Below are 288,358 nucleotides of genomic sequence, written 5' to 3' on the forward strand. Positions count from 1 at the left end.
CTTACTGATCATAAATACACCCCATCGGCGATTTATAATCCACTTAAAAACCAAAAAGTAATTTATTCCTTGGAAAACAAAATTAGAATTTGAATATTCAAAGCCCAACAAATAACGGCTCCTTACGTATTAGTATTTAGGCATGTGACACTAATTCTGGGATACATTGATCCTTAATCCCACAATGGATATTTAGGCAGAGAGAATTTATTAAATCATAAAAGATAACAATGCAACAATCATTTAATTCCTTTGTTTACAGAGCCTGTGAACCCTTCAACAGTGTTTCTTCAATTAAAGAGGTCATCTTTACACCAGATTCGATCTCCTCGGACCTCATACACCCTCTGGAAGTTTATTCCAGCTTTATTTTCAACTACTAACTTTTGACGTAGGGCACACAAAGTATTACTTTATGTTTAGGAAAAATATCACCATGTAATCATTGCCTATAGCTAGCTGTGTACAACAATAATAATAATAAACAATATACTAAAACGGAAAGAATAAGAAGATTCCTATATTTTTAATCATGTATGAGAACGGAAGATTCCTATATTTTTAATCATATATGAGAACGGAAGATTCCTTCAGCAAAGTTCAACCCTGCAAATGAAAACCTAAAGTTGAGAGTGGGTTGTAAAATTTGAAAGTCCAACCCCACACGTAAATTAAAGAAGAATTCATTTAGCTATAGCAAAAAAAGGGCAATAACGTGTATAAAAAAAACTGTACGAGTTTAGGTCAAGTTCAGTTTCAATATTGAATGGAAAGACTGTGTACAACAATAATAATAAAAAACAATATACTAAAACGGAAAGAATAAGAAGATTCCTATATTTCTAATCATGTATGAGAACGGAAGATTCCTATATTTTTAATCATATATGAGAACGGAAGATTCTTTCATCAAAGTTCAACCCTGCAAATGAAAACATAAAGTTGAGAGTGGGTTGTAAAATTTAAAAGTCCAACCCCACACGTAAATTAAAGAAGAATTCATTTAGCTATAGAAAAAAAGGGCAATAATGTGTATAAAAAAAATGTGCGAGTTTAGGTCAAGTTCAGTTTCAATATTGGATGGAAAGATGATCTGTCTAATATTGTGAAATGCTGTTGTGCAAGATTCGGTTGAGCTTGAAACAGTTTTTATTTCAATGTTTTTTGAAACAATTTTTATTTTTCACAATTTGCTCTCAGCCTCCCTGACCCTCCCTATGAGATTTGAACCTAATCTAAAACTTAATCGGGACTAATCCCCACAGAAAGGCAGCTGATCTACACCTCATAGATTATTAAAAAAATTATACACAACTCGTTAGATTCTTTCTGATTAACACTTACAAAGACAATGAAATAGATTTTCGATAATCATCCACATAGAACTCTGGCATAGAGCACATAGAACTCTGGCATAGCGTACAAGTCCTTTTCTGCTACATTCGATTAGAGCCTCCAATGGGTAATAATAAAGAACAAGAAACAATCAAGAGAACAGCAATATTTCTTACTACTATGACTTGCATGGTTTAGAAACCAAGTCGTTTTCGTCAGACCTTAGCTCTCAAGGTGCCCATTTTGTAATTCCTGTAGATACATATTAAAAACTATATTTTCCAACTTTAAGACACTGTATTTTCTGCAAGTTACATGATTATAACTGTTAGAACAATAATCTCCATGAGAGGCTGCCAGAATTATCTGCATAATATCCAGAATTCTATTTACAAAACTTAATTTTTCCTTACTTTAATCAAAAGTACCATGATAATCCCTAGATTATGATAATAAATGCCATCGTTACCTGAAGATTTTTTGCAACCCTCTTAGCTGTCCCAGCCCAAAATCACATTTTCAGGTTATCTTTAAATAGCTCTATCTATTAACTCCATTAGGGAGTAACAAAAATGCCCAATGAACTAAAGCTGGAATTTATTAAACAAACTAGAGTCTAGAAAGTCATTTATTTAAGATATAAGCACTCTATGACCAACAAAAGTAGGAAGTTTTGAGTGAAAGAAATGTTTATTCAGAACACAAAGAAAATGTGACACTCTGGGGTTTGGGAATCGTAAACTAAAATAGTGAGTCACTTCTATTGATACTGTCAACAAATGAAAAACAGTTTATAGATAAGCATAAACTTGTCTTTTACATGAAAACAGATGAAGTTCAGTCGAACCATTACTGACCCATCCAAGCTACTCTAGGGCAGTGAATCTGCTTATTGTGCAATCGAATCCTCTGCAATTGTAACCCATTGCATCCAAAATGAATTCAAGAAAACTTCAGCGTGGCCTTCTCACTCTTACCTCTACTTTGGTGGAAAAAGAATGACATTAGTCTCCAATTCTGCTTTCAAAGCACTGCAAGAAAGCTGTACAAGAGATTGGAAATACAATCAAGTATAGCTAAATCTGTCACTGTTACCTCCAAGCATACTGTTCTATTTCCAAAATAACAAAGTATGATTTCCAATAACAACATCTGTGCAAGAAATTTTCGTAGCCAATCATTTGAGACTTCTTTGCCTACTCAATGATGGAATGAATAACGCCAGCACCAACTGTCCTGCCCCCCTCCCTAATGGCAAATCTCATACCCTGCTCACATGCCACCGGTGCAATCAATTCAACAACCATCTTCACACGATCCCCAGGCATCACCATCTTCGACTCCTCATCCCTGTCATTCATTATAGCACTTACCTTGCCAGTGACATCCGTAGTCCTCATGTAAAACTGGGGACTATACCCTGTAAAAAACGGAGAATGCCTCCCCCCTTCTTCTTTCTTGAGCACATAAACAATTGCTGCAAACTTCGAATGAGGAGTTATAGACCCAGGCTTTGCCAAAACCATTCCCCTCTCTATATCGATCTTCTGAATACCCCTCAGAAGCATACCTACATTGTCCCCTGCAAGTGCCTCATCCAGCACCTTCTGGAACATCTCAAGCCCAGTCACTGTAGTCACCCTCGTTTCCCTCAACCCAACAATCTCTACAGTCTCTCCAACCCTAACAGACCCTCTCTCAATGCGCCCTGTTGCGACAGTCCCCCGACCGGTGATCGAAAAAACATCCTCCACTGCCATCAAGAAGGGGAGATCAGTCTGCCTCTGTGGAATTGGAATGTACTCATCCACTGCATCCATGAGCTCATAAATTTTATCCACCCATTTATCCTCACCCTGCTTGATGTTTGGATTCGCCATCAAGGCCTCCAGAGCCAGGAGCGCCGATCCTGAAACAATCGGCACATCATCCCCTGGAAACTCAAAAGAACTCAACAGCTCCCGGACCTCAAGCTCAACCAACTGAAGCAACTCCTCATCATCAACCTGATCCTCTTTGTTCAAGAACACCACCACGTTGGGCACACCCACCTGCTTGGCCAGCAGGATGTGCTCCTTGGTCTGTGGCATGGGACCATCCGCTCCCGACACAACCAGGATTGCGCCATCCATTTGGGCAGCCCCAGTAATCATATTCTTCACATAATCAGCATGACCAGGGCAATCTACATGAGCATAATGTCTGTTCTTAGTTTCATATTCAACAGTGGCAGTATTGATCGTTATCCCTCTGGCCCTCTCTTCGGGTGCCGCATCAATTTCATCATATTTCTTGGGGGAGCTGTTGCCCAGGTAGGCCAAGGCCATGGTCAGGGCAGCGGTCAGGGTGGTTTTCCCGTGATCAACATGGCCAATGGTACCAATGTTCACATGGGGTTTTTTTCTCTCAAATTTTTTCCGGGCCGCCCGGACTGTGAGCCGAAAAGGTTTGATAGTATTCACAAAGTAAGACGAAGAGAAGGAAGGGAAATGGTCTCTAAAAGCATTTGTGTATACAATTTTATGTGAAAATACACGAGACGGAGAATTCGAGGTTTTGGATTTTGGACAGAATGAGAATGAGAGTGTACCTTGTGGAAGCTCCCCCCTGCTTTTCGCCATTGATGACGAAGATGAAGGAAGTCTTGTTGCTGCCATTGAGAACCCCATCTCAATTGCGATTATCTTGATTGTTCCAGGGCTCTCTCTCTCTTCGACCTTCTGTCCCTGAACTGTGCTGTGACAAAAGTCCTTAACCTGCCATGTAGGTTGGTGCACCAATATACTGGCGTACGTTTGCAATATTGAAAGATCAAATTCCAATCTTGCACATTCTGTCTAACTCTACTGAACCGGTATTTTCGTTAAACGATCAAATACTTATAATTTCAATTAATACTTGGAATTTCAAATTTTGCATGTCATCCTGAAGTTATATTTCAAAAGAAAATTAATTTTCTCCTAAATTTTAGGTTAATCAAGAGTTAATTTTAAATCTTTAATTAAAATTGATTTATTTTATTTATATTACAATTTAATATTTTTTTAAGAATAATAATATTTATATTGAGTTATATTCGTTTGACTTTGATAAACGGATGGAAATTAACTCTTTTTTGACTCAGTATATAGTTGTTTTCTAATAGCAGTGTATTTTGTTTATCTATTTAACGCGCTGTCATGATCTGATTCTTCATATCTGATTCTTCATAGTTGGTTCGAAACTGATGTGATTAATATCGAAAAAATTCTTTTTATAGTCTAAATTTTTTTAGTTATTATTATTATTTTTCTCTTTTTTAAATGATTTTTAAAAATTTATTGCATTGCATTTCATTTTATTTTATTTTTTCTTAATTTTGTTTTGAGAATGATAACGTTTTGTTTTAATTGATATTTTTTAAATTGTTTTTTTCATTAATTTATTTTTTTACCCCTTTCATTTTTTTAAGGATGTTTTTCATGATTTTGTGTACACTAATGATGATTTTATGGGCGATTAGCCTTCTGTGATTCATGATTTATACAAATATTTTCTAGAGAAATCACATATCAAATTTAATGTCAATGAGTTACCGTGGTTATCATCAGAATTTTATATGCTATTGTTAAAAAATATTGTAATTTTAGTGCTCCATTGAAAATGGGTCAAATTGATTCATCATCATAATTTTATAGGCTATTGTTAAAAAATATTGTAATTTTAGTGCTCTACTGAAAATGGGTCAAATTGTCTTTCGCTAAGATCTCAAATTTTAGCCTTTAAAAAAATTGTTCTTGGTAGAATTACTCTTTGATTAGGTGTTGACTTTTAAAGCTTTTTTAGTCATAATGTTATTGTTAAAAAATATCAGAATTTTAAGTTTTCTAGATTCATGATATTTGATCTTTAATGCCATGGTTGAAAATTGTTGAAATTTTAAGGTTTTCCATTATCATGGTTTTGGTTTTTAACACTATAGTTGAAAGCCACTAAAATTTTAACTCTTGCAAAAAATGTGATGCATTATCACCACTTTTTGATTTCGAGGTGTTTTTTCATGTTTTTTGCACAACAAATAAGAGTTTCTGGAAGAGTTCTTGTTTTGAGGTTATAGTTCTTGTTACATTGATAACAATGATATATAGGTCCACAGTAAGGTTGGAACCACAAAATGTTGTCATTTAAGGCGTCAAAATGACTCCTTCAAAATTTCACCCGAAATTTTCCAAATGACGATGTAGATAAAAATGACCCTGCAAGTTGATTCTCCAAAATTTCCTTTCTAAAATCATCTGGATAGATGAAAAATAATATATTGATCCAATGTGGATCACCTATCCTAGATGAGGCTCCATCAAAATGCATCCTCTATACAATCTCACTTGCTTAGATGAATTTTCCAATAATGGAACTATTGATTACACCATGATAGCATAGTTTCCAAAATCATCCTCAACACACACGAGCTCATTCATTGGAACTTTTGAGATTTCAACATGGTATTTCATCATTGATTGTATACAATGTCGTGTTTTCACATGTCAATATGGTAACATAAGGTAAATCCATTTGAATGCTTCAACCCAAGATATTAACCCATTTTCTAGACAAAAATATACCTCAACATTTGAGACATCAATGAACATAATGTCCATCAAAAGAGCGATATTTGCTTATACAACAAATTTAACCTGAAGCTTTTTACTCAACCCACACACTATAATCTCTTTCAAATATATGTAACATACATTTATGTAAAGGTCATGTGGTTTTGAGACAATTGAATTATGACTTTCAAAGACAACATTGGTGAAAGCCCGCAACTCTATCATACAATTATGAAGCAATGTATCATTCATCAACAATATGATATAAAAGAGAGATTAACTACCATATTTTCTTCCTTGATTCATGCTTTGAGATACCACAAGGCAATGTTCATTAGGCTCTTTGAAATCAAATAAATTCAATTTCTCCTTGTTAAATTCTTTGCTATTTCAATTAAGGGAACATCTATTTTGATGGATAATTCATTAGGTAAATCAACATTCAATGAATTTGTGATTTACCTTCACATGGATTTTCCAATGAGGATCTTTTGACAACTCCATGAGTTGTGTAATGGTTTTCATTGATACAACTTCTTTGAACCACTTGTCTTCTTCCTTTGGGCTTCTAAAGATTCCCTTGTGTTTTCAATTATAAAGGTTCTACACCTTATCTCTAAGGTTCTTTGTAGCAGGGTTACCTTATAAGCACTTATGTTTTTCTCTTATATTTCACCCATATCTTCTTTACAAAGGTCATAAGACTTCCCAAAGTGCAAATCAAACCATCTTCATTGACAAAATTCAAATCATTTAGTTCATTAATATCCTCAAACATAGATTCTTTCATCCATTTTCTAAACTTGGGGCAAGTATCCTCAACATGGAAAACTTGGTACTGTCTACGTAAATCTTCCTCTTCATCCGCCATGTTAGTGGGAATCATAGGAATAGGTAGTCTTCGCTTGTCTACACCCCTATTTATATCAAAACCAAAATTTGTTCTAACTCATGTTGGTTTTGTTTCTTTTTCCATTAAGACCATCTAGTTCTGCTCTATTTTAAGTCGATGCTCATTCCTCTAGCATAGGTATAGAAACCTTGAGAAAGATCATGAAAGAATTTGATATAAGTGGGCAAAAGCACAAACCAATGTTAATCTAGTTGAATAATGAATTCAATAGGGTTTGATTTAAGTGAATGGATGCACAACTAAATTATTAAAAACTTGTGCTAAATTACGGGAATTTTGAGTTAGTCATTTTGTGAAAAAGATGTATTTACAATGCACACTTTCTACTATAATCTATGTAACTATTCTTGTGTTAAATCGACAAAATGTTTAGGCATAAAATTAACAATAAAAATAAGTACATAAAACAAAAATCAAAATAAGTACATAAATATCTTTGAGTGTATTAATTATTTTTAATAAAAAATATAATTCTCATTAAAAAAATATTCATATAATAAATATTAATATAGTATTTTTTGAATATATAATGAAATTCATTTTTTAAATTAGAAATATAAAATATTAATTTAAAAAAAATGTTACATAATTCATAACATGGCTTATATTTACAAATTCAAACTAATATAAAAATAAATATTGATGTTATGAATGTGTTGATATATTAGTTAAATTAAAATATGAATATGGGATTCACATATAATGTAAGAACCATATATTCCATATATTAATTTGACTTTTAAACCGCATTTATGTTAATTCATATTATGCTATATTAGTTTATATACTTATTTATTAGTTAATTTAACTAATATGTAATCATATACTTTCAATATTCTCATATTATACTTACAAATATTAATTTATATCATGATATTAATTTGAATGAGTGCCTATGTAATGAATTATGAATTCATTTATTTATTTGAAATATAAAGTGATGAGAATATATGGGAAACCATGTATTCATTTCCATATGTAAAACTAATGAAAGGGTCATTCCAAAGATTCATCAAATCATCGCAAATAAATAATAAAAATGTGTGATCATAAACACATAATAATAGCAACAACTTCTCATAGAATAGAAATGAGAGAACAAAATAATATATTAATCAATAACGAACAATAAGAGTGGAGATTTAACCTCAACTTTAACCCTTCTTTAAAAAGCAAAATAAACTCAACTCTAACCCTTCTTTAGGAAGAAAAACAACAATTCTCTAAAATATTTTTACAATTTATTATAACTTAAGCAACATAATTCAACCATTAAAAAATAAAAAACTAATTAACCTCACATAAAAGAAACCCTTAACTTACACTGCTCCACCTAAATATTTAGCTAATCCAATTACTTCACACTTCTCACAAACCCTCTTATACTTCATCTAATATTTATAGCCTTTAACCCTCCAATAAGGTGCCTTTTTTATTGGCCCCTTCTCTTGATCCATCTTTAGATGATTTTTGAAAATGCTCTACGCTAAGACACCTTCCAAGAAAAACATTTCAGCCCTAACACATCGTTTCTTCATCATGAATGTTTCATAAAAGACCTTTCTCCTTTTTTATTTGACTTGTGTTCTTTTTTGTTCATTAGATTACAGTCAATTTAACTTAAAATTAATGTTTTGAAAAAGTTTTTCCTTTGAGCCAATTTACCTCGTCCATATCGACATAATGCTTTAACTGTGATATTTTACTTCTTAAAGCTATTCTTCTTAAAATCCTTTGGCCAATGAAATGGTAATTGACTATGTCATGGGTCATTGAAGTTCATCCATTCTAGGTCGTTCTCTTATATCAGCAACTCCTCGTAACAAGCCAAACTATTCTTTAAGAATCTTACTTGTATTTAATAATTTTTAATATTATCTATTTGTCTTTGTCACTAAACAATAATGCACCTCAACCAGAGGGCAAAGCGCTGACAGACATACAAATACAATAAAAGTTACGAATGGGATTATTCTATCTGCGTAAATAAATCTACAAACTGAATTGTTATTGTTATGTAGTCAATCTGAGGCCCATCGCAGGAATACAATTGAATGACAGTCGAAAAAACACAGAGCACATGCTTATTACAACACTTGCATGATTAGGCAAGTTTGTTACATAAAATCAGTTTATTTAGAGAACATGTAAAGTAACTGTCAACACTTAAGTTTATACATCCGTAATTCACTATAAATGCTTAGAAGTTAAAACTTTGTACATGTGAACAATGACAATAAAAAGACTTTACTGCATCTACTTCATTGGATCTTTTAAACTCATTTCACCACAGCATAATTATCAGTCACGGAAAGACCATTCATTCTTGAATTTAGAAATACAAACTATAGTTCCTCTTCTGGCAAACAACCCACATGAAATGCCATCACTGAATCTGTACTCTGAACGTTTGTAGTTGTCAACTGGCTTGAAGGATTTTTATTTACAAGTAGCTGTTGATATTGACGAATCACAGGAGGCAAAAATACAGCGGAAACCCGATCCATTGCCATAACTCGTTCACATTTACTGTAGTCGGAGAATATTGGAAAAATATAATTAAAAATTTTGTTTTCAAATGTAGGCTAGTCATCAGTAAAACATCGAACTATTAAATTCAAAATGACCAATTTTCACTCTTACAGATACAAAAGGAACAGATGCATAAACTTACCTGCAAGTTTTTGTGAACAGTGATTCGTATGTCTGTAACCAATGCTGCAAAAACAAATTATAGTTTATTTCGACACAGAACTAAAAATTAGTAAAACCTTGAAACAGCTAAGTCCCTCGACCATTTTTAAGTTTCAAATAATTCTTGCAGACATCAAAAAGTAAGAAACAGAAAATATGAGGGAAAGCTAATTATAAAGGAACATATGAGATAAATTTCTGAAGCATGATCCTTCCCTTATAATTATTACACCATCTTAAAACGAATGCCTGACCTTCTCCCTAAGAGAGGTTAAATAAAGGGAAAATATCACCCACCATTTTCTTCAAAAAAAAGGAAATTTCAAGGATAAAAGATCATATATGATCTTTTAACTTGAAGCAGTTGCTGTGAGGAAGACCCAGGTTCAAATCCCTGTAGACTTGCTCCTGCCTTTCCTGGTGTATTGCCAAGTGTGGCTTCTTAGTGGTTGTACTACTTACTCCCTACCAAAAGGGTTAATCATGTTGATTAGTGTGCTCGTACGTATTCCTTGCAAGCAATGTTGAATGCCATTAATGTAATTTGAGTTGGCTTAGTACCAGCATCCTCCTCACTAGTAAAATGTTTGAGAAAGAGATGGAGTTTCACTTTGGTTTTTTGGTCCATTGCATTGTTTCTCTTTGTGTGTGTATATAAAAGACACAGTCCAATGGACATGCATCCATATATAGTGGCCACTTGAAGAGGTTGTTGTGATGATGACTCATTCAAACCATAGTGATCATGCTCCTTCCCTACGTGGTGTTTGCAGGATGTGGCTATTGATCTTGGGTCTTGTGCCAATTATTGATTGTAGCCTTTGGACAGAATATTGTTGATGTAGCATCTGGGCAGATCATTGTATTGGTGTCGGTGAGGTACCGATAACCCCATTCTTCACTCTTCAGTGTACAGGTTGACAGTCAGAGAACGTGCTTCTTTCTGGGTTTACCATCAACTAAAAAACGGTTTCCCATTTCAAATATATATATGTATATATATTCTGCATACCATAGCAACTCAATATGATGCAAGTCAAAATAATAAAGCTCACAATTGGAATAACTTGATACATAAGATAGTAAAAGCATTTGCCACCAACTGTTTTGGCAATGTTGTTGTGTAAATGACAGGTTATTCAACATAAGCATTTAATAGTAGTGACCATACAATACATAGATTAGATAACAAGGTGAGAGATGAAGAAAGGAAAAGAGATTGTATTTGTAAAGTTGCCAATAGGGACTTTGGTTCGCTAGTGAGGTTGATGGATGTTGAATTTGTAACTAGGTTCAGTCTTCATAATGTATATTATCATTATATTTTTGTAAAGAATTCAAAAGAATTTATTCAAGACAAAGAAAATGATTTTATCATGTCCCATTTGGACATCTTTAAAAGAAAGAAAGTTATTTTTTTTTCTCTTTAAGTCAAACCCCATCTGCCAAGTCGGCCCTCCAGTTGTCAAGTCAGCCTGCTCAAAAGAGGGACCCTTTCACATGGACAAGAAGACTATATATACACTTACTCAACCTCCTCCATAGTTCGCAATTCAGAGGCAGTGGATGTACTATCTGAGGTACTTCGCATAACACATTCTGAGGCATATCTAAGGCAACTCGCATGACACATTCTGAAGCATATTTGAGGCACTTTGCATGGCACATCTGAGGCGGAAAAGAACACTTCTGATGCAGCTCGTAGAACATTCCTGAGGCAGATGAAAGGTTATTTCTGAGGAGGTTCATATACTACCAATTCTGAAGCAAGTTTGAATGCTGAGCAGTATTAAAAGAAAAGAGAAATTTCTGAAGCAGTTTGAAGAACAGACAAGTGGTATTTTATGGGCACTATTGTGGACAGAAACCTGGGTAGACATGTGACAAATTATGGACAGAATTCATGAAGGTTGAAGTTGAAGGTTACTGTTTGGTAAAGGGCTGACTTCGCACTTGGGTAATTGGTCTACTAGTCAGTTTGTCTATGACTTGGATTTCTCTCTTGTTGACTAAGATTCTATAAGGAAAGGATTGCTCGGTTTTTCCCTTGTGGGTTTTGCCCTGGCCTCTGGCCTAATTTCTGGTGTCACGTATTTGATATATAAATAATTGATAGAATGAATGATGATTTCTTTTTTACAATGAATACCCTAGCTTAAATATAGCATTGGGTGCCTTTTCATGAGGGATAATGATCTTTGATCTGTTGATATTTCTATGTAGTATCGAGAGGTATTAAATAAAAAATATTTTTATTTTTATTTTGGAGCATCATGTAGGCTCAAAAGGACAAGTTGGCCCCACCATGAAAGGGTGTGTCCCTCGAGCAAATTCACACCCATTCGATCAGTGTATATACATGATGTGACACTTCATTTTGTTGAATTCATTCGTCACATCTTCACTCTCTTAGAGCAACCGCACGTGTGATAGAAAGAGGCCGAGTTGACTGGTGTTTGACTGAGTTGTAGGAGGGAAGTTTGACCATGTTTGACTGAGCTGCAGGAAGTCTATTTTTGGCCAAGTTTGACCACAGTTGATCGAGCTGCAAGAGGTCAAGTTTGAACACAGTTGACCAGGCTGCAGGAGGCCGAATTTGACTGAAGTCAACCACAATTGACCAAAGGAGTCTCAGGGCCAAATTTGACCACAAATCTAATTGTAGGTCCAAATTTCACCAGGTGGTTTGACCAGATATTTAGGGAAGTTCAACTAGCATTGACCTCTTACTATTTTGGATAGTTTGAACATCCTTGACATGCTTGGAGTTTGACCAGATTTGTCTGGTATTTTGACTTGGGTATTGAAACAAACTTCTAGACAAATTATTGATTTGTAAACCTTGCTAAAGAATAATTTCTCTTAAGAAAAGTTGTTGGGTTTTCTCCCAAGTTTGGGTTTCCCTGGGTAAAAATACTGTCTCTATTGTGTATGGTTGTCTCTTTATGATCTTTACTATTTTCGCGGCATTTATTGTTGATATTTTCTGTGCATAATTGCTCAATGATATCAGTGGCATGAGATAAATTGTTTGATGATCATTAGGCAGTAATTATCGGAGCAGAAGATTGCTTTCTATTGTGCATCTTGAGGAAAACTCAACATGATCGTGCCCCTCTACATAATTAAAATTTAATATATAATTATAGTTTTTTTTATTTTTTTATTCATAACATTGCCTTCCCCTCAAATGAAATTCTTTGTCCTCAAAGCATCTGTAACGAGGGGATGTTGACAAAAATATTTTGTCTCCCAAGAAGTATCTTCTTTTGGTAGACTCTTCCACTTGATGAGGTATTCTTTAATTACTCAAGAACCATAATCGCTTTTCTTTGGTAGCAATGATATCTTTCGGTTCTCATACAACTTCTCCCTCGTCATTCAATGTAGGAAGTGTTGTTTATGTTGTTTGATGTTTCCCCAACACCCTTTTCAGACAGAAAACATAGAAAACGTTATGGATGCGACTTTTTTTAGGTAATTTTAAAACGTAAGCTACTTGACTGATTTTATTGACAATTTGATATGGCCCATAGAACTTAGGGGCTAGCTTGTTTTTGTTAGTTTTTGTAGCATCGGATGGTGTTCTAGTCTCAACAGTTGTTAGAGACGCTAAGAAACACTAGGACTCAAAAACCCGTAAAAGGTTTCAGGAAAATCCTCCTAGAAATGTCTCAATTAAGTTAATTAATCAGTAATTAAATTTTTCCTATCTAACTTAAGAAAAATGATTAATTAATATGAATTAATTGAGGAAGGAGAGATTTCTCTAGAAACTCACATGGATCAACTAGGAAATAATCTCAGCCATTGATTAAGATTTAATCTTGGTCAATGGAGTCCCACAGTGAGATTATTGTTAGGATATTCCGACACATAGGATATAGTTAAGTTCAACTTGGTCTAGTATAGAGTTAGGTTAGAGTTAGGTAAAGTGTGTTTCTTTACCGTTGTACATTTTGTAACTTACAATCCGACGGTCACGATATGTAGTGATCCGACGGTTCACTCTCACCTCGGTATTACCGACACTTGATCCGTGGCTTGACACCCGATTGGTCCATGAGTTCTATTTAAAGCGCATGGAGGGTCATTGTTCGGGTAATCCGTGCATGAGAGAAGCTTATGTAAATTTTCATTCTTTGATTAATAAATTGTCTGTACCCACGTTGGGACAGGCCGTGGACTGTTTCCCTCCTTGCACTCTGAGGGTTTTAACCACGTCAAAAATACTGGTGTATTGATTTGAGATCTGGTTGTGAGCGGTGTCCTTTTGGTATTCTTCTGTGGAACTTACCCTGTAAATTCCTACATGGTATCAGAGCTATTTGAGGGCCGCGTCCGTTGGTGATCCAAATCTGAAGCCGGTAGAACTGCATGCGGCTGTCGTTTCCTAGATCTGCTGTTTCTGACTGCTTTCGGGCCGAGAGGACTGCTCTGTTGCATTCGGAGCATCTGTTTCAGTGAGGAACCCCTTTCGTTTCACGCGAAAAGGTTTCCGGTAGCCCTAGCTGCGTCATTTTTCAGATCGGGAGGTATACAGTGTTTTTTTTTGCAGTTTACTGTCATTTTCTCTCTGCTTATTTCGGTTTCGGTTTATTTAGCCTTTTTTTTTTCCCGGATCTATACCTTTCATTTCTGCGTATGCTCTTTGCCCTGCGACTCTGTGCGATCTGGGCAAATCAGAAACAGAAAGAAAGGATTTTTCTCATGCGTATGCTCTTTTCCCTGCACCTTAGTGTGATCTCGGAAAATCAGAAACATTGAGGAAAATATTTAGTTTTTCGGCTAAAAGCTAACTTTGAGATTTTTTTTAAATTTCTAGTTTTTTGGCTAAAGCTAACTTCGAGCCGTAAGGTTCGTTTTTCTTTGGATATTCGTGTTGGGTTTTGTGTTTTGTGTTTTGTAGGGGAAAAGAGTCTTCCCAAGGCAAGCACGCAAATCGAGGCCCCCCCCCCCCCCCCCCCCCCCTCTCTCTCTCTCTCTCTCTCTCTCTCTCTCTCTCTCTCTCTCTCAAATCTTTTGTATAGATCAATTGGTTCAAAGACCTTTTAAGAGAGTAGAGGTCTTGGGTTCAAGTCTCCATTTTGTGGGGGCGGATTTTTTCATTCCCGCACATTCGCGCACTTTGCCGGCAACGTCAACAATTTTTTTTCAAAAAGCCATAACTTCTTCATCCGGAAGCCTTTTTCAGAGCCGTTTTTTTTAAAACCGCCTATTTTTTCGAGATCTATCCATTGGACCACTCACTTTCAGCATCTTCAGCTTCAGTTGTTTTTCAAAAATGGAAAGTCCATGCCAAGTCATTCTTGACAGCACTAACTACTTCCAATGGGTCGCCTACATGGGAGATTTACTTAGAAGTAAAGGTCTCTTCAGAATAGCCACAGACCAAGAGAAGAAACCCAAAGATGAAGACAAGGCCGAAAAATGGGAAAATCGACAAGATCAAGCACGTGGTTTGATAGGAATGTCTGTTTCTCCTGATCTTAGATTCCACATTGCAGAAATTGAAACTCCTCATGAAGCATTAGAAAAACTTGCTAAAGTTTTTGGGATTAAAAATGAAATTAGAGCCCATCAACTTGAAAATGAGCTGCTTACTTTGGATCCTAATAATTTTTCTTGCATTGAAGATTTCTTGTCAAAATTCAAGAACCTTAGATATCTCTTGGAAGGTGTTAAAGTTAAGAAAGATGATGGTAACCTTATTTATTCCATCCTTACTAAGTTAGGGCCAGCCTACTCTGTATTTGTTTCCACTTTCCATTCTACCAGGGAAGCTTTCATTTGTCAAGGCAAAGACTACAAGCCCCCTTCCTTTGACTCCTTTTGTGATTCCTTAATAAGAGAACAAGAAAAACTCTTACACCTTGGTCTTCTTAATCTTGGAAACTCTTCCACAAAAGCGTTAGCCGCCCAGCAGTATCCAAATTCAAAGAATCCTAAGAAGTCTTATCCTCAAAGGAATGGTCCTAAACCAACTCAGCCTCAAGATGAAAGATCATTTCAGCAATATGATAAGACCAATAAAAACAAATGGAAGAAGACTGAAAGACATTGTAACTTTTGTAATCGAGATGGCCACTTAGAATCTAAATGCTTTAAGAAGATGGAAGCCTTGGAAGCCGCAATGAAGAAACATAACATCCATCTGGAGCCTACTTCAACTTCAACTTCCGGAACGGCATTTTCTGCATGTCATCGTCAATCATCTCAGTCTGGTTATGCATTAAATGTATCTTCTTCTTCTTCTCATTCTCATGAGTGGCTCATTGATTCTGGAGCCTCTTGTCACATGGCCAAAAACCAAGCCATGTTTTCTTCTTTAAATGATTGTAACACCAAAAATATATATGTTGGTGATGATAGATCTCTTAATGTTGTAGGGACTGGAACTGTTCATCTAGACAATGGTCAGTTCAATGATGTATTATGTGTTCCAAACTTATCCTGCAACCTTCTATCTGTCTATCAGATAACTCATTCAGGTGAAGGTAAAATCGTTGAATTTTCACCTCATGATGTTGTAATCAAGGATCTAAAAGATCCTAAACAGATTCTAGCTACTGGTCTTGCTGATGATTCCAAAAGGTTGTATAAGTTTCACAACTTTGGGTCATCCCATCTTCCCTCAGTATTTGTTGCTCATAATGATGAAGTGAGCAAACTTTGGCATGAGCGGTATGGTCACTTAAACTATCGCTCCCTTCAGCATCTATGTAAAGAAAACATGGTGACAGGTCTTCCTATGGTATCTTGCAAAGATGGTGTTTGTTCCGGATGTGTACTCGGAAAACATCATCGGGACAGTTTTGACAAACGTGCCTCTTGGCACGCCTCAGCCCCTTTACAGCTTGTGCACAGTGATTTATGTGGTCCTCTTCCTGTTGCTTCATTCTCTGGCTGCAAGTACTTCTTAACTTTCATTGATGATTTCTCTAGACGCACTTGGGTATACTTCTTAAAACTCAAGAGCGAAGTATTTACCACCTTTTTGGCCTTCAAAGCATTCGTTGAAAAACAATCTGGACATCAAATTCTTAAGCTAAGAACTGATAATGGTGGAGAATATGTTAAAAATGCATTCATCACCTTTTGCACCGAAAATGGAATTCAAATGCAACATACTGTTCCATACACTCCACAACAAAATGGTGTAGCTGAAAGGAAAAATCGCACTTTAAAGGAAATGGCTAATTGTATGCTGCAATCTAAAGGACTCAGTCTTAGTTTTTGGGCCGAAGCAATTAATTGTGCAAATTATATAATCAATCGCACTCCTACTAAGGTTCTAGAGAATATCACTCCAGAAGAAGCTTGGAGTTCCATTAAACCAGATGTAAGTCACTTTCGTGTGTTTGGAAGTGAAGCATGGGCCCATATTCCAGATGAAAAGCATAAAGCCTTAGAACCTAAGAGTGAGAAATGTACTTTTGTTGGATATTCTGAAGATGTAAAAGGCTATAGACTTATTCCATTTAAGTCCAAAAATGTTATCATTAGAAGAGATGTAAAATTTGATGAAAATAAATCGGCCTGCGAGCCTAGTCCGGCGGATGTGCCACCTCTTCCTATCTCTTCTATCTTTGAAAACATTTCTTCTTCTGATGATGAAAGCGAGGATGATAATCCTTCCCCACCTTCTCAGGATCCTCAACTTCCAAGATGGGTCCGTGCTACTCGGGATGCAGCAGGTGATCTTGCCGGTGATCCTACAGATCAGCGACGTACACGTTCTCAGTTTGAAAGAGCCTCTTCTTTACTGGCTCAAGCTCCAGTAAATCATGATCCTGACACTTTTGCAGAAGCTTCAGGCCATCCACATTGGGAAACAGCTATGAATGAAGAATATCATTCATTGATGACAAATGATACATGGGATCTTGTTCCTCTACCAAAGGGACGCAAACTTGTTAGATGCAAATGGGTTTACAGAACCAAGTATGGACCAGATGGGAAAGTTGATAAACATAAAGCTCGTCTAGTTGCTAAGGGCTTTTCACAGGTTGAAGGCATTGACTACACTGAAACCTTCTCTCCAGTTGCCAAAATGAACTCTATCCGCCTTGTTCTTTCCCTTGCTGCCTCTTTAAAATGGGAAGTACATCAAATGGATGTTAAATCTGCCTTCTTGCATGGGGACTTGCAGGAAGAAATCTATATGGAACAACCCATTGGCTTCATACAAACAGACTCCAGCCTCGTTTGTCGCTTAAGAAATCCCTTTATGGCCTCAAGCAAGCTCCTCGAGCTTGGTATGCCAAAATGGATAGCTTTCTTTTAGAATCTGGCTTTTCTAGGTGTCATTCTGACAATACTGTCTACACCAAGAAAGTGGGCAACTCTCTCATCATCCTTGTTCTTTATGTTGATGATCTTATTCTTACTGGTAGTGATCCCAACCTTATAAACCATGTGAAGTCCAGCCTTAAAAAGAAATTTGAAATGACAGACTTAGGACACTTACACTATTTTCTCGGTCTTCAAGTCTTGCAATCCCAAGAGGGTATTTTCCTTTCCCAGTCCAAGTATGCTTGTGATATTCTTCGTCATTTTCACATGGAAGACTGTAAGCCAGCCCCTTCTCCCTTTCAGTCTGGAGTCAAACTTTCAGTCTCTTGTACTTCTCCTGAAGTTGATGCTACCTTATACCGTCAACTTGTCGGAAAACTCTTGTATTTAACCCATACTCGTCCTGATCTTTCCTTTGTTGTTGGCCTTGTTGCTCGTTTTATGCAAAACCCCCGTGAAAGTCATTGGAAAGCAGCTAAAAGAATACTTCGTTATGTTCGAGGTACAATACAGTTTGGGATTCATTACAGTGCCAAAGCAGCTCCTCTGTTAGTTGGTTTCACTGATTCTGATTGGGCTGGTGACCTTGATGATCGGAAGTCTACTGCCGGTTATGTCTTCACTCTTGGTTCAGGACCTATTACATGGGCTTGTAAGAAACAGGCTGCCATTTCTCTTTCGTCAGCAGAAGCAGAGTATCGTGGTGCCGTGGAAGCTAGTAAGGAAGCCTTGTGGCTTCGTCAGATCCTATCAGAGTTTGGCTTTGAGCAGCAGCATCCAACCACACTTTGGTGTGATAATCAAAGTGCCATTCAGCTATGCAAAGATCCAGTCCAGCATCAGCGCAGCAAACACATTGAACTACACATGCACTTCATCAGAAAGCTCATTCTTGACCATGTTCTTGAAGTGCAATATTGTCCAACGGATGATCAGGTTGCAGACATCTTCACAAAGGCTCTCACAGAGGCGAAGTTCACTAAACTTCGATATATGCTTGGAGTTCAGGAAGTTGTCACTAAGGGGGGATAGGCTCTAGTGCCTCCTTCCTTCTCCTATTGTGTCATATTTGTAAATCCTTCAATCCTATCCCAAGTTGTTCTTAAGGGGGGATGTTAGGATATTCCGACACATAGGATATAGTTAAGTTCAACTTGGTCTAGTATAGAGTTAGGTTAGAGTTAGGTAAAGTGTGTTTCTTTACCGTTGTACATTTTGTAACTTACAATCCGACGGTCACGATATGTAGTGATCCGACGGTTCACTCTCACCTCGGTATTACCGACACTTGATCCGTGGCTTGACACCCGATTGGTCCATGAGTTCTATTTAAAGCGCATGGAGGGTCATTGTTCGGGTAATCCGTGCATGAGAGAAGCTTATGTAAATTTTCATTCTTTGATTAATAAATTGTCTGTACCCACGTTGGGACAGGCCGTGGACTGTTTCCCTCCTTGCACTCTGAGGGTTTTAACCACGTCAAAAATACTGGTGTATTGATTTGAGATCTGGTTGTGAGCGGTGTCCTTTTGGTATTCTTCTGTGGAACTTACCCTGTAAATTCCTACAATTATAAGAAGTCGATGGGTAGATGGAGGATCACACTCAGTTTGCGAGTTCCTTGCCAAATCGAGCTACCCAGTTGCAGAGATCTAGTAAGGGAGAAGTTCGAGCCAGAAGGATGCACAAATGAGATTGAGGGCACACCAATTGCAGATACTCAATGATCAACGTAGATCAATTTTCCAGTAGCAAGTGTTTCAACAATGAAATTGAGCCAATGATCGAGTAGCAGGGAGCAGATTTCCGGAGGAGTTTCCAGTTCGGAAGAGTCAAAAAAGAGGAGGCTAAATATTTCTGCAGAAAAGGGCCACGGTGCAGGAATTTGCGCGCAATCGCAGGAATTCGCAATTACAGGAATTTGCGAGTAATTGCAGGAATTCATGATTACAGGATTTCACGTGTAATTGTAGGAATTCATAATTACAAGAATTCGTAGTTACAAGAATTCCCAATGGTTTTGCAGAAGGGAGAAAGTTTCTCTAGAATATTTTTACCAGTATTTCTTTCAAATTAGATTGCCAGTTGGGCATCCATAGATTGTACTCAAAATTTCTGTTGTTGCATAATAATATAAAACTCTTAGCTACTGGACTAGTTTTCCCAAGTTGGGTTTTTCGGGGACATTTGTCCAAAATTAATTGTGTCAATTTTTGTGTGTGTGCTAGCATTTCTTAGTTCCTATTTTTTCTTCCGCATAATTTAATTTGGTGAAGATTATAGTGTGATTATTTTGTTGTTGTCATAGCAATAAGCTGATAAATTAATTTACAGTTAGAAGAAATAATCCCAGTTGTTGCAACAAGATTTCGATAGTTGAAATTTTCATATGGTATGAGAGCGAGGTTGATCAGATCAGAGGCTCAAAGATGAAATGGGAGAAAATTTCACAGTTCAGAGGGAGATCTAAGCGATTTTTTCCTAGATCTGCGTAGAGTGCAAATTACAGAGGCAGGGGTTCAATTTTCAGTTTTCAGCCAGTAGAAAAATCAACCAGCCTCAGTAGCGAGAGGGCTGCACTGCAAGAATTCATGCATCATTGCAGGAATTTGTGATTATAGGAATTCGAGCGTAATTGCAAGAATTCGCAATTACAGGAATTCGCAGTGTGATTGCAGGAACTCGTAGGAATTTTTAGTAGATTTGTTGGATAGAGGGTTTTAGTGAGAAAATTAGAAATTTCATTGAGAAAATCTAGGCGTAGTTGGTTTGTAGCTAGACCAGCAATAGCAGATCAACGTTGAGGAAGAGAAATGCACACACAAAGGGAGTTTCTCTCGGAGGGTTTCTAGTTCAGAAATTCAAAAATTTCAGTTGTAGATCGCAGTAGCAGCAGGCAGATTTTCACACTCAAAAAGGGAGTGCGAATAAAAGTGCTAGTAGCCAAGCAAGGAAGAGAGGGCGCTTCCAGGTTTATTTTCTCCAGTTTTAAGTTTCCATATTTTGCAACCCTGCAGGGATGGTTGTACGAGATTGCCAGAAGAGGTCGTACGAGTTAGCCAGAATGCAAATCTGGGTAGCATTTCGACTTCTAGTTGTCGGAAACAAGTGTCGGAGGAAGTGCGAGTTGCAAAGAAACGTAGGGTCCCAGCTAGGGACTAGACTCAAAAGGAGATAGTGGGGCACCAAATCCAAAAGGAGTATAAGACTCCAGTGTGCCATATTGGGCAGGGTCCAATGCAATTGCAACAAGGAGATCAGTCAGAAAAATTCTGAATTGTTGCAGCAGGACCATCACCTTTGCTACAAGAGCCAACATTATCATAGTAGCAAGTTCAGTGTCAGCAAATGCAATCTGTCATTAGACAGTTGCAAATCTAGTTGCAGTCAATACTCGGGAGACAGTTGTAGAACTAGATGCAGAGACACAACCAATCTGAATTTCCTAGTTGCAGCATGTAGGTGTGGTTCCAGTTAGGAGATTCCCAGCGTAGAACTACGCAGTCCAGTTTCCAATGTAGGAGGACAGTGCGAGTTTCCAGGAGGAAGCAAAGAGATATCCCATTGGGAGATCGAGACTCAGAGGGAGTCTAACTTCAGAGAGAGCAACGCTATGTAAGCTAGTGCTTCAGGATTTCGGGAGATCATACTCATTATTGCAGTAGTTGTAGCAGTAGTGCGGAAATAGCAGCAGAGCGGTAGCAACAGTGTTATGAGTAGATCAGAGTTCAGAGTCTCAAAGATTGGGCAGGATCCATTGAGGTGTCCTATTGAATCGTTACCTTGCTACAAGGGCCCACAATATTCAGTAGGAAGATGGATTAGTGTCAATGATGCAGTCTGATTCCTGAGTGACAATTACAGTCAAGTGTTGAGGAGCGCAGATGCAGTGTTGACAGCATAGCAAGTGGCTCAGTGCAGAGTTAGCAGCAACGCAAATTCTTCAGTGGACAGTGCAGAGGCTAGTAGCAATCAAATACTTAGGAGATAGATACAACACAGACACAGTTGATTCAACATTTTGGATGCTTTTCAGTTGCAGCAGTTGTATTAGCAACAACAACAGATGAGATGGAGTTGCAATGCAGATACAAAGTTGGCAGTGTCAACGGAAACACAGATGCAACATCAGAGTGTGAAAATTCATAATCCTCAAGGAACCCCTACTGCAGCAAATCTAAATCTACTTCACCTACTTGATTTTAATATACATTATCAAGTTATTCTCTGAATACTGAAGAAAATTACTTCTGCAGCCTACACTACTTTAATATTTGATTACATGAAACAGAAAACTGAGCAAAGAACAAGATACATAGGACACAGTGATTTTTGGACAAAATAATCCCCAAAAAAACCCAATACAAGAAAACCGATGCAGCAGCTCTGAGGGTGTTCTATTATTAAGCAATAATTCTGAATACAAATGTTGCATGCCCTCCTCGCAATCCAGTGACAGAGAAAATACAATGGCGGAAAATCTGAGTGAGTTTTACCTCACTTCACCCGGCAAATTCTCGTTGATCCGGCAACAAGATTGGCTAACCCCAGCTACTTCTACGTTAGCCCTGCATAGGCCCTGCATCAGCATTTCAGGCTCTACGTCAGCACTGCGCTACCTCTTCTGCCCACTACGTCAACTTTCCCAGTTGTTCCGACAGTTCCGGCTTTCTGCATGGAGGATAGCTTTCTGCTTCTGCGCTAGCCCTTCTGGCTCTGCGTCAAGCCTGCATGGGCCTAGATTGGCCCAATGTCGGTCTTCCTAACTGCTGCGTTGCCTTCAATAGCTTCTCTCCATCTCTCTATCAATACTCCCGAGCTATCTCTGCCCCTCTGCTGCAACTGATCACCTAGTTCGAATTTCTCAACTTCCTAGCCCCAAAAATCGAACTCCAAATCAATTTGTTCTCTCCGTGTGTGTTTCTAAATGAACCCCAAGCCTCCTCCTTATAATTTTCTCGTTGAGACTTCAATGGCTGAGATTAAGTCTCTAATCAACGACTAAGATTAAAAGATGACTTGATCCGCCTTCTAGATCATTCTCACCCATATTTTGATTAATTCCCATTAATATTTTAATTTTCCTAAGTTTAGACTTAGGAACCCCATTAAAAATATTAATTATTTTAATAAAATACAATTCGGGTGGTTTTTGGTTTCTTTAGAACTCATGTGCCTTAGCCTCTCCACCAATTTTCATGGCTAGAGCACCATCCGATGCTACCAAAAACTAACACTCCCTCTTAGTGAGGAAAGTGCTCTAGCAACAATGTCCAACTGCATGCTGCTCTGCTTCTGAAGCATCCCCTTTTTGCATTGTTGCTGCCACCAACACTGTGCTACTGCTGCTATTGTACTGCTACCCATGACACTGCCACTACGGATCTATACAACTCCCTCTGCATCTTCTGCTAACACTGCCACTACTAGCTTTGCACTACGTCATTTCCCAATTGTTGTTGCTTAGCAACGAAAAAGCATCCAAAATTAACTGAACTTAATTGTGTTCAGCATAATACCATAACTGTTGGAATCTCACTGCTCTAGTCTCTGACAGTGTTTTACAACTCGGACTCGGATTCGGACTCGGCCGAGGATCGACTCGGACTCGGACTCGGACTCGGCAATGACTCGGCCGGCTCGATTTCAATGACTCGGTCGTTGTAAAAAATACATTAAATATTTATTGGGGCAAATAAAAGATTGTTGTTTTAGATTGGTTTTATGAGTGCCAACCTCAAAGTTATATAAGCTCCATGCACTTTTCTTTCTAAATTGCAAATACATTCTATGCTAACATTGAGTATCTACAAGAGAAAAACAAAACTGGAATTGTATATAATATATCATGTGATAAGTGTATACTCTTGAGTCTTAATCAGTGCTGGAGCAGAAATACAATCAGAATATGCTGGAGTGTCCATATTTTTAGCATCTTTCATAACAAGAAAACCTTTAGCCGACGATTGCATACATATCTCTTCCCTCTTGTTAGAAGACAACGACTGAATTGAAGTGACAACATCAACAAAAACAAATTTCCACCTTAACCTACAGATAGTGAAGAATGTAGTAATTTTGAGGTAGTTCCAAATGCTCGCAAAGGCAGAGAGCACTAGATAGCTGCAGTCGCCAAAGAGGGCTGCTCTACAATGCACCTGCCCTTCGAATAAAGCTCAGTGCTGATACTGTATATGGCACTGCCAATAGTGTCTAGCAAAGTGACAGTCCCAAACCATGTGTTTCACTGTCTTTGGTTCACCAGACACTAGAGAAAGTCCTTTTTTAAGCCCACTATTCGTCAAATGGGCCTTGGATGGCAGCCCCTGATAAATGACTAGCCAGATAAAGACCTGCAACTGATAAGACAAACGGTATGCAATCTGTGAATCCACCTGTCCTCGGGATCTGAAGAATTCAAACAAGCATTAAGCATAGAAGAAAAGACATGTTTTTTATGTAACAGGAAGTAGAGTTTCTTGGAGTCACACTGCTGAATTTTCCTACCAAACAACCATCCCCAGTCTCTCCACAATGGGCCCTGTGTAACAATGTTCAGTTTAAACAAGTCCTCAGGAGGATTCAACTCAACAATATCCTATGTAACTAGCTTGTCTGAAGAAAGGAGGGCCTTCTGTCGTGCTAAAAGGTCTGGAATTATTCCATGATCTAGCCTCAAAGTCCCAAAGATCCCTCTAGAGTCTAGGCAAAAATATATTTTCTGAACTTGAACGAAACGGCCGTTTTTTGACGTGACCCGGCCGGGTTGACCGGGTCAGCTATGACCCGGCCGAGTCATTGGCTGACTCGGCCGAGTCAGCTAGGCCGAGTCATTGGCTGACTCGGCCGAGTCATAGCTGACTCGGCCAGCCGAGCCGGGTCAAAGGCCGGGTCAGCAAATTTTTTTATGAAACGGAACGAAACGGCCGTTTCCGTTTCGGTACGGCCGTTTCGTAAAACACTGGTCTCTGACCCTCTGAATCTTTTGTGTTGTTGTTGACTTCTGCACTGCACTGCTCCCAACCTTGCTCTGCGCTGATCAACTCTTGGTCTCGGGCTACTGCATCTATCTCACCAAACAATCCATTGCATCATCTGACACTTAGTATATCTCGCTACTGCTGAATCTTGGGCTGTCGTAGCAAGGAATTGATCCAAGAGGTGGACTCCTCAAGGATCCTGCCTGCATGTAGTCCTCCCGACTACAGCTCAATATCGCCCCATTTCCCTCCTGGAGATGCATGGGCACTCATGGCAAACTCATCTTCGTCAATTTTTGTTGGAGCAGCCTTAGGATCATGTTTCTCATCCTTATCCTTTTGCTTCAAAGGACATTGGGATGCAAAGTGGCCCAACTCGCCACATCTAAAACATTTCACCTTCGAAATGTCCTTTCGCTTCTGCTTTTGCTGTCCCTTTGATGTTAGAGTTGTGTTCTCCTCCTCCTCCTTGGTCTTCGTGCCACTCCCATTGCTGCCATTGAGGTTGACCTTAACCAGGTCCCTCCTTAATTCTTCCTGTTGAAGAGTTGCCCACATCTCCTCCCATGAAGGTAGTCTTTCCCTGCCCAATATACTTTGGACGAAGACTTGCCATTCATCCAAGACTCCATTCAGGGTCGTCCTTACCATCGCAGTAGACTGAGGAGTAGACCCCACTACAGCAAGCCAGTCTCTGGTGTCTTGAAGACGATGAAGATAGGAGTTAACCCCTTCTCCCTTCTACATCAATGTCTGTTGCAACTTTTGTTCTAACTACATCTTCCATTGTTCGGAAGAACCTTCATACAGTGAAGACAAAGCTTCCCACATCTCTCAGGTTGTATCTTTTCCCTGCAAGTGTGAGACCACATGATCTCGAACTCCATCGAGAATGAACCTCTTCGCCTTCCCCTGCTCGGCCTTGTACTTCTTTCTTTGATCATTGTCAGCGAGAACAGCCACCACACTCTTGACGTAGGTTTTGAGATCGTACTCCTCCAGAACAACTAAGATTCTGGTCTTCCATATGACATAGTTGGAAGCTCTTTCCAACCTGTCTCGATCTATGAGCCCATGCGATGCCATCTCACCCAATTGTCGAACTGAATCCTCTAGTCCCTGCTTAACACTACCACCCGACAAGTGAGAAATTTGAACTTTTGACGAGAAAAGTCCTCTCAGGAGAAAACTCCCCTTCTATGTGTCTTCGCACTTTTCCAACGAATTTTTGCCCTGGCAGAAACTGCGCCCTTCAAGCACTGTGCTGAAGCTCTACGTCACTCCCTCTACCTTTGCAAGCTCACGATTTTGAAATCGTATCTCTGTCGACTCTCTTAGAGAGAGATTTCCTCGAAATCTTTGCTTTCTCGGGAGGGATTGTGCAATCCCTTCAAGGGGATTCGAATTGTTGCCAAATGCAACTTTTGGCCTCTTTGCTCAGTGTTGATTGCTCTTCCTGTTTCAAAATCAATCCTTTGAAACCATGTGAAAATTCCTAATCCTCAAGGAACCCCTACTGCAGCAAATCTGAATCTACTTCACCTACTTGATTTTTATATACATTATCAGGTTATTCTCTAAATATTGAAGCAAATTACTTCTGCAGCCTACACTACTTTAATATTTGATTACATGAAACAGAAAACTGAGCAAAAAACAAGATACATAGGACACAACAATTATTTTTGGACAAAAAAGTCCCTGGAAAAACCCAATATGAGAAAACTGGTGCAGCAGCTCTAAGGGTATCAACAGTTGTCAGAGAGGCTAAGAAACACTAGGACTCCAAAACCAATAAAAGGTTTCAGGAAAATCCACCTAGAAATGCCTTAAATAAGTTAATTAATTAGTAATTAAATTTTCTTAAGTCTAACTTACGAAAAATGATTAATTAAAGAGAATTAATTGATGAAGGTGAGATTTCTCTAGAAACTCACACGAACCAATTAGGAAATAATCTCATCCATTGCTTAAGATATAATCTTGTACAATGGAATCCCACAGTGAGATTATAAGAAGTCGATGGGTAGATGGAGGAACACACTCAGTGTGCGAGTTCCTGGCAGAACGAGCTACCCAGTTGAAGAGATCTAGCAAGGGAGAAGTTCGAGCTATAAGGACGCATGAGTGAGATTGAGGGTACACCAGTTGCAGATACTCAATGATTAAGGCAGATCGATTTTCTAGTAGCAGGTAATTCAATGGTGAAATTGAGGGAGTGATCAAGTAGCAGGTGTCAGAGGGGCAAAGTAGCAGATTTCTGGAGGAATTACGAGTTCCGAAAGAGTCAAGTGAGAGGCGGGAATTCACGGTTACAGGAATTCACAGTGGATTTGCAGAAGGGAGAAAATTTCTCTAGAATATTTTTGCCAGTGTTTCTCTCAGATTGGATTGCCAGTTGGGCATCCATAGATTGTACCCTTTATGTTGTTGCATAATAATATAAAACCCTTAGTTGCTTCATCGGTTTTCCCAAGTTGGGTTTTTTCTGGGGACATTTGTCCAAAAATAATTATGTCAATTTTTATGTGCGCTAGCATTTCTTAGTTCCAATTTTTATCTTTCATAGATTTTAATTTGGTGAAGATTGCAAGGTGATTATTTCTTTTTTGTCATAGCAATAAAATGATAAATTAATTTACAGTTAAAAGAAATAATTCCAGTTGCTGCAATAGGATTTCAGTAGTTGAAATTTTCATAGTTTTTTCCTTCATTTTAATGATAACTGTTACCCACCACTTCGTGGGTGATATCCCTAGGAGAAATTTTTCTCAATGATGAACCTCAACTGGCAGCCAGCGGCCCCTTGCAACCTCCTACTAGCTCGTTGTGCCATTTCTCTACCACCTGAGCTAGCCACATAGTCCCTCACCCACCTATATTGATCGTATGTTTGAAGGTGGGCCTCTCGAATCTAAAGGTATGTCTTGTCATTTGGTAATTGAGTATTGGGTTTACTTATCATGGATACTTTTGGGTATGGATTGATGGGGGGATTTGGCGGAAATGGTGGCCTTAGTTTGTGCTCTTGTTCCCTTGATCTCTTTTGGATGTTACCCTTGGATCTTAGTCCCGTGGGATCTCCTTTATTGACCATTTGGTTCTAGCGTGGCACTACTTGGGAAACCACGACTTTGGGTGTGTGGTCCCTCCTTTATCCGCATATATTACTCCTTTTCCTCCCACCTAGGTCCACATTTCCATTCTGGGTCCACATAGGGCTAGCATCCCTATCCCCTTACCCCCAACACCTTGGGTTAGGCCTAGAATGATACCCCGGAGGTTGAAGCAGCTAAAGAAGAAAAGAAAAAATCATACTTGGCCACATTTAACAGGAAATTGTACCACAAAATGCAAAAAGATGTCTGGGACAAAATAATTAGCACGTGGGCAAAAGCCAATACATGAGCTCTACCCTAATCCATGGTCATCACCCTGGTTCCATAGGCCCTAGATAAGCCTCCTTTATCATTCAGGAACCCATGATTTTCCCAACCCCTGGAGGGCAATGAACTGCCCTAACTAAAAGTGATAATCACTAGTATATCTTACACATCATGCTCTTGTTCTTTGCGCTGCAAGCAGTTAATTAAAGAAAATTCATAAAAGGCAAAAGACATATAGAGAAGGGTGGAAAAATCAAGGTCGGGGCACCTCATGTACCACGATTGCTCCCTCTTAAACATTACATAGGGTGGGCTTCCCCTTATCTAGCTACCCCTATGCCCCAATATGTGGCCCAGGGTGGCCCCCCTCATTCCTATTCCATCCCACTTATTTATCACTTGCCACCCCCATTAGAGGGATGTACCTTGGACATACTATCCCCTTTAAGGGTTGGAACCACCTGATAAGGTACTTGGTTAACCCCTTTTGGAGCATGGAGACACTACGGAAGGGCATGCCATTATGAAGTGCGCACTTTGTTATCCATGATTTGTAAACTCTTTTACTCGATTATTTTAATGATTGGTTTAGGCATTTGAGGTATTTTCTTCATCTTCTTGCTTAACTCCTATCAAGGAAAGACGAGCTTCTTTTTGAGTACAAGCAGACCACATTCCTTCAAAGGAGGGAGAATTTTTCCAGCTACTAATTCCAGCTGCAAAGGCATTCCAAGATTTTGGTAGTCCTAGAAGGGCAGCAATCACAAGTTCCTTATCAAGGATTATTTCATCAACTGCTTGTAATTCATCTCTTATACGGGCAATCCTTACAAAGTAGTAAAACATAATATCATCTTTGGTCATTTTGACAGTTCGAAGATCATTCTTTAGACTTGCCACTTGTCTAATATTCTCGATTGTAAATAACTTGGAGAGATCATCATACATTTTCTTTGAAGTATCTAGTGTGGACTCAAGTTGTCTTTAACTCCATCCACAATTAGGCTCATGGCTATAATATCATTTTCCTTGTACTTCTCCTTTCCAACATCATCAGTTGGTTTTTTTACTTTTCCTTCTACTAAGTCCAAAACCTTATTTCTTGCAAGGATGAGGTCCATCCTTGTCTTCCATACTCTAAAGTTAGTTTGTTTTGAGATTTCATTGATGAGGGCCATAGATAAACTTGTCAAGATTACTTTTATGAAGGAGTCTAGATATCCTTGTTGCTTTTTTCTTCAAGTTAGCTTATTCCCTTTCAAGACTTCTATAAGATTTCTCAATACTTCCTTACTCCTACCAAATGGAGTCCTCCAATGGATCTACAAAAGGTTCAATAGATAAGACTTCACTTCTCCTTATGACCTACCTTGAAAAATTCTCTTGAATCCTTCCTTAAAATGATGAGAACTATTGATCTTCAAATTGCCTTTTCCCTTCTTCTTTACCTTAGCTCCAACAACATGTTAGAAAATCGGAAAGGTAGAAAGATTTTCTTATCTTGATAATTACTTGAGATTTCTTAGCATTTTTAGTATCTTCTTTTATCTTCTTATCATCAAGCAACTGCCAAGACATAAATGCATGAAGATCAAAACAACAAGGAGATAAGATGCAGGCTCTCAACTAGGGCAAAGCCCCTCTTCAAGGGGACAACCCAAAATTATTTTCTCTTCTTCAAGAACCAAAGCAAATGAGACAACCAAGACCCTTTGACCAAGACAAAGACCTCCAATCCACCAAGTCAACCTTCCAACAAAGTCCTTCCAAGATGACAAAAGTCTGCTTCTAGTCAACAAAAGTTAACCCTCTTCAATCCTGCTTCAATCACAGATTTCAGCCCTACTGCATCAGAATTTCAGACTATACTGCAGACCTGCAATTTTCAGCCCTTCCTGCAACTCAGAATCTTTGAATGTGTGATCTAGAAACAAGAGAAAATTTCGTTCTTTCCTTTGCTAGGGTTCCTCCTTCCTTCTCGAGGGTTTATCTTCCTTTTCCAAGCCTTATTCACTCCTTCGCACCTTTTTCGATTGCAGATCGAACTTCCTTACTTGGATGCCACAATAGGTCAAAGTCGTAGGTTATATAAAGTGGTTCTGTGAGGTCAAGTTCCCTTCATGAGGCAGACTTGGTAGAGGAGGCACAAATTACATTTTTGACACAAAAATAAATTTCTTCTTTGATACAATAAGCCCAAGAAGGGTCTAATACAAGATGACAAGGACAATGACTCATGACACAAACCCTAGAAGCACACAATGGGTGCTTTGACCTAGAAATATAATAAATTGAGCATGAAACCCATGCTTATAAAATAATAATTTTCTTTTCTTTTACAATAATTTTTCTTTTTCTTTCTTTTTACAAATACATAATAATTACATCATGTCATGAGCTAGACAACAATTATGAAGACCGATACTAGTTACATTTTCAACATGTGGCATGCAATTGTAACTATGGCTTGATGATTCTCTATGGCACACAATCTCACAGTGGCTTGATAACCTTGTGGCTCGCAATATCATTACAGTGTTTCAATGGCTCCTCATGGTGACTCATATACCTTTATGATGGCTCATATATCTCCATAGAGACATATCTCTATGGCTGACACTCTATAAGGTTCGCAAAAGTTCAATATGACTTACATTATCTTATCTATATGACTTGTTTTCCTATGGCTCGTTAATCCAGTCCTATGGCACTCATATATGTGACTTTGTGGACAATTATGTATAAGGCAGGCAAGATATGATATAGTGATGTAATTGCTTGTGATAATAAAGTAACCTTTGATATGGCAAGAATAACCTTGTGCAACAGTAATCTCGGTATGATAATGACCTAGATGGAGAAGACAGTGATCTTCATTATATATGACAACGATGTAGATATATGCAGAGACCTTGTTATCGGTGACCCTCATCACAGTGCTTACAGTATAATGATTTATCAGTGGGACAATGATCTATGTCACTGTCATGATTTACATGACAGTCACATGATTGTAAAAATAATAAATAGTAGCAGTGATCGTATTAAGATAGTGACAGTGAGACAATGACCTTGTTGATAGTTATGATCAATATGATTGTGACCAGAATCTTAATACTTAATATAATTGTAACATTGCATTACAGAGAACCTTGATATGACAGTTATGATGGTTCCTCTATGACAGTGCTATGTGGCAGTAGCTTTATGATATGACAGTTCATGTAGGGCAGTGACCTCTGACATGGCAGTGATCTTTGGTATATGGTAGTGACACTTTGTTCTATGGTTTGATGATATAATAGGGATTGTGTTATTTTAGGTTAACATGTTCTTTGCTTAGGACAGTTACTTCAGAGATCCTTATTAGCTCAATTATTTATCAATTTCATTTCCATTAGTAACTGAAGAAAGAACATACATGAAAAGTGTTGAAGACAAGCCAAGAGAAGAGAACACAAGAATATGGCACAAGCCAGGGAAAAACCCCAAGATGGGGAAAACCCTTGATCAATTCTTCTTATTATAATCAAATGTTCAACAGAGAGAGAGAGGAAGAGAGTACAATAATTCAAAATTGACTTGCCAATTGTAGATGCAAAATCACGACCCTTAGATAAGTATATGTTCCAGTCACAAGTGTAATTTTGAAGCAGACAAGATGTTCCTGATGACATACAACTGAGGAGACTCTGACTGGTTAAGCTATTGTTCAATCTATCCAACAAGCATCCAGAATTGTCTAATCACATCCTTTCTGCACAAGCAACTGTTAGGGATTATTGTTGATGATGGCAGCTCCTGGTTAGGGTATGTAACATACTGCAATAGCTCTTGTAAACATATCAAAACACCCTTATACTGCTGCGGCCACTCTTCATGATAATCTGACCTCCCTCTGGAACAATACTGCTCTTAATTCAGCCCTTAAATAGGCCTCCACGTCTGCTAGTCTTCACAGAATTAGGGCTGCAACACACCTGGGTAGATGCATACCCTCTCGGCCTATTAATCAGTATGGTAAGGCCTGCGGCCAGCTTGAGAAATGCTCTAGTAATTGTGGTCCACTTAAAAGAGGCATGACTCATTAGAAAATGATACCAACACACTTCAGTTGTTCCTTATGCCTACGGTCAACCTTAGATACAACTCGGACCTGCAATAAAAGATATATAAGCCCAGAACAGTCCATAAATGTGCCCAGACTTGACCCTGAGAAGCTTGGCCTTCTTCCTAAGGGACTCGGCCCATCAAACAACCCTCACATGACACCAAACAAGCCCTTCATCCTTCGCTGGAGATACCTTCCTTCTGCGGCCATTTTAGAGAGAAGAATGAGGTGCTAAATGAGGTAGGAGGCACCCCTAGTTATACAATTCGGTAGAGGGTCAAGGGACGTGTCTATTGGACCTATGGAGCCGACATAGAGGTAAGGTCGACCTTGATAATTTTCGTGTGAGAGAATAAATTCAAAAACCCACTTTTACTTATCCAAATTTGACGATCTTTAGATCGATTTTGGTCCTCTCGAAAAGAGGAATTTAATGCTACAATTATCTTCTCCAAAGGATATGTCCAAAGTGGAATTTGGCCCTAGTTTCCAATTTTAACAGATGGCAGAACAACTATGACAGTGCAGTGATGTCTATATGAGGATCATGCACGAACCCTAGTTGGCCCTAGGTGGCCTGATATGATTGATGTGTCTCATTGTACTTTGTATCTCAATTGAACATTTGATGAATATCTAATAAAAGAAAAATATGGTTGTGTTATACCCTTGTGGTGTTTTCCCCTAGTCTCTAACCTAAATCATGGTGCCTCTATTGTGTATGCTTTTCTTCAAGCCCTAAAAATTAACATCATCAAGGTGGAACACTTCCAATTATGAAGACTCTTACTTATGGAAAAGAGATTTTTGCAAAAGTCTTGTGAAAATATGGTTTGTAAACCCTAAACTAGTTTTTGAAGGGTAATGAAGACCTAGGGCTTGAGATAAAACCATAGCTAAATGTTTTCGCTAAAAGTAGAAACCCTAAGCATTTGCAAGGAGATATAAAGTGAAAATATAGGATTTGGAAGACCAAAGATTTTGGATATCTAGGGTTAGTAAGCCCTGGCAAGCAACAAGGCTTGGAAAAGAAAGCCCCAATGGTTTATGGACAAAACCCTTAGATTGGACGTTTTTGTTGAAGAAACCCTAGTTCTTGTAATGACATCATGATGATAATGTGGTTAGAGTTAATAAAGTTGTAGATGAATGCATAAGGGCTAAAAATCAAGAGGAAGACGATATTCTTCTCAAGAGATAAGTATTTTATATCTCTCTTAATTGATTATTACCATTGTTGTTGATTTTACTAGTAGTTATTCTCTTGTCTTTGAATTCTTTGCTTGGTTGTAATTGTTCTTCCATGACCTCCTAGTGAGGAATGCAGGTATATATTAAAGGTTGCCTAGACTTTGGTAGCAAGTGGAAGAACAAAGCAAGGTGTATGACAAGAGGACTTGTGTTGAGGGATATTGATGAGATCTCGACTCGGAAGGAGTGATTATATCAACAAGCCTGAAGTATGCTTTGATAATCGCGTCTTCAAGATCTAACAATAGAAGGTTCTCCCAAAAAGAGGGAGAGGACCATGACAAGGCATTTGTCCCAGATGAGAGGTACATTTCTATTATCATTATTTTAAAAGATTGCACTAGGTTAATGTTGAAGCCGCTTTCCTCAATAACTAAGGAGGAAGAGGTGTACATAAGAGCTACCTCAAGCTTGTGAGTAGAAGAGCTCATTGAAGGAGAAGTCAAGACATCCTCAAGAACCCTGTTTTTTAACTTCAGAGGGAATTGACCTCTGAGTTCGATGAATTGTCATTGATAGTTGATATATAAGATCATGCATCCATCAGATACATGGCAAGATTCGTGGCTAGAAGATTCTCCCAGAAAGAGGGAGAAGATTATGATAAAACCTTTGCACTGGTTGTCAGGTACACCACAATTAGATCTCTTGTTTTTCTCTTACTTCATTTATGGGATGGAAGTTACATCAGATGGATGTGAAAATCGCCTTCCTCAATGACATGATTGAAGAAGAGCTATACATAAAGCAACCTCAAGGTTTGAGGCTCATGGGATAGAAACTCATGCTTGCAGATTAAAGAAGCCCTTGCATGAATTTAAGCAAGCACGAGAGCTTGGTATTCCAGAACTGATGGATATCTAACGAGACTTGGTTTCTCTAAACCTTTATGTCAAGGTTGTGAAGGGTGAGCTTATGATGTTGCTACTATATGTTGATGATTTGTTTTTGACAGGTGTAGAGCATCTTATTGTTCAATATAAGAGGGAGTTGGCCTTTGAATTTGACATGAAGGATCTTGGCTTGATGCATTACTATTTGGGACTGGAAGTCTGGCAGAAACTTGGTGAAATCCTTCTTGGGCAAGGAAAATATGTCATCAAGATCCTTCAGAAATTTGGCATGATGGAATGCAAGTCTATGGCAACTCCTATGGTGACGAATCTAGGAAAGTTGAGAGATTCTGCGTCTGCTCTAGTAAATCCATCCAAGTACCAAAAATTTATTGGAACATTGATGTATTTGGTGAATACCAGGCCATACATTTGCTTTGCAATGAACACCTTGAGTCAATTCCATATGGAACCGAGACATGAGCATTGGATTGCAACAAAGCATATATTGAGGTATTTGTATGGTATTGTTGACTATTGTTTGAGATATGCTTAGAGTGGTGAGATATAGCTACAGGGATATACGAGTTATCATGGGGAAGGGAGCGCAGATGACAAGAAGAGTACATCCGATATATCTTTTAGTTTTGGTTCTGCTATGATATCCTAGATAAGAAGGAAATAGACCTCTATCACACTTAGTGTTGCAAAAACAAAGTATATTGTAGCATGTTTGGCATGTTGTGAGGGAGTATGGCTTTGTAAGCTACTCTTTGGATTGTTCGACCAAATGTTGGAATCGACTGTGTTGTTTTGTGCTAATCATTACAAGACGAAGCATATTGAGATCAAGTCCCACTAAATTCGTGGTATGGTACAAAAGGGAGCAGCAAGGCTCCTGTATATCTCCACCAATGATCAGACAACTGACATTCTCACAAAGCCTTTGTCTTGAGCGAAGTTTGTATACTTTAGAGACAAGCTTGGACTTGTGGAGAACCCCTCTATTAGTGAGAGGGAGCATTGATGTGACATCAACAGGGGCATGGCTTGGACTATTGGTGACAACAGGAGCATTGCTTGAATTGTGGATGGGTGGACAATAGGGTCGTGGCTCGGACTATTAGTGACAACAGGAGCATGGACCAGACTATTGGTGAGATAGCATAAGGGACCGACATTCTAAAGAGAATGGTTCCTATGGCCTGGACACTCAATGGAGTGGAGGCCTCTTTAGCATCATGGCCTAGAGCAAGGCCTTTGGACTTGGGGCACGGGTTTCCCTAGGGTTTGACCATGGGTGGGGGCAACCCTAAACTAGTCAGAGTACAATGAGGTGAGGCGCCCACCAAATCATGGTGACTAACTGAGTGAATACCATTGGTTAGGAAAGCTAACCTAGGTTGTGGTACCTATTGATGATGATGCTAATGTAGGTCAAGAGTGTTGACCTAGATGATGATGTTATCGATGAGTTTTACCTTTCCTTAAAGAGATCATGTATACAGAGAACATCTAGATAGTCATTATGAATACCTCCCTAGCTAAGAGGGAGTGTTGAATTTTGTAGCAATGGTCGGTCTTCATAATATTCATTTGTACTTGTAATTATGAAATATAAATTATATTCATAAAATTTATATTAAGCATGTTCTCCATGCTTGCAAGAAAATAAAATTATTTGTTTTATATTCAAAAGAAATATTATAAGGCATGTTCTTCATTGCCTTATCAAAGCGGGAAAAATTGAATTTTTGAATTAGTAATTTTTCCTCCACAAGAGTCCAAGTCGGCGCTCCAAGAGTCATGTTGGCTTGCCCATGAGAGACCCATTCACATGAGTGGAAGGCTATAAAAAGCCTATTCACTCTCCTCCAAGGACACCTTGGATCACACATCTATCTTTGTTCAAGCGAAGAAGAAAAGGAGATTTGGATTGCAAAAACCAGAAGGAGAAAAATCATCTTATAACCCTCGCATCAAGTCGGCTCTCCAAGAGTCATGTCAGCTTGCCCATGAGAGACCCATTCACATGAGTGGAAGGCTATAAAAATCCTATTCGCTCTCCTCCAAGGACACTTTGGATCACACATCTATCTTTGTTCAAGCGAAGAAGAAAAGGAGATTTGGAGAGCAAAAATCAGAAGGAGAAAAATCATCTTATAACCCTCGCATAGTGATCAAAGGAGGCCAAGTTCTAAACATTTCTTTGTGGCATATGCTTTTGTAATATAGTGGGAAGGTTTAATGGCATAGTGCGAAAAGATCTAAAGCACAAAAATTTGTGGCATTATCCTGTTTTCTAAGGCTAAGTCAAGGACAAATTTCAACCCTCTTGAGACCTTGTTTATGTGGTATATCTGTTAAAATTTGCAATTAGGGCCAAATTCCATGTGGGTCAGCTTATTTATGGCAGCTGATATTTTTCTTGGACTCCTCTCATCGAAAGGAGTAGGATTGATCTAAAGATCATCCGATTCGGATAAGTATCCATGGAGTTATGAATTTATTTGTGTTATAAGACAATTCGTCAAGGTCGGCCGACAACCAAATAACCCCCATGTGTGCTCAACGTTTTAGTACAAAAGGAGGTGACTTGGCAGTCATTTCTACACACACTTCACTCTTGATTTCTCTCCACTTGTTTTGGGTTTTAATGGAAGAGAAATCTAGGAGAGGAAGCCATAAACGCAAAAGGTAAGGAGCCCTAGGATGAGACCTCAACGCAGTCAAGTAGGAGACCTACACGCTGCCCTATACGCTGATCTTTACAAGCCCTAGACGCATTCAAGAGGGAGGCCTATCACTGCTTCTATACATTGCCTAAAGGAGCCTAGCCGCAGTCCAAGGATGGAGATATAACACAGTGGAGGAGGCCCTACTCACTGCCCTTATACGCAGGTTTAATCTGCCCTAGCCACAAGTCTGTCCAGCCCTAGCTGCAGGTCTATTCAGGTGACCAGATTGTTGGAAGGAGGTCCGAGAGGGCAGGCTGCTAGGCCGAGTAATTTGAGTGATTGTTTGGGCATGTTGAGGAGGCCGAAAGCTACAACAAGCTAGGTCGCAGGCCATAGCAAGTTGTTGGAAGTATTGTAGGGTTGCGTTGAAGTGGACAGACCCTCAAGAGGACAACGTGACTCAGAGGAGCCTTTCCTAGGTTGGCCGCAGCACTAGAGGGCTAGTATTGCTAACTAACAAAGGGACAGTAGTGCTAGTAATGTGCAGCATGATGTTGCAATGTCACAAGGCACTTCAATGCCACTTAGGATAGCAAAGTGGAAAACATAGTGCAGCAATGCCATATAGGAGCAGCAAAAGCACATTGGGACAACAGTGGCAAGCATGGTGTTGCAAGGGACGGCAACATGGTAAATAGGACAACAAGGACATGGTGCTTGTTGGAGCATGGTGTTGGAAGGGACAGCAGCATGGTAAATAGGACAGCAAGGACATGGTGCTTGTTGGAGCATGGTACTTGGGACAGCAACTATGACATGGTACAGCAATGTTACAATGGGACAGCAGCAACAGCAAGGTGCAGAAAATGCAATCATGGTGAAGCATGGTAGATGGGATAGCAAGGGCATGGTGCTTGCATGGGACAGCAAGCAATCATGGTGCAGCGGTATGAGCAGTGACAACATTGTGATAAGGGGCAGCATGATGCTACAGCACAATGATGGGTATCATGACAAAGTGAAGTGTAGCATGTTGTGTGCAGCACTTGCTAGTATAGTACAGTGATATTAAATGCTACAATGAGATGCAGCATGATGAGCACAGTAAGGTATAGAATGAGGCAACACTGGTAAGTGCAGCAAGATGTTGCAGTACCGAAAGGTGCAACAATATGATGTGTGCAGCATGGTAGTGAGGTCCAACATAGTGATGATGGGTGCAACATGATGCAACACAGTGAGGTGCAGCATGATGACGAGGTGCAGCACAATGATAGGTGATGGAGTCACCTTGGAGAATTAGTTGAAGCAACATGTCTTCAACTGAGTTCAGCTATCTCATGTATCATCTTCTTAGAGATGATCTATGCTATTATAAGTCAAAGTGTTGACTTCTGTTGTAAATGTATTATCTCTCTCTCTCTCTCTCTCTCTGTTGAACTACTGAAGAATATATAAGAAGAATTGATCAAGGGTTTCCCTACATTGGGGTTTGTCCCTGGCTAGCACCACATCTTGTGTCCTCTTGTCTTGGCTTGTCTTCTGCGATTTATGTTTATGTTCTATCTGCAATTTACTATTATGTTGATGTGATTGCTAATCTGGAAAAGATATTGAGCTAACTGTGAAAATTGAAATAAATTGCTCTAAGCATAGAACATACCTAAAATTAACATGGTATCAGAACTAAGGTGAAGACAAAGCCCAAGCAAGAGTGAAAGAGCAATCACCGAAGACAGTTGGGAAAGGACAAAAGGATCAATGGATTCCTCATCCCTCTTCAAATCCACCAAGGGTGAAGTTGAAGCAGAGAACATAATTAGAATGGCGCAGCGAAAGCTTTTGATGGCCTACCTAAAGCACTTCAATGGGAAGTATAGATCTAAGGTTGGAAGGAAAGGAAGATGCCTTGTTTGTAATAAGTTTGGCCATTATGTGAAGGAGTGTCTAAATGGCAGGAACACATCACTTGATGAAGATAACAATCATTCCAGGGACATCTTCAATGATCGAAGGAATGACAGGTAATGCAGGTCATCAAGGAAATAGTCGACTCTTCGAAGAAAGCAAGGAACCCCAGGTATGAAGAATCAAATATTGTTTCTGATAAGATAAAGAAGCATTATCTTATATTGGCCCTCTCCTCTAGACTCTTTGGGAATCTGGCTTATTGATTGTAGTGCTTCAAGGCACTTCATCAAATAGGAGGGTGCTCTCTCTAATTTGGTAGAGATGGAAACACTCGTGGGATTATACTTGGAGTCAATGCCACCTATCCCAGAAAGGGTGTAGGGAATGTTACCTCTCAATTCAATGAGGGTAACTCAATTCATTTAAAAGAAGCTCTTTATGTACCTGATCGCAAGAAGAACCTGGTGTCCATTTTGGCAATGGAAGTCAAAGGTTTCAGGGTCGAATTCATCGATGGAAAGGTACATGTTTATAGAATTTTCAAAGATGCTTTTACTCATGGGTTCAGGGTTGGCAATTTGTATCGAGTTGCAGGATGGTCCATTGGGGACCATGTCAGTTATCACATCTCATCTATAGCACCAGAGGTCTACATATTATGGGGCCCTACTCGATGTGAGTCAGATGGTGCCAAGGATGCCTGAATTCAAAAGGAGCATGAAGGTACATGTCTGAGATGTATCGAAGGAAAATCTTACAAGGGGACCATTCCCCTCATTTAGCAAATCCACAGGTTTGGAACAACCCGAGGGGTTTGAGATTCATGATCAGGAATCTCATGTATGCAGGTGGAAGAAAGTCCTCTATGGCTTAACACCCCAGGCGTAGTATGAGAGGATTGATAGCTATCTAATGACGTTGAGATTCACTAGAAGTGAAGCCGATCCAAACCATTGCTTGAAGGTTGTGGATGATAGAGATTCACTAGGAGTGAAGCCGATCCAAACCATTGCTTGAAGGTTGTGGATGATAGAGCTCTCATACCGGCACCTTCAAAGGACAACCTCTTTCTGATAGGTGCAGACCCTCTCATTTGCAAAAGTAAGAGGGTGTTGCATTCCGGATTTGTAATGGTAAACTGCAAGCTCGTGACTACCTTGAGGATCTTAACTTTCTGAAGTTATGTGGTAGTAATGTCGAACCTGATTTGGGAAATGCCTCTGAGTTTCATAAACTCATTCGCATTGATGTTCTTGGTGAACTTCCGTCCTGACATATGTTTTGCAATTCGCATGATGAGCTCGTATATGGTTGAGCCTTACTGGATTGGTGCCAAGAATCTTTTGAGATATCTTTGGGGCACAATCTCTCATGGATTGAGATACACTGTCGGAAATGTGAAGCTGCATGATTATTCAAATGCTGACTAGGCAGACAATGTGGAGGATCGCAAGAGCACTTATGAGTGTTGGTTCTCTTTGGGTTCTGCTTCGATATCTTGGATGAGCAAGAAGCAGAAGTCGGTTGCTATAAGCACAACTGAGACCGTATACATAGCTACAAGTATAACCTCGTGTGAAGCTGCGTGGTTGCGGAAGCTCTTCAGTGAGTTGTTTGACACATGATGGATACCACCGTGATCTTCTGTGTCAACCAAAAGGGGATTCGATTATTGAGGAATCTCGTATTCTATGATTGCTCCAGCATATAGACATCAGATACTACCTTATCTGGGATATGGTACATCGATGAGCAAGAAGGCTCCATCGCATTGCAATTGATGTGCAAGTCGCAAACATTCTGTCAAATCCCCAAGGAAAGGTCAAATTTGTGACTTTCCGAGAACAACTTGGAGTCATTGAGAGACCCTCTTGTGAGGGTCTTGCATGATGCATGCATTAAGCTCTAGGAGCTCCGGGGGCTTGGGGTACTTCTTGGAGCAACAAGCGACCATAGTGCGACTCACCCTCCCCTAATGGTGCGTTGTGTACAGGGTGAATGGTTCAACCTTCCCCTGTGATACCCCGTGGCAACTTATGGACATGATGAGTGATTCTCCTGTCGAGGCATCCTACCCATGCAGTCTAGGACTCATGGAAAGTACCTCTCATCTGGCCAATGAGTAGGGAAATGGTAGTAGTACTATCGATGAACGCATCGTTGTATCTACCGTACTCCCTATGTTAAGATGACCTCCGTTGATCTGGGATCAATGAAACTGATTTGGGAAATGAAACTGATCTGGGATCAGTATGAGTAGTTTGAGACACTCTCTTGTGATATTGATCTGGGATCAATGAAACTGATCTGGGATCAGTATGAGAGGTTTGAGACACTCTCTTGTGATATTGATCTGGGATCAATGAAACTGACTTCAGGTCAGTAAGAGTGATATAGCTCACTCTCTTTTGGTACTGATGATCAGTAAGACTGGTATGACACTCTCTTCATATGGGACTAACTTCGGGTCAATAAAGAATGGTATGAGACATTCTCGATCAATTCTTCTTCTTCATGGTTCTGCAGAGCAGAGCAATGTAGGGCACTGATGGAAGAGATAGTACAGTCTGGCAGATGGATCAGCAGATGGAGTTCTCCCTAGTTGAGAGGGAGTGTTAAAATTCGCAACCAGGGCCAAACTCCATGTGGTTCATCTTATTTATGGCAGCTGATATTTTTCTTGGAATCCTCTCATCGAGAGGTGTAGGATTGATCTAAAGATCATCCGATTCTGATAAGTATTCATGGAGTTATGAATTTATTTGTGTTATAAGACAATTCGTCAAGGTCGGCCAGCAACCAAATAACCCCCATGTGTGCTCAACGTTTTAGTATAAAAGGAGGTGACTTGATAGTCATTTCTACACACACTTTCACTATTGATTTCTCTCCACTTGTTCTGGGTTTTAGTGGAAGAGAAATCTAGGAGAGGAAGCTCTAAATGCAGAAGATAACAAGCCCTAGCATGAGACCTAGACGTAGTCAAGAAGGAGCACTACACGCTGCCCTATACGCTGGTCTCTACAAGCCCTAGACACAGTCAAGAGGGAGGCCTATCACTTCTTCTATACACTGCCTAAAGGAGCCTAGTTTCAGTCCAAGAATGGAGATATAACACGGTGGAGGAGGCCCTACTCACTGCCCTTATACGTAGGTCTAATCTGCCCTAGCTGCAGGTTTGTCCAGCCCTAGCCTTAGGTCTGTCCAAGCCCTAGCCGCAGGTCTGTCCAAGCCCTAGCCACAGGTCTATTCAGGTGACCAGATTGTTGGAAGGATGGCCGAGAGGGCAGGCTACTAGGCCAAGTAAAGGAGGAGCATAACGCTGGAATTTGAGTGACTGTGGGCATGTTGAGGAGGCCGAAAGCTACAGCAAGCTAGGCCGCAGGCCATAGCAAGTTGTTGGAAGTATTGTAGGGCAGCGTTGAGGTGGACAGACCCTCAAGAGAACAACGTGACATGGAGGAGCCTCTCCTCGGTTGGTCGCAGCACTAGCGGGCTAGTATTGCTTACTAACAGTGGGACAGCAGTGGCAAACATGGTGCTGCAAGGGACAACAGCATGGTAAAGAGGACAGCAAGGACATGATGCTTGTTGGAGCATGGTGCTGGAAGGGACAGCAGCATGGTAAATAGGACAGCAAGGACATGGTGCTTGTTGGAGCATGGTACTTGGGACAGCAAGCTATGACATGGTACAGCAATGTTACAATGGGACAGCAGCAACAGCAAGGTGCAGATAATGCAATCATGGTGGAGCATGGTAGATGGGACAGCAAGGACATGGTGCTTGCATGGGACAGCAAGCAATCATGTTGCAGCAGTATGAACAGCATTGTGATAAGGGGCAGCATGATGCTACAGCACAATGATGGGCATCATGACAAAGTGAAGTGTAGCATGTTGTGTGCATCACTTGCTAGTATAGTACAGTGATATTAAATGCTACAATGAGATGCATCATGATGGGCACAGTAAGGTACAGGGTGAGGCAGCACTGGTAAGTGCAACAAGATGTTGCAATACCAGAAGGTGCAGCAGTATGATGTGTGTAGCATGGTAATGAGGTCCAACATAGTGATGTTGGGTGCAGCACGATGCAGCACAGTGAGGTGCAGCATGATGATGAGGTGCAGCACAATGATAAGTGATGGAGTCACCTTGGAGAATCAGTTGAAGCAGCATGTCTTCAACTGAGTTCAGCTACCTCATGTATCATCTTCTTAGAGATGATATATGCTATTATAAGTCAAAGTGTTGACTTTTGTTGTAAATGTACTATCTCTCTCTCTCTCTCTCTCTACTGAACTATTGAAGAAATATAAGAAGAATTGATCCAGGGTTTCCCCACATTGGGGTTTGTCCCTGGCTAGCGCCACATATTGTGTCCTCTTGTCTTGGCTTGTCTTTTGTGATTTATGTTTATGTTCTATCTACAATTTACTATTATGTTGATGTGATTGCTAATTTGGAAAAGATATTGAGCTAACTGTGAAAATTGAAAGAAATTGCTCTAAGCATAGAACATACCTAAAATTAACAATATCTTTGTGGCACAGTGCGAATTGGAGACCTTGTTGTAGAGCTTCTATGGACAAAATCGCTGACATTTGTCTTGGATCTTGTGGAAGTTTGACTTGGCTCTTGGTGGAGGTCATCTTGCTAGTTAGTTGACTTTGATGTATCTCTTGTTGCATTGATTCTCTAACGAAAAGGTTGGTTGGGTTTTTCCCCCATGGTGGGTTTTCCTAGGGTAAAATCTTTTTGTCTTTTTTTGCATTGCGATTTCTATTGTTCTAGTGTTTCTAAGGTTGAATTTCTATATGTGTAATTATGATATATTGAAAGGGTTAAATAATCATCTATATCATTGGAAGTAATTATCACGTTTTAAAAATACGTACTTGTATCTATTGTACTGGAAAATTCAACATTCCGAAAGTGCATTTGGCAATATTTACATAAAAATGATTTTTGTTTTAGTACAATTAGAACTTGTTCCATGTGTTATAGATGTTTGCTCCTTTCATAGTAGCCTGGAAAGTTGTTGGAGCATTAGTTAAACCAAAAGGCATTATTTTAAACTTGTAGTGACCTTCATGAGTTTGGACGACGATTTTCGCAGTGTCCTCTAATCTTACTCTAATTTGGTAACATCCCGATCTCAAGTCTAATTTTGAAAAATATCTGGCTCCATGAAGTTCATTCAACATTTTGTCTATGAAGGGAATAGGGAACTTGTTCTTAATTGTTATCATGTTCAGTCTTCTGTAATCTATGCATAATCTCAATGATCCGCCTTTCTTCAAAACTAGAATCACAAATTCATAGGAGCAGTGTAAGGGCTTCTACTTTTTGTAATGATACCACATTTTAAGAGGTCTTGGAATATTCTTTCAATTTCAGTTTTTTGATGATGTGGATATCTATATGGGTTAATGCTGATAGGGTTTGACCTGGCCTTGACTTTGATTATGAGCTCAATTTCCCTTTCAAGAGGCATCTGTAGAGGAAGATCTTGGAACACCTTCTTGCATTTTTTAATTCATTCTTGAATCTTGGTTTGTTCATCACTGACTACTTCTGAGGACAATAATTCCATCTGATGACATTGGATCATATAGGCAGGTGCTCCTTTCCAAATTAAGTTTACCATCTGCTGAGAAGTTACAATTTGATTATGGGTGTTGTAAAATGTAACTAGGTTCAGTCTTCATAATGACATGTAATTGTGACTTTTGTAAATGATGTAATGAAGAAAATAAAATTATTATTGTAAGCCTTGCTTCATGGGTTTCATGAGCAAGTGATTTTATTTTAGATGGCTCCCATTGAGAGCCTTAGGATTTGTCAAAGAGTCAATGTCATGTCAAATGTAATCTAGTAAAATAGCCCTCCAACGACTAGCACACAGTCCTCTTCCTATGTCGGCCTCAAGATGAATAAAGGAACTCATGTCGGCTCACTCAAGAAGACACACCTATTCGAAGTATCATGTCGGCTTATTAATATGCACCAACAACTATAAATAGAAACCTTGGCCCAGTCCACAGAGACAAAATTTCGGTCATATCTCTCTGAAGTTTTCAGTGGCAACAGAAGTTCAGACTTCGCATATCTCTGAGAATTCACAAGAACAGAAGTTCGGATTATCCTCTGCATTCGGATGGGCAGTCACAGTATATAGTTCGGATGATAGTGCAGAAGAAAGTTCGAGGAAGGTACAACAACGAAGAAGTGAGGAGTTGATCTCAGTCAACAGAATTTAGATCTCTCTCTCTGTATTTCGGATGGGCAGTGACACATGAGATAACAGTTTGGAATAACAAAGTGTTGAAGGGAAATCAGATCCCTCTAAAGAGGCAACAAAGCTCGGATCACAGTGACAGTAATCTATGAAGTGGATATAATCACAGTATAGATGTTACCTTACAGTACCTCTGTCTCGGTGTTATATCAAGTGTAGTAAGGTATTTTTGATGACATGACAGTTCGTTGTCATGAGAAGAGATGATCTCAGTTTATGCTATGAAGAAGGTCGAAGTGGAAGAGAAGACGAGAAGATGGAAAAAGGACGTGTGTCTTGGTCTTGGAGAGGCTACTAGGTCAAGGGTCTTGGTCTTGGTATTCGTCAATTGGAATCTCTATAAAAAGAATTTGTGCAGGTTTTCCTCTCAAAGAGAGAGGTTTTGGCCCTAGCTCATAGCCTACATGCTGTGTCTCTTATGTTTATGCATTGGTTATTGTTTGATGAAGAAGAACACTAATAATCTAACATGAAGAAGATCCTAATCTAAACAAGTAAAATGCATACACAAACAGTCACCAATGGAAGTAAAATCGCCTAATGCTAATGCCCTAGATTTCCCAACATGATATCAGATCTAAGGTGCTGAAGTCAAAGGAAGGGCATCTAATCAAAGAGACATTCAAGGATCGAGTTTCAAGAAAGGCATCAAAGCAAGTCGAAGGTTATCAAAGCAAAAGATCAAGACCTACATCAAAGAATCAAACCCTTGATCGAAGAAGCAGTCTACAACAACAAAAGTTTTGGATCCTATTGTCATCATCAAAAGACCACATATCAAGACAGTCAAGAAATTATTTTATGGACTTTAAGATGAAGATGTTTCAACAAGGCCACAAATTTGATTCTTCATCCAAGAGTGGTGTCTTGCTACCTTATTATTGACAGAAACTACCACCAAATCTGATACTACATTTTCTTCTTTTCTGGAGTCATGTCAGTATAGGTTGAATATGTTCTTAAATCTAAAAAATGAAATAAGTTTCTAATCCTATAAAGTTTGGAATATGCTGACAATACTGCTCTTAATTTATTTAAAACCTTTCTACATGTTCAATTATCATGGTTGCATAACTCTTTTCATTCAACACTTAATTCTTTATTCCAGTTTGCCAAATCATTACTCTGCCTCTAGATAAGCTAGAACTATGCTACCTAAAAATTGCCTCGAGATGTCAGGCCCAATCCTACAAGTAAATATTGACTAGCTTTAATCTTCAATGATGATCAACTTTGAACTCTGGGGTTCATGATCAATGATGATCATGTTTATCTCAGAACTCTTGTGACAAGGTTCGTGGCCTCACTCTAAGGGAAAGATGTTACAAAACAGAAATGAAAAAATAGGCCAATGGGGGCAGGATAGTAATAAGAGAAAATATTTATACTACATATGCTTTCCATTAATATACACAGTAAAATTTATGGAGTGCCTCATCTCAAAATTCAAATGATTTATTCTGCTTGGAGGTGGAAATATTGATCAAACTATAAAAGTTTGTCCCTTATGAACCATTGCTGTTAATAACCACTATGACAAGGTAGAATTTAGATTAAATTTCAATGAACTGAGTTGACTGACAACCGAAAATGTGTTGCATGGGGCAAAGCATAGCCTTGACACAATTCATATCCTTCCCATTGAAATGGATGAAATTCAAAAACAAATAGTTTAAATCACTCCAGAAGAAAATTCTCAAATTAGGTTTTATCTGCACTAATTTCTTTCAGTCTCGCAAAATTTCCTCCTACATGATCCAATAAAATGCATAAACGAATTACCAGTAAGAGATCCAATGATGAGTTTGGGCGAACACGAAGAAAATGTTGCAATGCCTTCTCTGCATATTTCTGTATCGATACAAGTAGACAAGATATATCCATTTAATCAAATTTTCATGGATATCAGTAATTGTGAATGCTTGATGTTAAAGTAGTATGTGGTGACTCCTCATAAATAAGTTTCAAAACTCAGAAAACTAATGTCATTCCATACCGAAACCTGTAGGAATACATGATAAACTGAGAAGCCCCTTGCATGAATATAGTTTCCCACCTAAACAAAAAACATTAAGAAAGATTACAACCTCTCCAAGAATAGACTAACTGGACATTTGATCAGAAACAACTTTCAAAACCTAATGAATAAATTACTGAACCACAGGTATATGAAATCCATCTTTACGGCTCAAGACAATTTCAAAATGCAGTCAAGATATAATGCAAATTAACTTAGTTGACTAACTGCTGAGAGCCAGCCCAGTTTGAGAATAATTAACTAAATCATGAAGTCCAGGTCAAATCATTCTTTCACATACAGATTGATGTAGGAGTTATAGCAGTCTTTTATTCAAGCCAACAGATGTTGCAAAGACACTGATACAAAACTAGCACCTAAGGTGGAAAGTTCCTGTTATCACACAAACCCTCACTTCTTGAGATATAGTCCTAACGCTCAAACAAGGCTTTAGTGTAACTATAAAAGGAGGCCACTATCAGCTCACCAAACCTCCTATGCACTTTCGGCTGGCTCTTCTTTGGCTTAGAGGGGGTTTCCCTATAATAAGATTGCTGAAATTTTAGGCCATGGGTTCTAAGGTGATATGAAGAATAAACTCCAAAAAAGCATACTTTTATGAATTGAGTAAAATAAAGTGGATGGAAGGATCAGAGACTGGTGTCTTTCCATCGGGAAAATGGAGTCAAGTCAAGGTTCAATGGAAGATTTGTCATATTAAAGAAAAGAAGAATAATATGGCTGCAAATAGAAAACCTTTTGTTGCTGTCCCAAAATTCAGAAATTTATCAAGAGAGACCACTAGTGAAGATAGACTCCCATGGTTAAGAAAATTGTATCTATCAAGAATTAATTCCAAGTGTGCACACCCAATACAGATAGACATGCATCAATATAGAACATCTCAAAGCTAAACACAATAGAAGAAGAATGATCTTACCCCATTCACAACCATGACACAAGAAGATTTCATCCACATGAGATAGCAGCATAGCATAAAGATTTAGAAGACTTCCATATCCATTAAGCAACTTGCTTATCCTCCAAATACATCCAAAAGATATTCAATTAAGCTCCAAGGGATCTTTTCCCCAATCCAACCATAACAAATAATGAAGATAGCAAACCTTTACATAGATTTGAGCTCCATCTTCATCTACAATAAAATATAAATTGTTTTTCTATATCCACTAATCTCTCCAAGGAATAACAATAAAAATCCCTTTCAACACCCTCTTTACTAACAGTAGCAATGAGTTTTTGAGATCCATATTTTCCTCCAAGATACAATAAAATATCCAAAAAAAGCAACACTAATGCTCTCAAGTAATGAACTCCATGACACAAGTCAACAATAATAGAATAAGGGAGCTGGTTGTGCAACAACCTCCAAAATTAGCGTGTGAGGTCTCCAAGTAAAACGTCCCATCAATGGACCAAGAAAGAATGTACAAAAACTAGTCCAAATGGAAAACATGGCTCCTTAACTCCTCCATATGTATGGACAACTGTGATGAATCCTAACAATGGGATGTCCTCAAAGTAAGTAGAAGGCCAAGTAGACAAGTGGACACCCTCATCTCAACAATAATGCTTGATAAGGCTTGCAAGGAGCCCTCGAGACTGAGATGACCTCCCCATATAATAATAAATTCAAACTCGAAAGTAGCGTGTAAGAGAAGCAATAAAATATGATAGTCAACTTCTTGATTACCTCCAATACAAGTCACTCCAACACATATGTGCAACATCCATAGCACGTGTGGACCAAGTAGGTGGCTTGTCCCTCCTAGAATAGAATGCAAAGGAGGTCTCCAAGGTGTAACACCATCTAATCATGTGCCAATACTTGGATCTCCAAATGTGAGGGGTCAAACCACCAAGTAAACTCATCAATCCAAATGCAAGATGCCAACAAACCTAGAAAATTTGACAACTCTGTTCTAGCAATAAACAATTATATAAGCGATGAAACAACATACATGCATGCTAAAGTAAATGAATGCTTTATCCTAAAAGGTTGACATCCACAAGCTAGCTCCAACTCTCAAAGCAATGACACAACTCTCAACACAATGTCACGACCCTTGAGGTATGCTACAATGCCCAATGCAAGGCTACAATAGCCAAGGCAATGCCACAACTCGCATGTAATGTGCCTACACCCAAGTCAAAAGATTGCTCCAAAATTGTAATGCGTATCAGTCGACCTCCAAATTTTTAGATAGTGTAACTCGAACAGGTGTTCTAGTCTTAAGAGGTGTCAATGTGGCCAAAAGAATTAGTTATCACCAAGCCCAGTTTAATTTTTCTAAGTGAAAATGTCTTAATTGGATTATTAACCAGTTTTTAATTATTTTCCTAAGTCTAACTTAGGGAAAATGGTTAATTAATTAGTATTAATTGAGAAAAGTCGATTTCTCTCTAGTGACTTTTAGAAAAGTCACTTGATGGAGTCAAGATGATCTTAACCATCAATCAAGATTAGATCTTAGTCGTTGATTGCTCAACAAGAGATTACAAGAGGAAGTTGATGAGCATCTTGGAGATCATTCAATTGAGCAAGGGCGCAATGATAGCGCGAGACACTAGCAAAGGGTTTCAACAATGACTGAGCGAGAAGCATTTCCGGAAAATTTCTTCATCAATTCTCTTCCACTTTCTGAGATCCAAAGGAGGAGAGATTGCCAGTGCGATTTGATTGCAGGAGATCGAGTTATTCATCTGGTGCATAGGGGTTGCATGGAGGGTCGAGTATCCATAGTTCGCACGTGTGGGAGAGAGACCATTCTTGGGGTCGAATTCTTCCAAAGAAGGTCGAGAGGTCAGGCCAATTTGTTTGTCGAAGGAGGTCGTATCTCCTTCAATAGACGTCGCACATGTGAGGTTGTACACTTTCCCAGGAGGCAAATAATTTCTCAAAGGGAGGCTGAATTATCTTGCAGAGGGAGGTCGAGATCCTTCCAACGTTTTTCATGTGCTGGTAGTCAAAGAAAATTATTTGTCAAAGCTATGTCAATTAACAACAAGTAGTTGTAGTAATTTTCAATTAAAGATTTGTTGAAGAATAATAAAACCCTCATCTGGAGAACTAGTTTTCCCCACATTGGGGTTTTTCCAAGGACAATTTGTCCAAAAATCTCAGTGTTTATTTTTATGTGTGTGCTTTCTCAGTTTTCGTGGTTTATTAATTGGTGAATTTTGCATGTGTTTTTATTCAGTATTTGCAGTAAATAAATTTATTGGGACAAATAATCTGTAAAAGATGGGGGAATAATTACCAAATTAATTGCAATTGAAATTTCACACAAATATAACCCATGAAGTCAACAATGGGAGAATGCTCAAGTCTATCCATGCATCAAAATCACTTAACAAGCAAAGAAACTCAAGTAGAAGACCTCCATCAAGATGAATCATGTCAAGCCATCCTCAAAGCATTAGGATGCTCCATCACAAGCTCAAAAGGTCTAAATGAGTCAACTAGCCATTGTGAGGGGCTAGGATTACATCGAAAATAGATGTAAACAAAATATCGCAACATGATTCCTTTAACAACACTGCATATGCCCTAATTATAAGCATATAACCATCAAAGCATGTCTATAAATAAATACCACATTAACTATTATTCCCCTCGCACAAGCACACATTCTTGCAAGACAAATCACTACAACTGTCCAGAGATTCCTTTAAAGGAAACTAACACATCAATTATGATCTTTGTGCATGCAAATTACATAAACTTTATCGAAAGAACTAGCCCTTCAACTATTACTTTTGGTGCATGCAAATATGTAAAGAAATATAACACCACAGATGTTGTTCATATGCATATACTTTCCAAAAGAATATTCCCAAAAGAAAGCTTAACACAATAGAGCATGCAAATACATGTTTCCTTTTCGAGGAAATCTAGCACAATAGGGCATGCAAAAACATGTTTTCTTTTCTAGAAAACTAATGCAATAAAGCATACAGATACATGTATTCTTTTCAAAAAGATTAAACCACCACTAATATATATATTCTAAAGAAACCAACACATTACTATGATTTTTGTACATGTAAATTCATCTTCCTTCTCAAAAGAATCTTTTCCAATGTAGGCTAACATAACATGCTATCATTTCCCGCATGCAAATGTATATTCTTTCCAAAAGAAAGCTAACACAAATCTTGCATGCATATACATGATCTTATTCCAAAAGAAACTAACATAATAGTTATGATAGCATAAAAAATAATCACATATAATTTTTCTAAAGAAATATAGCTCAATAGTTCTTCTATCCATGCAAAGGACATATCTTTATAACACAATGACTATTCTTTGTGCATGTAAGAGCTTATCATAATAGCCTTTCTTTAATGTATGCAACACATATTTTTTCTCTAGAATTCTACCATCATTAGCTATTCTTTTCATGTAAACAAATACATAATTTTTTTCAAAAGGAAGTTAATATAATAGTTAATGTCTCTATGCATAAAGATTCTTATTCTTTTTCACAATAGTTATAGTCTTCTATGCATAAAGAGATTTACCACAATCAACTAATCTTTGAGTATGTAAATACACGTTTCTTTTTCCAGAGATCTAGGAAAATAGTTATTCTTTGGTTGTGCAAGGTTCACATGTAACCCTTTTCAAGGAAAATGACTTAGATAATTTAATTCTCTTCCACACAAAAGCCATGAAAACTTTTCAAGAAAATAAATATATTTAACCTAGGCTCATGCACACAAGAACCGTGGAAGCTTTCCAATAATTTTAACACAATTTAAAACATGCAAACACATGTTTTCTTTTCCAAGGGAAGCTAACTAAATATTGCATGCAAAAACATATTTATTTCTCAAGAAATACAACAACCATACTTTTGTGCAAATATATACACATATTCTTTCCAAGAACACTAACCCATTAGCTATCATTTTCATGCATGCAAGAACACATATTTCCTTTTCAATAACTAATTTATTTCTTCATGTGCATGCAAAATCAAATATAATAGAGATATTATTCTTATGCACATAAGCACATATTCTCTTTAAGAGTCTAATGTTTCTCTTTAGGAATCTAATGCATAGGCATCATGTGAATACCTCCAATAATCTTTTAAATGAAACAACTTAGTTTCTTTGTCTTTTCATAAACAAAGTTTACATGCATTTCTTTTCATGGATCCTTAATATTCTTGTAAGCACAGTTCATGTAATCTTTTCAAGAACTCAATGTAATCTTTTCAAGAACTCAAATACATAGTAGTTATTTTTCTTGCATGTAAACTTATATTTTTCTTTTTTTTCAAGAAATTGACACAATACTATTATTTTTGCATGCAAATTTAGCATAATAGATATAAATCTAATGCATGTGCAAATTATTTTCTAAAAGAACTCTAATATAATAGATATTAGCCCACGGGGCCTTGGATTGACGGTGAATGGGTGCGTTGTTAACGCACTCCTTGCAATAGGTCACCGGTTCAAATCCCCCGTGGGTACTTAGGTTAGTCTTAACTAGAAAAAAAATATAATAGATATTAAATCTATTAATCTCATGCATATGCAAATTCTTTTCTAAGAGAAATCTAATATAATAGATATTAAATCTATTAATCTCATGCATATGCAAATTCTTTTCTAACAGACTAACATAGTACCTATTATTTTGTGCATACACATTCTTTCCAGACAAACTAAACACACTTTCTTTTTCTTCTAGGAATTAACAAAATAAATACTTATTCTTTTCAATAAATGATCTTGGTTACTTATCTTTTCAACGTGTCTTCTTCTCTTAACACAGACTTCAGCACAATGACTCATTGCCACCGCCACCAGTTACATATATCACAAAGCCATCATTAACGTCTCCACTGCCAAATCTTCACTCCATAGAGATACAGTTCCTTGCTTTCAAAGAGATACAGCTCGTTTATTAGCATACCTTCCTCAAAATTTCCTTGCTTTTAAAGAAATGAAAATCGAACCTCCAAGAGGACATAACTGTGAGCAAGCAAACATAAGTGAAAGTGAATTTAGTTTTGAAACAAATTCTTGAATGGTTAATTATATAATATACAAGTAATATTTTTATTAATTCCACATGTAATTTCGTGGTTTTCGGGGTATTACATTCTCCCCCCCTTAAAGAGAACACCATCCTCAATGTTCATCTCTCGCTGGAACTTTAACTTTTACACATAATATAACAATCTAACAACCAAAAGGGGATCCTTCCCCTTCAAAATGAATGACTTTCATTTCCAAGAAATACCATTAAATAAAACAATAATGTTTTATCAATATGCATAATCATTTACAACTGCAAAAATATGCAAGTTCTACTTTCCATCACTTAACCATTATTCAAATTCATAGAAACAAAACAAAATCTCTATACCAACTTACCATTACTTACCAATTACTCTGAGAAGTCATGGTCACTTTTACGCAAGCACTTTAAGAATGGTTTGATAGCCCATCAACACTCCATGGAAAGCACCCTAAAATGTATGACTAACAAATCCAACATAATCACTTTAGTCACAACATTTTCAATCAAATGAAATACATTTAACTACCAATCAACTATGCAATGTCAAGTGATATTTTTACCACAGTACTTCCACAAGTACTCAGAGAGCACCAACCCTCTAATCATCAAAATGATAAATCACTGCACCACGTGCACATTGTCTTAGCTCCCACTAAAGACATCCACACAATACTTCTAAAAGTACTCAAAGAGCACCTAGCTCTTTAATCATTGAAATGATCATTAATTGTATCAAGTGCAAATTGTCTTAGCCCCTGCTAAAGACATTCACACAATTGGTAATACAATAAAGGGTTGGTGTTGAGTACTTGTGGAATTATTGTGGTTATAATATCATTTGACATTGCATAAAAAGTTAATGATTGAAAATGTTGTGACTAATGTAACTATGTTGAATTTGTTGATCATATATTATAGGGAGCTTGCCACAGAGACTGTGAAACCACCTGCAATTGGAATTATTGCGTAAGGTATTCACCAGTTAATTAGTAAGTTGGTATAGAGATTTTGTTTTTATCCCTAAAACAATTGAATAATGGCTAAGTGATGGAAAGTAGAAATTGTTTATTTTTGCAGTTGTAAATGCTTATGACTATTGATAAAAACATTATTGTTTCATTTAATGGTATTTCTTGGAAATGAAAGTCGTTCATTTTGAAGGGGAAGGATTCCCTTTTGGTTGTTAGATTGTTATATTATGTGTAAAAGTTAAAGTTCCAACAAGAGATGAACACCAAGGACGATGTTCTCTTTGAGGGGGGATTATGTAATACCCTGAGAACCACATAATTACACGTGGAATTAATAAAAATATTATTAATATATTATATAATTAACCATTCAAGAATTCATTCCAAAACTAAATTCACTTTCAGTTATGTTTCCTTGCTCACAATTGCGTCCTCTTAGAGGCTCGATTTTCATTTCTTGAAAGCAGGGAAATTTGGAGGAAGGTATGCTAATAAACAAAGCTCTCTCTCTCACCGTATTCGTTGAACTATACCTCTACGAAGTGAAGATTCGGCAATGGAGACGTTAATGATGGATTTGTGATATATGTAACTGGCAGTGGTGGCAATGAGTCAATGTGTTAGCTTCCCTTGGAAAAGAAAACGTGTTTGCATGTTTTAAATTGTGTTAAAATCCTTGGAAAGTGTCCATGGTTCTTGTGTGCATGAGCCTAGGTTAAATATATTTATTTTCTTGAAAAGGTCTGTTGTGCATTTCTTTGAAAGCTTTCATGGCTTCTATGTGGAAAATAAATAAATAATCTATGTCATTTTCTTGAGAAAAATTACACATGAACCTTGCACATAAAAAGATAAAGAATCCATGATAGCTTATTTAAGTAGAATCCTTATGAACCCTGCACATACAAGAAAAGAAGTCATGATATTTCTTGAAAGGAATGTGTGTGAATTTACACATAAAAAGATAACAAAACTATGTTATTTTAATTGGAAAAGATTGCATGGAATTAATGTGTAGAAAGCTAGAAGAAAATATGCGCATGAAGGAATGACTATTGTCTTAGACATCTTGAAAAGAAATAGTGTCTTTATGCACAGGAAAACTATAGCTATTGTGAAAAAAAATAAGAATCTTTATGCATAGAGAAATTAACTGTTATATTAACTTCTTTTGAAAAAGAAGTATGTATTTGTTTTATTGAAAAGAATAGCTAATTCTAGAGAAAGAAATATGTGTTGCATATATTAAAGAAGGGCTATTATGATAAGCTCTCGCACGCACAAAGAACAGTGATTATGTTATAGAGATATGTTCTTTGCATGGATAGAAGAACTATTGAGTTGTATTTCTTTAGAAAAATTATATGTGATTTATTTTTTAGTTTATTTTGGAATAAGATCATGTATATGCATGCACGATTTGTATTAGCTTTCATTTGTAAGGAATATACATTTGCATGCGGGAAATGATAGCATGTTGTGTTAGCTTACATTGGAAAAGATTCTTTGGGAAAGAAGATGAATTTAGATGCACAAAAATCATAGTAATGTGTGTTGAAGAAAGTGTAATTAGGTTCGATCTTCATGACATTGTAATTATGATTTTTGTAAAGTGAAATTATTATTCATTGTTGCATGGGTTTCATGAGCAAAAGGTATATTTATTTAGTGGCTCCCATTGAGAGCCTTAGGATGTCAAAGAGTCAATGTCATGTGTAATGAAAAGTCTAAACAACCCTCCAAGACAAGCACAATCCTCCAAGGCAAGCACAAGAAGAATTATGCAAGCTAAACGATGAAGAAGATAGTCATGTCGGCCTCAAAGCATATATAAATGACAAGTCGACCCAAAAATAAAGTCACAACGGTTCACTGTGACATGTCGGCTTACTTTTGGAGACTAACCACTTTATATACCCCGTCAAGGTCTGCACAGAACAAAGACATAGAACTCGAACTTGTCTGAGGTTTTCGGAGGTCTGTTACAGGACCTTGGATGACACAGTGAGTACAGGATCTCGGACAAGAAGGGTTGTCATTTCGGATGGGTACAGGACTGTCATTTCGGATGGGTACAGACTAGCATCTTTGTATTTCAGATAGGTATAGACCAACATCTTTGTATATTTCAGAAGGGTACTTCAGAAGGAGAAAACACAGTCATGGTCTCAGTATATTTGAAGATCTCTCAATAACATACTCTCAGCATATCTCTATCTCTGTGTTCATGTCTTGGATCACTGTCTCGGCTTAATTATGATCCAACATTGATATACTCTTGACATAACTAGACACAATGGCAACCATGTAATTAAGGTCATGGTCATGATGAAGATCCAGATGAAGACAAGATGATGATCTCAGTGAGAGTGCAGGCTATGATATCGGTGAAGATATATCTATGGATGTAGCAGTAATAAACTAAGTATAGAAGGAGATATGGTGCAACAGTCATGCTCTAATGAATATCTTAGTGAAGGAAGCATGAATGATGATCTCGGTGAAGCAGTAATGACGATGATGATCTCAACAACAAGAAGAGGATCGGTGTCTTGGTCTTCGTCAAGGTCATGATGAAGATCTAGATGAAGACAAGTTGATGATCTCAGTGAGAATGCAGGCTATGATCTCAATGAAGGTATATCTATGGATGTAGCAGTAATAAACTAAGTACAGATGCAGATATGGTGCAACAATCGTGCTCTAATGAATATCTCAGTGAAGGAAGCATGAATGATGATCTCTGTGAAGCAGTAATGACGATGATGATCTCAACAGCAAGAAGAGGATTAGTGTCTAGGTCTTGGAGTGGCCTAGTAGGTCAAGGGTCATGGTCATGGTATTCGTCAATTGGAATCTCTATAAGAAGAATTTTGTGTGGGTTTTCCTCTCCAAGAGGGAGAGGTTTTGGCCTTGGTAGAATGCCAACATCTTGTGTTCTTGTCTCTTTGTTTTGGTGGCTATTTGATGAACTAAAGAAGACACACTCTAATAATAATAAGTGAAGATTGGTATAAGAAGAAAATTTGAAAACACCTCACAAATAGTTATCGTGCTAAGAAGAATCTCATTAACTACATTAGCCCTAGATTCTTCAACACGGAATCAGAGCTATGGTGTTGAAGTCAAAGGAAGGACAACAAAAAGAGACCTTCAAGGATCAACTTCAAGAAGGGCATCAAAGCAAGTTGAAAGGCTTTGACAAAATTGAAGGATCATTCCACAACCACAGTCTACCTCAATAAGGGGTTTTGTCTATGCAATCAAGGAGAATCTGCAACAGCAAGATCTTTTGTCTCCACGGCCATCATCAAAAGACCACCAAGACTCTCATCAAGATATCTACAAAGCAATGAAGCTCAAAGGACCTCAAAATCGAAGACTACATATTTCGAAGAAGGTCGAAGTCCAAGAAGCAGTCTTGATCTAAACTACTAAAGAAGGCAAATTGAAGGCAATAAGGTAGGAACATCTTCAAAGGATCGTCTCCTTGCCCTAGAGGAAGATCATCCGAGGAAGCAACAAATCATCCTCATCAAAAGGAGCAACATTTTCTATTGAGGAAAGGCTCTCTCATTTGTAAGAAGGTCATCCAAGAAGAAGCTCTAATATATCTTCTTCAACCATCATCAAAGCAATCAAGGTGAAGATTTCATCTTCACATGACAAGTAAGTATCTTTTCATTCTATAATCAACTTTCGTTAAATGACTTCATGATTGCAAGAAGATCTATACGTTGGATGGGTCATCAGGATTCCTTGCATGAAGGAGGATGGACATAATCCTCTAAGTAGTTGAAGTCATTGAACATATCAAAAGGGCTCCTCTGAATTCATGGAAAGGGATACTTATGAAAGATCCCCTCATATAGCAACATTGGAGACATCAAAGAAATGTACATGATAAACTCGTTCTCTAAAGGTGCAATGAAGAAGGTCACATAAAATCTGATCTACATGAAAGTAAAGGTATCAAAGGATGTAGGATATCTCCAAAAGGTCTCACCTACAAAATCTAGGAAAGAAATCATCATTGTTCTAACTGATAGACAAGGTAACAAATGTCCATGAACAAGTTACCTCATTCAACAATTTGTGGTCTCTATGCTAGATAGAGAAAGACAAGTTTATGGCAAAAGTGTTGAAGGTTAAGGGTTCTCAAACAAGACAGAACAATGTTATGGAAAGATTATAAAAAGAAGGCTCATATCACCGGAAAGATGGAGGAAGCTGAAGAAAGGGACAAACGAAAGAGGCACTAACATATCTCTACTATGATTGAGATGGTATCCCTCACAAAAAGGTCCTATCATAAACTCCTATATATTTAGTTACAGATATGACCATGATAATAAGATGCATCATGGCATCATGGAAGCATTAGAAACAAGAGCTCGGGACATCACCATGCGAATCATGAGGGACAAAATCCATGGCAGACAAACATGAAGGATATAGCTCTTGGGAACCTCATTGGACATTGAAAAAAGGATGGACTCATCTAGGACAAGGATCATCATACAAAAAGGAAACATATGCCAAATGGGGATATATAAGATCCTCAAGATTCTCTAAAGGAATCCTCTCAGAGGGTTCACTCATCTAGAAAGGAAGCAAGTGTTTCGCCAGGAAATCCAACTTATGGAATTCATGAGATGATTGTGTGATGACATGAGAAATGAAGCAGATCAAGGGATTGAAGATCTTTTCAATCAAGGAAGTTGTTGGAAGAAGCCTAGATGTCCTAAAGGTAAAGAGGTATGTATGCGTGTGTTTAATATTATAATGCCATGTCGTATGGTTGCAGGTAACATGGATCATTACTTCTATCTTGAGAAGCATGATCAAGAGAAAAAGGATCTCCTCTAAAAATCAAATAATCTTTCGTGGCACAACCATTTCATCAGTGTTATCATCAACCTCATCATGCTTATTACATCAGCGAGCATCTTCACCAAGTTGAAGATTGTGTACCTGCACAACTTAAATAGCAAGTACAACCAAATCTATAGAAGCATGATGTTAGCCATATCATAATCACAGAAGCATTTCATATTTATGCATATCAGATACCCAAACTCAATTACAAACAAGAGACATATACTCTTCAACATCTTGCTAGGGACTTTGTTATACACCCTAGACTACTTCATAACAACATTCATTCCATCTAAGGTTTCAATGTGTCTTCCAAAGGTATGACATACCTTACTACAACATATAGAAAACCCTAGAAACACTTCAAACAATTATAGATCTACAAAGCATCTAACAACCTTTCAAAATACATATGTTAGACTTCTCACTAGGGATTTATACAAATCCTAGACTTCATACAAAAGAATTAATCAAAGTCAATCACGGCTTAGTCATTAACCTGACCAATTACCACTAGATTTTCAATCAACCATCAATCATTCATTAACATGACCAACTACCACTAGGGTTAGTTGCAAACCCTAGATTTCAGAGCAATCATCAACCTCAACCAAAAATTCAAATTTCAACAATCTTTCACAAATCTCAAATTATCATATAGTCATCATATATCAGAGATTTCTATTTCGACTAAGGTTTAACTCCAAAACCCTAGAATTCCAATTTCACAATCTCGGCAATCTTACATAGAGCTCAAAATCATCATATTTCAGAGATTTTACTTTCACTAAGGTTCGACTCCAAAACCCCAGAACTCTATTTCAACAATCATTAAATACATAGATCTCAGATTGTTACAGGCTTTAGACAATCTCACTACTAGGATTTAACTGCAAAAACCTAGATTTTCATTTTCCAACAATCATTTAAATCAGTGTTGATAATATCGGCGATATTTGAAAATATCGCAATATCGTCGAGTAAATAGTTTACATTATGAAAATATCACGATATTTTCAAAATATCGTGATATTTTGAGAATATCGGATAATATCACCATATTTTGAAAATATCAGCTAAATATCACCATATTGTGAAAATATCGGCTATTTTTAAAAATCTGAGGAAAAAAATTGATTTTTTATGTTTGCCGATATTTTCCGATAAGATGTTTTCAGGACCTGTTGGACACCTAATCCTAAAGGGTTAGTGTGGAAGCCGAAAAGACTAAGCAGTCCAAGAGACCTTGGGATCTGAAACCCAAGAGTCAGATATTGTACTATAAATGTAAATCAATTGTTAATAAAAATTGCATTGCATGATTTATCCTTCATATCTTTTGTGCTGTCCATGTGTGTTTAACATGGTATCGGAGCCGCTTGTTTTTCTGTGGCCTGTTATGTGCATGTCAGTCCTGCACCTCTGCCCATAATTCTGTGTCTGAGCTGCTCATACCTGAGCGCTGCCTCTGTCATGCGTTTTTTACCTGAGCGTTGATGAATGCATAGAGGCGTTGTTACTGGTGCCTGACATGGTGACAGTGAATGGTATTAAACGCTGCCCTCTCTCACGCTGCTGACCTGATTCGAAACGCTCCATTTAAAAGCGCTGCTCCACCTGCATTTAATACGCTGCCTCTGGCCTGAATACGCTGCCTGACACACCTCTGCTCCTCTGCTCCCTGGCGCACCAGCGCTGCATACGCTCTCTGCTCTCTGTCCTGACATAAAATCCATATAATGTAGAAACGGTTGAGGACGGGCACCACTGTTGACAGAATGGCACTCGTAGCTGTTGCCATGCTCTGTGCGCGATGCCTCCATTCTACTGTTCCGCCCGTCTGTATGTTACAGCAAAAGCCGGGAAGGCTTTTTGGCTTTTTGTAGGTAGCCGTTGATGATGCCTGTGCCTCCACGCTCTAGCCCCTCCATCTATTTAAATACTTTCATTCCCAATTCCGATTATCCATGGAGGTATATTATCTTACATAGTGGTGCATTTTAAACTGATACATGTGTTTAAACTGTTTGTGACTTCAAAGACTATGTATGGTGCGTTTGAGATCATGCTGTCCGTGGCCTGAGATTTTGCTGTGGCGTGGCGTTTGAGATTTTGTTGTCCGTGGCCTGTATGGAGAATTCGCTGCCCTGGTGCGCTGTCGGTTATAGTGTGAAGTCGAAGAGCCTCCGTAAAGAGTGAAGGAAAGCCTGTGCATTAATCCTGGGACGTCAGTGCAGCGTGGAACATCGTGGAATTGGTGTGAGGTTTGCAAAAGAGTCTTTGCTGTGTGAGGAGCCGAATCCAAGGATAAACTGCCAATTTTCGTCGTTGTTACCTTTAACCTTTTGTCCGCTGCGTTATAGAAATATATATCTGTAGACCGATGCCGAGGTTTTGTATTATTGTATTAAAACCAATGCCATAGAATTATGTATTGAAGACCGATGCCGAGTCATAGAGTTATATGCCGAGGTTTATATAAATTGTATTGATAAACTGTAATGAAGTATTGCTTCTTCCAAGATTCAAAATGTGGCCCTGTTTTACCAATATCCGACTTACCACTTCATCGTTTGAAACAAATCCTCATAAACATACTCATTTTGACTTTATTTTTGGACGAGGTTTGATTATGGCTTCAGAGATTTATTAACCGCATAGTTGAAGAGTTTTAAAGTTGCGTGTTCGTGCTGGTTGCTGCATTGCTCAAATACTGGTGATATATGTGAGTTGGAGCGTTGGTATATGTTGGGTTATATGACCATGGTATGTGCTGGTGTATGATTTAATGTGCATCCGTTGGAATGAAGTCTCCTGTACTGTGCATAACTATTTGGATTGAGATTGGCTTCGTTTTGATGCACTGAGTACATTCGACTATACCCAAGATTGTGTGTTGAAGTTGGAAAGTGCGATGGAATGTTGAGCCATCCTAGCCTCTCTTGAAACTTGTGCATTGGTGTGTTGTTCAAAATCTGTGCGCTGGTCCTTTTATTAAGTGCTGGTTTCTCTTCTTAGAACCAATCCCCTATGCATTTTGTTGAACGATGATATTTTCTCTATGGTTAATTTCTGTTACGATGTATTGTTAAACGTCGTGTGGTATATGTGGTATGAATGCTGGTCATTTCTGTTGGGATCCGAGAGTGAAGTACTGACTGTGTATACTTTCCAGAGCTGCGTTGAAGACCAATGCCTGAAGTTTATATAAACTGTAATAAAGACTGCGTTTTATTGTAAAATGCGACTGCGTTTTTATTGTAATGAAGACTGCGTTTTTATGACTGCGCTCTATTAATGAAGACTGCACTCATTGATTCCTCTGAAGCCTGAAGCGTTGATACGTTTCTGGTGACTGTGCTTTTGGTATTGAAGACTGAAGATTGCTTTTGGTTCTGTCAAATTTACAATCTTACCAGCTACCAAACGAGTCTAGAAAGGTGTGGAGACAGGAAATGCTCAGCGGGATTCCAGGTCAATGCTCGGACCTGCAAATGCCAACGGCCTTATCAGGGAAGACTAATGTTCAGAGCTCCCACATTTTCAGATTTAAACAATAAAACGACATTCGACGGGCTGGTGGAAACTCTTGGGTTCAATCTGTCTGTGGACGTGTATCTGTTCTCCCTCCATTGTGCGAGCTTTTTGAAAATCTTCAGCCACGTCTTCTTCGAGGGACTTTTTGTACCGAATATGATATGCTTGCCTCACCATCAATAGTTCAGCCGAAGATCGAGCACTGGAAATTTCTAAAAGCAATATATTCTTTCCATTCCACTTCTTTATTGCATCATGAGATATGACCGCATCACGTTCAGCTGGATCTTGTACCCAAAGGAATACAGCTTTCTCAAAGTCACTTGAAAACTCAGATTCCAATCGCTTCAAGAGATCCTCTTCATACAGTTGAAAATAACGTTGACGGATTACTTTGCGCTGCAGTTCTGTGTCCTAATATTTGTATGATTGACTTCTCATTTGTGCCCCACTCTTCAAAAGCCTTCCTTAGGCGTTCAGAGTCTTCAGATGGGGTCGGTATTGGAACTGGCACTGTAATTGTTGACATCTTATCGACAAATCAGATACCTCGCACAATATCTTCAGCAATGCAGGTCGACCAACTTTACCAAAATGTAATTTAAACTGAAATCAAACTTCCTCGTCTCATTGGATGTGTGGCTGTATATATATTGAAGACACTCCATATTTATTTCTTTGTCTTGGAGCTGAATACGTTGCATATATTATCACTGTGGTGTTTTCTCTGTAATGATGGAGCTTCTTTGATGTTATAACACTTATCTACAGCCACTGTTCTTCCTAACATTTGCTGGTATTTGCGGATTTTTTATTATTTAGCAGCTTACATTTTTCTGTGGGATTTGGAGATTTTTAAGGTGTAGAAAAATGGCTAAGCTTGAAAGAATATTAGAATTATTGAGAACTCTAATCATGTCCACTGCTAACAGCACAGTCAAAATTAACAAAGCCTCTCTTTCAGACATTCAAACATGTCTGCAATATGCACAAGAAAAGATAGAGTTTTTGCAGCTTGAATCACAGCTACAGCAGGAAGAATTACAGCAGTGGAGTCATCATTCTGAACCTGTTTCTGTTCAGAACAATGAAGCAGACTCCCATAAACAGCAAGTCAATATTGTTCAAGTTCATTCAGATTCAGTACCCAATAAAGCAGCAAGTGTACATGCAGATGCAGAAACTCAATCTGCACTTCCCAAGCCCATCATCAGACCTTGGGAACAGCTTGTCCACAACAAGCACAGAACTGGTCTTGGATATGACAAGGACTTGTCCTTTCATATTCCAGACTATGCCAAGCCCATTCAGTTTCAGAGTGCTGGATTCATTTATGACAGTTCACCTGCTCCTCATGACAGTTCAGCTTCAGCTGTTCCAGACTCTGCCCCTCTTCCACAGCAACACCAACAACAACAACAACAACAACAGATCGTGAAATGCCAACACTGTGACCGAGTTGGCCATCTGAAAGATCACTGTTTTGATCTTCATCCATGTAAGCACTGTCATAAAACCAGCCATTCTTCACACAGATGCTTCAGAAACAAACGTCCTGCAAGAACAAAGATTCATCTTGGATGGATCGCTTCTTGGCAATGGGCATCAACAGCCAAGAAGATATTTCAAACACATGTCAGAACTTGTTCTAGAGTATTGAACAGTCTTGCAGTTGAGTTTTCTCCATCTTCTCACCTTGTACCTGATAGGGAGGAAAATGATGGTCATCTACAAGCTTCAAAGTCACATCAAGCGAGCCTGAGCCACAACCTGCCACACCAGTTTCAGAGTTGCAGCTAGAGACAAAGATGCCCGTGATCACAGATTAAGAACACTTCCTCTAGCAGAAGACACCAGCTTCTTGCCAGTTTTGGAAGAGTTCAGGAATTGCATTAAGCATTCCAGAGTTGTTGGTCATCCTTAAACCATCACAGGTTGAGACTTCCCTTTTCAGGTTGAAGTTTTACCTTTTATGCGGGGTGAGACCTCCCTTTCATGGTTGAAGGTTTCCCTCTTTAAAACAATAGGATCACTTCCTCTAGCAGAAAACTTCAATTTCTTGCCAGTATTGGAAGAGTTCCGGGAACTGCACTAAGCGTTCCAGTGTTGGTGGTCATCCTTAAACCACCGCCCTTTTTACCAACATTTCATAGAACACATTCAGCCTAGTGCTGCCATGTATTTTTTGCACATTTTGTATTACAGCTCTCTTCTTGGACTCATACATAACCCTTCGGATTAAGGAGGGGAATGTTGGACACCTAATCCTAAAGGGTTAGTGTGGAAGCCGAAAAGACTAAGCAGTCCAAGAGACCTTGGGATCTGAAACCCAAGAGTCAGATATTGTACTATAAATGTAAATCAATTGTTAATAAAAATTGCATTGCATGATTTATCCTTCATATCTTTTGTGCTGTCCATGTGTGTTTAACAGGACCCTTGCCAATATTTTGTCGATACCGATATTTTCAACACTGATTTAAATAGATTTCAGATTGTTATATCACACATACTAGACAATTTAACTTCACTGGGGTCTAGCTATAAAACCTTAGAGACTCATGACCATCAATGACTAGGTCAACACACATCTAGGAATTCATAATCATTCATAAGCATAACATATGTCCAACAATATTAATACATCTGACCTAGACCAACCTAGGATTTCAACCAAAAGGACATATCTATATATGCCTAGATTTCGTCATCATGAAAATACATTTCATATCATGTGTTAGTCAAACCCAACTTCACAAATATCAATAAGAGTTAGACACACAATCATCTTAATTACACTAGGGTTTGATCAGACAAACACACACATACCAAGTAAACCATTTCTAAGACACTGAAAGGGCCTTACTCACACATTCCACCAAACCCCAATGACCTAAGGTTCCAATGTAGAAACATAGCAAATCTTATATTACCAAAACTTCAAAGGTACTGGGATTTTAGACCTTATCACTCAATCCTAACAATTTAGGATTTCTTGATCATACCAAAATCCCAAACATGACATCATCAATAAAACTTCAACTAGCAACGCTAACAATTTAGGATTTCTCGATCATACCAAAATCCCAAACATGACATCAGGGTTTTCTAGAACTTGTCTAGGGTTCTACAAATCAGTTAAGAGCGGGGTGGGTAGATTTATCAAGAGATGAATCACCCAAACAAGAATCACTAAGATTCAATTCAGCTAGTCACAACAAAGTTAGTGATATATCACCAAATGAATAATCCTTTCAATCTTCGTATTTAAAGCATACCTTTGTTTCTTGACTAACCTTGTCTTGAGAGATCCTCCTTGCAGATGTTTTTCCTAATCAAGACAATAGAGGGACAAAGGTGATTAGTATTTAATATAATCAAAACTAAATGTGTACATGAACCCAAAACTGAAAAAAATGAAATACTTATCTTTGGCAGTTGTTGGGGGCTCTCTCCAAAGCTTGAGGGAAACCTACAAACTTAAAACAATACAAAAATGTATTTTCCAAAATATGTTAAAAACCTATAAATTCTAAAACATATAAACAAGATATCTAAAGCTACAAGCAAAGGACTTAGTAGTGTAAGTCCCTAATGTCGAGTTCTTCGGGCTTGACTTTCTTTGAGTCTCCTTCTTCAGCAAAGTTGGCTTGATCTCTTCCTCTTTTCTTATTCTTTGGATTCTCGGGACAGTCACTTTTGTAGTGACCCTTCTTATGACATTGATAGAATTCTATCTTGGACATGTCAACTTTCTTCCTCAGTCCCTTCAATCTCTTTCCTTTATGATGAGCAACATAAGCATTTGATACTCCTTCAGGATTGACAACCATTGTGATCCTTAATTCTTCTTGACTACAGGCGGTCCATAATTCTTTAAAGGTGGGAGCTTCGTTCCAACTGTTAAGACCTGCAGCATGCCAGCAAATGCACCCCAAGAGGGTGGCAATCCTAATAGAGCAGTGACCACTAGTTCTTTGTCCAAAACAATATCGTCGATGGCCAAGAGATCATCCCTAAGTCTAGCTATCTTTACAAAGAAGGTTGCCACAGTATCTTCTTTAGTCATCTTTGTAGTCCTCGACACATTCTTCAAACTTGCTACTTGACCAATGTTCTTAATAGTGAACAACTTCGACAAGGCTTCATACATCTCTTAAGCATGATCGATGTTAGTTATGAATGAGACAAGATTGTATTTTATCTCTTCAACCATCAGAGTCATAGCCACCAATTCTAAATCCCTGAATTTCGCTTTGTCAGCATCATTGGCTTCTTATGTAGGCTTATTTACATTTCCTTTTACAAAATCCAGCACCTTGTTCTTCTCGAGGATTAGGTCAATCCTCTTCTTCCAAGATTTGAAGTTAGATGCTCCTTCAAGTTTGTTCTCACCTTTGATTGAATTAGACATCTTCCTCGAATATAATAGATGCCTTCCCTGAGATAGTACTTATGAATGGATCAAGTGCTTGAGACTTTGTTTTTCTTCCTTCTTCACCAAAGCTCTGATACCATGTTAGAAAATCAGAAAGGCAATACAGATTTTCCTTTTCTTGATAATTACTTGTGATGTTTCTTATTATTACAATTCTTTATATCTTCTTTCTTTAGTTCATCAAGCAATTACCAAAAGCAGTAACACATAAAACAATAGACACTAGATGTAGGCACATGCCAGGGCAAAACCCCCCTCGAGGGGAAAACCCAGTCAAGATAATTCTTCCTTTCAATAGTATTCTTTGAGACTCTTCACCCTAGACCAAGACTAGACCTTCCCTCCACACCAAGTCAGCCTCCCAGAATTTCAACCTCTTCCTAGCAACTTCGACTATGCAGCAACTTACGGCAACTGGTAGCTTCCGGCAACAGTGAAACTTGGAAGACTTCAATCTCCCAATCTAGGGCATGAAACAAAGAGAGAGAGACACCAAAATTTCGATTTTCCTTGTCTCCTTAGACTTCCCCAAACTCGCATTCACTTTAGCTTCCCGACAACAGACTTCACACATTTTCCCAACTACAAGAGCAACAAGAGATTTTCACACTTTCTCCAACTATAAGAGAATTCGAACTTGATGAGAGAATGATGTTCCAAATGAATTCGATGAGCTTCTTTTTATAGGCTTCTTGTGGGGTTGAATAGGGTCCTTAGGCCGACTTGATCTTCTCACATGGTGTGCAAGTTACATATTTCATATTTGACTCAATACTTAACCTTTTTACATTATTCAAAAGCCCAAGAAAGGTCTCTTTAAATGTACAATTCCTCTATAAACTTAGAATAAATCCTAGAAGTCCTCAATGGGGGCTTTGACCTAAAACATGGTGACCCAAGCATGAAACCCATGCTTTAATAAGTCACAATAATAATAATGATAATAATTATTTTCTTTATTCCTTTGACAAGTACATTACATAATGACTCAAGTACATTATTGAACACTGAACATAGTTACATTTTCTAACAAGCATATTGCGATATTTTGTTTGCATTTCATGAATGTACATGAATAGATGGTGAAGCATCACTGGTATAGATTTATGAATTGGTCGATTGATATTTGAATTAATCATGATATCAAAGGTTGTTGACGATAGCAGTTGCAGGAAAGGGCTACAACGTATGCGAAGACGGATTGTTTACCATTATGGTAGGCAATAAGTCAGCGGTCTACACAGATTGTTATATAAAAATTAATTAATTAGTAGTTATTAGGCAAAGGGCATGATCTTTGATCATGCCCATGCACCAAGAGGCACCCAAGGCAGTATAAAGCCAGGGGTCTCCCACAAATTGTAATCATCTTCTATCTATTTAATTTTAATAAAATATGAATTTGCTTAATAGCCGAGTTAATTGTGCCATTTGGTATCAGAGTCGGTTTCAATCCTCGGCCCAAATTGTGCAGTCTGCTACAACTCCCTAGCCACCGACTTCCATGTTTCTTCCACTCCGCCCTCCCCAACCACCGACTTCCCTGTTTCTTCCACCCGTCTCACTGTTCTCACCATCGCGTCATTTCCCCGTGCTCCCCACCGACATCTTCATTGTCGTGTTTCACAGCCCTCACATTCGCTGCGTATTCCATTCTGATACGTCTTTCCGTTGTCCATATACCGTCGCGCTATCTCACTGCCTATCATGTCCACCCCACTGACATCCTCACTGTCGTGTTTCACAGCCCTCGCGTTCACTGCTTATTCCATTCCGATACGTCTTTCCGTTGTCCATACACTGCGGCGCTATCTCATTGTCTGTCGCGTCCCGTTCAGTAGTTGTGACCCACCCTCGTACACGTCAACTACCCCTCGTGGCTCAACCGCTTGCCCGATTATTCAGCCAATTCAATAAATAAATAAAAATTATATTAACGTAGTTGTAATATTAATTATATTATTTATAACTATATAATTTAAAATATATATATATATTAGGCTCAAATTAAGGAAGAAAATTTAAGTTGTTGGACAAATATACACCCCCACATACTTGTTCAATGTCGTCGATGACAACGACTGTTTTCAGCAAAAAAATGATTGATCTGGAGAATATGATTATTAACCATTCCGATGATTTTAACCAAAAATTAGTCGATCTCGAGAGTAAGGTTACCGGACATTCCGACGACATCAAGAAGCTTCAGGATACGACAAATCGGATAAAACAACAGCTCGGGTAGAACCATATTGAATCCAAAATTAATCATAATCAGATAATGACAATGTTGACCGTTATTTCTGACAGGATAAAGATTACACCCGAACAACTATTCCAGGATGATGGAGGTAATCAACAACACAATTCATTAGATTCAACAAATTCAGCAGATTCTCATGAAAAAACTAAGTCTCAAAAAAAATCATCCACACACCATCAAGAAAATAGTAATGTGAATTTTCAAAATAAGCAACTCTGGAATTCATTCACCAATCAATATTCTCTTTTCACTCCACTGTTAGCGACGTATCAATGAAAAGCAAAAATCGAGCTACCCAAGTTTGACAGTAACGAAAGATGCAGCGTTGCGTGGTTGAATAAAGCAGAAGAATATTTCGAGATTTACGATATTGACAATGATGTCAAAAAGATTAGGCACGCTTCCATGAAAATGGAAAGCGAAGCATATAATTGGTATATGTAGTGGAAAAAGACGACACTCGCTATCAGTTGTAGAAAATTTAAGGATGTGTTCTTTAAAGATTCTAAGGTGTCAAAGAAGAAGAGTTCTTTTCAACACTCATCAGATTGCTACAAAAAAGAGATGTGGATGAATACACTCAAAAATGGGAGTCCTTAGCAAAACGAGTACCTAGGTTATCAGAATCTCATCTAATTCAATCATACATTTCTAGACTTAGAACTCATCTACGAGTAGAACTTGAGCTTCATGACATTATATCGACAGAAGTAGCAAGACAAAAGCAAAAGCTGCTGAAAAGAAATTTGAAAAGATACTATGGTCAAAACCGGAAAAGGTATATTCGAGACAAAGAATTCCCCAGTCTGTGAATAGGAATAATACAAAAGATGTTCCACAACATCTTCGTGAAGGCAAAAAGTCTAACGTGGAAATGCAAAGGATGAAAGAAGGCAAGTGCAAATGTTGTGGCAAAAAGTGGGACCCTAAACATAGGTGTGCTAAAGGAAAAGAGACAAAGAACCTATATAACTGTGAAGCAACTAATGATTCAAACAGTGATGAATTAGACATAGAAGAAATAAAATATGCCCCAGAATTAGATGACGGAAGCATTCTACAAGTGTCATTATCGACTATGACCGGTATTCACAACCCCAGACTTCAAAATTAAAAGGACATATCAAGAAGAACAACGCAATGGTTCTCATCGACACCGGTAGAACCCACAAGTTTTTGGACTCAACCATGGCAAAGGGACTCAACATTTTCACATTTCCCATGCCCAACATGAAAGTGATGGTAGCCGACAGTAAGAAGATTGAAAAGGTAAGGAAATGCCATAAGGTCAAATTACAAATTCAAGACTTTAATTTAGAATCTTCGTTCTACACTGTACCATTAGGAGTAGATGTGGTCTCAGGTATCCAATGGCTACAAACTCTAGGCACTTACTCTGGCAACCATCAAAAGCAGTTTATAAGCTTTAAATGGGAAGGGCAGAGGTACAAGTTATACGGATTCCAAGCACCAGAAAATCAAATTATGTCGTCATCCCAAATGATGAAAATGATTCGAAAAGGAGCACCAGCCTATGTAGTACAATGTCACCAATTAGAAATGTTATCTGCAAAAGTGATCACGGAGGAGTCACCGAAAGTACAAGAGATAATTCAAAAGCACGAAAAAGTATTCCAAGACCTACCCATGAAAATGCCGCCTAACAGGGAAATCGAGCATACAATAGAAGTCAAAGCAGGATCAAACCTTGTCAACATCAAACTATATCGATATCGCATCACCAAAACACTGAAATTGAGAGATTAATCCAAGACCTTTTAAAATGTAGGATCATCTCGAAAAGTAAGAGTCTGTATGCTGCTCCAGTGGCATTGGTAAGGAAGAAGGATGGATCATTCAGGCTATGCGTTGATTATAGGGGATTAAACAAAATAACAATTAAAAACAAATTCCCAATTCCCTTTATCGACGAAATGTTGGATGAACTACATGGCGCAAAATACTTCTCAAAATTGGACTTAAGGTCAGGGTATTACCAAATCAGAATCAGGTTGGAAGACAAACCAAAAACTGCATTTCGAACACACGAAGGTCACTACGAATTTAAAGTAATGCCCTTTGGGTTAACCAATGCACCAGCAACATTCCAGGCCACTATGAACGAGTTATTTCGTCCATATCTTAGGAAGATTGTATTAGAATTCTTTGATGATATTTTAATTTACAGTAAAACTTGGAAGGAGCACCTACAACATCTGGATAAAGTTTTTACACTACTGAAGGAGCATCAATTCTATGCCAAGAAATCCAAATGTACCTTTGGGAAGGAAGAAGTAGAATTATCTTGGACACATAATATCCCATGAAAGAGTAAAAGTGGACCCTAATAAAATCAAGGCTATAAAGGAATGGACCAAACCAGTTAATATACCCAAGCTAAGAGGGTTCTTAGGATTGACTGGATATTACCGAAGATTTATTAAAAACTATGCACATATAACTGCACCTCTAACAAACCTTTTAAAAAAGAATTAATTTCAATGGAATGAGGAAGCAAGAAGGTGTTTTGAAGAAATGAAGGAATTTTTGTCTAATGCCCCGGTATTGGCAACTCCAAAGTTCTCTAAACCATTTATCATTGAGTGTGATGCTTCCGGGTTCGGTATAGGTGCAATGTCAATGCAAGAGGGGCATCCAATAGCTTTTGAAAGCAAGAAGCGCAATAAACGAGAACGTATTAAATCCACATACAACAAGGAAATGCTCGCTATTAAGCACGTTGTTGGGCCTTGAAATTGTCATTCACTTCCATTACATTTTCACTTATATTTACATATTGTCACCTTCACTCCACCTCTATTTCATTACACTTACATCCATTTCATTACATTTACCTTACCATTATCATTATTGGGTCACATTTATGTATTTCCAAACTTTATTAATTATTAGCATTTTTAAATGAATTTATGGTTAAAAATTAGAAAATAATGTGCATATGCTTATACCTAAGTTGTAGGAGACGTGGGTCACGTTTCGCACCCGTGCCCGTTTCAGAAACTCATACCCGTTTCCCCGTTTCGTGCAACTTAGGCTTATACCTAACAAGTGGGATGAGATTTTTGACATGTGTAGGTCAAAAGGAAGCTTCTAAAAGACCTTTATGTGACTTCCCAAAACCAAATTCGAATTTGAGTGTAGAAAATCATGGGATCATAAAAATATGTGTCTCATTTCATATTTGTATTGAAACTTTAAGAAGACGTGTCTTATCATTTCTTATTTTGATTGTAGCTCTAGAGATATAGGGAGAGATTCATGGACTCTCATTAATGAAATAGCTTCTCATTTTTTTGTATAAATAGGGGAAGTTTTCTCCTATCATAGGGGGTGAAAAGGGGGGTGTAAAAGGAGGAGAAGAAGAGAAAGAATTATAGAATGTTTTGTAACAAGATTTGAGATGAAATGGGATGTAAAGTGAAGAGCTATTGATGTAATGAGATTAGGAGTGTAGATCTCCATTATGTAAAGTTGTGATTTTATCAATAAAGAATGTTCTTTTCTATTATTGAATTTTAGAATGTGAGTTTTGCGAGTTGGAATGCTACTGTACAATGGAAGGGCCCCCATCAACCATTTGCATCCCTTTGTAAATTTGTAAGATTAATTAGTTTGATTTTTTTTTATTCATGCAAATAGTTTAGCTTTCCATTGCAAATGTTATTTTATTTTTCAAATGTAGATTTACTTCACTCTGTAATTTTATGTTTCCTAAGAGCATCTCAAAAAAGTAGCTTTTTATCTATTTTCTAAAATTGGATTGCTTAAAGCATTAGAGCATACAGTGACTTAATTTTCTTTCACATGTCTTTACAATTCTTTCTTAGATTCAGTTTTACATTCACTATTTAAGCCTATGTTTTCCAAAGAGCTTCTCAAGAAGGTAGCATTCAGCTATTTTCCAATATTGGTTGTTTGAGGCATTAAGAATAAATAGTGATTTAGTTTCTTTCCTTATGCTTTTGTCATGCTTTTTAGAATAAGCTTTCATCTATTGTGTAATCTCATAATCAGCAAGTCCAAGAAGGTAGTTCTTCCAATTTGGGTTTTGCTTGAGAGGCATTAGATCACATAGTAGCTGCAAGTTTTCCTTTCCATGCTTTTATTATGCTTTTTTATATCACATCTAATGTATACTCAATTGCTTAAGTCATTTCAAGAAGATGATTTCGACATCTTCCTATATTGCATGTTCACAATAGTATTTGAGCATGCAGTAGATCATAGTTGTTTTCATATTGCTTGCTTTCATTTCATAGAATTGGATTAGTTTTATTTTTGGTCGGGCGTTTTCAAGGATAGGATTAGAAGTGATTTCATTTTCATCTTATCAATGAATACAATTGTATCTAGAACAATGTTCTGCTTTTCATAGACACAATGTCGGCCTAGATTAGACTAACTATTCAAGTTTTTTATTTGATTTTATGCAAATTAAATTAGTTGAAGTACATTTCCTTTTCTTTCTTCTTAGAAATTAGTTTTTATATTAAACATCCATTAGACTTAGTTGACCATTGACACTTAACATCAATTAAAATCATTAGGCATAAAAGACAAAACACTTGAAACAATACAAAAACATACTCAACGAAGGAAGAAACAAAGTTAACTAAGCACATATTGTGCACCACACTTCATCAATTTACTAACCTTGGTCGATAATTTATGTTAGCAATTTAAGACATTAAATTCACTGATGACATCATCATGAAAATAGATACAATAAAAAGAGCACTCTATAAAATCCCATCTCCATTGTGTCAAGAGTCACACTAGAATCATCATAGACATCTCTAGCACTAGAGCACTCTTAACATTAAGTATAGCATCATTATCCATGTGCATAAACAATCTGAGGCATATCCATTTTGTGAAGGGAGATCATCATGCAGCAAAACTATAGTATCTAAAAGCATCTCATAGTCGTCAACCAAAATTGTGCACATTAAAAGGAGAACCAAGCCATGACAATCACAAAAGGAGAAACGAATCTTCTCCCCCAAGAAGCATCCTGTCAATGGAAAGCAAAGTCTCGAGAATCAATCCCAATAGTGCATTATGCAAAGATGAAGCAGCTTCTACCCTGATTCCAACCTTTTGAAGACTAGAAACATCATTCCTCCCTACAAATCTTTGATCCATGTGAGGAAAATCACATTTGCAATCCTTGTACAAAATGGGAGGATAACAATCTCAACCACCAAGGTGCAAGCTCAAGTTGAACTTAGGAAGGCCACGCACTATCACCATAATAGCTCTTCCTCTCACTTTAGACTAGTTCTTATCTAGCACATGGGGGCTTCCCTCAAGTAAATATAAGTCCAAGGGTGAAAAAATGAATGAAGTGTTCCAGGACTCAAGTTTGATTTGTAATATGGTTTATGTGTCCAATAAAGTAAGTTTCAAATGACGAATATGTTACAACTCTAATGTAGGATAGGTTTGAGTGATGTGTTTGTGTCAAAATTGAATTTATGTGATGTGTGACAGTGTTGAAAAAATCAGCAAGGGTCCAAAAAACATCTTCTCGACGACATTGTTGTTACACAAGAAGCAGAGGTAGAGGCAGAAGTTGATCAAGGACAAAAAGAAGAGACTACTACACAAGAACTCGTTGATGACGCTATTGTTACACAAGAACCAACAACCAAGACGGAGCAGCTCAATCCTCGGGATGTTGTTACACCCCCAAGTGATAGTGCATGTAGAGGAACACAGGGTCCTGAATTAGGATGGTGTTCTGAGAAAATTCTATTGATATCTGAATTGTAGAAGTGGAAATCGCAGGCACTCTTGTTGCAGGAAGGAGTGATCTCGCTGGCAGCACACCAGAAAGTAGTAAACTCGCTCAAGGAGAAATGGGTTGAGAAGGATTTGGCAGAAAAATGGGAAAGACAAGGGAAAGAGGCAGCTATGAAGAAGAAAGAAGAGCAGTTGCAGCTGTTACAAGATCAGGTTCGGGATTTAACAAATGACAAACACAAGCTGCATGAACTCGCCCTAAATCTGTTAGGATGTAGAAGACCCTCTCTGACCTACCCAATTTTTCTGTGGGAACGATTTTTCTTGTTTCAGTTGAATGCAGTCTATGAAAATAGGCCTTATTTGGGTAGTTCCACCCGAACTTGTTAGGATGTTTTTCGTACTAGTACTTTCCAGGATCAAAGCTTGCTTTGTGAGCTTTTTCTTCATAATATGATTTGTGAACATGTCAGTACGCACATGGTTGCGAACATTCTTTCTTACATTGGCAATTTGCAGTTGCGCGCCATAGTTTCCTTTATGAAAAATTAGATAGATTGGCATATGGCTATGAAGTCGTTGGACGCGAATGAAGAAAAGGCAGCACTGATGGTCCAGGCAGAACCAGGTATGGTTGCAGAATTAAGACAGATTTTTAGGAAAATTTTTAGTGTTCTGAATGTCAAGGAGCAGGCAGCCATCTACAAGAGGAGGATTGTGAAGATCTGCCTCAACCTTTTTGTGCAGATGAAGAATCATGCACTAACAGGATGCTACAAACGCACAGAGGTTAGTAGTGTAGGACTACAGGAGAGCGACCCGTTTGGTTTTCAAAATTTTGTGGTTGTTGTTTCACGGGTCCCAGAGTATGCCCAGATTGTGGATTTATTGGGCGCCTTTTGGATAGGACTCAGGTTCAAATATCCTCTAATTTGGTTACCAATGGAGTACCAACCTCAGCATCAACTGTGTGATTACAAGGAGGAATCTTGGCCACATCAGATAACAATCAGTCAAGGTTATAGGGCTGCTGAGAAGGACACCACTAATTCATATCATCTGACAGAGTTGCATATGAAGTATAACAGCAAGCTTTGAAGTATTTTTCATGAGGACATGCAATTGCTTCAACTTGAGGGAGATGTTGGGTGCAGGATTTGTGCATATTTTGGATACCTTTCCCCCCCTAACCTAAACCATTTCACCTTTGAACCTGTGGACTTTACATCACAATTACCATTTTCTCGGTTATAAGTATTCATTTTTGTTATGACATTATTTTGCCATTTTTGTTAAATATGAATGAGGTGTTATCCTTTTTTATGGCTAACCAAGGCAATTGGGGACAAAAGGCTCTATGTCTCTGTTTCTTTCAGGTGATGCTTCCAAGACCACGACCAAAGGATGAACAACGAATTCTAAGTACTTGTTGTTACACCTCAGGTGTTGTTGTTACACCTCAAGCGTTGTTGTTACACTACGAATTGTTGTTACACCGCAGGACATTGACTACCCCACAATCGTCTAAAACTGTGGGTACTATTCCACAGGATAGTTGTCGCGAAGATTGTATTATTTATGGACGGCTACAGAATCAAGATAGTTGTGATTTTGAGAAATGATGTAACAGCAATAAGCCTTGTATTTAGAACTACTTGTAACGATTTATATTTTTCTCTCGATATTGATCAGCATGAGAATCGTGAGATTCTCATGACTGATCTGTTTCTTATTTTGGACATGTCAATCTTATAAAGGGAACTCGGTTCCATGTAAACAAGGACAAGTATCATTATTTTGCTCCTGTAATTCACGATCATTTCTTAATACAAAGAGTAGTATTGTTGATGCTTTTGCAATTGTGGTGTTGATGTTTTATTAATTTGTATTTCATCCCTGCGCCCTACTAGGGAGGAAGGTCCCTCCTCTTTAGCAGGGATTGCAGTACAATAGTGGTAAATCAATTATTTTTCCTTTCAGTAAGTGTGAAACTATTTTTGTTGCTGTGTAATTTGCAGAATGGGTTTATTTTTGTTTCCAGATTTATGATATGTTGTCACACAAGATTGATTTGAACATAATATTCAATCAGCTGGCTTAGTTAGTGGTGTGGTGTGTGGCGCGCCTTTCCTTTGGTAACATGAAGTGTGGTTTCATCTCTGTAGAATGTTTTTTTGATTTTCTGCATGAGTGTTACTTTCTGCAATTAAATTCAGCAACATTTGTTTTGCCTTTTAATTTTACTCTTGGTTGAAGTGTATCGGCACAGATAATGCATACTCCTTTGAAATAAACAGACCTACCCTGGGTTGACAATTAATGGTTGTGATTCAGTCATATTCACAGTGATTAAATCGGCTCAACATCGAGCAGCGGGCCTGAGCAACATATAAAGGGTGGCAAGTTAGTTGTCTGTCAGTTTGACAGAGATGGCTACTGGCCTACGTTACGAGGACAGGTTGGACGAGGTAGGAAATTTCAACCCATGGAAGGAGCAGATTGTTCTATTATTTGAGGAGTAGGAGTTGTGGGACATCGTGGAGAAGCTTGTCCAAATTCCCACATATCCTACTCAATTGGCTGAGTTTAGTAAGATGAATGTGAAGGCTAAGAGAATAATCTTGGACTCCATTAGAGACCATGTTATACCTCATGTGATAGAGAAGAAGTATCCCTATGAGATGTGTGCATCCTTAACCAAATTGTATCAGACTTCAAATCAAAACAGGAAGATGGAGTTGAAGGAGAAATTTAGAAATGCCAAGATGTCTGAAACTAACACAGTTGCATCATACCTAACCAAGATCACTCAGATTAGAGATGACTTGGCAGCAATGGGGGAAATTATTGCTAGTGAAGAGTTGGTCAGATTAACCTTGAGTGGCTTTCCTCCGAAATGGGATGCCTTTGTTGATGGGATCTGTTGACATTGCCTATGAGTTGAGGAGGAAAGAGCCTATGAATTTAAGTGTAGCTCAATCTGAAGCCTTGAAGATAGAAAGGGCTAGAAAGCAATTAGGGAAAACTGAAATTCCTTATTTCAATAGAGGGCCATCAAAATCTAATGATTCCAAAGGCAAGGCCAAGGAAGAGACTACACATGATCCTATCAAAGAATTAACTCAACTAATCAAGAGCATGGAAGCAAATCACATTAATGAAATGCAAGCCATGCAAAATAGGTTGGTGGCCAAGGAAATATCACAAGTGCAAAGATTCCAACCTAGGCCAAATGATAGATGGAAAAAGAATAAAGGCCCTCCACAAGATTATAGGCCTCCTAATCCATTGGAATCCACCAACATGGTAGATCAAATTCCCCCTTTTTGTAGGCAATGTAATGAGTTCCATGAGGAGGCCACATAACTATATGTGAAGAGAATCATGGAAAGTGGCATTTTAGGAGATGAACATGTAGGGACAAGTGGTCAAATCAATATGTTCTCCATGGAAGATCAAATATACACCATTGAGAGAAATCAAGAGATTGACCATAGGCCTAATAATCTTGGGGTTGACAATATGATTGCAAATTTTGACAAAGTCACTGAGATTTTTGGGGAAAAGCCTACATCTGGACAGATTTTTGCTATGGCAAAACACAAAGGGATGAATTATCAAAGAAAGGATATCCAAGGCCAGAATAATCACATAAATATTTCTCGTCCTACTTCAGAATTAAATTTTGACTAATGAAAATGGGTGAATAATGCAAAGCTTTCTATTCCAGTGACAGAAATTTTAAAGATACCATCTCAAAAGGCCAAGTTACTAAGTGCCATTGAAGTTACTCAAAGGGAAGAAAGGCCTAATGATGAATCAGAAGATGAGGAAATTGTATTGAGAAGTATGAACTGTTATGTGGAGAACGAATATCATCTACCATTTTATGTTTCTTTCATAGTGAATGATCGTCTTTTACACAACCACATGCTTGATTCAGGGCCTTCATCAAATGTCATGACCAATAAAGTCATGGAGCAATTGAATTTAAGGGTATCTAGGCCCTATCACAACATATGTACCCAGATAGAATAATGACTATGGATATTGTTGTGATAGATGTTCCTGATTCACGAGGAATGCTCCTATCAAGAAAATGGGCATCAAATTTAGTTGGTAGCCTTCGAATGGACTTATCATATGCCACCATCCCCATGCCTGATAATACCTTTATCAGACTTGATCGGGAATTATATCATGTTGAGGATCCAAGGAAACCCAGCAATTAGATTATCTATAGATCATGCCAAACAGGAAGTGATGCAGTGTTGACAAATTTTCTTCCCCCTCATAACAAAACAAATTCAAAACGAAGAAATTAGGCATAGCTCAAAAATCTTGGGTACTTCAAATCTTCCATCAAAGAATTTTCAAGAAAAAGCAGTAGGATTGACAATAATTGCATCATCATCACCATCACAACTAACCAAGAAGAAAAGAAAAAAGCGAAAAAAAAAAAAAAAAAAGGAAGTTTTGAGCAGGATCAAGCCTCAACGCATCAATAGTCAGAAAAGGAAAAGGAAGAGGTTTGGTATGTCTGATGGCCACAAACTGGTTAACATTGGGGTAAGTCATAGTCCCAAGATAGTCAGAATTAGACAAGGCACATCAAAGAAAGAACCTATGGACTTGCCTATGAGTAGGCAGGTTCTCAAGATTGATTTCACCGAAAACATCTAATGGCATGGAGCATCTTTTTGTATCATATTTCTAACCTTATCCCTCGCCATTTTGTCGCAGATATGTTTTTTACTAATTCATTGAATCTCTTGTTAAACTCTTCCATGGTTTCATTCTCATTTTTCTTCATGTTGCTAATGGGTTGTCACGCTAAATCCCCTCTCTTCATTTAAGCTATCTCCTAAGTTAGTTATGGGGGGTAATCCCTAATATGGAAAATTAAGATAAAAGATATGTGAGGTTCGAGGAGAAATGTTAAAGTGAAAGTGAATTACTTTTAAGAATTATGAGCAAACTATGATATGAGCAATAAAAGTCGTTAACATAATAAAACCATAAAACCAGTGCCTTAAGATAAATTGCTCAACAGGAATGAAAGACACGTTTGCTCAAAACAAAAGTAGAATGCTTCCAACAATGAAAACAAAGCAATCCTAAAATGGAGACAAAGATGTTAACATGATAATTAATACAAGATATAAAATGCTTTTAAAATATAATCAATGCCTAAATCAAAGCATATAGAGATATCTTGCAAAAGGAAAAGCAATTAGTGTTCTACTTGCAAAAGGAAAATGAAACAATGCTTGCCAACATACAATATTCAATAATGACAAGTAAAATGGACAATTGCAAGTGAAATAATAAGATGTATTAACATGAGATGCGCCTATACTAGATTTGAATGCAATTAGTCTTGGTTATTTTTAATCTAAAATGCATAATCCAGATGATAAGTATTCCTCTTGAGCTCTTACCAAAGGGTGAAAATTGGAGTGACTGTAAGAAAGAGGGGGCAAGGGCACGGAGGTGTCATTAACAATACCCATCCCGAGTCTTACGAGCTAGTGTGTGCCTTCGTTCCTACAAGGGGACAAGCCACCTTCATAACTGCAAATTCGCAACGCTTTTAACTTACTTCGTACCAAATAGAAAAACTTTCCAAGAAAGTCTTTTTCCCTATACTTTCTATCAACCAAGCTTATGCTTGGAAGTTAATTGAGTTAAAATGCAAACTATGCTAGAATTTGTAAATGATATGCAAGTAAGTTTTCCCAAGGAGATTTGCAATGCTTCAAAATAATGGAAATGAGATAATGCTCAAAGTAAATTGCAAATGTAACTTCAATTGGAAAAAGGAAATTAGCTTGTAAGTGAATTAAAGTGATGCAAGTAAGTTTGCTTTGCAAAAAAAAAATTGCCTCAAGTAGATGGAAATGCTCACAATGATGTAACTTGAAAAATTTCTCTCAAAGTTGTACAAGACATGTAAACATAAGCTTCATAAATAAATGGAATTGTAAATTGCTCCAAGTAAATGTCACAAACCATAAACTTATAGCAATTGAAAATGAGATGAAGCTAAAAAGTGAATGTTTGCTTGTAAAGTATGCTTTGAAAGTAAATGAGCAAAACCACAAATGAGCCTATAGTGAGGCAAATTGTAAAGAGAGCAAATGTTAGACAACTAAATTAAACTTGCTACACAAATTGAGATACTTGCATGTAAGAAATGAGTTGCTCTAAAGCAAAATATCAACTTATACTTCAAAGCAAAAGGAATGAAAGGCAAAGCATCAAATGAAACTTGTAGCAAAATTTAACTTAGAAATTGAAATGTGATGGTGAGGTTGTGTTAATTTTAGAGCATGCAAAATGAGATTAAAAAGAAAATTAGAAAAGATGAGATGCCAAAAAATTATCCACACACACAAAATCCTCCTTCTAGATAAGGAGAAAGGATGCCTTGGGTAAACACAAGTACGGTATTTTATTAAGATATTACAATGGTGTAAAAGCCTCTTAAAGGGCTGCCCAAAAGATGAAGGATATTTGTACAAAATGAAAGCTAAAAATAGCTAGAATATCCCTCCAAACTATAGCAACCTCAAAGGGCAATGAAGTTTCTCTAAACTCAGAAAATTGCAAGCTCCTAAAGGCCCACAGTCTAGCCTTTTTTGCAGCTCCATCTAGTGTCCACAATCTCTTTAGAATAGATCTTGGGTTCTTGAGAGGTCTTACAAGAAAGATAGAGTTTAAAATGGTTTTTCCTCAAGGCACTTGTTGTCAAAACTCCAACTATGGGCTGCAAAACCAAAACAAAAATAATGTAGAACACATAAAATAAACAAATATGATACAAAATAATGTACAAAACCAAATCAAGTGATGGGAGTGAAATTTGAACCCCATCACTTGTCTAGCTTGGAAAATTCTCTTAAATAGCTAAATAAATCAATGAAAGCACAATTTTTTAAAAGAGATTTAAATTTAGAAGTATTTGTTTGTACACAAGCTATGTCCAAGAAAATCTCTGCAAGAAACCACTTTATAAGATAAAACTATGGAAATTCAAAGAACCAATGAGAGTTCTTTGGAGAATGTGTCAAGAGTGGGTTGGTCTCTCCAAAGACTTCCCCTCATGCTTGATATTTGAATCCCAACAAGATTTTCCTCTACAAAACTTCAATCAAACATTAGTCCCATATAGATTTAGCAAATAAGCAATGATAAGAAAACTCTAGAAATTTATTGGAAAATAACTAGAGATTTCCACACCTAGAGCATACTCCTAAATCAATTGTCAATGCAAGATAGTTTTACATTAACAAATCTACAAGAGCATATGGAAATAAAATAAATCAAAGCATGAGCAAAGAAAATTATACCAATAGTGAGTCAATCATCATACTCCAAAAGAAGAACAACTCATGAATGAACCCCAAAGTCTTTTATTGCAATTGAGAACAAGTGTACATAAGAGCAGAGCTTTCCCAAGCACAATAGCTCATAACATCATACAATATGAGAGCCCATGGCTCTATTATATAGAGAGTTGAGAGCAAATCCTAATGAAGAATGACAATGACAAATGGCATTGGAGCCAATCCCAAGGTAGAGAGATTAAACAAGTGGCTTGAGGTGACAATCCTAAAGAGAAATTCGAATTTGTTGAATGGAGCTCTAATGCCAAGTGTAAAAATCGAATTCTGGCAAGTGGACATCATTTTCTTCCTCCCTTATGTGCCAAATTCGAATTTTATGATGAAATGACAAGTGTAAATGGGTGGTAACCCATGTGGGGACAATTTCCCACAAAATATCCACCAAATGTGCATTAACTTCACAAATTCGAATTTCCAAGTAAGCAGTTTTCTCATTTAATGCCAGAAATTCGATTTTCTTTGAACACATGTCCTTTCCTTAATTTTAGGAGTCCACATCACCTTGGGACTTCACTTTAACTCTTCCATAATTTTCCACTTCATTTCCACAACATTTAGCACGTGTGGATATTTATTTTTCTCCATTTATTTGATTTTTAGCTTAATTAATTGTCAAATTTCCCACTAAACTTAGGAAAAGTGACATTTTAGGGTTCAAAACATATTTTTTACCCCTCAAAGTGTGTCATAGTAGAAAATTGAGGGTGAAATGTGCAAATTTTATTACTCATACTCCATACAACTTCTCTAGACATCACTTATTACATTACAAATACAATTTTATTAGCAATTTCCGCAGTAGTGCAAAAAATCTAAAACATTAAAAAATGACTACCTAGACCTAACCAATTCCACGAAACTTTTTATATGATCTAGTATGGTAATATACATCGGCTCTAGACACTAATATGTGTTAGGGGCTCAACCTTCAAACCGTCACCTCGGCGTTGGGGTAAAAAGTGAGTGAAAAAACCTAGAAAATTATTTGCCTCTAAAAAAAAGGATAATTAACCAAATAAAAAAAAACACTCCAAGGTGTGCTCGTTTGCTGATAGAGTCCCAACATCCTAGGCCTGTTACTGACACAAAACTCATCATTACTAGCATCACTTCCCCGCAGGGTGTGGAATCTGGGTACAAAAAAGATGATGAGAAATAGAAGTAGAGTTTAAAATTTTTGTTGACTGATGATATCTGATGGTACAAGTGTCCTTTGAATCATCCTCGGGCATGGAATCTTCATATAATCATCAAGTGTCACTCTTGTGGTCAACAAAATCGTTGCACGAGAAAATTTGCCTAGTTGGGATAGATTGTGGGATGACTTCGCACAGGAAGAGACAAGGAGACGTTCCAAAACTAAAGGCCAACATGACAGAAAGGATGATGAGGAGAATTTTGCTCTTACTGTAAAGGGCAAAGGTAAAGTAAAGGGAGATGTGGGATCTACTTCTGTGAAGGACATGAGCAAAGTGAAGTGCTTTGCGTGTCACAAGACTGATCATTATGCAAGCCAATGCCTATACAGGAAGGAGGAGGAGAAGGGTCAGGTGGCTACATCAACATCATCTAAGATTGATGACTTTAAGGAGAAACTTGAAAAAAGACTTTTCTCTAGCTGCTTGTGTTTCTGACAGTAGTGTCATTGTGTATGAGGAAAGTGGGTTATGGCTAGTTGACAATAGAGCGTCCAATCACATGACGGAGATGAGGTCAGTGTTCCGCAGTATTTTAGAGACACACTCAAACTACCATGTGAGTTGTGGAGCTAGCACCACGCATGCAATGAAGGTAGTTGAATGTGTCAAATTCTAGCTAGAGTCGGGAGGATTTCAGGAGGTGACAAGGACGTTGTTTGTTCCAGGGTTGATGGTATTGGTGCTCTTAGTATCATGCTTGGAGGATGTTGGATATAGAATTTTGTTCCGAGATGGACAGATGCTTTTATATTCGGAGGGAGCGACCTTAGATGCAGTTGTAGTGCTTGGCATCAAACAAGGGCAGTCATATAGGTTATTGGGACAACCTGTGGGTATATCTGATGGGATCTTGGCTACAAGATCAGTGTTAGTTGCTGAGAGGGAGCAGGTGCCAAAGAAGAGTGATTCTTTAGGTACTGTCAGGAGCCTCATCTAGTATGATATGACATTGTTAGATGCTCAAGGTCAGGGTCCTAGGAGCATGGTTAAAAGGAACAGACCTTCAAATCAGATTTTGAAGCAGGTAGTAGGGAAGTCTTCTAGTTCAGAGGGAGTAGCTACAGATATTGAGATAGGATTGTAGAGAGATCCAGGTGGAAGAGGTTCTTCCAGAAGTACCTCCCTCGGTAAGAGGGAGTGTTGAGTTTTGTAGCTCCAGCAGGTACTTTTGCCCAAGGCTTGTGTCTAAGCATGTAGAACGCACCCACATATTGCCTTAGATTATTTGTTGATGTAACTTAGCCTAATTTAAAACTTCGGAAAAAACACATAACTATATGTTGGCTTATTGAGCTAAAATAAATATTTAGATAAAGTAAATTATTTATTTTAGTGATTAAGTTTTAATCTTAGTCGTTGATGTCAAGTGAGGTGAGATCTAATCTCGGTTGTCCATCACTATGAGATTAGGGTTAGGGTTAGGATTAGGGTTTTGGCTCAATGTAAAGTTATAAAGCAAGGCTAAGGTGAGGAGATGAAACACAACAGGGGCACAAGATTGAGAGAGGATTCTCAGTGAGCGTGTGTTGGGTTCGAATGAGTGCAGTGAGGCAAGTGATCGTAGTTTTGTATTTTCTCAGTTGGGCCATTATCCCTGGTACAAGAACCCAAGTAAGTTCCATGGATAATTTATTAATGAAGAACTGTTGATTGGGCAGAAATTTGTTTATGTGTGTGTCGTTCAAATCAGGTAATTTTGTTTCTCGTATGCTATATTTTTTGTGTTAGGAATCTAGCCCTGTATTTGTTCCGCTTATAATTGCTGGGAACCGAATACCGGGTGCTGGGTTCAGAAAGTCTAACAAGGGGGCCAGATACTCAAGGCTAAATAAGGATAGTCGGCTGGATCAACCTGAAGCACTACCTGTTGTGCATGTGTGATGGAGCTGGTCTCAAAACCTTCTTATATCACGTTTATCTCTTATGTACTGAGGCATCTATGTAATTTTAGAAGTTTTACCATTGTCCCAGACCAGGACATATTCACTTCTATAAGTCCTCAAGACCAAGATACAAATCAAGGCAAAATTCAGCCACTTTGTGGATTCGCAGGCCTTTCAAATTCTGCCAAGGCTATTGTATGTTGGTTGTAAATATTGATTAAATTTTTCAGTTTTTGTTTAAAACTAAAGGATAGTATTTATTGAAATATCATATTATATACATATATATCTTATGAGTTGAATATGTTGCATCATATTTATATAACAAAGCTCACATTATATTAAATAAAATGCAAGGCTGTAACAACTAAAAGTCGAAAAATCAATGACTCAATGATGGCTTGCCTGGTCAGTCAAAGCAGGTAACTAATATAGCCGCCAAGAAGGTTCAAGTCCTACCAAGTGACATGCTAGTGCTTGTGCTCATGCTTCTGGATGTGCACCAGCTGTTGAGGCTAGGTGCAAGTCCTGGGCAACTTTGACATAACAGATACCCTCTCTTGTGGCTGGTTAGATGAAGGCTAATGTTGCTAATTTGTGTGCATGCATGTGTCTGATGCTGAATGAGTATTGAACAGCATTCAGCATATGTAATACTTAAGAGTGAAAATACTTATTTGGCGTATATATATTTGGTTGACAATCACTAACACCTGATAGTCTCAAAAGATTAAAAATATGCTTTATTTCTTCATGTAATTATACCACATGTTTGACTAGGTTTCCCAGTATCATTTAAATCATTTATGCTGATATAAAGCTCATTTGGTAATCAGAATCCAGCTCAAGACACATAGAATAGGGTTCAATTAATTACCTCATTAGGAGAGAAGAATGCTATAGCATCAGGAATAGTAGAACCTGCTGGTGTCAATGACACAACAGCTCTATAAATACCAGGAACCAACACATCCAAAACTCCCACCTGCTCTAATGGCACAGAACCTGAGGTCAATTGCCCTCCTTGTGCAGGTGATTTACCCAACAAATGACTTTGTTCTTGCTTCGTCAACTCTGAAGAACTATTACTGCCAAATGGAATTAGTGAAGAAGCTTTTTTGAACCATTCTAGCCGTTGATATGTAGATATTTTCATGCTAGGTGCTTCTGTCTCCAGACATTTAAGCACGTCAGATAAAATAGTTTGCTCATCTGATTTATCAAGCATATCTTGTCTTAGATGACCTGGACTCGGAAAAGAATGGCAAGATTTCTTTGCAGAACCCAATTCACCATTTGAAGCATTCCCAAATGTACGCTCTTCAAGATGAGGAAAGAAACGTCTCTTTTGATCTGTAAAAGCTTTCAGGGCTAGTCTGTAAAAGAAGAACAAATAATCAGCACAGCTTTCAGCACTGTAAATGATAAATTCAATTGTGTCGTAGCACACCATGTCAGTAAAATGCTCCTATAAAGTTAATGATTTTCATGGGATAAAATTCATGTTTTGTGCTAATTTAACATCCAACACACCTCTAACATGTTACACACAGTAGCTACCAACAGTTAATTCTGCTTTGAATAACAAACAAAAGTAGTTCTAATAAAAGGTGCAGGAAAACATTACCATGAATCTAGGTAGTTCTAGGTTGGATTTACCTTGTTCTGTCAACAGCTGATGCAGCAGCTTGACCTGCAAGCTGGCGCTTCCAGGCATATGCAACAATAGCACCATCAGGGCAAACAAGAGGCATATGCAAACCCCATGGACTTTCTTGCAGTCGCTGTTGAGATCCAATCAACACTCCTGATGCCTCTAACATCCTTCCTACCCACAAAACCGAAAAATAAGGTAGGATATAAATGGATTTATGAACAAGATTTTTGATATAGTTTACAATGCCTCTACAAATTGAATGGTTTGCAAACTGAACAATAAATCTAGACCACTGTAACATAACACACACTGAACAAATGATCGCAATCATAACATTTAACAGTGTTACTTTCATATAGTTTTATGTACTAAATTTTGAGTGGTTTTCAGTACTATAATGTCTCTTCTTTTTTCCTTGTATTTTGGGGGAAAATATTTAAAATCAAATGTTACCTATTCAATGTCTAATGATCATTGAACTGACTTGTTTTAATGAGTTGTAATTTTTCTGAGATAAATATTGAGCAAATTATAAGATTTTAAAAATTGGCTCATAGTCAGGGGTTGCAAAATGCATGAAATATTGTAAAGCAACCTGGCATGAAGATGGCATACATATACATGCCATCTGATTCCCAAGAGCAATCAGGAGATGGACTGTCAAAGATGCAAGAACAATAACATACTAAAAGGCAATTGACAGAATAGGTCGAATAGTTGCACACTGATGAGATGCTGTTCTTCTGCTTTCCATTGTCGACAATAACATTCATTGGCTGTCCTCTCACTCAGAACTTGGTATGGAACAGTTTCGCTTGTTGTTCTTCCCCCTATGGTGCTCTGACAAGTAATTGTTGGACTTGCTTTGTCTGAAGTGAGGGTTGTGCACAAAGATACAGCATTGAAGACTCGCTGCATTGGGGTGTCGATCAGCACACCAGAGTTAAATGCAAGACACATGGGAGGTTCAGAATTAGAATCACTATTCTCACTTATCTCCATGACCATGATTTGCTTCTGCACTATGCTACCCTTCAGGAAACCCCCTCAGAGACACACACAGAGGGGTGAGTTGTTGTTGACTAGACCTGTTTTTCCTTCCCACCAAGTGCATTCCTATGCTCACAAATCTTCATGAATTCAATGGTATATCATTCCTGATGCCCAATTTTCTGAAGATCAGTTGTGCTAGATGATGGTGCATGATATTTTAGACTACAATTGGTATGTGATTTCACTGTGTGGTTTCCTACTTAGAACTGATGCATAAGTTGTGAAGTGCACTTAGCATTAGATGGATACTTTACCACTTATAACTAGGTAAAGATATTACCTCATTAGTATATCAAACCATGCCGGGACATAATTGCCTCTAAATAAGTATGTCTTAACCTAAGCCACTAGGTACTACTCGGAATTCAAGGTGGATAGCATTGTCACATCACCTCCATACTTAGCACATTCCATCAATTTCCCTTTTATCTTGAGCATGAGACCCATGCATCAAGAATAACAATAATAAATTTCTTATCTCTTTAATATCAAATATATAAAATCATGATTACAATAGACATTATGAAGACCGAACCTAGTTACACATTTCAACACTTCAGACCCGACACACTGGAATATCACACTCCTCACATGAGAAAATCCCTCTCTCAAAGGCTAGTGTTGTTTTATTGTGTGTCTTCTCCTCTCCTTATCCTTGCTTTTATAACTTTACATTGAGCTAAATCCCTCACCCTAATCTCCAAGTGATTGGCAGAAAATTAGATCTCGCCTCACTAGAGATCAATCGTTGAAATTAAAACATAATCACTAAAGTAAATACTTTACTTTTCCTTGAGCTTTTTTAGATCAATAACCAACTTAATTAATTATGTGTTTTTACTAAGTTAGACATGTTCACACTTGAGCAAGTGTCCTAAAGAGACTTTCGGCAACTACTACATGCCTAGACACTTAGGTCTGTGCAGAAGTACCCAACCAAGCTATAAACATCAATAATTTATAAGTTCAAAGAAAAGATATTAGTTGAATATTAGTCTCAGGCTACTACTGCTTTTACTCAACTTTTTACGACTTACTACAGCATAAGGAGAAAAGTCATTTGGAAGGGTCTTAAAAAGATTTGAAGGATTTTGTTTCAAACTGTGAGGCTTACCAACAAAATAAAACTGAGACTGTTAGAAGTCCAGATTTGCTTCAGCCACTGCCTTTTCCCAATCAGAAGTCAGAATGAGTTAGCAAGGATTTCATTACTTCTCTTTATTTCGTTTCATTATTACTGTTGTTTGTGCTCGGAGTCATGGGTTTTTCAAGCCTTAGCATAGATTTCATGATTCTTGTATCTTGCTTTTTATAGGAGCCGTTTTCAGGCTTCTACTTTGTAATGACATTATTGTACTCAGCAGTCTCATTGACCTGCTTTTGTGGTCACCTATTGAAATTAATAAAATTATCTTATCTTCTTTGCCTCGGTTGGAAGGGAAAAGTTGTATCTATGTGGTGGATGATAGGTTAACTAAGCAAGCTCACTTTATTGCCATAAATTTCACTGATAAGGTTTCACAACTTGCCAAGTTGTCCATTAGTACATGTGCAAGTTACATGGACTTCAATGGAGCATTGTTAGTGACCAAGATCCACAGTTTATCAGCAATTTCTGGAAGAACATTTTAAACTTGTTGATACAACCTTGACCCTAGGTACAAGTTATAAGCCTCAACAAAGGGACAAACAGAAACAATAAACAAATGCCTAGAGCGGAATTTAAGAAGTTGCAGATCAACAAGCTTCATGGCCCAAATGGCTACAGTTGGCAGAGCATCCGCTATTGAGATGTCATCATTTTTGGCCCTTTATGGTTAAGACCCTCCTTCACTAATTGGCGTTGGGACAGAAGGCTATGCAAGTTCATCACACCTCTACATCTTCTAGAGACGTCAGTCAGCGAACAATTGTTCACTGAGTTGTTGGCCAACGGACGCACTGGATGGTCTACCAAGCATTTGACTGGTTAGGTAATTAAAATAAATCACTCCATTGGTGCACAGAACAAGGCAAAATTTGCGGAGTTTGTCATGTGCATGTCTAGAGTGGTGTTCAAGAAGTCGCAGATCAGCAAGCTTCATGGCCCAAATGGCTACAATTTGCAGAGCATCAGCTATTGAGATGTCACCATTTTTGGCCCTTTATGGTTAAGACCCTCCTTCACTAATTGCTGTTGGGACAGAAAGCTATGCAAGTTCATCAACCTCTAGTTGACTAAGGGACCCACTGGATGGTCAACCAAGCATTTGACTGGTTAGGTAATTAGAACAAAGCACTCCATTGGTGCACAGAACAAGGCAAAATTTGAGGAGTTTGTCATGTGCCCTCACTAATCCATGTAAACCTTGTTTTCCTCACTTCAACGGAGTTGGTTATATTATGGTGCTATATAAGATGGCCTTGTGGGATAATCTATAACTGTGTATGTATGTGAGACGTGTTACATATAAGCAAATCTTTTCATTTCATACACCTCTATGCATGTTGAGCTATGCTTGGTTGTGTTTACGTGTTTTAACAATGTCTTTAGACACCATCTCTCTCTTAGAATACTAAATCTTTGATCTACCTAATCCTCTAATTCTCCAACATGGTGTCAAAGCTAGTGGTTTGAGATCTAGCTTGTCGTTTTCAAGTCTTATGAAAGATGTCAGTTGTATGTGCTCCTAACAAGTTGACTCTATCTAGTAGATAGATCTAGGGTTTCTACTTACAAACTAAATTTGGGATTAGATTTCTAGATCGATATTTTAAATTCCAAACAAGAGCCTATGGTTCTTAATGTCAGTTATTATGGAATCCAGGCACGAGATATATAAACATTGTTAAAGAGTGAAGTGTTGTGTGTTAAGTTTCCAATAGCAGATCTGATTTCAATTCCTAGCAATTTATTGTATACCCATAAAATTTATTCACCCTAGCAAATTATTTTTTTGAAAAAACTGTTGAATAAAAATATATTGGTGTTTAACTAATTTGATTTGTAGCAAAAGCACAAGTGGAAAATAAATCACATGCACAAAAAAATTTACCCTTCAAATATTTCCTTCATTAATTTGCGCAAGAAAATTAAGCACTCCCTTAATGGGGAAAATGACCCTCGGAGAAATACAGAAAATACAACAATTGGAATCTGATGAATTGCCCCCCAAAAATTCACCCAACACTTTTACTGCCTGCCTCTCACATGCATAGCCCTCCTATAGCTTCTCAGCCTTCACACATGCATCCTTGACCCTCTCAACCTCCCACATGTGTGGCCCTAAGCTGGTACACTCACATGTGCCGCCTCCTTTGTGCTCTACTCAACTCGAGTAGCCTCTAGCAAGCTCTCTGCCCTCACAGATGCACTCAACCTACAAAACCTATGCTTCCTATGAAATTTCCTACTGCACACATTTCCTTCTCTTCATCCTCTAAGTCTCTCAGTCCTTGTGAAAAATATCCCTTCTCAAATTTGTTGATCTATTGAAATTGTATTTTGTGTCTTTCTCCTCCCTTAAGATCTCTTTTATAATTATCATTGAGCCAAAACCCTAACCCTCAATCTCCAAAGTAATGGATGGTTATGATTAAATCCTAATGCACTTAGATCAATGGCAGATATTATATCTAATTCACTATAGTGATTAAATCACTTTTCCTTGGGAAACTTTAGCCCAATAGCCAACATTAATTAATTAATCAATCAATGTGCTTTTTCCTAAGTTAGACTTAAGAAAGAAATTATTGAAGTCACTTACTCCACAAGAGCAAGTACCTAAAGAGTCTTGGACCACTCCTGCATGCTTGACACCTAGCCTATGCAAAAGTACTTGTCCTCTATTATATCATCAACATTGTCGCAATTTACAAAACTATACTATGGTTTCAGATCTAAAGGAGAACCAATAGAAGGTTATCATCAATGGAAAGAAGGATAATGTCATAGTAGTCATAAGGACCCACATCTTGAGAGAGATTCACTTCCATACAAGCAAGATCAATTGCCCATAGGTTATCTAAAAAAAGTTGAAGACTCTATTTAATAAAACCAACGAAAGTCAACTTATGCAGATTGAGAAAGAGTTTCTCTCTAGATCCTCTCTCCTTCGAAATAATTGAAGACTATTTGGCTCATGTGAAGGGACTTCAGTTAAAATTGGGTGAAAGCAAAAAGAATTTCTCCAAGAAAGATGGTCAACTCATAAAATTGATCCTGATGAATCTAAAGACAACCTATGATGTGTTATGCTCAAAAACCTTAGACCTACAAAAAGGATCATGGCAAGGGTTATTCATTTGACTCTTTTTATGGTTGACTAGGTACGGCACAAGAAAAATTTACTTAATGAAGGGAAACTTGAGGTCAAGCAATAGGCCTATTTGTTAGAGGGAAAATATTGATGGAATTATAGAGAAAGAGGTTGAAAATGCAGCCAAGAGAAAATGCAATTGTATCAACTAGACTATTAAGAAGAAGCATGGTGATGAGATTTTGACCAATAAAGGTACGAAGAAGATGACCTACCATAATTGGAATAAATTAGGACATATGGAGAAGGCTTATTGGGAAAAAACAGACATCTTAAAGAAGAAAGTGAAGAAGCTTGAAAGAGACATGTCAACAAGAAGATCAACTAATCTGCAAAGCCAACCTTCAAAAGGTAAGCTAGATAACTATACTTTATTATAGAATAGTTGACTATGGTTGAACCCTTCATATGGCTAAAGATGCCTCTCTTTTTCTTCATGAAAATAAGCTACAAAAAAAAGATCAAAAAAATTCACAGGTGATTATGCACTTACTATTACTAGTCATGGAAAGACTGAATGTCAAAATAGTGTGATCACTAAGGTGTATCATGTACCTAGCTTGAGTGCCAACTTTTTATATGTACCTCAACTAATTCAAACTAGCAAGAAGGTAAAGTTCCAGTTTATTATGAAGGATAAGCAGCGACTTGGTTGTTGTCAATGAAGGTTTCCTTGAACCAAAGGTGATCCAAAATGAATCCGCAACAAAGACAAATAGATGAAGACTTAGTCCTTCTCAAGCCTTGCATATTTACACTTCTCAAAATGATAGATAGTTGACAATGATTGCACCTGTTAACCACTCTGTGTCAACTACCCTATAGCAGTACAATTTTTCACAAAGGATTTCCATCATGTTCGAGCATTCAGATTATCATGGATTCATCATCATCAATGATCAGTTTATCAAAGTGACAAACCCATTCTGCAAAATTGTAATGTAAATGATCCTAGTAAGACCATATATGTATGTAACAACCTAGGTAAGTCTATCATTTGGGCGATGATTTTCATCTTAAAAGGCTTTTCGTCTCACTAATTTATTTGTGTTTCTAAACACAGATGATTGGCAAAGTTTTTCCGTCCAGCCTCACCCCAAAGCTAGGGTGGAATTTATCGTCAAAATCTTAGGTGAGTCCTAGTGTTTTAGTCAAGTATTATGTAAAAGTGATTTGGGAATAATTTAAGTTATTGGCTAAATTATTTTATTATAAATCATAGGGCATATTGAGTCGCAAAAATTGGTAATAAATTGAGAGTCTATAAATTGTTATATCTTGATGTAAAAAATATTTTGGTGCATGGTCTTTCATACTTAGACATCATGGCTAAAATATTAGAGGGTGCAAAAAATTATTAATCCCCTCAAGTGTCAATTAATTCAATTTTCTAGCAAAAATAAAATTAAAATCCTAAGCCAGAAATTTAATTAATTAGAGTCATAATTAAAAGCGCTAGATAAATCAAATTCTCCAAGTGGAAAAATTTGTGGGTCTTAAAGAAATTAATTTTTGGAAGTCCCCCACCAAAGGAATATTGGAAATTTCAAGAATAATTGGACCCTTGGGCCTTGGTGGTTAAGTCAAAGTCAATTTTTTGGGGAAATTAGCTCAGAAATTTTATTTTTGAGTTAATAAAAACGGTCTTCACGAAAAATTCGAAAATTCTTCAAAAATAAAAAATTTCGACGGTGGAGAATAAAAGATGGTCAAATATTTATCAATGGTCGAGATTACTTTGACGGGGATGAATCCAACTAGCCGTTATTTTCTACTTAGAGGATTATCTATAAATTAGAAGTCATTTGCTTCTCAGGTAACAAGAAACTTTTGTAAAGAAGCTCTGAGTCAGGCTCTGTTGTTGTAATTTTTTCTGGAATAATAAACAGACTTTCGGTTTATTCATGGTGGTGTTCCTCCTCTGCTTCTTGTGGTAAATTTTGGATCATGTTCTTAATGCTCTATTGAATAATATTTTATAAGTTATTTTTTATTTAGCCATTGAGTGGATTAACATTTGCACAAATATCTTGCATTAGTCACTGGGTTGAGAGAGGCATTATAACTTGATTAATCTAACAGGTATCTCTCGATCTTGAGGGTTATGGTGTTTATCTAGCCCCTATTGATCTAATAACTTGATCCCAAGTGTGTAGAGATCTCAAGGATTTAGATCTTGGGCGTGAGGGGAAGTCTACGGTTGGACCAGCCAACTCCCAAGACAAGAGAGCTTAAGGGCCCACTTTGTTAAATTTCAGCCCTTATCTAACGATTGGTTTTGCAAAGATCTTGGCCATTGTTCACCCATTTAAATTATTTCATTCATCTATTTTTATCTATTGTGCAGTTAACGAATAGATCTGCTTATAAGAGTGTTAAATTGGCAACTAGGGCCAAACTCCATGTGGGTCGGCTTATTTATGGCAGCTGATATTTTTATTGGATCCCTCTCGTCGAGAGGTGTAGCATTGATCCAAAGATCATCCGATTCCGATAAGTATTTATGGAGATATGAATTTATTTTGTTTATGTAATTATAGTCAAGCCGACCAGTTCTTATGTAGGCTCTAGAAGCCCAGCCGACGTGTCTATTCAACCTCCTCGTTTTTAGTATAAATAGAGGAGGATTTGAAGTCATTTGATAACACTCTTCATATGATCTCTCTTCTCCACTTGTTTGGGTTGTCCTCTCTCAAGGAGGACGTAGTGGAAAGGGTTTTCTATGAGAGCCCTAGACGCAGTCAACTAAGGTCACTTAGCCGCAGTTGAAAGGAGAGACACCTGTACGCAGTTGAAGAAGATCTGGCCGCAGTAAAGGAGGCCTCATACGCAGCTAAAGGGAAGGCCCTATCCGCAACAAAGGAAGGCTTGGGTAAGGCTAGATCCACAGCCATTGAGGAGACCCTAATACGCAGCAAAAGATGATGCCCTAACCGCAGTGATGCCCTAACCACAGTAAGCCGCAGGCTTATAAGGATGATCCACACAGCAAACAGAGACCTTATACGTTGTTCATGGTTAGACCTTATACGTTGATCATGGAGACCTTATACGCAGTTCTTGAAGGCTCTTATACGCAGGTCATATCATTGTTAAGAAGAGGCCTAATCCGCAGAAAAGGAACTCGAACTTCTTACCTTAGATTGGGCTGCAGGCAGAGGACACTTCAGCGTGGGAAAGAGGCAGCGTAGGAGCCTTTTGGAGCTGTATTGAAGTCTGTTCACACTTGCTGGGAGGCCGAGTTAGGTAAGGAGTAGGGCAGGTCTGTTGTGGCACGTTGAAAGGGTAAGAGAACTCTGTTTGGGCAGAACGTAAGTTACAGGTAGGCTGTGTGGTAGGCCGCAGGCCATACCACCACAGCTAAACACTTGCGTGGGTCTGTTTTGGGGCTGTATTGTGCCCTAATCTCCAGCGTAGAAGTAGAGGGATCACACTAAGGTGGGCCGCAGGTATTGAAGGCTGTTTGAGGACTGTTCATGGACTGTTTGAGGGCTGTTGCCGTGTGCTAAAGTGCCCTAACCAGGAACAGTCAAGGGCAGTGTGGGACATCAGATTTGGAGGCAAGGTTGTTGTGTATTGGGTCAATGTGTAGACCTTACTTGCTGCTGGGCTAAGCCACAGGCCATAGCCAGTAGCATAGATTGTGTTAAGGGTTGCGCAAATCAGTCTTGCAAGTATGGCAGTACTGAAACCTCAACTTGGATCATGACTGAATAAAGGAAGAGAACTGAAGTTTGATGCACCAGCTCATATAGCAGCGACAGCTAGTACTGCCGGAGAAGGACAGCATTCTGGAAGATGTAGCATGATTGGATGCAGCATGGTTGGATGTTGTGATCTGCAGTCCTTGTCATCAGATCTGCTTCCTCATTATATCATCTTCATGATGAAGATCTCTTCTCTTATCTTGTCAAGTCAAAGTTTTGACTTCTGATGTATATGTACTCTCTCTCTCTCTCTCTCTCTCTGCTGAACTTTGAAGATAAAAGAAGATTTGATCAAAGGGTTTCCCCACACATTGTGGGGTTTGTCCCTGGCTCGCGCCATATCTTGTGTCCTCTTGCCTTGGCTTGTCTTCTGCGTTTTATATTTATGTTCTATCTGCAGTTTATCATAATGCTGATGTGATTGCTAACTGTGAAAATTTAAATAAATTGCTCTAGCATAGAACATACCTAAACTTAACATGGTATCAGAGCTGAGGTGAAGACAATGCCCAAGCAAGAGTGAAATAGCAATCACCAAAGACAGTTGGGACAAGACAGAAGGATCAATGGGTTCCTCATAATTCACCGAGGGTGAATTCAAAGCAAAGAATGTTATCAGAATGGCGCAGCGGAAGATTTTGATGGTCCATCTTAAGATCACTTCATTAGGAAGTTCGGATCTAAGGGTGGAAGGAAAGGCGGATGCCTTGTTGAAATAAGTTCGGCCGTTATGCGAAGGAGTGTCCGAATGGCAGAGACACATCTCTTGATGAAGATAACAATCATTCCTGGGACATCTTCCATGATCAAAAGAATGACTGGTAATGCAGGTCATCAAGGAAATGGTCGACTCTTCCACGAAAGCAAGGAACCCCTGAATCTCTTTTATGTACCTGATCGAACCTGATGTCCATCTCGGAAATGGAAGTCAAAGGTTGCAGGGTGGCACTTATCGATGGAAAGGTACGTGTTTGAAAATAGATCTTTTAAAGATGTTTTTGAGTTCAGGGTTGTATCAAGTTGCAGGAAGTCCACTGGGGACCATGTCCATTGACTCAGCACCGGAGGTCTATGAGTCAGATGGTGACTAGGATGCCTGAATTCAAAAAGAAGCATGAAGGTACATATCTGAAAAGTACCGAAGGAAAATATTATAAGGGGACCATTCCCCTCATGCAGTAGGTTCACAGGTTTGGAACAACCCGAGGAGTTTGAGAATCATGATCAAGGAATCTCATGTATACAGATGGAAGAAAGCCCTCTGTGGCTTGAAGAAAAACACCTCTGGCATAATATGAGAGGATTGATAGCTGTCTAATGCAGCTGAGATTCACTAGGAGTGAAACCGATCCAAACCATTACTCGAAGGTTGTGGATGATAAACCTCTCGTACCGGCACCTATGTCTGACAGGTGCAGACCCTCTCATTTATAGGAGACAGAGGGAGTTGGATTCTGAATGTGGGAAGATAAGATGCAAGCTTGTGACTGCCTCGAGGATCTTAACTTTCAAAAGTTATATGGTAATAATGTCGGACCAGATTTTGGAAATGCCTCTGAGTTTCATAAACTCATTCGCGTTGATGTTCTTGGAGAACCTCCGTCCGGACATCTGTGTTGCAATTAGCATGGTGAGCTCACATTTGGTTGAGCCTCACTAGATTGGTGCCAAGAATCTTCTAAGATATCTTTAGGGCACAATCTCTCATGAATTGAGATACACTGCCGGAAATATGAAACCACATGATTATGAGTGGGCAGGAAGTATGGAGGTTCACTAGAGCACTTCTCAGTGCTGTTTGGAATCTGCCTTGATATCCTGGATGAGCAGGAAGCAGAAGTCGGTGACTCTGAGCACCACCAAGGCAGAATACATTGCTGATAGTATGGCCTTCTGTGAGGTAGTCTGGTTGTTGAAGCTCTTCAGCGAGCTGTTTGTACACATGATGAATATCACTGTGAATCTCTGTGACAACCAGAGATGGGATTCGATTATTAAGGAATCCCATATTTGACAATTGCTCTAGCAGATAGACATCAATTACTGCCTTATCTGGGATATGGTAAGTCGATGATCAAGGAGGCTCCATCACACTGAGATGATGTACAGGACAGAGCCCTGAGGAAAAATCAAATTTGTGATTTTCCCGAACGACTTGGAGTCGTCGAGAGACCTTTGTAAAAGGGTCCTGCATGCTGCATACATTGAGCTCTAGGAGCTTTGGGGGGCTTGCAGTTCTATTGGAGCAACATACGACCACAGGGTGACTCACCCTCCCCTGGTGGTGCGCACTGAAACAAGATGATTCGCTCTCTTGTGGAACAAGATGATTCGCTCTCTTGTGGGACAAGATGATTCGCTCTCTTGTGTAGCAGGATGATTAGTTCTCCTGTGAGGCCTGGATTGATGTGTTCTCCATGGCGATTGTAGCAGGATTGATGTGTTCTCCTGTGAGGCCTGGATTGATGTGTTCTCCATGGCGATTGTAGCAGGATTGATGTGTTCTCCTGTGAGGCCTGGATTGATGTGTTCTCCATGGCAGCCTGGATTGATGTGTTCTCCATGGCGATTGTAGCAGGATTGATGTGTTCTCCTGTGAGGACAGGATTGATTAAGTTCTCCTTTCGAGGCTTCCTACCCATGCAGTCTAGGACTCATGGGAAGTACCTCTCATCTGATCAATGAGCAGGGAAATGAAGTTAGGGACCATAGTAATACCGATGGACGCATCGTTGTATCTACCGTACTCCCTACGCTAGGATGTCCTCCATTGATCTGGGATCAATGATACTGGTCTGGGACCAGTGGTAGGAGTTGTACATGCTATGACGCTGACTTCGGGTCGGTTGAGACTGGTCTGGGACCAGTGGTACATACTCCGAGACTGACTTCGTGTCAGTGCAGTACTAGTCTGGGACCAGTGAGAGTGGTACATACTATGACGCTGACTTCGGGTCGGTTGAGACTGGTCTGGGACCAGTGGTACACTCTCTGAGACTGCGATACTGGTCTGGGACCAGTGGTAGGAGTGGTACTTACTATGAAGCTGACTTCGGGTCAGTTGAGACTGGTCTGGGACTAGTGGTATGCACTCTGAGACTGACTTCAGGTCAGTGGAGAATGATATGACTCATTCTCGATCAATTCTTCTTCTTCATAGTTCAGCGGAGCTGAGCAGAGCAAAGCTAGCAGAGTAGAGCAGAGCCAGCAGGGCTGAGCAGAGTTGGGCAGAACAGTGCAGGGCACTGATGGCAGAGATAGTACAGTCGTACACATGGATCAGCGGATGGAGTTCTCCCTAGTTGAGAGGGAGTGTTAAATTGGCAACTAGGGCCAAACTCCATGTGGGTCGGCTTATTTATGGCAGCTGATATTTTTATTGGATCCCTCTCGTCGAGAGGTGTAGGATTGATCCAAAGATCATCCGATTCCGATAAGTATTTATGGAGATATGAATTTATTTTGTTTATGTAATTATAGTCAAGCCGACCAGCTCTTATGTAGGCTCTAGAAGCCCAGCCGACGTGTCTATTCAACCTCCTCGTTTTTAGTATAAATAGAGGAGGATTTGAAGTCATTTGGTAACACTCTTCATATGATCTCTCTTCTCCACTTGTTTGGGTTGTCCTCTCTCAAGGAGGACGTAGTGGAAAGGGTCTTCTATGAGAGCCCTAGACGCAGTCAACTAAGGTCACTTAGCCGCAGTTGAAAGGAGAGACACCTGTACGCAGTTGAAGAAGATCTGGCCGCAGTAAAGGAGGCCTCATACGCAGCTAAAGGGAAGGCCCTATCCGCAACAAAGGAAGGCTTGGGTAAGGCTAGATCCACAGCCATTGAGGAGACCCTAATACGCAGCAAAAGATGATGCCCTAACCGCAGTGATGCCCTAACCACAGTAAGCCGCAGGCTTATAAGGATGATCCACACAGCAAACAGAGACCTTATACGCTGTTCATGGTTAGACCTTATACGTTGATCATGGAGACCTTATACGCAGTTCTTGAAGGCTCTTATACGCAGGTCATATCATTGTTAAGAAGAGGCCTAATCTGCAGAAAAGGAACTCGAACTTCTTACCTTAGATTGGGCTGCAGGCAGAGGACACTTCAGCGTGGGAAAGAGGCAGCGTAGGAGCCTTTTGGAGCTGTATTGAAGTCTGTTCACACTTGCTGGGAGGCCGAGTTAGGTAAGGAGTAGGGCAGGTCTGTTGTGGCACGTTGAAAGGGTAAGAGAACTCTGTTTGGGCAGAACGTAAGTTACAGGTAGGCTGTGTGGTAGGCCGCAGGCCATACCACCACAGCTAAACACTTGCGTGGGTCTGTTTTGGGGCTGTATTGTGCCCTAATCTCCAGCGTAGAAGTAGAGGGATCACACTAAGGTGGGCCGCAGGTATTGAACACTGTTTGAGGACTGTTCATGGACTGTTTCAGGGCTGTTGCCGTGTGCTAAAGTGCCCTAACCAGGAACAGTCAAGGGCAGTGTGGGACATCAGATTTGGAGGCAAGGTTGTTGTGTATTGGGTCAATGTGTAGACCTTACTTGCTGCTGGGCTAAGCCACAGGCCATAGCCAGTAGCATAGATTGTGTTAAGGGTTGCGCAAATCAGTCTTGCAAGTATGGCAGTACTGAAACCTCAACTTGGATCATGACTGAATAAAGGAAGAGAACTGAAGTTTGATGCACCAGCTCATATAGCAGCGACAGCTAGTACTGCCGGAGAAGGACAGCATTCTGGAAGATGTAGCATGATTGGATGCAGCATGGTTGGATGCTGTGATCTGCAGTCCTTGTCATCAGATCTGCTTCCTCATTATATCATCTTCATGATGAAGATCTCTTCTCTTATCTTGTCAAGTCAAAGTTTTGACTTCTGATGTATATGTACTCTCTCTCTCTCTCTCTCTCTGCTGAACTTTGAAGATAAAAGAAGATTTGATCAAAGGGTTTCCCCACACATTGTGGGGTTTGTCCCTGGCTCGCGCCATATCTTGTGTCCTCTTGCCTTGGCTTGTCTTCTGCGTTTTATATTTATGTTCTATCTGCAGTTTATCATAATGCTGATGTGATTGCTAACTGTGAAAATTTAAATAAATTGCTCTAGCATAGAACATACCTAAACTTAACAAAGAGCCATAAATCATTGTGTATATTGTATAATAGAAATTTTGTAAATAATTTAAATTTCTAACCCTTATATAGATCTGATTTCTTCTGTGCATATCTTGTATAAATCTAATGTCGGTTGTCTAGATATAGGATTTAGTCGCTAGGAACTTGTACATAAAGTTCCTTTGCGGGTGAAAACCCACAGATCTGAAGAAAGGACGAGCTATTCTGAAAATCTAAAGTTCCTCACTCATTCAACTAGGGTTTTGAGGGCTTTTTACAATATTTTGGCCAGTATTTTACCAAGGAAAGGGCCACAAGGGGTTTTGGCATGTCTGTGCCTTCCTTGAGCCCAGATCTACCATACCCATATGCCAGAATCTGAACGCTCAGCTGAAGAGGGAAGACGAAGCCCCTAGTAAGAGATATCAGGGTTATTTTCATGTTCACAGGTGGTCTAAGCTATTGAAGAATTTCTGGGAATCCTCATTAGGCATATACAAGCCCAAGGGGCTCACTGGTTTGCCTCCTAACTCACTGTTTCCTTACCACAGTCAACCAGTAAAAAAATCTGAGTATCGTAGGTGACAAAACCTTAATGAACTTGGCGTGCATTACAGGCTTGTTTCATCACTGTCATGTCCTTTTTAGGACTGTGTTTTAAGGTCTGATCTAAAACGCAGCAGTGGTAAAAAATCTCATGATAGTGACCTAGAATAATTCACAAGCCACCTAAGATTTTCAACCATTCATTGCATTAATAAGGCATTCAGTATTTATGGAAGTTTGATGACTGCCATGCCTTTTTCTGAGGGCTGATCTTATACAACAGTGATATAAAAGTAATTGGTGGTCACCTTATCTATTTGGGCTTTCATTCCCTTACATGCATTGATGGTTGTTTCTCTAGCTGTTGTTAGCATTGGTATCTTTGCTGCCTCATAATCTCTATTGCATCCATACCTTGCATACAAAAGTTGATTCACTGCTATCATACATTTGCTGATTGCTCATTTGAAAGTAATTGGAAGTTGGAACACAAATCGCATAAGACTTCTATTTTGGGGAAGATCTGCTTCATTGTTTGATGTGCTATTTGGTTAAGTTGGATAAGAGAACTAACGCTTGTGGCCTTATAAGTTCCTTAACATACAAATCAATCACTTGCATGCCTGGTTAATCATTTGTTTAGCTGTTCACTGAAGCATCTAAAGTCTCATTTGCTTGCTGCTTTGAATAACCTCATCTTATGCGAAAGAAACAGGAAAGTTCTGGGCTTGTTTTACCTTACTGTGGTCATAATTTGCTCACTGCAGTTGTAAAATTTTTACTTCATTCATGGTAATTGGAATACAAGTCATATAAGGATTCTTGGCATGTGAATAATCTTCTTTTAGCTTACTGCTGCCATAAGTTCATTTGCTGCTCACTGAAACATAAGCAACTTACAGCTATCATAAAGTTTATTTGTTGCTTTATGCTCCATAACAATTACTCATAGTTGAAAGCATTGTTTGCATAAGTTTTCTGAGTGACTTGACAAGTGGGTGAAATATCTTATCGCTAATACACTAACACATCATTGTCTTGTATAGTCCCAAAAAGCTCCAATCTTGCACTTAAATAAGCTCATTCTCCAAAAGAACTTTAATCTCAAGTTGCATTGTGTTGAATGATCTTTTGGGCATTAAAGTAATTTGTTCTCTTAGGCATTTGAAATCATTGGCATTGAGGAAATCCAATTGGCATTATTGTCTAAAGAACATTGCTAATCTTATAAAAGGAATCATTGGATAAGTGATCTTGTCTCTTTTGCCATCATTGGTTTATGGTTATTGTGAATCTTTTGTATATTGTCAATCTTTCTTTAAGAGCATACATCTAGTATCTTGTTGGCACTTGTATCATCAAGCATTTTCTCCTTATGGTTAAGATTGTCTTGTGAATATCATTGTCAAAGTACTTGTTTCCTTAACTCAAGATTTAATTATAACTGGAGTACTAAAACATTAAGCAAATCTTAGCCTACGACTTAGTCCCCATCCTTGCATCGCATCCTAAGCTAATTTGCACTAATAGCTTACCTCCAAGCATAAGCTTGGTTGATAGACCTCTAAGGCCACCCTTCTCATCTAGCTTGAGGGGCTCAGCAACCCTTTAGTGGTTAACACAATGACCTTGCAATTGTCAGAGCCACAGTCTCTGCAGTGCCAAAGGCATCGAGTGATAGGAGCCTAACAGAAAGTATCGTTAATCAAGCCCTTGCTTGCTTCCTGTTGGCCTCCTTCCCACAACCTACCTTGGAGCCTGGCTTCAAAACAGTTAAGGGAAGGTCATACTCAAATTAGGCATTTAATTAAAACTAACCAAGGTCTTTGCATCACACCTAGGATTTAGGATTTGCATTTCATTTAAGTTAGTGAAGCATCAAAGTAGCAGTTGTCCATCCAGTACTCGGTCTTAATTTTATAAAGAAAGAGTGTTGACTCCATAAGGCACTGGTCTCAAATATAATTTCAATCTAATCCTTAAATCTTGCTAATCTTAACCAAGCGATAGGTTACTCGACTCTCACCCATGTTTTGAATTTTATCATTCTTTTTCTTTCATTGTGGCCATTTTAAGCTTTCAGCATTATTTTAGTTGCATGAACCTCAAGGGAAACGTTTCTGGCTGAAACTCAAGGATGAGGATAAGAGAGTGCCAAACCCAATGGACCAATGACCACAAGCCCGGAAAATGGAGATGAAATCTAGGGAATGATGGAAAGTGTTAAGTAATAAGTATGGAATATCATGGACACACTACTTCAATCCAAGTCTCCCAATTAGTGCCCCTCCTATAACCCTAAGGCCTCAAAGGAGGTCCCACCAGACTAGGTCAAAATTTAAAAACTAACAACCCTGGTGAAGTGGGAGAATAGGTTTATAGTCAAAATCGGTCAACCATCCAAAACACCCCTTAATCCATGTTAGAATGCCCAAAACATTAAGTAAAAGCACACGATTGCAAGATCATTAAAGTACCTATTGAAGGATGATCCACCTTCAAGAGGAATGTCAGATAGTGAGAGGTGTTTGACCAATGCAAATGTTGGAGGATCCCAGCATAATGTCATGTACTGAGCAATGTAGGGTTATTGGTTGTCTTCTTGGTTAGCTATCCAAAGAAAGAGAAAAGTTTTCTCCTATGGGATTACCAACATTTTGGTGGGTTACAGGCCCAACTGAGAAATTTACAGTTACAGCATATCCTGGATCTCATCCAGTTGATCAAGCCCTAGATCTATCCATCTCCTTAGTTGATTTGGATTTCCAATGTTACACCCTATACCTTCCATAGACCTAGGACACTAGAATGAAGTCCAGCTCCACTCACCACTAAGATGTCTCTCTTAATGTCTTGTACTAATGTATGGTGTGCCTTTCTCCTCTCTTTAGCCCTGCTCTCAAAACTTTAAAATGAGTTAAATCCCTAACCCTAATCTCCAAAGTGATTGATAGTCGAGATTAAATCTTGTCTCACTTGAGATAACGGTTGAGATTAAAACATAATCACTAAAGTAACTACTTTACTTTTCCTAAGTTTATTTAGCTCAATAGCCAACATAATTAATTTTGTGCTTTTCCTAAGTTAAAGTTTTAAACTTAGGCTAAGTTACAATAGTAACTTATTCACACATGAGCAAGTGTCCTAAGAAGATTTTGGGTGACTTATACACGCCTAATCACTTAAGTATGTGCAAAAGGACCTACCTAAACTACAAACATCAACACTCCCTCTTGGCAATGGAGGTACATTTGCCACCTAGAACTGGCTCCAATCCTGGAACTACATCCGCTACCATGGTTGCTCCCTTTGAATTAGAAGCTTTTCCTGCCATCTGGTTTGGGATCATCCTTGAAGACCTGCTCCCTTTGGACTTGTTCCTAGAAGCCTCTTGCCCCTGAACATCCTGTAAACTCATCTCATACTAAGAGACCTTCTTTTAAAACTTGAAAGGATTTGTTGACCGCTCCTCCCCACCTGAACCTAAAGCCTTACTACCTTTGAACTGCTCAACCTTCAGAGGTTACTACTCCTTGTTCTATGTCACTACTCTATTTCTTGCCATTGCTTGAACAGGTTGGCCCTTTAGCCTATACAAGTTGCTCTCTCTAACTCTAATGATGTGGCCCTCGTCAAAACTAGATCCCATCAGTCTGATCAATGCTTGTCCATCCTAGAATGCTACATAAAATCCCTTCTTCCCTATCATAGAGACTGAGAGAAAACTCCACCGGAGTTTTGGCACCAATAGCACATCCTTCATTTCCAACCTGCCTCTTAACTGAAGTTGGAATACCATTCTTCCAACCCCTTTCAAAGAAAACTCCACCGAAGTTTTGGCACCCATAGCACGTCCTTCACTTCCAACCTGCCTCTTAACTCAAGTTGGAATACCACTCTTCCAACCCCCTTCACTACATGTTTGGAATCCACACCAAACTCCACATGCAATTCAAAGTCCCACTTGATCAATCTATCAAACATGTTGGCCTCCCAATAGAGATTCCTCCTGAATCTACTCTTGGGTGAAATCATTCCATCGTATATCCCAAGCAAAAAGTTTCTCTCATGCCATGATGCCATTGATGAAAAGAGTCCATGGCTTGGTGAAGGACATTCAGGGTCATCCTTAACATCTCTCCATCTATCATGGCTTCCCCAACTACAGCCAACTCATCAAAAACTTGTGTGATCTTGGTGAGATAAGTAGTCATTGTATCTAATTTGGTCATCTTGGTGTTCCTGAGCTTTTCTCTCAACACCATCTTCTTATCAGTGTTATTGCTCTAGTATAACTTCATCAAAGCCTCCCACATCTCCCTTGTATTCTTCTCGAATAGGTGAGGAATCACATGATCCTTCACCACATCCAAGATAATTCTTCTGGATTTCACATTCTTTTGATTATGGATGGCCAAATCTGCAACATCTGTAGGCAGGGTGAGTTTGGTGTTAGCAAACTCCCATATGCCATTCTCCATGAGAATCAGTGAAACCCTCACTTTCCAGGGAATGAAGTTACAAGTGTCCTCCAACCTATCCTCAAACCATAAATCGGTTGTGACCATCTCCAAATCAAAAACTCACCTAAAAAATTTTGCTTGGTCCTTTAGGCGCCCAAATATTTTGTCACACCCCTAATTGGTATGGTCTCCATCTCTCCCTCGAGTTGACCTTTGCAATTCACGCTTGTTGCAATCTACTCACATCTTATGTGACCTGTCACTACTGCTACCCCCTATGTCCCAGCTAAATTGCGGTCCGCAGATCGGTTTTCCTTGCCCGATAGTTGTTTGACATTGTTGTGGCCCCATCACCTGTGTCTGTCTGCAGAACCACCTATAGTCATGTCTCCTAGTGTGGACTTCCTGCTACTTGCAACCATAGGCTAGCCAACCCTCTTCGACAATCGGTTGACTACTAGTTGACTCCAGCACTCTCGATCTCCCTATGACCTTGTCCTCAACCCCGCATATCCTAATGTGATTTTCCCACACAGTTGCGCAACTCGACGTCCCTGCACCTGTAACCCCGTTCCCTAACATCCACCCCCCGAGCTTTGACCCCATGCAGACCTGCAACCAGCCCTCTATCACACTTGCAGTAACTAGTTGACCCAAGCTACAACCTTCCCCTCTATGATCAACCCACAAGAATCTTTGTCTCGCAACCACTCCTGTGACGACTACATACAAAAACTCCACAACACTTTTCTTTATCGGCTCATCCCTAGTGTGCTATAGTTGGCATCTCTCTTCCTTAGATGGCAGATGCACCCACGAAAATCTACAAGTTGCTTGACCCACAGCATGGTCTCCCACAACCTATTACAGCTAGTCACATCCCTATAGCCCTGCATTGGCCCCAACTACTGACTCTTCTACCACTGTTACTTCTCTGTGTGCCCTTTATGCGACCTAGCCAGTAGCCTTTGTAGCGGTTGGTGGCTAATCCCTTTTTTACTATTTTAAACTTTAACTTTGCCTAGCCGTCGTATGATGTACGGAGGAAGGAAAATTTTGATTTTTTTCAGCCTTGAGCCACCCTGTGCATCGTACAAACTCGATTTGTACGACCTCACGCTCACAAAAAAAAGCCTGCTTGCTTGTACAGTTGCAGCCAAACCTGGCCCCGGCAATACCTATACGAACCTAGCACCTTCAAATCAGTTCTCAAAGTTTTCACTCTAATACCATGTTAAATTTTCCATGAACCTAGCACCCAACACTTTATTAACCTAGTAAACTAAAATTCTACTGAACAAATGCACAACTAGATTCTTAACAACATAATGTGATGGTAGAAAAATATTAACAACCAATCTCAATCACATGTGACACACAGATTTTTCCCAATCAGATCAATTATTAATTAAATCTTAATCAGAACCTACTTGGGCTCCTGTCCTAGGATAATGGCCTAACTAAGAAATTTACAATTACAATATACCCTACAACTCATCCAATTGATCAAGCCCTAGATTTGTCCTTGATCTCTTTGGTTGATCAAGATCTCCAATGCTAAACCCCTATACCTTCCTCGGACCCAACACACTAGAATGGAAGTCCTTCTCCACTCACCACTAAGATGCCTCTCTCAATGTCTTGTGTTGTTGTATGGTATGTCTTTCTCCTCTCCTTAGCCTTTTTTTATAACTTTACATTGAGCTAAATCCCTAACCCTAATCTCCAAAGTGATTAACAATCGTGATTGGATCTCGCCTCACTCGGGATCAACGATTGAGATTAAAACATAATCACTAAAGTAAATACTTTACTTTTCCCAATTTTATTTAGCTCATTAGCCAACATAATTAATTATGTGTTTTCCCTAAGTTAGACTTGGGCTAAGTTACAATAGCAACTTACTCACACTTGACCAAATGTCCTAAGGAGAATTAGGCAATTTATGCAAGTATGGACACTTTGACTTGTGTAGAAATGTTGATGCTTTTGCAGCACCAGGTAGACATTCTCCCATGGGGTCATGCTGATTTGACTAGGGGATAATGATACATTCACCCATAGGGCCATGCTAATTTGGCTAGGAGTGAATGGCCTAGGGGCAGACCTTCTCCCATGGGGCCATGTTGATTTGGCTAGGGGAGATTGGCCCACGATGCTCACATTGTGCTTCGGGATGGAGTGATCTATTTTTATAGAGCAGGTTTGAATTGTTTATTGATTGGGGTTTTTCACCCAATAGTGGGGTAAACAATTCTAGTCTAATGTTGAGTTGTGATGTAGGCTCCATTAGTGAAGGGGTTTCTTATGATGAGAAGCCACCTTGATGGGTCTCCACTCAACATTAGAGCTCTATATAAATAGACAAGCATGTGAGAGGCAAATTATCAACATAGCAAGCTCATTGAATCTTTTCTAGTGGAGGAGAAATTCGGCCAAGGAGAAATTTGTTGCTGGAAGATCATCTTTATCTTTTCTTCATCATCATTACTATCTCTCTTCTTGAGGTTGCACGTGTGAATCTATTTGACCGAGTTTGACTAGTTTCTTGGAGGTCACACATGTGAGACGTCGACAAGGTTCTACCACAGCAAGTTGACCAAGTTTGACTACTGTTTGACCGAGAGTTTATCGTAGGAAGGTCGCATGTGCAAGGGTTTGACCAGTGGCAGTTTAACCACAGGGTTTGACAGCAAGGTTGCATGTGTCGGTTGACCACAGGCTGAAATTTGACCAAGCTGAATTTGACCAGCATTGACCACAGTTGGTATTTTCACTGTTTTGACCAACGTTGACCAACAATTGTTTGACTAGGTTTGACTAGTATTTTGACTTGTATATTGCACAAATTTCTAGACAAATTGTTGATTTGTAAACCTTGATGAAAAGTCAATTTCTCCTCAAGAAAAGATTGTTGGATTTTCTCCCAAGGTTAGGATTCCCACGTAAAAAATTTTGTGTCTATTGTGCATGGTTGTCTTTCTATGATTTTTATTGTTTCCGCTATTGAAAAAGGTACCAAGAACGTGTTTCCTAGTGTTTTTTGCCTTTGGCCTAGGAAAACATGTGAACCCACATTTTAGTGTGACTTTATGAGTTATTAAAGTCACGTGACCTTTTAGTCACTTTATGAGGTTCTAAAAGTACATTGTACTTTATGATATTAAAGTGAATCTATGTTTTTAAAGTGACTTTATGAGAAAAAGTACATGGTACAAAAACAAGTTCTTAAAGTGACTAGGGAGGCTCATTAATGAAGGGGGAGACATAGGAGGGGGTCAGTGGGAGATTAGATCTCCACCCTTGATCAAGGAGAATTGAGATCTAATGTCAACCCTTGATGCTAGGGATAGGGCTTCTCATCATTATGAGGCTAAAAAGGCAAAAAAAGGCAAAGGAGGCATTAATTCTTCATGTGCATGTGTTGGAGAAGAGAGGAGGAAAGGAGGGAACAAGTTGCAGCAAGGAGAAGGAAAACAGGGACATATTTCCTAGCTGAGACAATAGCACACAATCTGAGGCAAGTATAACAATATTTCCAGCATGATTTTCAAGGGGGGTCGGAGCATTAAAGGCATTTCTGACAAGCTCAAAAACCAAGGAAAAAGGCAGAGCTTTCCTGCATAAAAATTGAGGCAACAACAATAGTCTTCAGCATGGAAAACGAGGAGAGATCCCTCATCTATATGCACAGATTTCGAGGGAAGAAATTGTTTCTTAAGGCACGAATTTCCAAGAGGGGTTTTATGGACTAACTGTTAAATTTTCTTGAAACTCTGTAACTACTTAGATGAATTTACTGAAATATCAAGGCAACTGGAAACTGAAACAAAGTTTAACTTTCACCAAGAAACAGAGTTTCTTAACATTCAACATGCAGCAGAAAATAGTCAAGATAAAAACACATGCACACACAAATTTGACACCAGTGTTTTACCTAGGAAACCCAAATGGGAAAACCTGCATTCATTGTTGTGGGCTTTTATTGATTGTTCTTTGAGCAAATAGATCTTTTACAAATTTAGTATGCTGCTACTGCAGCCAGCAAATAGCCTCTGAGGAGGCTCTCACTAATCTCAGCTCCACAATTGCTCTCGGCCTGCTCCTTGATCACTACTCTCGACCTTGAGAAGATGCTCTCGGCCCTGCCTCTTGATCTCGACCTGCACACAAATGTTTCCTACTACAAGCTAGTCTTGGCTTGCTCTTCGAACTCCAATATTTGCTCCTCAATCAATGTGCTCTGCCAACAACAACAAATTATCCAACACTGTGCCTTCATCCTTCTCTGCCTTAGTAGATCTTTGATGCATGCAAGGAGGCCAAGTTTGAATGGTTGTTCACACAAGTGCAACGAGTTCCTTTTGCCAGTTAACTGGAGCAAGTCTCAGTTACACTTGGACTAGCTCTCAGTTAATTGGCTCGAGTTGCTCCTTGATTTCCTCTAGTTGTGAATTGAGTTAACTGACAGCTTAACTCATCCTCCCTTCACTTGTCTTTGAAACTTAACTCATCCTAACTAAACTTGTCTCTGCAGTCTTAACTCATCCTAATTAACTTGTCTCTACCATCTCATCCTGTAGTCTAACTAAAGAAGACTCCAGTGAACTGAAGCTCTAACACTGCGCATGCAATCTACTGATGACCATTCCAATGAATTGAACATCAACCTATCACAACTTATGTCTAACTTATGAATTCGCATTCATTCTAGAGAAACACAATTCGAAGTCTTTACTAGCTAAGGCACAAGCCAAAAGACCTTCCTTCGCTACATTTTCAACAGTAACATGCCCGAAAAAACAAGGAGAGATTTCTAGTCAGAGGGCATGATTTTCAAGGCATAAAATTAATCTGACAGAGGCACAAATTTCAAGATCCTTGTGCTGAACAATGGCACATTTTCCAAAGAATTTGGCACGAAATTCAAGGGAGAGATAAGTACTCTTGATGTGTATTTAATGCTATAATAATTCTCTGAGATTAAAAGCAAATAAAATCCCTCTTCCACCTAGTTTTCCCTTCGTGGTTTTTCCAGGGTCGTGTTGGCCAAAAACAAGTGTCTTAAATTATGTGCATGCTTGTGAAATTTTTTATTAGCTAAAAGAGAAAGTGAAAAGTAGACGTAACTCTATAGTGTTTTAATTGAATTTAACATTGAAGTTTAAACTCAGCAATTAACCATGGGATGCAGACATTAAACTTCATGTGTAAAACAACTTGAGATTGGGTTGGGGCTACAGGACACAATTTTCTACATGGTATCAGAGCACTTGTGAACCTGCAGCTGATAAACAGTGACCAGCAAGCATAAACCAGCCTATATACTAGAGATTTGTGGTTGAGAGGAAGGTTGGTTACACATTCTCAGTGTTCAGAAGTTGTGTTGGTTGAGAGGGTCAGATGGCTACTGGTTTGAATGTGAAGTATAGGTTGAGTGTGGCTAAAAATTGGTGCCCGGAAGGAGAGGATAGTTTTGTTGCTTGAGGAGTTTGAGTTGTGGGATATTGTAGAGAGTGCGGTAGTTCCACTTGGTTCCGTTGTCATAATTCAACAAGTGTAATGTGAAGGCTGAGAGGGTCCTTCTAGATGCAGTGAAATACTACCTTATACCACATGTATCAGGGAAGAAGTTTGCCTATGAGATGTGGGAGTCACTGATAACACCTTACCATAACACCAATGAGAATAGGAAGATGGTGTCGCGTGAGAAACTAAGAAACACCAAGATGACCAAGATCGACACAATGACCTCATATGTTACCAAGATCACACAGGTGAGAAATGAGTTGGGTGCAGTGGAAAAGGTTATCCCTGATGACCAGTTGGTCAAGACGACACTGAGTGATTTTTCAAAGAAATGGGATGTATTCAAGGATGGCATTGTTGATACAGAGCATCTTCCAGATTGGAGGAGGATGTGGGATGATTTCATCTAGGAGTGCCAAGAGTGGCAGCCAACATGGTGGCCTTGATGAGGAGGAGAATGACTCCCATGCAACTAAGGGAAAGAAGAAGGACAAGAAGGGATCTTGTTGTGGGGCCAAGCAGAAGGGTAACAGAAGGAGAAGGAGAAGGACATGAACAAAGTGAGATGCTTTGCTTGTCAAAAGGAGGGTCACTATGCCTTTCAGTGTCCCAATAAGAAGGGGAAGAAGAAGGGCATTGCAGCATCAGCCAAGGTGGATGAGTTTTCCACCAAGTTTGACACAGAGTTTGTTGTAGTGGTGAGTCTTGCCACTAGCGTTACATCCTCAAGTGTCTGGTTTGTAGATAGTGGAGCTTCCTGCGATATGACCGGATCCAGAGAGCACTTTACGAGTCCTAATGAGACTGATATATACTTGAAGGTGGTGCTTGGAGATAACTCTAGATGTGGGGAGTATATCCTTTCAGAGAGAGTCATTGCCTCCTTTGAAAGTGACAGAGGTCTTATATGTTCTGGGCTAAAGAAGAACCTTAATTCAGTGTCTAGTATTGAGGATAGGGGATATGTTGTGGTGTTCCGAGATGGACAAGTGCTTATGTATCCCAAGGGATCCAATATCACTTCTGCTAGAGTGATTGGAGTCTGTCATGGGAGACTCTACAGGTTTATGTTTCAGCGTACCAAAGCCTTAGTGTCTACGACTACCAACAGTGATTTGTGCAAGTTATGGCACACGAGGATGGCCCACTTGCACCATGGAGCATTCAGGATGTTGAGGGAGATGGTTATAGGTTTACCACATTTTAGCATAGTTATCAGTACTGGACCAGTCATTGAACTGGTAGACCCCTCAAACCAGGAACCGGTCATAACCGAATGGACACCGGTAAAAAAAACTAGTCAACCAAAAACACATAAAATATCCAAATTTCAAAGAAAAACATATATACTTATGTGCATCCATATGAATCCAAACCATTTATACACATAAGCAAAAGTTCTCATTTATATAGCATGTAAGGGTGCACATAACCAAAATAGCACCTAGTGCAATCCATCTCTAAACCAAAAATACATCAGCAAACAAGCCACACATGGCCTCCAGCATCCAAAAAAAATATGCTACAACAAATACCTACATATCATCAAATCATTGCCTATAGTGGGATATTCATCATCAATACCACCCTCTAAGCATTAAAATAAGATAGAAAAGGCATAGCATGTCAAGTCAATATTTTGTTTGAGTGATGCGTACTTTTTTTAGCAGGCTCATGATAGCAGGGTTTGACAACCAATGCCACTAACATCAAGGTACATAGAGGGCTTGGTGCTCTTGATTAAAAACTAGTTCCATGCCCTTGTACATGACAAAATCCAATGTAGCATTGCAATCCACCAAATCTTGAAATCCTTGAAAACTGTTTAATCTGCTGGATTTTGAGTGAGATCTAAAATTCTAATTTCTCCATATGAAATCCAATGAGATCAGAACCACTCTCAAACATCCTAAGTCATTTCATGGTAATGTTAAAAATTTAAGTAAAAGAATGAAAATGAAAGATTAAGGAGAATGTCACTTTTACTTTAAGAATTGACATTACCATGAATTACATAGCATTAGTAGCGAAATACGGTCAAATACTAGGCTTCCCCTTGTTAGAAAATCAAAAAGGCAAAAATATTTTCTTATATTTGATAATTACTTGTGGTGTATTTGTATTCTTATTATTTTCTTTGCGTCCTTTAATTTCTTTTCATCAAGCAACTATCGAAACATAAATGTGTTAGTTTATGTAGCATCAGAGGTGTTCTAGTCTTGAAACTTTGTGGAGAGGCTAAAACACAGGAGTTTTCCATAACCCATAAATCGTTTATGGAAATCCCACCTAGAAGTGTCTTAATTAGATTATTAGCCTATTTTTAATTATTTCCTAGGTCTAAACATAGGAAAATGGGCTAATTAATCAGAATTAATTAAGATAAGGTGTGAATTGTCACACGGATCGACTCTGATATGATTATAAGAAGATTATAAGAGAACGCATTGGTGAGACATAGAGATTGATTTCCTTGGTGAGTTTGATTTTCCAAAGGTTGTAGCCAGAAGAGTTCGAGCTTCAGAAGAGAAGCAAAGACAAAGAGGGGCAGGGGCAGTGAAGCCGAAGGAAGATTTCCAGATTCGTCGAGTGCATTGCAGAGAGAGGTCAAAATTTCTCAAGGAAGTTGCATAGAGGCAGCATAGAAGCTTAAGTGAGCAGTTCGATTTTGTTGGGATGAAACTAGTTTTCAGTTCCAAAGGCTGGAAAGTACTTCGAGAGTGTCAGAGGGTCCGTTTCCCAGTCAACAGCAAGCAAGAAGGCTTGATCTATAGTTGTTTCGCGCTGATCATGTAGCAGGTTGCGCTAGGCTGATGCAAAAGCTGCACAGGGCTAAGTGGACAGCTTGTTTTTCAGAGGCAGTCAAGTGTCAGGATTGCTCAGAGAGAGCATTATTTCCCTCACATAATTTTTGCCAGTATTTTCTCTGTAGGATTGTCAGTTTTCGGCATCCAGATTGTACTTAGATTATTTCAAAACTGCATAATAATTAAAACCCTTAGCTGCTATACCAATTTTCCCAAATAAGGTTTTTCCAGGGACATTTGTCCAAAAATAACTGTCATATTTGTGTATGTGTGTGCGAGTATTTTCTCAGTTTCTAGTTTATCTTCCGCAAAATTTAATTTGGTGAAAATTGCAATAGAGAATTATTCGTTGTTTGTATGGGCATATAGATTGTTAATTAATTTACAATTAGAAGAATAATTTCCAATTGTTGTAATAGTTGAAAATTTCACATGGTATCAGAGCGTGATTGATTAGGTGGGGAAGCTCAGAAGCGGAGACAAAAAGGGAGCAGCAGGAGGAATTTCTAGAGGTTGCGTAGAGCCTAAGCCCGGCAGTGCGAGTTGCTCAAGGAAGCTCGATTTTTCTGTGCAGGCTGGCAAAAAAATTTGACTTGCCAGTTGAGTGATTCTAGCAGGCAGAGGGAGCAACAGCAGCTCAAATTTTCACTGAGCAGATTCCTTGTTTGAGCGCAGAGGGTATTGCAGCAAAAGAAAAATCAACGTCAGGAGGAAGAGAAATAACACACACAGAGGGGAATATTTCTCTTGGGGGATCTTGAGTTTTAGAGATCTCATTTTTCAATTGCAGATTAGTAGTAGCTATAAACAGAATTTCTCACTCCAGAAGGGAGTGCGTGTAGCAAATCCAACAGCCGAGCAAAGGGCAAGAAGGAGATTTTCGACCATATTCAATGATGGCCACAGTAGGGCTTAGAGATCAAGATAGGTTGGAGGGAGCCTCCAACTATGTCATTTGGAAGGCCAATGTCCTTCCTTCTAGATGAATATGGTTTGAAAGCCTATGTGGAGAATGTGGTAACAGTACCCCAGGATGTCGGTCAACTCAAGGAGTACAAGAAGGAAATGGCAAAGGCAAAGCAGATGATTTTGGATGGAGTCTAAAACCATCTAGTCTCACATGTGGTAGACAAAGGTACGGCCAAGGAGATGTGGGACTCTCTCTCCGAGCTATTTCAGAGTTCTTCTGAGCAGCGAAATATGTTTGTTCAAGAGAAGTTGAGAAGCATAAGGATACAGATGGGCGAAAGCATAGATGGCTTCCACACCAAGATTCAAGAAGTCCAAGATCAACTATCAGTCGTTGGGGAGGCACCGCAACCCACAAACCTTGTACAGTTGGCACTGAATCGTGTCTCAGATGACCAACAGGTGTTTGTCCAAAGTATCTTGGGCAGAGACATATTGCCTAAATGGGATAGGATGTGGTCCGACCTATCATAGGAAGAGTTGAGGCGAACTCTAGTAAGAGTACCATCAGCGGTAGTAGCAACAAGGGCATGAAGAGTGAGAAGGAAGAAGAAAATGGGGCAGGGGGGAAAGAAGAAAAAGGCCTTGTAAAATGTCAAGTGCTTCAAATGTGGTGAATTCGGCCACTACAGTGTGCAGTGTCCTCTCAAGAAAAAGGACAAGCAGGACCAGGAAGCAGCGTCCGTTGAGATTGATAAGTTGTCCTCCAGACTGGAGGAATATTTCGCGATGTTGCAGCTATACCTCCAGGAGAGAGGTGGGGCGATCTAAAGCTATAGTCCTAGAGCAGCGCAGACATGGGCAGAGTCCATTGTGGTGTCCTCCTCATGGATCATTACCTTGCTACGGGGGAAATAGTATTCAGTAGCAGGATGGATCAATGTTAGTGATGCAATCAAGTTCCAAAGTGACAGTAGCAGACTAGTAGCAGTCAGGTGCTGAGTAGTGCAGTGGAGTGCAGAGTGGCACAATGCAGAATCAGCAACAGCACAGATTCTTCAATGAACATTGCAATAGCTAGTAACAGTCAGGACTCGGGAGACAAATGCATCATACTGAACACGGTTGATTCAGTGTTCAGGATGCTTCTCAGTTGCAATAGTTGTAGTTGCAGCAACAACAGTGGAGGAGTTGCAGTGCAGATGCAAAGTTGGTAGCAATATAATTGTGTTAGCAACAGCACAAATGCAGCATCAGAGTTGCGCAGTGGTTGGTGGGCAGTGGCAGACAGTCACAGTAGCCAAACATCAACAATGTGACAGAGGGTGGTACAGAGACAGAGTGTTCTGGCAAAGTGTGCAGCACTGGAGAGAACACCTTCCTCGCTAAGAGGGAGTGTTAGTTTTTGTAGCATCGGAGGTGTGCTAATCTCGAAAGTTTGTGGAGAGGCTAAAACACAGGAGTTCTCCATAATCCAGAAATTGTTTCTAGAAATTCCACCTAGAAGTGTCTTAATTAAATTATTAACCTATTTTTAATTATTTCCTAAGTCTAACTTAGGAGAAGGGATTAATTAATCAGAATTAATTAAGATAAGGTGTGAATCGTCTAGAAACTCACACAGATCGAATCCAATATGATCTTGGCTCTTGATTAAATTTTAATCTCGACTGTTGGAGCCCCAACAGAAGATTATAAGAAGTCGATGGGCAGATGGAGAACACACTAGTGAGACACAAAGATCGATTTCTTTGGTGAGTTTGATTTTCCAGAGGCTGTAGCCTGAAGAGTTCGAGCTTTAGAAGGGAAGCAAAGACAGAGAGGTGCAGGGACAGTGAAGCCAAAGGAAGATTTCCAGATCCGACGAGTGCATTGCAGAGAGAGGCTGAAAGTTCTCCAAGAAGCTACGCAGATGCAGCGTAGAAGCTTCAATGAGCAATTTGATTTTGCTGGGGTGAAGTTGGTTTTTAGTTCCAAAGGTCGGAAAGTATTTCCAGAGCGTCAAAGGGTCAGCTTCCCAGTCAGCAGCGGGTAGGACAGCTTGATCTGTAGTTGTTCTGGGCTGATCATGTAGCAGACTGCACTACGGTGACGCAGAAGTTGCGCATGGCTAGGTGGACGACTTGTTTTTCAGAGGAAGTCAAGTGTCATTGCTCGGAGAGAAGGCAATTTCCCTCAGATAATTTTTGCCAGTATTTTCTATACAAGATTGCCATTTTTCAGCATCAAGATTGTACTCAAATTATTTCACTACTGCATAATAATTAAAACCCTCAACTGCTGCACCGATTTTTCCAAGTTGGGTTTTTCTGAGCACATTTGCCAAAAAATAATTGTCATATTTTTGTATGTGTGCCAATATTTTCTCAGTTTCCAATTTATCTTTCGCAGAATTTAATTTGGTGGAAATTGTGGTAGAGAATTATTCGTTGCTTGTACGGCAAAATAAACTATTAATTAATTTATATTTAGAAGAATAATAACTTCCAATTGTAGTAATAGTTGGAAATTTCACAAAATGCATGAAGATCAAAAACAACAAAGGACACAATGTGTAGGGGCTCTCAGCCAAGGAAAAACCCTTCTCCTAGTGGAAAACCCAACCAAAATTCTCTTCTTCTTCTTGAAGAACCAATTCAAAGTGAGGAAACCAGGACCTCTCTTCCTCCATCCACCAAGTCTACCTTTCAAGAAAGATTAGTCAAAGTATAGTCAAGACCTTCAAAGTCAATACAAGTCAAATACTTCAAAACCAAGTCAAACAGGATCTCGACCCTCTTCCTTTCTCTGAAATTCTCGGCATGCAGTAGCTCGGTCCTATGGTAACCCTAATTGTTAGCACGTGTGACAGAAACAGAGATATTTTTAGTGTTTCTTACTTGACAATTGTTCCTTCCTTCCTCGTTAGGGTTTTTCTTCTCCTGCAATGGGATAGACCTTCCTTTTATGCCTTTGGCACTTTTTTTTCAATCGAATTGCAAATCAAATGTTCCTTGGATGGATGTCGAATGTCTTTTCTATAAATATTCTCCTTGTGAGGTCAAACAACCTTCATGAGGCAAACTTGATAAGAGGATAAGGCTGACTTGATATAGGAGGCGTAATTTACATTTTTGACATAAAAACAAATTTCATTCTTCACACAAAAAAACCCAAGAAGGGTCTATTACATGATGAAAAGGACTATGACTCGTGACACAACCCAGAAGCACTCAATGGGTGGTTTGACCTATAAGCATAATAATTTGAGCATGAAACCCATGCTTATAAAAATGTGTTTTCTTTGATCTTTACAATGATTTTATTTTATTCTCTTTATAAATACATAACAATTACATCATGTCAAGAGCCAAATAATAATTATGAAGACTACTACTAGTTACATTTTCCAACACTCCCTCTTAACTAGGGAGGAATTCATAGTTTAAAATAGTACAAGCATGACCTCAAGTTGAAATGTTCTTAGAAGAGTATCACAATAAGCATATACAATGCTTAGATATGAAGATACCATCTAGGCCAACTACCAAGGTATCTAAGTACCATCTAAGCTACCTGCCAAGGTACGATCCCACCAAGGATCCAGGTGTCATATAAGCTAGCTATCAAGACACCAGGTGTCATCTAGGCTACTTGCCAAGACACCAACCCTAACAGTGTTCTCAGTATCATCTAGGCTTCCTGCCAAGATACCATCTCAACAAGGATCTAGATGTCATCTAAGCTACCTACCAAGACAGCATCTTACCACGGATCCAGGTGTCATCTAGGCTACCTACCAAGTCACCAACAGGGATCTAGGTACCATCTAGGCTACCTGCTAAGGTACCAACCCTCACAGGGATCTAGGTATCATCTAGGCTATTTACCAAGATACCAACCCTGAGTACCATCATACAGGTTGACCAGCCTAAGGTACAACTTATCATCTCTCCATCTGAGATTATCAATTGTTTGTACATTCTCTCAAGTAGCAACAAGGTTGGCTTCATCTTCAAACATTAGTATGAAATTTTTAATATTATTAGGTTTTGTGTAGCTCCCGCTTTCCTTCGCATCTCATTATATCATGCTTGTATCATGGAGCCATCTTCTTACTTCAATCTTGCGACAAGATTCAGGGCATCACTATTACACATCACTTTCAACTTTGTCATCATTAACAAAGGCACTAAACCTTTCCAAACTTCAAGTTGATCGTAGCTTCCTTTTGACCTTCAGGTTATCTTTCCAAACTTCAAGCTGATCATAGCTTCATTTTGACCTTCAGGTTATCTTCCAAGTTCCCACTTTTATATTCTAATCATGGAAACATCTTGGCTTTATAATTGCCAAAATCATATGTTGAGCTTGCCCCAACATTCATCATGTATTCCTGCAATCTTCCAGGTAGCAAAACAATATATTAACCAAATAACTAATATCATAAATATTGGAACTTACCTCATCATTATGACCTTCTTATCAAAGCATCAACATCCTCATGGTTCATCTCCATACGAGTCTTCCTTCATGTATCAGAATGCCCAAGGATCGAACTTGATTACCAAGTTATAATTTTCTTTTGGAGACTTTAACCATCCCTTTTGAATGAGTTTGCTTCTTGTATTTGGAACTTTGATCATCAGCGTTATGTATCTGCAATATTCACCGACAAGTAGAACCAAGCAAAATTATACAAAAACAAGAGCATGATGTCAATTTTACTAGTCTAGGGTTTTCAAAGGATACTACTAGGGTTTTAGTTACAAACCCTAGATATTTCATGACCTAACCCTAAATAGGAATTTTAATTTTTAGCGGAAGCATCTACTTCTAGGATTTTTCAAGACCTCAACGTTATTTTCATCCCAATCCTAATTAGGGTTTTACTATAAAACCCAGATTCTAACTACAAACCCTAGAAATCAAAAATTAGGATTTTATATAAGAGGGAACAAATAATAAAGATTATATCTACTAGGGTTGATTCCATCTAAGGGTTATAAACCCTAAAATATCAAAAAAAATTGCAAATTCAACAAAACTTAGGTACTTAGAACATGAAAATTTATTAACATATTTACAATAAATAAATAAATAAAATCCATACCTTACATATAAAGACAATGACTGTACCTTCCTTGATTCATACCTATCTTCCAAAAAAGGAGGAGGATTGCTTCAAATTTCAACTTTAATGAAAGACATACCTTGAATGGCTTCCTCTACAAACCTTGAAGGGCTCCTTCTACAACAAAGCTTCTTACAAGATTCAAGTCTTCCTTTGAAGGCTCCCTCAGAATTTAGCCATAATCCTTTCTTTTACAAACACTTCTTTAGAATATACTTGCAAACCTCTTTCCAAGAAAACACAACGAAAAGGATTATAATCAAGTAGCAAAAGTAAAGCTAGATACCAAGAGGAAATTAACAACAATGAAATGAAAGAGATAAAGAACAAAATACTTATCTTTTGTGAAAAGGTGGAGGCCCCTTCTTGATCTTGCATTGATCTTTTAGGGTCCTTTCAGTTTCCTCCTATCATTACGCTCTTCAAAACACAAGGGACGCTTTGCTTCTCATTCCTTAGTCCTTCATGATTACTAGAAGTTTGCTACAAATCCTTCTCCTTGATTTCATTGTCCAAGGTATTTTTACCTTCCACTGTTAATATGAACTTCTAACTGGTCCCAAAAGAAACTCTATCCCTACTTCCAATCTTCTTTCTGTTGAGAAATATAGGGCACCAAGATTAGGTGATTTCTCTATTAATGATCATTACTTGTGAATGATTTTTATTTCAATAGATTAGGATGTTCTCTTTAGTTAGATTATTATGTTCTTATTCATCAAATAACTATCAATTCATAAACAACAAAGAGACAAGAGACACGAAATATAGGCTATCATCCAGGGCCACAACCTCTCCCACTTGAGAGGAAAACCTAAACGAATTCTTCTTCTTATAGAGACTTCAATTGACGAATACCAAGACCAAGACCCTTGACATATTTGACCTCTCCAGGGCCAAGTCACAAAGCTTCCTCTTCTTCAATAGTCAAACTCCTTGTTTCTTCCTCCTTCTCAGCTATCTTGCAGTGTTTCGCTTCCTAGGGCAGATCTACAACTTTCGGCCTTAATTCAGAAACCCTCAGCACATGTTAATGACCAACTTTGACCCTTGATTATCTTCGCTCTAGAAGGAGATTTCTTCTTGACAATTCAGCTGGAGATCTTCCTTGTTCATCAAACAAAAATACTCTTACTATGACTGTAATATTTCGTCCTTTTGCCTGCAATAGATAGCTCTGCAATCTCGCACCTGTGGAGTGTTCATGGCCCAAAAACAATGCCAAAGACTTTGCTCTGCCTTCACTTCTCTTCGCTGGTTATAAGGCTCCTTCTTGATGAACTTCGCACTTCTTTCTAGCTTCAGATCTTGACCAAAAATTTGTCTCTGAAATGAGGCCGAGTTGCCCTATTTATAGTGGTTTTCCCATCAAAAAAGTTGACTTGAGTTGAAGGTGAGCTGACATGTCCTTTGGTGTAGATCATTTACTCCATCTTGAAGCCGACTTGTTGGAGGTGCTTTTGCTTGGTCTTGGAGGGCCTTTTTACTCTTTTAATAATTCATATAAATGTGTAACATGCCCAAGAAGGGTCCTTCATACATGACATTGACTCTATAGACTTTTTATGACTTGATGACAAAACCTAAAGGCTCACAATGGGAACCTTAACTAAAATCAAATTCCTTGATCATGAAACCCATGATTCAAGTATTACATAAATAATTTTATTTTCTTCTTTACATCAATTACATAAAATCATATTTACACACGTCATTATGAAGACCAAACCTAGTTACACTTTTCAACGTTGTCCACACTTGAGGGTGATTATAGTCCACACACAAAACTAGAGCATATAAGCCCTTAATCACAGAGATATCTCAGTTATTGTCTCTTCAACTAAGGGTCTCGGTCCTATCCAATGTGCACAAAAATTTTATCAAACTTCAGGAGAACAATTCTTCTGTTACTTCGATGCCTTGGATCTGGAATCAAACTTATATTGCTTCCTCAAGGAAGGGCCTCTAGTGCATTCAAAAACAACTTCTTAAAAAATCATGAATCTTCTTCAAAATGTTGGACGATGAGGCTTAGCTTTGGTAAGATCTAAAGAAGACTTTGGTCTTTCCAAAAGAGATCTATCACCAAGTTGGGGCTTCTTATTTTCAATGTATAGATGGCCTAAACAAAAAATCTTCTAAATAGGTCAGCCTAGTCATTCCCCTTGCAAGTCACAACGATTAAATCTAGACAGAGTTATCACAGAACTAGACCACTATGGATCTTTGAAACTTTCGACCCCACAAGATCACAGTGCTTGCAAAGGAGATCACAAGCTTTCAACACCATTATTAGGTCTCGGTCCTCCTTATACACAAAATTTATTAGAACTCTTTTCAGTGATTCTCAAGCTCAGCCTTTTAGCACAAGACTTCGACCTATATTCTTCATTCAAGCCTTTGCTCTATCACATGCTCTACCACAGGGATATATATATCCCTCTCATTCACACTTTAAGAAGCCTTTTTAAGCCTTGAGATAGAGATTTGGATCTGAGGCTCTGCCTTACAGATTTACAAAATCTTTGACCTCCTAAAGATGTGTGCAGGGCTACAGTCTCAAATTTGATGATGCTTATGTCACCTTTGATGAGGTCTAGATCTCTATGTATCCTTTAATAGGTCCTTCCTAAACCAAGACTTCTACATGATCCTTCAATACTTCCAAGACCTCCTTCTTCCTCCCAAACAAAAGTTCAAAACTTTTCTTCTTTCTCCTTGAATCCTTTAGAGAGCAGAAGATCTTCAAGCTGCGTTTTTTGCTTCTTCACCTTATCTTTGATACCATGTTAGAAGATTGGAAAGGCAAAAAGATTTTTTATCTTTGATAATTACTTGTGATGTATTTGTATTCTTATTATCTTCTTTACATCTTTTTTAACTTCTTTTCATCAAGCCACAATCAAAAATAAATGCAAGAAGATCAAAAACAACAAAGGACACAGTGTGTAGGCTCTCAGCCAAGGAAAAACCCCTTTCCTAGGGGAGAACTCAACCAAATGTATCTTCTTCTTCAAGAACTAATTCAAAGTGAGACAACCAAGACCTCTCTTCCTCCATCCACCAAGTCAGCGTTCCAAGAAAGTTTAGTCAAAGTCTAGTCAAGATCTTCAAAGTCAATACAAGTCAAATACTTCAAAACCAAGTCAGACAGGATCTCGGCCCTCTTCCTTGCTCTGAAATTCTCGGCCTACAGTAGCTCGGTCCTGCAGTAACCCTAACTGCCCACACGTGTGATAGAAAAAAACATAGTTTCAGTCTTTCTTTCTTGACAATTGTTCCTTCCTTCCTCGCTAGGGTTTTTCTTCTCTTGTAATGGGATAGACCTTCCTTTTATGCCTTTCATACTTCTTTTCTTCACTAGAATTGCAGATCAAATGTTTCTTGGATGGATGTTGAATGTCTTCTCTATATATAGTCTCCTTGTGAGGTCGAACAGCCTTTATGAGGCCGACTTGATAAGAGGAGAAGGTCGACTTTATGGAGGAGTCATAATTTACATTTTTGTCATAAAAACAAATTTCTTTCTTGATACAAAAAGCCCAAGAAGGGTCTATTACATGATGACAAGGACTATGACTCATGACACAACCCTAGAAGCACTCAATGGGTGCTTTGACCTATAAACATAATAATTTGAGCATGAAACCATGCTTATAAAAATATTTTTTCTTTGATCTTTACAATGATTTTCTTTTCTTCTCTTTACAAATACATAAGAATTACATCATGTCATGAGCCAAACAACAATTATGAAGACCAATACTAGATACATTTCCCAACACCCCTATGACAAATCATTGCTTTTCTGCACAAAAAAAAAATTGCATTCAAACAGTCCTTGGCAGCAATACGCAAAATCGGTCACTTCAATGAAAAAATGTTGGTTCGGTACAATGGATTTAGGTCGTTGGTCCGAACTGGTTTTGGCCTCAAACTGATTGGACCAGCCAGTTCAAAACAGTTTGTTCAAGCCCTGATAACAGTGCATTTAAGTACTAAGCATCATGATGTGTACAGGGGTGTGCTTTGGGAAAGTACACCAAGACTCCTTTCCCGAACAGTGATAGCAGGGTAGCAGGCATCCTTGAGTTGATGGACCCTGGCATGTGGTCCTATGTCTTCTGTATCACTGAGTGGATTTTCATATTATGTGACTTTCATTGATGACTACCCTAGGAAGACCTAGATTTTCTTTATGAAGACCAAGGATCAGGTCTTCAAGAGGTTCCAAAAGTTTAGGGCTCTTGTGGAGAACCAAGCAAGGAAGAAGATCAAGGTCTTGAGGATGGGCAATAAGGGTGAGTATACCTCCAATGAGATGAAGGAGTTTTGTAGGAGAGCGAGCATTAGGAGAAAGCACACAATTCCATATAACCCCCAGCGTGATGAGGTGGCAGAGAGGAAGAACAGGGCCATATTGGGGGCAGCAAGAGCCATGTTGCATGATCAGAGGCTACCTTTCTTTTTATGGATTGAGGCTTGTAACATTACAGTATATCTGCAGAATAGGAGTCCACATAGAGTGTTGGGGAGTAAAACTCCTGAGGAGGATTTTTCTGGGAAGAAGCCTGAGGAGAAGAGGACCAAGTCAGAACCCAAAACAGATCAAGGTATTCTTGTGGGTTACGGCGAGACCTGCAAGGCCTACTGAATATATATTCCTTCCAAGAGGAAATTTATCCTGAGGCTGGATGTGATGTTTGAGGAGGAGAGGGTCTTGAGTAAGTCTCGGGAGGATGATCATGTAGTGTAGCAGCCTCCTCAACAGGGAAGCATACCATAGGTTTCAAGATCTACAAGTTCACCAGGGTCAGGAGGCTCACCGACTTCAGGGGTGACGGGATCATAGAGTTCAAGATCACAAGGAACAGATTCCCAGAGTATAGGTTCACTGCAGGCCACAAAAGCATCATCATTTAAGATTATAGGCTCCAAGAGAGGATCCCACACCAGTTCAACAGGTAACTTCAGGTAAGAGGAAGCCAAGATGGCTTTATGATACCTTGAAGAAAGCACAGGAGTCAGTGGGAAGACCCAATGGTCAGTTAGGGAGAGCAGACCACCATAGAGGTTGGGTGGCTATGTGGTGAGTGTTGTGGAGACTGAGCCAGCTAGCTACGAGCAGGCTACAAGTCAACAAATTTGTACGGAAAGAGTTGCAGCAAGGAGAAGGAGAACAAGTGCGTATTTCCTCACTGAGCCAGTAACATGCAGTTCAAGGCAAGTACAGCAATACTTCCAGCACAGTTTTCAGGGGAAAGAACATTAAAGGCAATTCTAAGAAGCCCGAAAATCGAAGAAAATGGTAGAGGTTTCATGTGCAAGCACGCAAAACAAGGAGATCATCTGTTTGCTTAGATTTCGAGATCAAAAATTGAATGTCGAGGCACGAATTTCCAGGAGGGATTTTCTGGACTAATAGGCCAGAAAAACGAGAAAATTATGGTTAAAGGGTGTGATTTTCAAGGCAGAAAATCAGTCTGACAAAGGCACAAATTTCGATATGTGTGTTGAACAGTGGCACGTTTTCTAAGGAATCTGGCACAAAAATCAAGTGAGAGATAATTACCCTTGATGTGTATTTAATGTGTAATAATTCTCTGAGATTAAAAGCAAATAAAATCCCTCTTCCAACTGGTTTTCCCTTTGGGGTTTTTCCAAGGTCATGTTGACCAAAAACAAGTTTCTTAAATTCTGTGCATGCTTGTGAATTTTTTTATCAACTGAAAGTGAAAGTGAAAAGTAAACATAGCTCTGTAGTGTTTTAATTGAATTTAATATTGAAGTTTAAACTCAGAAATTAACCATGGGATATGGGAATTAAACTTCATGTGTAAAAGAAATTGAAACTAGGTTGGGGCTATGCGACACAATTTTCTACATCCGCTACATTTACTATTGAGATTTTCTGATTATAATTATTCAGTGATAGCAGTGGCATAAAAGATATTAATTGAAAATCATTAGAAAGTAATTATCAGGAAAAAATTTGTATTCTAGTACGCTTGTCGTAGAATTTCAACATGGTATCAGAGTTGTGTTGAAGATCAGCCATTGAACAAGCCTTATATTTCAATATTCAATAGCTTGTACAGACCAAATCTCTTGTCAGGATGGTGCCCAATCTCAGAGTAGAAGACATGTTAGATGGTGCTACAAATTTCAGATCTTGGAAGACCAAGATACTCCTTGTCTTGGATGAAAATGATATTCAGAATTATGTAAAGGAGATTGTTTCAGAACCAGCAAATGTTGAGGAGAAAGCCAAGCATAAGAAGAATGAAGTAAAGGCTAAGAGGATCTTGATAGATTCCATAAAGGACCATTTGATTCTACATGTTGATGAGTTAAAGAATGCCAAAGAGATGTATGTTGCTTGGTGGGAATGTTCGAGTAAGAACACTAACTGGAAGTTAGCCTTGAGGCATCAGCTTTGTCGTATCATGACGTCCAGATTAAATTCAATTGCCACTTATCTCATGAGAGTCTCCCAGTTGAAAGATCAACTTAGAACCATTGGAGATACCATTGATGATGCAAAGCATGTTATAGTGACTCTTAATGGATTTCTTTTTTCATGGGATCCATTTGTACAAGGTATTTGTGCATGGGATGAGCTGCCCAGGGTTGATCAGCTTTGGACCAATTATGTTCGAGAGGAGGCCAGATTGTTGTCCAAGAACAGCTTGCAGAGACCTCAAGATGAAGAAACCCAAGCCTTTGCAGCTCATGCAAGGAAAGGAAAAGGAAGAAGAAACTTTGATCAGAAGAATGCAAGTGGAATATCAGCTCCAATTCCAAATCAGGTGCTTCAAATGTCATACATTTGATCACTATGCCTCCTAATGTCCTCAAAAAAAAAGGAAGGGAAAGCAGCATGCATCAACAATTGATGTTGATGATGATGACGATGAACATCTACCACAAAAGAAGTCAAAGAAATCTAAACTTGATGAGATTGCATATGAACTTTGAAAAGAATATTCCTTTACATCCACTCTTACAAGCACTATTACAAATAGTAGTGCCATTTTTGGTTGGTGAACAGCGGTGCTTCTAGGCACAAGACAGGTTCACGACATTCTCTCACAAATTTGGCAAAGAAGAATTCAAAATTGCAGGGGGAACTTGGAGATAATGCCCAAGTATGCAATGAAAGGAATTGGGACAGCATTATTTTAGCTGGAGCCCAGAGATACCCTACACATGAGAGATGTATTATTTGTACCAGTACTGAAGAAGAACCTGCTTTGTATTCCAGCGTTGGAGGATAGAGGTTACAAAGTTGCTTTTGTGGATGGATAGGTTCTTGTATGGCCTAAGGGCTTTAGCATAGACTAAGCACGAGTGATTGGTGTTGAGAGGGAGGTTTGTGCATATTGTTAGGACATCCAACCCAGGCATTGGTACATGACAATATCAGTTTATGTGAGCTATGGCATCGGAGATTTGCTCACCTACATTTCAGGGATTTGCTAGTATTGAGGAGGATGGTTATAGGTCTTCCAGAGCTCCACGCAAAGCATGAGGGTGTTGGCAGAGGTTGTGCACTTGGCAAGAATGCCAAGGGATCTTTTCTGAGCAGTGATAATAGGTCCAAGGGGATCTTTGATGTAGTACATTCAGATGTACTCAGACCAATGACAATACCATCTTTGGCAGTTTCCTGTACTATGTGACATTCATTGGTGATTCCTCCCAGAAGACATGAATCTACATCATGAAGACCAAGGATGAGGCCTTCAATAGGTTCTATGAGTTCAAAGCTCGAGTAGAGAATTTGACAAAGAAGAAGATCAAGGTTTTCAGGTCAAATGAGGAGAATATACTTCCAGGGACTTCAGTGATTTCTGCAAGGAGGCAAGGATCAAGAGGGAGTGGATAATTCCTTATAACCCTCAGCAAAACGTGGTTGCAAAAAGGAAGAACGGGTCCATTATGGAGGTTGTCAAGGCGATGTTTCATGATCAGGATTTACCCATGTTCTTAAAGGCAGAGGCATCCAGCACAGCAGTTTATGTTTAGAACAGGATTCCACACCGGATATTGGAGGACAAGAATCCTAAGGAGGCATTCAAAGGAGTGAAGCCAGAGGTCGGTCATTTGAGCATCTCTGGTTGTCTAATATACATCCACGTGCCCAAAAAGAAGAGGAAGAAGGTAGAACCTTCAAAGAATAATGGTACTTTTGTGGGATACAACGAAACTTCGAAGGCCTACAAGGATCAACATTCTAGGACAGCATCAGATTGTGGTTAGTTGGGATGTTACTTTTGACGAGGACGTAGCCTTCAGGAGGTCTAGAAATTCTCATATGGATCTTGATAATGAGGAAGAGGAGGCTCTGAAGGATGTGGATCCCTCTAATCCAGTGGTTCATCCTTCAAACTATCAAGGAGAGTCAGTAGAGCCACCTAGAGATGTTGCAGGGTCCAGGAAGAGACCAACATGGCTACATGATACTTTGCAGAATGCAGACAAGCATGCATCTCACTGTGGTACTCTCAGGGAGAGAAGACGACCACAGAGGTTCTCGAGCTATAAGGCATTTGTTACCCACCATTTTGTGGGTGATATCCTTAGGAGAAATTTTTTTTCCAAGATAGTCCTCAGTCGGCAGCCAACAACCACCAATTAGCTCGTTGTGCCATTTCTCCACCACCTAAGCTAGCCATGTGGGCCCTCACCCATCTGCCATGATCGTATGTTTGAAGGTGGGCTTCCCAAACCTAAAGGTATGCCTTGTCATTTGGTAATTCAGTATTGTAGTTTGCTTATCATGGACAGTTCTGGGCATGGATAATTGGAGGACTCAGAGGAAAGAATGGGCTAGGTCAGTGCTCTTGTCCCTTAGACCCCTTTTGGATATTAACCTTGGATTCTAGTCCCGTGGGATCTCTTTTGCTGACCATTTGGCTTTAGGGATGGTATTTCATGGGAAACCCTAATTTTGATTGCGTGGTCCCACTCCCTCATCCACATATATTGCCTCCTTTCCACTCATTATAGCCCCATTCATCATTTCTCCCACTTGGGTCCACATAGGGCTACCTCTCCCTTTCCCCTTGCCCACACCTTGGGTCAAACCTGGAATGATGCCCCGATGATTGATGCCGCTAAAAAAGAAAAGTAAAAGCATAATGGGCCACATTCAATAGGAAATGTAGCACAAAATGCAAAATATGGCCAGGACAAACACATTTAGCACGTGGGCAAAAGCCAATACATAAGCTCTACCCCATCATCATGGCCATCACCCTGGTTCCTACAGGCTCTATGAGCCTCCTTCATCATATAGGAACCATGATTGTCCCAAACCCCTGGTGGGCAATGAACCGCCCTACCTCAAAAGGGGGTATCCATCTCACACATTGTGCTCTTACCCCTTGAGCCCAGAGCAGTTAATTAAAGAAAAATCATAAAACGGCAAAAAGCATATAAATAAGGGTGGAAAAATCAAGGTTGGGGCACCTCATGTCCCATGATTTCTCCATCCTATACATTGTATACCCAAGTATGGGCTTACCTTTTACTAGTTACACTTGTACCCCAGCATGTGGCCCAGGGTTGCCCCTTTTCATTCCCTACTCCATCCATATTTTTATCACATGCCACCACCTTTTAAAGGATGCACCTTGCACATATTATCCCCTTTAGAAGTAGAAACCACCTAATGGGATACTTGGTTAACCCCATTTGGAACTTTGAGACATTAGCACCTGCCAAAGCCTCATTATGAAAGGGTGAGCCATTATGAAGTCCCCACTTGTGGTCCATGGTTTGTAAGTTGTTTTACTCAATTTCCTCGATGACTTGTTGTACTAGAAGGCTAGGGGACGCATTGGACCTTATGCAGGATTGCAGGTGGTCTCCATCTTGGGTTTGATCTCCCTATACGTGGTCCTAACCCTCCAGAGGGCTACATTGGCACATGTAGGGTGTGTGTTGAGAGCCATGGGCCTTAGTAGTGGTAGACAACACTCCATGGATCCCCAGAGATGTTCAGAGATTGATCAAGAATCACCTATTGGATAAGGAAGATGCACATGGTTCACCTTTGCCCAATGTGCCCCACAATTGTACCATGCACTTGACAAATGACCTTGGACTTGTATGTTGATGTGGCATCACTTACACCATCATTTGAGCCATTATAGATGGTCTACAAGCATCTTCGACTTACTTGGAGACCCATGAGGTCACTTCTATGCCCTCACAGCCATTGGGAGCACCATAGCTTTATTATGTGGAGAACAAGGGCCAGCCCCTTGTCCATTACTTTTGGAAGTCCAATTCATCATTTTGGAACTTATGGACTTCATCAGGCCTCTTAGAGAGCCCAACGACATGCATTATTGATCATTCGACCTCTTGGGAGGCTTATTATTTTATTTGTGAGCTAGAATGGTGGGCTTGTCACCATAGATAGTTAGTTGCACATTATTTTAGTTGATGGGCTAATGTAGGCTCAAATTAGGTAATTCGAACTCCTAATGAGTGTATAAATAGGAGAGACATGAATTCATTTGTATCATCACTTGGATTTAGAAATAATATCTCTTTAGATATTTTTGCTATCCTTCTTGGAGGAAGAATTTTTGGAGCATGGAATGAATTTTGATGTTTGGATAATTTTCATATGTCTTGGAGATTCTTGATGGCAAGTTTTTTGGATGGTTGGATATATTCTTATACATGTAAGTACATTTTAATGTTATTCTTTCTTTCTAATTTTGCCACATACATTGTTGTTGTGATTTCGCTATACTAGGGCTTATTTGTTGTATCTCTTATGCAAAGTTGTGGAAATTTTGTTTCTAGATAGTGAATGCTTCATGTATGGGCCATGTATAATGAATAAATGTTCCTAGGGATGTTTCATTACTGAAATTCAACTTGACAAGCCATTTATCTTGCAAAACGAACTTCGAAGTATAAAGTCTTTGAAGCTGCTTTTGTTGCTGCCCTAGTGCCAAGCAAAGTTGTCTTTGAGGCCTCTCTGACCTAGAAAATTCAAAGGTCCATAATCATAATTCTACCCGACTCCAATATCCCCAAAGGATTAGGCACTGGTCCCCTTTCCTCTTCTCTAGGGCTAGTCCTCTAGTTCACCTAAGGCGTCAATTATCTCACAATCTAGCCATCCAAATACGTCAATTTTTGTTCCACAACTGCGCTGGTGTGTCCTCAAGAAGCCCTCCAAATTTCATGAGATTCTGACGATGGGATCTTGGGATATCACAAGCCCTAGATCGAAGACCAATTCTTGCCCTTGGTTTCCTTTAGGCTTAAAAACCTCACCGGGATCCTTGCATTGCCTTTCATTGAAAATTCATCCCTTGATCCCTTTCCCCTCCCTAATTAGGTCAAGCACATCATTGGTTGCTAGATTCTCTCTCCTTAACCTAGGTTGGGTCCGCTTGGTCCCATATGGTCCCATACCTTTGAAAGCCAATTCTCCAAAAACCATTCAGGAAGCCAAGTTCAATAAGGATTTTAGGATTGGAAAATCCCTTTACAAGGCATATTCCTCTAACCTAACCCTCAAATCCTCACTTCCTTATCCTAGAAATCTGTGTACCTTGCTTGAAGAGCAAGTAAGCTCCATCCTTTACCCCCTTGTAGGAAAAGGATAATTAAGGTCACTTCACATCCATTTTTTGATTCATCCTTCACAAGTGACTTCCATATACCAAGTCTCCTCCCATCGGTGAAAGTCTGTAAAGAGTAGGGAGTCTTAGGTGAGGTGACAATGGGTTAAGTCTCCATTGTTGCCCTTGGCCTAACAGTTGTCCCCTTTAGGAATCTCCTTTAGGCCCCCTGCTAGTTTGAGTGGTATCATTTTGGCATCGTTGTCAGGGACACGAAATGTGTTTTTGGTTCCCCATAAGACATATTGAATAACATTATTGGCGACTCCATTGGAAGAACGAAGCCCTAGTCCTTCATTGAACTTCAAATTCAATACTTGTAGGGTGAAGCAAGCATTTGTTAAGGCAATTTCATTCACGCTAGTGATTCCCATGTTTGTAAGGACCTAGCAACATGTTAACCACATATATTCCCGCCATAGATATGAAAGGGACCCCAAGATATCCTTCATCGAAATCCTTTATAATATCCCAAATACAATTTTAGCAAGAAATTGCTCAAAAATTTAAGTCGTCAATTCGATAAACAATTCACATAAATTAAACCACAAAAATTAATGGAAGAACTAGAAATAGAATCTACAATTGAAGAATAGACTAGATAAATATGCAAAAGAATTCAACGTTATTTTATTAATATGCAACATATATCACATGCTAGTTAACTAATATGGAAATGGTTGAAGCGATGGCCTCTCAAGAAATTTGTAACAATACTACATCAGCTTCCAAAATAAAGCAAAACTGATAATTGCTTATGTGAATTCTAGATGAATCCACCAAGGGGAGAAATGGGTTCTCGCCCATCCTCACTAAATCAGCTGAGGATTCCCACCTTGGGGCTACTGGAGTAGAGAACTAGGTTCTCAAACCTCTCACACAAAGACAATGCACAAATCCAAGATATCCCCAAATAATCTCCTCATCTTACTTTTAAAGACTCCATAGATAGATCTCTAAGCCTCTAGAAGAATCTTATTTTATCATTTTATTATTACTCTAGAAGCTCCTCCCTTGACTTTATCTTAAGTGACTTTTTAATTTTATTTTATTTCACTTAAGTCACTTTTGGCCTTTTTCATCTAATTAATTATTTTTTCCCTTTTCAATTAAATGGCCAATTAAAGTCATTTTTAACTTGGGAAAATGGTAAATTGTCCACCATACTCTAGCCACCGAAAGTCACTTCTCAACATCCCATCCTGTAGATCTTCCCGTTATGGTTCCAACGAGTTATTACGTTGAGGCATTCCATCAAATGATCCTCCCAAAATGCCACCTCAGGCGTATTTAATTGAGTCAAGCCCAATAATAACCCTGTTTTACGAAAGTTGTCAGAATGCAATGGAAAAAAAGCAAGTTGCGTGGATGATGGAAAATGCCAAGCGAATACCATTGAATCCCATAAAAACTCCTCAAAACCCCTCTGGAACCCCTGATGATATAATCCTACTCCTGAGGCCTAACCATCACATACCCTAGAAATTCACCCTGGTTGTACTATAGAGGAAAATAAAAATGGCGTCATGACAAATCCTCCCACCCCAAGATTGCTTTCCCTCAAGCAATCCATATATGTCCAATGCAGAGACATTTGCAAACTAATACCAAGATCCCATATGAACCATTGTGCTACGCCATGCCTCCATGCTAACCAAACATGAATGGATCCCTCAATACCTGGATCCCAAACCCATCTCTGACTCAACCTGCCATCAATGGATCCACCTAGATCCCAAAGCCACCATGGCCAATCATCATCGCCCATACCCCATGGCTCTGGTTGTGCTCTGTCTCTGGTTGTAGACGGTGCTCCACCAATAGAATACCAACTCATCACCTCTCTCCAATCCAACCCCTGGCATAAACCAAGGTCAATCCCACTATGCTAATGTTGTGTTGAAATGATGATGAGTGGTCGAACTACATCCTGCGGCCAATAGGAGCATGTAGTATCCCTTATCTCTAAGGGCCCCTGTTGTACTACGCTCCTGACTAAGAATGACACTCCGTCAATAGGATACCAACTCATGATCTCCCGCCAATCCAATGCATGGATATCTGTGTATGGAACAAGTCTACTGTGTTGCTTTTGGTCCATGCTGAACTCATGTTGTTATGCCTGGTCAATCAACAAGATTTGTCTAAGAAATCTTGCCCCTTTCTCTATAATGGGCACATGTGGACAAGTGGTGTTGCAAGCCCTGTTTATGTACTCCTGGAGAGAGTTGTTTCCTGGAAATACTGCAGCTCTACTGGTTGCCATTGCACCTATCTGCATCTCATCAATGGGTAGGCTCAAAGATGGACGCACCACCATCCCCAAAAGATCCTCCCTCATCTGACTAGAAACTCCACACTCCTCTAGTCTACTAATCTCCTACAAAACTATCCTGTCAGGCTCTAGCACCTCCTCATAACAAGTGTCTACAAGTACTATAACACTATTGGTTGCCTGTACATCTGTCTACAAATACTATAACCCTATTGGTTGCCTGTACATCTGTCTACTCCTCGTCAATGGTTGGCCCAAAGGACGGTTGTTCATCCTCCTCCAATAGGGAATCAACATGAGCCACTAGCTGACCCTCCAAAAATGGCCCATCCCGCACATTGTGCATACCATCCTCCACATTTGACTCATGCCCCACCATATTTTTCTCATGTTGAATTGTCACTAATGACTCACCTCCCTGAATGTCTCCCACAGGGCCTACTGACTGCTCATCATGCACACAAGAATATATATTCGGCCTGCTATCAACAACCCCATATGACTGCTCATGCTCCTTAGAGGCATCCTTGTAAGAACCCATGGACTCAACCATAAAAGAAGAATCCTCATCCGGAAAGTCAAAAGGATCCTCCTACTGATCTACCTCTGCCATTTCCTCTATGTCACTCATGCGTGAATGGTCAGGTCCCCAAGGTTCCTTGTAGATGAAGCAAAGACCCTTCCTCCTTGACGCATTTTTACTACATGGTTCACCAATCCTGAGCAAGTCCCCCCTGGTCAACTACCTCCTAAACAGATTTATGTTCTACTCAACCAACCTTTCAGCTAGTCTGTAAGCAACAGGTGAAACCAACTGCTCCTTTCTCCATATGGCCATCAACATAGTCTACAACTTCTTGCAAATGGCTTCACAGCCTCCCATACATGAAAACAAAATGGATTTCATATGTGTTATGACCATGTCAGGATGATGTTTCCTATTGTTGAAAAATAGTGGAACATTTGGAGAATCAGGTCATCACACTCTAGATCAAACATGATATTATATGTTCTAACCATGGCCATGATTTTTAGAATTTCCAGCGTCTTCCCATTGGTGGGGCCCTCATTGTTATCCAAGTCCTAGAAGGTCTCTATTATCAATTTGAAGACTCTCCTCATAATGCCATCATTATAAATGAATAAAGGGGCGGTTAACACCATGATATCATTGAGACATGATGCAACCGGAAGTTTGACCCCTTCACAAGGGTGTTTCAAATACTTGTGTTTTACTAAGGCAAGTATGGTTGGTTTTAGAGCCCAAATCAAGCTCTTGCCATCTGATTGATCCACCTTGGAAAGGAATGTAGCAAGTTCTTCCAGCTTGCGAAGGGCTTTTACTGAAAACCCCATGAATCTCAAATTTGTCCAGAGTGCAAAAGTTTGTATCCCATCTCATGCTCTTCTTGTGGCTGCTCTCGCTGAAGAATAGTATGCATCCCCTTTGAAAAGGGTTTGTTGTTTGTTTCTGCTAAATTATTACGGGAATTTATGAAGGTCTTATCCATGTTTTAGCTCGATAGTGGAAAATACATCAAGCTAGCTTATACATTACTCTGACTGTTTGCAACTGTGCATACAACAACTCATATGTTCCACCATCATTCCAAGATCTGACATAGACCTCACATTCAGCTGTACAATTATATCAGCAACCGATTTCTAGTTTAATGATAGAAAGTCAACAGATTCTATGACCAATGACAATATGCACATGTACATACCCTTCAACAGTAGCTTGACTAGCAATATGTGAACATCATCTCACTAACACTCCCAACACAAGATACAGGGCATGCTCATCAATAAAATTAAACCCTAGAAGTATGTCCTAAATATATATATATTTCACAGTTTGCTCAGTCCATAGACAACATGAGCACCCTCAATCATGATGTTATAACAGCAAATATAGCAATATAGCCCCAGACTAATACAACTCTGTCTCTGAAAAATTCAGACCCCAATGATTCTGATCAGCAACACTCTCAGAATTAACTATGGCAGCGTTCTACCATGCACTGGACATATGACAATATATCTCTGATGACTCCCACTATGACTGTAGCTTGCAACATACATATTTTGATTCTCAAGACAAACATATTAATCTCAGCCATTACATCTGACAATATAAGATGTCCAAAAAAACATTTCCTGCAACAAACAATGTTAGCACATAATTACACAGTACTCTGTCTTCAACAATAGACAACACAATTCTTGGTTTGTCCTCTTTACAGTTCACCCCTCTAAATACTCCAACAATAGACTCCCTGAATAACAATCTTGGTTAATATAAAGCTTTGCCTCAGCAAAACAGCATCCTCTGCTACAGGTATCCTATCATGCACACAGTATTAGACGACTAGGGCATCCACGTACTGTTTGCAACCAGCTTCCTGTTGACCTCTATTTGCAGTCAACGTAGAGAATATGAATGGCAATTTTACTCCCTGCAAATATGTATGTACTACCTCTAGCCACCAAACGAGTCACTCGCACTCCTGCTCTACAACACATATATTATTACCTTGCCATCGAACTCCAAAATGTATTGTTCCATACATGCAGACAACAAATCATTAACTCAGCGATTGTTACAACCATTGTTGTAGTTTCATCCCAATGCTTAGAATGACGTGAGGTTCGGCTGATTTTCATTGAATTCGTCCATTTGAAAGCCACAACGACCAATTCAACAATCCATTGTGCAAGTAGACGAATTGTCAACGATTTGGGGACGACTTTGACTTCCAATCTACATGGAATGATAATTTGGCCTTTGCATACTGTTGTGATGGTCCCTGGTCCCCCTCTGTCATGGAATTTTTATATTTAATTACTCGTTTAACTGTGGCTAGCTGAATGATTCAGGTGGTTCTCCCATAGCAGCTCGATTTAATCATGCAAGCGATGCTACGTTCTGGCAGTCCACACATTGTCCTCTGATCGCTCAGCAAAATAGTTGCATTGTGCCCAGTCTATAATTAATTTATGCCTTTGTAAAGAAATAGCAGGTCAGGTCGGCAAATACGCTCAAATATCAGCCTCACATACCCTTGTTTTCTCAGCCATGGGAAATGATTTCATCTACCAATGCAATTATCACGACCAACAAATGATGCTCAAGATTCTAATCTGAAAAATTCATCCTTTATGACAAATTTGGATCCTCAATGGGTGATTCGATCCAGACTGAAGGTCAAGCAAATCTCTTCCAATAGCTCGATCTTTCGAACTCGTTGATTTCAATTTGACAATAATACAGTCCCACAAATATGGGCTCAACCCTAAGAACGCTCTTGGTTCTCTTAACAATGATCTCAACTTTAATGAAATTAATACCCGTTGATTTCAATTTGACAATAATACAGTCCCACAAATATGGGCTCAACCCTAAGAATGCTTTTGGTTCTCTTAACAATGATCTCAACTTTAATGAAATTAATACCCAAAATTTGCACTTTTGTTGAGCTAACAATATATGCTTCGGATCTTAACTCTTGCCTCAAGGTGGATAGCTTGAATGGCTGGGAATTTCTGAAACTAGGACCACAGGTTTTGATCCTTATATAAACCCAAATTCAAGAAGACAGTGAGTGTGGCTGAGCAAAAAATCCTACACAATTCATTCTTAACACTTGAACAATACGGCCTCCGTAATGGTAATTAACTTCAGAACTCGACCCTTCAATTATAATGCGGAGAGAAAAATATCCAAATCCAATAATGCCAACAAAGATGGAAAACATCGATTAGGGTAAAAGTAATCCCACCGAAGTTATGACAAGAATTTTTAATCCTGCAAATAGAAATTCGGTCTGTTGATAAAAACCCTCGAGCTAGCAGGATGCACAACTCTGATACCACTGTAATATCCCAAAAGCAATTTTAGCAAGAAATTGCTCAGAAATTTAAGTCGTCAATTTGATAAACATTTGCATAAATTAAACCACAAAAATTAATGGCAAAATTGGAAATAGAATTTGCAACTGAAGAATAGACCAGATAAATATGCAGAAGAATTCAACCTTATTTTATTAATATGCAACAAATATCACATGCTAGTACAATAATATGGAAATGGTTGAAGCAATGGCCTTTCAAGAAATTTGTAACAATACTACATCAGCCTCCAAAATAAAGCTAAACTGATAATTGCTCCTATGAATTCGAGATGAATCCACATGGGGAGAAATGGATTCTCGCCCACTCTCACTGAATCGGCTAAAGGTTCTCGTCCTGGAGCTACTAGAGTAGAGAACTAGGTTCTCAAACCTCTCACACAAAGACAATGCACAAATCCAAGATTTCCCCAAATGATCTCCTCCTTTTCTAAGGCTCCATAGATAGATCTCTAAGCCTCTAGAAGCATCTTATTTTATTACTTTATTATTATTCTAGAAGCTTCTTCCTTGACGCTATCTTAAGTGACATTTTAATTTTATTTTATTTCATTTAGGTCACTTTTGGCCTCTAAATAATTATTTTCTCCCTTTTTAATTAAATGACTAATTAAAGTCATATTTAACCTAGGAAAATGGCAAATCGCCCACCATACTCTCTCCAACCACTGGAAATCACTTCTCAGCATCCCATCCTGTAGATCTTCTTGTTCTGGTTCCAACAAAATATTACACTAAGGCATTCTATCAAATGATCCTCTCGTGATACCACCTCAAGCGTAATTAATTGAATCAAACCTAATAATAACCATGTTTTACGAAAGTTGTCAGAATGCAATGGAACAAAAGGCAAGTTGTCCAGATGATGGAAAACGCTAAGCAAATGCCATCGGATCACATAAAAACTCCTCAAAACCCCTATGGAACCCTTAATGATGTAATCTTGCTCCTGTGGCCTAGCCATCACATACCTTGGAAATCCACCCTGGTTGTACTATAGAGAAAAATAAAAATGGGGACATTACATCCTTTGATCTTGGTTCTATATGTTGATAATTTGTTCCTTACTGAGGCAAAGAGGCTCATTGTCAGGTGCAAGAGGGAGTTGGCTTCAGAGTTTGAGATGAAGGATCTTCGCTTGATGCAATATTTCTTATGGATGGTGTTACGCCCCTATACTACTAGTGTAACCCCTTATTGTTATTAGTACAACCCCCTTATTACCCATGTAGTCCCCATATCGTTACTATTGTGCCCCATAGAAGCCCACTATTGTTATTTTGTGCCCTTACATTATTATTGTTATGTCGGCTCTGATTATATTATGACCCCTTAGACTCTTATATATAGAAAAGAGGTATTTTCATTTGTATCAACGAAGAATTGTTCATATGTATAATGTAAAGGAGGTTGTCCCCTCGAAGAGGCTTATTTCTAAGGCGTTTATCTATCTTTTCTATCTTTTTGTGAACTGGTTTCATAACATTTGGTATCAAAGCTTTGGATTCTAGGGTTTCGCTGCTCTAAACAGGTCATCGTGACATTTGCGCTATAACTTTTTCTCTGAGACATTTCAGACACTAAAAACAAAACCCATTTGGGTTGAAATCGTTCTGAACCTCGGGTCCGAATTTCAGAGCTTTTCGCACTATATTTGCAGAGATATGATCTGAGGAAGTTGGCCTTTTTGCAGACTCCCGAATTACATTCTAAACAGGTAACCTGGGGAAAATTGTCATAACTTTCACTCTGAGCATAAGATTAAAATTTCGTAAGAAGTTACAGAAAGAGGACAGACAGTAGTTTTTTGTGTATATTTTTCAAATCCAAAGGAAAAAACTGTGACATGTGGCAAGTCATAAAAGTTTGCTATTTGGAAAAGGTGTATAATCAGGTCATCTTGGGAGTTTGTGCATAACTCTTTCTTGGAGATTCTAATTTCGATCAAACTAGTGGCATTAGAAAGAGGACGCAGAGGGCTACTGCAGATCGCAATTTCAGAACTTAAAGATCCAAAAGTACAAAGTTACAATGGTTTCAAGATCGAGCTCCTAAAATCAGGAAAAAGCGAGATGAGGAAGTTTGATGGCAAGGATCTAATAAATTGGATACTACAGATGGAGAAATATTTTGATCTACATGGTGTACCACTATTACAAAAGGTATGTATTGCATCTTCATATTTAGAACAAGATCAATTTTTATGGTATAAAGGGCTCGTAAACAACTTGTTGCGTGGTCAATTTTCACGGAGGAAATTATAGCGCATTATGAGAATACAAAGAGCAACACCTTCTTTAGAGCAACACCACAACAATTGGAAGAAAAGAGAGAAAAAGGGCTTTGTTACAAAGTGGAAAGCAAAATTATGGCAACAAAGAATTCTACCCCTCACAACTATAAAGATAGAAGTGTTGTTTCTCCTAGCCTCCCACAACCTACAAGGGGTACACCACAACAATTGGAAGAAAAAAAGAGAAAAAGGGCTTTGTTACAATTGTGATAGCAAATGCACTAAAGGTCATAAGTGTGTTGAAAAGAAATTATTTTACATAGAGTATGAAAAGGAGAAAGAAAAGGATCAAGAAACATCCCCCAAAGCAAGAAGAAATGAATCCGACCATGTCTTGTAAAGCATTGGCAAGAATTACCACTCCTCAAACTCTCGAGATAGAAGGACATATCAAGAAGAAAAAGGTTCAAGAAGTGAAAGATCACATCAATAAAGAAGAAATGAATCCAACCATATCTTGTAATGCATTGGTCAGAATTACCACTCCTCAAACTATCCAAATAGAAGGACATATCAAGAAAAAAAATGTTCAAGAAGTGAAAGATCACATTGAGCATCAAGAAATGAATCCGACCATATCTTGTAAAGCATTGGAAGAAATTACCACTCATCAAACTCTCAAGATAGAAGGACATATCAAGAAGAAAAAGGTTCAAGCAGTGAAAGATCACATCAAGCATCAACAACAAGTTCTCCAACTTTTAAAGGATAACGCCACTTTGGTGCAAAATCGAATGAAACAACAGGTAGATCAACATTGTAGTGAAAAATTTTGATGTAGGTGATTGGGTATTTTTACTGCTACATCTCAAGCAGGCTATTTATGAGAAGGAAATGTTGGCAATACTACATGCACTTAAGAAATGGCAACCTTACCAAATGGGAAGACACTTCAAGGCAAAAAGGGATCATGATAGTCTTAAATACTTTTTAGAACAACTATTATCTTTAAAAGAACAGAAAAAATGGGTCACAAATATGTTGGGTTATGACTTTGACATCATCTATAGAAAAGGGAAGCAAAATTTTGTTGCAGATGCACTCTCAAGAAAGGATGAGGATGTGAAAGCATTGTTTTGTGCTATTTCTATTATCCAACCAGATTGGATAAACGAAGCAAGGGATGAATGGAAGAAGGACAAAGAAGTATGGCCACTCATTCAAAAGTTGTAGAAGATCCCAATTCAAACAATATTGCCAGAACTTGAAGAGGAAGGAAAAATCATATTGGAACCTGGAGAAGTCACAGAAACAAGAACTCGGCAGCTACGAAATCGATCCATTTCAGAGTATCTCATCAAGTGGAAGAACTTACCCACTGAAGATTCCACATGGGAGGACAAGAATTTTATACAGAAGCATCAAGAACTACTCAAGCGTTGAGGACAAAACTTTTTGAAGGAGAGGGGCATGTTACGCCCCTATACTACTAGTATAACCCCTTATTGTTATTAGTACAACCCCCTTATTATATTGTTGTACCATGTAGTCCCCATATTGTTACTATTGTGCCCCATAGAAGCCCACTATTGTTATTATTGTGCCCTTACATTATTATTGTTATGCCAGCTCTGATTATATTATGACCCCTTAGACTCCTATATATAGAAAGGTCTTTTCATTTGTATCATCAAAGAATTGTTCATATGTATAATGTAAAGGAGGTTTCCCCCTCTAAGAGGCTTATTTCTAAGGCGTTTATCTATCTTTTCTATCTTTTTGTGAGCTAGTTTCATAACAGATGGAGGTGTGGCAAAGACCTAGTGAGATCTTCCTTAGATGGGGGAAGTACACAGTTCAGATCTTGAGGAGATTCGGTATAATGGATTGCAAATCCATGGCTACACCTATGGTAACAAATCTGAAGAAGTTGAGTGATTCCGCTTCAAATTTAGATTTGGTGGAGCCCACATTGTACAAGCAAGATTGGATCCTTGATGTACCTCGTTAACACCAGTCTAGATATTTGCTTGTCAGTGAACACTCTGAGCTAGTATAATGGTTAACCTAAGGCATGTACATTAGGTTGTAGCGAAGCATGTGTTGAGGTAGTTGCTTGGTACAATTGGATATGGTCTTGAGATGTGTCTCAAGTGGTGAAGTGAGGCTATAGGGATATGTTGATTTTGATTGGGTTAGGAGTGCAGTAGACAAAAAAAGCACCTCGAGGTGCTGCTTCAGCTTGGGATCAGCTATGATATCCTGGTTTAACATTTGTCACACTCAATATAGCAAAAGCAGAGTATATCGCAGCGAGTGTCGCAAGTCAAGAAGCATTGTGACTTCAGAAGTTACTTGCAGGACTATTTGATCAGGTGATAGAGACAACATTGATATATTGTGATAATCAAATCTGTGTCAAGCTTTTGAAAAATCCAGCATTTCATGACAGGTTGAAGCACGTTGAGATCAAATATCACTTCATCCGAGACATGGTGCAAAAGGGGGCGGTGAAGCTCCAGTGCATATCCACGGACGAGCAGATTGCAGACATTCTCACTAAGCCTTTGTCTAAGGGGAAGTTTGTTTACTTTTGAGACAAGCTTGGCGTGATGCAAAATGTCTCCCTCGCTAAGAAAGAGTGTTGATGTTTTGCAACATCGGACAGATATTCTCCCATGGGGTCATGTTGATATGGCTAGGGGTGAAAGGCCCAAAGGCAGTCCTCCCATGGGACCATGTTGATTTGGCTCAGAAGGTACTTCTATTAATTTTTCTTAGGGCTATATTGTTCCTTGTTGTAGATAATTGCATTTTTCACATTTGTTCAACATTTACAAATCACATACACCCCATAACATATTAACATCGTTAGCAATTATGTAGAAAGAACCACTGTTGAAAATATCAGTATCAACAAAATACCAGCGAGGGTCCAGAAAACATCTTATCGGCGAAAATATCGGCAAATATCGGCAAACATAAAAAATGCATAATATATTCATTTTTTTCAAATTTGTAAACATATATAGAAATAACAACATGAAATAAACACATTGGCACATAAATATGAAGAAAGCACTAATATATATGATGTCAAATAGAAATGATACATCAAACTTCAAAGGCAATGCCAAATCCTGCTGATCCCTGATAATTGTCCAATCAAGGACTCAAACAAAATAACATCACATATCCTGCTGATCCTTGATAATTGTCCAATCAAGGACTCAAACAAAATAACATCAAATACATAAAACTTTAAAATTATTTCATCATCATGAGTTATAAACTTATATGTAGCAAAACAAATAAAACTAGCAGCTATCTATCTGAGACCAGTGGCCTCTCCCTAGCAGCTTTCTTTCTGTCTTCTTCAGCAATTGCTTCAAGAGCTTTTTGTATAATCTCCGCACTAGAAACCATACAAGGCATTATATGTGCATCATGTGTAGGGAGTCTAGCCAGATGGTATTTCAATCGCGTAACCCCTCCTAACATCTTGGTCCCACGCAATTTGCATGATATATATGCCCGATTTGCCCCACCAACAACCTCCCCATACTCCCAAAATGGGTCCAAGGCTTTTGGCAAATTTGACATTTGTAGTGAACTAATTCAAACCTAGGCACAAAAAAAAAACAAAAAATTGGCATTAAACCCCCCGACACAAAAAAAACAATATGTAGTAACCACCTCATTTAAAAAAATTACTACATTATTTGCATTTTGCAATGTGAATGAAAAATGGCAGTAAGAAGGTGCATAAGTTGAAAAAAAAAAAAATGAAGCATGCTCTCCAAATATGGAGAAAACCCTTGCATTGGCTCATGGGCATGAAAATCATAGCAAATGAAAAAAACAAAGAAATTGTAAAAATTTCTCATTTCCCACCCTAGTTTTCAGTTTCACCTTATTTCTCCAAAATAGTTAAATGCCCTTTCCCATATCCATACATTCAACAATTGGAAAATAAATTTTGTTGAAAACACAAATTCTGAAAAAAATTACAGTAAGAAATATTCAACAAAAATCAACAAGCAAACTTTTACAACTTATCTCGTTTTCCATGCCTCACAGCCCACTAGGAAAACTTGCAAACAACAAAACAGAACAGCAATAAATGTTGTACGACCTCCTTGAAAAAATAGCAGTACAGTTGTACGGATTGCTGCCCTCGACTTGCTGAAACTCAGTTGTACGGACTTGCTGAAACTCCGTTGTACGGACTTGCTGAAACTCCGTTGTACGGACTCGCTGAAACTCCGACTTGCTGAAACTCCGCCTTGCTGAAACTCCGACCTGCTGAAACTCCGCTTTGTTGAAACTCCGTTGTACGGACTTGCTGGAATGCTGCCTTGGAATGTGTGCCAAGTTGCTACCTCCTTCTCCTCCCTGTCCAGAAATCTCCCTTGCTCTCTTGCTCTCCTTCTCCCAATCTGCTCATGAAATAATGAATTATCTTTTCCTCCTTTTCCTCCTTTAATCTAACCCTAAATGACTTTTGGGTAATCCCTAAATCCAATGGCTGAAATAGATTGAGATCTAGGGCTGAGATTAAATGCTCATTTAAATCTCACTTTTTATTTTTTAATTCACCCCACTTTAATAAAGACCCACTTAGTCATTTATTTCCAAAGTCACTTTTCCTTTCTAATTTTACATTGACTTTATTAAAGTCACTTTAAAATTAGACTTTAGTAACTTTATCACTTAAAGTCACTTTTAAATTAGATTTGACTTTATAAAAATTATAAAGTCACTTTAGGAGAAAAATTAAATTCTTTTGGACACTTTCCCTAGGCCAAAGATCAAAGCTTTAGGGAACCACCTGTCCTCCGGTACCAAATTTTAACACTCTCTCTTACCGAGGAAGGTGTTCCTCACCACACCCATCTTGTCTCTGAAGTAGTCATGCTTGCCCCGTTGTAAGGCTTTGGTAAGAATATCTGCAACCTGCTCATCAGTGGGAATATACTCAAACTTCACAGCGCCTTTCTGAACACAATCTCTGATGAAATGATATTTGATCCCGATATGCTTTGACCTGTCATGAAATACTAGATTCTCCGTGAGTTTAATGCAACTCTGATTATCACAATAAATCACTGAAGGTCTCAACCGCTAACCAAATAAGCCAAACAACATCTTGCGAAGCCAGATGGCCTCACAACTAGCTAGACTGGCTGCCACATACTCTGCTTCCGCTGAACTCAATGCTACTGACTGCTGCTTCTGGCTTAACCATGACACTACTGCTGAACCCAACCCAAAACAGCACCCTGAAGTGCTCTTCTTATCAGAAGCACAACCTGCCCAATCAGAATCAGTATAATCTGCCAATCTCACTCCATCCCCCTACCTGTAGTCCAGACCATAATCCACAGTCCCCTGCAAGTACCGCAAAATGTGTTTTGCAGCCACCCAGTGAACCTTCCTAGGCTCACACATAAACTGACTCATCGTGTTGACTGCAAAACAAATATTTGGTCTAGTGTTGACCAAATACATCAAGGAACCAATCAGCTGCCTGTACAATATGGGATCCACCAACTCGGAATCCGAAGCATGAAGTTTCTTCCAGTTGGTAATCATTAGTGTCGACATGGGTTTACAATCCTCCATGTGGAATCTGCCAAGGATGTCCACAATATACTTCCCTTGCCCGAGGAAGAAATGCCCCTCCTCCTGCCACACCTCCAAACCCAAAAATAATGCATCAAGCCGATGTCCTTCATCTCAAACTCCGCCGCAAGATCTCTCTTGCAGTGCTCTATGAGTCTCTCTGCACCTGTAATGACCAAGTCATCCACATACAACACCAGAATGAGAGGCTCCTCACCTATCACAATAAAGTAAAGGTTTGGATCTGCCTCACTCTTTGTGAACCCATCCCCTGCAAGTATGTATCTATCCTGGAGTACCAAGCTCTGGGAGCTTGCTTCAGGCCATAAAGGGCCTTCTTCAGTCTGCACACATGGGACTCCTTCCCATGCACCTCAAAGACCTGTGGCTACTCAATGTACACCTCCTCCTGTATGAAGCCATTGAGAAATGTAGTCTTCACATCCATCTGGTGGATCTTCCAACCCATCTCTGCTGCTATATAATGGAGCGGATCGAAGTATATCGAGCCACGGGAGCGAAGGTCTCTTCATAATCAACTCCCTCTACCTGGGAGAACCCTCTAGCCACAAACCTCGCTTTGAATTTCTCAATGATGCCATCTGCAAAATGCTTTACCTTGTAAAGCCATCTGGAAGTAACCACGGATTTGCCCTCAGGCCTCGGCACCACCTCCCAAACATCATTCTTCATGATAGAAGAATACTCCTCCTGCATGGCCTCTCTCCAGACCTGCTGGCTAGCTGCCTCCTCATAGCTAGAAGACTCAGAGTCAAGGATGCTGGTAACCATTGCCATATAGCTACAAAACCTCTCAGGTGGTCTACTCTCTCTGACTGGCCTCTTAGGCTCAGCAACAAATGTGGCATCTCTCAAGGTGTCCTGAAGCCACTTGGGCTTCCTCTTCCCTGAGCGCACTTCTCCCATAGGAGAATGAAACTCCTCCTCCTCATCATCATCAGGAGCCTGAACTCCTGACTGTCTGTCTGTTGTCCTCCTGCCTGCACCTGAACCTGTAGAAGCTGAGGTACCGTGTGAACTGTCCATCATTGGACTCCCTAGTGAACTGCTCTGCATGCTGCCCGGAGCACCACCCCTCTGGCTCAGCGAGCCACTGCTCACTGACAGACCTGACATCCTCATAGATATACCTCCAGATTCTCCTGATCCCTGCCCATTGGATCCCTGCGACTGACTCAACTGCTGTTGAGGGTCTGGCTGATCAAGATACTCTAACTCCTATGACCTCCTAAAGGCCCTGTCCTCCTCGAACTTCACATCCCTCCTGACAACAACTTTCCTCTGTGCAAGAATGTAAATCCGAAAGGCCTTTGAGGTCTCACTATAGCCCACAAAGATACCCTTCTCTATGGTGGGCTCTAGTTTGGTCCTCTTCTCCTTGGGTATGTAGGAGTATGTAATGCACCCAAAGATACGAAGATGACCAATATCAGGCTTCTTCCCAGAAAAAGCCTCCTCCGGAGTCATGTGCCCCAAGACACGATGCGGACTCCTGTTCTGCAAATAAACAGTTGCGTTGCAGGCCTCTACCCACAAGAACAATGGCAACCCCTGATCATGTAACATGGCTTTGGCAGCCCCTACGATGGATCTGTTCTTCCTCTCCGCAACCCCGTTCTGCTAGGGGTTGTAAGGAACAGTGAACTCCCTCCTAATGCCTACCTCTGCACAATAGTCGACAAACTCTCCAAAGGTGTACTCTCCCCCATTGTCCGACCTCAGGGACTTGATCTTCTGACCTGTCTGTGTCTCCACAAGAGCTCTAAACTCCTGAAACCGCATGAAGACCCACTCTTGGTCTTCAAGAAATAAATCCAGGTCCTCCTGGAGTGATCATCAATGAATAAAACATAGTACTCATATCCACTCACGGAAACATGAGACATCCGACCGCTCACATCAGAATGAATCAAATCAAGTATCCCAGTCACTCTGTTGTCACTGCTGGAAAAAGGGGATTTGGCAAACTTGCCCATCGCACATCCTCTGCAAGTATCAAAGTGATCAGCACTGAAATCTGGCACACCTGTAGTGATCTCCCGTAAGGTCCTCAAGGCTCCATGATACATATGCCCCATCCTGCGGTGCCAAATCTCACACAGCTCAGAACTGCTAGCTCTGCTGTCGGTACTACTGCTCAATGCCAAAAGGCACTGGAATGCAAACTTGTACACCTTTGCATGGCGTACACCTATCACTCTAGCTGAATCAGCTGGAGTGCCCCTGGGATACATCAACACCTGTCCTCCCCTAAACAGTACCTCATATCCTCTGTCCTCCAAAGCTGAGACAGATATGAGGTTCTTCCTCATCCCTGGCAGATAAAGAACATCTGACACCTTCAAGGGAGGTTTGGACTCCCTCTGAAATGTCAATGTCCCCACACCGACTACTCTAACAACTCTGTCATCACCGAGTACTACCTCTATATCAGTGCCACTCTCTGAAAGCTCTAAGAAGTACTCACGGACTCCTGTCATGTGACGTGAAGCCCCACTGTCCACATACCAGATACCCAAAGATGCTCCACTAATCAAGGGAAAAGCATGCTCCCTCTGAACCTGTGTGGCAAGTGATCCTGCACTAGAGGACTCATACGCAGTGAACCCAAACTCCTGGTCAAAACGAACTGCAAAGTCCTCAACCTCTGTTGAAGCTGCCACGCTCTGGTTCTTCCCCTTCTTCTTCTTCTTCTTCGGACACACAACTGCATAGTGTCCCATCTTTTGACAATTCCAACATTTCACCTTCGAATAGTCCTTCTGTGTGTTACCCTGTTTACCTTTACCTTTGCCTTTGCCCCCACCATTGCTTGTGGAACCCTGCTTCTTCCCTTTGCCTTTCTTGCCTCCTGCCAACAGTGCTACATCCTCATCTTGCTCAACTGGCTTGGCTGCCCCAAGCTAACCTTTCATGATCTCTGTCTAAATGCAATCATCCCAAAACCTCTCCCATGTGGGAAGGGTCTCACGTGCACAGACCCCATCAGCAAAGTTCATCCATGAACGGGGGAGGCCATTCACTGCAATCCGCACCAACTCAGTGGGTGGAATGACCTCTCCAACTGCTGCCAACTCATCTCTCACATAAGTAATCTTGGTGAGATATCCAGTTGCACTATCATTACCCATCTTAATAGTCTTCAACTTCTCCTTCAAGACCATTTTCCGGTTCTTATTGGTACTCTGGTAGAGATTGGACAATGTTGTCCACATCTCATGGGCATTTCTCTTTCATCTAACATGAGGAATCTTTGACTCTATCTAGAATCAGTCTCTTACCCTTGTTGTTCTTTTTATTATACTCAGCCAACTGAGTAGCATCAGTAGGCACAACAACAGGGTTCTGTGTGGTATGCACCATGATGTCCCAGACTTTTGCCTCCTCAAAGATACTCTGCATTCTCTCCTTCCAAACGTTGTAATTGCTATGCCCATCCAACCTATCCTCCACCCTCAATCCCAATGACATCCTGCTGTCCTAAAACTGAAAAATAGCACTGCTGTAGTAAAAATAAAACTGTTGTTTGTGAAAAATCAGCTTGCTGGAATTTTCTGAGTGAAAAATCAGCAGGCTGTAATTTTCCTCCTTGCTGTCCCAAACTGCACTTCAACACTCAAGCTCTGATACCATGTAAAAATTTCTCATTTCCCACCCCGGTTTTCAGTTTCACCTTATTTCTCCAAAATAGTTAAATGCCCTTTCCCATATCCATACATTCAACAACTGAAAATAAATTTTGTTGAAAACACAAATTTTGGAAAAATTACCGAACGCTGGAAAATGCAGAAATATAAAAATCAGCACATACAAACAACCATTTAACACATTTAAACACAGTGATTTTTGGTCAAGGTGACCCTGGAAAAACCCCCTACAACTCTTGGGGAAAACCAGTTCGAGAGCTCTTTCTTATTTCTGGAAAATGCTTTTTACAGTGAGAAATATTCAGCAAAAATCAGCAAGCAAACTTTTACAACTTATCTCGTTTTCCGTGCCTCACAGCCAACTGGGAAAACTTGCAAACAGCAAAACAGAACAACAATAAATGTTGTACGGCCTCCTCGAAAAAATAGCAGTACAGCTGTACGGATTTCTGCCCTCGACTTGCTGAAACTCAGCTGTACGGACTTGCTGAAACTCCGTTGTACGGACTTGCTGAAACTCTGACTTGCTGAAACTCCAACTTGCTGAAACTCCGACTTGCTGAAACTCCGCCTTGCTGAAACTCCGTTGTACAGACTTGCTGGAATGCTGCCTTGTAATGTGTGCCAAGTTGTTGCCTCCTCCTCCTCCCTGTCCAGAAATCTCCCTTGCTCTCTTGCTCTCCTTCTCCCAATCTGCTTGTTGACACCTAATCCGAAACGGATGAGGTGAAGCTGGACAGTCATCTAGAAGATGAACTGATCCGTTGTGTATATGTATAAATAAATAATTGTCTAATGAATAAATCATCCAGTTGTTTCTTGCGCTCATTAATTTCTGAGCTAACCTGGCCTGACATGGTATCAGAGCACAGGTCCCAGAAATAGCTCCTGCCTCTGCCAGGTTTCTACTGCCTCATGAAACCTACCTCTGTCCTCAGACTGCGTGCTTCTGGCGGTGATCTGAGCGCCTCTGGCCTCTGGCCTGACATGACTGTCCAGCTCTATGCGTTGATGCGTGGAATGCGCTGTTGAATACTGCGTTGAATAGTGAGGTATCGTTTTGAAAACTGAGGTATCATTTTTTTTGTGGCATAGACTGCGTTTTTTTGAACTGTGAAGTCTGCGTTATATTGAAGAAACGCTGCGTATAGAAGTAAGCCTGCGCTGTGGACTGCGTTTTTTATTAGTAGCTATGTTTCTATTTGGCTTCTTGATTTCCCTGGGGATTTTGTACTATTTCTCTTCATTTGGATTCATTGAAAACTGAGATTGGGAGACTACAGCTCGAAATGTTGCAATAATATCAATGGCTACAACTGTTGTCGAATCTCTTCCGGTAACAGTAACAAGGTTCTTGGATGTCAACATTTCGGTTCCTTCAATATGCATACTGGTTGGGCTCTGCCTTTTTCATTGATTTGATTGTGATAAGAAGCGTTCATTTATTTTATTCATACTTTACGGATGGACGTTTATAACCGTTCAAATCAAACTTCATGCGGAACCTGTTTGAAGACTGAAATGGTGACTGCGTTTTCTATTGACTGCATTTCTTATTGAAGACTCTCGGCATGGGTGGGATTTGATCCCCTGGCCTAGTGCTTTTTCCCATATAATGTAATCATTTTCGAGTGATGAATTCAAGTCTGTATGAGAGCAATGGGCTCCCGATACATGTTCTCTGTTATGGTATCATAGATTTGGTGAAAGAAGTGATGGTGTGTGGGACTTGATGTCGTGCGTGTGAGCTGCATGAGTGTGTGCGAGCTGCTGTGCATGTGAGGTGATTTATTTTTGAGTTTTGTGGATGAAACATTGTCCATTGATAAAGCTGTGTGAGTTGATCTATGTGAAGGAGAAACACTGTGAAGTCTAGTGCCGAGCTAGTGGAATGGTGACAGCGTTTTCATGGTTCCGTTGAATGTTTTTTTTTAACGCATATGTAACATCATGTTAGTTATTGTCAATGCTGGTATGCATTGGTTTCTGCGCTGGCCTGCTACATTATTTTTTTGCAGAGCGAACGGATGTGGATCATATTTCATAGTGACATAGGTACAAGAGAGATTATTTTAATGGCAGTATAATGTGTGCCGTTGCTATGTATTTATGATAGCATTTTTTAGTATTGTAAGCAGTTTTCAAAGGGGTCATATAAGCAGTTTCAAAAGCATTCAAGGTCATATCAATTGCACAGTTTGTTTTTTATGCTGTATTGAAGCACAAAGTAAATGAAATTCTGATGCCTTCTGCCACATATTAGAGGGATTTAAAGCCTGTAAGTGAGGATTTTTAACAGAAGTCTTTTGTCAACAGAAGTTCTTTTTTGGCAGAGATATTTTTTTTACAGAATGCATTCAATCATTTCTATGGTCGGAATAGTTCTCACTGGCAAGGAGAACTATTCTGAATGGTCTCGGATGGTAAAACACACCCTTATCTACAATGAGCTGTGGAAAGGAGTGTGTGTCGGAGAAGAAGACAAAGACCCTGTGCAGCCCACATCAGACAAAGAACTCACCATTTGGGAAAACAAGAACAGCAAAGCCTTTGCATTGATCGCAGCATCTGTAAATGAGGAAGTAAGTCGTCATATTTCATGCTATTCCACTGCCTTTGAAGCTTTACAAAAGCTGAAAGAACTCTATGATACACATTCTGCACTTGAAGTTGTTCAGCTCATGATTAAACTCTTCACTCTTGAACTGAAAAATAATGATCCTCTTACTCTTGCATCTGAAATAAAGTCTATAGTGCATGATATTAAATCCACTAAAGTTGAGCTGGATATCTCTCTTATTGCCTTTCTCAAAGCACTCTATCATACCTACTCTAACTATCTTGAGTCTTTACAAGCAAATGGAAATCTTAAAGATATAACCTTTGACACTCTTGTGAAAAAGTTTGTTGAAAGAGAGAAAGCCTTTGGAAAGAAAACAGTCCCTGAATCTTCTGAAGAGACTGTTTGCCTTGCTCATAAAGAAAAGCATCCTGCTCAAGATTCTACAAGAGGAAGAGGTGGACGAAGAGGAAGAGGAAGATACTTCAGAGGCAGGGGGGCAGACATCCTCAAGCAGAAAAGGCAGATCTGCATTGCATTCGCTGCAAACGAAATGGATCACATGATGCTTCTACATGCAAGCTACCATGGGACAAGGTTGAGCAGAGAAGAAATCAGCAGAAAGGTAAAACTGATGACACAGACAAAGGTAAAGCACCTGAATCCGCTCACTATATTGAGGCACAATGTAACATTGGAGTAAATGAAGATTTGTTTAATGCTTCACTTGCTTCTTCGAAAAATGACTGGTTGCTTGATTCAGGAGCAACCTGTCATATGACTCATAGGAGAGATTTCTTTGAAGATTTCACTGACAATGTTGATGGAGCAGTATACTTTGCAGATCAGTCAAAAATCAAGCCATCAGGGCTTGGCACAATCAGGCTTAAACTGCCTGGTCTTCCAGACTTTCTTCTGGATCATGTTCTATATCTCCCACAGCTGAAGAGAAACTTGTTGTCCCTGGTCCACATCCGCCAGCAAGGTCACTCCATTCACATGTTTGATGGCAAGCTTGAGGTAAGAAAGGCATCTGACCACTCACTTGTCATGAGGGGTATAGAAGAAGAAAGACTCCTTAAACTGCAAGGAACCTCTGCTCATGCACAACATTTCTCATATATTTCTCATCATGAAGAAGGTGCACTTTCATCAAGTTTATTATGGCATGCTAGATTTGGACATTTAAACTATGATAGTCTCCGCTTGTTGAAGAAAAATGGTGTTGCTGGTTTGCCTACAATTCCTAGAAAACATAAACAATGTGATGCTTGCATTCTAGGAAAGCACAGCAAACAGTCCTTTCATGATTCACATTCAAGAGCACATAGGAAGCTTGAACTTATTCATTCAGATTTGTGTGGTCCAATGCCTGTTTCTTCTGCAAATGGAAATAAATATATCATGACATTTATTGATGATTACACCAGAATGTGTTGGGTTTATTTTTTGAAGAACAAATCTGATGCTTTTCAAACATTCAAGAATTTTCATAAATGGATTGAAAACGATGCACAATCTCATATTGAGTCTATTCGCACTGATAATGGAAAAGAATATACATCAAATGAATTTGAACACTATCTTCGCCAACATGGGATTAAACATCAAACAACTGTGCCTTATAATCCTCAACAGAATGGTGTAGCTGAAAGAATGAACAGAACAATTTTGAATATGGTACGATCCATGCTTTTCTTCAAAAATGTAAAGACAATGTTTTGGGCTGATGCTGTTCTATGTGCTGCATATATAAAGAATAGATGTCCATCTAGTGCTATAAGAAACAAGACTCCTTATGAATTATGGTATGGACATGTTCCTTCGGTAAAACATCTCAGGATATTTGGTTCCACCTGTTATGCTTTAACACCAAAGGTACATAGAAACAAACTTGGTGCTAGAAGTCGTAAGTGTATCTTCCTGGGGTATTCAAACACATCTAAAGCATACCGCCTTTATGATGAAGTAAATAAAAAGTTTGTTTTATCTAGAGATGTCATCTTTCTTGAATCATCCAAATCTGACAGTGTTGTTGAGCGGCAACTTGATCGCTTGGATAGATTCACAAAACCGAAATCATTTCAAGAGTTTGATAATCAGATTCCACATCTTGAAGGGGGGATTCCTATACTAGATCAACATGTGGAATCTTCTTCTGAAGAACAATCTCCCCTGCATAACACTCCAACAACGGATGATGCTTTAAGTGATGTAATTGATAGAATTGGGAGACTCAATCTTGATTCAGACCCAACTCAATCAACAGAACAGCCTGGACCATCTCAGAAAGGTCCCCCAAAGTGGCTGACAAAGACACTTGAAAGTGTTCATCCTGATGAAATTGGAAAAACAGGAACCAGAAATTCAAATCGACAAGATGGAGGTGATGTAGATAACTCTAATTCACCTGTTGATATGGATGTTACTTATGATTGTGAATTGAACTTGTCTACAGATTTTGAACCAACTTCCTTCAAAGAAGCTGCTTCTCATGATGAATGGAAAGAAGCGATGCAGAAGGAGTATGATGCCCTCATAAAGAATGGCACTTGGAAGCTGGTTGATCCTCCATTTGGAACCAAACCAATTGGCTGCAAGTGGGTCTACAAGAACAAGTACAAAGCTGATGGCTCACTTGACAAGCACAAAGCTAGGCTTGTGGCAAAAGGTTTTGCACAGAAGGAAGGGGTCGATTATGAGGAAACTTTTGCTCCCACAGCAAAATGGGCCACCATCCGGACACTCTTTGCACTAGCTGCTCAGAACGGTTGGAAAGTCCATCAAATGGATGTAAAAACTGCATTCTTGAATGGAGATCTAAAAGAGAATGTTTTTATGTCCCAGCCTGAAGGATTTGCTGTGAAAGGACATGAACACAAAGTATGCAAACTTGTGAAGTCCTTATATGGCCTCAAACAAGCACCACGAGCCTGGTATGAAAAACTAACTGAGCATCTTCTGAAACTCAACTTCAATCATTTTGATCTTGATGATGCAACTTTATTTGTCAAGAAAGTTGGCAAAACAGTTGTATATCTTGTGGTATATGTAGATGATCTTTTAATGACAGGGAACAATGAAAGCTATATTGCATCCATAAAGAAAGAATTAGGAAAAATTTTTGAAATGACTGATTTGGGCTATGTTCATTACTATCTTGGCATTGAAGTAACCCAACATCCAAAGTCCATATTTCTTTCTCAAAAGAAATACATTGGAGATTTGTTATACAGATTTGGCATGACAGAGTGCAATCCCCTTTCTACTCCAATGGAACAAAACTTGAAGCTCACATCTACTGAAGGAAAGGAATTTGAGGATGCAACAAAGTATAGACAGCTTGTAGGAAGTCTCATCTACCTCACTACTACCAGACCAGACATTTCATTTGCTGTTGGAATCCTCTCCAGGTTTATGCAAAGGCCTTGTGAGGGACATTGGTCTGCTGCAAAAAGAGTTCTTAAGGTACTTGAAGGGAACTCAAGACCTTGGAATCAAGTATGCACAGGTGGACGACTTCAACTTGATTGGATACTCTGATTCAGACTTCGATGGAGACAAAGAAACTGGGGTATCTACTTCAGGATATGCTATGAGTCTTGGATCGGGAGCTGTCTCCTGGAGATCACGCAAACAATCAGTACCAGCAGATTCCACAACAGAAGCAGAATATGTGGCAGCAGCTGAAGCAACGAAAGAAATTGTGTGGCTCAGGAAAATTCTTGAAGATTTGCAGGTAAAACAAATATAATCAACTCCACTCATGATTGATAACACCTCTGCAATAAAATTGGCCAAGAACCCAAAGTTCCATGATCGTACTAAGCACATCAATACTAAATATCATTTGATCCGACATCATGTTGAGGCCAAAACAATCCATCTCCGTCATTGTTCCACAAACGAGCAAATTGCAGACATCTTCACCAAAGCGCTTGGAAGAGAAAAGCTTGAAAGATTCAGAACGATGCTTGGACTCACCAACATCCCTTCAGATTAAGGGGGGAATGTTGACACCTAATCCGAAACGGATGAGGTGAAGCTGGACAGTCATCTAGAAGATGAACTGATCCGTTGTGTATATGTATAAATAAATAATTGTCTAATGAATAAATCATCCAGTTGTTTCTTGCGCTCATTAATTTCTGAGCTAACCTGGCCTGACACTGCTCATGAAAGAATGAATGACCTTTTCCTCATTTTCCTCATTTAATCTAACCCTAAGTGACTTTTGGGTAATCCCTAAATCCAATGGCTGAAATAGATTGAGATCCAGGGCTGAGATTAAATGTTCATTTAAATCTCACTTTTTATTTTTTAATTCACCCCACTTTAATAAAGACCCACTTAGTCATTTATTTCCAAAGTCACTTTTCCTTTCTAATTTTACATTGACTTTATTAAACTCACTTTAAAATTAGACTTTAGTAACGTTATCACTTAAAGTCACTTTTAAATTAGATTTGACTTTATAGAAATTATAAAGTCACTTTAGGAGAAAAATTAAATTCTTTTGGACACTTTTCCCTAAGCCAAAGATCAAAGCCTTAGGGAACCACTTGTCCTCCAGTACCAAATTTCAACAGAAATAAAATGTTGGTAGGCAAAGAGGCAAGCAAGCATAACCCTAAATCTATGAAAAAATCATTAACATAAGGGTTTTTAAGAACATACCTGTTAATGGAAGAAATGAAGTTTGTCTCACTGTTCTTCAATCTTTGATCCACAAAAAAATCTTAGTTGGTGGTGATAATCGTCGTTTGATCCTCAAACCCTCCTTGACAACCACCACAAAACCCTTCCCCTTCTCCAACACTCAGAAACAGAAATGAAGAAAAAAAAAGACAAATTTTCCTTTTTCTAACCGCGGCCTAGCCTGCCCGACGATATTTTCTATCGTCACGCGATATTTTGCCGAGATATCGGCAACATCTCGGAAATATCGCGATATTTTCGGGAGCCAAAATATCGCGATATTTTTTTGGCGATATTTCGGCTCGCCGAAAATATCGCGAATTTTTTATTATCTCGCTGATATTATCATCACTAGAAAGAACAATAATGCAGTGAAACAATAAACAACAACAGAAGAAAAGCATGCACAAATAACGACACCATGATTTAGGTCAGAGACTGGGGGAAAACCCCACAAGGGGGAAAAACCATCAAAATTCTTCTTTTTCTATTAGATGTCCATCAATTGTTCTGCCGAGATACAAAGTACATCAATAGGGAGATACATCATTACATCAGGCCTCCTAGGGCCAATCCAAGTCAGTTCACAACTTCATTGGTGAACTGACTTCCGATAACCAAATGAGTCCATGTAGCCTTCTGCCATATCACTATACAAGAAGCAATAACATCATCATGTATTGTTTACTGTCAATGTTTGTCATAAAAGAAAGGTCATACCCAAAGTCACTGCATCATAGGAGAGCAAGGTCATTGCCACATGAATCATTGTCACATACTAGGAAGATTCTTGCCATGCCTTTTTATCAAGATTAGATCCCAATCATTGTCATGCCTGCTCATTGTAAATAGATCAAGATTACTATCATAGTCCAAGTCAATGTCATCCAAGTTGTTGTCATATATAAATGTAAGTCGATGTATATAAAATCAGTGGTTGTCATACGAGACATTGTATATATATAAACCAGTCACAGTTATTCAAATCAATATATATAAATCATGTCGGTGTCATATTCATGTATACCCAAATCAATGACATATATATCAAGGTTATAAAACAAAAGATGAAGCCATAGGGATACCATCTATACTGACCACCAAAGCAATGTCACTACAATATACAACCAGCGCTTCATAGAGATAACAAAATGAGTTGTAGAACTCTGTTATGTGAGCCATCAAATAAGCAATACATTACCGTAATGATTCGATCCATCGATCCATAATCTGACTCATATGAGAAGAGATGAAGATGATATAGCATGTGAGTCATAGCGTTAATAATGCAAGCTATGGAACATTGTGACGTGAGCCATAGAACAATTTGTATGTCATCATAATGTATGCCACTGCCGATCCATTCATTCCACCGCGAGAGATATCTGATCCAATGCAAAGAATATATGAGCCACCGTGTGAGCGATACTACAATGAATACAAGAACCACAGATGATATGCGAGAGCTATAGAGAATATGCAAGAGAATAGTCCTAAACATGAGTGAGAGCCACAGTCCTGTAACACATGCGAGAAAGAGAGTATGGTTCGGTAGCGAGAGAATAGTCCTATAGCCAGATGTGAGTCTCGTACATAGACCTGTAACCATATGCGAGTCCTATAATATGTGAGCGAGAACATAGACCTGTATCCAGATGCGAGTCCTGTAATATATGAGCGAGAACGTAGACCTGTAGCCAAATGTGAGTCCTATAACATATCAGTGAAAGAATAGATATATGTCCATGCGAAACCCTTGTGTAGAGATGGTGCGAGTTGTGACTTAGAGCGAGAATCCAAACCACAGATATTGACCTCGGAGAGATCTTCGAATCGATGCCAAATGGAGGAGTCTTGACATATATTTATAGTTGAATCCGTAAGTGAATGGCTACAATCTTTAGGGGCTGGCTGACCTAAGATCAAGGAGCTAACTTGTGCCTTAGGAGGGAAAATTCAAATTCAAATTTGCCCAATAATATTCAAATATATTTCTCTTTAGTTAATAATTATTTGTCAAATTGAATAACAATATTTCATTTTTGGACCAATTGAATTCTCCTTATGACCAACATAAACCCTTTTTAGGGTTTCTCATTGGAATTTCTCCCTGTCTGCCAATTTCAACAACTTCTAGTCTTGTGTCTTAACTAGGACCTTGATTTGCCTCTTTAGGAGCTTCCATGATACATGTAGAGTGTGTAAGTGAGTTGCACGCATTAAAATGAGTTGCATGTGACATACATGACATGTGCATGTAAAGCAGAGTATACTTATGACATGTACTCGAGTTAAAGTAGAGAAAGCTAAAGATAAGATAGTTAACTAAAATAAAGTCACTTATATTTAGTTAACATGACTAACTAATTTTGGCCATCAATCTTAGCTTAGGAAAGTTATAAATTGAACTTTAAGTGTTGAGGCTAAGACACAACAACAACACAAGATTAAGAGAGGCTTATCAATAAGCATGTGTTGGGTCCGAGAGAGTGCAATGAGGCTAGTGATCAGTTTTATAATCTGTATTTTCTCAGATGAGCCAGTATTCCAGGACGAGAGCCCAAGTAAGTTTCGTGATTAATTTATTAATGAAGAACTGTTGATTGGGCAAAAATTTGTTTATGTGTATGTGATTTAGATCAAGTAATTTTGCGTCCACTAAACATTTTGGTTAGGAACTTAGTCGTGTATTCGTTCAGCTAATAATTGTTGGGAACAGAATATCGGGTGCTCGGTTCGGGAAATTCTAACAATACTCCCATGGGGTCATGTTGATTTGACTAGGGGTGAATGGCCCAAGGGCAATCCTTCTCCCATAGGGCCATGCTGATTTGGCTAGGGGAGATTCGCCCAAATGTTCATTGTGCTCAAGGATGGAGTGATCTATTTTTTATAGAGTGGGTTTGAATTGTTTATTGATTAGAGTTTTTCACCCAACATTGGGGTAAACAATTCTAGTCTAATGTTGAGTTGTTATGTAGGCTCCATTAGTGAAGAGGCTTCTTGTGATGAGAAGCCAACTTGATAGGCAAATTATCAACATAGCAAACTCACTGAATCTTTTCTAGTGGAGGAGAAATTCAACCAAGGTAAAATATGTTATTGGAAGATCATCTTTATATCTTCCTCGTCGTCATTTCTATCTCTCTTCTTGAGGTCACACGTGAGGTCATACATGTGAATCTATTTGACCGAGTTTTGTTGAGTTTTGTAGCTCGAAAGGTACTTCTAGCCTCATGAAGGACATAGATTTGCCTCTTTAGGAGCTTGCATGCGACATGCAAAGTGTGCAAGTGAGTTGCACACATGCAATGTGTTGCATGAGATGTGCATGCAAAGCAAGCTAAATTTATAACTTGTACTTGAGTTAAAGTAAAGAAAGTTAAAGATAGGAAAGTTACTAAAGTAAAGTCACTTATCTTTAGTTAAGTGGATGAGCTAATTTTGGTTGTCGATCTTAGCTTATGAAAGTTATAAATTGAGCCTAAGTGTTGAGGCTAAGACACAAAAGTAGCACAAAATTGAGAGAGGCTTCTCAGCGAGCATCTGCTAGGTCTAAGAGAGTGTGGAGAGGTTGGTGATCAATTTTGTATTTTCCCAGTTCGGCCATTATCCCAAGACAAGAGCCCAAGTAAGTTATGTGATTAATTTATTAAAGAAGAATTGTTGATTGGGCCGAAATATGTTTGTGTATGTGATTTAGATAGAGTAATTTTTGTTTCCGCTATATTTTTGTGTTAGGAAACTAGCAATATATTCATTCTGTTAATAATTGTTGAGAACCGAATACTGGGTGTTGTGTATAGTACTAGGGTAATTTTCGCCCTTAGGACCCTATACTTGACTAGGGTTATAATTAACAACAAGATTACTCAACAGCAACATTCATTGGAATAGGAGGTATTGAAATAGCATAGTAACAAACAAAGTTGGATGATTCCTCCCACAACAATAGATTACTTCAACCATTAAATATCATCGTAATTTCAAGATCAGTAAACAATGGCTCAATTATTTCTATTGTACTATACCATGTGTGACTAGCTATCTAAGATTCGACAGTAAAAACAATGCACAACAACAATTCAATAGAGATCTGAAATTGTGTTCTTTCCTCCACCGTTACCAGTGATTAGGGAAGGCCCTAATCATCCTTCTATTCCCAACTTCGAGTGAGTCTCCCCACTAACCACAGTAAGAGTTTATTAACTCTATTGCAACAGACTTAGCAATGGTAGAGTTTGGTTATCCTGAGGGTTGGACTACAATGCAATTCAAGTGTAAAAATGTATGCAAGTCTAATTCCTTCTTTGTGTGTTACCGCAAGAGAGAGTTTAACCACCAAATTACCCCCGAACACAGCCGCAAATGTAACTAAGTGTCCAACAAGGGTCGTTACTTTTGTGCAAGTAGTTGTTGTAATGGAATAAACCCTTTTGTTTTGTGGTGACTTCCCATAACCCTAGAGGGTCAAGCCCAAAACATATTCTACGTCGCTTTTCCAAAAGATACGTTCGAATTATTAATACGATGAACGCGTCGCTTTTCCAAAAGATACGTTCGAATTATTAATACGATGAACGCCCTTATAGAACCCACGACCAAAATCACAAGAGGGTTCTGGGTTCCGCTGCTTGATTAGAGCTCAGCATATTCTAGGTCTTGCCCACACAACAAACTCGAGTTGCTTCATAACAGTCCATCGCCCCATTACTTTTCTAGAAACGTCTTTATTGCTAGAGGTCGTGAACTAAATTGCCAACCACAACGAGAATTCCAATTTCATTCTTGTGCTTTCGTTGTTGACGAGACAAAAAGAGGTTTTGCTACCTTCACCTCTCTCAATTTTGCATTCAGATGCCACAGAGGGAGAGAGAAAGAGACGCAAGGAACTCACAACCTCAGACAACAATTCCCTCAACCCCTAGCATAATTTTGTTGGATCAAACAAAGCCTTGTCCAAACACAGAGGATTCCTTTTAGTCAGAGCAAGGTCCAGTCACTCCACAAGAATAAGTTGTGCCAGACAAGGAAATATTCAATCTTTAAACCAAGCAGAGTTGCTCCAATAACTTGTGCCAAAACAAGAAAGAAAGGGTGACTAGGTAGGGTGGGATCACCTCCACCTAAACTAGTCAAAGGAGAAAAGGGGTATTAAAACCCTCAAGTCCTTGGGCTCAAAGAAAAACAGAGACAAATAATCCAATCCAATGATGATACAAATGATTATAATCCCCTTATATTTATAGATTCTCTTGAGGGTATTTTTTGCTTAAATAATTGAGTGAGATTCACATCAAACCCCAACTTTGAGCTTTTTGCCCCAACTGCCCCAGAGTTGCCCAAACATTGGATATTTTGGGGGTTTTCCCCTTTATCAAGGACTATAACCTATGGAAATTGACAAGCTACTTCGTCCTTATTAGCCCATCAATTTTTAGGGAACATTACATGTTGGGTTCGAAAAGTCTAACAAGTTTGACCAGCTTCTTGGAGGTCGCACGTGTGAAATGTTGATTGACTTTGACTACAAGAAGTTGACCAAGTTTGACTATTGTTTGACTGAGTTGTTTGACCAAGAGTTGATCGTAGAAACGCTGCACATGCGAGGGTTTGACCAGTCGCACTTTGATCGCAGGGCTACACATGTGGGTTGACTACATGGAGAAATTTGACCAGTGTTGAACAGAGCTAATATTTTGACTGGTTTGACCAGTGTTGATCAGCAGTTGTTTGACCAGGTTTTGTTGGTATTTTGACTTGTATATTGGCACAAATTTCTAAACAAAGTGCTCATTTGTAAATCTTCTTGAAAAGACAATTTCTCCTCAAGAAAAGATCCATGGGTTTTCTCCCAATGTTTGGCTTCCTAGGTGAAAAATTTGTGTCTATAGTGCATGGTTGTCTTTCTATGATCTTTACTATTTCCGCTGCATTTATTGTTGAGATTTTTTTAGTATAATTATTCAATGATAGCAGTGGCATAAAAAATAGTTTGAAAACCATTATGAAGTAATTATCAAGCAAAAAATTGTATTCTACTGCACTTACCATAGATTTTCAACAAGAAGTACCTACCTGAGCTACAAACATCAACAAAGAAGAGGACACAAAATAGGAGGAATGGTTATGTAAATTGATGAATGAGAGCCATGAGCTTGCATTGTAACCTTGTCAAAAATAAAGACCAAGCATGTGAACAATGTAACTAGTGTCTGCTTCATAATTATATTTGAGTCATAATGTAATCAAAAGAAAGAAAAAGAAATTGTATTATTAAATAAATTGACTTATTAAAGCATGAGTTTCATGCTCGGGTCAATTGTTTATAGGTTAAAGCCTCCACTGTAGGCTTCTAGGGTTTATGTCAAGTATCCTTGTCCATGTCATAATGTAAAAGACCCTTCTTGGGCTTCATTTGTCAAGAAATAAATTTATTTTAATGTAAAATAGGTCAATTAGGCCTCCTCCACCAAGTCGGCCTCAAGCTGGGCAAGTCGGCGTCCTATATAAAGGCAGCAACTCAACCTCATTTGAAACACTCACTCATCAAGTTTGGTCTAAATCTTTTGGGGCCAGAAAAAGAGCGAAATTCAAGGGAAGAAGAGGAAAGGGCTAGCGAAGGAGAAGGAGGTCCCTATCAAGCACAAGAAGTTGAAATTCTCTCTCTCTCTCTCACGTGTGAAGCTGCTGAGCTGCGAGAGGGGCTGAAATTACAGTTCTGTTGCTGGGCCGAAATTTTGAAGTTGAGGTCGAAGTTTTGTAGCTAGGAAGTTGAATTTCTGGATTATTGTTGGGTTGAAGCTGTTGGACAAGAAGAGACTACTGAAGTGTGTTGAATCATTGTGGAAGGTTGACTTGGTGGAGAAGGAAGTTCTTTGGGTATAGGGTCTTGGTCTTTTTCAAATTGAATTTGCTAGTGGAAGAGTTTGACTAGGTTTCCCCTATATAAGGGTTTTAGCCCTGGCAAAGTGCCTACATTCTGGTGTCTTCGATCTTCGTGTTTTGATTTTGATAATTGCTTGACGAAAAAAGATAAAAGAAGAACATAAGAAAGTTAAAAAGAATTCAAAGATATCACAAGTAATTATCAACATAAGAAAATCTTCCTGCCTTTTTTATTTTCTAACATGTTATCAAAGCTAAGGTGAAGAAGAAGGAAAAAGGCAGACTAGAGATCTATTGAAGAAAAGGGGATCAAACAAAGGTCATTAAGGAAAAGGATTATATAAGAAGAGAAGCCTATTGTCTACAAAAACTATGTCAGCTTCAATGAAGGGAGAAAACAAGCTAGAAAGAGCCTCCAACTATAGGGCATGGAAAAAGAGGATAGATCTTATCCTCAAAAAGCACAAAGTTTTGAATCTTGTTCAAGGAAAAGTCAAGAAGCCTACTAATGAAGCAAAGAAAGAGAATTTCAGAGAAACCAAAATCTTGGCCATGAACCTAATAATGGATGGAGTAAAGGACAACCGAATTCCATACATATCCAACATAGATTCCATTCAAGAAATGTAAGAGGCTCTCCCAAAATTATTCACCTTCAAGAACACTGGTCAAATAGCAAGCCTCAAGAATGAATTAAGAACTATTAAGATGACGAAAGGCGATATTGTATCATCCTTCTTTATAAGGATATCTACAATCAGAGATGAACTCCAATAAATAGATGAAGTTGTACCAGAAAAAGAGCTCATAATTACTGCTCTTCTAGGGCTACCAAAATCTTAGAGTGCTTTTGCATCAGGAATTAACAGTTGGAAGGATACTCCAACATTTGAATTGTAGAATACATGCAGTCAAGAAGAAGCCCAAATATCATTAGTAAACAACAAGAAGGAAGATGAAGAAGAAAATACCTCTAATGCATATTCTGCTTGCCACAAGAAAAAAGGAACCTTCAAGAAGTTCAAAGGACAAAAGAAGAAAGTTGACCTATCCAAAAATTGAATGTTACAACTGTCATAAGATGGGTCATTACAAGAATTAATGTCTTGAGAATCCAAGGAATAACAAGAGAGATAGGGAACAAGCAAATATTACCGATGAAGCTCCACCTAAGAAGAATAAGGTTAAGGAATTAAAAGTCAAGGAATTATACTACTAAGTTCTCTCCTACATATCCTTCTTAGTCTTCTATTATTTTCCTTTATGTTTTGATTTCTAGAGTTTGTAGTTCTAACAAAGAACATTTTTTAATTATTTTGATAAGTTGCAGGTGTCCCTCAGAAAGATTGAATTAAAAGGGAGCCTCCGCCATTTTTACCAAAAAGATAAGTATTTTGTTCTTTGTTTCATCTTTTCATGTTTGATTTCCTCCTCACATCAAAATTTGTTTTTATTGTATGCTAATAACCTTTTCTTTATATTTTCCTTGGTTAGGAAAGCTTGTTGAATGCTCAAAGGTTATGGAGGAAACTTCAAAGGATAGACTTGAAGCATGGAAGAAGTTTTGTTGCAAAGGAAGCCCTTCAAGAATTGATGTCCTACAAGGTTTGTTAAGGAACAACTCAAGGTATGTCTTAGACTATAAGCTTTGTTATAAAGTTCTCTTCATATAAAAGGTACGATCATTCTTCTTTTGAAATTTGCTTTACATTACTGACATCGTTATGTCTAGGGTTTTGAATCTTAAAGATTCTTGTTAGGGTGATTAATCATTAGATTAAATCTACCCTCGTCATACTATCATTTTGATCATTCTTGTGAAACCCTAACCTTTAGGGTTCACTATAAAACCCTAGCCTCTTGATGCTAAGGGTATGTCAATAATGTTGAAACCCTAGTCCTCTTAGGGTTGTTGATAAAGTCTAGAAATCTTATTCTTTTAATGTTTAGGGTTTTGGTATTGTTATGATAGAAACCCTAGTTCTTTAGGGTTTGTTGTTAATGTCTAAGTTATGTATTGAAACCCTAGATCTTTAGGGTTTGGTGAATAAAGGTTTATAAGAAAAACTTTTGTAATAGTAAAATCCTAGGAATGAAACCCTAGTCCAGTCAAAATTGTTGTATATTCCAACTTTAATGTATTGATGTTTGTGTCTTGGGTTTATTTAGTAGATATTGTTGTATGCTAGCACATGTTTATGGAATCCTAGATATGTATATGTGAGTATGCTAACCTAATTGTTAATGCTCATGTTTTAGTTTGTGAATTCTATGGTTTGTAACACAGCCCTAGTAAAGATTGATGTTTTAGGATATGATGATATTGTTTTAATTTAGTTTTGATGATAAAATCTAGGTAGAGTCTGACATGTAATTCTAAAATTATATTGTTGAAACCTTAGATATATAGTAGAATTGTTATTTGATTGAATTGTTGATATCTAAGGCTTTGTGTCTTGAAGATGGAGTCTAGGGTTTATGACAAAAGCCCTAGCAAGAAGTTGAAGTCTAGTATGTAAAAACATGTGTCTCTTGTTGATTATGAACCTAGCTGAGTTTAGGTGTTTGATGTCTAAATGCTTCCATTATAGTAACATGATTTTGATATAGTTAACTTCATGCTTCTATATGTTTGTATTTGGTTGTACTTGCTATTAAAGTTTTGCAGGTACATAATCTTCAAGATGATAAAGAAGTTCGTATAATAAGCATGATGAAGGAAGTTATATGAATGATGATGATCAAGATGACCTTGATGTCGTGAAGCTGCGAAAGGTTCTTCGATGTTATGAAAGAAGTGGTTGATCTCCCTAATTTGAGAGGGAGATTGGATAGAAGAAAGGGTATATCTCCCCAGTTGAAAGGGGGGTCATATTATGACAGTGAATACCTAGAAGTAAGCAAAAGTACTACAGATGAATGTTCATGTTTCATGAAGTTGCAAACAAAAGACTTGAGAAAATCTGAGGATGTATTTGGTGTTGTTGAAGAAAGAAGAAGAAAGCTTCTAACAAATTGCATATGGATAACTCGATGATGAAAGTAGCATCAGAATGCTTGAGGACCCCGAAGGTTTGTGTTTACTTATATTTGAAAGTTAATTACTAATTGGGGTTTGTGTTTGTAGAGGTAAATCTCTACATAAAAAGGCTGAACACTCTGGATGCATGCTTGGACAAATGGATATATCTGATTCAGTTGATAGGGAGAGTTGGAGCATCTTATGGCAAGATGCTTCGAAGGACATTTGGTTGGCCTATGTGTTGATGTCTAGATCCCAAAGAGGGAGGGTGGCGTTGGTCATGGAACTTCGACCTTGGATACACACCTAGATACTTGGGTTGATGGTAGAGCTTAAAAACCTAATGTTACCTAGAGTGGCTAAACTTGAGTCCCCTTAATCCCACCTGAATAGAATACCCTGGTCAAGTATCTAGTCCGCAGCACTGAATATAGAGCATTTCATTTTGAGATCTTCCATGTACTTCTATATCTATGTAATTATGAATACCTCCCTAGTTAAGAGGAAGTGTTGAAAAATGTAACCAGTGTCGGTCTTCATAATTATATTTGAGTCATGATGTAAATGTATTTGTCAAAATATATATATATATATATATATATATATATATATATTATTAAAGAAATTGACTATAAAACATGGGTTTCATGTTTGGGTCAATTGTTTATAGGTCAAAGCCTCCATTGTAGGCTTCTAGGGTTTATGTCAAGTATCTTTGTTCATGTCACCATTTGTCAAGAAAGAAAATTATTTTAATGTAAAATAGGTCAATTAGACCTCCTCCACCAAGTCGGCCTAACTGAGGGGCAAAAACTCCTATATAAAGGCAGCAACTCGACCTCATTTGAAACACTCACTTATCAAGGCCAGAAAAAGTGCGAAATTCAAGGGAAGAAGAGGAAAGGGCTTGCGAAGGAGAAGGGGTCTCTATCAAGCACAAGAAGTCGAAATTCTCTCTCTCCCACATGTGAAGTTGTTGAGTTGTTGGAGGGGTCGAAACTGCAGTTTTGTTCTTGGGCCGAAATTCAGTAGCTGGAGTCGTTTTGTAGCTAAGAAGTTGAATTTTTGGATTGTTGTTGGGTTGAAGTTGTTGGATATGAAGAGACTGTTGAAGTGTGCTTAATCATTGTGGAAGGCTAACTTGGTAGAGGAGGCAGGTCTTTGGGTCTAGGGTCTTCGTCTATCTCAACTTGAATTTTCTAGTGGAAGAGTTTAATTGGGTTTTCCCCTATATAGGGGTTTTAGCACTAGTAAAGTGCCTAGATATGTTGTCTTCGATCTTTGTGTTTTGATTTTGATAATTGCTTGAAGAAACAAAGATTAAAGAACATAAGAAAGTTAATAAGAATTCAAAGATATCACAAGTAATTATCAACATAAGAAAATCTTTTTGCCTTTCTGATTTTCTAACAAAGCAACCATTGCACGCTGGTTTTTTGCTTTTAGGTTTCTAAGTTGAAATCTCTATGTCAATTATGTGCCTGGTCTCTGTGTGATGGAATTGTGTTTCGCATTTGGATTTTAACAAATTGTTGTGAGCATTTTTTATTGTATTACAGTTCATTCTTGTTTAAAATCACTTTATGTTGATTGTTGTCCTCGGTTGTGTTTTAGCACAATGTTGTGAACATTTCTTACTACATTGCGGCTCATTCTTGTTTAAAATCAGTTTTTGTTGTTTGTTTTTGTTGAAGAAAAGAGTAACTAGGTTCAGTATTTGTCAATGTAATTTTGATCTTTGTACTCGTCAAAAAAAGAAATATTATTTTTGTAAATTATATGAATGAGTTTCATGCTCATTCCATAGGTCTAGGAAAGTCAAAGAGTCAAAATCATGTCTCTTCTTGAGCATTTATGTAATGTACATGGGTCAACCTAGTGTCAAGTAGCCCTCCAAGACAAGCACCATCCTCCAAAGAAGAAGACTGCCAGCAAAACAATGAAGAGACAATCAAGTCGGCTTCATAATATATAGAGATGACATGTCGGCTCAATAAAATGACACAACGGTTCACTAAGTTCATGTCGGCTTGCATACATGGACCAATGCCTATATATACGCAGCTAGAGTAATCACGGGAGGATATAATTCAGATCATTCTGAAACTTCACATGATATAGTGATACAGGTATCTCGCATGAAGACAATGGTTTTGTGCTTCGATGGAAGAAAGATTATGTAATCTTCGATGGTTATAACAGACTATGATCTCAGTGCTCTGCCTTGGTGAAAGAAATCTCTCTGTCTCGGCATCCTAATACAGTCTTCACGCAAACATTGTCTCGACAACGTAATGACTGTCTCATATTCAACACAGTCACTGTGACAAGTGTTCTCGACATACTTGTGGATGGAGAGTCAAGTGTTCTCGGCATTCTCAAAGGTGGAGAGATACGCTATCTCAGTATCTTTGTCTCAATAATAGTCTTGGCAGACCTGTGATAGAAAGATATATTTGCAGCATTCGTGTAAACAAAGAAAGTCTACATAACATCTCAGTCAAAGTTTCAGATAAGAAGAAACAGAGACATACTCTGTCTCATCATAACCAAATACAGTCATAATGAAATCTCAGTGAACACATCTTGGTGCAATTGGGATAATCAGATCTCACAACGCGTATTGATGAAGCCATGATCTCGATGAAAAACATAATTACAAAATGCAAAAATGATCTCAGTAAATATGTAGTGATGATCTCAATAATGATCTCAGTAATGTACAGTGACAAACTCAGTTAATGCATAGTAATGATCTTGATGATGGTGTAGCTATGATGATCTCAAAGATGACCTTGGTGAAGCAGCAGTGATGGTGATGATCTCAACAGTAAAGAGGATTGGTGTCTTGGTCTTGGAGTGGCTCAGGAAGTCAAGGGTCGTGGTCTTGGTGTTCGTCAATAAGAATCTCTATAAGAAGAATTTTGTGTGGGTTTTCCTCTCCAAGAGGGAGAGGTTTTGGCCCTGGCAGAATGCCATATCTTGTGCTCTTGTCTCTTTGCTTTGATAGCTATTTGTTGAAGTAAGAAATACACACACTAATGATAATAAGCAAAAGATTGTGCTAATAATCTAAAGACTAAATGCCTCTCAAATAGTTATCATGATAAGAAGAATCTCATTAATTCAATCTGCCCTATATTCTTCAACAGTTTCCATAACCACACTAGCTATAAAACCCAAACCATTCATTTACCAAGTTCAATGAATTCCATGGTTGTAGGAATAGAGTTGTCGTAATTTTCCAACTCAACTTCTATTTGTAATCCCTTGTAACCAGTAATTCTCTCTCCATTCAAATTGTTGGGACTGGTCAAGGAGGCAACATTTGGCTTTATTATTGCCTGGGAGGTTGTTGAGTATGTTGTCATTGATGTCAAAGCAGGAGTAGATGCAGGAGTGCAAGCTGGTGCAGGATGCAGAGTACGTGAAGGTATCATCACTAATGTTAAGATTTGGAGACCATAGGTGTGATAATTCACAGGATGATGCAGTGTAACCATTAAACCCTAGTTGGAGCAAAAACCCTAATTGAAGGAATGAAACCCTAACCCTAGGGTTTGGATCCTTTGTGCAGCTAATGATGATGCAATTTGATGTTCTTGGGTCATGGATGTTGTTGGCATTGCAGATGGAGGAATAAACCCTAGCTATTGGTTGAAACCCTAGTCCTAGGGTTTGAATTCCTTGGACGATGAAGACACCCTGCCTTTTATTGGAGTTTTTGAAGCCACATATCATTGAGTTTGTATTAAAAACCTCTTCAATTAAATTCTACTTGTCTTGTTGAATCTGGTCGTATGTGGAGCATTTTGTGGGCCCTCACGGTTTGGGAGATATGCTCACTCAAAGTTCATAACCCCATTTCTTGGTCAAATCCCCATAGGTTGTTGATGTGGCAACGCTTGTTTGGCTCCAACAAATGAATGTCATGGCAATCTCTTAGTTGGCAGTCCAAGAAGTCAAAAGGAACTCCCATCTTATTAAATATTAAATTAATTTGTTAGGATCGTTGACCTAAAGGGATTAAACTTTTTATTAAAACGAATCAAAATTTAGTCAATGCTTGGCTAGGGCTTTTGTTCCAACACTTTGAATTTCAAATTATCAGTTCCCTCCAAATCATGGAGTCGACTGACCTATCCAAACTCTATAAATTGGCACTCGTTCCATCCAATTGGATATGAATCGAACGCTTATCTCTGACATGATTTAAAGTGAATTCGATCTATCTCTCTGAGATTAATTTGATCTTGTTAATTGCGTGAAGGCAAATCCATAGCATTCAAAAATGGTTGTTGATTTGAAAGAAAATGTTAATTCCCTCAAGGACCAACTTCGCACAATGACACTGGACAGGGATAGAACCACAAGAATGTACAACACTCTTTACATAGAACATGAAGACCTGAAGGCTGAAAAGACGAAGTATTATGACAGTTGGAGATTTGCCTTGGCTGATATCATGTGGCTTGAAGCTCAAATTAAAAATCTACAAACATTAGAAAAGGATCAAGAACTTGATGAAGCAAAGAAGGAAGTAGAACATCTCAAAAGCATGTTGGAAGACACAAACAAGAAAGAAAGCACACTAACAAGCCAACTCAAGGAAAAGGAAAAAAAAAAGCCAAATAAATGGAACAAGCAGGATAAAGGGAAGCAAATCACCTCATTGAAGAGGAACTTGAAGAAGCCAAAAGAATTGAGGATGTCTTAAGAAGTCAAATGAAGTAGAAGGAAGAAGATTGCATAAATCATGAGCAGGAAATTGTCACATTTAGAGTAGAAGCGAACAAGTTGAAACAGAAATTGAGGAGTTCACAGGTATTGGATGACATTATCAACTGCCAAAGATCACCACTTATCAAGGCAAGTCTTGGATATGTCGGTGAATCTTTATGCTCCAATGATGAAGAGAAGCCTCATCCCAAAGATGAAGAGCAACCACATGAAGAGAAATCTCATCCCAAAGATGAAGAGCAGCCACATGTCAAGGAAGAGAACAAGTCTCATGAGAGGAAGCCTCATGCCGAAAATGAAGAGAAGCCCAAAGTCAAAATGTTGCACAAATCAACCAACACCCAAAGCTGGAAGACCTCAAGAAGCCAAGATGATCCATTTAAGACGCCACTTCATAGCAAACCATTTAGAAATGGAGAACAATAAAACCTTGGACGAGACACCTTCAACAAATCTTCACCCCACACACCAAGGCATGCTAGCGTATTTAATGGTTATTGTTACACATGTTCTAACTATGGACACAGAGCTAGAGATTGCAGGAGTATAGATAGACGCGGGTTCACTGGAAGACATGACATAGTCACTCATACCCTTTATAGTAGAAATTACAATACTTTAACTCCATTATTCATATCAGATATTGAGTGCTACATATGTCATAATCTTGGCCATTTTGCACAAGATTGTAAATCTAGCTTAAAGTGGACCTCGCAAAACCGGGAAGGAAGGAATGTAGAATGTTATCTATGTCAGAACACTGATCATTTTGCATGAGATTGTAGAAGCAGCTTGACGTAGATCTCACAAAACCAAAAAGGAAAGGCCTTTACCAAGAAGGAAGAGAAGACCACTCGAGTCTGAATGATCTCACATGTTTGGTAGATGCACAAAGATAGGGGGAGTTTGTAGGAGAACCTATTGTTCAGGAAGAGCATCAACATAGGATCTAATGATATTATAGGATGCAACAAAAAAGCATGTTGACAGGGGAAGTCTGTCAGAGGGAGCTAGATCACAAGTCCGCAGGATCACGCAGATTATCAAGGGGAGTCGCCCTTTGCCACTGATGTCAAAAGGGGAGAGAAAATTGGAAGAATCAAGTAAGAGAGAGAGAGAGAGAGAAGAAGGATGCAACATGCCTTGTCTTGGTAAGTATGTTGACATCAATGACAAAGGGGGAGATTGTTGAGTATGTTGTCATTGATGCCAAAGCAGGAGTAGATGCAAGTCTGCAAGCTGGTGCAAGATGCAAAGTATGTGCAGGCATCGTCACTAATGTCAGGATTTGGAGACCATTGATGTGATAGTTCACAAGATGATGCAGCGTAACCATGAAACCCTAGTTGGAGCAGAAACCCTAATTGAAGGGATGAAACCCTAGTTGGAGCAGAAACCCTAATTAAAGGGATGAAACCCTAACCCTAGGGTTTGGATCCTTTGTGCAATTAATGATGATGCAGTTTGATGTTCTTGGGTCATGGATGTTGTTGACATTGTAGGTGGAGGATGAGACCCTAGTTATTGGTTGAAACCCTAGTCCTAGGGTTTGAGTTCCTTGGACGATGGAGACACCCCGCCTTTGATTGGAGTTTTTGAAGTTGCCAATCATTGAGTTTGTATTAAAATCTCTTCAATTGGATTTTACTCATCTTGTTGAATCTGATGGTATGTGGCGCATTTCGTGGGCCCTCACGGTTTGTGAGATATGCTCACTCAAAGTTCGTAACCCCATTTCTTGGTCAAATCCCCATAGGTTGTTGATGTGGCAGCACTTGTTTGGCTCCAGCAAATGAACGTCATGGCAATCTCCTTTTAGCTAGCAGTCCAAGAAGTCAAAAGGAACTCCCATTGAATTAAATATTAAATAACTTGTTAGGATCATCGGCCTAAAGGGATTAACCTTTTTATTAAAACGAATCAAAATTTATTCAATGCTCGGCTAGGGCTTTTGGTCCGACTAACTTTGAATTTCAAATTGTCAATTCCCTCCAAAATTGTGGAGTTGGCTGACCTATCCAAACTCTATAAATTGGCATTCGTTCCATCCAATTGGATATGAATCGAGTGCTTATCTCTGACATGATTTAAAGAGAATTCGATCTATCTCTCTCAGATTAATTCAATCCTGTGGAGACAAGTCAGATCTTTCTGCCTTCAAAACTCATCAAAAAAGGTTTCTTTTGGGTGCTAGCTTTCGGGTATTGGTTCTAGCAAGGGTTTACATCGTTTTTCTTTGCAGGTGGAAAGGAATGGAGAAGGGACTAATCTTATGATTGTATACAACCCTTTGGAGAAGAGTCACTCAAAATAATTTTGATTTTAAAGGAACAGTGTTGACCTTGATTAAGTTCAAAACCTGTTCGTCTGCTATGGGTGTTCAGAAGTCTTGATATGCGTTGCCTAAAAGATCAAGGATCTTGTGCAACCATCCTTGATCGAGCTCTACAATCTTTTGTCTCGGGCTCTATGGAGAAAAGGAACTTTTATTGGATAGCCAGGGATCATTTAGGGCTTTGTTGATTTTTAATTTTTTTTGGATTGGGGTTTCTGTTGGGATCTTGTGCAACCATCCTTGATCGAGCTCTACAATCTTTTGTCTCCGCTCTATGGAGAAAAGGAACTTTTATTGAATAGCCTGGGATCATTTAGGGTTTTGTTGATTTTTTATTTTTTTTGGATTGGGGTTTCTGTTGGGCACCTTTTGTTGCAGATAGAAGAGCAAAGTCTCTTGACAGCCTTGAGGATCCTTCTGTTGATATTTCAACAGGAATTCGGCCCTCCAATAGGGATCGATCTATGCACAAGAAAAGGATGGTTTGCGGTGAAGTCTTGTGAGGAAGTTTGATGGAACAAGTCTGCAAAATCCTGTTGGCTACTTCTGAGGCACAATAAGATGTGAATGCTGGCGTACTTACTCACATATTTCCTGTTGCATGAGCTAGAACGAAGGTTTAATGATCACAATCTGAAGTGCAGTAAACCCATACACCCACAGTCCACAATGGATAGAACAGAGGGGAATTCACATTGAATTGAAAGGCCACTTCCAGTCAAGTCCAGTGAAGACTTTATCCATGCAAGAAGCGACCCATACCTAAAGTTTAGTGATGTACGGTGACAACAAACAAAGAAAACAAAACAAAACAAAAGAAAAACCTTGCATGTATTATTTGATCTGAAAAGACAGCGGTTGTCACAATTTGAAAAACGAACTCTTGCCTACTTGCTGGTAGCATTAAACACTGAGGTATACTTCGATGGAATCATGAGACTGTAGTTGTTCTGAGTGCATATTGCAAGCATAGTTGATGAGGTTTTCTGGAGATTGATGAGTGCATTTGTTGTGTGCCGGCATATGGAGTTAAGGATCCAATATTCCATACAATTCCATGACTGATGCCATAAGATCGGTCTGCCAAAGATTGCATTATACACCAGATCAGATGAGACTCCAGGAGTAAGGGCAGAGGTATTAGTAAGTCAACGCAGTGATTAATAATTTCAGGATATCTTCAGGAAGTTTATTGTTGAACCAAGTTGATGGCAGCCTGATGATGAGCAGAGGTCTCACATTATTAAGGAAATTGTGCAGCAGGGTTTTGTTGAGGAAGTTGCAGATTATAGCTTGGTTGAAAATGGTTTAAGCAGTAATTTGTACCAGTAATCTTGCATAGATCAGTAACCCTGTATCTATGACCTTGACTAGTTCATGATACCTTATGACAGTATATAACACTGACTTATGAGAAGTATTCTTTTATGTGACCTGGAAGCTTGGGTAATAGTATCAGTGAATGACTGTCAGTATGGCAGTAACCTTGAGAAACTTTCAGTGACAGTCTAGTAGGCAGCTTGAAGCTTGATGTGCTGGCAAGAAATGCAATGATGAATATGGTTAAGCATTTACCTTAATGACAACAGAAACCTAATGTTACAATAAACCCTTGACTTGACATGGCTTTATGTATAGAATGTTTTGTTGATGATCCATAAAAATATAGCCTTTATGACAGTGAGATGTGGCAGTGTTTGTATTTTTTATTCTTGACAATTGAAGAGTGACCTGTGCCTACAAAATAACAGAAAGCACTTAGCAGAAAAGTTGTTGACAGTGATCTTGCCACTGTTGGATCAATGCATGAATGATAGTGATGGCAGAGCTGATATCAGTAGCAGGAAGGGTTTTAGAGGAAGACTGGCAGTAAGGTGAATTTAAGGAGCAAACAGTAGAGGTAGCAGCAGAAGCAATAGGAAGTGTGTCAGCAGATTTGGATATCAGTGGGAGCAGAAGAAGAATGGAGCAGCGGTAGCAGCAGTGTGTAAACAGTAGATGACATTGATACATGCTGAGAGCAAGCTGAGACAGTGGACAGCAGAGGCACATTGAACGGTGAGATGGACAGTCAATGCAAGAGCAGCAGCAGACAGCTTGTTGGTTGTTTAATTGTAAGGGGACTGAATCCTCCTTCGGACTACATCTGCAAATCTCTTCAGAACTTGGGATAAAACCCTTGGGGAGTGTTTCACTTCCTTCCAGGCTTATCTGGAAAATTGTTGTTGTGTGTACACCATACATAACTGAGCTTTTTGTTGAGCCATTCTTGTGTACGGTTTACTTGATAGGATGATGTCAATGTTTATGATAATGCTTTGAATGTTTTAAATAGAAATTAACCAATTGTGAAAAGTCAGGGAAATACTGATTCAACTCCCCCTCAGTATTTCCAACATAGGTGAGTGAAACCATCCCCAACTAAATTGTTAGTTCCCACTATTATTTGCACTCTGGAATTGTGGTATAGGACAGGTCCTATTCAAAACAAAGCCAAAACATATGGCCACTTCCTTAGCATTCAGCGTTGGGTTTATTCCATGCAGCCATCAACCATCCCATTGGTTTAATTTAGAGCTAGAGAATTCATTGATTCTTTAATGCATTGGTCGGTAGCATGGGCAAGGCAGTGCACTCTCCTCCATAGACAATTGTTCATCATTAATTCGTCTTATGTATGAGAAAAGGAGGAAGGCAATATGTTTATATATGAAATAACTCTAATTAAATTGCACATAATTAATTGTGTATGCCAACACTATGCAAGCCCTGTAGAAGCTACAATATTTTCTATCCTCTTGAATGCTATATCTCATTCAGTTACATGCACTATTAAATTTCACGAGTCATTCACGATGTCTAAGTGGTGAAAATATTTTCTATGAAACACTATGGATGGGATGGTGAATCACAAAGCCAGAATACAAAACAAACCAGAATATGAAATTCATTGCATATATCTTCCTTTGCAAACAAATACGTGGTCATTCCTTTGTTAATTGTCGAGTTCAGAGGAAGAAAATGATTCGGTAATTGTTGCCATCATCTGTATCTGTTTACTCACATGTCATTGCTTTGCCCTTAAGCCAAACATTTCTATCATTTATTATTGTTGGAGTAATATATGTTTCACTTGCTATTGGGTGGCAATAAATGGTAATGAAGTATCTTCCCTCTTGATGGTATTGGAACAATTCCTCTTGTTATAAAACTAGAGAGTAATAATCTTTCAGCATTGTGGACTCAAGTGCTAAATAAAGTTTTGTTGGAGACAACATTGATACTTGGTTACCATGGTTTAAAGCAAGAGCATATACAATCTCCTTTTGCCTTGTTTTCTAGGAAAGAGACCAGTGAAGACAATTGTTTGACAATATTCTAAATGATGGGTGGGTGTGCATGATTCTAAATTGCTTTATGTTCCAATGAAGAAACCATAGGGTGGAGTGATGAGATTGAAAGAGAGAGAGCTCATTGCAATTTTGTTGTCTAATTGCACAAACAATTAACATAGTTCTTCAATCATTTGATTAATCAACAGTGTTGAACTATTAACTAATGCAGTGGCGATTTTGTTGTTTAATTGCACAAGCAATTATAGTTGTTGTTCACTCATTTGATTAATAAGCATAGAAATGTTGAAGTGTTCATTCAGTGTTGATAATATCGGCGAGGGTCTTGAAAACATTTTTTCGGAAATATCGGCAAAAAATGAGTGGATGTCAAATAAAAATGATACATCAACGGCGACACCAAATCTTGTTGATCCCTGATAATTGTCCAATCAAGGACTCAAATGTGGAGAACCAATACAAAATAACATCACATATATAAAAGTATCTCATCATCATGAGTTATATGTAGCAAAACAAACAAAAATAGCAACTAGCTATCTGAGATCAGTGCCCTCTCCCCCTTTTACGTGAAAAGATGATGGGGTATTTGCCAAGCCTACCCCTAGCAATAAAAGGCCCAGGCCTTGCACCTAATGTCAAATGATGAGTATTGGGTATGGAGATGTGCTCTCCTATATCTGTAGGAGACGGTGTTGTCGTTGATGCTCCCACAGTCTCTTCCTCCTCCTCCTCCTGTTGCTCCTCCCCCAAGTCCTCCTCCTCTTGCTGCCCCTATACTAATGGTTCCTCCTCTAACCCTGTAGATAACTCCATGATGGGAACCTCAGACTCTACCCTCTACTTTGATAATACATCAATATTGTCTAAGGAAATGGCATCCACATCCAATGGTTTCTCTATTTGCTTCACCCATAGTTGGAGATTGTAGTGCACATACACCAAGTCATTAAGGCGTGAGAACTCCAACTATAAGAGTGTCATAACAAAATTAATGAGTCTTGACACATGAGGGTCATAAATTACAATAAATGTAATTGCTCAGTTGAAAGCTGAAGCACAAATTTATAACATGTTGCACTTCTTTTAGTGTATTTTCTCAAATACACTCCAATTGCGCTCACACCCTAAAGCGCTATAGGTCTGACTCGGGATTTTGATTGCCAATTTCTGCAAATTTGGTGCCCTTGCACCATAGCTTCACCACCAAACATCTACAACAAAATAAAGAAAACTTAAAACATAATTAAATTTTCAAATAAAACATAATTGAATTTAAAAAATCTAGAATTATAAATTAGTAAATTGAAATTCTAATGAGTCATGACTTGTCACTTAAGTGGCATGACGATGGTCCTTTCACAAATAGCATCATCAAATCTAAATAGTCCAACACCATCCCAATACATTTGTATCTCGCGATTGATTTTGCTGCGAAGCTAGGGATCAAGTACCATCCTATGAATACAGGTATGGAGCCCTTCCATCACCTCGCCATCAAAATCAAAGTTGCAGTTGCATGACAATGCAAGGATGGGGAAAAGTATTGATGCATGAATGGGTCGATGAAGCATCCTTGTCCACTAACTATCAATCACATCTGATAACATCATCTGTCTATTAAACCCAACGGAACCCTTGTTTGTATAATAAGCACAAATGGTCTCCTTGGCCCTACCGATGGCCTCATACAAATAAGCCATTGCAAGCATATCCCCATATACCAATCTCAGAACCTTTACTATAGGTTCACTAACTAAGCACACTTCTTCCACTCCTTGCCAAAACGTGTCAGAGTACACCATTTTTGCAATGGCTCTCCCATCCTATCTCTTGTTATATCTACAATCACACCGACCATCAAAAACAAACATTTGCTTCAACTCAAATTGACATCGAACCAAAGACTGAATAGTAATAAAGTTGGTGGAAACACATGTGATTGCAAGACGCTGCAAATCCCTGTTTCTAGTGTATCTCCTCATGAGGCTAAGAACAAAAGCATGCTTCTATACAAGCTTGGAGATGCTCCTAGCCATATCAATCACCTCCTTGATGAAGGAGAGTTTCCCCATATCCTCAAGCATCAAATCGATAAAATGTGTTGCACATAGAGTCCACAACAATGTGCGATGTCTGTCGATAAGCAATCCATCAGCAACCACATAATTAGTTGCATTATCTATTATGACTTGCACCACATTCTGCACACCAATCTCCCAGATGAACCCATCTAACAGCTCACATATCAATGTTGCATCTTTTATATGTGTTGATGCATCCATTGATTTAATAAACATGGTAACTTTAGGACAATGTACCAAGAATTTAGAAGGGTCCTACCCTTCCTATCTGTCCAGCCATTAGACATCACTGTGCATCCAAACACCTCCAATGTTTGCTTCAACTCCGCCAATCTAGAGTTGATGTCCTCCTTTTCTGCTTGAAGCATTGGCCCCCGCAACTCCTCATATGTAGCACTTTTGTACCCTGGGCCCACAATAGCAATAACATCACACATCATAGCAATAAATCACACATTGGCTACAAAAATGGATTGTTTTTGGTGATGTTGAGAGGTAAGCTACTCCAGTAAATACAACTCCCCATAACTTCGTATGCTTCTTGCTTCTTTTTTTAAAAACTGACTTTATGGAAGGTTCTACTCCACATCCGGTTCGTGGAACAAAAAATGATGACCTCCCACTCCTAGTAACATCAACAGGTGACTCTATGGAGCCCCTCCCACTACCCTCAGGCTCAATATCGGAAGCAGATATCCCTGAAGATTTGTCTGCAAGTTCAGCTTTGTTTATAGCCGCCTCTTCTTTCCCTTTGTCGTTTTCCTCAATTGCTTCAAGTGCAAAGCTCTTATAAGCTTTGCACTAGAATTCTTACAAAGCCCAACATCATTTCCAGGGAGTCTAGCCAGATGGTGTTTATCGGGTAACCCCTCCTGTCATCTTGTCCCTACACAATTTGCATTTGAAATATGCCCGATTTGTCCCACCAACAAGTTCCCCATACTGCCAAAATGGGTCCAAGGGCTTTGGCATATTTGTAGTGGATTAATAGACAGCGTCAAAATTCAAACCTAGGGCACCAAAAAGACAAAAAAAATGGCATTAAACCCCCCACTACACAAAAAAAACAACCACCTCATTTTAAAGGTCTATTCCTTACTACATTATTTGCAGTGAAAAATGGCAATTAGAGGGTGCATAAGAAAGTTTTAAAAAAAATGAAGCTTGTTGTCCAAATATGGAGAAAACCCTTGCATTAGTTCATGAGCATGAAAATCATAACAAATGACAAAAAAACAAAGAAGCAAAATGTTGGTAGGCAAAGAGACAAGCAAACATAAGCCTAAATCTATTAAAAAAATCATTAACATAGGGGTTTTTAAGAAAATACCTATTAATGGAAGAAATGAAGTTTGTCTCACTAATCTTGAATGTTTGATCCACAAAAAAAAATTGGTTGGTGATGATAATGGTTGTTTGATCCTCAATCCCTCCTTGAAAATCACCACAAAGCTCTTCCATTTCCTTCTCCAAGACCAACAAAGCAAGATGACAAAAGAAACCACAAAAATCCCTTTTGATAGTCGCGGCTTCGCGCACTCGACAAAATTTTAGGTCATCACACATTATTTCGCCGGAATTTTGAAAATATCACGATATTTTCCAAGCGAAATTTGGTTTGCCAAAAAATATCGCGAAATATTGTCGATATTATCAACACTGCTTGAAACCATACAAGGCCTTCTTTTACTTGCATACATGAGAATCTCTCCCATGCACCTTAAAACCTTACAGCTACATGCTACACACCTCCTCCTCAATCATTCCATTAAGGAATGTTGTCTTCACATCCATCTGATGTATCCACTACCCCATCTCTGAGGCAATAGACATAACAGTCTTGATAGAAGTGTATTTGACGACTAGAGCGAATGTCTCCTCATAATCCACTCCCTCCTTTTGGGAAAACCCACTCGCCACGAACCTAGCCTTATACTTCTCGATGTTGCCATTTGCAACATGTTTGAAATTGAGTGTGAAGATTCATCTTGTAATGACCATTGATTTTCCTATTGCCTTAGTCACAATATACTATACATCATTTTTCATAATGAAAGAATACTCTTTCGTCCCGGTATCTCTCCAAACTTATTGATTTGCTTCCTCCTCAAAGCTAGAATTCTTAGAATCATTGATGTCACTCATAAGTGCCATGTAGTTGATAATTTTCTACAATGGTCTGCTCTCTTTGAACTTTCTCCTCGGGGTCTCCACATGATCCTCAATGTTGGAGAATCAAGTAGGGTTGTTATTTAAACAATTCTCCTTATCCTTGATAAAAGCTTGTGAACTTATGTTATCTTCTTTTGTTCTTTAATAGATTCTTTGCATCAAACAATTATCAAAAGCATAAACAATGAAGATCATAAAAGACAGTGAACACAAACTATAGGCTCCAAGCCAGTGCAAAACCCCTCCAAAGGGGAAAACCCAAAAAGAATCTCTTCTCTTCTTATAGAATCAATTCAAATGAGAAATCCAAGACCCTAAGACCAAAGTCAAGACCTCCTCCAAGCACCAAGTTAGCCCTCCAAGAAATGCTTCCTCAAACAAGCTCAAGTCAACAAGGTCAACGAAAGTCAAACTTCAAAGATTATGCTTCGGTCAAACTTTTCAGTCCTGCAATTCCAATTTGCAGTTCGGCCCTGCAACAGCTGCAGAAACCCTAGTTTCTTTGCACATGTCAGCCTCCCAAGAGATCTTCTTTAGTGAATCAAAGTCAGCTTAAGTCAAACCTTCTTCAAACTACTCTAATCACAGATTTCGGCCTCTACTTCAGGCCTGAAATTCGGACATGCAACTTTGGCCCTTTGCAACTACAGAAACCCTACATCTCCTCACACATGTGAGCATAAATGTGTACAAAAATCAGAATTTTGGTTTCTTCTTGAGATGCTTTTATTCTCCTAGATCTTTGCTCCTTTTTCTTCTTTTGCTTGAGATCGAACCACAGAAGTGTGTGTTAATGAGGTTGAAGTCATCTCCTTTATATACCCTTTACATGTGGTCAAATAGGCCTCTTCTAGGCCGAATTTTCACGAGCAAGGCCGACTTGGTCTTGGAGGTTAAATTTGACTTTATAGACTCAAAAATAATATCTTTTACATGTTACAACTTGCCCAATAGGGTCTTATACAAATGATAAAGACTTTCTTAACTCGAGAAAAATATTCTTTTGACTTGACAAACCCTAGAAGCATGAAATACATGCTTGACCTAGTTGACCAACAAAAAGGAACACGAAACCCATGATTAAAAATAATATTTTTCTTTCTTTTGTTCTTGTAACATGAGATATACATAATGGCATGAGTACAATGACAATAATGAAGATTGAAACTAGTTACATTTTCCAACACTCGACATCCCTAAGAGTCTACCCCAGCCATCTTGGCCTCCTCCTGACAGAACTAAAAGATGCCACTTGCTCCTCCTCTTGATTTGAAGATTGAGTACTTGTTGTTGGTGTTGTTGGCCACTCCTCAACCTTTGAGCCTCTCACTCTCAATCATTTGTCGTTGGTATGGTATCATGTGACTTCCTCAAGGCTTTATGCTCCTCAAATCTCACCACAGTGTTCTCCTGCGATGGAATGTACACCTTGTATGCCTTGGAAGTCTCACTACACACAACAAAAATTCCCTTTGGCACCGAAGGCTCCAACTTTATCCTCTTCTCTGATGGTACATGGCCCATGGGTATATATCGGACACCTAAAGATGTAGAAATGTCTCACCTTCAGTTTCATTCTAGTCAACACCTCCTCAGGAGTCTTGTCGCAACTGCATATTTCACTTGTTTTAGGAAGATCTCACCTATCTTCTACCACACCTCCGACCCCAAAAAGTAGTGCATCATGTCGATGTCCTTCATCTCAAATTTTGCAACTAAGTCTCTCTTGCACATCTCTATGAGCTTCTCTAACCTTGTGAGAAAGAGGTCATCCACATATAGTACCAAAATGAGTGGTTCATCACCAATTAGTATATAATACAGGTTGGAATCTGCATTACTCTTAGTGAAGCTTATTCCTTGTAGATACCCTTCAATCTTCAAGTTCCATGCCCTAGGTGCTTGCTTGAGACCATACAAGGCCTTCTTTTACCTGCTTACATGGGAATCTCTACCATGCACCTTAAAACCTTGCAGCTACTTGCTATACACCTCCCCCTCAATCACTCTGTTAAGAAATGTTGTCTGCACATCCATCTAATGTATCCACTACCCCATCTCTAAGGCCATAAACATAACAATCTTGATAGAAGTGTATCTAGCAATTGAAGCAAACGTCTCCTCATAATCCCTTCTTCTAGGAAAACCCTCTCGCTACGAGCTTAACCTTATACTTCTCGATGCTGCCATTTGCAACATGTTTGATCTTGAAGATCCATCTCAAAGTAACCATTGATTTTCCTATTGCCTTAGTCACAATATCCCAAACATCATTCTTCATAATGGAAGAATACTCTTTCATCATGGAATCTCTCCAAACCTATTGGTTTGCAACCTCCTCAAAGCTAGAAGGCTTGGAATCATTGATATCACTCATAAGTGCCATGTAGTTGAAAAATTTCTGCAGTGGTTTGCTATCTTTGAACTTTCTCCTTAGAGTCTCCACATGCTCCTCAACATCCCTAAAAGTCTACTCCAACCATCTTGGCCTCCTCCTAACATAACTAAAAGATGCCACTTGCTCCTCGTCTTGATTTGAAGATTAAGTACATGTTGTCGGTGTTATTGGCCTCTCCTCAACATTTGAACCTCTTTATCTTGATCATTTGCCACTGGTATGGTATCATCTGACTTCCTCAAGGCTTTGTACTCCTCAAATCTCACGATAGTCTTCATTGTGATGTAATGTACGCCTGGTATGCCTTGAAGTCTCACTGCACCCAACAAAAATTCCATTTTGCACTAAGGGCTCCAACTTTGTCCTCTTCTCTAATGGTACATGGATATACATCGGACACCTAAAGATGTGAAAATGTCTCACCTTCAATTTCACTCTAGTCAACACCTCCTCATGAGTCTTGTCCCCCAGACCTTGTGGGGACTCTTGTTTTGAATGTAGATTGTTGCATTAAACACCTTCGTCCACAGGAACATGGGCAGATCCCAATCATGGATCATGGCATTAGTAGCCTTGAGGATGGCCCTATTTTTCCTCACAGCAACCCTGATGATGGCCTTGTTTTTCTTCTCAACGGCCCTATTTTGTTGCAAGCTATAAGGAAATGTCAACTCTTTCTTGTTACTTGCTTCCCTGCAAAAATCCTTGAACTCATTGGAGGTATACTCGCCCATATTCATATCTAAGGACCTTGAACTTCCTCCTTGTTTGGTTTTCCAGGAGAGCACATGTTGAAGGCCTTATCCTTAGTCTTCATGAAGTAGGTCTAGGTCCTCCTGGAACAATTATCAATAAAGGTGACATAATAGTTGTACCCACTCAAGAACCCCACTAGCCTAGGACCACACACGTATGAATGTACTAGATCTAACAACCCATTGGATCTAGAATCACTACTTGGGAAAGTAGGCTTAACATACTTGCCCAAAGCACACCCTTTGCAAACACCTTACTGCTCCACGCTAAACTTAGGAAGACCAGTGATAGTCTCTTGTAATATAGGCAAAGCCCTATGATGCAAATGTGTCATCCTCCTATGCCAAAGCTCGCACAAGTTGTCATTGTCATGAACCAAGGCCCTCACTGGTTGACCCCTTAGCATATACATATTACCCTCTCTCCTCCCAATGACTCATCTTGTACTCGAACTGGAAGATCTCAGCCTGACAATCACTTGTCCATCTTGCAAAAGAACATCATATCTCTTGTCCTTGGTTGAGATTGCAAGAAGGTTCTTATGTAGCCCTAGAACATATATAACATCTGTAACCTCCATGGGTTCATCAACTCTAGTTCAAATTGTATAGTTCCAACTCCCTCCACTACAGAGTTGACATTGTTGCCAAGTTTCACAGTAAGATCTAGATCATCCTCTTTCAAGTTGGCAAGTAACTCCCTAAATCCTATCATATGACAACATGTTCCATTGCTCATGAACCATGCACCTTTGCCAATGGTGTTAGAAAGACATGTCACCAAGGAGAACTCTTTCTCAAACCTGTTAGCAAACTTGCTCACATGTGAGTCTGTTGATGCAAAAATCTATGACTTCCCCTTGCCCTTCTTCTTATTCAAACATTGGCCTGCATAGTGGCCAAACTTGTGACATACAAAGCATTTCACTTTACGCATATGTTTTTCTTTTCTCCAGCGTTTGAGGTACTCTTTCCTCTTGGGTTCTTCTTGGCCTTCCCCTTGATTGGCAAGGGCAGCATTCTCATCATCAGCCTTAGAGTGGCTCCCATAAGACTCCTCTCTCATCTCCTCTTATATGAAGTCATCTCGTAACCTCTCCTAGGTAGGTAGTGCTCACCTGCTATGATCCCTTTGACAAAGGTTTCCCAATACTTGGAAAACCCGTGGAGGGTTGTCCTCACCAACTCTAGATCTAGCACGACCTTCCCAATTGTAATCAACTAGCTGCAGACCTGTGTGATCTTGGTGACATATGTAGCAATTGTATTAGTATCCAACTTGGACATCTTGGTGTTTCTCAACTTCTCCTTCAACACCATTTTCTTGTTTGCGTTGTCACTCTGATATAACTTAGTCAGAGCCTCCCACATTTCCTTGAAAGATTTCTTTCTGGAAAGATGAGGGATCACATGATCCTTCACCCCATCCAAAATGATTCTCCTGGCTTTCACATCCTTTTGGTTATGGATGGTCAGTTGTGCAACATCGGTAGGAGGTGTGAGTTCCTGATCTACAAACTCCCAAATCCCATTCTCCATCAACACCAATGTTATCCTCTCCTTCCAAGGACTGTAGTTGGATGCACCCTCCAATTAGTCTTCAACCTTAATCTAGGTGCAACCATCCTCCCAACTTCCAAATCAAATACTCAAAACCTTAGAAAATCATTGTTTGAAAATTCTTTTGTTCTTGTAAACCCGATGACAAACCAATCTTCCTACTCAGAGTTTTAGACTTTAGTGCTTTGATACCATGTTAACTTTTAATACCAAATCTAATTTGATTTTCCTAGTTTATGACTCTCAAGCAAGCACCTAGGGCATGGCACTTGAGGATTGAAAGGTATCTACAAGGAATGGGATTCACCAAGAGTGCGACAGATCCCACCTATACTATATATTAGTTGGTCACCATCCACTCACTTTCGTACTTTATGTGGATGACCTCTTTCTCACAGGGTTATAGAAGCTCATAGAGATGCGCAAGAGAGACCTAGTTGCAGAATTTGAGATGAAGAACATTGGGATGATGCACTACTTTTTGGGGTTGGAGGTGTGGTGGTAGATAGGTGAGATTTTCCTTGAACAGGTGAAATACACAATTGAAATCCTAAAGAGATTAGAAATGGAGGATTGGAGGTCTATGTTGACACCCATGATTACCAACTTGAAGAAGTTGAATGCTTCTGAGTCAGAGTTGGTGGATCCCACATTGTATAGACAACTTATAGGTTCTTTGATGTATCTGGTCAACACTAGGCCAAATATATGTTTTGTTGTGAACACACAGAGCTAGTTTATGGTGGAGCCGAGGACGGTTCATTGGGTGGTAGTGAAGCATGTGCTTAGGTATCTTCGAGCTATAGTAGAGTATGGACTCAGGTATGTTAGGTGTGGTGGAGTGCAATTAGTAGGCTATACAAACTCAGACTAGGCTAAGAGTGCAGTGGAAAGGAAGAGCAACTCCAAGTTTTGTTTCATTTTGGGGTCAGCGGTTATCTCATGGTTCAATAGGAAGCAATCCTATCTGGCACTTAGTTCAGTTCAGTTGAGGCAAAGTATATGGCAGCTAGCTTGGCAAGTTGTGAGGCCATTTGGCTTTGCAAGATGCTCACCGGGTTATTTGGCCTCAAGGTGGATCAAATAGTGATTCACTATGACAATCAAATTTGTATCAAGCTCTCAAAGAATCCAATCTTTCATTAAGGTCCAAGCATATAGAGATCAAATATCATTTCATGAGAGACAAAGTCCAAAGGAGAACTACGAAGCTCAAGTATATCTCCACAGATGACCAGGTGGCAGACATCCTCACAAAAGCCCCTAGTGAAGGGCAAGTTTGTGTTTTACAGAGATAAGCTGGGGGTGGTGTAGAGTGTTGATGTTATTAGCTAGAACAAGTGTTTATGCATAGGCTAAGTGATATATATGTTGAACTATGCTCAGATGTGCTTAACAGCTGTATCTATCTCTTAACAACTATGTCTTTAGACACCATCTATATCTTGGAATACTAACTCTCTGACATGCCTAATCCTCTGATTCTCCAACAATTGTTTGACCATTGAAAAGCTTTAAGTGCCCCTGGTTAAGGATTTCCTAGAGGATAGTTAGCAGATATTGAAGCCACTAAAGAACCTAAAATTGGCACAAAGTAGGACGAAATCCCAATAATACCGACACTTCAGTGAGCAGGAATTTGAGATAGGTAATTGGGTTTTCTTGAGATCACAACCTTATAACCAGAAATCGCTCATAGATAGAGGGGGGAGAAACTCGAGCGTAGATATTACAGGCCTAAGGTTTTAGAAAGAGTGGGACATGTTGCATATACTCTAGAGATGCAGTGAGGCCACGAATGCATGGCAATTTTCATGTCCCATCCTTAAAGGTGGAGGTCGGACAGAAGGCAAAAATTTCAAACTCCTTTCCTCCGCTCAATGATGAGAAACATGTTATTTTAATCCCACAGGACATTTTTGCAATGTGAGAGCATAAGTTAAAGACTAAGGCATTGTCGGAATATCTCACTGGAGGATGCCATGTGGGAAGACCTCGAAATATTGCAGCACCCAGTACTCTAATTGCTTTGGGGCAAAGCAATTAAAGAAGGAAAGGCTGTTACGATGCTCAAGGATAATCAGCTTCGGCACCAGTCATTAGTACTTTGTAGGTCCACTTGAACAAATTTTGTGTGGATCATTGGAATATTTAACATTGTTTTATTAGTTAACGGAATTTTATACAAGTTAGTATGCTTTTTTGTTAGCGGATTGAGGTCAGGTTACTGAGTTATACTTTTCGTTAGTTAACAAGTGTATATATTCCATATGCAAAGGGCAAATGAACTAAAGTGGGAAATTAGCTATAAAAGTAGTCTTACGCATTAGAGAAGGGGTCTTTTCGTGAAATGTGCTATTGCATGACTTTCAAGGGACTGTTTTGGACTGAAATAACGTCCATGCAGATTTGGATTAGCCTGAGTTGGCATCCATACCTTCTCAAGGAGTTTTGAGTGTGAGCTTTTCAGTTGCTGTTGCTATTGTTACTGTTCGTTTTTTCCTTCTGTTGTCAGTGATATAAATCTTCTATTGAAATCTGCTGCTAGAATTTTCTGTGTTGGTGTTGTACCTGTGGTTGTTAGTTTGCTTTGATCATTACTGCGAGCTTCTTCTTTCTCTGTTATTGTTTCTGTTAGTGCCTATGAGTGTTCCATTTCTTCAAAATATAAAATAAAAAGATTCAGGTTATTTTCAGTTTTGGCTTGCAACATATCTATTCTACCAATATTCCACCAAAACTCACCCATGACTTGCACCTGGTCCCATCCACAAACATAAGCACTACCAATTCACAAGGGGAAACGAGACCCGAATGGAGCATTAACACCTGCCCACACCAACCTGGCAAGCCCCTTTTGATAAAATATTTTTAGGTTTTAATAATTCCTTTTTAGATATATACTATATATTTTTCACAATATTATTATATTTGCCAATTCCCCGACTCCTAAAAGCCCCCCGGAATGCCGCTCACACACCTGTATTTACAGTGGTTAACTCTGTGAAGGGGAGGGGGTATTTCTAGAATAGTCGCTGAAAAAAAAAACAGATATTCTGAGAATTCAGAAGCATGTGAAAAAAAACATGTTGAGAATTTATCTTCAAATTATAATTGCCATAAGAGAAGCAAACCACAGAATGGATAAGGATAGGGGTAATCCATCAACTGTTCGAGTGCCTATATAGCGCTGCTTCAAATCTATGCAGCGCATGGGACGCATTATATCTGGACAGTGTATTGGGAAAATTGAAAGTGCAGTCTAAGTATTATATGTTTTGCCCTTTTTTGGGCATCTTGTTCAGCCTGAAATCTTACAGGGATTTCTTGGAATCATAAGTTTCAGTATGTAATCTGCAGAATATAAGTGCCCAAGGGATTTTTCAGGAGACTGAATCTCTTTATGTTTTCAAAAAAGTATTTTAAATAGCTAAAATTCACAATCTTGCCAAAACTTCCCAAAAGTTGTATCACCGTTATAACAAAAAAAAAAGCAAAAGCATCCAATAGTTAGACTGCACCAACTGAAAATAGACCCTAGACGAGACCCATATGACATCAGAGTTCTGAAGCTGGAGGACGGCTATGGTGATTTGACACAAATGGGTACCATATCAGGTATTGCAACTCAAGAAATGCAATACCATATCTGAGTTTATATGGGTTCTCAAAATATGCAATATCATATCTGAGTTTATATGGGTTTGGGTTTGCTTTCAACAATATTGGAAGTCAAGAAACAAATACGAGATCTAGGTTTTGATGCGTCTAAGTGAGTTCTCAACCATGATAACATAAAAGATTACAATGTGACACTCAGCTTCTATTTAATTGCTCATTTTCTTTTTATGTACTTGGTCCATTCAGATTACATGAATGTGTCCAGATATTCAGCGTTTCGTTGGCATGCCTGATTGTTGCACGACCAGCCATTTTGATAGTTTTGTGGGGTAAGAGTAGTTTCCACATGATGGGGAGAAAACCTAACTCGGTGTAGGGCAAACAAAAAAAAAAGAACCAGCATGGCATAGCATGGAATGGATAGCATACCTGTCGTTCTGATCTCGTCCAAGATACGGCGCGTAGCTTCTTCTTCTGAGACAACAAGTTGAGCGGCCCTATTAGAATCGGGGTCCTTCATTTTAATGTCGCCGCCTGTAAAGATAGCTTCCATGAGGCGGTCTGCCCCCAATCTCACTTGGGCAATCAGGCGACCCAAATGAGCAAGACGCTCCATAGCTTGGGCCACTTGCTTGGGCGGAGCCGCCTGCGAAGACTCAGAATCCCCTTGCTGTTGATATTGGATATCTCCTCTGTATTCATAGCTTGCGTTGGCAGCAGGGTCACCCTGCTGCTCTACCAAATTGCCGAATAGAGGCGATGCCCGAGGACTCATAAAGCTCGTCGACGGTGAGGAGATGTTGGGGCTTGGCTGCTGCTGCATATTGTATATTCAAATTATTCACCTTCCTGTCGCCAACTTCGAATCTCAGAGTAGTTTTGTGTTAAACTCTCTCTCTCTTTCCAAAGGGAGTTATTTCTTCTGGTTGCGTCTCAAGTAATCTGCGTTGGAGTCGTTATTGTTTCAACGGGATTGGAGTACCGGAGAGTAGCGAGACTAAAGATTTCACAGTAATGAAAATTCAAATTTTTCCTGGGATTGAATATTATTATTGTTTTGGCCCTTTTGTTGGGCTCTTAAAGGAGCATATCACTCATGGATGTGATGATCAATAGTTTTAAGTCAGGGTATAATTATAAAAATTCAAATTTTTCCTCGTGTTGAATATTATTATTGTTTGGGTCTTTTTGTTGGGTTCTTAAAGGAGCCTATCACAAGATCAATAGTTTTAAGTTAAGCCATTTATTATAGCGAGAAAATTGATCATCATTTATTTATTAAACTAGTAGCGAGGATTATTATTATTGATTTTTATTAGCAAATGCAGACTAACTTATTATAGTTATTTAAAGAAAATCATGCCACTTAGAAATATTTATTGGTGGTATGTAAGTGGGGCAAGTTTTCGCTCATGTCAAATGTCTTTAGGCCTCGGGTCATTAATATGTTTCTTTCCATCCAAGGAAGACAAGTTCTTAGCCAATTAATACTACATTAATTGGCTAAGAACTTGTCTTCCTTGGATGTAAGGAAACATATTAATGACCCAAGACCCAAAGATATTTGACATGAGTGAAAGCATGCCCCGCTTACATACCACCAATGGATATTTCCAAGTGGCATGATTTTCTTTGAATAACGGTGATGAGTTAGTCTGCAGTCGCTGATAAAAGCCAGTAATAATTGTCCTCGCTACTAGTTTGATAAATAAAGTACGATAAATTTTCCCGCTATAATAAATAACTTAACTTAAAACTATTGATCACCACATCCATGAGCATTATGCTCCTTTAAGAACCCAACAAAAGGGCCAAAACAATAATAATATTCCACCTTAGAAAAATTTTGAATTTTCATAATATTGTGAAATCTTTAGTCTCGCTAACCCCGCGATACTCCAATCCCGTTGAAATAATAACGACTCGAACGCAGATTACTTAATATGTAAAGTAAGTTAATTTAGCAATAAGTTGATAGAAATTTATCTCTATTAGCGTAAGAATCAATGTAGCAATAAATTAGATAGTTTGACTAAACTTGTTCTAATTTGATTACCAAATTTTTGGTGCATGCACCTCCCTTATCTCCCCATAAATTGTTAAATCATGCATCTTGTTCTCCTTACTTTATATGCTTCACCATATAAAGTATGTCAATAAGCAATTTATCTCCTCTAGCGTAGCTTTGATTCTTAAGGCGGTTTAACATGTGATGCTTGCATACCACCTTGTTGGCATTTGTGGACTAAAGTCCACCCCCATGTTCTCCTTAATTTGTCATATAAACAAAGTCAAATGAGTTTTAGTTTCATTTAAACTTGCCCAAGTTCAAATCTATAACCACCCCCTCCCACATTTACCCAATTTCATTAGGCTGTCAAGGTAAACATGAGACGAAGAGTTACTATGACATGACCCGACCTCCAAGCTTCAGTTATGGAAGTGGGGCCGACAACTGACAACTCACAAACATCCCTCAAGGCTTACAGGACACTTAGGGGCCAAAGAACCACCCCAGGTGACCAAACCATGAGTTGGATTGATTTTTCAGTGACCTGGGCCCATAACCACATGCATGACAAGGCAAAGGTGTGGTTATAGGTCTCCAATCGCACGCCCAAGCCTCCTTCCCTACGGTTATAGCCCATAATCTTCAGCTTAGAGGGTGTGGTCCTAAGATATGAGCCACCTTTCCAAGGCAGCCTCCATACCATTGCCTATAACTTCTCATAACGATAAATGACATAATGATGATGTTATTCATACAAAACTTGAACAAGAACTAGACCTAACCAGGACTAAAGATTCGTACTTATGCTAAAAATGCAATAGAATACAGAGATAAACATAAACACAGAGATGCAACGAAAATAAATCTTTATTTTATTAATATCAAGGAACTGAAAGATGTTTAGAAGCATAATATAAACTAGCCCGGTCGATGGTAGCTTATCTATGAGAAGAGATGTGGCGGCTACATGCCCCTGAACTGTGTTACAATGAGGCTCAAGGACCTTTTTATTATTGAAAACAAAGTGAAACCCTAAACAACTAAAACCCTAACCCCATGAGATGGAACACCAAGAGTTTGTGGGACCCGTTGGGGCTAGTTGGGCAACCAAATTCTTGGGGTCGTAAGTTGGTCATATGACCTTTGTTTGGTATGTATGATACCTCGTTGGAAATATCTCTTTGAATACTACATGATTTTCGACATGCCCTTGACCTAAAAAAAAAACATTGTTTAGGGGATCAAAACAGCTCAAAAAGTTCAGGACTCGAAAAAATTGCTAAAAATAGTAAATGTTGCTATAATCAAGGAAACTGATGAAACCGATTAGAGGTCTAGGTGGAATAGACAGGTGGCCACCAATATCCACCTAGATCTGTCCTCCCCCCTTAGGAAGCAATGGTCCCCATTGAGTGTAGAGCCTCCATGAGGTGAGGAAATTTATGTTGCACCTAGTCCCCAGTGAACCACTTGCCCTGGTGAAGGAGTTGGCCTGCTTTGACAACTCGATATAGTTGGATCCTCTGTTGGCGAGTGTTCTTGATCTGCGTGTCCATGATCTTGTCAATTGTGGCATGTTCAATGCAGCTTGGGTTGAGCTTTGATGGTGTCAAATGCTCAATAATGTCAGATGTGTCCAACAATGGGGGACAGTATGGTCACAGTCGGTCCACATTGAATATTAAGTGAGGGAAAGGAATGGTGGAATGTTGAGCTCAAAGGCATTGTCCTCTACAGCCTTAGTGATGTTGTACGCCCATATCTGAGTGGGCGAAGCCTACGGCGGGGCCTAGCGAGGCGCTCCTTCTGCAAATGTAACCAAACTTTGTCGCCCACCTGAAACTTATGTGGCACCCGATGTTGATCATGATGTTGCTTGTACTTAGAATTGGCTCTGTCCAATATGTCATGGACCTATTGGCATATGTGCTTATTGCGTTCAATAAAGTTGTTAGCCCTGTCAGCTTCGTACTAGACATGAGCCGAATTTGCTTGAGTAGCTGCAAATGGTATGGCCACATTAATGGGTCATAGTGGTTGGAATCCCAACCCCACTTGAAAAGGGTTGTGGCCAGTTGAGCTATGGAGAACTTTGTTGTAGATGTGTTGGACATAGGGGAGGCTTTCATCCCATGTGCATGGATGCTTCGAGTTGTACATGCGCAGAATGTGCACGATCATTCTGTTGACGACCTCTGTTTGGTCATCAGTTTGGGATGGAAGGTCATGGACTTAGTGAGATTGGTATCTAGCCTCGACCAAAGGCTCAACCAAAATGTACTCAAAAACTTGTTGTCCCGATCTAAGATAATGGACTATGGGATCCCAAAGTGTACCCACACTCGTTTAAAGAAGAGCTTAGCAGTGGCTTTTATTGTGATACTCTTCTTGTAGGGCACCAAAATGGCTATCTTAGAGAATATGTCAACGACCACAAAAATGCAGTCGTTGTCATGCTTAGTAGAAGGAAGGCCCAACATGTAATCCATGTAGAAGGATTCCTGAGGCCAACTAGGAGTAGGCAGAGGATTATATAGGCCTTACTTCTAGATTGTCGGTTTGGTAATGGCGCAAGCAGTGCAGGATCTAATGTACTTCCCAACATCCTGTCGAAGGTTCAGCCAACAAAAATACTTATGCAACACTGCCATTGTTTTCTCTACTCTAAAATGTCCGACGAACCCACTATAATGCGCCTCCCAAATAATCTTGGCATGCTCACTTGAAGGAACACAAAGGTGTCCTAGGTGGTACAATAGTGCGCCCTAGAGGTGAAAATCTAGAACTTGCTTGCCTTCTAGGAGCATCTGGTATGTGTTATTGAATTCTAAATCGCTCTTGTAAAGATGTGGCCACCCCGAAGTCTTGTGTCCACAAGAGTCGAGAACAGTGGTCAGCGCCATAACCGGTGGTCGACTGAGACAATATGCAACATTATTGGTGCTCCCCTTCTTGTACTTGATGTTCAAATGGAATTGTTGCATATATGTGGACCATTTCTGATGGTGATCATTCTATAACTCTCCTTGTGTTTGTATGAACTATAGGGGTTGGTGTGTGGACAACTGTTTCCTTCCCCAGAATGTAATGCTTCCATTGTTGGCAAACCTGCACAATGGAATAGAGCTCTTTGTCATAAGTGGGATACTTTCAGATTGTATCTGAAAATGTCTCACTGTGATATGCCACCGGATGCCCCTGCTGGGTAAGAACTACACCAATAGCATAGTCGGAGGCATCTATCTCAATTTCAAATGGTTGTTGTATGTTTGGTAATGTGAGCACTAGTGTAGAGAAGAGGCGATGCTTTAACTCAACAAACGCCTTCTGTTGAGATTTAGGCCAAAAGAATTTTGTTTTCACTCCGCCCTTGGTGACTTGACTCAAAGGCCAAATGATATGAGATAATCCCAACACGAACCTATGATAGGAATTCGCAAGGCCCAGAAAGTCACAGAGCTCTGTTAGAGTGGTTAGGGCTGGTTGATCCTCAATAACTTGTATCTTGGTTGGGTCCACTTGCACACCCCTCTCATCAATGATGTACCCCAGATATTGGACCTGGGTCATACCAAACATACATTTATCCAAATTGGCACACAATTTGTGTTGTTGCAGGGTTTGGAGGACTTGTCAGATATGATGTATGTGCTCCTCCAAACTTCGGTTGAAGATTAGGATGTCATCCAAGTACACTACCACAAATGAGTTGGTGAAGGATCGCAAGACATCGTCCATCAACCTCATGAAGTTTGTGGGGGCATTCGTCAACCTGAAAGGCATGACCAACCATTCGAAAAGGCCTTCCTTGGATTTGAAGGCAGTCTTCCAAACATCAGAGGCTTCGATTGGCATTTGGTGATAACTGGATTTTAAATCAATCTTGCTGAAATATTTGGGCCCCTTGGGCTGGTTCAAAAGGTCATCAATCTGTGGGATTGGATACCTGTTCCAGACAATGATCTTATTCAACACTCGATAGTTAATACAAAGTCTCCAGGTGTTGTCTTTCTTTTGTACCAAGACGATTTGGCTCCCATAGGGTGATGAACTTGGCTTGAAGTGCCCTTTCTACAACATCTCCTGAATCTGCCTCTTAATTTCATCGTTCTCTTCTGTAGATCGGTTCGTTGGGTAGCAGTGCACCCAAGGTCAAATTGATGGAGTGCTTGACTTGACAATGCAGGGGTACCCCCATGGGTGAGGTGAAGATGTCCGCGTACTCCTCCATGACCTTGTCCATTTGTTGCTGCCATGCAGAGGAGCCTTGTCTAGAGGCTGTGGATGTGGTCACAGTCTTCTTCTTGCCTCGAGGGCGAATCACAAGGAAGACAAATTTCCTTGTATGGGAAATGATCTTACTGCATTGCTTCAGAGAGATCAAAGAGATGGTTGTAGGCGGTGCTACCTCTGATATCTTGTATAGCTTATTGCCCAAAGAAATAATAGTAGTGTGCGGCCTAGACTCATACACAACATGATGCTTCCACAAGTATGGTTGGCCTAATAATACATCACAAACTTCAATAGGAGCAACATCACACAGTACCTCATATGTGAAGGGCTTGATGTTGTAGGGAAGCTAACACTGTTGGATGGCGTTGAGATCTCGTCCTTGGTGAAGCCACCCGATGATGTACGGTTGTGGGTGTGGTGTGGTTGGTAGGCCCAACTGCTTCACGATATATGTTGAAATGAGGTTCTTTTGGCTTCCACTGTCGACAATGAATTGCAATGGAGAACCCCTCACCCACATTTGTGAGTGGAAGAGTCACTCCCCTCCTCTGGATCTATAGGCTCAATCTTTTGGATCTTGGTGGTGGCAATGATGGCACTGGGCTCTACATCAACAATCTGCTTCCCTTTATCATTCCCCTTGTCAGGTACCGACTCAGAGTCATAACATACATCTGATTTAGAAGCCTTTATCTCGGCCACCAATGACTCCTTGGGTCGACACTCACTTGTGTTGTGAGTGGGGCTCTTATGGAATTCACACCATTTCCCTACGTCTTACTTTGTCTTCATGGTGTTGTTCTTTGCTTGCGATTTCGGCGGGTTGTCTTGAGTCACCCCGCCTTTGCTTTGTTTTTTGTTATGCGATTGGGGGGTGTCTTTCCCTCACTTTGGATTCGCAAATCCAAAGTCTTGCTTCTTCTATTTAAATTTTTGCCTGATCTTGACAATGTATCAATAGGCAACACCAAGAAAGGAGATGTACAGGAAATCCATCACATCCTAGATGTACTTGTGTAGATAGTTGCGGTACTTGAGTACCAAATGCCGCTCAAAATCCTTGATACTGAACTTCATGCAAAGGGTATGAAAAATATGTGTGAACTCTGACACGTCTTGGTCCTTTCCCTACCACAACGTGGTCCACTTTATGTATTTGTCTTCATAACTTCTGACAAGGTAATATTGTTCCTTGATGGCATCTCAGAAATAATTCCAAGTGGGTGTGGCTGAAAACAATTAGGGTTCCCTCTCGTCCCTGAGTTCAAAGTAGGTTTCCCACTAGTCCTAGACATGGGGGGCGACTTTGAGGAGTACAAAGGTAATATCTTCCCGATTGGAAAAGTCATGACTTGAAAAATATCCTTCCAACAAATTTAACCATTTATCTATGGAGTCTGCATCAATCTGACCTTCAAATATGGGAATGTCAAAGTTGACTTGTACCTTAAAGGGAGTGGTGCCTCCAAAGTGGTTGTTGGATGAAGATGCGTCGCCTGTGGGTAGCTGCTGAAGGAACTAGAAAAAGTTATCCATCATCGCAATCCTTTATCGCTCAAGGGATTCTTCAAACAATATTTTGAATGGATCTCCTCCTCCCTCGTATTTCCTTTCTTCCACCATGGGAGGTCATTGGGGTTTTTGAGGCTGGTATTGCAAAGGTTCAACCAGTTCGAGCCCTAACTCCTTATACCCTAACCTTGTTGGGGACATGCAAAGAAAAATAGAGAAAGAGCAAACCACTTTGATACCACTACTCCAGACTTATGAAGGAATGCAACATAATACATATATAAACATAAACACAAAGATGCAACAGAAATAAATCTTCATTTCATTAATATCAAAGAACTGAAAGATGTTTACAAGCAGAATGGAAATAAACTAGCTCGGGCGATGGTAGCTTATCTCTGAGAAGAGATGTGGCAGCTACATCCCTCTAAATTGTTTTACAATGAGGCTTGAGGGCCTTTTTATTATTGAGCAACAAAGGGAAACCCTAAAAAACCAAAACCCTAACCCCAGGAGATGGAACACAAAGAGTTTGTGGGCCTCGTTGGGGTTAGTTGGGTAGCCAACTTCCTGGGGTTGTAACTTAGTCATATGACATTCATTTGGCACGTACGATACCTCGTTCAAAATATATCTCCGAGTACTACAGGATTTGCGGTAGGCCCTTACCTGTGATTATGGGCCTGCTACGGACCTCAAAAAAACGTCGTTTAGGGTTCAAAACAACTTTGAAAGTTCAGGACTTGAAAAAACTGCTAAAAATAGTAAATGCTGCTATAATCAAGGAAATTGATGAAACCACTCGAAGTCTAGGTGGAATAGGCAAGTGGCCACCAATATCCACCTGGATCACCTAACCATGACAGTCATTTCGTCAAACATATGGTGAACATGTAAGCTACAGGTCTCGAATGTATATCCGATCATAAGAGTCTGAAACTTTTCTGAGAATCACTAAGAAGGTCTAATGCCCTCTCATAATAGATGCAACAACACTTGTTATCCCATGCATTCATTAACCATCAAATACTTATCAAATCCTAAACATGCCATAATTAGAGCACATTACAGATCCGTGCTTATAACCAAATTATCAATCATGACATAACAACCATCAAATCATCATAATATCAAGTATAAGTGCTCGTAGAATACAATAGTAAAATAGTTCTTATTAACTGATGCAAAAGCCAACCAAGTCCGGGAATTCCACGTACCACCCAACCATAAATTGGGTTGAACCAAATATTTATTTCATCTAGCCACCCCTGTGCCATATTCCAAGCATGAATGTGGGATATCAAGACATAAACAAACAGGGCTTCCCAGATATTAAACCACCTCCACGCTCAAGCTAACGTGATGTTTCCAAAATCGGTCAAGAGATCATGAAGCCCCAACAAGCTTGGATGCCTCAGAGTTTCTTCACCTTTACCTTGGGGAATTTGCTTGTCTCCACCCACCTGTTGAGAGCTTCCCAGAGATTAAACCACCTCCACCCCAACCCTTGGGAATTTTTCCTGAGACTACCTCACCCGGTTCCAAAACCTTCCAATAATCCAAAGCTCAAACAGAAATGAATCCCTTCACACCATGGTTATCCAAGAAATGGAAAGGCACGGCTAAAACCATTATCAAACCAGGAAAAATCCATGCCAATGACAACAAGTGAACCAAATAATCAAATGCATGTACCATGCATTCACACCTCAGCTAGGAAATCACACATGCAACATGTTACTTGCAAAATACTCCTACTAAAGTCGCTTGATCCAACCTTCCTTGCTTGTCTTTTTCCTTCCTTTGCTTTCCTTGTCCTTCCTTTTCTTTTAATTTCCTTTGTTTGCTTTCCTTTCTCCAATGTTAGAGTGCTCCAAGAATGCTCTATGTGTGCAAGTGTATGAGAGAATAGAAGAGAGCTCCAAAACTCAACTAACCGAAACTACAAATTGATCCACTGATGCCTTTTTATTATTAATTGTTAGGATATTCCGACACATAGGAAATAGTTAAGTACAACTTGGTCTAGTGTAGAGTTAGGTAAAGTGTGTTTCTTTACCGTTGTACATTTTGTAACTTACAATCCGACGGTCACGATATGTAGTGATCCGACGGTTCATTCTCTCCTCGGTATTTCCGACACTTGATCCATGGCTTGACACCCGATTGGTCCATGAATTCTATTTAAAGCGCATGGAGGGTCATTTGTAGGGTAATCCGTGCATGAGAGAAACATATGTAAATTTTCATTCTTTTATTAATAAATTGCCTGAAGTGGCCGCGTTGGCTCAGGCCGTGGATTGTTTCCCTCTTTGAGGGTTTTAACCACGTCAAAATACTGGTGTATTGATCTGCGATCTGGTTGTGAGCGGTGTCCTTTTGGTGTTCTGTATGAGGAACTTACCCTGTGAATTCCTACATGGTATCAGAGCTATTTTAGGGCTGCGTCCATTGGTGATCCAAATCTGAAGCCGGTAGAACTGCATCCGACTGTTGTTTCCTAGATCTGTTGTTTCTGACTGCTTTCGGGCCAAGAGGACTGCTCTGTTGTGTTGGGAGCATCTGTTCCAGTGAGGAACCCCTTTCGTTTCATGCGAAAAGGTTTCCGGTAGCCCTAGCTATGTCATTTTTAAGATCTGGAGGTATACAGCGTTTATTTGCAGTTTACTGTTATTTTCTCTCTGTTTATTTCGGTTTCGGTTTATTTAGCTTTTTTATTACCGGATCTATACCTTTCATTTCTGCGTATGCTCTTTGCCCTGCGACTCTGTGCGATCTGGGCAAATCAGAAACAGAAAGGAAGAATTTTTCTCATGCATATGCTCTTTTCCCTGTGCCTTAGGGTGATCTCGGAAAATCAGAAACATTGAGGAAAATATTTAGTTTCCGGCCAAAGCTAACTTTGAGCCACAAGGTTCATTTTTGAAAATATTTAGTTTTTCGGCTAAAGCTAACTTCGAGCCATAAGGTTCGTTTTCTTTGCATGTCCGTGTTGGGTTTTGTGTTTTTTGTTTTGTAGGGAAAAAGAGCTTTCTCTCTCTCTCTCTCTCTCTCACAAATTTTTTGTATAGATCAATTGGTTCAAAGCTATTTTAAGAGAGTAGAGGTCTTGGGTTCAAGTCTCCATTTTGTGGGGGCGGACTTTTTCATTTCCGCACATTCCCGCACTTCGTCGGCAACTTCAACAACTTTTTTTAAAAAGCCATAACTTCTTCATCCGGAAGCCGTTTTCAGAGCCGTTTTTTTTAAACCAGCCTAATTTTTCGAGATCTATCCATTGGAAGACTTATTTTCAGCATCTTTAGCTTCAGTTTCCATTGAAATGGAAAGTCAATACCAAGTTACCCTTGACAACACCAACTACTTCCAATGGTTGGCTTACATTGAGGATTTACTTAGAAGTAAAGGTCTCTACAGAATAGCCTCAGGCCAAGAAAAGAAACCGAAGGATGAAGATAAGGCTGCTAAATGGGAAAATAGGCAAGATCAAGCACGTGGATTGATAGGGATGTCTATTTCTCCAGATCTTAGATTCCATATTGCAGAAATTGATTCTCCTGATGAAGCAATGAAACAAATCAATAAAGTTTTTGGGATTAAAAATGAAATTAGAGCCCATCAACTTGAAAATGAGTTGCTTACATTGGACCCTAATAATTTTTCTTGCATTGAAGATTTCTTGTCCAAGTTCAAGACCCTTAGATATCTTTTGGAAGGTGTTAAAGTTAAGAAAGAAGATAGTAACCTTATCTATTCCATTCTTACAAAGTTGGGACCAACCTACTCTGTGTTTGTTTCCACCTTCCATTCTACAAGAGAAGCCTTCATCTCTCAAGGAACAGACTACAAGTCCCCTTCCTTTGACTCTTTTTGTGATTCTTTAATAAGAGAACAAGAAAAACTCTTACACCTTGGTCTTCTTAATCTTAGAAACTCTTCCAAGAAAGCGTTAGCCGCCCAGCAGCAACCAAATTCAAGAATCCTAAGAAGTCATATCCTAAAAAGAATGGTCCTAAACCAAACAAAGGTCCTAAGCAATTTCAGCCCCAAAATGAAAAATCATTTCAACAAAATGATAAGACAAATAAAAACAAAGGAAAGAAGACTGATAGACATTGCAATTTTTGTAATCGAGATGGCCACTTAGAATCAAAATGCTTTAAGAAGATGGAAGCCTTGGAAGCAGCAATGAAGAAGCATAACATCCATTTGGGGCAATCTTCAACTTCAACTTCATCTTCAGGAATGGCACTTTCTGCATGTGGTTGTCAAGCATCTCGGTCTAGCTATGCATTAAATGTATCTTCTTCTTCTCATTCTCATGAGTGGCTCATTGATTCTGGAGCTTCTTATCACATGGTCAAAAACAAAGCCATGTTTTCTTCTTTAAATGATTGTAACACCAAAAATATATATGTTGGTGATGATAGATCTCTTAATGTTGTAGGGACTGGAACTGTTCATCTAGACAATGGTCAGTTTAATGATGTATTATGTGTTCCAACCTTATCCTGCAACCTTCTATCTGTATATCAGATAACTCATTCAGGTGAAGGTAAAATCGTTGAATTTTCACCTCATGATGTTGTAATCAAGGACTTAAGAGATCCTAAACAGATTTTGGCTACTGGCATTGCTGATGATTCTACAAGGTTGTATAAGTTTCACAACTTTGGGTCATCAAATCTTCCCTCAATATTTGTTGCTCATAACGATGAAGTGAGCAAACTTTGGCATGAGCGATTTGGTCACTTAAACTATCGCTCCCTTCAGCATCTATGTAAAGAAAATATGGTGACAGGTCTTCCTATGGTATCTTGCAGAGATGGTGTTTGTTCCGGATGTGTACTCAGAAAACATCATCGGGACAGTTTTGAAAAACGTGCCTCTTGGCACGCCTCAGCCCCTTTACAGCTTGTGCATAGTGATTTATGTGGTCCACTTCCAGTTGTGTCATTCTCTGGCTGCAAGTATTTCTTAACTTTCATTAATGATTTCTCCAGACGCACTTGGGTATACTTCTTAAAACTCAAGAGTGAAGTATTTAACACTTTTTTGGCCTTCAAGGCCTTTGTTGAAAAACAATCTGGACATCAAATTCTTAAGTTAAGATCTGATAATGACGGAGAATATGTTAAAAACACATTCATCAACTATTGCACTGAGAATGGAATTCAAATGCAACATACTGTTCCATATACTCCACAACAAAATGGTGTAGCTGAAAGGAAGAATCGCACCTTAAAGGAAATGGCTAATTGTATGCTACAATCTAAAGGACTTGGTCTTAGTTTTTGGGCAGAAGCAATTAACTGTGCAAATTACATAATAAATCGCACTCCTACTAAGGCTTTAAAGAATATCACTCCAGAAGAAGCATGGAGCTCAATCAAACCAGATGTAAGTCACTTTCGTGTTTTTGGAAGTGAAGCGTGGGCCCATATTCCAGATGAAAAGCATAAAGCTTTAGAACCTAAGAGTGAAAAATGTACTTTTGTTGGATATTCTGAAGATGTCAAAGGCTATAGACTTATTCCATTTAAGTCCAAAAATGTTATTATTAGAAGAGATGTAAAATTTGATGAAAATATATTGGCCTGCGAGCCTAGTCCGGCGGATGTGCCACCTCTCCCTATCTCTTCTACCTTTGAAAACATTTCTTCTTCAGATGATGAAAGTGAGGATGACAATCCTCCCCCACCATCTCAGGATCCTCCTTCAGCTCTTGAGCTTCCAAAATGGGTTCGTGCTACTCGAGATGCAGCAGGTGATCTTGCCGGTGATCCTACAGATCAGCGACGTACACGTTCTCAGTTCGAGAGAGCCTCTTCTTTACTGGCTCAAGCTCCAGTAAATTATGATCCTGACACCTTTGCAGAATCTTCAGGCCATCCAGATTGGGAAGCAGCTATGAATGAAGAATATCATTCATTGTTGGCAAATGATACATGGGATCTTGTTCCTCTACCAAAGGGACGAAAACTTGTTAGATGCAAATGGGTTTACAGAACCAAGTATGGACCAGATGGGAAAGTTGATAAACATAAAGCTCGTCTTGTTGCTAAGGGTTTTTCACAGGTTGAAGGCATTGACTACACTGAAACCTTCTCCCCTATTGCCAAAATGAACTCTATCCACCTTGTTCTTTCCCTTGTTGCCTCTTTCAAATGGGAAGTCCATCAGATGGATGTTAAATCTGCCTTCTTGCATGGAGACTTGCATGAATAAATCTATATGGAACAACCCATTGGCTTCATACAAACAGACTCCAGCCTTGTATGTCGACTTAAGAAATCCCTTTATGGTCTCAAGCAAGCTCCTCCGGCTTGGTATGCCAAAATGGATAGCTTTCTTTTAGAATCTGGCTTTTCTAGGTGTCACTCTGACAATACTGTCTACACCAAGAAAGTGGGCAACTCTCTTATCATCCTTGTTCTTTATGTTGATGATCTTATCCTTACTGGTAGTGATCCCAACCTTATAAACCATGTGAAGTCTAGCCTTAAAAGGAAATTTGAAATGACAGACTTAGGACACTTACACTATTTTCTCGGTCTTCAAGTCTTGCAATCCAAGGAGGGTATTTCCCTTTCCCAGTCCAAGTATGCTTGTGATATTCTACGTCATTTTCACATGGAAGACTGTAAGCCAGCCCCTTCTCCCTTTCAGTCTGGAGTCAAACTTTCAGTCACTTGTAATTCTCCTGAAGTTGATGCTACCTTATACCATCAACTTGTAGGAAAACTTTTGTATCTAACCCATACTCGTCCTGACCTTTCCTTTGCTGTTGGCCTTGTTGCTCGGTTCATGCAAAACCCCCGTGAAAGTCATTGGAAAGCAGCGAAAAGAATACTTCGTTATGTTCGAGGTACAGTTCAGTTTGGGATTCATTACAGTGCCCAAGCAGCTCCTCTATTGGTTGGTTTCACTGATTCCGATTGGGCTGGTGACTCTGATGATCGGAAGTCTACTGCCGGTTATGTGTTCACTCTTGGTTCAGGACCTATTACATGGGCTTGTAAGAAACAAGCTGCCATTTCTCTTTCATCAGCAGAAGCAGAGTATCGTGGTGCCGTAGAAGCTAGTAAGGAAGCCTTGTGGCTTCGTCAGATCCTGTCAGAGTTTGGCTTTCAGTAGCAGCATCCGACTACACTTTGGTGTGATAATCAAAGTGCCATTCAGCTATGCAAAGATCCAGTCCAACATCAGCGCAGCAAACACATTGAACTGCACATGCACTTCATCAGAAAGCTCATTCATGACCATGTTCTTGAAGTGCAATATTGTTCAACAGATGATCAAGTGGCAGACATCTTTACAAAGGCTCTCACAGAGGCGAAGTTCACTAAACTTCGATTTCTGGTTGGAGTTCAGGAAGTTATCACTAAGGGGGGATAGGCTCTAGTGCCTCCTTCCTTCTCCTATTGTGTCATATTTGTAAATCCTTCAATCCTATCCCAAGTTGTTCTTAAGGGGGGATGTTAGGATATTCCGACACATAGGAAATAGTTAAGTACAACTTGGTCTAGTGTAGAGTTAGGTAAAGTGTGTTTCTTTACCGTTGTACATTTTGTAACTTACAATCCGACGGTCACGATATGTAGTGATCCGGCGGTTCATTCCCTCCTCGGTATTACCGACACTTGATCCGTGGCTTGACACCCGATTGGTCCATGAATTCTATTTAAAGCGCATGGAGGGTCATTTGTAGGGTAATCCGTGCATGAGAGAAACATATGTAAATTTTCATTCTTTTATTAATAAATTGCCTGAAGTGGCCACGTTGGCTCAGGCCGTGGACTGTTTCCCTCTTTGAGGGTTTTAACCACGTCAAAATATTGGTGTATTGATCTGCGATCTGGTTGTGAGCGGTGTCCTTTTGGTGTTCTGTCTGAGGAACTTACCCTGTAAATTCCTACATTAATGTTTCTAATTTCTTCATTTTTCCTCTATTTTTCCCTCTTTTCTTTTTCCAACGCCTTTGCTAATTTCCTTAGCCATAATAAACAACAAGTTATGCCCACTATAGAGTTTCGCCCAACATTAGGCTTGGGATATGTGTCCCATGACCTTGGTCTTATTTTGCTTTTATTATCCTTCATTACATGAACTTTTAACTCGGGGCTATTACAAAATCCCAACATTTAGTGTTTGCACCTATCTCATCTACCATAGGAACCTTGAATCTCACCCCTTTGTTCTCCTTAAGTCTTACCATATAAGAAAAATCAATTGGGTTGTGGTTTAATAGCGAATTTTTCAATGTACCTAGTTTGGTTAGTAAGTGCTCGTGTTCTAGGTCCACATGAATCTTGGGATCAAATCTCATCCTATCCTTTAGGATTATCAATTAGCCATGCAATGGAAAATTGATTTGTCTTGCATCTAAAACTTTTGGGCAAGAAATGGTAGAGTTCCATGTGGGATGGCCTTGTACCAATGCCACCAATCTTCACTTAAGTGTCAGAGGGTGGGATGAGATTATTATTATTATTATGCACAAGTAGTCATCATTATCAAATGGAGTTCTCTGAGCTCCATAATAGGAATAATGTTCACTATCAATATCATGGGTAAAGTTTAACTTTGATGGGACATTTAAAGGAATTAAAGAATCGTAGGAACAAAAAGTAATGCATAGATCACAATGAAACTTGTTAATTTTATGTCTTCTTTTTTGCATTAGAAGAACAATAACCAAGGACAAATTGAAGCCTTGGATTTAAGAATTACATGTGTTCTTAAGCTCAACCCTAAAAAAAAAATCAAATATGCTAAAGAAAATTTTGTCATCACCCTTAAGTGTGGAAACAATCCATGTTTGGGATATGATGATTGAGAGCATTACACGGCCTTTGGTTTGTTTTCGAGAATTTAGATCCAAGCATATTAGAAGGTTTATTAACAATGTCACAAACTGGCTTTCTAAGAAGGCTATCTTGAGCAAGATAACATTACCTAAAGTTATGATCACCTTCCTTGTCAAGGAAGAAGAATATTCAAAAGGCTTGCTATCTATGTTAGAAGAGGGGGCTCCTCCATTCTCTCAACCTTTTTGGCAAGCTAATGTTATCCAAAGTTAGCATTGCCTCACCCATTAAGGAAGAAGATTATTTCAAAGGTTTATTATCTAAGTTAAGTAAGGGAACTCCTTCATTCCCTCATCTCATCCCAGCATTAACCATTAATGAGGATGGGTGGGAAGTTTGTCCCCTATTAATGATGGCATCACCTAACTAGTTCCCTTTAGTGGGACATGAGCATGTCTTATCCACATCATGACAATAAGTAGCAGGGAGATTTTTCCACCCACCTCACCTCCATCTTGGGATTATGCTTATACATGAGGTCTCGAACGCACTCAAATTAGCTTCACCATGCACTTAAAGCATTGGAAAGATACATAATGTAAACCTTAGAAGCACATACACATGAAGTTGGTATGGAAAATCCATCGAAGAAACCATGGTGAGTTTTGAGAAACAAGGAAGAGGATTCGCTTTATCTTTTTTATAACCATGAGAATTTGTGGTTTAACATGGGCTCTAATCTATTGTCCAAGTGTTATCCTCAATCTCAAAGAGGTAGAAATAAAAGGCCAAGAAAATTATAATGGTGCAACGTCATTAAGTTTTGATAGAATTCCTTGAGCAATATAAGAAAAATGAGGAGAGGAGCAATGATTTGAGCTTAATGTGATGTATGTTTGTAAATGCATATAAATAATTATTTTCATTGTATTTATCTACATAAAATGCTGAGAAGGGTGTAAAAATTGTTTCATAAGTGAAGGACCAAAAGTTGTAAAATCAAGGCCATTTATAAGATGGACCCAGAAGAACAATTGGATTAGTTGTCCCACTTAGGAAATAATGGCCTCCACTACATCAACTTCCTAGATCCGGGCGGGGGGGGGTTAAGTGGGGGGATTTATGTTGACTCCAGTTCTCGATGGACTGCTTTCCCTAGTGAAGAAGTTAGCATGCTTTAATGACCTAGTAGAGTTGTATGTCTTGATGTTTGGTGTTCTTTTTTTGTGTGTCCATAATTTGGCCCACTATGTCTTGTTAAATGTAATTAAGGTCTACTTATCTCAATTCCAATTGCTCTACCACTTTCTTTGTGTCTAACAAAGGTGTAAGGTATCAATCAAGCACACTTGAAGAGCAGGACAGTGGCAAGCTATATTCAAATTAAGCATTTTCACCCACTTCCTTGGTGATGGTGTAATCCTAGTATTGCATTGGTCTAATATCATTGTGGTTACCTGTAATTTGTTCCTTATCCAAGTGCAACCACATATTATCTCCCACCTTAGACTACTATGGAACCTAGTGTTGATTATGGCACTAGTTTTATGTCAAATATCATGACTTGTCACTAAGTGTGTTGGATCCATTCAAAAAAATTGGTCACTCTATATGCTTCTTTGCAAGCATGGACAAACTCATGTTGTTCACATGTAATGAGAAAATCTATGCCAATTGGGGTCAATGGTTAAAAATTTGGGCATGCTTGAAAATATTTATGGTTGGTAGAACTATGGAGAGTTCTAGTGCATTGCGTTGAACATAAGGAATGCTTTGATACAATGTACATGGATGCTTCAAGTGGTATGTTTCAATAGATGCACAATAATCTCATTGATTGTCCATGTCTATCAATTAATTTGAGGATGGAAGGTAGTTGATTTTGTTAATTTTGTGTCCAACATGGCCCAAAGACTGGACCTCAAAATACTAAAAAACCTATTATCATTATAAAATAATGTTTTTGGAAACATAAAAATAACCCAACACATGCTTAAATAAAATCTCAAGAATGTCCTATATTAATACTCTTCCTATATAATGCTAAAATTTCCATCTTAAAAAATTATCAATAAAATTAAAAACATAATCATGACCATGCTTGATTTAGGGAAAACCATGAAGTCCATGGTGATTGATTCCCAATGTTTATTTGGAATGGGAAAGGATGTACAATGTGCATTTCTTGATTGTTTGTTTTGCAATGACATGGGCAATGCATGATCTAATGTGTTTGTTGAGATATTATTAGAGTTTTGGTGACTAAAAGTATAATTAAAACATTATTGTAGGTTTTAACCTTGTACAAAAATTACTTGCACATGAATTCTTCAAACAAAAAGATAAACAATTGTGAAAACAAAAAACAAATATACATAGAGATTTTCCCCTGGATCCCAAAACCGAGACTACCAGATTGATTTTTCATTATATTCCTGTCAATGTTACAATACATATATATACATGTCGAAGCATTCATAAACCCCAATCCATTAACCGTGGATTCAAACAAAACCGCAGTTCCCCTGACTGAATCTACAAAGTACCATGGGCAGAAAACCATCATGCCCAAAACCATGTGCAAAACCCATGCAAAAAACCATGGGTAGGTTCGCCCACCATCTTTGGGTCTGCCCCCCATCCTTGGGTCCTCATAAAAAAAAAATAAAAATCTTAGGGCGCTGCCACAGAGCCCATGCAGGGGGGCTATTGCCCCCCTTGTGACTCCCCCGCTACACCTGACACAACATATAACGCGTGGGGATAATCATGGAAAGAATGTAACACACACCCAACAATTATCATTGTCTTGTCCATGTTAAAATGAAATTTTCCTTGATAGTGATGTGCCTCCTAAATCATATTCCCATGCTTTCCAAACGAACAAAAGGATGGCGTGGATGGAAAAATTCATAGAGTTGAAAGTCATGAGTTTCTTTACCTAGTGCCAATTAATTATATGTATAAATGAAGTCAACATCCTTGTAATACAACTAGGGCCAAGATAAGGATCATTTCCACATAGGTTGAGGAATGTAGTCAATGCAACAATTGGAAGGTAACTTAAACAATCTACAACTTAGTTAGTACTCCCCTTGTCGTACTTAATGTTCAGATGAATTGTCAAAGGTAGGTGGACAACTTCTAGTGGCACTTATTCTATACTTGTCTTACGTCTTCTTGAGTTGGAGGGGCTTATGGTCTATGTAAACGATCGTCTTCTTTCCCACAATGTAGTGTTTTCATCATCAACGTGCTTGAACAATGAAGTAAGCTTCCTATCACAAGTGGGATATATTTGAATCATGTCTAATAATGTCTCACCATAATAGGCAATTGAATATCAATGTTGGGTGAAGACTAAACTAATTACATAAAACAAGAGATAGTTCTCAATTTTGAGTGGTTGTTGTATATGCCAAATAATGAGGATTAATGTCGAGTAGAGTCAATGCTTTATCTCCTCAAATGCTTTCTATAATGTATTTTACGAATGAAACTTGTTGTTTACTCCACCCTCTATCACTTGGTTCAAGGGTGAAGTAATGTTGAAAAACCCTAGGATGAATCGAAATAAGAATTTGGCAAGGCCCAAGAAGTTGCAGAGTTCCATTAGTGCCTTTAGTGTCTTCCAATCATAGATGACTTGTATCTTGGTTATATCAACATGTTTATCCATGATACGTCCTCAATATTAACTATATGAGTGCCAAATTAGCACTTCTCCATATTAGTGTGTAACTTGTGTTTCCACCATTATCCCAATTGGATCATTATATTGTTTGTCATCCATCTCGATGCATTTGGAGTGGAAAAAGTGGAGGAATCAGCTCACAGGCATTTTTATTGGCTGGACCCAATTTGGCAAAATGGGGTCTGAAACCTTCTGAGAGCGTTTTGAGGCATCAAATGACATTTTTTGGGGGTAAAACTTTGATGCTTAAGTGTAAGACCTTTTCATGCTATTCTACACATAGAAAGCTTTCCAACGGTGCAAGAATCGCGTCAATCGAAGTCTGTATGCAAAAGTTATGCCACTCAGAAGTTGACCTTCCTGTTTTCACACCTATAGTTCGGGAGGATGTTGCGTTAGCCCCCATTATTCATGGAAAATGGGCTAGCCACGTGTTTGTGATGTAAAATACTATAGAAGAGTCTATTTTGTAACTCTAGTTAAGATTTGATGTAGTCAAACTTAACCACTAGTAGGTTATCAAGTTGTGTTATAACCGGACCACTGGGAGGAAGAGGCATTCCATTATTTCAAGAGCATTTTGTTCCATAGTTGAGAAAAGATAGACATGAGAGACAAGAGGTAGAGCACACAAAGAGGATCTATACACTGTAGTAGCCCATGGGCCACAAACATTACTTCTTTGTATCTGCAGCCATATTTCCAAACAGAGAAAGAGAGTGAAGCGGCCTCACCTTCCAGCTAGGTTTTCTCCCGAAAGGGTTTCCCAGAGAGCATATCTTGTGTCTTATGTGTGTGTGAGCTTATTTTATTCGTTCTCTACTTTTCTGCATAATTTATATTCGCATGCATGCACTAATTACAGTAAAATCTACAGATCTAGAAATTAAATAAAATTGTAATAGTGTAGAATCTTAAATTTTTTTATATAATATTGCCAGATTTGTTGTGACGAACTGTCTGATGGAATATCCATGAAAGTTTATGGATCACACCAAGTGTTCAATACTTGTTGAATGTGGTTTACATTCTTTTTTCATGTTCAGTTGAGATGAGGTTTCCATCTAGGGAGAGGAATAAAAAGAGTGACTAAATGGATGCAAAATATATACATTATACTTGTGAGTTGTGTTGGCACACTAATTAAGTAGAATGCCATGATTAATCACTCAAACACACCTTCCTTGGATTTGAAATTTGTCTTCCACACATCAATTGGTTGGATCGTTACCCAATGATATCTTGATTTAAGATCAATCTCATTGAAAAACTTAGCACCTTCAAATGGGTTGAATCGGTTGTTATTTTAGGGGATCAAGTATCAATACTTAACTCTTATTTTTTTCAAAGCCTTATAGTCAAGACAAACTTTCCATGTCTCATCCTTCTTTTGAACTGTCATAACTAGGATACCATAGGGTGAGGAACTCAACATTGTGTGGTCCTTAAGTAGTAGCCCTTAAATCTTGTACGTATTCTTATCATTCCCCATAATAGAGCATATTTACGCAAGGTTGTTGGGTAGAGGAGCACCAAGTTTTGAATCAATAAAATTATTTATGCAACAATGCAGAGGTACGATTGTATGTGATGTAAAGATGTCTAATTAGAGAGTATAATTGTAGAGGCTACCTTTGGTATCTTGTAGAGTTGATCTAGATTGGATCATTATATTATTTTGCATCCATCTTGATGCTTTTAGAGTGGAAAAAGTGGAGGAACCAACTCATGAGACCACTTTTACCAGTGGGTCCCAATTTGGCAAATTGGGGTCTGAAACATTTTGGAAGCAATTTAAGGCATTGATTGAAATTATTTTGGGGTAAAACTTTTCTACTTAAGCACACACCCCCTAATGCATTATTCTACACATAGATGGCTTTCCAAAAATACAAGAATCGCCTCAATCAGAGTTTGCATGCAAAATTTATGCCACCAAAAAGTTGATATTCCTATTTTGACCCCCTTGATTTGAGAGGATACCACGTCAGTTGTTAGGTCCCTATAATACTAGTGATTCCCCCATTACTATTGCCGTTGTATCCCTTATTGTTATTGTTGTTCCCCTATTGTCCCTATATTGTTATTATTGTGGTCCATAGAATCTCACTATTGTTATTTTTGTGCCTTTATATTATTATTGTTAGGTCGGCTTTGGTTATATTGTGACCCCTTAGACTCCTATATATAGAAATGAGGTTTTGTCATTTGAATCATCTAAGAATTGTTCATTTGTGTAATGTAAATGAGGTTGCCCCCTCAAAGAGGCTTATCTCTAAGGCATTGATCTATCTTTTCTATCCTTTTGTGAGCTGGTTCCTAACATTTGGCATCAGAGCTTTGGATTCTAAGGTTTCGCTGCTCCAAATAGGTCATCGTGGCATTTTTGCTATAACTTTTTTCTACGACATTTCAGAAACTAAAAAAAAAGCCATTTGAGCCGAAATCGTTCTGAACTTCCGGTCTGAAATTCAGAGCTTGTCTCGCTATATTTTGGGAGATATGATCTGTGTAAGTTAGGGTTTTTGCAGATTCCCGAATTACATTCCAAACAAGTGACCTGGGGAAAATCGTCATAAATTATGTTCTAGGTACTAAGGTACTAAGGTCGAAACTATGACATGTGGCACTTAGTACAAGTTCGCTCTACTGAACTAGTCTATAATTAGGTCATCGTGGGAGATTTAGCATAACTCTTCATTGGAGAATTCAATCTTGATCAGACTTGCGGGGTTAGAAAGATTACTCAGAGGGTTACCGCAGGAAGAAATTTCAGACCTTGGAGATTCAAAATTACAGAGATACATCAGATTCAATATCGAGCACCTACAAAGTGAAAAAAGGTGTGTAGTTTTTTTTTTTTTTTTTTTTTTTTTTTGCATAAGCTTGGTTTGAAAAATTAGTTTGAAGGAATTCAAAGGTCATAGTGAAGCATTATTATCGGTAATTAATGCCCCGGAGAAAGAAAATGGAAACACCTAGTAAGCAACCTTAAAGCTCTAGCATGACTCATGAAGAAGAGGAAGAAATGCAACATTATATATCAAAATTACGAGACCAAGTGCAACAAATTTCACTCGCACAAAAACTAACAGAACCTAAGATGGATGGTTTAAAGAAAGATGTAGAAGCTAAGATGTATGGCATGGAAGCTAATATGGATGGTTTAAAGAAAGGCGTAGAAGCTAAGATGAATGACGTGGAAGCTAAGATGGACGGTGTGGAAGCTAAGATGGACGGCATGGAAGCTAAGATGGATGATTTAAAGAAAGGCATGGAAGATTTGAAGACAAATTTGACAAAGTTTCTACAAGAAATGCTTACTAATGGTGAAAGGGTAGTAAAGGAAACTCATGATGAGAACAAAATAAATGTTAATCATGATTTCATAGACTCTAACGTTGGATAAAAAAACCACCATGTTCCTAAGATCGATATGAGGAAGTTTGATGGCAAGGATCCCAGAACATGGATACTACAAATCGAGTAATTTTTCGATCTCCATAATGTGCAAAACACACAAAAGGTACGCATTGCAACTTTATATTTGGAACCAAATCAGTTTGTATGGTATCGATGGCTTTGCTCTCGTAAACAAATTGTCACTTGGGTTATTTTTACGGATGAAATGATAGCACATTATGAGGATACAAAAAGAAACACTTTTTTTAGCCAATTGATAAATCTCAAACAAAAGGGTTCAATGATGGAGCACATTGAGGACTTCCAAAAATTGAATATAAGGGTAAAAGATATTCCAGAGGAGCATAGGATTGATGTGTTCATAGGGACTTTAAAAGATAACATCCAACATGAGGTTCACCTTTGGGAAGCAGATTCATTGGAGAAGGCATTCAGGTTGGCAAGAAAAATGGAAATCAAAATTATGCCAAAAAGGAAGCCTACCACTCACAATCATAAAGATGGAAGTGTTGTTGCTCCTAGCCATCCATAACCTACAAGGTTGACACCACAACTATTGGAAGAAAAGTGAGCAAAAGGGATTTGTTATAGTTGTGATAACAAATACACTAAAGGTCATAAGTGTGCCGAGAAGAAATTATTTTACATAGATTGTGAAGAGGAGGAAGAAAAGGAATAAGAAACATCAAAAGAAGAGGATATACACCAGGAACAAACCCTAGAAAAAGAAGAAATGAATCTGACCATATCTTGTAATGCATTGGCTGAAATTACCACTCCTCAAACTATCAAGATAGAAGGGCATATCAAGAAGAAAAAGGTAATAGTGTTGATTGATTCGGGAAGTACCCATAATTTTATTCATTGTAAGATAGCCAAGGAATTGAATTGCTTCCTATATCCAACACCAGAGTGTCAAGTGATGGTTGCAAGTGGAGGAACCATAAATTGCTCAGGAAAGTGCCATAATATCAAGCTATCCATGGGAGAATATGTATTGAATAGCCCAATGCTTTCCATTCCAATGGGTGGTGCTAATGTTGTACTAGGAGTCCAATGGCTACAATCCTTGGGTACAATAGCTTTTAATTTTCAAGAACTTTTCATAAAATTCTCTTCAGAAGGAAAGGAAGTTGAATTAAGGGGTATCGCAGGGAAATAGAGAAAGATAATCAACTCTAATAGAATGACAAAGCTTCTAAACAAAGAACAATGAGGCATAATTGCACAATTATGTTCACTAAAGGTTCCCACATCGAAATCATCCATTTCTCCAGATCTCCAAAAAGTCTTGGACAATCATTCCAAGGTATTTGAGACTCCCAGAGGCCTCCCACCAATTCGTGATCATGATCATGCTATTAATTTGATTCCAAGAAGTGTTCCTCCAAACATCAGGCCTTACAGATATCCCTATGTCCAAAAGAGTGAAATTGAACATATGGTTGCAGAAATGCTAAAGGCTGGTATAATTCAACCTAGTCAAAGTTCTTTCTCTGCTCCAGTAGTATTGGTTCACAAGAAGGATGGATCATGGCGCATGTGTCCAGATTATATGGAGCTCAACAAGCTCACTATTAAAGATAAATTTCCCATTCCTGTCATTGATGAATTATTGGATGAATTGCATTGATCAATTTACTTCACCAAGTTGGATCTTCGTTCAGGATATCATCAAATTAGAATGAAGACTGAAGACATTCCGAAAACAACATTTAGAACTCATGAGGGTCATTATGAATTTTTGGTCATGCCTTTTTTGGCCTTACTAGTGCACCTTCTACATTTCAAGGTTTGTTGATTTCCATTTTCAAACCCTTCCTTAGAAAATTTGTGTTGGTATTTTTTTTATGATATACTAATCTACAGTAAGTCTTGGAAGGATCATGTCCAACATGTTGACATGGTGCTCAAACTATTGGAGGAGAAACAATTATATGCAAAATTCTCCAAATGTTTCTTTGGATTACAAGAGGTGGAATATCTAGGTCATATTGTATCTCATGAAGGTGTTAAGGTAGACCCTAGAAAAATTAAAACCATTAAGGAATGGAAAATCCCCACATCCATAAAGCATCTACAGCGATTTCTCGGGTTGACAGGGTATTATCTAAGTTTGTTAAGAATTATGGGAGAATAGCATAACCTCTAACAACATTATTGAAGAAAGATGCATTTTCATGGACTCTAGAAGCAACAAAGGCCTTTGAACATCTTAAAGAGGCAATGTGCCAAGCACCAGTCTTAGCTACATCGGACTTCACAAAAACCTTTATTGTGGAATGTGATGCCTCAGGAAATGGAATTGGTGTTGTTTTAATGCAAGAAGAAAGACCCATTGCTTTTGAAAGTCATCCAATCAAAGGAAAGTATTTACACAAAGCTATTTATGAGAAGGAAATGTTGGCAATACTACATGCACTTAAGAAATGGCGACCCTACCTAATGGGAAGACACTTCAAGGTAAAAACAGATCATGATAGTCTTAAATACCTTTTAGAACAAAGATTATCTTCAGAAGAGCAACAAAAATGGGTCACAAAGATGTTGGGTTATGACTTTGAAATCATCTACAAAAAAGGGAAGCAAAATGTTGTGGCAGATGCACTCTCAAGAAAGGATGAGGATGTGGAAGCATTTCTTTGCACCATTTCTATTATCCAACCAGATTGGATAAACGAAGCAAGGGATGAATGGAAGAATAATGAGGAAGTGTGGGCACTCATTGAAAAGATACAACAAGATCCCAGTACATCTGATACATTTAGCTGGAAAAATGATTCGTTATGGTACAAGGATCGGTTATACCTATGTAAGAATTCCCATCTCAAACAAAATATTCTCAGGGAATCGCACACCTCTCCCTTAGGAGGGCACTCAAGATTTCTAAAAACCTACCATAGGGTTAAGAAGGATTTTTTTGGGATGGCCTTAAATAAGATATTCAAAAGTTTGTGGCGAAATGTTTGGTTTGCCAACAAAATAAAGTTGAAACAATTAAGACCCCAGGACTATTAAAACCTTTATCCATTCCAAGCCAATGTTGGGAGGAGGTTTTAATGCATTTTATCACAGGTTTACCCAAGTTTGAAGGAAAGAGTGTTATTATGGTGGTAGTTGACTAACTTACCAAGTATGCACACTTTTGTGCATTATCTCATCCATTTAAAGTGAGTACAGTTCTACTGCATTTATGGATACAATTCAAAAGCTACATGGAAATCCAAAGATTATTATAAGCGACAGAGATCCCATTTTCACTGGAAATTTTTGGACATAATTATTTTCTTGTCTTGGTAATTAGTTAGCTCATAGCTCATCTTATCATTCTCAATTTGATGGGCAAACTGAGATAGTAAACAAATGTTTGGAAGGATATCTTCGTTGCTTTGTATATGATAAACAAACACAATGGGTCAAATGGTTGCCTCTCATTGAATGGTGGTATAACACTTCCTTCCATACTACAACAAAAATGACCCCATTTATAGCACTTTATGGATATCATCCACCATCCATCACATCATATTTAAGAGAAAATTCTAAGGTTCAAGCAGTGGAAGATCACATCGAGCATCATCAACAAGTTCTCCAACTCTTAAAGGATAACCTCACCTTGGCGCAGAATAGAATGAAATAGCAGGTAGATCAACATCGCAGCGAAAGAATTTTTGATGTAGGTGATTGGGTATTCCTACGACTACAACCATATAAACAAATGTCCCTCCAGCAAGCTAAGAAGGATAATAAATTATCACCAAAGTATGATGGTTCATACAAGGTGTTGCAAATGATAGGTACTATGGCATACAAATTGGAGCTTCCTGCATCTTCCCGAGTGCACCCAGTTTTCCATGTTTCATGCTTAAAGAAGGTTATAGGTGACAAGCTTCTAGTTCAAACAATATTGCCAGAACTTGATGAGGAAGGAAAATCATATTGGAACCTAAAGCAGTCAAAGAAACAAGAACTCGACAGCTATGAAATCGACCAATTTCAGAGTATCTCATCAAGTGGAAGAACTTACCCGTTGAATATTCCACATGGGAGAATGAGAATTTTATACAAAAGCATCCAGAACTACTCAAGCGTTGAGGACAACACGTTTCTGAAGGAGAGGGGCATGTTAGGTCCCTATAATACTAGTGATCCCCCCATTACTATTTTCGTTGTATCCCTTATTGTTATTGTTGTGCCCCTATTGTCCCTATATTGTTATTATTGTGCCCCATAGAATTCCACTATTGTTATTTTTGTGCCTTTATATTATTATTGTTAGGTCGGCTTTATTATATTGTGAGCCCTTAGGCTCTTATATATAGAAAGGAGGTTTTGTCATTTGAATCATCTAAGAATTGTTCATTTGTGTAATGTAAAGGAGGTTTCCCCCTCGAAGAGGCTTATTTCTAAGGCGTTGATCTATCTTTTCTATCTTTTTGTGAGCTGGTTTCCTAACATCAGTCCTCATCATTTGTGGAAAAAGGGCTAGCCATGTGATCACTATGAAGAACAATGTAGAAAATTCGATATTGCAACTCTAGTTAAGAGTTGAAGGAGTCAAACATAACCACTAATAAGTTATTAAGCTATGTTATAACTGAAACACTAGGAGGAAAAGTGATTGCATTTTATTTGAGCTCATTTTGATCCATAGATTAGAAGAGTAGCCGAGAGTGCATAGGAAGAGAGAAAACGAAGAGGGTTTGTGTGCTATAGTAGCCCACAATCCACATGTCTCACTTCTTTGTACTTGCATCGATTTCCATTCAAAGAAAGAGAGCATAGAGTAGCCTCACCTTCCAACTTGTTTTTCTCTCAAAAGGGTTTCCTAAGTCATATCTTGTGTTATTATGGTGGTGAGAGATTGCATTTTTGTTTGTTCTCTATTTTTTTAGTTTCCATATTACATCCATAAGAACAATAACTCAATAAATACAAAAGTCTAAGAAAAATAACCCTCATAGCATAGACTTAAGGTTTTCAGTATAAATTTATAAGACTTGTTGTGACAATCTCTCTAGTGGAGTTGTAACCACCCCTCCCCACATTTATCCACTTTTACAAGCCTTCTGGGTAAATGTGAAGCAAAGTGCTACTATGACATGGCTCGATCTCCAAGTTCTAGTTATGGAAGTGGGGTCAACATACTAACAACTTTACTAACACCCCTCAGAGACCATAGACCACTCAGAAGGCTGCAGACCACCCCAGGTGGTCAATCCTTGGGTTGTACCCATTTTTCATTGACCTAGACCCATAAATGCACCCTTGACACTGCATCCATGCGGTTATGAGGCTATAACTGCACTCACAGGCTTGCCTCCACGCAGTTATGGCCCAAATGCTTCAATTTTGTGCCTGTGGTTCCAGGATCTGAGCCACCTTTTTAGGCTATTCTCCAAACCACTACCCAAAACTGCCTGTAACTTTCCAGAAGCATAAATAAGATGCTAATCATTGAAAACTTGAACTAACCATGACAAAAATTTCGTTAAACATATGACAAACATAGAACTACATGTCATGAATGCATATATGATCTTAAGAGTCTGAACTTCATTTGAGAATCACCAAGAAGGTATAATGCCCTCTCATAATAGTTACAATAAGGCTTGTTATCCCATGCATTCATCAACCATTCATTAGCATAATAATTCATGAACAAGATCCAAAGTTAGAACATATTATAGAACCATGCTTATAACCAACATATAACCAGAATATTAACCATGACAAAACAACCATCAAATCAACATAATATCAAGTACAAGTGCTCATATATTACAATAGGAAAATAACTCTTATTAACATATGCAAAAGCAAACCAAGTCAGGGACTTCCACGTACCACCCGACCATATATTGGGCTAAACCATTTATTTTTTCAACCAATCACCCCTGTGCCATGTTCCAAGCATAAATGTGGGATCACATGGGATAAAAAAAGTCATAAACAACCAAGGGAATCTAGAGGTTAAACCACCTCCACCCTCAAACTACCGTGACCTCACCTAAACTGGTCCTGAGATCACAAAAGCAAACCAAGCTTGGATGCCTATGGATTTCTTTACCATATCTTGAGGAATTTTCTTGTCTCCACCCACTGGAGAAAACCATCTCCACCCCCAACCCTTAGGAATTTTCCTGAGACAACGTCACCCAGTTCCAAAAACTTCCAGCAATCCAAAGCTCAACCAAGAATGAATCCCATCACACCATATCTATCTAGGAAATGACAAGGTGATGCTGAAACCACTGACAAACTAGGCAAAACCCATGCTAATGACAACAAATGAACCAAATAAACAAATATATGTACCATGCATTCACACCTCATCTAGGAAATCACACATGCAACTTGTTACCTGCAAAACATTCTTGTTGAAGCCATTGATCCAACCTTCTCCTTGCTTTTTTTTACTCTGCTTGCCTGCTTTCTCATCTTGGAGCTCTCTCTCTCTCTCTCTATTCTCATGCCAAAACTGAAAAAAGTTGTGAACTATTTCTCTCATGCCTTTTTATTATTGATGTCTCATTTTTTTGTTTTCAATATTTTCCTTCATTTTCCTCTAATTTCCTTAGAATGCAAATCTATGTCTCTTCACCTCCCTTTTCTCCCATTTTCCTTATTTTCATAAATAAATTACAATCATTGCCTCTTTGTCTTTGCTAATTTACATGACCAAAAATAAACCAAAAGTGATGCCCACTACAGTGATTTTCCCAACATTCAGCTTGGAATATGTGTCACATGACCTTGGTCTCATTTTTCCTTTATTATCCTTTATTACATGAACTTTAACCCGGGGCTGTTACAAACCCCTCCCCCTTAGGGGAACACCGTCCTCGGTGTTCTATGACACCTATAATCATCAAACCGTTGAAAAACAAAACATATTTCCCATGGAGCTTTATAACACAACTCAATGCAGTATTTACAATGACATACTGTTTAAAAAAAATAGACATACTACTTATTGGAGCTTTATAACACAACTCATCGCGATACTTACAACCATATACATATATACATATACCAAAAACTCATTTTCTTGAACTAGCAAATAACGAAGGATACAAAGCCCACATATGATCAACCATCTCCCATGTAGCTTCATTAGGCCCAAAGTGCTTCCACTACACTTTAACTTGCTTTATTGCTACATTCAGGAGCATGATTTGATTCTGCTGCAATATGCATTGTGGTTATGGTTGGAATTTTCCCTCTGGTTCCACTTGTAATACAGAAAAGTTAATCACATGATCAACATCCTACACGTACTTCTTAAGAAATGAAACATGGAAAACATCGTGAAATTTCACTGTCGGAGTTAGTGTAAGTCTATAGGCCACTGGTCAAATCCTCTCAAGGATCTCAAAAGGCCTACAATACTAAAGTGCCAACTTGGCACATGATCCAATCCTCAAAGCTTTCTTCTTAGGCTTGATGTGCAAGTACACATGCTCCCAACTTGAAACTCTTTGAATGCCCTATGATGATCTACATAACTCTTCTTCCTATCATGTGTTGCCTTCAAATTCCTCTTAATAACCTAAATTTCCTATTCCATTTCTGCCAGCATATTTGGTCCAATCAGTACCCTGTTCACTCGATCACTCCATCTGATAAGATATTACAACTCTTCTTCTAAAGAGCCTTAAATGGACTCGTCTTCAAGGACTCCCAATACCCATTATTATATGCAAACTTTACCAGTGGAAGATACTCTTCCCACTTCCTTCACTGATGCATGACGCACATCCTCAAGATATCCTCAATTATTGACCCTCTCTGTCTATCCATCTGTTTGTGGATGATAAGTTGTACTAAAATCGAACCCTATCCCAAAACTTGCAAACAACTCCTTCTAAAACCTGGAAGTGAACTTGACATCTTTGTTTGATACAATCTTCTTAGGAACACCATGAAACCTCACTATCTCCATGATAAAGATCTTACTTACCTTGTTAGCTGAATTCATAGAATTAACTGCAATGAAGTGAGATACCTTACTCAACATGTCTGCCACAACCATGATGGAATCATGTTGTCTAGATGTCCTCAAAAAACTTGTAATGAATTCCATAGAAATGACCTCCCATTTCCACTCTGAAATTGAAATAGACTGTAATAAACCAGTTGGATGCTTACACTTTGCTTTTACCTACTGACAATCCATACATCTAACAACAAAATCAACCACCTCTTTCTTCAAGTTCATCCAATGATAAAATTTCTTAACTTTTGTCATTGTCTTTTGATATCCCGTGTGACCTGAATATGACTTGACATGAAACTTCCTCAAGATAAGCTTCTTGAGCTCAGTATGATCTGACAAATAAATCAAGTTTTTGAATCTAACCAAGCCATCCACCATGAGGTGATACTTCTCATCCCTATCACTTTCACCCTGCTTTTGTATCATGTGCTTCAATTGTTGGTACATGTCATCATGTTGGCCTGCCTGCAAGATCCGCTCATGTAAATCTATCTCATAAGAACTCACTATTGCAATATGATTCACCTGCATTCTTCTGCTGAGAGCGTCTGCAACCCTATTCTCCTTGTCCTTAATGTACCTAATCTCGAAGTCAAACTCACCGAGAGTAGCCAACCATCTAGATTTCTTGACATTGAGATTGGGTTGGTCAAACAATTAGCTCAACCCACTATGATCGCTCATCAGAACAAACCTCTTACCAAGGAGATAATTTCTCCACATCTTCAATGCATGAATGATAGTTTCCAACTCGAGATCATGAGTCACATAGTTCTACTTGTGCTCATTCAACTTCCTTGAGTCATAACATACAACCTGTCCTTCCTTCCTGCATCAGGACTCCACCAAGTTCTCTCTTGCAAGCATCTATACACACCACGTGTTAGCACTCCTCAGTGTCCCAAGGCTCAGAAAGGAAGCCAAGGAGGTAACTTCAAACCAATCTTTAGACTTGACAACTAGCCCTACCAAATCATAAAGGGCTCTCTCAAGAATCTTATAGCCAATGAAATGACAGGAGAGGGAATTTAGATGTTAGGCTAGATATTAAGCTCAATGGTATTTAATTTAAAGGGTTTGTTGGATGAGGCTCATATATCAAAGAACTAGGCTAAGGTTTCTAAAGATCAATTTCAAAGATATAATGGAGCAAGGTAGGCATGATCCGTGACAGGAATAGGTTATCAAGGTGGTGCAAAGATGAAAAGGTAGAGGACTAGAATGAGCATGTAGCCATGAATTCATTCATCAAGAAGAAAGAACAATAGCATGAAAATATCAACAAAACAGAGCATATAACCTATGAATTCTATTTAAATCTTATGAGAAGATCACAAGAAAGCATAGAGATGTTATGAAAAAAATATAAGAGAAAACTTTGTCACAAAATCATACCACAAGAATCCCAAGATAATAACTGCAATTGTCTGTTATATTACTGCAAAATATACACTAGCTCCAAAGCTATGATTCACAAAACATCCAACCTCTCTTAGAGTCAGAAATCTACTTATTTATAGAGAAATATATCTCTCCATAATCTTCTCACCTGGGGCTAATTTAATCCATTGTTATAGAGACTTGTTCTTATATAATTAATAAAACTTTGAGACTTCATCGAGATTTCTGTTACAATAGAGTCTGAATACAAATGGGAATCATATGGACTGTTACAATAATTTATAACACGACACTGTATTGGTGGAAAATCGAACATCTGGATCTTCAAGTCTGTTGTGTTGTTTGCGTGCTGAAAATGCCATTACTGTTCCACTGTGTCTCGGCCTTGTTTTCTTGTTGTCTCTTTAATGACCATGCTACTGAAGAAATGTCAAAAAATAGTCTTGTTGTCTCATGAAGTGGAAGCATTCGTTGATTTGGACTGTCTGATCCGGGTCGATCAAATCTGGGTAGTTGATCCTTATTGTGATCGTATCCGGGATAGGCCTGTGTCATATTGTAATCACAATACAGAGAGAGGTCTTAACATTAATTTTTCATGTTTTACAGATGGGATAGACTTGAAAATTTAAAAACTTCAATATATAAAATATCGCGTCCGAAAGGATTTTGCATATCGCCATTGGGAAATCAGAAGGGGTTTTAGCGGAAGGAGAACTTAAGATTTTTTCGATCGTCGATTGCGATATCGCAATCGAAGGGGAGAGAACTATCACAATTGGCAAGAGGGGAGGGTGACGAGACTTATTGGTGGAGGAGTTTGTGATATCGGAGAGTAGGAAAGAATTTTGCGATATCCCGATCACAACTGGGACAATATCGGTGGCCAGGACTTTATTGCAATTGGAGGGGAAAGAACTATTGCAATCGACGAGGGGAAGACAAGCGTTGTTTTATTTTTCATGTTTTATGCGACGAGAGCGATATGCGATGCGGGTCTCTGCCCTTAAAAGGGAAATTAACATTTTTTATTAATGTTTGAAACATTTTAAAGGAAAATGGAACAACGACTAGAGTTTGGACTATTATCAAAGCATGGACTTTAGGATAAGGCTAGAGTTAAATAGAATGAGGATAATGGATTTCGGCTAGAGTTTGAGAGTGAGTTTTTTCCAAGGGAAAAATGTGTTTTGACTTAGGATTTAAGGATCTTCTCAAGGAAAAAGGGGTTTTAAATGGAATGAGGGGACTTATGAGGGAAGATTGAGGGAGGTACATGGAGTATGAATGAGGATGTTAAAATAGGCTGAAAACTCCTTGAACATAATTTTTCCCCTGAATTAATACTTCTCATAATGATTGACTATAAGTGATTTCATGACTCTTTTTGACCGTTTTGATGACTTGACCATGAAAAGTAGGGAGTAGTAACATACCCAGACATACTAACCAATGACCACATTTTATTTGAAATCCTATAGAAACTATAAAAATTTGACTTAGGACCCTATCAAAACTTTGAAAGAGTTCATTTGACCAATGGTGACTGGCAGGACTGACAATCACTAACACCGCGAACTCCTTATTAGGATCTGTAATCTTCAAGACTGTAACATTTGTAAGAAAATGCTTCAACTGCTCAAATCTAGTTGCACACTCCTCAGTCCATTCAAACTTCTTTCCTTTCCTCTACAATGATGTAATGATATAGGAAATCCACAAGGAGTTCCCGTTGAACCTCCTGTAATAGCCTGCAAGACCCATGAATGATCATACCCCATCCAAATTCCTAGGAGTTGACCACTTCATGATAGCTCTAATATTTTTTGGGTCCACTGTTGTACCTTCCTTGGAAACAATATGCCCCAAGTAATGAACTTTAGTCTGAAAGAAACTACACTTGCTAAGCTTCACATACAAATGATGCTCTTTCAACAATCCTAACACTACTGCTAGGTGCTCTGGATGCTCTTACTCGTTCTTAGAATATATCAATATATCATCAATGAACATTATCACAAACTTATCTAGACAAGGACACAACACTCTATTCATCAAACACATGAAAGTAGTTGGAGCATCAGTAAGACCAAAAGGAACCACCACAAACTCATAATGCCCATACCTGGTACGAAATGTGCTCTTGTAGATGTCCTCTTCTTTGATGTGTACCTGATGATATCATGATCTCAATTCAATCTTTGACAACATTGTTGCTCCCTTCAACTAGTAAAAAAAATCATCAATCCTCGACAAACGGATACCTGTTCTTGGTCGTCACCTTGTTCAAATACCTGTAATCAATGCATAATATGAGAGTATTGTACTTCTTCTTCACAAACATTGGCACACCCCAAGGTGATACACATGGCCTAATGTATTCCTTATCAAGCATTTACTTGAGCTACAACTTCAATTCCACTAACCATGGAGTGCTCGTCCTGTAAGGTGCCTTTGATGTTGGTGTTGCTCCTGGTACCAACTCAATAGAGAAATCCACTTTCCTATGAGGCGGTAACTTTGAAATATTTGTAGGAAACACATCTTGAAACTGTTGCAAAATAGGATATCTCTTTAAGACTTTAGCATCCTCAACATCCTTCCCTTTGTCACTGGAAACATGCACTGCAAATAATACACACCATTTTCTGCAACTGCGCTTACCTTGCATAGATGTAACCATTCTAACTGATGTAGGCTTCTTCTTTCCCTGCAATTTCTCCTCTCTCCATCATCATCCAAGCACTCAATAGCCTTCTTGTGACAATCTACCTTATACCTATGAAGGTACAACCTATCCATGCTCAAACGCATGTTCTATGAACCAAATGGAAGAACATTTATATGTGTCGATATAGGCATACCATTCATCTCAAATGCACAAGCTCTCACCCAATAATGAACTCTTTTCTTGGTCCCATGTAAGCAACTACACCAACCAAGACTCTGCATGCACTTCTTTACTCAAACCACACTTATTCACCAAGTCAGGATTAACATAACTATAATTAGAGATAGGATCAATCAAAATGGAAACAACTTGATCACAAATCTTACCTTCCATCTCAATAATGGATGCCTGGTGATTTGCCTAGTTGTTATCAAATGCTACATAAATTCGAGGAATGCTTTGACCAACATCCCCAACTTTCTGTGCCTCTTGAGCACTATAAATTTGAGGTCTTCCACCTTGGTACAATGAAAAATCCTTCTTTCTATGATCCTTGCCATAAATCGAACACTGCAACAGTTCTCTACCTCTACCTTTATTCTGCTTCTCTCCAGGATGATATCCATGTCCCTTCTTAGTTGCACTGAACTTCTTTTAAGGAGCCACATTTTCTTTCTCACCAGCGTCTCGAGGTTTTTCACGCTTCTGAGGTCATTTTTCTTCAGCATTCTCATTCCCTTTCTAATCACGCTTAGGCTTAGTCTTGCACTTCAACTACTTAAAACAATGCTTCAAATTCCTGATGACTTCCTCCAATGACTGAAGCTCATCATACTCAATCCGATCCTTGAACGCTAATGGAAATTCAATGATGAACCTTTGAACCTTTGTCTTCTCATCCTTAAGATATGACACATATTTCAATAACTCTAGAAACTTAGTCATGTACTCTTCATCTGTCACAGTCCCCATCTTCAACTCATAGAACTCCTTAGCCTTTCCATCATAATATCTCTCAGATAAGTACTTCTTTCTAAAGAGTCTTTAAACTCATGCCAACTCAACTCCTCTATCCTGATGTCTCTGACACACTTCACATCTTCCCACCAGATATATTCCTTTCCCTTGGGACTGAAACTAGCTATCCTGGCTTTCATATTCTTTGTATAATCATGCAACTCAAAGAAATTCTTCATCCCAAGCAGTCATGCTTTTATATCTTCCAGTTTCTCCATCTCTCCATCAAATGTAGGAGGCTTGCATTTCTTGAACTCATCTGCCAAGTACCCCTCTCACTCTTCTTATAAGGATTATAATGATGATGACCATGATGTCTATATGAACCATAACTGGAATAGAACCCGTAACCACTACCTCTCTTGTCATATGTATCCAACCATCTTCCATCTCTGATTGTGTGATCCTTGTCCAGCATATATCCTGATCGAGACCTACTACCATATGCCCCATTAGCGCTTTCCTCCTATCCATAACTGATCCTTGGCTATCCCTGTCTTTGCAAATCTGATAAACTCTGAAGGATGACCGCATTAAACTCAACTTGGTTTTCCTGAGCTCTGGCAAGCCTTTCTTGTGATTGAATTATCCTGTCATTATTTGCCTTGCAACTTCTGATTTCTACCTTTAGACTTCTCAGTGTATCTAATATGTCAAGGGAGTACTCTTCTCCCTGTTTCTCAACTGATCTATAAGGAGAGTCATGTGAATTGTAATACACCATTCTGATTGCCATCTTTGATCTTCTTCTTCTTGCAAACATACCATGTTAGATAAACCAAATATATACATAATCAAAATCATACCTTAGTGAAGTTGAGGGGATGCTATCTTGTCTACACAAATCAGTCCATATTAACATGATAGACATGTATATACAATGAGATCAACATATCAACATCATGCATGATAACACAAAACTGGAACAATGACCTCATGCATGATAACCATAATTACTATAACGCATGCATACGAATGACATGCATGCATAACAATCACATCCCGCCCATCTAGTCTAAGTGTTTGAACCTGGTAGCTCTAACACAAATCTGTAACCACCCCTTCCCACATTTACCCGCTTTTACAAGCCCTCCGGGTAAATGTGAAACGAAGTGCTATTATGACATGACCCGACCTTCAAGTTCCAGTTATGGAAGTGGGCCAACAAACCGACAACTTTACTTACACACCTTAGAGACCATAGACCACTCAGAAGGCTGCATACCACCCCAAGTGGTCAATCCTTTAGTTGGAGCCCTTTTTCATTGACTTAGACCCATAATTTCACCCTTGACACTGCATCCATGCAGTTATGAGGCTATAACTTCACTCACAGGCTTTCCTACATGTAGTTATGGCCCAAAAGCTCTAGTTTTGTTCCTTTTGTTCTGGGATTTGAGCCACCTTTTTAGGCTAGTCTCCGGACGATTGCCCAGAACTACCTGTACTTTCCAGAAGCATAAATAAGATTTTAAGAATACTAATCATTTAGAACTTGAACAAGAACTTTACCTAACCATGCCTAGCCATGACAAGCATTTCATAAAACATGTGACAAACATAGAAGCTACAAGTCATGAATGCATATTTGATCTTAAGAATCTGAACTTCATCTAAGAATCACCAAGAAGGTTTAACGCCCTCCCATAATAGCTGCAATAACACTTGTTAGCCCTTGCATTCATCAACCATTCACTAGCATATCAATTCTTGGACAAGAGCCATAGCTAGAAGATATTGTAGAACCATGCTTATAGCTAGCATGTAACCAAAATATTAATCATGACAGAACAACCATCAAATCAACATTATATCAAGTACAAGTTCTCATAGATTACAATAGGAAATTATCTCTTATTAACATATGCAAAATCCAACCAAGTTAGGGACTTTCACGTACCACTCGACCATAGATTGGGCTTAACCAAATCTTTATTTCAGCCAATCACCCTTTTGCCATATTCTAAGCATGGATGTGGGATCTCATGGGATAAACTAAGTCTTAAACAATCAGGGGAATCTAGAGGTTAAACCACGTCTAGCCTCAAACTATCGTGACCTCACCTAAACTAATCCTGGGATCACAAAACCAAACCAAGTTTGGATGCCTCATAATTTCTTCACCATACTTTGAGGAATTTTCTTATCTCCACCCACCCGTCGAGGGCTTCAAGGAGAAAACCATCTCCACCCCCAACCCTTGGGAATTTTCCTAAGGCCACCTCACCTAGATCCAAAAACTTCTAGTAATCCAAAGCTCAACCAAGAATGAATCCCATCACACCATAGGTATCCAGGAAATGGTAAGGCAAGGCTGAAACCACTGTTAAACCAGTAAAAACCCATGCCAATGACAACAAATGAACCAAATAAATAAATGCATGTACCATGCATTCACACCTTAGCTAGGAAATCACACATGCAACCTATTACTTACAAAATCTTCCTGCTAAAGCCGTTGATCCAACCTTCTCCTTGCTTTCCTTTTCCTTCCTTGCCTGCTTTTCCTTTGCTTGCTTGCTTTCTCCTTTTGGAGCTCTCTCTCTCTCTCTCTCCCTCTCTCTCTCTCACTATTCTTAAGCCAAAACCGAAAAAATTGTGAACTGGTTCTCTGATGCCTTTTTATTATTGATATCTCTTTTTTCTTCATTTTCGTTCATTTTTCCTCTAACTTCCTTATCACGCAAATATATGTCTCTTCACCTCACTTTTCTCCTATTTTCCTTATTTTCATAAATAAATGCCAATTATTGCCTTTTTGCTTTTGCCAATGCCTTTTCCAATTTCCATAGCCATAAATAAACTAAAAGTGATGCCCACTATAATGTTTTTCCCAACATTCAGCTTGGAATACATGTCTCACAACCTTGGTCTTACCTTTACCTTTATTATCCTTTATTACATGAACTTTAACGTGGGGTTGTTACAGGAGTATCATTAGTAATTTACAAATCATATTAGTACCAAAGTAGGATTCTTTGGGTATATTGGGTGGAGTTGTAGCGGATCCATATCGGCTAAGTTGAAAATCATAAAACCCCATCCATGGTTGAAGAATCTATTAATAACCCTCGAGATCCACTAGAATAGAGGTTTTCGTAGATGAAGCACAAGTCATAATCTTAAACCTAATGTGAACCTTCTCTTTGTGGCTGTAACCAATAAGCTTAGGCCATATGAAGAACATGGAGGTTCTAACGTGGAGGTCAAATCAAAGGGGAAATTGGAAAATTGGGAAGAACCAAGGAGGGAATCTAAGAAAGAATCTAAAAAGGAACAACCTAATTCAAGCATTGTGAACCATTCACAGTCCTTATTCAGAAAGGAAGTGAATGTTAACACCAAGCCATATCGACGTGAGATTGATGCTCTTGTGACAAAATGGGAGGATTTTAAAACTCACATAAAGTCATAATTTTACCCTATCAAATATGTAGAGGACCATTTGATCTGGTGGCATTACTTCAGGAAAATATAGGGGCAAAGTGTAAATGAGTACACCATAGGATTTAGAAAGATGGGCATAATGCTAGGTATCTCCCCAAAGAACCCAAACATACCCAGGTATTTGGGGGTCTACACATCCATCTGCGGAAGCAAGTTAAGTTGTTCAAACCCATAACTATTAACAAGCCTGATCCACAAACACAATACTCGAAGAACATATGCCAAAGAAAGGATCAATTAGGTCAAAGTAGATGGAGCACCAGGAAGATTCTGAGGATGGTAAGAAGAAGTGGAAAGGGGGGAAAACAAAAATACAACAACGACAACACATCAGTGCAAAGATATTGTAAATCACTACAATAACTATAAAAATGATGGTCATAAAGAGGAGAAGTACAAGAAGTTTCATCAAGAGCTCAACTTGAAGAACTAAAAGAAAGATGTTAAGAATAAAAATCTCATGACCACTAATTCAAGCAAACAAGTGGAAAGTTTCTCAGATGTGGATGAGAATATTGTTTATACATCAATGCAAAAGGGGACGAATCTAAGTAGCCTTCAAGAACAAGAAGAGAACGAAATGACTAGATTCTTTCATATAAAGATACATGTTAAGAACAAAAAATGATCTCTATTCAACTCAAGATCACAACAAAATCTCATAGTAGTATGTTTGGTTAACAAAATGGGAATGGAGACTCATGACCATCTTGGTCCATATCCATTGGGATGGGTCAATAAGGAGGTAGAGATAAAGGTAAGAAAATAGTGCAAAATCAAATTTGCTATCAGTGCTGATTTTCTTGATGAAGTAGAATTGAATGTAGTTCCATTAGATTATGTGGTGTTGGGTTTGGGAGTCCCCATATGTACACGTTGGATGCAATCTTCATGTGGAGAACCAACCAATACTGATTTATAATGGACAAGAAATCCTTAATCACTAATGTGCATAAGGGAAAGTCTAAGATCTCATTGGTAAGTGCCAAATAGGACAAAAATTTGATCAGTTCTAGCAATAAATCTGTCTTTTTAATTTAAGAGGATATCAATCTATAGTAGAGTGCATGAGTGCTAAGTCATCCCTGGAGGGTTGTACTAAGGAACATAAACAACAAGTGGAGGAGTTGTTATAGGCATACAAGGGTGTGTTTTAGGTGCCTAGAGGGCTACCACCTAAGAGGGAAGTGGAGGATGAGATCCAGTCATTGTCAAACAATGGGTTATATAGGGAATCCATTATAGAGGCAAATGAGACGAAGAATCGGCTGCAATAACTACTTGAACATGGTGTCACTCGACCAAATAACTCACCATGTGGGTCACCCATACTCATTGTGCCACAGAAGGATGGGACTAGGTGGATGTGCATTAATTATAGGGTGTTAAACAAAATTACACTCAAGAACAAGTATCCCCTGCGCAGGATAGATATCACCAAGTTCGAGCCAAACAAGAAGATACCTGGAAGACTATCTTCAAAACTAGGTAAAGTTTGAATGGGTATTTAGACAAGCCATTTGGCCTATAGAATGCACTAGCTTATTTTATGAGGTTAATAAGTGATATAGTGTTCCCTTTTGTAGATTCATTTATTATTGTCTATTTGGACGATATATTGGTATACAATTCCACTCTGGAGGAGCACATCTCACGTTTGATGTAGGTATTAGAGACATTAAAGTGGCACTCGTTGCTAGTAAATCTTAAGAAGTGTGATTTTACACGATAACCTTTGGTGTATCTAGGATATGTGATAGGTGGAGGAGAGTTAAAGATAGATCTTGCCAATATGGAGGTCATTATGAAGTGGCCAATGCCTACTAATGTTTTTAAGTTCAGGAGTTTGTTTGGGATAACATAGTACCTGAGGAAATTCATAGCCTTTTTTCAACAATAACAACGCCACTCTATACAATTAAAGTGAGTGGCAAGTATTTCCAGTGGGGTAATGCTCAACAAAGAGCCTTTGAGTCAAAGAAGAAGACCAATCAACCACTGGTTCTAGCATTACCAAAATTGCAATAGCGCTTTGAAGTGGACACAAATGCGAGTGGGTATGTTATGGGAGCGATCTTGATGTAGGGAGGAAGACTTTTATGCTATCATTCTTAAGTATTTCATGGAGCAGTTCTCAACTAACCTAACTATGACATGGAATTCTATGCTCTAGCGCAAGCTGTGAAGAAGTGGAAACATTATCTGATGAAAAAAGAGACATTTATTCACAGAGCACAACTTTGGTAACTCCTATGCACATGGATACTTTCACCCATGATGCAAATGGAGAGGCATGCAAAGAGGATGAGGACTTTGTTTCATGCCATTTTATCTTTTCACCATTTTTCTCCAACCATTGATGAGACACATCTTTCAAATATAATGTCCCCCTAACCCCATACAAATTGCATTGGAAAGCTCTCTATGAGCTCTTCATTGTATGGATAATCTTGAAAAAAAATAGGCCTGACTTGAATTTGTTAATGTGAATATCCTCTTGGATCACTAGTGAAAACTATAAGAAAAGAAGGGTAACTTGAAGGCAAGGAAGAACACTACAAAGTGGTGTGAGTTCCTCAAAAAGTTCTTAGCACAACATAGATGAATATCACTTGAAGAATTCCTTATTGGCCAAGTTAAAAGAATTAGGCTAAACTCTAGCTTGAATCTATGTAAGTTTTAAAACCATACAATTAAGTGTTGCAAATAGATTATTAATAAAACTGAATAGTTGTAATGGAAAACACACACATTAACATAGAGATTTTATCGTGGAAAACTAAAACCAAGAAAAACATAAATATTTTTCAATATATTATTCTATACAATATTACAATACAATATATGATTTGTAAAGTGTCGTGGACATTCCACTGGACAATTTGTCACAATAGATTTGATAAAATTATACTTAAAAATCTAAATCTAAACTATGAAGGTTTATTTCTCTTTAGATTCCTGGGTCTGTAAACCACTATTTATTGCATATGCTTGCAAATTATAATAATGTAGAAAATAGAGCAAAAATAAATAAAAACTCACAAAACCACGATTGACCCAAGATATAATGTGGGAAACCCTTTTGGGAGAAAATCGAGCTAGAAGGTGAGATCACCTTGCTCTCTTTCTCTAAATAGACAATGGTTGCAAGTAAAAAGAAGTAAGGCCTATGGCCCATGGGCTACTATAAAGCACAAATCCTCTTTGTGTGCTCTCTCTCTATCCCTCATAGCTACTGTTAGGGTCCTATAATAATAGGATTCATAATTTTGAATTGTCTATGGTTAGTCTTGTAATATTGTACATACTTTTGCTTTCTGTAAAATGTTTTTCATATTAAAAATTCAAGAATGTAAAGAGGGTATGTCCCAAAAGAAATATCAAAGGACAAAAAGAATAAGAAAAGATAAAAAAAGTGAAAAAATATGAACCCCAAACAAAAACAGATCATGAAAGTGTGCAAGTCTAAGTGCCACTACTTTTTACTTTACTATACAAAATAAAAGTTGTGTGCAGAAGAAAGGTTGCAGAAGTACAAAGTTGATTGAAGCATAAGCACACTTATCATGCTTAATCCTATGTTTCAGTGTGTAGGAGCATTTATGAAAGTGAAAAAATGTTCAAAAAGCTGATTTAATTAACTTCCTCTCATTTCATTTCACCCCCCACTACATACTTACTAATTTCCCCATTATCCCATCATTTCTTAAGAAAATACCCTTTTTCCATTCATTTTCACACTTTTCCCTAGACATTTCCCTTTAAAAATCACCCCCCCTATTAATTTCCTTTTTTCCCTTGTAAACTCACTAAAAAACCTTATCCTAAGTTTAAATCCCTCGCCCCCCTCCCCGCCGGCCACTTTATTTAACTTTAACTCCGCCATACCGTATTTTCCACATTTCCCCTAAAAACACATAAAACCCCCTATATCCTAAGTTTTGTCTCCCTCCCGCTTTATTTAAATTAATTGCGCAAATTCACCTTCTTTTTTTTTCCCGATATAAATTAATTACCCTCAGTGTTGTTAACAAAACCCCCTCATTTAACCCCGGTCCCACTATATTAAACCCATGCATTGTACTTTTAACCCACTCCACTTATTCATTAAATAATTACAGTTAACTATAATTATTCCCCGGGCCTCGCTAATCTTTGCTCCTTTGCCCTTCGTGCAGCTTCACCGCGTGATAGCCATCAGATCTTTCACCCCCAGATCTGACGGCGCGCATCCATATTGCGCGCTCTTGACGTCTGACCTTTACCTGCCCGAGAGCATGCGAGATTCGTGGTTTTGCTCGAGCCCCTTTTGGTTACGTGGTAGCTCCACGCTAACTCGTGTGCTCTCAAGAAAATACCGTCTGATGGCCAAAATCGGTGCGATGGCCTCTGAAACCGCCTCCCCATGTAAGTCAAAACCATCACTATTCATATTATAAAATTCAACGCCAATTTTAGTCGTTACCCGTTAAAATGCCAAAGACGCTCATTTTCACTCTTTTTGCTTGTTTTTCACTAAAAAGCCGCCTTAGCCATTTACGCCACTCTGAACCTTTGCAACCAGATTTCACCATGGATTACCTCCCGAACACGCTCTGGACTCTGTCCATAGTTCTTCCAGTTCAGTACAGCCTTCGGTCACCTCCTCGCAGGCCTATGTTTTTATTAACAATTGTTTTATTTTGCAGGTGATTAGCAAAATAGGAGCTTGGATAAACAGTTTTGATACTAGTTCCAAAACCTGTTTATTCCAAGATTCACAAGGAAATGAATTCAAAAGCCTTTATTCAGAAGAAAAAGACAATTATCACATGGCAGAAAGAAACAATTTACACAGTAAATGTTTAAAACACCAGATGAAATTATTTTCACTAGCACAACAGAATATTCTTACAAACTATTGTCCAAGCGACATTTTGTATTCTTATAGTAAAAATCATTTTTGACTAAAAACAATGAAATAGGAAAGAGTGAGTAAGATTTACTGTAATAAGTAAAAGTAAAAGCAGGTGATAGAGCATTAATGGTAAAAGAAATACAGTTGACAGACAAACAAAGGAGGCAGATGAAAGCGTATTAGATGAAAGGTAATAAGTAAATATGACATCCAGTTTTGAAGACCAAATAGGCAAGCGGATTAAAGGGCAAAAGGTCAGAGACTAAAAGACAATAGAACCTAAATAACAGGGATAGCAAACAACAGTTCAATAACTGTCTCTATCTTCTTGCATGAAGATATTTCCTTTTCCTAGATTAGTTCTCAATGTAGTTTGAGATATTTTGTAAATACTTTTTGTATAAATACTTCATAATTTGAAGTATTCAGGGTGGATTTCTATACATTTGTAGAGTTATTTTGATCTTAAACCTAAGCGTGACTGTACCAATTTTCAAGTCAATGGACTGGAGCAAGTAATAAAAATATTGCACTAGAGGATTCATGAGATGAGCTATTGCAGTGAAGTATCTTCTTTGTCTGATTTTGTTACCTTCTTATGTGTTTCATAAACTTAATTGTTTTCTAAGTTTGAATGAATTAACTAGAAATTTAACTCAGAATTTGTTTAAGTACATTCTGTTTTGCACAGTTAGTCAGTTATATGTTTTCCTCTGATACCTGTATTTGAGAACCTTTAATTGCTCTCCCATCACGGTTGACCTCTTTCACTTCTCTTTATGATCCGGCTTAGGGAACCCTTAATTGCTCCCTGGATCCGATTGGAAACCATTTCACCTTCAAGCCTTTGAGATCTGTAGTAACTCCTCTATCTTGCCCTCTATACATTGTTTTTAAAACTTAATCCAGTCTTGTTTGTCTGACATTTGACCCCATAGCCCAATGGTAAAAGTGTTGAAAATAGCAACAAGAAATGATAAAAATAGAAATGCTATAAATAACATTACTATAAATAGCATTTCAGGTACCAATGTTGAAAATAACAGCAAGGAATGATAAAATAGAAATGCTAAAAATATCATTGCTATAACATTTCAGGATAGATTCCAATTTTAATTAGTCCCTATATTAAAATTCGAATTTAATCTCACTAGCTGTTTGAAAAATAATTAATTAAATAATCCCCATGTGGAGCCACTATTAGGGTCCTATAATAATAGGATTCATAATTTTGAATTGTCTATGGTTAGTTTTGTAATGTTGTACATACTTTTGCTTTCTACAAAATGTTTTCCATATTAAAAATTAAAAAATGTAATGAGGGTATGTCCTAAAAGAAATATCAAAGGACAAAAAGAATAAGAAAAGATAAAAAAAGTGACAAAATATGAACTCGAAACAAAAGCAGATCATGAAAGTGTGCAAGTCTATGTGCCACTACTTTTTACTTTACTGTACAAAATAATGGTTGTGTGCAACTTGTCATAAATGCCACAACCCATGATAGTCAAATAGTTTAATCTTCACTACTTCATGTTTTAAATTTCATGTTTATAGATAAAGAATAAGGATATAGCCAAAATGTTTAATCTTGGCAAATCAATAGTTAGGTAGAGAAATAAAATGTGCTCATAAGCTTAATCTGAGCCATTGGAAGATATAAGATTAGAATTAGATAGTTTACTTTTCAAAAGAAAAAATTAAAGAAAGGGTCTGCTAGCTTAAATGCACCCAATAAAGTGAAGAAAAAATGTTAGGGTAAGTAAAGGGTAAGTAGAAGAAAGGTTGCAGAAGTACAAAGTTGATTGAAGCATAAGCACACTTATCATGCTTAATCCTATGTTTCAGTGTGTAGGAGCATTTATAAAAGTGAAAAGGTGTTCAAAAAGCTGATTTAATTAACTTCCCCTCATTTCATTTCAACCCCAACTACATACTTACTAATTTCCCCATTATCCCACCATTTCTTAGGAAAATACCCCTTTTCCCTTCATTTTCACTCTTTTCCCTAAACATTTTCCTTTAAAAATAATCCCCCCTTATTAATTTCCTTTTTTCCATTGTAAACCCATTAAAAACCCTTATCCTAAGTTTAAATCCCCCCCCCCCCCCGCTTTATTTAACTTTAACTTCGCCATACCATATTTTCCACATTTCCCTAAAAAACCCAAAAATTCCCTTATATCGTAAGTTTTGTCTCCCTCCTGCTTTATTTAAATTAACTACGCAAATTCACTTTTTTCCCGATATAAACCCATTACCCTCGGTGCAGTTAACAAAACCCCCCCATTTAACCCTGGTCCCACTATATTAAACCCACACATTATACTTTTAACCAACACCACTTATTCATTAAATAATTACAGTTAACTGTAATTATCCCTCAGGCCCCGCTAATCTCTGTCCTTTTCCCTCTGTGCAACTTCACTGTGCAATAGCCGTCAGATCTTTCACCCCCAGATCTGACGGCGCGCATCCATATCGCGCGCTCCCGATGTCCGACCTTTACTAGCCCGAGAGCACGCGAGATTCGTGGTTTTGCTCGGGCCCCTTTTGGTTACGTGGCAGCTCCACGCTAACTCGCGTGCTCTCAAGAAAATACTGCCCGATGGCCTCCGAAACCACCTCCTTGTGTAATCCGAAACTATCACTGTTCATATTATAAAATTTCACGCCAATTTTAGCTGTTACCCGTTAAAACGCCAAAGACGCTCATTTTCGCTTGTTTTTCACTAAAAAGCTGCCTTAGCCATTTACGCCACTCAAAACCTCTGCGACCAGATTTCACCATGGATTGCCTCCCGAACACGCTCTAGACTCTGTCCACAGTTCTTCCCAGTTTAGTACAGCCTTCGGTCACCTCCTGGCAGACCTGTGTTTTTATAAACGAATTGTTTTGTTTTGCAGGTGATTAGCAGAAGAGGAGCTTGGATAAAGAGTTTTGATACTAGTTCCAAAACCTGTTTATTCCAAGATTCACAAGGAAATGAATTCAAAAGCCTTTATTCAGAAGAAAAATACAATTATCATAGAGAAGAAAGAAATAATTTACACAATAAATGTTTAAAACACAGATGAAATCATTTTCACTAGCACAACATAACATTCTTACAAACTACTCTCCAAGCGACATTTTGTATTCGTATAGTAAAAATCATTTTTTACTAAAAACACAGAAACAAGAAAGAGTGAGTAAGATTTACTGTAATAAGTAAAAGTAAAAGCAGGCGACAAAGCATTCATGGTAAAAGAAATACAGTTGAAAGACAAACAGAGGAGGCAAATGAAAGTGTATCAGATGAAAGGTCATAAGTAAATACGACATCCAATGTTGAAGACCAAACGACCAAGTAGCTTAAAGGGAAAAAGATCAGAGACTAAAGACAACAGAACCTAAATAACAGGGACAATAAACAACAATTCAATAATTGTCTCTATCTTCTTGCATGAAGATATTTCCTTTTCCTAGATTAGTTCTCAATGTAGTTTGATATATTTTGTAAATACTTTTTGTATAAATACTTCATAAATCGAAGTATTCAGGGTGGATTGCTATGCAATTTTAGAGTTATTTTGATCTTAAACCTAAGGGTGATTGTACCAATTTTCAAGTCAACAGACTGGGGCAAGTAATAAAAAGATTGCACTAGAGGATTCATGAGATGAACTATTGCAGTGAAGTACTTCTTTGTCTGATTTTGTTATCTTCTTATGTGTTTCATAAACTTAATTGTTTTCTAAATTTGAAATGAATTAACTGGAAATTTAACTCAGAATTTTTTAAGTACACTCTGTTTTGCACAGTTAGTCATTTATATGTTTTCCTATGATACCTGATTTGAGAACCCTTAATTGCTCTCCCATCCCGGTTGACCTCTTTCACTTCTCTTCATGATCCGGCCTAGGGAATCCTTAATTGCTCCCTGGATCCAATTGGAAACCATTTCAACTTCAAGCCTTTGAGATCTGTAGTAACTCCTCTATCTTGCCCTCTAGACACGTTTTTTAAAACTTAATCCAATCTTGTTTGTCTAACATTTGACCCCATAGCCCAATGGTAAAAGTGTTGAAAATAGCAACAAGAAATGCTAAAAATAGGAATGCTATAAATAACATTGCTATAAATATCATTTCAGATACCAGTGTTGAAAATAACAACAAGGAATGATAAAATAGAAATGCTAAAAACAACATTGCTATAAATAGCATTTCAGGATAGATTCCAATTTTATTTATTCCCTGAATTAAAATTCGAATTTAGTCTCACTCGCTGTTTGAAAAATAATTAATTAAATCATCTTGAGTTAATTAGTTGGAGAAAAGCAAACATGAAGTCTATGTGAAGACATGCAACAATTATCCCTTTGATTAAGGAAGTTATCCCTTAATTAAGGAGATCAGGATGAGTTGTACTTTGAGTTGTAATTAGTTAACTCAGTTAACTGTGTTAAGTCCAGTTAGATTAGTTCCAACAGTTTGAGGAACTGATTGTGAGTTCAGTTAGTCAATGCATGCATGCATGCAACTAGTGTACTTCATATAACTGAATATTCTCTCATAAATAACTCATGCATGTCAGTTCAGACAGAGACCCAGTTGAGATCAAAGGAAGGGACAAGGTACTATCGGTTGGAGGAATTTTCCTATAAAGAAAACTCATCCATGCAGAAGGAATTATCTCCTTCAGGATTGCGTAGTTATTTCAAAGGTCAGTGTTGTGTGTGAGGTGAGAATTACACAGGTTGCAGCTAGAGGACCCGGGAGAAACTGCGCAAGGAAATAGGAGGCTTGGATGAGTGAAGGAAGGCATATGTGTTGTCTATTCTGTCTATGAGCAGCATTAAGGGATTGTACTGAGAGCTGGATAGCCTGTGAGCTAAAGCTTTGTGTAATCCTGAGATATTTCCACTTGTATGATAATACAGACAGTGGGGTTTTTAGCCGAGGCTTTCCCTAGAGTATTCTTCTGTGTTTCATGTGTATGATTTCTTCTTCTCTATTATATGTGTTCCGATTGATCTTGCTCAAATTGATTAAAGTTCCGCAAAGTTTGATAGTAGAAGTAGATCTAGTATTTTGCTTTAGCTACATTGCATTATCAGGTGATCTATAGTGATAATTTCTACAAAAAGACAACCCTTTTTCATCTAAGTAAGTGATCCCACCACCCAAATTCAAATAAAAAACCTAAGCATAATCATAACTAGCCTAAAATTAATTAACTAAAGCAAAGTTAAATCATAAAGAGAGAGCCCTCTCTGAGATTAGGAAGACTACGTCCTGATCTCCAAAAGTGGTTTGTTGTTACCTCTATCATTTCTTTTTCTAACAAATTTGAAGAAACTTTGGAGTGATAACAGCTACTCTACTCATCTATGGAACAAGATGCACTACAAAAGAATGGAACCCCTTTTTCTTTTAGTGGCCTGATTATAACACAACTTGATTATATATTAGTGGTCAGGTTTGACTCCCTCAAATCATAACTAGAGTTACAATATGAAACTTCTAGAGTATTCTTCCTCATGGTCACACAACTATCTCCCTTTCCATGAGTAATCGGGGATGATGTGGCATTCTATTGAATTATGGTGGTCGAAACAAGAAGGTTAACTTCTAAGTGGCATAACTTTGCATACAAACTTTGATTGAGGCAATTATTGTGTTATTGGAAAAGTATCTATGTATTGAATAGGAAAAAAAATGGTGCAACTCTAAAGAAGAAAAGTTTTACCCCCAAAAAAATGCCATTTGATGCCTCAAAATGCTCCCGTAAAGTTTTAGATCCCAATTTGCTAAATTGGGTCCCACAAGTAAAAATGGTCTTGTTAACTGATTCCTCCACTTTTTCCACTCTAAAAGCATTGAGATGGATGACAAACAATATAATCATCCAGTATAGATCACACATCCCCATTTTGCGAGGCTTTTGGTCCCTAAAAGCTTCGATTGAATAAGGTGAGGAAATTCGTCCACCACCTTTTCTCGGGTGTACCATTTAGCCTTGCCTGGAAGTTTTCCATTGAACCTAATATGCCAAAGGCCATCCCACCTCTATCTTACAGTTTTTGATCTCTTCTATAAAATTGTATCCTCTGTTAAATTTTCTTGAGCATCTAGTACCAAATCCTCTATAGAAGGTAGGACCTATTCCTCTTCCTGATCCAACATTGAAGACTCATAGAGTTTCATATTCTTTACATTCACAATTGAGTAAATGTGCATGTATGAGGGTAGAAAGAGTTTATAGGAATTATCTCCCACATTTTCCAATGCCTCAAACGGGCCATATCAAAACCCTTGATTTGCTTACTGGAACTTTCTAGACTTTCGTTGTTCAACTGTAACCATACTCTATCTCTCACCTTGAACAACTTCATTGTTCTATGCTGATCATGATTGGCCTCATATTTTTCCTGTGACTTCTACAGTGTCTCCTATAACTATATATGGATCTTCATTATATTCTCAACATTTTTTATGCCCTTAAGGCATCCCCTATAATATCCCCCCTTACTCCTCCTTGCTACCCATACATAATATCCAAAGGTGAAGGTGGGAAATACCCAAAACAAGTTTGAAATGAGGACGTACCAATAGAAGAATGGATTGCTCTTTTATAAGAGTATTGTTTGTACACTATATTTTCATTCCAAATCTTTGGATACTTCTAATTGTAACCCCACAAAATTTGCACCAAAGTGTTGTTGACTACCTCTGTCTTCCCATCTATCTGTGGATGGAATATCGTAAACCTCTTTAACTTCTTGTCCATCTTCTCCCATAATACAATCCAAAATGTACTAAGAAATATTGTGTCCCTATCTGAAACAATTCTCCTTGGTATCCCAAAGTGAGCCAAGGCTTGTCCAAAGAGCAAGTTCGTTGCTTCTTTCCTACTTATGGTCTTTTTACAGAGCATTAAACACAAATCTTGTTGAACCTCTCAACTCCCACAAACAGGTAGTCATGTCCCTTCTTGGTTGTGAGTAAACCTCCCACAAAGTCCATGGAAATTCTTTCCCAAGGATGAGTGGGTACAAGTAAGGGATGATATAAGCCCTATTTCTCGTTACTATGCTCGCTGGTACAACAAAGCATGCATCCTTTTATGAATCTAACTACCTGCTCTTGCATCTTAGGCCAATACACATAGTATATCAATTTTTCCACTATCTTCCCTACACCAAAGTGCCCTGCAACCTTAAAGGTGTGGGCCTCTCTAATCAACTCCAACCACTCACTATTAGGAACACATAACTTATCTAACCTATAGAGAAACTCCTCTGGAGATCGTAGTCAACTATGGTGTCACCATCGTGCACATGAATTTGGATCTGCAACTATTGAAACACCTCCTAGAAGTCGTGTCCTTTGAATATGCCTCTTTATATGCATAATGGGTGAATGGATCCAAGTGCATCAAAGTTCCCAAATCTATGACCTCTCATGTGGGTGGCCTTGAAAGCATGTCAACCAACTTGTTTGTGTTTCCCTTCTTCTACTTGATCACTAAATGAAACTATCATAGAAACCTCATCCACTTGTAATGGCTAGTTTGTTGTAGCTTACTCTGGGCCTAAATGTATTGTAGTGGCTAGTGATATATGCATATTATTGTCTCTTTTACCATCAGATAGTGTTTCCACTTCTTCTTAGCTTGCACTATGGCATACAACTCCTTATTGTAGGTAGGTAGTTAAGAATTGCTCCATGAAACACTTTAGAATGTTAGCATACAAACCTTCCTCTCTACATCAGGACCGCTCCCATAGCATACTCACTCACATCTATCTCCACTTCAAAGGGTTGTTGCAAGTTCAGTAATGCATTAAATGGTGCTTGACTGATCTTCTTCTTTAGCTCCTTAAGGGCCCTCTACTGACCCTTTCCTCACTCTAAACTCTTGCCACTTTCGGTTATGGTGTGGAGTGGTGTTGCTACCTTTGAAAATGAGCTACGAATTTCCTCCAGTATTGTGATACTCCAATGAAAATCATAACCTTAGAAACAGTAGTAGTTACTAACCACTTCATGATGGCCTCCATCTTGGTAGGATTTATCTTCAGCTCTCCTCCACCTATCACATACCCTAGATACACCAAAGTCTGTTGTACAAACTCACACTTCTTGAGATTTTCTAGTAGATGGTGCTTCCTTAATGTCTCCAACACTTGCGTCAAATGTGAGATGTGCTGCTCCCAAGCAACACTATATACTAGTATATCATCCAAATAAAAGAATAACAAATGAATTTATAAAAGGGGACAATATATCATTCATTAACCTCATAAATGTAGTTGGTGCATTTCATAGGCCGAATGACATAACTAACCACTTATACAAACCTTGCCTACTTTTGAAGGCGGTCTTCTAGGTATCTTCTTCCCTAACTTAAAGCTGGCAATATCTAAACTTTAAGTCCATCTTGGTGAATCATTTTGCTCACTGCAACTAATCTAACAAATCATATATTCTAGGCAAGGGGGTACTTGTTCTTGAGCCTATTTTTTTCAACGCCTTGTAATATATACACATTTTCTAAATCACATCATTTTTTGACACAATGACGATGGGTGACGCACATGGTGATGTACTTGGTCAAATGGAAAATTGTTCTAGTAGTTGTTGCAACTGTTTCTTCACCACTCTTGCTTCTACAATAGATTTGCTATAGAACCCATTGTTTAGGAATGGGGAGTCCGAAAATGACTGGATCTAGTGATTTACTTCCCTCCTGGGTGGCATACCTTTAGATTCCTAGAACACATCCCTATATTCTTGTAGAAACTCTTCCAGTTGTTGTTTCTATTTCTTAGTAAACCCTTATAGGGATGCCTTTACTTTCACTGAACCTTCTACAAACTTTTGTTCTATTAAAAGTAGTAAAACACACTTCTTGCTAGATTTGATAAGTTTCTTGGCTTGGTTGGCGCTTCATAGTGAAATTTTTTACTTGCCTTTATGTGTGTTGATGGTGAATGATTATCCATCCTTGATGAGTTGATACTAGTTGGCACTCTACATGAAGATCCACATGTACATGTAGGGACTTCCAAACACTAGTCCACATACATCAAGGGGAACTACATTTAGTTCTACTTCATTAATAAAATCAACACTTGTAGAAATTATAATTTTGCATTTCTTTGTTACCTTTAGCTTTGAACTCTTATTTACCCATCCTAATGATATCGACTTGGATGATCATAAACTTTCAATCCTAATTTGTTGACCAGTTCTACTGCAATGAGAGTCACCTGTGATCCTGAGTCAAACATAGCACTAATCTTGGTATTTTTAACTTGTATCTTAATATGGAAGAGCTTGGTATTTTCACTCTCTTCCTATTGTTGAAGGCTACTCAGATTCACCTCCTTCTGCAATGATGTATGGTCAATATTCTCATCCATGTCCGAGCTTCTTTCAACTTGGTTGCTTAAATCAATTGCCACGAGGTTCTTCTTCTTTGCGTCTTTCTTCTTGTTCTTTGTATTAAGCTTTGGATGCAACTTCCAACACTTCTCCTATGTATGATTGTCAATGTTCCAATGGTCGTTGGGATTTTTGCACTAGTGCGTTGTAGCTTCCATCTTTTTATCTTTTCCCCATTTCTACTTCTTCCTCCCCTCCTTATAAGTCTCCCGCTACTCCTTCTTCTTCGACCCACTTGATTTTCCTTTCTTCGGGTCTATGTTCTCCAAATACTATGTTTGTAAACAAGCCTCATCCACCGATCTAGGCTTGAACAACATCACTTGATTCCATAAATGGTTGTGTATAACCCAAAGATACTTGAGGAGTACATCTAGGTTCTTTAGAAAGATACCCAACATTATGGACATCTTTCTAAATTTTGTGGCGTACCCCTGCACACTTTGCCCTTGTTGTTGGGTCCTTCATTTTTGGAGACATAATTTTGGATATTTTGACTAGAAAGCAGTTGCACATAACACAACTGAAGAAAAGGAAAGGAAGAAGCCAAGAACAATTAGACGCCGAGGATGATGAGAAAGTTGCATAAAAGAAGAAGGAAGGAGCAGTTAAGGAAGAGCTCACCTAAATTACTAGAGAAAGATAAGTGCGTGGAAACGAGCAGTTGAAGGCAAGTTTACAAAAGCCGTTGAGGAGGAATGGCCGTGATATCTAAGGTGACAACAGGCATAACAAGCGATCATAATTGGGAGGAAAGTCTATAAAAGCTAAAGGGATGATAACAAAAGTAGAGACAGAGGACCCTATGCCGAGATGCTGCCACTTCGTCATTTGAAGGCTGCTCTATGCATTTCTCTATCTTTCTGAGCTTTAATATGTATGTAATTGATTCTCCTACTATAATGACCAAGCTACTGTGATGTACTGATGATATTATCTATTAATAAAAGGGGAGTTGCGGAAATGTCCTATGTCCATGAAATGTGATGAAATCAATGGGCCCTTTAAAATTTTCTTTTGTATAAGATATGGATGCTCTGCTTTTCCTAGTCATGTTGCAAATCTATATTTTCTGCATGATGCATGTCTATTAATGGGGACTTCTGTTATGAATGTGTGAACCAAATTGTCTATTCCATTACTCCTTGAGGCCTTTTTGTGATCCCTTACCTTTATTAGTCTTAGCATGGCTCAGGTGAGACACCTTGCTTTCTCATTAAGTAAGGTGAAAATGCTGGTGTAATTCTAGACTATAGCAGATCCCTTTGTTAGTGCCCTATGCCTGAACCTAGGGTCTCCTGCCATTAAAATTTCGAGCCAACAAATGGTTCCGTCGACACGACCCAAAGTTTCTTGAAGGGATCTGGACCATGGTATCGAGGATCCTTAAGGGAGATCTTCAGGATTGGTGGCATGAGTAGGTGGATCACTTTGTTTCCCAACAAGCGCAGTTATGCCAGAAGAGTATGAAGTGGGTAAAGGAAGAAGTTTTGTACTCTGAACCTGTGAGTGACCATTATGAAACATTTTGGTGCACTTTTCTTAAAGATATTTGCAATTGGTTGTAGATGCCATGGGTAAAAGGGGGAGTTGGAAATCAACATAGATCCCCTCGTACCTGGGCCCCTACTGATCTAGCTAATCTACACAAGCTAGATATGAAACTGACAAGAGCCGTCGATTATTGGGTACAGGCAATTGTAGAGAGCTATATCATCGAATTCGATGCAAGAGACTATCTTTCCTTCTCTTGAGTAGAAGTTGTGTTCAAATTAGGGTTGCGGGGAAGGTTGCTAAAGGAGATCCCCCTATAGGTTAAAGTTTTGATGGTAGAAGAGAACCTACTGCCATTCCAAGGCTAGATGATGGTTGCTTAAACTCTAAGTACTAGGGGTAGGATCTAGGGGATAAGTGCTACCTAGTTGTGGGAGATGAAGATGTTGACCTAATGGACGCAAATGATGTTGACATGTTTGTGTTGCCATTGATGTCACCTGTTGAAGTTATGTACTCATGAGTCCCTATGTATCATCTTGAGTCTATTGTATACTTGTTGAGGGCTGTCATGCTGATGTAAAATGTTGTCATAGTCTCAGAAGGTTTGTAGAAGAGGTGTCATGAGGTAATAAGGCCTCATCTGAAGCTAAGCTACATGTGTGCTAGAGGTCTAGTTGATGATGTGTGTGGAGTCTTGTTGAAGTTATGAAGTTGGTTTCTTGATGTCATGATGGGCTTGGAAGGCTGATTTGTAGGTTGACATGATCCCCTGAAGCTTTGTTGCAAGTCTGAGGGCCATATTTCTTGTTTTAGCCTATGCTTTGCCTTAGTCGCTGGGATGATGGGTTATGGGAGCGACTGAAACTTTTCAGTTGCTGGCTTGCTGTGTTGTGCAAGCGACTAGTCAGATCTGAGTAGGCTTGTTCATGTGACCGAAAGAATTCACGAAATTTTCTCCAAATTTTGGGCACTCATTTGAAATCTTCGAGAAAAGGGTCAAGACAAGTCATGGGGCCTCTAGAAGGTGATCAAAGTTGAAATTATCAAAAGGCTAGTGGAATGAGTGGCTTGATTTGGTCAAAAAGTCCAACTCAATCAAATCTGAAGCATGTGAATAGGTTTTGGGTGAGCTCCATCACCTGAAAGAATTAATTGATCTCAAATATTACAAATATGTGGAGAAAGGTTGCTCATTTGGTTGGTTCTCTAGCAGTGTGAGTGAGTGAGTGCACAAATAGAGAAAGTGCACAACCCAGTGACTGTAACAGTGAGTTTAGAGCTTCAGTATTACAGTGTATGCTTCAGAAATTATTCTTCAACATTGTTTCAGAGTTGTGTGCAAAGATTGAAGATCAATTTGGAGAGTGTGTGTGGAGATATTTGTTCTCTCATTTGGAGTGTGTAATTGTGGTTGCATGAGGGTGCTTAATTGATGATAGTTTTGTTTATGCAACAATGTTTTCAATTCAGAATTATATTATCTTGTTGCAAAATTGTTTGTACTTGGAGTGGGGGCTTCAAGATAAGTGCATGTTGATTGTCTATTGTAGGAGTGGGTGCTCTATTGCTAGCGTTGGCTAGTTGATGTAATGTAAATGTGAATATTTTCAAGCAATAGATAATAAGAAGAAGCAACAAAAAGTTGGGTGGTTTTTTTCCCCGGAGGGGGGATTTTCCATCTAAATAACCAGTGTCTACGTGTGATGATTGTTTGTGTTTTTCATGTGCATGATATTGTTACATCTTTCTGAAGTAAATTTATAAATAATTTTTAATTATAGAAATAATTTTTATATTTCAGTAATACTGATTCACCCTCCCCCCTCTCATTATTACTTTTGTCTAACAATTGGTATGAGAGCAGGCTCCTTTGCTACAACTTGACCGTTGAAAGGAGAATTTGAGAAGGGACAGGCCATGATGTGAAGGTTCCAATTTTTTATGGTGAGAACTATAATCTATGGAAGATGAGAATGGAAGGGCATCTCATGAGTTTAGGCATTGATGTTTTCTTTACTGTGGTGACCATATATGTTGTTCCTGATGTTCTTCCTTCAGACCCTAATGGAAAGAATATTTTTCAAAACAATGCTAAAGCTAGAAATGCTATTATTGCAGCCCTTAGTGAGAATGAGATGATAAAATTCATGCATTGTAAATCAGCCAAAGAAGTTTGGGACAAACTTGAGAATAACTAGGAAGGTGATAAAAATGTAAAGAAAGAAAAGCTCCAAACCTTTAGGACGAGGTTTGAGAGATTGACAATGAGAGAAGATGAAATTATTGCAGAATATTTCCGAAGGGTTGAAGCACTGACCACTATGATCAGGAGCATAGATGAAAATTTTGAAGATGAAGTCATTATTCAGAAAATCTTGAGATATTTGCCAACAATATTTAATCCAAAGGTTTCTTCTATTGAAGAGAGATCTGATTTGAGGACTCTTACTATGGAGCAATTGCTTTGAATTCTTATTGCTTATGAGATGCACATTGTAGAAGAGAAATCTAAGTCTAGTGAAGTTGCATTCAAGGCCTCCAAGAAGGTCAAGGCTATTACCAAAAAGCTCAAGAAACTTCCAAAGAAAATCAAGGAAGAGGAAGAGTATTCTAGTAGTGAATCTGATGAAGAATTTGCTCAGTTTGCCAATAAATTAAAGAGAGGTTCTGGAAAGTATAAAGGAAAGCTTCCTTTCAAGTGTTTTGAATGTGGATAAGTTAGACATTTTGTTGCAAAATGTCCACATAAAAGAAGTGAAAAGGAGGAAAAGAATAAGGAGATCAAAAGCAAGGATAAAATTAAGAAATTTCGAAAAGCTAAAGATCAAAAGAGAAGGAGTTACTACTCCGAAGAAAAAAGTGATATTTTAGATGAAAGCAGTGATAAATCTTCATCAGAAGAAGAAGAGCATAATGAATGTGTTCTTATGGCTTTTGAGTCCAAAGATGAATCATATCTTGAGGATGGAGAGATTGATTATGAAGGTGAGCTCATTATTGCACTTGATGAGCTAAGAAAAGCTAGAAACAAAAATAAGTTGTTGAAAGAGGAAATACACAAACTAAAGGAGAATAAACCTCCTTTGGTTGATAATTATTTGAAGACCCAGTTGGATGAGCTTGAGAAATTCAAGGAAAATTTGTTGCAACAAATTGTGGTTCAACAAAATAATTTGGTCGAGTTGGAGAGAGAAAATGAATATTTGAAGCAAAATATTGGTGGAGCTCCTATTGCATGCACCCATGAAGAAGACATCATCTGCTTAAAGAGAGAATTGGAAGAAGAAAAAATGAAAGAAAATGTGCTCACCAATCAGCTAGAAGAATGGAAAGAAAATTATCACAAACTTGAGGAAGAAATTGTTGCATTAAGGGCCAATCTATCAAAAGCATAAACTAAAGCATGTCTAAATCAGAAATTTGTTAAGGGATATGAAATTTTGCAAAATATTCTCACAATGCAAAGATCACCAGAGGATAAATTTGATTTGGGGTTCAATCCTCCTCTACAAAATTTCAAAGATCAATCAAGTACCAATTTTGTTGATGCTTTGAAAGGAAAGGAAAATCAAGGAAATAGTGGAGCAGTTAGCAAGAGTGGGCAAAAGAATGAAGCTGAAATCAAATTAGCAGAAAATCAACAAGTGAAGCAAACAAGATCCTCAAATTTCACTTCTCCATCGTGGCAACAAAAAGTCAGGTATCCTACACTATTTTATGGTTATTGTTTTTCATGTAATAATTTTGGACACAAAGCCATAAATTGTAGGTTGAAGATGTTTCCTAGAAGAAATGTTGATAGATCAAGAGTTGCTCAAGGACCAAATATTTTGCATGCTAATGGAAATAATTATTTTTCTCCACTAATGAATGAGATCAAGTGTTTCAGATGCAATAAATTTGGTCACAAAGCTAGTGAGTGTAGATCTAACTTTCCAAACACTTTCACACAACATTCTCAAGAGAAATCTAATGAGCAGAAAGTTGAGAAAATATGGAAGAAAAAGGCTGAAAATTGTAAACTTGCCTTGATAGCTCATGAACATGAGAAATTGTTGATTGACAGTGGTTGCTCCAAGCATATGACCAGTGATAAGATCAAATTCTTGCAGCTAAAAGAGTACAAAAAAGGCAATGTCAATTTTGGAAATGATGCATCAGTTCCCATGAAAGGAAAATGAACAATTAGATTGGATAAGAAGATAAAAGCTCAAAATGTGCTTTATGTTGATGTATTCAAACACTCCTTAGTGTAAGTCAAATGTGTGATAATAGGCATGAGTTGACTTTTAGATATAAAGAGTGTGAGATCAGAAATGCAAAGTCAGGAAAGTTCGTGGCAAAGGCCATTAGAAGTGAAAACAACATGTATATTTTTTATGACACTAGACATAGTTAGAGGATTACAAAGGTTGGCTAAACCAGATAGCACAATATGCAAGTCATGCCAATTTGGGAAACAGTCAAGAGTATATTTCAAATTCAAGGAGTTCACTACAAGCGGACCATTGGAGATGATCCATGTCTATGTATGTGGTACTACAAGGAAGCAAAGACCTGTGAGACATATTTCATATTATTTTTGATGACTTCACTAGAGCCTCATGGATTATGCTCATGAAATAAAAATTAGAAGCTTTAAGCAAATTTAAGTATTTTAAGGCACTTGTTGAAAATGAGGTTGATTTGAAGATAAAGTGTCTTAGATCTAATAAAGGAGGTGAGTTCATGTCCAAGGAATTTGATGATTTTTGTGAGGAGCATGGGATCAAGAGGAAATACTCTGTAACAACCTTGGTGAAATTTCCATGTAGTAAAAGTTAATAAAGGCAAAATAATAACCACAGTTGATGGGACACTTATACCAAGATGAATGTTGGGAAGAATCCTAGTGATGTGGATCACTTGTGATTGATTATTAGCTAAGGAAATTGGAAAAGGAAATGGCTAAGGATTTGGAAAGGAAAATGGCATTTTTGGCACATTTATATATGAAAATAATGGAAATTAGGAGAAAAGGGAGGTGAAAGGTCACAGGTTTCATGTGAGGAGGAAATTGAAGGAAAATAATGGAAAATGAAGAAAATAGAGGCCTCATTCATAAAAATACTTGTGAGGATCAGTTGGTAACATTTTGTCAGTCTAGTTTTGAAGCTCTCTCATTATTCTCTCTCTCTCATACTCTTGGAGGGTGTGGCATACTTCGATTTTCTGAGCAAGAAGGCAAAGGAAGAGTAGGAAAGCGCAAGGGGACATCGGGATCAACAACTACAAAGGGATTTTCTTGCAGGTACCGAGTTGCACGTATGTTTTCCTCACTAGTTTTGGCATGCATGGCATATGCATGTGGTTTTTTAGTTGTGATATGTCATTGGCATGGAGGATGGCCAGTGGATTGCCTAGCCTTGCCATTTCATAGATAATCTTAGAGATTGTGTGTTCCTTTTTCATTGTTTTGTTTTGGGTTGGCTCTCATATTTCCTTAGCTTGGGTTGAGCTATTAGTCCTGGAGCCTTGGTTGGAAAAACACTCTGGATCCTTGTAACAACTTGGTTGATGGTGGGTTGAGTTACTAGTCCTGAAGCCTTACTTGGATAAACGCTCTGGAGCCAGGTAAAAGATGTGGGGACAGTTACCAGTCCTGGAGCCTTGGTTGGACAAACACTCTGGAGCCCTGGAAGGCTTGGATAGAGACCAATCTGATGATGGTTTTGTGATGTCCGACCGTGAGGTGGAATCACTAATTGATGGGTTGAGGTAGATGGCCTCTGGAAGCCTTGGATGGTTTTTGATTGATGTGTTCTATGAGATCCCACAATCATGCTTGGAATATGGAATGAGGGTGAATGACTGATGAACCTCATCATAGAGTAATTATATGGGCTTTAATTGGCCTTAATTCACCTCCTAGCTTAGCCAAATCAACTATTCTCACAACTTATTGCATACTTTTGATTATATTTTGCTTATGAGATGAGTTAGAGTTGGATATTTTTCCTTGTGGTCTAATGTGCATGTAATGCAGGTGTTACACAGTAATTTGTCACCGTTTGTCACCGTCCCTATTACCCCTCTCCCGCACGCTGGAGGACTCATTCCGGGACCTGTGAGAAGTGGAATGACCTGAAACCACTTGCATTATATTCCTCTAAGTGTGAGCTTCATATGCCCTGAAGACATCTCCTGCAGTATACCCATAAAAACAGCCCTTTTTGCATTAGCGCGGGTCCGCAGTGTACTTCCCGCGCCAATGGGGGAAATCCTCTAAAGAGGGCGCGCCAGTTGGCGCTCTGTCTCAGAGTCGCACTCGCGCCAACCCAGTTGGGTAAAGTTTTTAACGAACAAACTTCCGAAGGTTCTCCTTAACCCATTCACCAACTGAATCCATGTTGAGATAGGATGGTTTGGCTTCGAATCTCCATAGAAGGGAAGTGGTTTGCCACCTTTCATGGAAGCTTCTTAGTGATAAAGCCAATCCCATGAATATTGTGGTTGATCCTATCTCCTTCCCCTCTATCTATAAAAGCTTGTTCTTTTGCCTTGAGCAAGCTAGTTCCAGCAGAGTGCTAGTGATAGTAAGAGTTCTAGGAGTTCAAGAGATTGAAGTTGCAAGAGCCTTCTTTGCATCCATAAGGCCAAATCTAAGTGAGGAGATTCTTGTCACCAAGGAGAGAGAGGCTTGTTTCCCATCCCAACAAGCTTTGCAAGACTTGTGTAGCTGATCACCCAGCCAAAGGAGGATTTGACGTCAGAACTATGGTTGTATTCTTCTTTGTTGTTTATCAATAATAGATGACTATCATTATGGTTCCACTCTCATTGTCCTTTGTAATGATTGATGTTGAGTTATATCTTTTCTGGCTGATATATAATTGCATCTATTGGATTTTATGCTTGTATTTGTGTTGTTCTTTGCATGTGCAGGTGTCCAATTATGGAGATCGTGGGGATCGTGACCGGCCAAAGCAAAGGAACGAGAGCGACGTCTCTTCTCTGAGTATTATCGTTGGAATCCAAGTAGGTTCTCATCATCCACCTTTAATTTGCAATTAGGAACTTGCGTGATAGCATTGTTTGATTGTTGCTAGACCCGGTCTGGGCTAGTAGGGATCGTCTCTGTCCGCAGAGGGGATTTACCTCCACAACAATTTGGCGACTCCACTGGGGAGTTAGCTTGTTGTTTGATTTGTAAACTTTAGACGGAGCCTGAAGTACAGCCAGATAGCCTTCGAAACGCTATTGCTTTGCATTAGCGAAGTAGATCAAAGCCACTTCAGTCAATCTCCGGTTTGGTTTGCAGACTAAACAACTTGGAGTTTGTCTTGTCTCTTTGGTTTTCTCTTGTTTGGATTGCTTAGATAGCTTTCTGGGTTGGATTTCTTGCTGTCTCTTGCTTCTTGGTCTGCCTGGATACTGTTAACCAAGCCTTGGACTGCTTGTTTTTATTTTTGACCTAGCAAGCTTGATTAGCGCGCCTTTTTGCCTGACAGTCGCGCCAGGCCTGTCAACTTTTCCAGTTTGCTTGTTTGCAAGCCTTCTGAGCTTGGATTTGTATCTTGTCACATCTTTTTCAATTACTGGAGTGTGTCAGAGTCTTGTTTGACTGGTTTTGAGTCTCTTTTTTGAGAAATTCTTAATTTGATTTCCTTTGATCATTACTTGGAGGTTTGTCTTAGTCTTTTCACAATTTTGCATCTTTTTGCTTTTGTTTTTGCAAAAAAAATTCCCCCTCATTCGTCGGGGGGGGGGGCAGCTAAATTGTGTTTGAGTGTTAATCGCCTTTGAGTGTTTTTATTTTATGATATTTGGAACTCTCACCCGTTTTTCTTGATTTGCACTTGATTGATTCTTAGATTACAATCATCTTGTGTTTGAGAATTCTCTTGCATAGATCACACTTGCACAATTAGAATTCTCATTTTCCGGATATGAATGAAAAGTGTGCATAGATTACATTTGCATACTTTGGGTGTTTGCCATTTTCTATCAATTTCACGTTTTAGCCCTAGGACATCTAGTGGCTTTGCGTGTCGAATTTTTGGTCTTCTATCATTCTAGTCGACTTTTTGGTTACTCTCTTGCACTTGTTCAGTGGTTGTTAAGTATTTTATTGCGTTATTTGAGTGATTTACTTCTTTTTCACTTGGATTCCGCTCAGCTTCATTTTGGGCCTAGATCACATGGCTCATTGAAGTCTTTGGTGTTTTTATTCGTTTTGAAGGACTGCCTTGGTATTTCGAGGACTTGATTGCGTTCTCATTGAGTGAAATTTGTCTCTTTTACTCGGTGTTATTATCTCTCAAAATTTGTTTAGTGCACTTTGCCATTGAAAAGAAAACGAACAGTCTCTTTTGCGTTGAATTAGTTAATGGAAATTAGAGCTTTTCATTGATTAGTGACTTTAAAGAAAAGTTTCGTTTATTGCCATTAGCTGCATTAGAGTGGTTCTTGATTGTTTATGGTCATTTTGTTTGGTTGAAAAGTTCTCAACTCTCTCGTAGTTAGTGTTCATCGAACGAAATGATACTTTTTGGCATATAGCTTGCATTTAGGGAATTGTGAGAGATTACATACGGTAGGACCTGGAAATCGAAACCTAATCAAAGATCAACTGTAAAATGAACTGAATAAACTTAAAAACCCATTGGAACATAACACTCACTATTTAGAGGTCTAGGCTAGAGACGTGCTCCGGCGTCGTTAAACCTAGTCACTTTTGTTACACTTAAGGTTGGGTGATTCCTCCTTCCGTGACGCAACAAGTGGTCTAGCACGGACTTGAGCTCCCACGTATCGTCGAGTATATGGGGAGAACCCACTAGGTTATCATCCTTTATCCACAAGAAGCCGTGTCTGCTGCCTTACAAGCCGTAACGCACCGAACACAGCGTTCGGGAAGATTGACTGCCGTACGGGAAGTCCTTGGTTTTCATATGACTGCCAAGGTGTATATGCAGTTTTACGGATTTGTTTGGTAAACCTTTTTGCCTAGCTCTCCAGAGTAGTCACTTTTGATCCTTTTCAGACTCCTTAAAAGAAAAGGCTCACTTGAGCACTTGTCACTTCGGGCTCACAAAACATTCGAAGGCGACTAGAGTCATCTTTTTGTCCTTTTCTCGACTCTTAAAACATGAAAAGGTCAAGTTGTGTCCTTGCGTCTTAAAATTTATTCGGCCGCGTTCACATTTACCCAGTTAGATCTTGTTTGCGTTAGCTTGAGTAGGCTTCTTTTCGTTCTCGATGGCAACTTTTCCGGGGTTCACCAACCCAGGGATCCCCTCTGATGGGAACCCTGGTCATTTCGCTCCTTTTGGAAATGTTGGTGCTCCTTATATGGCGACGTTGTCCCTCCCAGGGTTAACTGTTGGGTTGCCGGTTTGGTTGTTCTCAACCTCTTTGGTCCCTGCCGTCTCACCGTCTAGTCAATCCGTCCCTCCACCTGAACAACATCATGTTGATTCTAAGGTGGACCTCTCCCCTTCTACGCCTCACTTCTACGTCCTCATCTTCTACTTCACCTGGTGAAAGTCTAGATTCGAGTAACCAGGTGGCTAAGAAGAAGAAGAAGAAGGCTCCTAAGGGAGAGGTTACAAGTGCAGCTACCCCCTCGAGTACACCTGAAGTCAGGCCCCCTTCCGCTCCTCCGCAGAAGGTCAAGTTTCCTTGTCGATTATGCAAGGAGGACCATCTTCTTCGCGATTGTCCTGGCATTCCCAGGGTACTAGAAGTATGGTTTCGCGATCCGGCCCGCCCCTCATCGTCCTCTGAAGCTCACGGCGATGCTACCTTATCAGTCGAGAATGGTAAGGGAAAAGGGAAGATTTGAATCCCCTGTAGACTTTGTGAAGGCAATCATCCCCTTCACCTTTGTCCACTCATGGATGAAGCCTCCGTTGTCTTGGAAAGTCTTACAACCCCTTCACCCCAACTTCCCGTTGGTTATCAACGTCTCTCTGTAGCCGCAGATCGTTCCCCTGCTGACAAAGAGATTGATTCATATCCTTCTCTTGTCCAGCCTCCTCTTCCCGAACGTGGCTGTGCCCAGCCTGTTCCAGACCAACCATTGGTTGGAAAGAGTGTCGACTCGAGTTCACCACCCGTCGATCACTCTGTTTCGGAAGAGCATCACTCCCATGTTCTTCTCGTCTCCTCAGATTCTCCTGAGTCCGGAAATGACTCTCCTATCCCAGCTGCTCCCGAGAGTCCTGCTTCAGTTTCTTTAGAGCAGGGGGTCAATCATATGATTCCCCCACCAAGTAGTTCAGTCGTTTCCTTCGACTGGAGTCGTTTGACTACCTCCCCCCTTCCATCCCATGTGCCTTTCTGGGTCACGGTACATGCCTATAAAAAGGTGCTACCTGGCACTGTGTTGGATGAGGGAGCATCGATTAGTCTTATGCCTGCCACTACTTGGCAAGCCTTGGGTTCCCCACAGCTTGTGCCAGCCGCACCGAATCTGACGGCTTTTGATGGAGGAACTAGTCAACCATTAGGGATCCTTCCACAGTTCCCTGTTACTTTGGGAGGCAAGACCGTCTATATAGACGTATCGGTTACCCAAGGTGCTTTAGACTTCAGTCTTCTCCTTGGCCGTGACTATGTTTATGCCATGGGGGCCCTGGTCTCTTCACTTTTCCGGGTGGTTTGCTTTCCACACGATGGAAGGATAGTGACGATAGATCAATTATCGTTCGTCCGTCCCCGGGTGCCTCCTGCGCAGTTGTCATCCCCTCCTGGTTTTCATCCACCAGTTGCATCTGCCCCATCATAGATCAACTACGTGGCCACCTATCCCGTGCCTGGATCCAGTGATGTCACCGTCGTGCATAGTGTCCTGGAGGCATTGGGCCCTGACTTCCAAGATGTTGGCCTTCCATCAGGAGTGGCACTCTTGGGAGCCTCAACTTCCTATTCATTATGGTGAAGTTCCATTGGAGCATAGTTCGTTTCCCTGTGCAAAGCTCCTTAAACAATGAAACTAGGTGCCGAAGCACAGTTCCTTGTCTTGTGTCAAGCTCGTTAAAAAATGAAACAAAGAGTCCGGAGCACAGTTCCTTGTCTTGTGTCAAGCTCGTTAAAAAATGAAACAAAGAGTCTGGAGCACAGTTCCTTGTCCTATGTCAACCTCGTTAAAAAATGAAACAACTCCTCCTTTTCCAAATCGAGTCTTTGATTAAGATCTCGTAAAATCCAAGTCGAGTCTTTCTAAGATCTCGAAAATGAACCTTCATTCCATCCACGTTGTTGAATGCAATGAAGCTTGGGGGGCATGTACCTCGTTTTGCGTCATTATGCTGGGGGCATGCGAACTCATAACAAGCATAGTTTTTCGTTTCAAGCTTGTGTAAACATGAAACAGAATCCAAGCAGAGTTCTCCATGGTTCAAGCTTGTGTAAAAATGAACCCATACCCGATTTACATCTTGTGATTGCCGTTTATCTACTAAATTCTGCTAGATGAGCCTTGATTGTTTTCATTCCATCGCCACCATCTCTTTGGCCGATCATATGCTTTCACTTGGTTGTTTTTCCTTTCCTGAGGGACTGCAGTGATGAGTGGTTTTGTTAGCCAGCCTCTTGACCATTACATGTTTTGAGCAGTTCCACCATTGTCGGAACTAGTTGCTACCCTTTATACCACTCATTCCTCTAGGATGAGTCACCTTTAAGCTCTTTTCTGACTCGTAAAATATGAAAAGATTGCCGAGTATTTTCCCTTTTTGACTCGCTAAAGAGAATAAAAATGGAGGTATGCTTTCAGCTCTTTTTCGACCGTTTAAAGATGAAAAGATTGCCGAGTTTTTCCTCTTGACTCGTTAAACGTAAATAAGAGGCGGTCGTCTTTAAACTCTTTTCTGACCGTGTAAAAACGAAAAGATCGTCGGACCCTTGTCATTTCAGGTTCGTTAACGGTTACGAAGTGACGTGGTTTCGATCGCTTTTTTACTTTTTCAGGTCGAAATCACTACTCATGAAAAGTACTCCTCGATCGTAATGGTCGGGCGGTTCTTTCGAGCATTGTTTTATACTTTTTCGGGCTCGAGAGACACAACTTTACGAAAAAGGACCCCCCTGGAGTTCACTTTTCTGTTGTCTTTTCAAACTCTCTAAACATGAAAAGACGCCGAGTTCTTCCTTTGTCAGGCTTGTTAAAACCTGATGACATCGGATCCCGTCGGAATGACGCCTCACAACCATATGCTATCCCCGTCAAGCTTGTTAAAAATAACTGGGGTACTCGCCAGAAATGGTGGGGAAATGGACCCATAATTATTGTCGTGTCGGCAGTATTTCGCTCTTGAACATGGCACTTGTCTGCTTTCGTGTCTGGGTGGGGACATCTCATCTTGTTTTGACACTTGCCTCCGTGGGTTTGGGTTATCCTGTTTGACCTCTCATCTGCTCATTGCCTCGTCACCATGACCTTTGATCCGTTGATGTCAAATACTGCCAAGTCCACTGTCGTGCCGCCGATATGTTCAAGAGAAGTTGATCTCTGCAGAATTACAACCTCCCTCTGATACCTCACATAATTCTGATTCACCACAACATTCTTCCTCTGTCTCGTGTCAATGATGTGGGAAACACTATGGCCCACCTTTGATCAAGGTCACTTCCTGTCGACTTCAGCTCATTATCCAGGAAGCTGATCTAGAGACTCCCTTCCGGTGCCTTGGAGCCTGCATGCCTCAATGGCAGGTTCTTTGTGTTCGACGAGAGGTTTTCATCATTGGCCTCCGATCGAATGATTCTACGGGTGTTCGACGCCAGCTCACTCATTCGCACGCCGTAGATTGTACCTATAGTACCTTGAGGGCCATTGTCATTATTGGTGGTACCTCTCGCGTCTGTTAACAGTTTTCACTATTGGCTGGTAATAAGATGATATTCATGCATGTTCGACTCCAACTCATGCATTTGCATGCCTGAACTTGTACTCTGTTCGGGTCGAGATGGAGCGCAAGACCCTGGATTTTGTTTGTTGGAATCCAGGCTGCGATTTGTGGCTTATTATGATCATTACATGACTCATTCACTGGATGGCTGCGACCATGCCTGAGTCTATTTATTGATCCTCACTGGATGGCTGTGCCCATACCTTGGATCTAGATTCTTGTGTGCTCTGTTATGGATGGCTACGCCCATACCACATATATCATGTACTTGAGATATCAGTTGTACTTCTTTATGCAGGTTCTCCGGCAGCAGTGTTTTCAGTTACGCCTATTCTTGTAAAAGCATTTCACCCCTCTCTCTCTCTCGGGCCTCATGCTTTAGGGGGCATCTGTTACATAGTAATTTGTCACCGTTTGTCACCGTCCCTGTTACCCCTCTCCCGCACGCTGGAGGACTCATTCCGGGACCTGTGAGAAGTGGCATGACCTAAAACCACTTGCATTATATTCCTCTAAGTGTGAGCTTCATATGCCCTGAAGACATCTCCTGTAGTATACCCATAAAAACAACCCTTTTTTCATTAGCGCGGGTCCGCAGTGTACTTCCCGCGCCAATGGGGGAAATCCTCTAAAGAGGGTGTGCCAGTTGGCGCTCTGTCTCAGAGTCGCACTCGCGCCAACCCAGTTGGGTAAAGTTTTTAACGAACAAACTTCCGAAGGTTCTCCTTAACCCATTCACCAACTGAATCCATGTTGAGATAGGATGGTTTGGCTTCGAATCTCCATAGAAGGGAAGTGGTTTGCCACCTTTCATGGAAGCTTCTTAGTGATAAAGCCAATCCCATGAATATTGTGGTTGATCCTATCTCCTTCCCCTCTATCTATAAAAGCTTGTTCTTTTGCCTTGAGCAAGCTAGTTCCAGCAGAGTGCTAGTGATAGTAAGAGTTCCAGGAGTTCAAGAGATTGAAGTTGCAAGAGCCTTCTTTGCATCCATAAGGCCAAATCTAAGTGAGGCGATTCTTGTCTCAAGGAGAGAGAGGCTTGCTTCCCATCCCAACAAGCTTTGCAAGACTTGTGTAGCTGATCACCCAGCCAAAGGAGGATTTGACGTCAGAACTATGGTTGTATTCTTCTTTGTTGTTTATCAATAATAGATGACTATCATTATGGTTCCACTCTCATTGTCCTTTGTAATGATTGATGTTGAGTTATATCTTTTCTGACTGATATATAATTGCATCTATTGGATTTTATGCTTGTATTTGTGTTGTTCTTTGCATGTGCAGGTGTCCAATTATGGAGATCGTGGGGATCGTGACTGGCCAAAGCAAAGGAACGAGAGCGACATCTCTTCTACGAGTATTAGCGTTGGAATCCAAGTAGGTTCTCATCATCCGCCTTTAATTTGCAATTAGGAACTTGCGTGATAGCATTGTTTGATTGTTGCTAGACCCGGTCTGGGCTAGTAGGGATCGTCTCTATCCGCAGAGGGGATTTACCTCCACAACAACAGGAATAAAGGATAAAAGCAAGGAAAATGCAGGGATAAAAAGATAAAAGCAAGGACCTATGGTAAAAGACCTTGGTAAAAACTCGAATGGGATAAGGGAGAGGAATTACAGGAGTAAATCCTCCTCATTTACTGCGCCTCCATTTGAATATCCCTCCATCAGCTAAAAGTACAAACTACCAAGCAAGTGAAGGTGCAAGTAGCCAAATCAGGAGTACTAGAAGGTAGCCAGGCAAGTGAGAGCGCAAAACAAGCCAAATCAGGAGTACTAGAAGGCAACCAAGCAAGTGAGAGCGCAAAACAAGCCAAATCAGGAGTACTAGAAGGCAGCCAAGCAAGTGAAAGTACAAGCAGCCTCCCTACTAGAAGGCAACCAAGCTAGTGAAAGGGAAAGCACGAGTTTATCATTGAGTTGGGAGTTGTGCCTCCCTAATTTTGAAGGAAGTCATTGGAGACTTCAGATGTATAAATAGAAGGGTTTAGGACCTCAGTTTTTTAGTCAGTTAGTAAGCATTAGAAGTATTCAGACTTTTTACTCTACTTTGTGTCCAAGTGAAGACTTGTAACAGTTTTGATGTAATACAATGTTCTTTTATAATGAAGATGAGTTTTGTTTGGAGCCAGCACTGAGCTAACTCAGAGGGTTGAAGCTCCTGGGTTAGGGCCCAACCCTAGCAGAAAAAGCTCCTCTTTATTGTATTGTTACGTAGCATAGTTTCCTGTTTTCTGTTCATCTGCTTAAGTAGTTCATTTCCATTAGAAAGGTTTATTGTTTAACTGTTCATTTGTTTAAGTAGTTGTAGTCTCATTACAGTAGTGTAGAGTAGATCATTTATGATTTCATTCAGTCAGTAGGTTGGCAAAGAAAAGATCCACAATGTTTCTCATAGGTGTTTAGGCCTCACCTCCTCCCTCTGGGACCATGACGTGAGGAAGAAACCCTGCAGCAACTCCAAAAACATAGGGTTTTGGTTTTCATAGGGAGTTTGTTGTTTAACATAGTCATTGGGTTCATTACATTGTTACTCTGTTCCTTTTATGATCATCTGCTCCTTCACTCTCTTCTCGTCATTTGATCTCCCTCACATCCCTTTCATTCTCCTTCAGCATGAAAAGCTGAGTGGAAGCTGTTAATCCACGTTCAAACAATTTTTACCCATAGATCGTCTCACGCAGCAAAACTGACCAATCACCACCCGAATTCACTTTTAGCGTTTGACTTCGTGCACTTTAAATCCCAACCATCGATCTGCCTTATCATATTAGATGACTATCGCACACCCACTCACCAGCCAGCATGGTCAAACTCCACCGCTGATCTACCTTGCCAGATCTAACGGCATTCGTGCCATATCGCGTGGATTTCTGTCCGATTGTTATCCCCCCGAGGGCACGTGAAATGGGGGGTTTCCCTGTGCTAAGTGTCAGCCAGGGAGGCTAATCACGTGAAATTTGAGAAAACTGCTTACAGCTTTGAGGGCATGCGAAACACTGCTTACCACCCTCTAAACCCGCTCCCTCATTTCTGCATGTTCCTTTAAGCGCTCCAATCTCCACCGTCAATCTGTCTCCTGATCTGACGACCATCGCATCACCTGATACCATTTCAGCACGTTTCTTTTGCCCGCGATATAATCTCCTCCGTCCATCTGCGTTTGTCCTCGTTCATTCATCTATTCACTCGACCGCCCGTGATATAATCTCCACCATTCATCCTATAGTTAACCCTGTTCGCCCATCTACCTATGTACCCTCCTGCGATCCGATCTCAGCTGTTTGTTTGCCTTTCACCCGCCTGATCTAACGGTTCTTTGGCGCTGTTGCTCCCTCATGTCCTCTTTTCACCAATTTAACCTCCGACTGTTCTTCCGCTTAGGCACAGACTTCGCTTAGTTTCCGTTGTTTACCCCTTAGCCTAGTTTTGATGCTTTTACTTCTGCAACTTAGATAATTAGCATTAGATTAGTGATTGATCTAGCAATTTTTCTTAGCATAGTTGTTTAATTGGTTAGCTAGGGTTTTGTGTGATTTTAGCATTACATGATTGCTTTCTTCATTTCTGCAGTAGAATAGCTCTCCCCTAGAATAGGTTTGCTCTCCTTCCATCAAAATCAAGCTTCTTCTGACCCTATAGAAGTCTGGCTTGGAACCCCTGGGGTCTCTTGCTAGATGAGCAGTGACAACAGGCAGTACCTTCACCTCTACTTGTGTATATAGCACAACCACCTCCAAGTTTGTACGAACCTTGGGTTGATAAGTAAAGCTGGTAGCCCTGGGAGTTGCAACATTCTTGCTGCAATACCTAGGCTCATCAATGGCTGAAGAGACATTTGGCTCGGCCATTCTACGGTCAGGTGGAACGTGGAAGTCCCATCCCGGGTTTTAATTTTTCTTCATCAATATGAGGTTATTTCTCCTTGTATTTGTATGAGCATTATACTAGATATATGTGCTTTATATGGTTGTGATTTAATTGGTATTTCTGTTGCTATTATGATGGTTATGTACATGTTTTATGAAAATAGCTATATATGGATCTCTTCATGTTTTTACTGGTAAATGAATGAACAATGTATCTATGACCTAATGGGTGACATGGCAGTTGATTTGTTGAGGCATCAATGCTACTTAGCGATTCTCGGCTAAGTATGAGACCCTATGCTTAGATTTGTTATTTACACCTGTAGATTACATATTCGTGATATGTTTGATGAAATGCCTATCATGGATAGTAGGGGTCCAGTCAAGGTCTCATTCAAGTGATTGCATTTATACTGTCATTTCCTTATTATTTTACTGTTATGAAGACGTGATTCAATTCTGGGCACTGACCTGGGCTTTGGGCATTAAAAAGTGGCTCAAAGCATGGGGATGCTGGCAAAACACTATGCAAAAGAGTCCTTGGATGCTGGCTTGCAGGCCTGTGAGAGCGTCTAGAGGTCCCTGGACGCTGGCATGCCCATAGCATAAGAACATCCATAGGACATGTGGTCCAAAAGCTCAATGGGACCCAAGGGCTGGTTGGTAGAAAGGTTGGATTGGTTCCTGAGGGTCCTAATGTTTATGTTGAATGTCTGTATGGTGTGTTTCCATTGGTTCCACTTCCTTAATGTGACTTAGGAGGTAAAATCATATCGTAGTGGCCTCTCATCGCATGTTTACCTCAGCTGGACAGTTGCTTGGGTAGATGTGGGAGGAGGGTGTTACATACTCCATAGCTATAACACCACAACAAAATGGTGTAGTGGAGAGGAAAAATAGGTTGGTCCAAGATATGACACGAGCTATGTTAGATGAAGCTAGTGTGTTAGACACTTTTTGGGGAGAAGCAACTCAAACAACAATATATTTGGCCAATAGAGTTCTTCTTAGGCCTAACAGTGACAAAAATCCATATGAGTTGTGGAAAGGAAGACCAACAAAAGTTGACCACTTCAAAATATTTGGGAGCAAATGCTACATCAAGAGGATGGAAGACAAACTTGGCAAGTTCGAACCAAGAGCTGATGAAGGCATATTCCTTGGCTATTCCTTCAAGAGAAAGGGATACAAATGCTACAACAAGAGAACCAAAAAGGTAATTGAAGGTATTGATATTTTTGTTTGTTATCACAAAACCCACCCCTGATAGGCTGTTGATCAGGTAGACCTTGTGTAACTCTTTCAAACCTATTTTTGGCTGAGGCTTAGCCTCCTCAACCTGAGAGGGCTCTCTCAAAGGATTAATGATATTGATAATGGATTAGATGGCTAACTCTATTTAAAAAATGAATAAGTGTAAGTGGTTGAAACACAATCAATAAACATCCATTGGGCTTATGGAGTCAGAAAAGCTTAGTATGATAACAGTATCAGCTAAACATGGAAGTCAGGGCATCAACAGTTCAATATATAAGTTAACACATAGAGACATGTAGGAAAACACAGTCCATAAATGTATGAAGGAAGTTAGAGCATGTCAATGAGTTCTAAGTATCATACATTCATACTACTGCACATAAGGAAATAAGGACAAACATAAACAAGCCACCATTGAACTCCTTCTGAATCCTGAGAAGTAAAGCCAAAGTCTGCATTCATAAAAACATAATCTTCTACAATGGCACAATATGAGTCTTTCTCTGAAAATTTCCAACCCTTTGTACATTAGATCTTCTCCTATATATAGAGCTCTTTACATAACTGAGATTCCTCCTCTAGGATGATGAGAATTCGAATTCTTCTTGACCTGACACCTATTGACACTTAAAACCAACTATTAAATGCAAATGACAGCTAACTAGTAGTCCTAGAGACCTAATACAACTAGGAGTGTAACTCCTCATTATGATTAAAACAACCTTGTCTAGGAATTAAACAATCCTTTTGACACCTATAACTCCATGAATTCGAATTTGATGGTGCTCATAACCCTCCAGTTGGCCCTTGATGACTCATCCTTTTACTGTTCCTGGAAACTAGGAAATTGTTCCTTGCTCTGTTCTGGCTGAAAAATAGGTCTTGGGACAAAGCTCATATCTTTTCATAAAAAATGTATTTGGAAAAACTAAAGGAGGCTTTTGTGAACCAATCCATGCTGAAAAAAAACCTCTTTTTGTTTTTTGAAAAAACTTTGCTATCGCCCGAAATGTGTCTTTGAAAAACATGTGTAAAACAAGAGAAACATGATTGTGAAAAACTGCACCTACAGCAGTTTCGTAGCACAAGTTTGGTCATTCATTTCTCTCAGATCATAATGGATTTGAAGAAAGTGGAAGAGGTTTTTGTACTTCAGTATCTTAGGAATGAAAACCTCTTTCACTTTTCATAGATGAGTTTTTAACTGCTCAGAAACTCTTCTAGAAGTTGACTGGTAAAAACAAGCTATGAAATAATGACCACCTTTATAACATATAGCTTAGAGTTCAAAGATGTCCTTCTTCTACTTGTTTTGCCCTTGCTGAATGTTGAAACTTTGTAAATGATCCTTTGTAGAGATTCCTGTTTGAAAATATTTCCCTTTGTCTCTCAAAATTGGTCCACTAATTCATAATATGCACCTACAACAATTTCGTAGCACGCTACGAAACTGTTGTGTGATTTCAAAAACACATTTTTATGCCAAAATTTGACTTATTTGAGTTTTATTTCCTTTGAAATGACTTTTCCATATGCCATGAGGCTGTTCAAAAGTGAATGAACTGATACCATCCTTCAAAGTATACTTCAAAAGGTGATCCACATCAAAACTTTAGGATTTAACCTTACCTGCTATGTAGCTTTTCTTAGCTGAGTATATCCTTCAGGCTTGCTTAACTGAATTTGCAGGTCCTCAATCTATCTCACTTACCTCTGGCTCATTGACTTCTGGTTATCAATAGACTGCTCTTGTACCTCTTCCTTGATCTGAACCTTTTTCTTCTATGCCTGCAGATATGACTTCAGAAGACATTGGTATTTCTAGCACTCCAACTTTTGAATTCAAACCGGTGAAATTAAAGGCAAAATCCTGGGTTATTTGACTGTGACCTCCCTGGAGTTTTTTCACGAAACATCCAGCAGCCTACCTGTTTGAATGCTTCTTCAAACTCTCTATTCCTCGTGAGAACATCTAAGCCTTCAAGCTCAGGTCTAAGACATCGGCATAATCTGTGATTTTTCCTTTCTTTAGACATGTCTATGAAATCCCTGGAAGGAAACTTGAAGATAAACCTACACTGTATTGGTTTCAACACTGCCTCGGTTGAATTTGAAACTAAGAGCTACCTTGCTTGAGTTTTCAAAAGAGTTATGATGAGTTCTATCCTTAAGCTTTCCAATTGTCTTCTTATCCATGAAAGGAACATGGGAAACAACAAGACTAACACACCTCACCTTACTTTTTTGAAATTTGAAAGAATGCGTACAAGACATCTAACGAATCTAATGATGAGAAGGAATGGCTGCATGTGATAGGCATGGTTCAAGGAGTGACACGTGGTGTTGAAACATTAACAGATTTTGATGAAAAAGACAGCTAGACAAGATCTGGCAGGAATCCCCGATTTCGTAGCGCAGCCAGTGCAAAATCTGGGTTTTGCGCTACGAAAACACCTAGACTGGATTTTTGCGCTACGAAAACTCCTAGACAGTTTCATAGCACATAAGAACCTTGAAACAAGTTTCGACATATGATGTTCATGTGAGCTATGAGACCAATGATAGACTAAGACAGAGAATTGACCCCTTTTGACATACCAACAAGATTCTTAACAAGACTCCTATTCAAAATCTTAGACTCTAAAACAACATGAAAAGACCAGACCAAGACTGACACCAACCTTTTGACAAATTTAAAAAATTGATGCTTAGAATTTGAAATTTTTTCTTAAGTGATAACATTGTTGATGAAAATTTGCCTAAATCTAATGATTCCAAAGATGTTGCAGCTGATCATGATTTCATAGAATATGAGTACCAAGAATTCCCTGAAGAAGAGGAAGAAGAGAGAAGGACCATCACTACAAAGAAGGCTCCACTAAGTCACATCCAAAAGAAGCACTCGGAAAGTCAAATTCTTAGAAACAAAGAGCTTGGAATGCAAACAAGGAGGAAGTTGTTGGATAGTTTAAATCAAGCATATTTTGCATTATTGTCTCAAATAAATCCCAAAAGCTTCAACGAGGCTAGAGAAGATCAACTTTGGGTCAAAGCAATGAATGAAGAGTTAGATCAAATTGAGAAGAACAATACATGGGAGCTTGTGCCAAGGCCAAAGGACAAACACATCATTGGAACGAAGTGGGTGTTCAAGAACAAGCTAAATGAAGAAGGCAAGGTGGTAAGGAACAACACAAGACTTGTGTGCAAAGGATATACTCAAGTAGAATGTATTGATTTTGATGAAACTTTTCACCCGTAGCTAGATTAGATGCAATCATTTTATTTTTTATTTTTTATTTAATGGCCAAATGGATGTTAAATCAACTTTCTTGAATGGTGATCTAGAAGAGGAAGTTTATATAGAGCAGCCTGAAGCTTTTTTATTGGGTGATGATGAGAATCAAGTGTGTAGGTTGAAAAAGGATCCTTATGGATTGCAACAAGATCCAAGAGCATGGTATGCAAAGCTATACAAACATCTACAACAACAAGTCTTCAAAAAGGGATCCACGAACAACAATTTATATATCAAAATTGAAGGAGATCATTTTCTAATAATTGTTGTGTACGTAGATGATATTATTTTTGGGAGCGATTTGGAGAATATGGGCCAAAATTTTGCTAAGAAATGCAAAAAAGAATTTGAGATGTCAATGTTGGGTGAGCTTACATTCTTCCTTTGTTTGTAGGTCATTCAAGATGATACAGGTATTTTCATTTCTCAACCAAAGTATCTTAGAGAAAAATTAAAACAATTTGGCATGGAAGATTGCAAACCAGTGTGCACTCTTATGGTAGATGGTTGTAAATTGAGTAAAGATGATGAATCACCAGAAGTAAATCAGTCCATGTATTGTTCCATGATTGGAAACTTATTGTATCTAACTACTTCTAGACCTGATATTATGCAAGTTGTAGGATTGGTCTCAAGATTTCAAGCTAATCCCAAGGAGACTCATCTTAATGCAGTAAAAAGGATCTTCAAGTACCTTCAAGGCACTCTTGACTATGGATTATGGTATCCCAAAGGTAAACATTTCAATTTGGTTACTTTTACTGATGCTGATTGGGCTGGTAGTATTGATGATAAGAAAAGTACTTCAGGAGTAGCTCACTTTTTGGGAGATTGTTTGGTCTCTTGGGCTAGCAAGAAACAAAGTTTATCTCTTTGTCCACAACTAAAGCTGAATATATAGCAACAACCACTTGTTGTACACATATATTATGGATGAAGCAAACTCTTCAAGACAAGCATATTGAGTGTGAAGAGCCTCTTCCCATCATGGAAAACAAAAAAAGTGCAATAAGCATCTCCAGAAATTTGGTTTTTCATTCCAAGACCGGGCAAACGCCAATGAAATATCATTTTCTAAGAGAACAAGTGGTCAACAAAGTTGTGAAGTTGGAAAATATTGATTCAAATGAACAAATTGTATATATCTTCACCAAGCCACTTCCAAGGGAGCAATTTGAATATCTTAGAGAGAATATGGGTGTTGTGCCTTTTTGAAGGATTGAAGAGTTTTTCATGGAGTTATCTGCTGTCATATAGCCGCCATCGAGAGCACTTTCGACTGCAAAATTTGGAGAATGGGTGGTGATTGGTTGTTTGCATGCTTTTCAAGGCATTATGAATTATTTTCTTGCTTCTTCTTGCTTCATTTCAAGATGGATTGCTTCTTCAAGATGGTGTGGTCTCAAATATATTCAGGGGGAGAATGTTCAACAACTCAAGGGGAGTATTGGTTGCACCTCTTGAGGGGGAGTACTTCATTTTTGGCTATGTATCACATTGTTGTTATGTATTTTCTCTTGCCATGTAAAATCCCTTGCCATTGATGTCAAAGGGGAGAGAGAGTGAGTTGTGTATGTGCTCAACTTCATATTGTTATATGTAAATGTAATATTTATTTTCAGAAGCTACAGGTTGACATCATTGGCAAAGGGGGAGTTTGTTGGCATGTTTGTGTTGCCATTGATGTCACCTGTTGAAGTTATGTACTCATGAGTCCCTATGCAGAGTTTGTTGTATACTTGTTAAGGGTTGTCATGCTGATGTAAAATGTTGTCATAGTCTCATAAGGTCTGTAGAAGAGGTGTCATGAGGTAATAAGGCCTCATCTGAAGTTGAGCTACATGTGTGTTAGAGGTCTAGTTGATGATGTGTGTGGAGTATTGTTGAAGTTATGCAGTTGGTTTCTTGATGTCATGATGGGATTGGAAGGCTAATTTGCAGGTTGATATGATCCCTTGAAGCTCTGTTGCAAGGTCCAGATTTCTTGTTTTAGCCTATGCTCTGCCTTTGTTGCTAGGATGATGGGTTATGGGAGCAACTAAAACTTTTATGTCACTAGTTGGTTGTGTTGTTTGAGTGACTGAAACTTTTCAATCGCTGGTTGGATGTGTTATGCGAGCGACCGGTCAGATCTGAGCAGGCCTGTATGTGCGACCGAAAGAATTCACAAAATTTTCTCCAAATTTCATGCATTCATTTGGAATTAATTTTTTTTTGGCGAAGTCTATTGTCATAAATTTCTAGAAAAAGGTCGAGACAAGTCGTGGGGCCTCTAGAAGGTGATTAAAGTTGAAATTATCAAAAGGCTAGTGGAATGAGTGACATGATTTGGTAAAAAAGTCCAACTCCATCAAATCTGAAGCATGTGAATAAGTTTTGGGTAAGCTCCATCACCTGAAAGAAATAATTGATCTTAGATATTACAAATATGTGGAGAAAGGTTGCTCATTTGGTTGGTTCTCTAGTAGTGTGAGTGAGTGAGTGTGCATGTAGAGAAAGTGCACAAACTAGTGATTATAGCAGTGAGTTCAGAGCTTTAGTATTGCAGTGTATGCTTCATAAATTATTCGTCAGCGTTGTTTCAAAGTTGTGTGTAGAGATTGAAGATCAGTTTGGAGAGTGTGTATGGAGAGATTTGTTCTCTCATTTGGAGTATGTAATCGTGGTAGCATGAGGGTGCTTACTTGATGATCATTTTGTTTATGCGACAATTTTTTCAGTTCAAAATTATATTATCTTGTTGCATAATTGTTTGTACTTGGAGTGGGGGCTTCAAGCTAAGTGCATGTTGATTGTCTCTTGTAGGAGTGGGTGCTCCAAGTTGGTTGTGGCCAATATTTCTCATTTCAGTCAAGGAACGGGTGCTTTGTTGCTAGTGGTGGCTAGCTGATGTAATGTAAATGTGAATATTTTCAAGTAATAGATAATAAAAAGAAGCAACAAATAGTTGGGTCGTTTTTTTCCCTGAAGGGGGTTTTTTCCACCTAAAAAAAGTGTCTACATGTGATGATTGTGTTTTTCATGTGCATGATCTTGTTATATCTTTTTGAAGTAAATTTCCAAATAAGTTTTAATTGTAGATTTTTTTTTTTATATTTCAGTAATACTGATTCACTCCCCTCTCAGTATTACTATTGTCTAATAGATGAATTGTGGAGGGCTCAATATTTGAGAGCACAAAAGAGGGTGCAGATCACTGATGAGTGGTGGGAGAAAACTTTGCAGGAGATATGAAGGCGACAGAGAGAACTACACCAAATAGGAGTAGCGTTGAGTAGTCCAAAGTTGTGGGAAGGAGGATCAAGTTAGTTGGAGTCACAACAAGTGGAGGGTAGGGACAAGGCGAGTCCTAACCAAATAGGAGGGGCTAAAACCAGTGTTGCAGAATGGATGAAGGGAAGAAACGAAGATCGCCATGTACCAAAAAGAATAGAGACACAAGATGAATTAGGGACTACAATCTCAGTAGTGGGCCAAGATAACTATCCTAAGGACATCATGCATTTTGTGATGTGGATATTGTTTTTGAAGATGATGTGTCTCCTGAAAGCAACAATTCATTTCTCACTAGCAGAGGTAACACCTCCCCTGACCTTCCCCTAGCACCTATCAATACCTTGCTCATTTTCTTTCAAAATTAGTTAAAGTCATATAGGTTCAGATAATACATAGTACCCACACAACCAATACTTCTGGTGGTAGTGGTAGTAGTTTCCACTCAGATTTTCCAAGACCTTTGCAACTCAGTTCTCAAGGTTTCATACTTATATTTCCCGGTCAATCGAGAGTTGATGGTAACATAGAGGGTTCATTCACTCAATATCCTGAGTTCCCGAGACAAGGGAATGAAGATGTTGAGAAACATTGGTACTTGTGTGAAGCCATATGGAGAGCTCGCCAAACTCTAGATGCTACTAAACTCATTGAGTTTCATACCACCCTGAGAGAGAGGGATCTTAGGTGGTTCATTAAGTGGTCTTCTCTGCACCAAAATCCCTCAATAGATGAGGTTCAATGGGAATTTGTTCAAGAATTTATACTTCCATAGACAAATCAACAGGGTTTGTCAAAGTTGTGGAAGATCAAGCAACGTGAAGGGGAAAATGCACGGGAGATGATGCAACAATGTTAGATCCCTATAATACTAGTGATTACCCCATTACTATTGTAGTTGTATCCCTTATTAATATTGTTGTGCCCCTATTGCCCCCATATTGTTATTATTGTGCCCCATAGAAACCCTCTATTGTTATTTTTGTGGCTTTATAGTATTATTGTTAGGTCGGCTGGGTTATATTGTGACTCCTTAGACTCCTATATATAGAAAGGAGGTTTTGTCATTTGTATCATCCAAGAATTGTTCATTTATGTAATGTAAAGGAGGTTTCCCCCTCGAAGAGGCTGAATTCTAAGGCGTTGATCTATCTTTTCTATCTTTTCTTGAGCTGGTTTCATAACATTTGGTATCAGAGCTTTGGATTCTAGGGTTTCGCTGCTCCAAACAGGTCATCGTGGAATTTTCGCTATAAATTTTTTTTCTGCGACATTTCAGAAGCTAAAAAAAACAAACATTTGAGAAGAGATCACGCTGAATCTCGGGTCCGAATTTCAGAGCTTTTCGCTCTATATTTACGGAGATATGATCTGAGGAAGTTGGTCTTTTTGCAGACTCCTGAATTACATTCCAAACAAGTGACCTGGGGAAAATCGTCATAACTTTCTCTCTGAGCATCAGATTGAAATTTCGTAAGAAGGTACAGAAAGAGGATGGATTGTAGTTTTCTTTTATATATTTTTCAGAGCCAAAGGTCAAAACAATGACTCGTGGCACGTCATACAAGTTCGCTCTACTGAACTAGTCTATAATCAGGTCACTGTGGGAGATTTGGCATAACTCTTCCGTGGAGAATCCAATTTGGATCAGACTGGTGGAATTGGAAAGAGGACACAGAGGGCTATTGCAGGTTGCAATTTCAGAACTAGATGATTCGAAATTATAGAGATACATCAGATTCAATATCAAGCTCCTACAAAGTGAAAAAAGGTGTGTAGTTTTTTTTAAATTTTTGCATAAGCTTGGTTTGAAAAATTAGTTTGAAGGAATTCAAAGGGCATAGTAAAGCATTATTATCGGTAATTGATGACCCGAGGGAAGAAAATGCAAACACCTAGTAGGCAACCTAAAAGCTCTAGCATGACTCATGAAGAAGAGGAAGAAATGCAACATGATATATCAAAATTACGAGACCAAGTGCAACAAGTGTCACTTGCACAAAAAGCAACAGAATCTAAGATGGATGGTTTAAAGAAAGATGTAGAAGCTAAGATGGATGGTTTAAAGAAATGCGTAGAAGCTAAGATGGATTGTTTAAAGACAAACATGGAATATTTGAAGACAGGCATGGAAGATTTGAAGACATATTTGACAAAGTTTCTACAAGAAATGCTTACTAATGGTGAAAGGGTAGTAAAGGAAACTCATGATGAGAACAAAAGAAATGTTAATCATGATTTCATAGACTCTAATGTTGGATCAAAGACCCACCATATTCCAAAAATCGATATGAGGAAGTTTGATGGCAAGGATCCCGCAACATGGATATTATAGATGGAGCAATTTTTTGATCTCAATAATGTGCAAAACACACAAAAGGTACGTATTGCAACTTTATATTTGGAACCAAATCAGTTTGTATGGTATCAATGGCTTTGCTCTCGTAAACAAATTATCACTTGGGCAATTTTTACGGAAGAATTGACAGCACATTATGAGGATACAAAAAGCAACACTTTTTTTAGCCAATTGATAAGTCTCAAACAAAAGGGTTCAATAATGGAGCACATTGAGGAGTTACAAAAATTGAACATAAGGGTAAAAAATATTCTAGAGGAGCATAGGATTGATGTGTTCATAGGGACTTTAAAGGATAATATCCAACATGATGTTCGCCTTTGGGAACCTGATTCATTAGAGAAGGCATTCAGGTTAGCAAGAAAAATGGAAAGCAAAATTATGGCAACCAGGAAGCATACCACTCACAACTATAAAGATGGAAGTGTTGTTTCCCCTAGTCTTCAACAACCTATAAGGTTGACACCACAACAATTGGAAGAAAAAAGAGCAAAAGGGCTTTGTTACGGTTTTGATAGCAAATACACTAAAGGTCATAAGTGTGCTGAGAAGAAATTATTCTACATAGATTGTGAAGAGGAAGAAGAAAAGGAGCAAGAAAGGTCAAAAGAAGAGGATATACTCCAGGAACAAAGCCTAGATAAAGAAGAAATGAATCCGACCATATCTTGTAATGCATTGGCGGGAATTACCACTCCTCAAACCATCAAGATAGAAGGACAAATCAAGAAGAAAAAGGTAATAGTGTTGATTGATTCAGGAAGTACCCACAATTTTATTCATTGTAAGGTAGCAAAAGAATTGAATTGCTTCTTATATCCAGCACCAGAGTGTCAAGTGATGGTTGCAAATGGAGGAACAATAAATTGCTCTGGAAAGTGCCATAATATCAAGCTATCCATGGGAGAATATGTATTGACTAGCCCAATGCTTTCCATTCCAATGGGAGGTGCTGATGTTGTACTAGAAGTCCAATGGCTACAATCCTTGGGTACAATAGCTTTTAATTTTCAAGAACTTTTCATGAAATTTTATGCGGAAGGAAAGGAAGTTGAATTAAGGGGTATTACAGGGAAACCGGGAAAGATAATCAGCTCTAATAGTATGACAAAGCTTCTAAAAAGGAACAAAGAGGTGTAATTGCACAATTATGTTCGCTAGATGTTTCCACATCAGAATCATATATTTCTCCAGATCTCTAAAAAGTCTTGGACAATCATTCCAAGGTATTTGAGACTCCCAAAGGTCTCCCACCTATTCGTGATCATGATCATGCTATTCATCTGATTCCAGGAAGTGTTCCTCCAAACATCAGGCCATACAGATATCCCTATGCCCAAAAGAGTGAAATTGAACGTATGGTTGCAGAAATGCTAGAGGCGGGTATAATTCAACCTAGTCAAAGTTCTTTCTCTGCTCCAGTAGTATTGGTGCACAAGAAGGATGGATCATGGCGCATGTGTCCGGATTATAGGGAGCTCAACAAGCTCACTATTAAAGATAAGTTTCCCATTCCTGTCATTGATGAATTACTGGATGAATTGCATGGATCAATTTACTTCACCAAGTTGGATCTTCGTTCAGGATATCATCAAATCAGAATGAAGACTGAAGACATTCGGAAAACAACATTTAGAACTCATGAGGGTCATTATGAATTTTTGGTCATGCCTTTTGGCCTTACCAATGCACCTTCTACATTTCAAGGTTTGATGAATTCCATTTTCAAACCTTCCTTAGAAAATTTGTGTTAGTATTTTTTGATGATATACTAATCTACAACAAGTCTTGGAAGGATCATGTTGAACATGTTGACAGGGTGCTACAACTATTGGAGGAGAAACAATTATATGCAAAAAGATCCAAATGTTTCTTTGGAGTACGAGAGGTGGAATATCTGGGTCATATTGTATCTCATGAAGGAGTTAAGGTAGACCCTAGCAAAATTAAAGCCATTAAGGAATGGAAAATTCCCACATCCATAAAGCATCTGCGAGGATTTCTCGGGTTGACAGGGTATTATCGCAAGTTTGTTAAGAATTATGGGAGAATAACAGCACCTCTAACAACATTATTGAAGAAAGATGCATTTTCATGGACTCCAGAAGCAACAAAGGCCTTCAAACATCTTAAAGAGGCAATGTGCCAAGCACCAGTCTTAGCTACACCATACTTCACAAAAACCTTTATTGTGGAATGTGATGCTTCAGGAAATGGAATTGGTGCTGTTTTAATGCAAGATGAAAGACCCATTGCTTTTGAAAGTCGTCCAATCAAGGGAAAGTTTTTACACAAAGCTATTTATGAGAAGGAAATGTTGGCAATACTACATGCACTTAAGAAATGGCGACCCTACCTAATGGGAAGACACTTCAAGGTAAAAACAGATCATGATAGCCTTAAATACTTTTTAGAACAAAAATTATCCTTTGAAGAGCAACAAAAGTGGGTCACAAAGATATTGGGTTATGACTTTGAAATCATCTACAAAAAAGGGAAGCAAAATGTGGTGGCAGATGCACTCTCAAGAAAGGATGAGGATGTGGAAGCATTGTTGTGTGCCATTTCTATTATCCAACCCGATTGGATAAACGAAGGAAGGGAGGAATGAAAGAATGATGAAGAAGTGTGGGCACTTATTCGAAAGTTACAACAAGATTCCAGTACATCTGATACATTTAGCTGGAAAAATGATTCGTTATGGTACAAAGATCGCTTATACCTCTGTAAGAATTCCCAACTCAAACAAAAGATTCTTATGGAATTGCACACTTCTCCCTTAGGAGGGCACTCAAGATTTTTAAAAACTTACCACATGGTTAAGAAGGAATTTTTTTGGGATGGCCTTAAATCGGATATTCAAAAGTTTGTGGTGGAATGTTTGGTTTTCCAAAAAAATAAAGTTGAAACAATTAAGACCCCGGGTCTATTACAACCTTTATCCATTCCAAGCCAACGTTGGGAGGAGGTTTCAATGGATTTTATCACAGGTTTACCCAAGTCTGAGGGAAAGAATGTCATCATGGTGGTAGTTGACAAACTTACCAACTATGTACACTTTTGTGCATTATCACATCCATTTAAAGCCAATACAGTTTCTACTGCATTTATGGAAACAATTCAAAAGCTACATGGAAATCCAAAGATTATTGTAAGTGACAAAGATCCCATCTTTACTGGAAATTTTTGGACAGAATTATTTTCTTGTCTTGGTACTCAGTTAGCTCATAGCTCATCTTATCATCCTCAATCTGATGGGCAAACTGAGATAGTAAACAAATGTCTGGAAGGATATCTTCGTTGCTTTGTCTCTGATAAATAGACACAATGGGTCAAATGGTTGCCTCTAGCTGAATGGTGGTATAACACATCCTTCCATACAACAACAAAAATGACCCCATTTATGGCACTTTATGGATATCAACCACCATCCATCACATCATATTTAAGAGAAAATTCTAAGGTTCAAGCAGTGGAACATCACATCGAACATCAACAACAAGTCCTCCAACTCTTAAAGGATAACCTCGTGTTGGCACATAATAGAATGAAAGAACAGGCAGATCAACATCACAACGAAAGAAGTTTTGATGTAGGTAATTGGGTATTCCTACTGCTACAACCATATAAACAAATGTCCCTGAAGTAAGCTAAGAAGGATAATAAATTATCACCAAAGTATTATGGTCCGTACAAGGTGTTGCAAAAGATTGGTACTATGGCATACAAATTAGAGCTTCCTGCAGCTTCTCGAGTGCACCCATTTTTCCATGTTTCTTGTTTAAAGAAGGTTACAGGTGACAAGCTCCCAGTTCAAACAATATTGCCATAACTTGACGAGGAAGGAAAAATTATATTGGAACCGGAAGCAGTCACAGAGACAAGAACTAGACAGCTACGAAATCGATCAATTTCAGAGTATCTCATCAAGTGGAAGAACTTATCCACTGAAGATTCCACATGGGAGGATGAGAATTTTATACAGAAGCATCCAGAACTACTCAAGCGTTGAGGACAACACTTTTTTGAAGGAGAGGGGCATGTTAGATCCCTATAATACTAGTGATTACCCCATTACTATTGTAGTTGTATCCCTTATTAATATTGTTGTGCCCCTATTGCCCCCATATTGTTATTATTGTGCCCCATAGAAACCCTCTATTGTTATTTTTGTGGCTTTATAGTATTATTGTTAGGTCGGCTGGGTTATATTGTGACTCCTTAGACTCCTATATATAGAAAGGAGGTTTTTTCATTTGTATCATCCAAGAATTGTTCATTTATGTAATGTAAAGGAGGTTGCCCCCTCAAGGAGGCTGAATTCTAAGGCGTTGATCTATCTTTTCTATCTTTTCTTGAGCTGGTTTCATAACAAACAATTTAAGTACATTATTGGCCAGTTGAGTTACCATATCGATCCAAATCAACAGTGAAATTGGTTCATCAAGGCTTTGCTGACATTAACTTGGACACCATTGACTTGACAAAAGATCGAGACTCTTCAGGATGCATTAGAAAAATCAACCAAGATTGAATCTATGGAAGGGTAACCTCATGAGCACTGGGGGGGCCTACTTCCAATCATGTTTCCCTTATTGGACTACAATAACAATTTGTTGATCTGATTGAGAAGTTAAAAGATATGCACTTTGCATGGCCTATACAACCTCAAGTGTGGTGTACCAATTTCCATGTTAAAGGATATCACGCTACGGAGTGCACGAGGCTGAGGGGACCGGGTACATCCTCCATGCCTACGGATCCCTCTCCACCCTTGGTATGCATAATTTATATCAAGGTTGTTACAGGTCATTTGTCTCACCCGCTTAAAAGGCTTGAAAACAGATCAAGAAACATCCTTGAAACACTTTTTCATTATCCCTTTGCAAATCCCTAATCATTACTTCTCCAAAAGGTTTGAGTTTCTGGGTCAATCAGTTCAAAAAACATGTTTTTAGCCCCAGTGCACCCTCCATGGCTATTCACTTGCTATGGTTGCAAGCTGCATAACTGATCATCTGCACTAATCATCACATGTTACTCTACTCTATAGGTGCAACGATTCTAGAATTTTGGGAAATTTAAAAAATATTTTCAAATCTTCTCCTTCCATAAGCTTCTAAGGTAGTTTTACCTATATACCAAGATAAAGATCTCAAATTCCTATATGATCCTATTCTAGTGATATTATCTCTTATCCCTAAAGCTTATCCTCCCTCATATGTGGATGTCAAGCCTAGATTGAAAATTCCTGAACTACCACTTTCATCCTATAAATTTGCTGCCTCCCATAGAGTCTAGTTTACCTTTTGGAGATTACTGGTGCCCTCATGCTGCTGCCTTGAGCTTAGGGAATCATCATCCATTTGTGCATTAGGGTTGAGTTTGGATATTTTCTTTGTGGCAATGAAGGATAAGACAATTGTGGAGACATATACAAAGTCAACATCTATAAATGGTTGTAACTCTCTCTATTTATTAATACAAAAAGCACTCAGTTTTACTGTACTTGTGTCATGTTGATGCTTATGTATTTCAATGCCATGTTGACTCATTGATTAGAGATATTGGATTATGCTATGTGGATATTGTGGTTCCCTTGCTCATTTTAGTCTTTGTTGCAGGTTCCATTTATAGTGTGAGGAGCTAGAGTTGGATCTCACAAGAAAGGAGAAGAAGTAGACTTACTACAGATTCCAGGTTGGTCTCTTTTCCATATTCTAATATCTCTAAGGAAACCGTAGATATTTTTTCCCTCTGTTGTTCTAGAACAAACCACTAGATCTAGGCAGTTCATTTTTGTTTGCAGAAGTAAATTTTCCATATAACAAATTGGTGACTCCACTGGGGATTGAGATTTCCCTTAGTGGCTTCCTTTACCTTAACATTTTTTCACCTTTCAAAGCGACCTTAATTGACTTATTCAGACAATAATTGACCTTAACAAAACAAAATTTTGAGATTGGTAGGGTTTCTTTTGCCATATTTTGACCAAATTAACCCCAACACACTCTTTGTTCTGAGACAAAACGCCTCAGTGCGACCTTTTCTATCTGGAAGTGTGATGAAGCACGTTGGTGCCCACTCTGCATTTGCGATGATCCTGTAGAATGCAAAAAATTCATTTCTTTACCTTGCTCTTTGTTATGCATTGGTCCAGAAGGTTTGTCTCTAAATTTGTCTGTGTCTCTCAAAATCCATCATTGAGTTTACATTTGTATTGATTTCCTTTGATGAGAGTTTGTTTAATTTTTCTTTCTTCTTGTCATTAGGGTTGTAAACACTTGAGCTTGATTATTGATTGGCTAAAAAGATTTTTCATATTACAGTTGTAGTCTGTGTGAGTTATTTTGGTCAATGATCTAGCTTCATTTTCATTTTCATTGCATTTGAAATTGAAAAGGAAATGAAAAGAAAAATTTTAGTTTCTTAATAATTTTTTAGTGTTTTTGCTTTCATTTTGGCAAAACATTTCCACCCGCAATCACGAATTGTGTATGAGTGTTACTCGCCTTTGAGTGTCCTCTCTTTTGTTCTTTGGACTTTTCACCTAATTTTAGTTTGAGTCCTCTTTTAATGAAATTTCAGATTACATTTGATTTCATTTGAAATTGTGCATATATTACATTTGCATAGTTTTTAGGAGAATTGTGCATAGATTACATTGCACGGTTGGTCATGTTTTAAGGTTTCGAATTCAATTGGAATAGTGAGATTGAAAGATCTAGTTAGGAAGCTCTTTTTTTGTTGCACCTTTTCTTCCTGAATCATTTTTTTTCTTGCTTCCGATAGATATATCTTCATCGAAAGTGAAAGAGTTCTTGTTATCATGCTAGTTGCATCCTAGGGAATTCAGGTGAACTCATATAGTGATCATTGAAACTGAAACATAATTGAAGATCAACTTCTAAAATTTACTTAATCAATCTAAGGAGAATTTGGAACATTAACGAACACATAGAGGTCTAGGTTAGAGACGTGTTCTAGCATTTTAAATGTAGGAGTTGTCGTTACTTGTTTGCATTACATTATGGGGGTAGTTGGTATTCCACGTACGCAAGTATATCGGGTCATTCTCCACGTACCTTCAGGTATATCAAATGGTGCTCCACGTATGAAAAGTATATCAGAATACTTCTTATTGCACAAGACACATTAGATAACACTACTACAAACTGAACTTCCATGTACCTCTAGGTATGTTTTGGAAGTCCATTATAGGTTTTTCTCCCACCATAGGTAACCGAGTCGGCCGCCTTGTCCACTATGATACACTGAACACAATATTTGGGGAGATTGCCTGCACATACTAGAAATGGTATTCCATTGTTCACAGTGACTTCATAATCCTTTCTACCTAGTTACCCCCTTGATTTATTTTATGTTTTTAAAGTTCTAAAATTTATCAACCCATCATGGAAGAACACCCTCAACAACCCTGTCGTTCGCGTATAATGCAAAGATTGCCTCCTCTACTTCTTGAGGCAACACTTCGTCGTCGAAAGAATAAAAAGACGTAAACTACCAAAACTAGTACTTTAGAAGCTTCCCCTTCTGGAACTGCATATGAAATCACTCAACCAGAATCATTACTTCCCACAAGTATTGATCCCGAAATCACATCTTTACCAACTAGTGAGTCCAACACAGTCGAAACTTAAAGCCTTGAAGCTTCACTACCTGAAGTCATTGAACCTGAATTTCCTAATTCCAATACATTACAACTTGAGGTTATATAGCCCGAGGAACCTCAATTAACTAAACCTATTACTTCAGTGCGTTCTCTTTCTCTTCCTCTACCTTTGACCCAACCACCACCCATATATTTCGATCCCGACGGAGAAGTACTTCCACTTGATATTTTAAGTATTGAGGAAATTAATAAAGATTCTTGATCTTCATCTCCTGTCCATTTAATATGGAATCATCTTTATCAATCTCATCCTTTTCATACTCCTCATACTCCTCATACTCCAATACATGCTCTTACACCTAGCACTCCTCGTTTCAACCCACCTTTGAGTTTCCCTAAACAAACTTCTTTGGGAAGTTTAACCATGACTGAGTCATCGATGGTTTTTCAACCCATACCCGCTGTTATGAGTGAGTTAACCGAATTTGCAACTACTTCCATGTTTGCAACCTCACTTGAATTCCATTTGTATGGTGGTCCGCTAGTGCCACCTGGTTACCAGTTATTATTTAGAACCTTTTCTGGTGCGTCAACTAGTCCATGGAATTCTCCCTTGTCATCTTCATCTAGAATGTTATCCGATACTTGTTTGATGAGCGCCTCACCATATATTCCACCTATTGTGCCCCAACCTTCTTTGGAGAAACAATATGGTTCATTTGTTAGTGGATTGGGACATCTACAACAACCTACTCCATCCTATACTGGGTACTCCCCCCAGTTTCCTCCATATACTCCTTATCCCCCGGCAGGGGGGCTACTTGTTGTTGCCATGTCTCCATCTCCTGATAAAATTTCACAAATGGGTGCTCAATCCTATTCGAGTCCTCCATTCCCTAGAATGGATTCTTGGAATCCTATGTTTCTTGTTCAACTTGGTTTGGTTTTGAATCAAATTCCCACTTCACAACCTACCTTGGTCACACCCCAGGTTCCCACTTTCCAACCTATTCAATCTATGCCTCAACCTACCCAAGTTTTATCTCAAGTAAGTCAACTTGTCCAGGTTGTATCTCAAACACAACCTATTCCACTGATATTTTGGATCTCTCAAATCCCACCTTCCTAGCCTCTTCAGGGTGCGTTGAAAACCCCACCACTTGGTCAATCTATACCTCAAATGTAAGTGAATCAACCTGTATATGGTATGGCCCAAGTACCAACCAGTCAACCCAATGTAGGGATGATGCAAAATCCCTCTGGGAAACCATTCCAAAGTATCCCACAAATGCCTATTGGTCATACTATTATTATTAAAATTCCTTATCAAGGCCAACATATTCAAACACAACCATTCCAACCTTTTCAAGGTTATCAAGGAACTAGACCACCTGGCTATGCTTATCCTTGTTATCAAAATCCTCCAAGATCAAGGAACTAGACCACCTGGCTATGCTTATCCTGGTTATCAAAATCCTCCTTATCTTGGAATGAAAATTTTGGTTGCTCAACCCATTTCGTCATACCCAAGATATCCTCCAACGAACTTTAATAGGCAGTTTCCATTCGTGGAAACACTCGAATTACCAAATTTAAATTGGCTAATGAATGACCCTATTTTTCATTCTCCTTGGTGGTCGACCATTCCTACCAAATTGTCGAGCGATATTCCAAAATTCAATGGAAATCCTGGAGAAGACCCATCTACTCATGTTATGAAATATCATTTATGGTGTTCATCCAACTCCTTAAATGATGATTCAATTCGTTTATGGCTTTTCTAGAGGAATCTTACTGGTACGACAATAAAGTGGTATGTTGAATTTCCACAAGATTCATTTAACAATTTAAATGCCTTGGCAACTACATTTTTGACCCATTTTTAATTACCTATCCAATATGAAACTGGAACTGAACTTTTGACCTCTTTGAAATAGTATGACTCCACTCATATCTTTGATCATATTCATGACTGGAGGTGCCAGCGTTGGTTGGTCTAAAATTTCTTCTTTGACCAGTTATTAGCTGAATGGTTTATCAAATCTTTGTTACCATCCATAACTAAAGACGTTTCTAAAGGTGGAGTTGTTATTGAAGAGCAAGTCATTGCTCGTGCCCAATACCTTGATTTGATTTATACTCAATCTGGCACGCTCTACGACAAGATACCCAATGCTCTGCGACCTCAACACACTGTTCCACCACCTCCCACTAAAGAATCACATGCCACTGATGGTGTGATTGGTTCTGCTAGTCAACAGACAGTGAGTAAACTATTTGGTTCATCTCCTGTTGTGGCTACTCAAAACCCATCCTCTGCTACTCCTGCGACTACTTCTGAGATTAATGTCGTTCAATCCACGAAAGGCAAATCTCAACAACTTGAAAGTAAGAATAAAGGTAAAGGAAAGAAGAAGAAAGACAATTCTTTGCAGGAAAAACAAAATAATTAGTCTCCTAAAGACAAACGAAAGCCTCATTATCCTTGCCTTATTTGTAATGAGGAACATTTTACTCGGGACTATCCACATCGGGTGGAAGTTAATCAATTCCTGAATTCATCATCTAACACACCTACTGTATTAAACAATACCTTTCCCAACCAGGATACAAATATGGTTGCACGAGATCCAGCTTCCTCTTCTGAGGTTATGATGTTATCTTCCACCAAACATAGAGACAAGATCATGGTGGCTATGAGAAATAAAGACTATGGTAACCTAAATCCCTCGAATGGTAAGGCTACTGATAAAACTACTAGTTCCACTCAATTTTCTTCAGATCCTTCTCCAAATGTGATACCGATTTAATTAACCATTAAACCTCCTGAAGGTGTTATTCACAGATCCCCATTTAATCCTCATGCGAGAGTTGCTCAAAATTACAACATAGTTCAGGACTTGGCCCAAGCTCCTTTTGCTATGTCAACTCTCGAGGTATTGCGGAATTTTCTTGTTCAAAAGAGGTTGTTGCTTGCAAAAATTGGAGGGATAGATCCGTTAGATTCGAATCTTGTGGTTTTTAATCGTGAGAATCATACTCCCGAACTTCCACCCCAATTGAAATTCATGATCTAGGTTATTTTTCGAAGTAAAACTATCCATCAGACAATTGTGGATGAAGGTGCTTTGACTTGTGTCATGTCATTTTCATGTTGGAAAGCTATTGGTTCTCCACAACTTAATCAGCCACCCACCACTCTTAAAGCTTTTGATGGAAGATGTTTCAAACCTTACGAAAAATTGAATACATTACAAGTATAATTAGCTGGAAAAACAGTTTCAGTAGAAGTTGAAGTTATAGATGGAACTTTATATTATAACCTTTTACTGGGTGCAATCACACATGAATTTATGCCATGGAAAATGTTGTCTAAACTTATTTTAGGATGATTGCTTTCCCTCACCGGGGGACATCGTGGACATTGACCAACTTACCTTTTTTTCCAATAATTCTCAAACTACTGGAAGCATATCACTTGTGGGTGAATCCTCTCAGTCCTATCAACATGTCAGAGTTGGATTACTAAAAGATTCCTCTTTGATGGAAAATTTGTCACTCCCTCCTCCTGATATTCCAAATCCAGTTGCCTTTGTTAATATGGTTTCCTCTTGTACTTTTTCCATTCAATCTTTGGATAGTACCAAAGGTCATACTCAATTTCATGCTTTCCCCATCCAACAAAGTGCATCTTTGTCCGAGTACTATGAAATATGTTGTGCGTATGGACACCTCCCCTGCCCATGTCCTATCCTACAAAAATACTCAAGTGTCCCAAACAATGTCTTCTACAAATTTTGCGAGTCACCAACTCATCACACAAATCAGTGTAGAGCTTTGGATGCTCTGGCTGATGGAATGGATCATTATGCCTTTAGAATAAATGAAGCTCCTTGAAGGCGAGGAGGTGGAGGAACAAGGGGGGAAGGACTGGAGGAAGAGGTCCAATACATTGCTATAACTGTGACCAAGAGGGACACGTCACCCACGACTGTTTGTTACCCAGAAGGCATTGGTCTTCACAATGTAGAGTGAACACACATGCAATAGAGGATTGTCTCGACTTGATCACTAGGTGGGAGGAGCATAATGGGCAGAGAGGAGCAAACTTGATCAATGTAGAGCCTCGAGAACCTGATCCAGTGCCTATGTCTAATATCAATATAATCACTTGAGGAGGAAAGAGAATGGGAGCAGACTCTGATGTCCTTGAGCAACCAATGGTGATCAGACTTGCATTGCACAAGGGGTCCTATAACTCTACGCATTAGAAAGAATAGTATAGATATGTGACAAAAAATTTCAAGCAGCTGGCACCAACCCATAAACCTTGATAAAAATGACCAGAGCAATCAAGGTTAGGAAGCCCAAGGCCCTCAAGGGACGTGCCCAGCCTATGCTAGACTGGTTTAAGTTATTCTTACAAATTATGGGCGATGAGCAGATGTCGGGGAAGTTACAGAAGAAACTTAAGGCTATTGTTAAGGATGGAGATCTTGCAAAGGGACTTATCTCTACAAATTTTTCAAAAAGGAACTCCAGATGAGTTCGGCGAAATAAAAGGAAGACTGGAAGGGAATTCTGGGTTGATGCTCATATTGCAGGGTTCCAGATCAAGGATTCTATGCTAGATTTGGGCTTTGATGTTAACATCCTACCAAGGAAGACTTGGGAAGCCCTTGGGAAACCAAAAATAGAATTTTCCCCAATTCTTTTGTGAATGGGCAATTAATATTTGTATTATTCCTGTTGGATTTGTTGTTGGGTGTTGAGCCTGATTATCATCCTAATTGTTCAAAGGATTTTGGTTTCAGCTGTGATGGATCCTTATTCCTAACAGGGTGGCAACTCTGCCCATATGATTGTCGTCAGGGGGGTCCAGTGGGACACCCCCCCAGTAGGGGTTTAGAGGTAGCACCCCTGAAGCTAAAATAAGATGAAAAATTGCCTTGTAAAATATTGTAATTTCGTAGTCAATCTGGGCTATTCATTAGGCAGATCACCTGATGGTATAAGTTATGTTAATTTAGGGTTTTTTTCTCTGGAAGGTAACCCTTGGTTTATATGAGGGAATTTCATTGTGGTTGTGTATAATTATCTCGAGTAAGAAAGAGAAAAGAAATCGTGCGAGATAAAAGAAGAAATTACAATGGATCTAATGTAGGTTGTATCTCTTCATTTTGCTGGATAATACAAAAGGAAGGACTGGCTATTTCTCTATGGACACAACCCAAATTGGGTGAACAACGTGTATCTATGTCTCTCTTATTTTATGTGTTTCTGTGTTTTTGTTTCCACAATATTGTATGTGTTTCATTGCTCCATTAATTATTTTTCTGACAATTGGGATGAGAGCCAAAGGTGTATTTGGCTGATAAACTCATAGGAGAGAAGGGTTCCTAGTTCGAGTGGGAGCAATGGCAGAAGGTGGTATGTTTACGGTCAGGAAATTTAATGACCAAAAATACTAGTTTTGGAAGATGCAGATGGAAGATTATCTATGTCAGAAAGATATGTACTACCATTGATCGGAAAATCAAAGAAGCTGACAAGTATGACAGATGAAGAATGGGATCTCCTCGATAGAAAGGAACTAGGAACAATACGACTATCCCTGGCAGCATCAGTGGCATTCAAAATTTAAAAGGAAACAACAACAAAAGGTTTAATGACAACATTGGCCAAACTATATGAAATACCCTAGACCTCAAATAAGGTATTTCTTATGAAGTGTCTATCTAATATGAAGATGTTAGAAGGTGGATCCATTAATGACCATTTAAATGAATTTAACACAATTACCAATCAATTACGTTTTGTAGGGGTAAACTTTGATGATGAAGTTAGGGCTCTTTTATTTCTGTGGTCACTGCCAGAAAGTTTGAATGGCTTAGTTATGGATATTAGTAACTCTGTCTCTGTATCTAGTACTTAAAAGTTTGATGATGTTGTTGGTGCCATCCTTAATGAGGAAATGCAAAGGAAAATATCAAGTGAGACATCAGGTAATGCTTTGACTGTAGAGACTAGGGGAAGAAAAATGGAAAGAGGAAAGAGCCCAAGACGTTACAGTAAGTCAAGGAAAGGCAGATCCAAGTCTAGATTGGGGATAGTGTGCTGGAAATGTGGGAAGAAAGGACACCTGAAGAGAGATTGTAAGTCTTGAAAGGGAAAAGAAGGAGATGGACATCAAGGGAACAATCAAGAAGTGAATGTAATAGACGATGTGTTGCAAGATGCTCTGATTCTTTCATCATAAAATATTATTGATGCTTGGGGAGTAGATTCAGGGGCTTCATTCCATGCCACACTTGATAGGAAACATTTTCATGACTATGTTCAAGGAGAGTTTGGACATGTTCATTTGGGTGATGATAAACCTTGTAAAATTATTATAATGGGTAAAGTTTTTATAAAGCAACAAAATGGAAACCAATGGCTATTAAAGGAGGTAAAGCATGTTCCAAATCTGAGGAAAAATCTAATTTCAACAAGGCAATTGGGGGTGAAGGCTATGTAACTACATTTATAGACAAAAACTGGAAGGTCACAAAAGGAGCCCTAGTAATAGCAAAATGACAAAAGGTTGGTACGTTGTATTTATGCAATGGTATTTCTAATTATGTTAGTGATTTAACCTCCACAAGAGTCGATACGACACTATGGCGTTATAGGTTTGAGAACATGAGTGAGAAGGGGATGCAAATTCTTCACGCAAGAAATTTGTTGCGAGGTTTGAAGCATGTTGATTTGTATTTTTATGAAAATTGTCTTAATGAAAAACATAAGAGAGTCAAATTTGTCAGGGTTGGGAAGGAAAAGAAGAGCAAAAAATTAGAGCTTGTGCATGTAGATGTATGGGGACCTTCTTAGGTATCATCTCTTGGTGGCTCTCGCTATTATATTAATTTTATTGATGATGCAACTAAGAAAACCGAGATTTATTATATTTAGAATAAATATGACGTTTTTTATACTTTCAGGAAATGGAAAGCTTTGGTTGAGAATGAGATAGGAAATAAGTTGAATTGTGTTAGATTAGACAATGGAGGTGAATAATGCAACAAAGAGTTTGATAACTGCTATTAAGAGCATGGAATTCATAAAGGAAGACAGTTCCAGGAACACCACAGGAAAATGGTGTGTTAGAAAGGATGAACAAGACAATTATGGAGTGTGCAAGGTGCAGGAGATTGCATGCAGGATTGCCCTTACAATTTTGAGCATATGTTGTAGATATTGTTGGTTATCTAATAAAAAGAGGCCCTTC

The 288,358-nt window shown here is 38.9% G+C and overlaps 1 protein-coding gene across 2 annotated transcripts; it reads right to left on the minus strand.

The window, feature by feature from the left end:
• Positions 1 to 9,108: 9,108 nt before the first annotated feature.
• Positions 9,109 to 191,514, minus strand: LOC149266377 (mediator of RNA polymerase II transcription subunit). Of its 2 annotated transcripts, XM_089430482.1 has the most exons (7): positions 190,880 to 191,509; positions 87,367 to 87,535; positions 86,585 to 87,083; positions 47,276 to 47,335; positions 47,062 to 47,130; positions 9,512 to 9,555; positions 9,109 to 9,366 (listed from the first exon to the last, which is right to left on the minus strand). In XM_089430482.1, exons 1-7 carry the CDS (start codon positions 191,271 to 191,273, stop codon positions 9,183 to 9,185), a joined length of 1,419 nt encoding a protein of 472 aa, XP_089286608.1. In that variant the 5' UTR covers positions 191,274 to 191,509; the 3' UTR covers positions 9,109 to 9,182. The 2 variants fall into 2 exon arrangements, with proteins under 2 accessions (XP_089286608.1, XP_089286612.1); XM_089430486.1 differs by lacking the exons at positions 9,109 to 9,366; positions 9,512 to 9,555 and adding an exon at positions 10,980 to 11,243 and having other exon boundaries at positions 190,880 to 191,514.
• Positions 191,515 to 288,358: the final 96,844 nt, after the last annotated feature.

The sequence above is a fragment of the Pinus tabuliformis genome, chromosome 6, assembly GCF_031772625.1.
Source record: "Pinus tabuliformis cultivar Carrire ecotype Pingquan chromosome 6, CPIR1, whole genome shotgun sequence".
Lineage (NCBI taxonomy): Eukaryota > Viridiplantae > Streptophyta > Pinopsida > Pinales > Pinaceae > Pinus > Pinus tabuliformis.

What these genes read in the sequence shown, in the direction of transcription:
- LOC149266377 (XM_089430482.1), bottom strand. Translation starts at nt 191,273, where the DNA reads ATGCAGCAGCAGCCAAGCCCCAACATCTCCTCACCGTCGACGAGCTTT. An exon ending in GGACGAGATCAGAACGACAG is followed by an intron (nt 87,536 to 190,879) that starts GTATGCTATCCA and finishes TTTTGTGGGTAG; the next exon opens with GAAGGATGTTAGAGGCATCA. An exon ending in CTGTTCACAAAAACTTGCAG is followed by an intron (nt 9,367 to 9,511) that starts GTAAGTTTATGC and finishes CTCCGACTACAG; the next exon opens with TAAATGTGAACGAGTTATGG.